A 257066-nucleotide genomic window follows, 5' to 3' on the forward strand; every position below is an offset into this window, starting at 1 on the left:
AGCCTGTTTTAAATCATCACCTTGGCATTCAATTTAATCTCAGTGTCATTCATCCCCAACTGGAGGGGAAGGATCAAAGTATTACGCTCTTTCTTTGCTTTGTTTTCCAGTGAAACTATTTTAGGGAGGCTTTTAAAAACGCTAGAGGCTAATAGGGATTGGAATACTTGTATTCTTTTGATTAGTAATCAACTCAGTCATGTCACAGTATACAAATATGAACAAAATAATTAGCAACAGATCCATTGTAAATGAAATTATTCCCTGGTCACATGTTTAAAAAATTCTGAGTTAACCTGCTGCATAAGAACCGTGGTCTGTTTAAGACAGTAATTCATCTCTGCTATTAGCTGGTGAGAGTACAGAATAACCTGAAAAAGATTGTGGAGCAGCCTTCTCACAAAGCAAGCTGCTTCCTAACTGTCAATCAGAGATTGGGTGCTGCTTCTTTGTGGAAAAGCAAGGAGTTTCATTTGACCCTCTTGACAAAAACATGGGGTTTAGCCAAAATCATTAAAATGTGGAAGTGATTTGCTATGTAACAGCTTCCTTCATTTTGTTAATGGCAATATCAAATCTAATTTTCCACACATGAGAACATTCCTCAGACACATCTTTATGTAAATGTAGTTGCCAAGCTGTTTGTAATGGTTAAATTATACTTTGATGGGAAGTCTTCAGAAAATACTCAATTAGTTCAGGTTTTTTTGGAAATGCTGCCAATTACGTGATGTTAATGAGTTTTTTGTTGGTAATGTAATTAAAATTCAACTGCTATAACGGTTAAAGGAAAAAATTATAGCTCTAACAAACTTTACATTAAGCAAATATAACATGAAGTGGGGCTAATTAGATGTTGATTATATGGTCCTATGTGCATTTGCTGCACACAACACTAGCCTCAGTAATGTGGTTATTTTACAAATAACGAATATAATTCAGTTAAAATTAGTGAGATTTAACTCTCAATTTCTTAAAATGCAACAGAAACCATTGCAAAAAATGCAACAAAAGAGAGAAATATCAAGCTCTTATTGCAGATTCCTAAGGTTTTAGATACCTGAATATGTCTAAAATGGGAGTCTCGAGTAATTTTCAAAAATGTATGATATCAGCCTCCCATAAATTTCATTATATTAAGGTCTGTTTAAATTTCTGCATCTTTATTTCTATTTATACTTTTGAAAATCCTATAAATTCTGGAAATTTGGCTAGATAAACTGGCCCTTTATGGATACTGTAACTAATAAAATTATGCAATGTGTTTTTCACACCCTGCCCACAGGTCTGTATTCAGAAGCTTCTGGAAGTATTTGGAATGAGGCACATTTCAGGAAAATGTGTCAAATAAAATAACAGAAGGTACCTCTTTCCCAAGGGATGCATTAGTTGTTTCATTATGAATCTGCCCTTATGTCTGTTTCCTAAGGCAATCAGAGTACACATCTTCCAAAATGTGCAGCATTTACCTTGGCTTTGAGGAAGCAGTTGTGAGGATAAAGTCATCATGCTGCTGTCAGTTTTGCTTCATTTTTCTTTATGTTTTTAATTTATTTGCCTTACACAGCGCTCTTGCCAAAGAATGGGAATACTTCTTCAGCAGAGTATGGCATTTATACTGACTTGCTGGAGCAGTGTCTAACCTGAAAGCTTTATGATTGAGCAATCATGTATTTTGATGACCTGCATGAAAATGTCCTAAGATACAGTGAGTGTCAAAAAAACCCAACCCCTGTAACAGATAATGTTGCAGTCATTCCTTTGAAATGGTGCAGAGCACTTCAAACCTACCACTGCAGTATTGTAGAATCACAGAATGGTTGGGGCTGGAAGGGAACTTTAGAAGTCATTCCATCTCCCTATTCAAGCAGGGCCACCTACAGCCAGTAGCCTGGGACTATGTCCAGATGGTTTTTGGATATCTTAAAGGATGGAGACTCCACAACCTCTCTGGGTCACCTCTGCCAGTGCTTGGTCACCCTCGTAGTAAAAAAGTGCTTCCTCATGTTAGGACAAAACCTTCTGTGTTTCAGTTTGTGCCTGTTGCCTCTTGTTCTGTCTCTGGCACCACTGAAAAGAGTCTGGCTCCATCTTTACACCGTCCCTTCAGATATTTACATTCAGTGATAAGATCCTCTCGAGCCTTTTCTTATCTAGAAAGAAAACTTCCTGTTCTGCATTGCTGTTTACAATCACCACCCGTGTTATAAGCATCACCATAAACTTTCACTGGACAGTTATTTCCCCCATTCCTTTTTAACCTAGCCTACTACTATGGCTTAAACACAGTTCAAGGTGAGCAGGCTTGTCTTAAGAAAACAAGTTGAAGCTGAAAAAAAAATGTTTAAGGTTTAGCCTTACTTATGAATAAAATGTATATATATCTATACTGCAGACACAGAATACGGTATGTAAGAGCCAACACTGGGACACAACTTACTATGAAAGTAAGAAATTACAGCGTTCATGACAAGATTTTCTAAGCTGATGAATGAATATCCTCAAATTTTGCTTCCTACTGTCAAATATTTTAGAGGATCTGGTTTTCAGAAAATGCTGAGCACTTTCTGCTCCTATTTTCTCTTTCAAATGAGACTCTCACTCTTAAGGTACCCCAAAGACAATGAAACTTAATCTTCAAATATCTGTCATATAAATAAGGTATACAAGATTCTTAAAACAGGACATTGTTGTTCTGAATTTAGTAGACAGTCCCTAGATAAATAGCCACAGATAGAGTTCTTTACAAATCTCTTTTCACTATGAATCCTATTTAGCTTTTATAAAATAAAGCTAGAGCTGCAAGGCAAAAACTGTTTTATTCCAGGAACCAAAATGTACATTAGTACTAGAAAACCAGTGGTTCAACTCCAAACCATTCATTCTCAAACACCTATTTTCATCGTCTACCTCATTCCTGTTGTGTAAGTTGTGCATATCAGTGAATATGCAATCCTCATACCTCAAACATGGAGCTACGTGTTTTGCTTCACTCAGGATTACTGCAGCTGCAAAGAAGAAAAGAGAAGAAAAGGCCTGAAAACAGCATCAGTAGAAAACCAAGTATAAGCCCAGCAAGGCCCAAGAATATGTTTAGTGTTTTATTCATTTTACTCAGATACCAAGTCAAATTCAGACTACATTCAATACTTTGCAGTTTGCCAGTCAGTTCCAATTACAAGGCACAGCTGTTTAGAGCATTTTATAGAGTCATTTGAAGGCGCTATATTTAATCTGAATAATTCATACTATTTGCTAGAGCATTTGGTATTACTTTCAATTATGAACATTGTCTTCTCAGAATGTAAGTAACTAGTAGAGACTTGGCCAGCTCTTCTGCTTGCGCAAATTGATGCAGCTCCATTGACTTCAAATGGAGCAATACCAATTTAGTGAGGAGACAGTGTGGGCTACAGCACAGTTACAATAGCTGTCTTTCCTGAGGTACAAACCCATCTGAATCCACAGTAGTAAGCATGGAGCTGCATGTTGTCGTAAGGCTTAGAGACCAGACCTAATCCTCCATTTCAGAAAGCCATTCTTGCTCTCCAAAGTGTAGCCATGGAGTTGTATATATACATATGCACACCTGTATGTATCTAACATGATGCATGTTTTATATATGTATGTGCTTACACATATGTTCTTCTTATATATGTTGCTCTGATTCTCAGAAGGAGTTGATTATCATGTAACAAGGATAGGAAAATAAAAGGGGCTGCACAGCCCCTGAACTTAGGTTGACAAGGTAAGGGAGAGAATGCTTTCTGTGCAATGTAATAAAGAAAAGTGTGTGGGCCTGTAGTCATGTCCCAAGATACATCCTCCTCCTTCACATGTTCTTTAGATATGCAATTTATAGTGACATAATACTATAATAATAACAAATATGAAATGAAGAAATACACAGAAAAATGTGGAGGGTTACTTTTTTGAAAGCATTTGCTAGGAATTTTTTTACTTCTTTACTTTCAAAAGTCAGCAACTTCCTAATTCATTAACTGTTTAAATCTTGACAATTTAAACTTTTAAATTTTGTTTTTTCTTGTACCAACAATAAAAGAGTTGGGAGAAACATCCCAGAAAAGTATGATATTCAGAGCGGCTAGCCAGTTATTGCTAGCACATTGGTCCTATTTTTCTGAAAAGCCATGCCAACTGGAACTGTTACTGCTAGAGCATCAGGTTCAGTGTGCAACTGGTAAGAATTCTTCCCCTCATTGTACCTCTTCTGTAACTTTCCCCACAGATTTTTTGTCCAGTGAGTGCAGTACACTGTCCTTAATAGCAGCCATTACCTGGTACTGAGACCACAGTGCGGGAAATTTTGATCATCTCCAAATACAGTGAACTCAAGATAAAGATCTTTTAATGACTCCAAGTGAATCATGAAAAAGATTACAATGATACTTTCCTGAAGACAGGTCAACTTTCAGGTTCTATCTCTAATCTGACTCAGTTGTCATATGTGTCTCATATGTGAACTATAATATAGAGGAGAGTGAGGTTGTCTTTACATTTTGTCAGAAGGTGCCATCTACCTACTTTATTTTACAATCTGAGAGAACAAAAATAGTACATATTCATATTTCATACACTAGTTACTATTTACTAGTTACTAGTTACTATTACTAGTTATTGTTTGCTACTTCTGTTTGATAGCTTTTCTTGTGCTCTTGAATGTATTGCTATATATTCAGTTATGACAACTGAAGGTTGCATTGCTCTTGATAGCAGTTCAGTTTTTTCATATACTCTTTATTGTCTGTGTATCACTTGCAAAACAAGTAGTCTCCTAGATTCTAGATGACCTGCTAGACGATACAGCCTGTGTTTAACAGGGGAGGGTCTTACAGCCTATTTTGCCTGTTTCAAAGCCACGTAACTTTAACCCAACAAGCAGAGAGAGACGTTATTGTAGCATCCATTTCAACAAGTGTCTGAGTCATCCTGATCTAAAACAAGGTCTACACGGCCCTTTGATCACCATCTGCTGTCCCGTCGGGGTACTGCAGGCTGGGCAGCCTGCCTTCCCCCGCAGAGCCGCAAAGCTCACCAACCTCACAGAGACAGTGCCTTCCAATACTTGGTGCTGCACTTATATTTAAACTGGGATTTTGCATCCCCTATATAACGCTCATAAAATTTAAATAGAAAGTAGATTAAAAAGTAATTCTGAGGCAAAAAAAACTACAAAGTAGCTCAGTGAAATAGGAATCTCATGAAAATAAGTAGATTTTGGATATAAGGTTGTTTCCAGGCTTACTTTGCCTCCTTTGGCACCATCTTTTACAAGTTACACAGTTGTCTGCCTAGTGAAGGCTGGTATATGGAGATGGTAATTCTGGTCGTTTCAGAGAAAAAATCTGAAAAGCCAAGTTTGATAATCATGGAAGTTTGTTTAGCCTATAACAATCAATGACTGAGAATCCATTACTTTGAACAGATGTGAAAAATACAGTTAAGAGCAGGAAGAAAGAGGACACAGGGATCAGACTATGTGGAAAAGAAGCAGTAATTAAAAAGAAAAGTAATAAAAAGGCAAAAGAAGGCTCTCAGAAGTGACTGAAGGTACAAACAAAAGGCAATGTTGGGAGGAGCAGAAGCTGTGCTCTTTTCAGCAGTAGCATTAGTAGACATTTGCATTATAGATAGAAATGACAAAAATGCACCATGAATCTCAGCAGATGGATACAAGAGCAGGAAAAAAAATTACCCTATTACACTAACACAAGAAAAAAAATATTTTAAAATTATTTTTGGACTATGTAGTGAGACAGTGTTTCCCTAAACAAACACTGTATTACTACAGTGAGGTATTTAGGACAGAGCTATAGGAAGGATCCACTAAAATTTGTTTGCCACTCTACTACTAGGGTTATTACATGTACAAGCTGCCTCAGTTGCATCGTATTGGCTATGCCAATCAGGCTGTGGTAAGCCAGCAGAAAATTCCCTCACTGAAGAAGATTCTTGCTGGCTTCGTGGAGCAGTGTTAGGGGAAATAAAAGGGTCTGTTGTAATACGTATGTTTTTTGCCACAACTTAGACTATAGGCCACACCAGACTGCAGCACAGGCTGTCATTAACGTTCAGGGAGATGTTCACTGTGATTCCAGACCCTTTCCTCTACTGAGCACGACTAAAGATGAAGTCCTTAATATTTCATCTGTCTCCTGGACTGCCTAGCACCTTACATACGTAATATTTCGGGGTTTGTGCCCTTTTGCATTTTAAATGTATGAAAAAGTCTGTAAAGGAAAACCCCTCCAGAAATTTCTCAAAAGGGGATATCTCACTTATTGCTTCATACACAGGATAAAAGACCCGTATTTCTGATTGGCAGATTTTTTCATCTACCACGACCATTGACAAGCTTTGTGTCAATCTCTCCTCCCTGTGGTCACTACATGACTGAACAGTGCTGCCTCACCACAGCTATGAAATTGCCCCTATGACTGAATGGTTTAGGACCCTGACAATAGTTGCATAGAACACAGGCAGCCACAAGGCTCAAATCTGTTTTGGTTTTTAGGTATTTTTGTCCTTGTAGGGAATGGAGACTAGAGCAAAAGGCTTGTCTTGCATAAATCTGTATTATGAAACTCAATTTATAATGAATGTTTGGCATATAATTCTCAAGTAGACATGAATTTTTATACAGTAGAATTTGCAAAGTTGGGATTTTACACCTAAGGGTAATCAGGTATTTTTGTTAGATTTGACCTGTGCCAGGCTTTGCATAATGGGTAGCCATCACTGCGGTACTTCATATCTCTTCATGTTCGTTACATTTGTATGAGATGACTTGAAGAATCATTTAAGGGCTTTGGGGGAGTTATGTTGGTTATTGTTGACTGTGTGTTAAATTTATAAACCTTGATTTAAAAGGTGATGCTATTGATATCAACAAGACTGGGATTCTAAATGTTAAATGTGTCAAATCAGAATTTGGAGAAATGTCTGCCTTAATTCCAGGCACCTTAAGCCTACTGTTTGTCATCCTAATGCCCTTCTGTTTGATATTTATTTCTTTGGACATAGCTACCTCACTCCTTTTGCAAATCCATGTTAGCATTGATGTCATAAAGTAAGCAGAATGAATGTGTGAAATTGCTTGTAAAATTATCAAACAAAATGAATAGCAAATATGATGACTTTTTTTTCAAGTTGAATAAGGAAACTGTCAGCAATGATGCACTCTCATAATGCTTACTAGAGCTGAACAGTATATATATAAGTCTGTGCAAAAGAGGCAGCTAGGCAGATCTCAGGATCCTCAAGGCTTTCCATAGTTCCAGAAGAGAGAGTAGCAGCTCTTTCTGCAACTGCTACGTATCACTTCAAAGTACAAAAAGGTAAGATTGGTAAGAACTACCAGTACAATCTGTTTGAGCAGGCTAAGTGCATTATCTGAATTGTATTGGCCAAAGTTTGCAATAGAGGTGCAGGATCTTTCAGCAAACTGGTGTTTTCTTCTGTGGTTATCCTCATTGATGTTTGGAGTTAATGACATCATCATTTAAATCTTTTAATGTATTGAATTAGTTCAACAGAGCCTGATCCAAAAAAAGAGAAATCTACTGTTTGGGTTGCCAAAGCAATTAAGAAAGGAAGATTAACCATAAGAACATGAAAGACATGCATTGTAGTAAGATTTTAAGTGTGAGATATATAAATTATTGAGTTTTATATTTTTATCTCCTTTAGCATCTTCTCTAGAAATGTTTAATGAACATGAGTTTAAAAATATTCACTCGTTATGTATACTGCCTAATATGAATCAACAGGGATTAAATTGTCAGAATGCAAACAAATTAAGTGGGTTTGTATAATCACTGATTTAAAAGTGTCCAAGATAGATTGTCACTCCATCACCCTACAGAATGCCACTCCACTGTCCTACTTTTAGATTAGTTTGTCTCAAGCAACTATTATTTTCATATCACTGTCAAATCTGAAAGGGAAATTTTATAGCACAAAAGTAAAAATTAAAGTTAAAAATTAAAGTAGTTGCTGTGATTACTTTACAAAGTTTAATTAAGTCTTCCATCTTACTATGAAACTCCTTAGACTAGAACCATTATATTTTATAGAAGCTTCCATGAGGCATTATAGCATGCTAGGTAAATTAGATGTAAAATACATCTACTTGAAAAAGTGATTTCGTTATAATTAGAAATAATTGCTATTTGTAAACAGTTTCATGTTGACAGGAAATTATTTTATTAGCAGTGTCTACTGGTGACCTGAATAATGTAGAGCAAATAAAATCTTTCTTCTGATCAGGAAGTGACTGATTAGCTAAAATAAACTAAACAAATATTATTTTGCTGATCATCTTTTTCTCTACAAAACATGTTTGTGTTCCTCAGAATAAAATAACAGTTTCTTCTTTAAATACTGTAGCTTCTTTAACTTGTCAAAAAAATGTTTGCGCTGGTTTGGGTTACCAATAGCAAGGACTAAACACTGAAGAAAATAAACTGATTCTTAATTTTTAAAAGAACATATTTGACAGAACTTTAATACCTTTTGAAAATGCTTATTTTATTAATAAGGATTCTCTTTCTTGAAATTGTATTACTTTTAAAAAAAAAATGTATTTATACATCTTTCTTTTTAGTAATCTCCCCAGATTTTGATTTGGAAGAATTTACAAAGAAGCTGAACATGCACTTAATTTTAAACATATTTTTAAATCATAAAGTAGCCAGTGCAATTGTTCACATCTGAAAGCTGTATGGGCCTGAGGCATAAGAGTTATATCCATGATATATTGAAACCACTAAAGATCTGTTTACTGATTACAGTGGGCTTTGAATTTGGTTTGTTATAAATTTCTCACAAAATAATAGCTTTGCTATTTGGTATTACTATAAGGAGGCTGGATTAATGACTAGACTTTTCTTTCATTCCGAACCTCAGTGACTTAGGTTTATGTCTAATCTGTATCATGGTTTAACAAACCTACAGGCAGCTGTAAACTGTTTTTATTTAGTTTTTTAAGTAAATTATACCAAACTGCTAACATTCTGTTAATCAGGGCAAATTCACTTATGTATGGTGCAACAACCAAACCTTATTTGGTGCCCGAATTAATTCATTTGCAGCCATATCAGCTAGCATGGGGGTCACTACATTACAATCAAACCATTTTTATAATCACAGCAGTGCCATCACCCAAAGAACAGAGAGAGCTTTTGTTCCATTGTTGGAAGCCTATGAAACGTGAAATTATGCATTCTTTGGGATAGACATTGGATGTCAGTATTGCACCACCAAATTACAGCGCCAAATGAAATAGTGTTTGATACTACAGTTTGGGATATAGTAGGACTAACTAAATGGCCACTACAGTATTTTTGGTACTACAGCAAAATACGTACAAGTGTAGGAATAAAATTTCATATATCAAGACATTACAGAAGGCAGAAAAGAGTCTCCACACACACTGATGAAAAAATGAGCAACACTGGCAGTGGCTGCTGGTGGATAGAGGGAAATTGATTCCATTGCTTGATAGTAAAATAAACAAAAAAATATTCATTGATTTATTTTCCTTGTTTAAAGATTTGATTAATATTTTGATTGCTTTAAGTATGTTGATACTGTCACAGAGTTATTCTAGTAAAACATAGATATTATTCATTAAGATTCATTTAAAAGCTAGGCCTACCAGAGTACCAGAAGCAATGCACTCTTCCTAACCATTGGTAAAATATGTGCCAACAGTCAAGCTTCGCAGCTCCATCTATGTTATTTTAAAAAAGACAGAAGAAACAGATTTCTTGAAAACCTGCTCTGAAGCTGAGCAGACTACTGGGGCAGGAAGGTTTTTGATGTAGAAGTTTATTTTTCCCGTGATGTTCATCTATCCTACCCTACCCCCCATACACACACACAATTTTCACTGCTCAATGCAGAGCCAACTCTAAATCTCAAGACAAGGTAATCTTCACCTTCCCTACACATCATTCCTTCATAACTTTCTTATAGTTTCCTTCAGGCCATGGCCATAATGTATTTAAATTCAGCCTATTGTGACAACACATTAAAATAGAGAACAGGTATGTTTTTACTCAGACTGCCTTATTTTATACATCATTGAATTTCAACCAATAACTCCTCCAATGGAGCCGGAGGGGTTCAGCAGAGATTACATTTAGTGGGGAGGGTGCTTTTTGATTGGGTCTTACTTTGCCATCTACTGCGTTACTTCAATGCACTCATGTTTTCTACCTCCCATTGTTTTTCAGACTGTACTATAAAAATCCATAGGAAAGTGTCATGAATGGCAGAAGGACTCTTTCAAATACACAAGTATCAGGCCAAGTACATGATGAAATTGTATCTAGTGACATTTTGCTGATGTGAACTCATTGCAACTTCTGTTGCTTTACAGCTGATTAATATTGTGATCCATACTGCTTTTACAGTTAGAATGAATATTTACTATTCATCCCTCTATGAATGTGCATTTGCCATTGAATGAATGGCATATTCAACCTCTGTCAAGGTCAAAAGTACCTACCCAAATTTTAAATTCATTTCCTTTTCTATACATTCATTCCATAAATTTAAGTGATCCAAAATAATTAAAAATTAACAACCTCTACCAGTGGATTTTGTAAGTAGATTTCCTCTCATTTCCTCTTTATTTAAAGCATTTTTGAGTCTATCAGTCATTAGCTGCTCATAGTCCCTTTTGCACAGGGCTTCTTGACCCTGAAACGAATAGCATTTCTTTTTTCAACAGTCTTTCCTATAGGGAATCATGTGACAACAGACTAATAATACTACATTAAATAATTAAAATGGTAGCACACATAATTAGGGGATTAGACAATGCCTTATTGGTGACTATTCACTAAAATCTATAACCATACTACTTGCATGAATAAACGAATCACTGTAAGGGGTAACAGTTTGGCTGTGGATCACCAAAGCATTTGTATAGGCTGTAATACTCTAGTTTACTCTGAATAATCTCACATTAAAGTCAGCAAAACTAGTCAAGTTATTATAATGCACACATTGAAAACACATATAATAATGTAGTCATTTTTCTTACATGGTTGAAGCCAATAGAATGACCTGAAACAGTAAGAATTGCATCTGGGATACAATATTTTGTGGTATGATTTTTGACCAATAATACGAAGTATACACCCCATATCTTTTATATCCTATGTAGCCCCATAATGGAAGCACTTAAGCTGAAGTAAAAGTATTACGTCAATAGTGCAAGAAGCAAACCTTGACGTAGCATGTAATGAATTGAACACAAGCCAGTGCATGGCTTGGTAGTTTGTTTTTTAATAAGAAATCAAACATACCAATAAGTCATTGTGAAGTCTAGAGGCCTACTACTGCAATTTTTGTCATTTCAAAACAAACATTAAAAGGAGAGTGGAGGGCCAGAAGAATGCAGAGCAGCTAATGTGACAGTATTCTTGACAAAGATTTGCTTTGTTTTGTCTCTAGGGAATGAGCTGGAAAAAATAAAACTAATGCAAATACCCTAGTTTTGAAAAAAAAAAACAATATTATTGAAAGAGACTTAATGCTTGCAATCAGCAGAACACAGAGCAAAGGAGATACAGACCTTTATCCTCATATTGCAAAAGTGAGGATACAGTTGCTCTAAGCTCACCTTGCAGTCTAGAATACAGACTAGAACAGAGACTGCATCTTTTGAATGCCTACCCAAGGCACTGCAGTCTCCATCTGCCGGACATAGGCCCCATCCTCACCGGATCTCAATATCTGTTAAGTTTAGATCAGCATTACAGATGTCTCTTTTCAGTGTAATTTATTCAGACATATGTAAAGATTATTACATTTTTCATTGTTGCCTTATTTCTGTTTTAACAGGCAATGAAAATGAAAAGCATTTATTTTGTTGCTGGGCTCCTTTTAATGATAGTTCAAGGCAGCTGGCAAAATCCTCTTCAGGATACAGAGGAGAAATCAAGGTAAATTCTTTAGATCAAACTCCTAGAAACACTTGGTCTGAACTTTGTTTTCTTCTAGTTTTAAGCAAAATATACTATGACTTAAAGATTTTTTTATGCTATTACGCAATACTTAAACTACCAGTTTTTAATATTGCAAAGTATAGCACAGAAGTTTTTGGTATTACAAACAATAGCTGCCTTAGTTATTCAAGATGATCTTTTCATTGTACAGTATCAAATCTGCTATCTTAATTCATGTTACTAGCCAGCTAGTGATTAGTATGTCACTTGTTTTCACTTTGTGAGAGTTTAAAATATAATTTTTAAGAGAAGTCAATGCACCTGTGGAATGTACTATAACCACCGCCAACTAACAATGACTAAACTTTTCACAGATCACTCAAAGCTTCCCAGTCTGAACCCTTAGATGAATCTAGACAGCCAAATGAAGTGAAACGTCACTCACAAGGCACATTCACCAGTGATTACAGCAAGTACTTGGACACTAGACGAGCTCAGGACTTTGTGCAATGGTTAATGAGCACTAAAAGAAATGGGTAAGCATTTTGGTCACATTGCCATAGAAGTCTATATACAGACACAGCTAAAAATCTAGCTGAATTCAATTTCTTGATTTTAAGTTTCCATCACAGACCACGTGTAACCCTCAAATAAGTACTTAAGGAAAATTTATATATAATTTTAACATAGTATTAGAAATGGGGAATATGTGCAAAATCGTCAAAAGGATTTGGATAAACTTAGTGAATTTTACCTGATACACCATCTAAAAAGACTACCTCAGCCTATTCAGGACAGATTGTTTCAGTGAATTAAGTTCAATGGGAATAAGATACGTAAATATCATGTAAAGGTCTGGGCCGTTAGGCCTTAATAAAACTTTCCTGTCTATGGATTCTCTAATCCTGAAGTTTCACTGGGTAAAGGAAACTAAGGTTTAAGTTTGACCACTGGATACTTTACCATTACCACAAGTATACTGTTAAGGTATGAGTTAGCATGTTTTTAAAATACTCTTTGATTAAACACAAGCTACCAAACTGAGAGCAAGAATAATGTAAAAACATGTTAGTCTGTGCCCTCTGTTCTAGAGATCTGCCCACAGAATTAACAAATCTATTATATTAATGCTTTTAAATCCCTTAACTTAAATTCATAAGCCTGAAATTATTTATATTTTCCTCTATCAGTCATGGTTGTTTATCATAACATTTAAACAATAACCAAGAAAATCTCATCAGCTTATCTATGCTCTGCAATGTATTGGTAATAATGATCTAATGATTGTGGAATTCCACTACAGGCAACAAGGACAGGAGGCCAAAGAAAATGACAAACTCCCGGACCAACTGTCAAGGTATTCTAGTTGCCACGACTTGTTACTCAAATAGATTCTGAGATAATTTTCTGTTAAACAAGAAAGAAAACAACTAGTATTTTTTACAATGTTACCATAATCTAAGAAATACCTATCAAAAGATAGCATCTGACACCTGCTTTTTAAAAGGAAAGAGGAAATGTCTCATTGTTATTTATTCCTGCACCTGTGTTATATAGTTATGTGCAGTGGCTTCGAGGAATGCAACACAATGAGAACAGATTTCAGAAAAGAACATTTCAAGTAATAAAAGTGATTTGAGAATAACCTAAAGAGAAAAACTTGGTACAGGAAAGGCTGATGGGGAAAAAAAAAAAAAATCTGTTGAGGAAAAGAAAACAGGTGAGAAGATTAATGAAAGGCAAATGGCCAGGCACCAATTTGCTGGAGCTGATAAAACACACTCAGCCCTAAGCATTCAGTCCCATGTTACATAAACTGCTTATTACATGAAAGGAGACTATAAGACCTGCTGGAGGCCAGAATTCTGTTTCTTGACATGTTCTGGGGAAGGTTGTGGGAATTGGAAATCTGAAACAAGTAAGACAGAAACCCCACGTTTTTGCTAACCAGATTGAAACACCTATAGTAATTCTTTCTTTTGTCAGAAATTCCGAAGACCATAGTCTGGATCACAAAGATCATTCCGTTCAAAACACTGTCAATATCAGTAACAAATCTGTAATAATGCTTCAGCTTCAATTGAACAGCATATCTCAACAAAATTAATGCTTCATTTAAAATGTTCCAAACAACTCTAGTTAACATGCTCATAAAAAGTGCAGATGGTACTAAATTAGGAGGAATGGTGAAATCCCAAGAAGAAAAATAACAGAAAGATCTAGAGGCCCTGGAAATTAGAGATTAGCAAATTCTGAAATAGAAATGTTAGGGAACTTACTTGTGGAAAATATTCCATTATATATCTACTTCTAAGTGGAGCTTGTTCTCCTAAGGACCAGTGTGAGATAATTTGTGCTATGCCAGAGAAAGAAGCACAATGAGGTGTAGGAAAGGCAAAACCATTTGTCTTTATTATGCTGAAGGTGATCAGGCTTGACATTGTTCCAAGATTACCACTTGTCCGGATTGATTATTAAAAAGGTGTTCACAAAACATTCAAAATGTAAGTTCAATAGGAATTATGTCTCAACAGACTGGCTAAGAAATAATGAAGATGAAGGTAGGAGTGGCTTAATGCAAATTTTTAGGTTAACACAAGAGATACAAAAAGTATGTCTGTATAATACAATACAGACTGTTGATCATAGCTAATTAATCTAGCAGATGATCATTACAATGCAGCTATAATTGCTTGCAGTACCTGATTTGGTTTGTTCAGAACTAGTTCAGGCATCTCTGCACAAAACTATTGCACAGCACAGGCAATCCCCTCAGAACTGTAATATTACCAAGAAAAAAATAATAAGTAATTTGAGAAGCAAAAAAAAAACCCTCTCACTAATAAGAAATACTAGTCTGGTGGGTGAGAAATATAAATCAATAAAGGTTAAAAGAAAAATTAATTCCTTATGCAGCCTGCTCCTACAGTATTGCTCTTCTTTCAGCAATGCAATCTCCAAGCGTCATGCTGAATATGAGAGACATGCTGAAGGCACCTATACCAGTGATATCACCTCTTATTTGGAAGGTCAAGCTGCCAAAGAGTTCATTGCTTGGTTAGTGAATGGACGAGGAAGAAGAGAGTAAGAATCCATTCCTATTACTAAATTTTGCTTTGCTTTTGGGGTTAGAAATCAAGTCTGATGAAACCTTGATGTATTTTTTATCATTCTTGCTTTACATCATGTTCTTTTGTAAAAGCAGATATTCTGTGGGTGTTAGGCTACCACTTTACATTATTAAGTTTCAATATGTATTAAAACAACCTGTTCATTATTCTGTCACAGTCTAAAAGGTAAAGTTATATCAAAGGTCAACATATCTAAAACTAAACCTCTAACTTCCTCTACCTACCACCTTTGCCCCTTCACATAATGTTGCTTAGAGTCATCATCTATCACTGAGTTGATTCAAGTCAGCATCATCTTAAATTACTTTCTCTTCCCTTTCACAGTCCACCTTTTCCCCTGTAGTATTTCGAAGATGACATTTTTACAATGGCATCAGCTATATTCCATACACTGCTGATCATTCCCAGCAGTGACTGATGACTTTTTTCCTCTCACCATGTCCCACAAAGTCTCCCCAAGTTGCTGCTGCAAAAATAACTACAATTTCCTACAACTATGAATTATTTTCTTTTTTAAGACACCTCTACTTCTTCTGCTATACTTCAGGTGCAGTGCTCCACAGTTTTGACCTACCTGTGTCTCTTGTTTCTCTCATTAATATCTTATTTTTCACATACTCATTGCAGAATGCTCAAGCCTATTCACTTATGGACTCATGGCTTTACACCTTTTTTCATGATAGTCTTACTCTTAAAATGTCATCACCTTCAATCTCCTGCACACATCTTCTATTTCATCTGTCTCCAACTCTGCATTTTGGGAGCTACACCATGCACATGACACTCCCAACTTTTTAGCTGGTCCATACTTATTTGTGCCTTTAGACTGTAAGCTCTTCGGGGCAAGGATTTCAGTTCATCCTTTGATTATATATTCTATGAGCTGTAAAGTACTATGTAAGTCTCTTGCATTATATAAAAATAGTAACAATAATAACAATAAAATACAACCTGTAAGACAAGATTGTGTGTTGTAGTCAAGGAGAACTAAATAGATAGAAGTAACTTTTTCAAATAATGATGATTTCCTGAAAACACAGAGTTAAATAAATGAGGTCAGCTGTCAGCTATATATATAGAGAACGAAAAGGCTGGTGCCACTTCATAGTGATGTTGAGATTTGCAGTTCTTTTTCTGTTATATTTTATTTTCATAAGCAGAAACAGGGTATTTCAGTATCCATAAGACAGAAATACAACCTAGCTGTGATGAACTGCGCTCAGAAACCTAGACAGACAATTAAATGTAGATCATCCTTCTGCTTTCCAATACTTAGTATTATTTGTGGTCAAACTTGTATATAGCCTTCCCTGAAATTATTGCATGAAAAGAACCAGTCTGCCTGTCACTGGTTCCAGAGCACAGTGTGCTTCAGCATCAGCACACCTTAATGGAACCCATTAAAATATTTGTATATTTAATGGGGTGAAACAAGAGAGGAAAGTTTCTAAATCAGGTTCTTGGCATAATGGTTTTCCATCGGTCAGAAAAGGATAGAGCAAGAATAAGGATCTGATTCCAAATATAAAATACTTTTGTACAGCATATAGATTTTATACTGGTGTTGTAACTGGGTTATTTTAACCCCCCAAAAAGTTGCTGTTCTTAATATCTAAACACTTATGCAGTATAATCTTAAGTATATAACTAGGACTGGAGTAAAATTAAAACAGAAAAAAAGACTGAAAAAAAAGTCTGAAAATATGACTATAATGCTTTAGTAGTGATATATCTTAAATAATTATTCTTAGTAAATATACTGTGAATTTTATTGATGCTTAGTCTGCTTGGCATAGGCATTTCAGACGCATACATTTTTGCATGTATGGCTTTTTCAAAAATGCAAGAAAGGAATTTAGACTTACCTGAAGTCCTCATATGGTAAAGGAAGATGTCCATGCTTTATTCTATCATGAAAATAATGCCTCAAAAGATGTTCTAACATGCATCCTTCTACATTGAGCCATAACTCTAGGTTACCCTGCTCTTGCAGGGGGGTTGGACTAGATGATCTTTCAAGGTCCCTTCCAACCCTTGGGATTCTGTGATTCTGTGTGATTCTGTAACATCAGGCTTGACCCTTAACTCTTTAAAATCAGTGGAAATGTGAAGTGTGTTAGAATCCTATCATAAGGCCCTTTTAAACAGTTTCTTTATTTCAATATGCAAATTGTTTGATAATTTCTTCCCTTTGAAGTTTCCCAGAAAAAGCTCTTGTGGCTGAAGAAATGGGTCGAAGACATGCAGACGGCACTTTCACAAGTGATATCAACAAAGTCCTTGACGACATGGCTGCCAAAGAATTCCTAAAATGGCTGATTAATACAAAAGTTACCCAAAGGTGCCTAAATTTTGATTGTTATTCATAATATATTGTGGGTTTAAATGTATTTGTCACACATAGATAAAGTACTGCTAATTTTTCTCTAACTATTGACATATCTCTGTGTTACAAACTTTATTAGAGACAGTGCTTAACAAGGATAAGACACGGAACACATTCCAAATATAATTTGCATTTTCCATCAGTGGTGAACCTATATAATAATTTCCTGTGTAACTTGAGGGGAGGTTTGCCACTGAATGTTACCAGAAGTAAGGTCATATGAAATTACTGAAAAATAAAACTCTCCTTTGCATGGGCATTATGAAATCAAGGAATATTTATGGGTAAAATTACAGCAAATTGATTATTTTTTAAAGACTTTGATATAAAACATTAGCTTAAATTGTGGATTGTCAATGGGGTACTATAATCTGAGTTCCTGATAGATAACTAATTAAGAGCCCTGCTTTAGTGTGCCTGTGTATAGGCAAATGCTCTTAGCAAAGCAACATTTTCTATGTGAGGTCTGTGAACATTTGAATATTTAAGATTTGTTAACGTTAACAAAGCATTTCAAAAATAATATAATGCCAACTTAAGGCACATGTGAGTGCCCAGATCTTTAAAAATGTTGGATATCCACTCTGTAAAAATTAATTTCTTTTTATATTTGGACTACTACTGAAGTACCCAAAACAATTAGTTGATCTTAGAAATCTGAAACAACCAATATTGTCTCAAAAAAACCCATCTAGAAACTATAGTTAAAATACAGGCTTTATTAATAGTTTAATACTTTTTTGTGTGTGTGCTTATAGATCAGCATTGAAATAAACTAGAAAGAAAATATATTAGAAACTATCCAAAAGCTTTTCCTTTAGGAATTTTTTTCAGTCTGTTATTAGAGAGACATTGAGGGGTCTGTGCAACTAACATCTGCTAACTCTTAAACAGAAAAAATATGTTCCACACATATTTCATAAATCTTTGGTGGTTTATAATATGTCCTAATTGCTGCTGCTTTTTTTTTCCAGGGACCTTTTGGGAGAATACCAGTAAAAATGCAGAATAAAAACGGGATAAATGAAGATCTTCATTGCATCAACTGCCAGTTATTAAGAGATTCTGAAATCTGTAGTCTGTCATTTGCATTTGGTGTAACAAAACTATGTCACCTTGCATGCCAGGAAATAATTGTACTATAGTTTAGTGTTGCCAAAGGTTTATATATGGAAAACCTACTGTCTAAGGGATGAGTATCTTAACAACTTTAAATGAAAGCTCCATATCTTTATATATTCCATTTATTAGAACTGAAGTAACTCCATTTATATTTAATGATAAAATTATTTTTCTAAAAAGTGGACTTCTACACACAAAGGATTCAATCATAAACTGTATGTGTTATTTGTAAGGGGCTGGCAGTTACAAATGCCTGAGAAGTGAATATCCCTCTTAAAACCTTTGTTATAAAAAGGCTAAGCTTTAAGGATATTAAATGATAGCCTTAAATAAATTTTTTCAAGCTTCTTTTCTGTTGACTTTTCATGCGTATATCCCTTGTGTCTCTTTGCACTCCATTTCATTTTCCTCTAGTATTTTAGTGTCACTGAGATCATGGAAGTGGTTTGTTTGGTATGATAAAACAAACTCAACATTTTGTTTTGTCACATTTTCTCTATAATGATTCTCAGAAAAGAGCTGTGTGAACCTTGAATTATCTTTAGCTTAAAAAGAAACCATATAAGATGAAGCTAGAGGGGGAAACAAGTCTGACCAAACAAGTATTCTTCACTAGCATAAATTTTGGTTTCTCAGCAAAATGAGGAGGACAGCCTTGACTTTAACAGTACTAGAAACTGCCATATAATTTCTTCACATTTCGTAAGATTGCCAAGTAATGCTAACTCAAATGGCTCTGGGGTCACTTTAATCTGTATTGTAACCTTTTCTTCCTTCTTCCTCTGACAGCTGCTTTGTACACCATGTATTGTGTTCAGCAACATTGTATAGTAACTTACAAGCACAACATCCCTGTAGCCTGAGCCCTTATCATGGTGACAGAAGATCTGACTTGAACATCTCAGTGTTTCTAGCAGTCCAAACTATCGTACTCCCAGCTGGCCAGGGCATGTTTTTGTAGGTATATGATAGTAGCTGCAGCTCCCAAATAGCCATAGGTGCTGTTACATACCTCTTACTTCTGATAACAACCCAAACATCCTTTTCTCCCCTTGTTATAATATCATTATGCCAGGTGTCTATATTAAAAGGTCCTAAAGAACAAGTGGTTTAAGTGAAAGCCAATGGGTTTAGCAAGTACCTAGTAGAAGTTGATGTGAAGCATGAGTGCTGTTGAATAAGAATTAACACCTGTGTCCACTTGTGTTTTAAAGGCATCTGAAACTTTCACTGAGGTCTAGAATTCCTGTACAAATAAGATTAGATTGTTCTCCCAAAGTGCTACAAGAACCAATATTCTGATTTCAGATCAGGGCTGATCATACCCAACTTGGCATCTAGAACAGCTTCTTCACAGCAACAGAAAGTTGCTCTAACATCCCAACTTGAAACAATTAAAACTCAATGGAACCTTGCACTAAAAAGACCCCAAATATAGCATCCAAAATACCACTGGAAATTAAAAAGGGGGAGAGAAAAATGTATACATATCTGTTGTTTATTTAGTCCCACTTTTACTCAGTGGTTTCATTCCAAGTGCTTCTAGAACTGAAAAAACACTTCAGTTACACAAAATTGGGTCCATATGGTCAAGGCTCAAATGGTGCAGTTAACTCTTCTATTGACATAGATTTGAGCAACTGTCTTTAAAATGTTTTATTCCATTATGCCCAGGATATTTAGTGCTATGAAGGACAGGCTTCCTGAGTTACAAATCCATTTTCCTGTGATGTCTGTCATCGGTGTCTTTGAGCACCTCCTAAAAATGGCTTTGTCAGCTATGAAAATACTGGTTTCCCACATTTTTACAAATTACATGCTTTTAGGAAGAGAGGAGTGTAAATTACTTTCCCAGAGTTATGCAGTTTGTCTGGAACATGGCAAAAATATTTAGCTTCTAATTTTCTAAGTCCCAATCTAGAGCACAAATCAAAAGTCACCCTTTCTTCAGAAATAATATGAAGTTGAGCATGTTCCAGAGGTTCCAAACACATGTTTTAGCTCAACAGGACTAGGACTTCCACATCCTGAAATCACAGAAAAAAAGTCCACTTGGGATCAAAAACAAGGTATGTGCTGAATATTTCTTATACATGCCATATGAAATTCAGTTAATGTTACAAACATGGGGGAAAAAAAAGTAGCAGTCACTTCTTTAAAATGTGTCTTTACTCGACAATAGCTACCCATGTCTGCAGGCTAAGAGAAAGCAGAATAGCTGCAGCATTCAAGTCTGTAGAGAATTGCTATTTTTATGTCTTAGTTTTAATTTTGTGCTCTAGTAAGGGAGAGATATAATTCTAGGCCTTACATCCTATGAATGGTACATTGGTAGAGAAATTCAGGAACAGTGGCCTAAAGATTCCTTTTAAAATATAGATGGTTTTCAAAGTCCTCAAGCAATGGAACAACAGCTGTCAGTTATCATGTTAATTGCATTGCCTGTGGTGCTGCTGTTTGCATAAGAGGGCTTGAATTTGTTCTCCCCAAATAAAGGCAGGCAAGTGGCACCACACAAGGGAATCATGTTTCAGGAGCATGTTCCAGTATTACCTACAGGGCTATGGTCTCATCCACCCTCAGAAACATTAAACTTTCTTCCAGTCAAGGACCCAAACTTGGTATAACTTATTAAGTTCAAATGCCCTGGTGTGTATGAGGGGTCTTGATTGGAATGCTATAAAAAGTAGCACTGCTGTGATGCCCCTCTGCACCTGATGTGAGTTTTATGTCTAGAGTTATGAGTTCCATCTTATTTTAAACATATTGTAAATGTATCATACATGCAGTTTATGGTTCATAAAAAGAGACAATCTGTCAGAGCACCACAGGCACAACCATTGTCATTTTGGGGACCATGGGATCAGACAGGAGGAACTTGAGATTTTTTTCAAGATGTAGAGAATCACTGCCAGAAACTATTGCAACTAAATGGAAAACATACTCTGCTAAACTGATTCCTACTGGATCACCCAGGTGGTTCTGAGTACAGAATTAGGTCCCATAAACCTCTCTGGCATGAGAGTCAGAAGAACTGTAGATTATTAGACATTCTGATCTCGGCACAGGAACCTGGATTTCCAAAGGTACCAAAAATTGTCTGCCCACTGAAACCAGCTGAAGTTGATCAAGCAAATGATTTGGCAGCGTAGGTTTGTTTTTTTTTTATTTCTTAGAATTAACCACTGAGAAGGATTAAAACCTTGCATACAACCTCTCAAAACATCAGTTATTCAGTAACTTGGCTATGAAAAGCTTGGGAACATTCAGGTATATTTTATCATTACATTTATCACAAGACTGAGATTATAATTGGACTGGTTTATACTTTGAGATACATGGATGATCACTAATTAGGTATTTAGAAAACAAAGCAGAGATTGGCTGAATTATTTTGCAATTCCCACTCACTGGGAAAAGGAGACTTCACCCCAAGGCACGGGGAGGTGTTTTTTTATCGTTGGTAAAATGAGTGCACAGGCTAACAGATAGATATTTAAGAAGGGCTATAAAACAATCTGAAATTCTGGTTATGTATCTCACAGCATATATGCCATACTGGTTCTAAAATTAATGTTGAAGACTTCTATTTCACTGTGAGTTTACTTTATAAAAGTGGATTTAACAGTACACAGAAATTACCATTAAGCTAGCTGTCAATTTACACCATGTTACGTCCTCCCTTGTAAACATACAGAGCTGTACAGAACCACTATCAGGGCAAATTAATGGCATTTCTAAGGTAAATCGCTATGGCTAGCACCATACAAATTTAACACAATAGTGAGCTGAGAATAAGACTACTTGGTGATGCTCAGCTTTTTAAACAAATGCTTTATAGTTTTGATTTCCAGGTTATACTCAGTCTTTCCCACTAATTAGCCCTAAACCTCAACGCATACTCAAAATTCTCCTTGGAAATGGAATTGGCTGATGCAACAAACCAGGGTCATCTTCAGAACTAGATTTTAAACTTTTATCCTGCACTTCCGTTTTCTGGGCTTAATTCAAAATTCCATTCTGCAGACTTACACATCCACCTCTCTTGTGTGCCAACAACCAGTGCCAAATAAATAAATACCAGCCCTTCCTGCAATTTTATTAGTCTTTCCATGACTTGCTTGCCAGAGAAAGTTCAAAGAGCAGAAACTTCACAAGAAATGCTGGTGTTATCAGAGCATGATGAGCTTTGCCGTTAGCGCTCGAAGGCATTTCACTTCTGGGATCTCTGTGTGGCCGTTATCTGATTTCCTACAGCAATCTTTGCCGTGTCAAAGGTCCCTCCCTTCTATGGTGCAGCCGTGTCAGCACGCTCCGAGTGTCTGAACCGAAAGAGAGAAAGCACCTCGCAGAGCACGCGAAGCTGCAAAGCCAGCAGAAAGCCGAGATCTCGCACAAACCCCCGGCTCCCGGCGGTACTTCCTTCCTGGCAGCGGCTGCCGTCCCCAGCCCCCCGCAGAACAGCCCCGGGGCAGCAGCAGAAGCAGAAAGGCGAAAGGGTGCACGGGCTCTCTTCGCATCATGCAGGTGGGTGAGAGAGGGGACGGGGTCAGCGGACGGGGGGCACTGGGGGGTCCTGCGCAGCCACAGCTGCCTCCTGATGGGACTTCTCCTTGCAGACCTTCCTGAAGTGGTTGCTGGGGATCCTGGGGTTTGCTGTCATCGTCACGGCCATAGCCGTGCCCCTCGCCTTGCTCACCGGCAGTAAGTTAGCGGCGGGGCCGGGCGGGGAGGGCGGTGGGGCTGGGGCGCGCTCCCTGCGGCTGCCGGGCTCGAGGGATCCGCAGCCGTGAGACCCATGCACTGGGGGCTTTGGGGAAAGTTTGTGTCGTAGGCGACGGGGCTGATGGAGCTGGAGCCCCAGAGTCCTGGGAAACGGGGTACTTGGTCAGGAAGGTGTCTCACCTGAGGGGGGTGTGTGTCACTTGATTTCTGTGTAAGTTGGGAAAATACTAGTTCTGAACATTAAGGTTTTCAGTATTTTTCTTGACTGTTGCAGCTGGAGGCTGTAGAACCAGCAGTAAAATCCCAGTTAGTCAATTTTCTAGGGTGTACTGAAGAGATAAGGTTATAGTCCCTCTAATTTGCTTTGTTTGCACAACTTTTGCTAACGTTGTTGAGTGAAATTATATATATAGCACAGTTCCAGAGGTCAGAAAAAGAGGAAAGATTCGGAATGTATTATTGGACTCTGATCAGTTTACACTTTGCAAGTTATCCTTGTGTAGCTCTAGATGTTAATATGAAACATTGCGCATTTAGCAATGCATTGCTTTCAGCTGGCAGGACAGAGTTGCAGGTTAATCTCTTGTGTCCTGGTGAACAGCTGAGCAGCTGCAATATGTAGAATTGAGTACTGCACACTTATGGAAGCAGAGTTTTCTAGACTAGAGCTTTGGTTGTCCTCTGTTTGTGAGGTGCACCCCAAGAAATCTGAAGATGTGTATCTTAACCTTGGCAGGGTGCTCAGATACAGTCACAACAGTTGTTCATGTGCACAGAAAGTTCTACATACCTTCTGGGCTAATACTTGCATCAGTAGATGGCCGACTCCTTTCAGTTATTTTGGGGCAGCATTTTTCACTTACCTCAATAAAGCAAATTTTTGAGGTAATAGAAGATAGTTTCATAAGGTGGGGAGAGAAAGAGAAGGGGTCTTGAGAACTTTCCAAATGTATGTGTGCAGCCAAGTGAAGGTGCATGTGTTTCACCTAGTGAAAGAATTCAGTATTGCAGGCCTGAAGTCTGCTGGAGCTGGTGCTTGTCTGCCGTAACACCAATGCCATGTTGTATTGAAAATAACATGGTTTTCTATTTCATAAGTTGTAGCATAGGAATCTTTTTGCTGTAGAAGTGTCTGCAATTCAGAATCAGCCATTGAGTTATATAGTAAATATGTTATAATTTAACAAAACGGTTTTTTTGTATGGCATGCAGAATATCACCAATGCTGTCAGCCTTGGCTTGCATAGCTTTGCTTGTAAAGGAGTAGGATACTGCATCAGTTTCTTTACTGATATTAATGCATGGGAAATTACCTGTCACACCCAAGTAGTTCACTAGGTCTCTCTGAATAAAATAAGGATTGCGATGGAGAGGTCCCAGTTAGAAAACTTGAATTCCAGTCTTTTCCCAAATCAGGCCACCAGTAGCACCTGGATAACAAATGTGACCATTATAGTTCAGGAACTGCAGGGTGCTTCTGAATTTTTGACTGAAAGATGCTAAACAAATGTTTTTTATTAGCTGATGAGAGTATGCAGGTGCTACACTTACAATTACTCCATTATATGTTAGAGCACTTAGTCATTAACAAGTTGATTATGTGGCTTTTATGAACTCCCTCAGGGTGCCGTGAGTCAACTGAGGATGCCTCCTGTGTCAGTACAGGTGCTGGTCTGAGTACAGAACGAAAGGTGGCAAAATTGGGGGGTTTTGGGGAGGAGGAGCAGCTCATGTGACTGTGAAATCAAAGTCTGCTCTGATAAATGTCATTGTAATTGCAGTCAAGTCTGTTTCATCCGGATGAGTCAAGTATTGTGTAGGGAGTAAAGATAATGCCTATTGATATACACAGATAACTTTGAGCTGAGATTCTTACTTTTGGCCTGCTCTTTTCCCTGCCATGCTTCTCAGCGCACTTAAAATTCATAAGCTTAGAGTTTGATAAATGGACTCCAGTGCTATGAAGGATTGTGAGATTTTGCCACTCCAGAGGAGTTCTGGTTTGTTGGCTGAACTGTAGGCCTGTCACATGGAACTTCTGCTTCTTCTCTTGTAGACTTAAATTTGCTGAGTTTTGGGTGCAGCCCTTCACTATCTACCTTGAGGGTCTTCAGCCAGAACTGTGTAGAAAATTCTGTGGTTTTGTTTATACCTACTGCCTATTGTGCCACCTTATTTTACATTTGATAACCACATGGAACTAGTTGCATCGAATAGTTTAATCTCAAAATAGCCTTGGGGGATGTATTTAAAGTCTGTTGAAAGCATTGTTATGCTTTGAGGAGCTATTCAAGAGGTGACTACAACAGTGTTTACCCTTAAGGCATGAATATTTTCTAAAAACCTGGGGTCTGTCTGATCTTGATTCCATTTATCTCTTTACTTAGGTGTCTCCTGTTGTGCTTTTTTTTTCTCCTGTAAGTTTCCATGCAAAAAGCAGATCAAAACATACAGTGACAATACACCTTTATCACTTGTGTAACAACAGTTCTTGTTCCAGCCAGCTTGGCTGGAAGGCCCAGGGTGAGAGGAAGAGTAGCTAATGCTGAGAGCAGGAAGAAGACAGTACACAATGCAGTATTGATACACGGGTAACCAATGTACAGGGGGGTAATACAGAAAAATTGTACAAGGGAGTTAAAGGAATTCCTTTGCTTAAACAAAAGTGTTGTCTGTCTTAAGTACCTGCCATTGCCATCTTGCCAAGGCATTGATTACTGCTGGAGGGGAAGAAACAGATGCTAATTCTACTGACAAAAGCAGATGAAAGGTCCTGCTGATAGGCGGCAGGAGAGGCAGACTGGGTGACCAAGCCTTAAGACCATGACAAAAGCACAGGTGTTGGGTCCTACTGATAAGCGGCAGGAGAAGCAGACTGGGTGTCGACTAACCCTAAGCCCATGTCTGAAGATTAAAAGGTGTAAAGGTTAAGAAGAGGAAGACTCATTTACTTCATCTTGAAGACCCCTACCCACAGGAGGAAGACTCATTTACTTCATCCTGAGACCCCTGCCCATGACCAGAAGGGGCACTGCGCAAGTGCAAAGGACCTTCTGGCTCATTATAATACGAAGCGGGGATAGATAATACATATGTATAGGCGGATTGAGCAACCTCATGTCTATGTATACCTTAAGAGAATAAATGTAAAGGGACAACAACCCTGAGGTGTGCATGCTTTGCAGGAGCTATCCCCATGCACCTCAGCGCTGAATAAAAGCATACCTACTTTACAACTTTAACTAGTTGTGGAGTCTATCCGCGTATCAGTATCATTCTGCTGCCATGAGCAAGTCATAAACAGCCTTATAGTGGGAAGTCCTTTACAGTGGTCTGATCACAAAACTGGTTCCTGCATCCACAGGTCTAATTCTCCAAGGGTGAAGTACTAACTAAATGAAAAGGATCATCACTGTCATAATTAGATGATACAATTCTTGGGCTTCTGTGCTGTGAAGAGGTTGGAAAAGCACAGCGGGTGCTGGGGAAGTTAATGACTGTAAGGTGTCTGAGGGTACTTTCTAAGTCTGATGCCTAACTGATGTGTTTGGTATTACTAGTGGCTGGTAGAAACCCACCATAGCGACAGGGGTTATGGGCAACAGAAGTCCAGTAAGTTCATGTTGTCATCCTGGACTTGCAGATGAAGAATGTTGGGAGTGCTGAGATGGTTTCAAGCTTCGAGGACTCGGGCATGTGAGGTTACTGATTTCCTCACAGTTGTGTTAATGTATAACTAAAAAGAAGTAAGATCTTTAGCTAGCTCTCATCATTGTTCTGTTGAGGATGGTCATATCTACCGGCTTCCCCGGCTTACCCTATCTGCATTCTGTCTTGAACTAAGCAAATTTGTGACTGAGTGGTGTGGAGGAGTATTTCTTGCCAATGTCAACACGCTGCTTGCAACTGAGCAGTATGTTTAAAATAGAGAGAGGCTTCTGGTTGATGCACAGTCCTTGTGTTTGGAGACTTATGCCACAAGATGAATGAATCTGACAGCTGTGATCTGTCACAGTTTACTTGGGAATAAAGGGGTCCTGTATTATTCCAGTTTCTGTAAGCCATTAGGTTTAAATGTGTTTTAAGCTAGAAAATCTGTAAGGGAATTTAAATCTGTGGGTCATAAATTGGTCGTTGAAGTACAATCTCCTTGGCTCTAGATTCAGTAATTAAGGTTTAGATAAGAATCTTGATTTAGTGTGGGATTTTAGGGTTTGGATTTCTTTCTTTGGGTTTTTTTTTTCTTTGTTTTTTTTTCTTTGTTTTTTTGTAAGGGAACTGTTACATGAAGTGTGAGCAGTAGTTAATTCCATTCACCTAGCTTCAGAGGACTTTAATCAAAATTATGGCTGAAATTCTCCCCAGGGTTGAATGGGAGATATAGTATTGTTGTGAGTATGCCATAGATTTGTCTGACCATTTTGGCTTGAATCTAACTGTTCTAACTCTTCTCTTTTTCCTATGTATTCATGTACCTTGCTCTGCATTACAGGTTTCTTGTAGTCCTTATCTTATGTGTAGATATATTACTCTTCTAGGTAGTGAAGGAAAAGACAGGGAATGGAAGTGTTTTCCTGCAGTATGTCCTTGAGTTCTGTAATTGTCATTTAATTCTTACATGTATCTTATTTCCAATGTTGAGTAATGTAGTATAAAAAAAGAAAAGAATAAACATCAGCAGTGGATTGCTATCTGTAGGGCACTTCTGCTATTTTTATTTCCTTGCTTTGCCTGAGGTGGGGCAAATTTGAGAGGGATTCCAGAGCTATTGATTCCAAAGTTAATGATTACCTCCCCCTGGGGAAGTCTTTGCAGCCCCAGAGTGTGACATCTGTGTGAACTGCCCCAGGAGGGGTCATGGCACTCACCTGTTAGTTACAGTGTCTTCAGGGTGTCCAGTATCAGCTACTGGGTATAGATGGGATTCTGGGTTAAGTGAACCTAGGGAGAGTCATTCTTACTTTCTTTGCTGGAATTCCGTTTCTGTGCCGTCCTTTACCTCAGGCAGTAACTGGGAGCTTGAGTGTAAGGGGGAGGGGGTTTGAGCGCTTTCTTACACACATTGGAAGAGAAACAAGAAAGAAGGAAGGTTTGCAAAAAATAGCCTGAAATGTCACTTACTTTTCTGACTAACTACTGAATCAATCAGGTTTCCCTTCTTGCATCTCTCATGCTGCTCCTTAATTATTACATTCTTACATAGCAGATTATTCTTGTGGTCTTGTTCTGCTGTCACTTTAAAAGAGTGATACTCGTTTACCTTTTCTGGTTTTTATAATTCCTGTGGCCCTTTCTTTCTTATTATTGCTGAGCATCATGCTTGTACTTGTCTTTTCTTTGTCGTTCATCCGGACTTTCTTGGTAGCAGTGACCATGTAATAAGGTTTCTGTTATTACTGGGTTATAGTTTTTCTCCTTTTAAGTTGGTTATGTAATTTCTTGCCATTTTTTTTAATACATATAGAAATTAGTAAAATATGCCTTGATACTGGGGATTAAGCAATATATTTACCAGAAGTAATTTGTCAGGAACTTTAGCTTTTGGTATGGTGATATGTCATATAATTAACATTACACAATAGTTAACTTCTTGTTTGCTTTAGAAACCAACTCAGTTTTTCCCTTGAGAAAGGGTGACATTTTAAAAAAGAAATAATCCAAAATGGAAACGAAATTGTTTATCAAACTTAAATGAGCAGTATTTACATAAAAGGCTAAGAGCCTTCTTCCCAGAAGGACTTAGGTTTTGCTTCTCTAACAGGGGTGTTAGGATTTAAATATTTCCCGTATATCATTATGACATTGGAAATATGTATGTGCTGCTGGGGTAGAGATGAGGAGCTAGTTGCTTGGAATTTAGAAAAATAAGTCTGTATCTGGAATAGTGAAAATAGCAAGAAAATTCAGCCTTCACAGCCTTTCTGAGGAACCTAAGAGTGAAAGAAGCTGTTTTGCTAAAATATGAACATACATTGACCTGTATCCAATATTCAAAGCCAATAAAATGCTCTTGAATGTCAACAACTACTTTATTTTGTCAAAATAAACCTGTTTGACACTTTTTTCAAATGGAATCTGAACAAGAAGTAGCAAAACGCAGAATTCTATGTATGCTGAATATCTTCAGTGGGTAGCATAATGTGGTTAAGTAAGAATATACGGGTAGTGGCCTATCTTGCAAATGAAGAAAAGATTTCAACTAGAACTTTTATGAGTATACCCTTACAGCTTGGCGTATGTTTTCATATTCAGTTACTATGTGGAAGGTGTTGACAGAAAATGAAATTTTAATTTTATACACAGCCAACAAATCTTAATAGTGTCCTGATTTTTAGTAATGAGACCTCAGCAAAATATGTATGTCACCAAGGGGGAAAACATTCATCAGTTTGGAAAAATCCCTAAACCTGTTCATCAGCCACCTGTCTTAAATTGCTCCTCCTTTTCCAAGAGAGAATTTTGTTGCTTTTAGAAGCCCCTCTAATTGTAAATGACACTCAATTAAGAAGTGATATTCCCAACTAGACAACTGTGCATGAATATCAAATGCACACTTGTTCATATCCATCAAATTAAGTATTCCGTTAATATAGAATAATTAACCTGAGAAATTAATATTCTCACAGAAATTTCAGGACCACGAAATCTAAACTAGTAAATTTTTAGAACAATCAAATTTCAGATAGAATTGAGCAAGCAATTCTTTAAACCTTTGCAGAGCACCTTAGACTAAAATAATTGTTTGTTATGGCTCTTCTATTGCAGCAATGGCTGTACAGTCTGTACTGTACAATGTACTTATTGTTTGGAAATAAGAGTAGAACTGCAAAAGCTAATATAAGTATCTTCCTGCTGTGTTCCAGAAGTCACATGTAGTTAACCTGCAGAGAAAGAACCTGTAAACATTACTGTAAGATGTTTTTCTGTGTATGGATCCCCAAGGACTTTGCAGCAGTTTTCTTTCTTATCATAATGAAAGAAGAGGCTATCTGTTTAAAGGTATCTGAAAGACTGGGGCTCTTAGATAGGGGCAGGTTATTATCTTGATTGATCAATCACCACATCTGTACTTGAGTGTTTTTATCAATTGTTTTTACCCTAAGTCTTTTGGTTTATACTGGTAGTAACAAAAAAGGAATGGTTTAGCTGGTTGAAATAAAAATTACTTCCCTTCTGCACTGTGCAGACTTGTGTGAGGGTAGTTTTTAGGTTTCTATTTAAAAAAGGACAGAGAAGAGAATAGGGATAGAACTGCACACCTGAAATTAAAAATTGTACTCTTTGATTTCAGAGGAAAAAACAAATCACAAAGACTCAAACACCTATTATTATTATTATTATTACACTTTGGAAAGCAGAGCTTGTGCACTGCAGCTACTAAGAAAGCAGTATTTTTCATCGAAGTGGATTGCAATGTGCTGGAGCCAATTACCAAACTCATTAACTGGGTTCAAAGTTTCATTTAATCTTTTCATAGTAACCCAGTTAATTTGGCTGTAATTTTGCAGTCAAAATAGTAATGTTTCAGTAAACATTAAGATACCTTGGTGAAGAACATAGAGAGTGATATATATTTAACTAGTTATTTCATCATAAGCTTATCGGTAGGAGTTTGTGCTTTTTTTTTTTTTTAAATTAGATCTTCCCTGAAAATTTTACTGCTCCTCAGATTTTTTTACTTGAGGCATTTCTGAAATTTGAATTTAATGATAAGCAGATGATTCACAACTGAAAGGTTCATGAGCAGGAACAGCAAGCAGTATTACAGCATATGTGATAAAATACATCAGCTGCTTTAACTTTAGGATATCTTTTGAGGTCTGTACATGTACTCATGTGGATGACCCATTTCATCCACCTGGTCAATCTTGTCCATCTGCCATTTCAACATGAGCATGTACATCTCTGGTTTGCGTGACTCACCCTGCAATTGATGTCTAATATTAGCAGTCAGGGCTCTGTAGCAAAGTTCTCAGTGTGAGCCTAGAATGGAAAGACACTAAGATCACTTCAATTTTTGAGGTGTACAAGTATGTGTTTCCTGAGATACGAGGCCCAGAGGTCATCTGTTTATTTTTGTCACTGTCATAAAGGTATTTTCATTTTCACAAGAGTATGTTTAGGGTGTCTCACTGATAGTTCTTTATTTTATACGTACTGAATTTATCTTGCAGTAAAGCCTTAGTGCCTTCTCACTGCTACTACTTTAGAGCTGGTTAGCTAAAACACATCAATAACCAGCAACAAAAACCCACTTATTTTAGTAGTCAGGTTGAGAAGCTGGCGTAGAACAAGTTGCAGCAACACTGAAATTTCTTCTGTCTCTTTCTTTCAGAAAGTACCCCTGAGTCTGATTCACGAAGAACCTACACTCTGCATAATTACTTGAACAATGACTATAACTACAGAACGTATGATTTGCAGTGGATTTCAGGTAACTCGTTTCTACATAGAGCATAAATATCTAGGAAATGTATTACCTTCAGTGAACATATATCTTCATGCTGAGGTGAATACTGTATCCTGAAAAGATAAGGTATGGTATTTGATGGTGCCATTACATAATGGTGCATATTTCAAAGGTTTGTGCTTCGTTGGTTTTGGGTTTTTTTTTCCCCTTAGACATTTGTGTTCATGTCAACCTATATTCTCCTGCTAGTAAAAGAGCATACTTACATCTATGTGTTTTTGTGGAAGCATGTTATCTTCTGAAGTATGTCAGCTTCCTGTGCATCAGGCTACCAGGCAACAGAAGGATACAGGGTGCTTTTCCTTTTGAATATGCTTAGTGCTCCAAGGAAAAGAGGTGCCAGTAAGCAGAGGCTGTGAGTCCCAGGACTACACTCTGTGAACGTTCTTGTACTATAAGCATCCTTTCATTACAAAAGTGGGGAACACAGCATTGACCAGATTTTTTAAAATTTTTATTTCCCACAAAAAAAAAATAAGGGAAAGAGGGAAGTAACTGATCAACATTTTACTTACTGTTTATTAACAACTTTTTTTGTTCTTCTAGGAAATCAGTATCTTCACAAAGCATCTAATGGGGACATCCTACTTATCAATGCTGACACCGGAACATCCTCAGTGATCTTGGCGAATACAACATTAGTATGTTGACTTATATATGACATATGCAGACATTGGGAAAGGTATTGAGATTAATATTTTGTTCTGTGCATTTCTTTGGGATCAATGCTTAATGTGTTCCTTTTGCCTTTTGTTGACAGGATAAATACAAGGCAACCACAGTTATATTGTCACCTGACCAAAAGTTTGCTCTTCTGCAGTACAGCTCTACAAAGGTATGAGGGCATTTCTGACAGTGAAACTGGGAAATAAAGGCTTGGGAGCAACTGAGAGGCTTGAAAGAATACAAGGGAAATACAGGGGATGGATGAATGAGATGTAAGTCTGTAGAGGAACAGTGAAGTTGAGCAGTCAGAAAGAGGGAAGAGAGACTGGTGTTATCTGTGAGCTTGGCAGAAGTTATGACTGCTGAAGAAAATAAGCTGGGTAAAAAGTGGATGGAGAGATATCACAAGGAGAGTGAGGCTGGGTGATTCATCTGGGAAGACAGACTGGAAGAGTAGATGGGCATCACTGTCCAAGGAGTTCTGTGAGTAAGGAGAAGTGATGATTAAATATGATTGTAGACACACAGTTGTACATACATGCTATATATATATATGCTTATTATGCTAGGATGTTAGGACATAAGAACTTAAAACTGAGGTGAATGAAAAGCAGCATGTGCTTACGAGAGAAGACTGTCATCTTATGCTTGGAATGGACTTGGGTATCCTTGATGCCTACTGTCAGCAAGCACGTGAAAATACTTCAGCATAATGCCTCATCCAGGCATAGTGGTTAACCATTCAACAAAGGTCAACCTACATTTATGCCAGGTGGCAGGAAAACCTAGTTCTTCATGCCACATGAGGACAGTTACAGAAAATTAATGGAGACATTACAGTGTGTGCACTGAGAAACCAGTAACTTTGGTTTTTTTTAATAGCTGCCTGTTTTGCTTGCAAAAAACTCAAGCAATGTGCCACTGAGATCTATCTGCATGTTCTAGCTTTGCAGTCCAGGAATGTCTCTCTCATTGTGCCAGGCAGAATTCATGCACTCAGCCATCACTTTTTCAGTTTTAGCTTCCTTGTTAGGTAATACTAAGCCAGTTACCTTTTGTCTTTCCAAATTGTTAATAATTGTCTGGCTTTTCATTGCATCATTAGTGGCCACAAAATGTTTTATGTATTTCCAGCCACCCTAGACGTTCCCTCTACTCATGATTTATTGCTTTATAGTATTTTATCTGTTGCAGTCATACAAGTTAATTTTATTTTAATGCTGAAGCAAGATCTTTTAACCTTTATATAACAGTGTGATTGAAAGTTATTAATCTTTACTGCAAGAAAACAGTAACAAAATGAATCATGAGGATGTAGACACTTCTTATGTAATAGCCATCTGGCTATATAGTACTAAGTTATTGGTTTATATCTTCATACAAATCTTCCAGAACCATCATAGAAGGGTAGCATTATTGTAACATGTCAACACCATGGGCTAAATCAAATCTCTTCAGCCCCACATAGTGAGCATGTTTAAACATCTGCAGTATCATCAGCATCTTTCTCTCTGTAAATGCCTGCAGAGAGTTAGGACTTTGAAAGGCAGATTTTTGAAAGAAAGGGTTTATTTCTGTGGCAATATGAATGGGAATAGGTCACTCTTGAACTGGAGAAATGCTGCAGAAATATTGCTGGGACTTGTAAGGACTACTGAGTAATAAGATGCCAAGTTGAATAAAACAGCATGGAAAATGAGACAGAAAACAGCAAGTGCACCAGTACGGCAGAAGGAGAAGGATTAACTGTGCATAGCTACAGTAGTCTGCTATGTAGCTACAAAGATCTGCAGCATCTCTGGCCTCTCTATCTCTGTCCTTAGTCACTGGCCTCTGTCATAGTATTTAAGTGATGACCCCAGGGGGGTGGCAATTATTTAGTTTCTTCTTAAACCTTGCAGAAATTTGTTACTCTTTTACATTCATTGTGGTCTGTCTGTCTTAAGCAAAAGCAAGAGGAGAGCTTCAGAGGTAATTCAAACTGTAAGGGATGTGAATCTGGTGAAATTTTTTTCTTAATATTAATTTTATTCTTTTCTTTGCAGTTGTGGAGGCATTCCTATACAGCTTCATATCACATCTATGATTTCAGTAGCAGGTCAGTAATTTTTGCACAAGACATAGTTTTACCAATATTTTCCAATGAAATGGCATTTCACTGATTTCTCTTTGCTGCCTTTTGGTTTTGTTTTTCCAGTTCAGTCTTAGATGGTGGACTGCTACCTAATGATACGCAATATATATCCTGGTCACCTGTTGGTCACAAACTGGTTAGTAAAGATAAGTGGAACTTGTATAAACAGCTGTTTTTGTACACTCACATGGAAGCTCACATTGTCTGCACCCTTGAGGTTTTGGGAATTTCCTACTGCTGGATAAAGTAGCTGAACTAGTTCCCAAATTGACTGCAGTTGCTGGAAAGACTCCAGAATCCCTCTGTGGTTTTTGTTTCATTCTTTAATGAAAATGCATTCCTGAAATTAGTATTGGCCCCAGTAGTCATGAAATACAGAAATGACCAGGAACTTTGTGCTTTTACAGTTGCAGACAGTAGCTCATCCATTTCAGAGGAGCAGCATTACATTGTCTTACTCATGCACTGTGATTTTTATCTCTCAATGACAGCACAATCAATGAAGTTTTACTTGATGGATGCATGCAACAGGGATTAGAAGTTCAAAATCTCTTGTACTCTTTCCCACTGTGCTTTTTATTTTCCTCCTCTCCATTCCAGTCCATGGTGATGGTGACAGCCACTGTGTTTGCAGGCTTATGATGAGCATTGGATCTGACTAAAGAGTTGTCACAGGAACATGTGGTGATTATTTATTATTATTGCTTGTAGTATAGGCATTGTAGAGCCCAACCACATAAGCAAAGGATGTTGAAAAGAGCTTTTTCCATTTCAGAGTGAAGCTCTGGAACAAAACTGTGCAGTTGTTGGAGAGGATGAAATCAGGGTGATAAGAGAGGCAGGCAGGTGCCAAAAACTAGAATTATAAATGGTAGTGAAGAAATGCACCATCTTTGCAAAGTTTTACCCAAAGTACTGGTAATTTTCTTTGAAAGGCAAATGAGTGAAAAACAACTAATGAAGGAAATTAAGCTTGTAGCTCAGCAGAAAAGGAGTAGCAAAAAGCCCTTTCAAAACTTGATATGTTAGTCATGTCATTTATCATAGTTGATTGTTTTTTGCTCCTAGGCTTGAAGTTAGGTTGCTAAACATGATTTGTATTAGTAATTCAAGATTGTTACGCGTCAGTGATGTTCAGTGAAACACAGCTTTCAGACAATCTTTGTCATCTCTTGTAGATTTCCCAGTAGATGAAGCAAAGGAAGGAAGTAGGATTTACTCTAATAGTAATTGTAAACACAATGATGTTTTGCAGGCATATGTTTGGAATAATAATGTTTATATAAAACCTTCACCGACAGCAGACTCTGTGCAAATCACTCAAAATGGAGAAGAAAATAAAATTTTCAATGGCATACCAGACTGGGTTTATGAAGGTAACTATGTCAGGCATATTTTACTTTGCATAAAACTTTGTTTATTGTAATTATTTTAACTTATTTCTTATCATTGAAAAGTTCAAAAAAAAGTTCATAAAAGTTCTTATCATTGAAAAGTTCAAAATAATCTAATAATCAAAATAATCTAGTCTGTATTTTAACAGAAGTGGGCATCCTTATCTGAGGTTAATACCTAGCTAGTGTGAGAATCTAATAGAAATGAGTTCACCTAACTTGCAGTACATCACTGTAAGTCAGCTTGTAAATTAACTTCATATGATAGACCTGTAAGCATTGATCTAATGCTGTCAAACAGTCTTCACTTTGGTACCTGAGCTTCAATTAAAAAAAATCCTATGAAAAACTGATGAGAACAGTACCTAGGACAAGAGCCAACTTATCAATTATAACTTAAATGCATTTACATCTCTTTCAGAGGAAATGTTTGGCACCCATTCTGCTCTGTGGTGGTCTCCAAATGGCAGTTTTGTGGCATATGCAGCATTTAATGATTCAGAAGTTCCTGTTATAGAGTATTCCTTTTATTCTGAGGACACCTTGCAGTATCCAAAGACCATTAGAATCCCGTATCCCAAGGTCTGTGTCATTTATTAAACATGGTGGTTCTGCAGTTTCATTAAGACAGTAGTCTCATTTAATCAGTTTCTGCTAATGAAAATATTGTCTGTCTCTCCTCAACAGCTTGCTGTGATTACTCTTTCTGAAGTCAACAGCATCTGGCAATGTTAAAGTATTTTATTATCTCCATGGGAAAGCAAAAAGGAAAAAAAAGTATGATTTAAGGTTTTGTTGTTTCACCAGACAATTTTGAGGTAGCAAGTAGATGTTGAGAGAGAAAAAAAGGCCTAGGAAGTTGAAATTGGTACAAAGCATTTGGCAAATGTACACGGTGTTAGGGTTGTGCATGGTATTGCTAGTGGAAACTTCTCAGCTTCAATGTAGCAGTTTTAGTTGTTGGATGCTTCCTATATTGGGGTGAAGCAGAGGAATCTGCTGATGGAGTTTCTTTGTCTAGACATAAAGCTCTTTCAGTCTTAGCTGTTAGAGGGAAGCCTTTAGTGTGTGCAGCTCCTTCCCTTTCCCTTCCTCTCCACGTGATTTTGTGCCCACTGCTCGTGGCACAGTTGCCACTGGACTAAATGGTGTGAGAGAGCCCAATGTGCTACAGACTGATTCTCTCAGGTACTTCATAGGTAGAGGGTTTCATGTTTAATACAATATTTACCTGTATGAAGTTTTTTGAAGTTATATGGGGTTTTGATTTAGTAGGTGCATCATTGCACTTAAGACACAATACAAGTGCAAAGTACAACAATATTGCACTATACTGCTGAATCGTGACATAAACACAGTTCTCATTGAGGCTCTCCATAACATGCTCACTGCCGCAGTGCTGGGAGTTCCCCTTGCTGGGAGGGAGTTACATAGGTTGAAACCATTTCAAGCCCATCACTTTCTTCAGTTCCTTTTGTTCATCATTTGTTTTTTATAGTCTGTGTTGGGCTGAGGTACCTGTATATGCTCCCACATGCTGGTCTGGCCAGCTCAGGAAGACAGTCTCATTCTTTCGATTAACTGGGGCAGAACAGCTGATACAGTCGACTGATTGCTCAGCTGTTTCAGCTGTTTGTAAAGAGCTGCCCTCTGGTCCTCTTTGTGTCCAGGGTCACCTTTCTGTGCAGCAGCCGTGGTCATTCACTTCCTAACTTTCCCAAAACTTCAGGTACACGTTTTGCCTTCATGGGTCCCCTTGGAGCCTCCTCCAGGGAGGTCACCATTGCTCACAGTAGGTGCTGGGCTTGTGGACTGCTGCAGGCACTCTGCCCTGAGCATGCTGTCTGTGAACAGACATAGGTGTGGAATGAGCTGCCAATTTAAATTGCACCTTTGATTATTATAAAACCTCTTGGGTTTGGAATATTGCTGACTTCTGTAGGGGGGTCAACTACAGCTATTTAACCATTATGATGAGGACTTGACTAGTTAAATTCTAGAGAATCCCTTTTTGACACAGTTATGTTACTGTCAGTAATACTACATTAAAAATAATGGGAATTGCTGCAGTCACAGCTTTGATTGTGATATAGGCAGCTATTTATTATGTGAACACTTAATGTAAGTCTTCTTCCATGAAGAAGAAGTTTTCTATCTGTTAGCAGTGGATTTGATTCACCATTAGGTACTGTGTGTGGCATGTGGGATGAAATATTGCCCAAAACAGCTTTGGGTACAGCAAGCCCTATGTAGTTACTGGTGTTTCTAAATGTAGTAGTCTTTCTTATCTAGAGATGCATAACTAACACTTCCATATATATAAAAAAACCCCACAAAGGATAATTTATGTACTGATCTTAAGAACTGCATTTAGGAACTTGTCTTTTCAAATGTTTGAAGTTGGCTGGTTCTACCTCATTCTAGTAATTTCTTTGGCTATCGTTTCATACACTTACTTCACAAAGAATATTCTCTCCTCAAAAGTACAATGAAAAAATTTATTTTTAGGCAGGAGCTAAAAATCCAACTGTGCAATTCTTTATTGTGGATACCAGATCACTTCCTATTGTCAACCCTGCTGAAATTCCTCCACCTGCAGAAATAATATCAGGGTAAGAAATTTTGGTTCAATGTTTGCTTGTTTCTTCTGGTGGGAGAGGAGGAGCTTTGATGTGTGACCACCTTGTATTCAGTTTATATGGCAGTTTTTCCCAGTCCTGGGGCTCCGATAGCAACAAGATTTACCAGCAAAAATCTGCTCAGAGATTATCCTCCTAGTGATTATATATAGATGGCATATTCCATGTATGTTATATTCAGAATTTGACAAGTTCTTGGCTCATCACATTCAGTGGAGTCTAACTATGGTGAAGTCATTTCACAGTACAACTTTAATATGAGCAAGTTTTGGTATAATCAAATTATAATGTATGTATTCCAGTTCACCGGGGGGGGGGGGGGGGGGGGGGTGGGGTGGGGAACAAAACAAAACCTTAATGGTAAGTGGAGATTTGATTTCATTGGAAGCAGACTCCTTGCTAAGGCAAGGTATCATGACTGATCTTCAAACTTATACTCAAAATGTTTGTTTTCTTTGGAAACATGGTGAAAACCAGCACCTCTCACAGTAAATGGAAAATCGTATTTCTCAAAATGCCACTGGAAATGCACAACATGATATAAATGTATTTTGTAAAGAGCAGCTAAATTGATTTAAAATGCATGCACACAGAATTTGGTATCCTAGATCCTGGATTTTGTTGTTCCTTTTTAACAGCATTGTAGAATTTTTTTAAAGCTTTGCACTTACAAACACTGATATGGAAGCATAGGTTACACCAATAAATTCCAGGGGAAAACAAAAGAGGGCTGTTAGCTAGTGCACAAAACCAGCATTTTGAACATATTGGCCAAAAAATTGTAACTGGAATCTCAGTGCTATTCTGTTTCAGTCCTCACCACGGGGTAACTAAAATCTTGCTTAATGCAGAGATGTTATGAATGTTATTCTTTATCCTTTCTGTGCAGTAACACTGCAATAGCAAGGTGTTAAGTAGCTGTTGTACACTGGTTTTCTTCAGAATTTCAGTGCCCCAGAAGTAAAAGCCCTATATGTTTTGCTTAATTCTGGTTGAGATTCTTGCTGTCTTAGAGCCATGTTTTATCTTTTGTTCACACCTAATGAAAGCTGAACAATGCTGCTGTTACCTGGGGAGAGTGACCATCATCTCCCTTCCAACCTTGTATCCATTTGGCTAACATATAGCCCTGACATTTATATGGAGTTAATCCACATTTAAATTAATGTAACAGTGTAAACCAGTCTTGAATGATGAGTGCAAGGAATGAAATTTCATCTTTCTCACAATGGTTGCTCCAGGTAATGGTTAAGCCTCACATGTGTCCTACAAACGTTGAGGTGGCCAGAACAAGTCTTGAGGAATTTTGCAAGAGCAAAAGTACATGAGTAGGAAAAAGCAAGTGATGTGCAATGTTGCTGTTGGGTAGGTTTGCTCCTGGAGCTGCAAAGTAATGGATATTTGCATGGCATGTATATTTATACCACTATTTGACAGGAAAGGTTACTTTTTTGTGATAGATAATTCTATTTTTACTCTCTTGGAGCCTGATTCTGAGTAAAACTAAGTTTGAATTGGTGGCATACCTGACCTGCCTGGGTGGGGATTTTGAGGGGCAATGCCCCAGCAAATGGTTTCCTGTTGCAGTGCTATCCAGAGCTTGTATGCACAGCAGTTGCATCTCCACATTTGAAGGGGGCACACCACACTTCTGTTTCAGAGGAGAAGTTTTGTCAAGGAAAGCTGCCAAAATCTGAAATGGCAGCACCACACATCATGGTAGATGAAACCTGATATTTTTTGCACAAATTACCAGCATGAAATCCATGCAGTGTATAGACATCACTTTTAGCATCATGGGTACAGGGGGCTCCTGTTGGATAATAGGAGGATGAGGGCAGTGGATGCTTCTTGTCTGAAGTGATCTGTCCTAAAAATAAGTCCTCTGAGTAGAGAGCTCCAGACAGTTATTGCAGGAATATCCTTTCTCAGTAGCAAATGAGTAAGGGCAATGCAGAACTACTGTATGCTATACTTAATTTCAGCTTAGTTAACATTTGGTAGAATCATAGAATAGTTAGGGTTGGAAAAGACCTTAAGATCATCTAGTTCCAACCCCCTGCCATGAGCAGGGACACCTCACACTAAACCGTATCACCCAAGGCTTCATCCAGCCTGAACACTGCCAGGGATGGGCTGTTGAAAACTGAAGGGTGCACTCCAAGTCTCTATAACAACTTTAAAATATTTACTATAATAACAGTGTAATAGTAATTCTGTTGGCAGTTTTTATCTTGACTGTCCATCTTGTCTGACAAATGATGTATAGTCTCCAGAATTAACTTCTCTTACTTTGAGGGAACAAAAACTGTGGGGCTAATTCCCTTTTTTAAGAAAGGGGAACTGGGTGTTACAGGTACATGAGGAACACAAGGTTTGGGTTTGTTTGGTTTGGGTTGGGGGTTTTTTTTCCATTGATCAAGCTCCTGCAGAGTGCTTTTACAGTATTTTTGGTCTAAAATACACTGTTTGAAGCAGTGACAATAACAATTAAATGACCTACTAACTTCCCAGTCAAATATAAATATAAAAATAGATCTTTTTCAAACGTGATTTCTAGGCTGCAGTTTAGAAATAAACCTGAAAGTGGTCAGCAACCAGTTGGCATATATTTTTAATCCATCCACTCTAATTGTAGTATTTTCTTTTTCGTTTTTTCCCCACTTCCCCACCCTCCAGTGATCATGAATATACTCACTCCATCACAAAACTTCCCACACATTTTTGTTAACTAACTTTGGGGGGGGATGGGGGGGAAGATAGCATGAACTTGGAACTAAGTCAAATGTGCAAATTCCAGTTAAAAATGTATACTTGCCTTGGAGGGGAGGTTTGTTTTATTTTTAGTTCATAAGTCTTCTAGGAGATAGGAGAGATCTAAAATAAGAAGAGATGAGTACATCTAACAGATTATAATGGTAAACAAAACCGCTAAATTTTATATGGTGCCTTTTTAAAATTAATATATAGGAATATTCATGAAATTTACTTTTTTTCTTTAAGATACTCCCATATTTCATGTCAACTAGTTGGTATTCTAAAGATGGAAGTAAAATATTCAAATAGTAATAGCTGTTCTTGGTATGATCTCTCCCTCCATTCTAAATCATGGAAATAAGTATTAAATTGAACAAAGATACATATCACTCAGGAAGTGCTTACAAGCAACCAACTTCATGCAACTAAAGATAAAATTCCAAAGTCTAGGGCCTGTACCACTCAGTATTCAGAAGATGCACACAGTACGAGATCTATGAACAGTCTGGAGTAGCTATTTTATGCGTTAGAGGATAGTGATCTGGCTGTTAGAATTGAATTTCAGTCTTTCTTGAAGTGGTTATGTACAAAACATCTAATTCTTTATTGTATGAATGAAAATAAGCAAAAGATCTACTAATGACAAAAACAATTTACAAGAAAATGGCTCAATTATGTTTGCATCATTGTTTATTGTGGAAGAGTAGATAGAAGTGAAAATAGCCAGATGAGTCTCATTCAGTAAATTGCTGAATGCTATTGCATAGTATGCTATGGCAGAGAGGATTTTAAGTATCTAATGTTATTGCTGTTTTCAGGGATCATTATTTGAGTGGTGTAACATGGGTGACGGATGAAAGGATTTGTCTCCAGTGGCTCAGAAGAATTCAGAATTTTTCAGTCCTCGCAGTCTGTGACTTTGAAAGTGCTACTGGAAACTGGTTGTGTCCACAGGTAAGAAAAAGGAGGTGAGAGAGTCACAGTGCTTGATAAATGAAACTAGAAAGGAGCAGAGTATCTCCATATGTTTATAATTGTAGAAACAGCCTGATGTAAAATAAACATAATTGTTGTGGGATTGTTTTTTCTTTCTTAGGAAAAACAGCATACAGAAGAAAGTACAACTGGCTGGATTGGCAGAGTAAGTGTTCAATGTCTAAAAGTGTTACATGCTAAATAACACTGATAATTAAGAAAAGTTCACATGAGCCTCGCCAGTTGCAGTGCCTCTTGTGCTTAGGTCTGATCCATTCACTTGTTGCATTTTACATGTAAAGGAAAAAATGGTCTCGAATGGAGCTGCTACACCACCCTGCTCCCAGTTTTAAGGTTTCGTGGGTATGGCATTTCTGAACTCCCAGGCTGGGCTGACAGTGCAGCATGGGCTGGAGCTGTAACTGTGTCCTCTACAACCCGTGCATCATGTTCAGCTTGCCAAAAAGCAGTGCTTCTTCCAGACTCCTTTTTAATTCTGAGCTACCATTTTGGTAGCAGTAGGTAGGGGAGTGAAGGAGGCAGAATCAGAATTCCCTCTGTTCTGGGGGAGTTGTCAGCTATGCTGGTTTGGCAGCTTTCCAGTCTTCCCGCCACCTCTAGAATGATCTAGGGGATAAAATGTATAAAGAAGTGTATCCTATAACCTTTGAATTCTGTTGGAGGAAAGATATAGAGGACAAAAGTCATGTCTAGCATTTCAGGTTGCAACAAACCATTCTACATTCTCTTTGGGGCTTTTTATTTATTTATTGTCCCCCCACCTGAAACACCCATTGAATAGAATGGGGGACAAGATGCAAATAACTGGACAGATTAAAATGTTCATAAACTTCTACTAAACCAATTGCTACTGTCTGGATGATGCTTTCAAAGCTGCTTCTCAGTCCTTTTGTACATGGTAGAGAGTAGGCACCTAATGAACTACACAGAAGATCTGGGGGAAGTGAAGCAGAGATGCAAAAGTTCAGACTTGGAGGGAGAAATGAGTTTCAGAGTTTTTGATGAGAACACAGAGTACACTTTCCACTCCCGCATTTTCCACACACTGATTATGCTTTAGTCACTAATTCACTTTTGAAGTCAAAAATGAAAGTTTAAAGAAATGCAAAGAGGGAGGCAACAGCAGGGATGAAATCATCCGCAGTATGAAGATGAGAGATCAACCCACCTGCTGTCAAATTTGATATGGAAAGGAAGGCCTTAACGCTGACACATTTTGCTTCTCTGCAGCAAAGGCTTCACAATTAGACAATGTGATGATCAAGCTGCAGACTTTGTAAACAGTTGTGCAAAATGAGAGGGCAAAATGCAAGTCTGTGCCATTAAACTAGGTTGTTGGTTTTTTGTTTCTTTTAAAGAGACAACCCACATCTTAGGAGCTGTTGGAAGAAAAAGATAATATCACTATATGATTCTTGGATTTCAGAAGGGAGTGGAAAGTAGAGAGGATTAAAGAGGGGATAGGAAAGGTATATTTGTTCTTTTATTCTTACCTAGGGATGATAAAATGACATTTGATAAAGCAGTTTATATATATATATATATATATATATATATATATATAAAGGGGATGTGTATATATATGCACACATACATATGTATACAATTCATATAAGTGTATATACAAACTTAAGTAAATAGGTGTGTAAAATATATATATGTAGTTCTCTCTTTGTGTATATATAATGGGTTTTTTTCTTTTGCACTCTCTTTCTTTTATATTTTTCCCCCCTTTCCAAAGTAGAGATGAATTTATGCTTAATCTAAGAATGCTCAGAACAGCCTGTGTTACTGCATAAGGCTTCCAGGTCATGAGTTAAGTTAAAGCTTGCCAGTTGAGTTGAAGGAAAGTCACACTTTGAAAAAGCAAGACTGTGATAAGGGAGAAGATAGCAAAATATTTGCCAGGTTATTTTTTGCAAAAAATATTGCTAGGGATGAAGGGGAGATGATCTGGATCACATGGGTTAGGACGACGCAAGTTGGCATTGCTTATATTGGGTGACCAGAGGCAAGTCACTTCATCTTTCTATTTCAACCTCCATTTAAAAAATGGGTATACTGTTTTGGAGGTAATTGCATTGTGTCAGTTGCCTAATTAACATTTAGCTGGCTTGGACGTTTATCACAGAAGTAACTTGTATTTCTTCGACTCAGTTTCATTCCTCTTGTTTTTCTCTTTACCATATGGAGCACATCCAAATGACAGTCAGTAGAAGGAATCCATTCATTTCTGTCACTCCCAATTGATAAGTGGATAGTTCTTTCATGAAAATATCATTCCAGTTTGGGTTCTCTGGCATTCTGTAATCAGTTGGGGTTTTTTTCTTCTTAGTAGCAAAATTTCCTCTTGGAAAGCAGCTTGTGTTCTTTAAATAAGGGTATTTTTCATTGTCAGGCTAAAAAGAAAAAAAGAAAAAAAATCAAAGAATTTGTTCACAAGCACATTTTAAAATGGGAAAATTAAGGAAAATGTATCTGCAGTGTTGACATTGCTGTAGGTTACAGCCGCATGTTGTCATTGGACAGAATAAAACAGTGACTTTGTACATGCACATATTGTGTCCTAAAATGGAAGGAAACTAGGAACAACTGTAGGATTTCAAATTCAAGGAAGGTAGGAGGGAACTTCGATCATTACCAGGACTAGTACTCAGGAAATTCTGCTATGGAAGGGAGCAAGAAAATATTTTAAGTGTGTTTATTTTTAGGGTAGTGGCTACAGGTTCTACCTGTTTAGTAGGCAAAAAAAAAAATCCCAGTACATTCAGTGATGGGTTGTTTTAAGTATTGAAACTCCTGTTCAGAAATATCAAAACTAAATTTATCATTTTGGAGTTTTATTGTTTGCTTTAATAGGCATCTCTCTTTTGTTCAAGTTTCAGCCATCTGTCCCTCACTTTGCACCCGACAACATTACCTACTACAGAGTCTTCAGCAATACAGTAGGTTACAAGCACATCCATTACATAAATGGCTCACAGGTAGGTAATAAGGTGTAGGACAGTCACTGCTGACCTGTCTTTCTCTTGGTGACTGGGGAGCTTCACATTCTACTTTCTGCCTTGCCTTCCCCACCTCTCCAGGCTCCAGTGCCTATTACTGCAGGAAAATGGGAAGTAATCAGCATAGCAGCTGTAACCAGTAACTTTTTGTAAGTATTGTAATTAAGCTGTTGATTCCTATCAGGAGAGCTTGTAACAAGGGTCTAAGCAAGTAGGGAGGGAGAACAAGGAGAAGGTATCATTTAACTCATTGAAAATCTGATCTAAACTTGTAAGATAAACTTTTAAATATTGTAATATATTGTATATATTTTGTCAAAACCAGTATGTTTTGCTTTTATAGGTACTACATTAGTAATGAAAATGGAATGCCAGGAGGAAGAAATCTTTATAAGTAAGACTTTTTTTTCTGCAGTACAAGTAAAATATTTGTTAATGAAAATGAAACTTTAAGAAAAAGCATTGCAAAATTAAAGATTAGGATGTTCACAATCTATTGTGGGATCCTTTATAGGATATTTAATGAAAAATAGTGTAGGAGTATAAATTGGAAAAATAACTACAATATTTTTCTATAAATTTAGTCAATATAAGGACAATTGTGAAATGAATTAGCAACAAACCCCTAAAGAAAACCTCTTATGCTTTTTTTGCTATGACTATAATTCCAGTATTAATTGAACCTAAAAAATTAAAATCTGTTTTCTCTAATTTTTAAATCAGTAAGAACTTTACTCCTGAATTTTAACATATTTCATTTGGTCATTTTATTTTAAAATCATGCCTTAGTTTAGCATAGCTTAAAGACAAAAAAAAACATCTCTGAAATGAAGCTCATCTACTTTGCAGAGTGCTCTTGGAAAGCGGTTCAAACTCCACTAAATGTGTTAGCTGTGATCTGAATCGAGAAAGGTGCCAGTATTATTCTGTGTCCTTCAGCAAAGATGCACAGTACTATCAACTAGATTGTCGTGGTGAGTATATCTCGAATTAACTGACATAAACTTGACTCACTGATTAGTTGGGTGGGGAAGTTCACTTCATCAAGATCTTGATATGCACTGTGGAACAATGATATGTGTTGGTATCACTGGATAAATACATTGGCAGCAGAAAAACATACTCCTTAGTTTCAAAGCACCTTGTCAAAAATTCCAGGGGTAGATCAAATTTTATCAGTGGTCCTGAAATAGGTGCAAAAGACTCCTGTTCTCTCTAGCTCCTCAAGAGCTGCATGGGAAGCTTGTGTCTGTAGAAGGAATTTGAAGGCTCAGGGAACAAGGCAAGCTCAGGCTGAGATAGATGGTCCTGTTCATAAAAATACGGTGAAGATAGTAAATCCGGTGAAGATAGTCATAAGTTAAAGCAGTGGGACTGTAGTCTGTCTCTGACCTTTAAGTGCTTGTACTAGATACTACAAGGGAAAAATTAAAGGATGGGAAAAAATAAAATCTTTGAAATTTCCCTTAAATTGAATTGTATGTTGTTATGATGCCAAGGTGTTCCTTGACCTGTGGGCTAGAAGGACAGACAGACAGCAGGGAGGGATTTGTTCTGCCAAGCTGTAGCAATGGGTTGGTTGAAGAAGGCTGCTGTGGTCTCCGTGACAAGGCTTACTGATTTCCAAACTGTGGTCCACAACCAGTTTTGCTAAAGAGTAGCAGTTTAATTCTTCACAACCATGTGGTTTGCCTGCGAGACACTTTGCATATTTTACAGGATCCTGTGACTTGAGTTTGGGCCCAACTAAAAATCCAGCTTGTGCAGACTGGAGGGAAACGAATTCTGAGCTTTTATGATTCACCCACTTCCAGTTACTTTGAGGGCTGTATTTTGAGACATCATGCAAACATGAAGGTTTCGTGCTCTGTTAACAGGTCCCGGCCTGCCTATATCTACTCTACACAGAAGCAGTAATGATCAAGGTATGGGATTGTCTTAAAATATATTTTGTGTTGACTCATAAAATTGCACTGTAAATTGCTTAGTATAGTAATTAAAATGTCAGTTATAAAGGGTAAATTTAATTTCAGATGATTAGTATAGTTAACCAGAAGAATAGATTACATAGCTTGGCATACATTTAGTCATAGTTTATTTAATAATATTTTACATTGTGCTAGAAAACAGTGAGTAATGTATGACTTATTTACTGGATAATTGTTCAGTTTTTCTGAAATTGCACTTAGATGAAAAACAGGGAAACCAGCTTTCTGGTTACTAAATTACTGAAGGAAAACTATTGTAAACATTGAATCTGAGAGGAAAAACAAAAACTGCAGTAAGCTAAAACTGCAGTGTAGGCTGCCATCATCTCAGATTGAATTTTAAAGTTGTTCACAATTAAAGAGCTATGCATTTGAAAATAATGTATTTAATCTTTTACTAACTATGTTATCTAGTCCTCAGATACTTGGAAAACAACACCAAACTGGAAAGTTCGTTGGAAGATATTCAGATGCCTTCAAAAAAATTTGGCTCCATTCTTATAGGTGGATACAGTAAGTTCAAAACCATGTGTTTCTTTCTCCCTTTCACCAAGTGCTTCAGGGTCTCCTGATGAAAACAATTACAGAAGAGGTGGGTGTAGTGGGGATTACAGCAGTTATTCAGAACTTAAAGGCAAGATAAATTTGGGACTTTTTTTTGACATCTCCAAACATTCTGGGTTGTTTGTTTTATTTTTCCAGGAATCCCAAAATATTCTTAACTAAAATGTGCTTTTGTCCTCCTGTGATACCTTGATGTTTTCATAAAGAAGTGGCTCAATTCCTTTTCTTTGATACTTACCTGAAAAACAGAAGTCCCTAGCACCACATTAAATAAATTACAGGAGTGGGGGTGGGGCACAAAGCTCATAAGCATCGTTTAATTTAAATCAAGTTATAAATTCAGTTAACTCTTACTTTACAGGTACAAGTCCCTTTAGTTTGTGTTAGCAAGTTGGCAAGTAGAGAAGTTCAGTTAGTAACAAAAAATGTATACAGAAATTAAATGGAAAAGCTTACAAAATCCTTTAGGCTACATTTCCACTAGATGACCTTTGACATTGTGTAGGGGAGTATTTGGATTGAATAGTCATGTTCCTAAAAGCACGTCCATGCTCTAAGACTACATAAATCTTTGAATACAGACTAAAATGAAATGGTAAAAATGGAACTGCTAATGCGTTGCTAATGGTGCCCCTCAGAATTTGCACATCTGGGTACAGCAGCTTTCTTGGTATGCTTCTAGGCTGAGGAACCAGCTGTGATAGGCAGTGGGAGGCCTGGTACCTGCCTAATCTGTTCTTGCTGCCGCCTTTACTACTAGCTTTTATCTTTGTGACAAACTTCCTCTTGATAAAAAGAATGAATATTAAGGGAATTATATTTTACAAACTACTTAGTTCTGTCAGTCATTGTTAACTGTTCTGCTTGATGCCTCCCTCCTTCCATTGTTACCTATTTATATAATAACTCTCTTTAACTTTGTGTTTTCTGTCTTTCTGTCACATTTTTACTAGGGCTAAAGATGAAATCTTCCAGGCAAGATGGAGGTTTAAAGATGTTCTTCGTGCTATCAGTTGTATATTCTTTCTTTTTTTTCTTCCTATTTGTTCTTACTAATTCATCTCTTCAGGGTAAAAGCTTTTGGGTAAGGGGAATCTTTTTTTTTGGTGTCACAAATAGGAGAAGTAAATCCATTTATGTAGTCCTACTTCAAATTCTGCTCACTAATCCATGTATGTAATCAAAGAAGAAATCTGCTCCTGTGACTATAGAGTACACAAAAGTAAAATTAGTATTTTCATGTGTTCAGTTTAGGTTGTTGATTTTGTTGGTGGTTTAATGTCTTACAGAGATTTGTCCAGATATGAATATGCAAAACTTGCACGTTGGCTATTACTGCAGTGCAGTCCATCCCCCTTGCTTCCTTTGCAGAATCAGTTCTTTTAGAATTCATGCATGAACAGCCAAGCCAATCATTTTGCAAAACTTACACGGTTTGCATTTAAAATATTCAACTAACTCTCAGCCAGCTTGGGTGGAAAGAGTAACATGGCTGGAACTGGAATCAATGTTTCTTGAGAAATAATAGCTATTTGGATATGTTTCTGGGGTGCTTTACAAACTGTCATGCAAAGCCTATCTGGCAGGTTCAAAACATTTAACATTTCTTCTTTGTGCTGGGAGAGGAATTCGAGTAGAGAAACATTTCTGAGCTAGTGTCAGATGTACTAGTGTAGAGCTACTTACGAAGTTCTGCGTGTAAGCTTATAATGTAGGATAATGTTACAAGGCAGCACGGTGAGTCCCCTACATTATTGTAGAAACTCCAATCCCAGACTTCCTGATAGCCTAGCTGTAAAACATTTTAGAAGAAAACAATAATAAGCCTTAGATTAGGCAGGAACATTTACCTGTAGATATTAGGACAGTTCAGATGAAATTACTTTTTAGGGAGGGACTCAAATGTGCTCCTGTATGAATTGCACTGCATGCCAAATTATTTTGCTGGAGAACTGACCTATGTCAAACTTATTTCCCTTTCAGACCTGTGGTATCAAATGATATTGCCTCCCCATTTCGATTCATCAAAGAAGTACCCTCTGCTCCTTGATGTGTAAGTCTTCAAGTTACATGGCAATGTTGTGTTAATAATCACTTTCATCTACTTCAAATGCTCTTAATAAGATCAGGAAACACAAAACTGGCATGTTTTCTAATTACTTCTTGAAGTAGTTTTAAGAGGGAATGAAAAAAATGAAGTGTATCCCAATTTGTGGTAGATTCCTGTACCTTAAGATGATGTAATGCTTAAGAAGCACCTATTTTGCTGGTGTCAGAGGTACAGATGCATTCTGTGTCTGAATAAAAAGCCAGGATGTTAGTATTAGCTTACCTCCACCTCTGCTCTTACAGTTCCTTAGGAAAAATACTAAATGAAATTATGTTCCAGAATTAAACCCTGGATAATCTGTGTATCCCAAAGCTGAAGTAATGAGTGTGACATTGCATTTTCTCTGATACTTGACTGCCAACTGTTGGGAAACTGCATGCTGTGGTCAGGATTGCATTTGTTGGGTTTTTTCATAAATTCAAGACCATTAGCACGTACTGTTTGGTCCATTCTTCCTTAGCACTTCTGTTCATGACGGTGTTTTCTTCTATCTGGAAATCACTGAAATTTAGCTATGCATTAAAATAGTAATGTTAATATTTTCCTTTTCTTATGAAAGGCTGAATCCACAAAAACACTCCTGTTGTTAGATACATCTTTATATAATGTGATTTGGTAGCACTGTAATACTTTTGATATGCCTGTTGAGCATTTTAATGAGAAGTCAGTGCTCTTTGCTTCTTAGGAATTACTTTGTTTTTCATTCTTTTTTTTTCTTATTGACTTACCTGGGCCTTTGTCAGGATCACTTTGGCTTCATGGTGATCAGATTTGTATCAGAAATCACTTCAGAAGTGTCAGGATGCATAGGGTGTAAAAACAAAGCTCGATACAGAGAATTCCCAGTTTTACTTTGCTTTTAATAATGAGAAAAATGCTTTTTTTCTTTCTTTTCCTCCACCTGCATAAGAAAGTTTAGACTGTAGGGAACACTGACGAGGCAGTAAAAATGCAGAAAAAGGTCTCTTCCATCTTCCCAAATGAAGGCTATTTGTTGATTTCAGACTTTAACCAAATAAATGATGGGTAACTGGAACAGAAATACTTGAAGAGCATTGCTTTGAAGCTCAGGTGACTAGATATGCCAACACAACAAAAGAATTTGATTTGGATTTCTGACAACCTGCTTAAAATCAAAATAATAAAAGTTGGAGCAGAAAGCAATAACACAAAATCCTGTCTGTTTTCTTGATTAGCAGTTGACGTTTTGAAAAAGCGTATTGCTTTTAGTGTGCAGACAAAGCAGCAGTTTGGAGTCAGTGAGTGATGCTTTTCTTGTTTGCTCAGTTCAGTTTGTCAGATAATAATCTTCATTACCAGCTGAAAATTGTCAGCAATAATTGTATTTCAAATGCTTGATACAAGAATATGTGGAGAATTAATGCCTGAATTCTGTGGCACTTTTTCCCCAGGTATGCAGGACCCTGTAGTCAGAAAGTGGATTATGTCTTCCGGATCAGCTGGGCTACTTACCTTGCAAGCACCGAGCAGATCATTGTGGCCAGCTTTGATGGCAGAGGAAGTGGATACCAAGGGGATGAAATTATGCATGCAATAAATCGAAGGCTGGGAACATATGAAGTGGAAGATCAGATAGCAGCAGCAAGGTGAGCTACAGTGAAATGGTCAACATCTGCTCCTTCTTTTCTGTGCTTGCTGTGGTGGGGGGAAAGGTCATCTTGAAATCACTGTCAAAGGCATAACTAAACTCTGCATTAATTCTTTATGCTGAAGTGTGTCATTTGTGGGCAAATTATTGTTCTACACTCGAAAAGAAAGAAGACTTAATGCTGTACTACAATTTTATTATATATCTGATTTTATAGAGAAAATACCTGTCACATCAGTAAAAGAGCATGCTACCAAGACACTTAGAGCTGGAAGTTTTACTCCAAGCTTTTTAAATGTTTCTGTTGTGAAGGAGTTATTTGTATGAGCTACTCAGCATTTGCACCATAATTCACGTTCATCACGTGGTTTATACTTGTAGAATCTCGCTAACTGAACAATGTCAGCATGAAAATCTCAGAATCACAAGTAATCTTACAGGGTTTGCTCTTGGGGATTTTAAAATGTTAAGGAGTCTATAAACAAATAGCATTTCAGAATCTTTTTTATTTTAAACCCTGGCTGGATCTACAGGTGTTGGCCTGTCCCTTACAGCTGCAATTTGGGCATTGCTCCTCTTTTTAAAAAATAATACTAAAAAAAAGGCAAATATCAATGAGTGTAGTTTGAGGACTTCTGCAGTGTCCTGGGGTTTACTTTCACAAGCACGGGTGTTTTTCTGACTTTTATTAAAGATACACATGCCTGAATTATTTCATGTTTTCTTATGCAGTCACTCTGATGAAGTAGAAAATTATTATTCCTACAATAGGAAGAGGCAGACATGATGGAAAACAGGCATGTCTCTATAATGGCAGATACCTGCAATCTGTTAAGCATTTAATTATTCTGTTTGGTTTTAGAAAATTTTCTGAAATGAGCTTTGTTGATAAGGACAGAATAGCTATTTGGGGTTGGGTAAGTACTCCAATAAGTTTGGTACATTTCTTTTTTTACCTAATTGTAACAGCTATTTGTTGTGGTGGGGTGGGTGTGAGGGTGCTGGAGCACTTAAGTGTGAGGCATCTCTGGGGTCATGGCACAGTACAGTACATGAACTGATGAAGTACAATGCCTCTATACATTGTCCCTTTGCAAGCATTAAGGAGCCTTTGAAACAGAAATTAGGATTACTAGAGGGATTAAAAACAAAATAAGGGGATACTGCCAAGTTCCTGTGTGCAGGATGAACCAATATTTTTTTAAATGACCCAACTATATATTCATCTGTGTCACTCTGGATTAGTTGAATGATTCTATTTTTTTCTTTTTAAGAAGGTGTAAATTTACATGTGAAGCAGCTGTGTGCCGTGGTTGCCGCTTTTACTAGCAGCCTGAAAATATCCAAATCTGCTATGTTGGTGTGCTTGCCTATATTTTATTTCAGCACTATATCCAAGCAGAGGCCAGACTTCTCTGACTTGATGCATCTTTAAAACTTGTCACAGTAGAGGGGAGTGTTTAATAGAGGGTACGTACCCCTCAGCTGCAAGGCTAAGTGCATATGCGGTGTTAGTGACATCTGTTAGATTCAAACCCTGAACATTTCTGTCCCAGGTTGCTGTTTCAGTGGTTTTTCTGGTCATGGGGAGTATTCTTGCATATTCTGTTTAAGCATACTGTGTTTGAGTAAATGTGGATCTTGCATTAAATTGCTAGCTGGAATTTGGTCACTGCTGGTGACAAGCACCAGTGAATAAATTACTTGATGGCAGGATGATGATGATACCCTTACTAGCTTTTCTTGTTGGGGTCAACATGTCTGTGCTGTATGAAGTCAAGTGTAGTAGTATTTACTTTAGTGGGAGGGAAAATCTTTCTGCAGAAATGGAGGACTAAATGCATTATCATCTTATTCCTTATGAGCCTTGGGATGAATAGTGCAAGAGCAATCCTCTTTGGAGCTATGTTGGAGTTATGCATCCTGGATACTGAACCTGTTAGCAAATAGATTTTATCTCTTGAGTTTTCAGATAGTCAGACTGTCATTAGGTACATTAATTTTGTTTGCCATAATATCAATAATATCTTAGCAATAATATCTTTACTGTGGCTAGGTTAGGTAACATATGTATATGTGGGTTTAATTACTGTGAAGGTGAACTACTTTGCTTATCTCATTGGGAGGACTTCAGTATGAAACTGGAGCGAACATTTAAGGGCTTTGAACAGTTCCATTTGCTTGTCATCTGGTTTCAAGACAGGAGTGAGATCCAAAAATTGCTCTTCTTTTAGATGTGGGTGGGCACACTTTCCTAAATAACCCCTTCAGACTATAGTAAGGGCAGTCATTTGGGCGGTCAGTGACATTGTTTAGGTATCTTGCTGTCTGGATGCTCAAGTGTGTCAGATATTTACTCCTCTGTGTATCAGGCTAGCCTATGAGTGATTTTTCTGTTCATAGCAAGGAGTGTGTTGGTGCACAGTTCCTCCCACAGACTCTGCAGAAGATCCTTCACTCCCAGTCACAGTCTTGCTCTCAAAGCTTTGGAGGAAAGTTAGCAAGTGAGCTGCCATAGGCCTGCTCTGAGGGAGTTGTAAATTTTCAGTTGCCCTAGTGCAACTACTCATTGGGCATGTTGTGGGCTTGAGTTCTGCTTCCACCCACTCCCCCAGCACGGAGAGGGACACAGCAGTTCAGCAGTGTCTTGTTTCCTGTTTTTCGCTGCTACCTACGGTGCTACCAAACACTGTCATCCTTAGCTGAGTCACAGTTCAGCAGCGTTTGCACCCTTTTTCCCCAGCAAGTTCTCATTCATCAGCGCCACAGCTGCCATGCACTGTTTGATGCCTTTTTCCCCAACTGAGCAGGTTGGGTGAGATCTGACCCAAATTCAGAATGGAGTTCATTAATATGAAAAACACTGAGCCTATAAATGTCTGATGAACTGTTTAGCAGATGGGCCCCATCCTTTTCTTTCCTACTAAAATAACAGCAATGTTTTCTTCTCAGTCTTATGGGGGATATGTGACCTCCATGGTGCTTGGCTCTGGAAGCGGCGTGTTCAAGTGTGGAATAGCGGTTGCCCCTGTGTCAAGTTGGCAGTATTATGGTATGTGATGGCTTCCTTGTTACAAGGATTCCCATATGTCTTGCAGTGCACATGCTGCAAAGTGTTGATTCATAGCACAGAACTTTGATTAGCTAGTAGATGCCATGTAAATGCCACTTGGTCTGTTTTTATGAACTCATGGGTACTGCATTTTGAAATTAAACCACCAATTCCCTAAATCTTATTTTCCATTTTTAAAAGTCAGATCCACAGTTCCAGGTAATGTCTTTAACCTCCAATAAAGCAAAAATTATTGTAATTTTGTAGGATTACTGCAATGTGTCTGTTTGCTTTCTGAAGCTGCCACATGTTCTGAGACCAGTATTGTCTGTCAGAAATCCATGGCTATTAGACTTGACTTCTTCAAAATGCTACTTCATTTAGAAGAATGAACTGTGAGGCTTTATATCAAATTTGCATTATAATTTGCTCAAAGTAACAGAATAGGATTTGAATTGCCTTTAGGTTTGTTCTTTTTAGAGTGTAAAATTTAATTTTTATAAAATTAATCTTACGAATAGCTTGATTTGAGGAAAACCTGAACAAGTGGGCAGGTCTGTATGTGCTTCAAACTTATAGTCTATAAGGCTGTAAATACAGTTATAGGGACTCTCCTCCCAGATTAAAAGATATACAGTTAAAAATATAATACACACTGGTACAATATGACCACATTTTTACATCTTTTCTGGTTTTGATTTGTCAAAAAATGTTCAAAGAAAAGCTTTTCCTGGCAAACCTCTGCTAAACGAGGCATAATTTATCACGCTGCAGCTAGCATAGAGTCTGTATAATAGCATATGATATGCTCTGGCTAATTCCACAGATCAAATCGTACTGCCAGGTATTAGCAATAGTCCGTTGAGGCTGTAAGGAAGATTTCATAATGCTTTGGTGTTGGACATGAATATTACAGCATGGCAGGAATTTTGTGGTCGGTTGTTGTTTTGGGGTTTTTTATTTAATGAAGATCGGATCTCTAAAATTCCACTTTTAGTTGATCAGATAAAGGAAAGGGTTATGGAGGTATGCATATTCAGCATCAGAAAAAAACAGCCAGTGCAACAACACTGACGAAAAGTCAAATGGACATTAGACTATGACAACAGAGCATTGATTTGTATGGATAAAAATAAAGCAGCAAATCTGCAAAAAGCGAAATAGGAGGCCATGCTGAAGTATCTGGAAAATTAGAGATACATAATATTTACTGTATATAACATAGAGCTAAGCTGCTTCCTAATCTACTGCTACATTTTCATTTTACAGATTTTTAGTAGAAACATTTAGATAAAATGTGTTTTGTCCAATGCTAGTCTTTTACCGCAAGCTTTTCAGTGATTTTGTTAGGATTACTGAAAGAATAACAATAAGGTAACACTGACACAAAGTACTTTATTAATATTCAGCATTCAGGTGTCCATGGCAACAAGAAGATTAAATATTCTGAATAATGATGGTTACCTACAAGCCTCATTGTGGAAAACCTGTTTGTATCTTTTTTCTTCCATGTTTTTTGTATGCATTCTTGCTTCTGTCAGTGGGTAGGCTGGTAGACAGACTGACTGAAAACCAAATAGCAGATTCTGGTTTTGATTTGGGTTTTTTTGTTGTTTGTTTGTTTTTTGTTATTGCAGATTCAATATACACGGAGCGATACATGGGTCTTCCTATAGCAAGTGATAACCTGAACAACTATAATGTAAGAAATACATCACTTTGTTTCTTTGAAGTGTTGTTTATAGCCTAAGCCACTCTGGTTTTCTTTACACAGTCTAGTTCCTTCCCCATGGGAAGAAACAAGTTTTTCTTCTTTCTAGCTCTAACTGTTGCATTGTGCTTTTAGAGGCTGTAGTCTCATGTGTTTGGATTTGCATGAGGTAGTTACTCCTTGCTGTATGGTGTGGGTTTTCTGTTGTTTGTTTGGCGTGTTAGGTTTTTTTGGTTTCTTTTACATTCAGCTCCATTTGGCTACTTTGCAGACTGTAAAACAAGCTGTAAAAACTGTTTTATTTTAATCACCAAGAAACAAATTTGCTTTAAAATTTAATATGCTCGTGGGCAAACTATGCTTTATCTTAAACAACATTTCCACCAAAACAAATGTACTCTGGTTCTTTTTGAAATGTAACTTTTAAAAGATGGGTATGGTGTGAACTTTCTTGTTTTGGGAATCTGTGAGCTTCTTTCAGGGAAAGCAAAATCTCCTAAATACTATGAAAATTTGACAGGTAAGCAAGTCTGTACTGCGATCATACCAAGCAAATTGCAGACCAAGTTGGAGCTGGAATTTCAGCCCCATCTCTATGAACACAGGGTGTTCAAGGTTTGGTCTAATGTTTGCCCAGAAGTGAGTGAATTTCCAGGTCTTCTAATGGTTGAAAAATACCTGTGGGTTGTTTATCCTCGCTATGACATGATGAATTGTTTGACTTACTGTTTCTTGTGCCAGCTGCTTTTTGTTGCGTCAAGGGTTTTCTGAAGTAGCTGGGTAATAGTTGGGCATAGGGCAGAGCAGCCCAAGCTTTCTGTAAGGTTTTGTTACATTTCAGATCTAGGTGGGAATACAGTGGCTGTTGAAGTGTGATGGATCTGGGGGGCTCTTTGTGCCCTGGTCATTGGGATGTTTTACAGAGGTGTTCAGCCATGGTGATGCTGGAACCAAAGATGGTTGATGTAGGCAAAGAGGTGAGGCATTCTCAGTGTTCAGGTTGGTAAACAGGCTTAGAAAACAGTTTACCACTTGTGTCTTGATGCTTTGAAAAAGTAATTGTCATGGGAAAGGGGGGGAAGGAGTGAGGGTTGTTGCATTGATTTAAAAGTATGGTAAAACATACAAATACATACAGATATGGACTGAAACATCTGTTTTGACATATCACTACAGCCATCTAGTTTTGTCAACTGCTATATCAGACACTCCAGTCAAAATTGAGGTTAATGTTTGTGACTGCTGGAAGACTTGGAGCTGAGTCTGTCTAACCAGCGAGCTACTCGGGCTCACCAGGGACTGACCAGCAGCCCACAGCCCCCTGCCTGCCTTTTCCCAAATATGTTCCTTTAAGGCAATGGGAACAGTAGGAGGTCTGCGAGGTAGCAATGTAAATAGAAGTTACTGTCGTCGTGCAGAACGAACGTTAACGCTCTGGGTGCACAAAGTCATTCACCAGCTTCACAGCACAGATGGCAACAGAGGACTGTTTAATCCTTTCAAGCCAGGAGTCGGATTTTCTTGGCATAGTATCCATTGCTGGCAATGGCCACGTTGAAACTGCCAGTACCAAAGAGCTAAAGGTTTCAAATGTGTTACTCAGAGGACTAATTGGGAAGAATGGTGGCTGGATGGAGGAGGGGTATTTGCACGGATCAGATTGTCACACTTCACTGCTGCTTCTAGAGATAGGAAAATGCAACCGAAGTCCTCATTAATTGTTAGAAGCCCCAAATAACATACTACTTGGAATTTACTTTTTCCATTTGAACCTGGAGGGATGGAGTAGCTTGAGCAGTAAGTTTGTTGATTTTCACGTAGCTTCAGTGGAAGTGTTGTGGGATTTTGTGGATGCTGAGGACCTTACTGCCTTCAGCCCAGCATGTTCCTGGCTTACAGCCCCTTTGTTCAATGTCCCAGTCCCAACAGCCAGCCTCCTGGCCCCCTGTGTCTGATCAGAGCTGTTTTCTGAACTGAATGTTTTTTAGCAAGTAAATGCGAAAACATGTGAAAGCTCTCCTAGCTGAAGCTGTTAGAGCATTTTTGAACTGTTAACTTTGTACTGTCAGGTTTGTGCACTGCATCAGATATTCTCTGTCCTACTGCATAAGCTGTCTTGAAAAGTGAAAGGTTGGATAAACTGTAGGGTGTGTGCCCTAATTGAAAAGAAATGAGACTGTCTACAGACCTGCTTAAAGAAGATGCATGCTGCTAGGTGCCTTCCTAATGCACAGAGTATTACTAATGACTGAATATTTCATCTGAAGAAACTAGTTACGGTGAGAGGAGTAGACAGTACCTTTGTGTTACTGGGACACAGAGCTTCACATTTCTTCAAGGAAGAGAATCTGACATGTTAAATGCTCTTTGTCAAGAGACAAGTCTGAGGGTTGACTCCCACTCCTTTAAGTAAGCTAATCAGGTGTGATTGATTGTGCCTTTCAGGGTAGTTGTGAACTATTAAAAATTAGAGATTTGTGAAAGAAAGGAATAAGCATGGGTGGAGCTCTGAATGCAATTGTGCAGGGATCCTAGCCTGAATGGAGCAGAGGCCGTCTGCCTGGGAGGAAACGTCCCTGATGTAAAGACTAAAGACTAAATCAGGGCAGAGCTTGGGAGGTCAGATGCAGTAGCCATGTAAAGCATACCAAAGAGACTGTTCAACTTGTGAGAAGATTATTTTGCAGTTCACTCTGAATTTGATATGCTTCTGGCAAGTGTTTGAAACAGTCATAGATTTGGCAATCTTTTTCTAGCAGATTTGAAATGTTCAGTCCTTAAGAACTGCTGCATCATTAGGTTATGCAAAACAGGGTACAATTTTGTAAATATGCCATCTTGTACTGATTTGACATTTGTTCTATTATCTGAGAATATGCTAAAGGGAGAGAGACCTTCAGTTTCAGCCAAACCTCAACTTGTTTGTGGAGTGCTGCTAAAATGTTGACTGCTGGGTGATCTTTAGAAGAGGCAGTTAACCTCAGCAGGGCCGAATTCTCAGCACTTGTACACATTACCTTTTCAGAACCTTTGTGCCAGCAGTATAATTATGGATGGGTACATTTTTATTTGCTGTCCACTTTGGGTTTGTTTAGCTGATGGAGCTGTTGCTTTGTGCTGTAACTGTGCCTACCTTGAGATTGATCCCAATCTTGCAACCTTTTCTTTTGGCAGTTTTATGGGAAGGGACTGTTAACTGTTGAATATGGGTACAGCAAGTGAGACATCACTTGTAAGTGACAAGAAAACTTAGAAGGTATCTCTTTTGTGTGTTCCTTCTTTCTGAAGTGTTTAGCAAATAAATAGCTTTGTTTTGTTTAAGGCTTGGAGAGGAAAAATAATGACATCGTTTCTCAAACTGCTTTTGGAAAGTCGAGTTCTGGGAAGCATAGCTCAAGTCAGGCTCCCACTCACAGAAGGCTGGCTATCGCTTTAACCAGCAATGATTTGCTGGAAGAAGGCTTGTAAAGGCAACCTATCAAGTTTCCCTCTGCACATGCAGAAAATGATTCACTCAAAGGATACCACTTAGTTTTTCCTGATATCTTTTGTTGTTGGGGGTTTTTGTTTGCTTGCTTGCATTCTTGTTTATATCACTGGGCCATTACTTTCTGAATCATTCTTTTTGTTTGGTTGCTGTACCAATGCTCACTGAATCAAAGTCCTCTCTCCACATTTTGGCACTCTCATAACTGTCTGTTCTTATTCCATGATACCAAGTCATTGCAGTGGATGTCATCCTTCCAATGTGTGTGGATTACCACCATATATTAGCTGGGATTTCTGGTGCTCTGCAGCCTTTTGCTATTAAGAGGACAATTGCAGTGTTAGGGATTGGAAGGTGCTGGGTTTTACCCTCTGTATCAATCTTGTTTTTTAAATTTGGTTGAATTAAGAGAAATCAGTTCTTTGCAGTGAAGAGAGGGTTACGGTAAGTTATTCTGCCATTTAATTAATATTTATGCTTGCTTTAAAAATTCATGTGTATACGAGAGACATGAAGAAATTAGAACACTTCTGTGTCTTGGTAATACAATGTTTTGGGGTACTAAATGAAAATCCCTATGCAAAGATACAGCCTTAGTACATGATATAGAAGAAATGAAAAAAAAAACAAACCACAACCAAACCAAAATTCTTTTATTCTTAATTTTTATCTTTTTTTTTAACTTGCCATAGTAGCTTTTAAGATGTATAGAGAAGTCCACAGGGATTCAGTTATTTTCATCAGAGAATCCCTATAAATGTTGCTAATAGAAAGAAATCTAAATCAATGTATTTTGGCCCCATTATACTGATTGCCTTGTCAACTGAAAATACTGCCTCTTGTCCCTTTTCATCTTCCCATTCTCATGGCACAGCACTATCCTATTCCCTTTTCTTTCCCAAATTAAAGCTCTTACTTGCAATCCTTACTTTCTTCATTCTTTAGTACCTAGTCACATTATGATCAGGTGGTTATTATGTTTTAGGGAGTATGTTGTTACTGTGTGGTAAGTTTCTTGATTAATCTAGTTGTTTTTTTTTATTACCGTATTGTCTTTCAGTTCCCAAAATGCAGCTTGACATCTATTTATAGATGTCATCTAGTGTCTCTTCCTTCAGGCATTTCTCTATTGTATTTGGGGAGAGCATTGTTTCAAACTTCTTGACACCCATTTTTATTTGAGACTGGTGGAATATTAGCTCTGTTGACTTACCTACATGTGAACTAGTGTATGTTTTGGTGGGGAAGATAACACATGTAGGCTCTGCAATATTTCCTCCTTGCTATCATAGGGTGCACTGTTGCCATGGCAACATTCTTTAACTTGTCTGCAGTCGCACAGGAAACCTATGGCAAGTGGTGTGCTGCAGGCTAACAACATGTTAGCAATGCATTAAATGTGTATCTCACTCACAAAACTCTTCCCCTCTGGAATTGCCTGTTACTTTGCAGACATAACCCTTGGTAATAATGGCAGATGAGTGCAGAATGGTTTGAGTGCGAGCACAGTGCTGCTGGATATGTGAACATGCTACTTCGGGGTGTGGAGGGGGGAGCAGTGGTGGTTGTTTTTATGTGAAGGACCCCAGACTATGTCAACAGGAATCAAAGTCAGTTGGTAGCAAATCATCTTCTAATAAATAGCACCTTTTTTCTTCCCCCCTCCTTCCGCCCCCCTTTTCTGTAATTTCAGAGTTCAACAGTAATGGCCAGAGCTGAAAAATTCAAGGAAGTTGAATATCTCCTTATTCATGGAACAGCAGATGGTGAGTTGCAGTTAATTAGACATTTTAGTATTACAGACAGGTTCGCAATTCTACTACTGACAAAACAAAACCATGAAGGGGCAAGGCTGTTAAATTTACGTCAATAAAATAATACTGCTTTCTGCAACTAATTTGTGTTTCAGTCAGCAGTGCTGGGGAGTTTGCTGTGTTCGTTGTTTTGCTTTTCCCCTAGAGTAATACAGAAGCTATTTTTTGTTTACCTTTTTCCTCTTTCTCTTCCGCTTTTCAGATAATGTTCACTTTCAGCAAGCAGCACAGATTTCCAAAACTCTTGTTGATGCTGAAGTGGATTTTCAGGCAATGGTATGGTTGTTTTGTTTATAATCATAAAAATGGGTTTGTACTGTGAGAATAATAGTAAAAGTTCCCTGTTGTAAGGTTTAAATTAACTGCTGTCTTAAAAGTTCACAGACTCGTATTTCATTTTCAGTGACTGAAATTTTAATATAACCCACCCATGTATCTTCTGTACAAAAAAAAATGTAAAGCAACAAATTGTATTTAACCCAGCTTATCTAATCTTTCACCTTGTTATTTTTGTGCTCTCAGACAAACAGCCAAAACCAATCTTTGCATATACCCAAAGTCCAGTGAATAGTATGTTAGAGATAGCTAAAGTTAACCCTTCCTTATATCCTAAAGTCCAAGATAATCTGTCCAGGTTATCTTCCTATCCAGTGGTAATGTTTGGTGTTTCTCTGTTGAACTCGTAAGACAAGTAGTTACTTGCCTCTTCTTATGCCTTACATGAAAACTGCAAGCTCTTCCTTTCCTCCCTTCTCCCAGCTCATGGGGAGCAGTGCTGGAAAGGATGAAATACAGAAGTGCACCAGTGCGTGTTTGTCATTCAGGCTTGAGAGATCAGGTGCTGTTCTAAACTGTAGAGCTGCATCTACCCTCCATTTGGACAAGCCACATACTCATTTTGTACTTTTAGCATGAATAGATGGTGCATCTCACATGCAAAGCAGGGACTGAAGTATCATGCCTCCATGCTGGGCTAATTTTAGATGGCTGCACATGTTTCTATGTCTATCTATCTTGTTTGATTTAGATGTAGCTAGAACTAACATTCTCTGTATTTTTCTTTCCTGCAGTGGTACACCGACAAAGACCATGCCATCAGTGGTCAAGCACATAAGCATATTTATACCCACATGAGCCATTTCATAAAACAGTGTTTCTCATTGCCCTAGCACCAGCAACTGAGGGTACTTCCCTAGAATACTCTCTAGCTAATGTACACTGAGCCAGTATGAATTGAGATAAGGATCAGCTCTTGGGATACCTGTGTACACAACGAAATCCTAATCTTTATAATGATTGATAGCTTTTGTCACACAGCTACTGCATTTTTATTGATTATATTTGATCAGGTCTTATCACCAGAATATAGGTATGTTGCAGACTTCTGGAAAGCATGGTACTTGCTTGAATCAGTACCTTCTGCTATTTCAACGTAAACCAGAAACAGTCCAGTATCTATCATAGGGTAATGAATGATGAAAATGCCACAGAGGAGCCAACATGGAGATCAGTTGAAGAACAAATATAATAATGTTTCTCACAAAAAATAAAATTAATCCTGTGATCATTTCTGTGAAAGTACTGATAAATTTTAACCAGATTTTGCAGAAATCACCTAATGTTTGCTCAGTTGTTATTTTAGAAATAGTATCAGGAACACTGCAATGTTAATATGCATTAATATGTTAATATTTCCTATGCAGAATGAAACACTTTGCAGAAAAATACTGACTTGTTTACTGCAGTTCCTTAAGTAAATAATCTCTTGTATAATTGTAGAAGTCTTGCAAGGAAGGCATGTAAGCAGCTTTCACCAAAGTTTTTGAATTATACCTGTTCAAACCAGTGGCACTGGATTTCTTTGTTTCCTATCATAGTACTGTGAGTTTTGCTTACTTTATAGTCAAAAAGGCTGCTACTGTGGAAATCTGCACTGGTAAACTCTTGTCTGGGAACTCTAAGGCCCCACCATTGCTTCTCTATGGGACAGAAAATCTGGTAGTGTTTTTTGGGGGTTTTTTCAAGTTTCCCATTTACTGATGAAAGGATACATTCCTTGCACTCAAAACATAAAACGTTACAATGAAAAGTAGCACTCACTTCAAGCAAAGGCTGGACTTTCACGTAACTAACTCTCACCTGAACATGCTGCTTAGCAAACTTTCTTTTCTTTGTAGCCTACCAGTAAACATCTGCTTTATCTTTAGCATTCCAGGTAGACTTCTCCAGCTGAAGATTAGTTTTCTTAATTTCACACAGATAGAAAAGATACAACCCACATGTACTAAAACTGTGGCACTTTTAAATAAAAAAAGATAGTAAGTTACGAATAGGGCATGTAGACTGTATCACTGAAAATGCTGCTCAAGAAATGAACTCTTAGAATTAAAAAAAAAATCCCTGTTAATTCTGAGAGAATAACTGAAATTTCTGCTTTTGTTTAATAGTATCATGTAATGGAGGGTGATGTGATTATCTGACATTAAACTTCTTGTTATTAGATGCCAGCATACAATCAGTCATGTATCGTGGGTTATTAGGGACACTAGGTTTGCATGTAAAAGCACACAGGTAAATGTAAATGCACACAGATAAAGCACAAGGGAGGTGGGGAAGAATGTCAAGACAGTTCATGCAGCTTATATTTAAATGAGAAAAAGAAGGGGTTTGTAAACAAACCAAAACCTCCTTGACTCACAAAATAAAGAAGTTTTTTGGGGAAAAAAAGCTGGAGATGGCAATTACAAATCTTGGGCTCACAGTACTAGTCATTCTAATGCAGACTGGCATCACTGTTAAAGCAAGCTCTAGAGGTAAGATGAAGGCTGGCAGTTGTCTCCAAGAGGTTATAGTAACCTCATCTCTGATTCTTTTAACTGAAGGGAAAGAAACATAGATCAGTATGAAGATAGATCACAGCAATGCAGACAGGCTGTAAAAAAGATGAGCATTATGAACTTCTGGATCCCTTATGAAGCAAGGGGCAAATAGTGTCATACAGACCAAAAACAGTATTTCTGTAATCCAACAACTACATTAACTAGGCTGCCATACTTAAAGAACTACATATATTCCCTTACTGTAACCTCTATCAACTATGCACAGCAAGCCAGTACTGTTGGTTTGTTTCGTATTTCAGTGAGATTCCACTGAGCAGGACTGTGCTCTACAGTGAAGCATATTTAAGTGTCAGGTAGACGTTTAAAATACTGTACCATACTACATAGTTTTTCTGGGGTTTGCAGTGTGAAAATAAAATTGAAAATTAGTTAGGATAAATATTTATTTTCACATAACATGTCTTGTGAAAAACACAACAGTCTATTCACATGTACACATAAACTTTTGTAATAAATTACATCCAAGAAATTGAGTAATTTCGACCAGGAATATTAAATTAGAAGTAAATATAGCACTACATTTGCTTTATATTGTGTGTGATTTCAGAATGTTAAGATTAACATTGGAATAGCATTTAAATTCACACAAGAACAGAGTGCTTTAAAATAAAACCACTCTGAAATACTGAACAGAAATACAGAATGCCATTGAATACACTGATTTCTTAATATTCTAAGAGTTGGTCAAGTGAAACTAATACATTTTGATTGTATACGTTATCTGTAACAAAGTCAGCAACATATTGAAACACCACCAGGCTGCTCTCTGGACAAACCAGTATTGAACTTCTATACTAATCTTAAAACAATTGGAATCTTACAATTTATCAAGTACACAAAACAAAGCATTTTAGCTTAATGCATCAGCTTTTTTTTTCCTAAATTTACAAATACAAACATTGAATTAAACGTAAATCTTTCTTTGTGTCCATTATATATTTTTTTTCTCCATAAAAATGGCTTTTAATGGGCTTTGATAATGCAAAGTCAAATTTAGAACAGCAACCCTATTAGTTTGCAGCAAAATGCAATTATCATTTATGGCTACAGTAGTAAAACATCACACACTCTCACACACAGAAACATTAGAAGGAATAATTAAAATGTGATGCATCTGAAATGTTGTTTGCGTGAGATCTGTGGAAAGATTATCATATTTTAGAAGGCTGGGGAATGCTAGATTCCTGTAGAATTGTTACAAAGATTACAAGACTAATTCTTATTGGTAGGATTCAACGTAATAGCATAATAATGAGAGTTATCTTTCATTTAATAATTTAAAAACTTACCTTAAAAAATTTAAAAATCAGCAAATTCCAAATTACTCAATAAAACTGTTTTTCCACATCTCTATGAATTCAATACCTCATTTCACAGTCCTTGTTTTACACAAAAGAATGGCATGAAGGATCAGGCAGTAACAAAATCCGTTATGAAAAATGTCTTTGCAATGGCTTTAAAACCACATTTTACTTTGTAAAGTTGTTTTTATCTTTTAATCAATGTACTTGATGGAATAGTGAAGAACTGTAACAAAATCAACATCAGCATACTCATTTAAGTATTATACACTATCACTCTCTGAAATTAAGAGGTTTACAGTTGTTGGTAGAGAGGCCAATATAAAGATGCCCTTTATGTAACTGTATTTTAGGTAATGGGCAGGTGATATAACTGCATGTGGGATATAGCTTGTATCTACAAATTTTTCCTTATTATAAAATAATAGATTGATTATTGAAAGAATGTAGTTGTTTGGCCAACCATGGCAACATTCATACAATATAAGATACTGTAATCACAGATTGCATATTAAGAAATACTGTACCCATGTTTCACATCAAAGGATGTGGTGGAGTTTTTCAACGAAGGTAAGAGATGTTCTAGTACATATTTTTAAATATATATGACTATGTTCCAGCTACATACAAATTTGAATATTAAATACACTGTATTAAATCAAGGAAAAATTCACAAATACAGAATCTAACCCTGCAATCCTCATCGCAAGAGTAATCCATGACTTCAGAAGGACAGCTTGAGGAGGAAAGGATTATCCTTGTTAGTTTGTTCACAGGGTCAGATCAGTTGTTACTTTAAAAACTTCTTTAGTGTTTGCTGTCAGTTTGGCTTTCCTGAAATCATTTACGTGAGTTAGGTGGTTTTAATCTTGAATGAAGATTAGTACGTATTCTCACACAGAAAAAGTAGTAAAATACAGTACAAACCTATTACCAGGAAAGTTGAATTTGAAAGAAAATTTGCTTGTTAGAGTTATGGTACAAACACTGATAAATGCCAGTATCAGCAAAGAACATAAAGTTTTTTTGCATTGGCTACTGCAGACGTTTACACAGATACTAGATGATACAGACATGTAGACAAAGTGAAATGAGACAAATATTGCACTACATTACCTGTGCTAGTTTGAGATGAAAGACAAAAGTTACACGGTAAATCATATATAGTTAGTGGTTGTGGCACTCCTTTCATTCATTTGTAAAAAAAATAGTTGAAGAACAAGTCATAGACAAGTCTCCCGGTCAACACCTTTCCCTGAGTCAGCTTTCTTCTCTTTTCTGATTTCAGCACTAGGAAAAGAAGGGGAAAAAAAGAGTTATAGTATCACTACTGTGTATATTAATGATGTACCTGAAAACCAACACTGCACTGATATTTTAGTTAATTTTTCTTTCATGCTGCATAGCACAAACGGAAGCAAGTGCAAGTTTGTGCCGAATGGTGCAGAAGACATCAGCCAGCATTTTAGTGATGACATAGATAGAGAACTTAAGATGTACAGACAGACATCAGCCAGCATGCAAGCAAAGGCAGCCACTTTCTTTTTTTTTGGCAAATACAACTATTAATTGATTAGATGATGGCAATGGTACAGTTCTCAGACAATATCGGCATTTTCTTAAATGGCACAAACAAGAGGTCACAAGTACTTCTTGTCTTTAAAATGTATTCTGTTGCTCAATATAAACTTAGAAGGAATGTCTCTGAACTATAGCAGTGCAAGCCAATTTTCAGCTGTAGTATTTGGCAGGAAAAAGCATGGGGGCTGGGGAGTGACAATATTCCCCCTTTTGACCCATAAAGCCTGAAAGATCTTACAAAAGCCATATCAATAAGAACTCTGAAGCAAAGTTCAGACTTGGATTCAGCTTCCTTCCAGTTACGACACTGTTGATTTGCCTAGAGAAAGCAATATATGTGCAAAGCAGATGATATTTTTTGGTGAAGAGGGTCCTAATTTAAAATAGCATAAATAAATAAATAAAATCACGTTCTTGCAATGAGTTTGTCACACTAGGAAAATGCAAAGAGGCTTCCATGACACGGGCAAATCAAGCCTTTAACAAAGAGTGGCAAGGTATCGAAAAAAAAGATGGTTCTGAGAACAAACCTGTATCAAGCACATAACCTACCAGGTTTCATGGGAATAATTCCTTAACTAGAATGAATGAGAAATAAGCTGTTACACAAGGCTTAAAAAAAGCAAGATCAATTCTCAAATTCTTAAGGTGATTCATGCACAATTTTACAATCATCTGACATTTTTCTTCACATAAAAATTGCTTTAAGGATACAATTCAGTTCAGCCAAAGCTTACTTCTATGCCTATGGCAGCTTCCAGAGGTGTTAATGGAAATAGCTAAAGAATACCAACTTCTGCCACTTCAACTGCCAAATCTATCACCTTCTGTAGAACAGTGATAGAATTGGGTATGTTACACTTTCTGTACACAAAGGGTATGCAAACAAATTCCTGGGGGGTGAATTTAAAGTGCAGCAGTACAGCAGGCTGAGAGTTACCTGTGCTTAGTAAAAGCAAACAGTGAAGATGTGTTGTTGCCTTACAGTCTTAAAATATTCCCATGGTTTAGGGGCCTCCATGATACCAAAAAAGTCTTCCATCTATTTATGATTCACATCCCTGAGCATCACCTGCAGATGTGGGCTTCAATGTCATAAGAAATTGGAAACTAAAAAAGCGCAAGTCCAATCTTTTACCAGTAAAACAGATAACTGCTGGATCTGTAAGAGGCTTGGCAGGAAGTCTACTTTCTGAAAAGAAAGAGACTACTACCGAGGGAGTAGTCTATCAAGCTTGAGATGGAAGGTTTGGGATGAAGGATTTGCATCCTGCATCTTCTGTATAATCTTCAGGTAGAGAAGGGGACTCACACAATCTACAAAGTGATAGATTTCTCCAGTACCTTTCCTTCTATACACGATCAAATCTTCTGCATGTATTTTGACAATGCTGTCTGAAGGGCTTAATATTATAAACAAAGACAGAGGAATAATTAATTATATGTACCAAAGAGTGCTATGTTTCAGATAGGTGCCTAGGTGTTCAATTTTACCAAGACGTGCTCAAAAGGAGAGACCTGTAGGGCACTAGAAGTTATAATAGTGAAAAATTAAGGTTGGAAAATTGTAAAGTATGGTTAAACAACCATTCATTAAATTTAGACAAATGCTGCTATGAGTTTAGGATGTAACTGTCACACAACTGTACTGCTACACAGTACAGATAGCAGTATGACAGGTATTATCATTAGGCTGAGAAGTCATCTGTGTAAACCCTTTGTGCTTAAAATCTCTTTTAAGATGATCTTAGTTTATTATTGACCAGTCTTTCATTAGCTATGTCAACTCAATATTTAATTAGTACCAAAAATTTCCAGATTTTACAAATTCCAGAAATCACCCTATGTTGTTAATTGATCAGTGCCTTACATAGGAGCATAGTACAGAATCATAATTTAATTATCCCCATTTAGTAGTATGTTGGGATATTAGTGTAAGAAAGCAGACCTGACAAGAGGAAAAAGAGTACTAAACACTGCTGTAGCTGAACTTCAAAAGGCATCAGTAAAATCAGAAAACAACATGTTTTTTTTCCCCTATAGTAAGATACCCTTTCACTGAAGGGAATTGTGTAATGTAGTATTGGTGAGTTTGATCATCTGCAAAAATTACCCTTACAACTGCCACCATTCCAAGCTTTCTTTTTCTCAGTACTTACCACTAGGACTGAATTTTATCTTCATGTAGTTGATACATTCACTTAGGAATATAACGTTTCTTTACCTCTGTCTCTAGTAAGATTTAAGATTAATGTCTTACTGTTTTGCTTATCAGAAAGCAAGTCAGTTCTAGGTTCAAAGTTCTTTGAATCTGCTTCTGTCTGGGAATTTGAGGCAAGCTAGAGCACGTGAAAAAGCGGGTTTCAGATTCTTTAAGAGGTTGTTCCTTTACAACCGCACACTCATACCTAAAACTATCAAACTGTTCCTTTCCACCTGAGTATTTGTTTTCACAACCAAAGATAAAAGAACAGTTTGCAAATGAGCTCATTAGAAATTTTGTTACTATTTTACTGCAGTGGAAAGGCCAAATCTTTTTTTGCCAGTGCTGTCTCAGCCACAGTCTTACATAAATGCTCTTTGCCCAAACGATCTTTGAAAATTTCAGCTAAAACCAGGACATGTTTACATAATCTATTATACCATCAAAGAAAGCAATATGCACTAGAGAAAAATAGAACTACTGCTGTAGAACAGTGGCTGTGAATGTACCACATCAGTTTCCTCTCTTTTTCTAGGCTTTCACAGCCTGGACAGAGAGGCATATAATGTAAGAAGACCCTACTGTACATTCTTCTCCCATGCACCACATGGATTTCACTGTGACATTGTCCTTTTCAACTGAGGGTGGAAAGTGAATCAGAACTACAGTGCTATTTTGGCTGTCAGTGAAACAGCATTAAAATGATCACATTAATCAGCTGCTCCATGGGTGTCTGAAATGATTTCTCTGGTCATCAGCTGTTCATTTTGTTTATGCTATTTACGGGTAGGAACAACACTGAAAGGCAGCATGCCATTTTAGGATAATAACATTTTAAAGAATTTGTTTTCCTACAGGATTTTTTCTCTTACTGCATGTTTTCACCACAGGACAATGAGTAGCTGTTTCAAACATGGTGCTTGTTTTGAAAACTAGATTTAGAAACGGGCAGAATGTAACTTTATATTTTGAAATATTTAAGAGTTCTAAGAATAAATTCCATTTAATATTTAAATATACTACATCTACAGCTTCTATTTTTAATACAAAATAAATTTTAGATTGTAATATTAAGGACTTGAATGAATACATTTTACATTCCTATTTGAAATTTTTCATTCTGACTCCCCAAAAACTACAGAAAGTCATTTCAAGATGAATTTTGAATTCAAAGATACAATCAAGGAAAAGGTTGGGAGATAGGGTCTTACCTTTGGGGAATCAGCTTCTAGAGTAATTAGGAAGGGGAGCTTATGACAAAATGTGATATGAAACAATTAAGTAGAAACAGTTAAATTTAAAGTCTATGAAGAGGAAAAGTTATCTTATGATCCTACTGTGCTTATGTTTACTATTATTCACATAACAACTGTAACACAGAACATCAGTGCTTCATTTTACATTTATCTCGACTAAAATTTAAACGTATTTAACTGTTTTGAGTACAAGGCAAGAAGGCAAAAGAAATGAAAGGAAGTAATGCAATCTTGAAAGTATTTTCACTTCAAACATTAGTCGATTGCATTCAGAGTACTGGGTCCTTCATATAAATACTTCCAGGGCAGTGATGACCACTTATTTTTCAAGAGGAAAGAACAAAAGCAAGCAGAACACACACCAGCTGTTGTGCAGTATCCAGGTGTAGGCTAGTGGTTCATCACACAAGCATCACTCATGCTCAACTTCATAACTAAGTAGCATGCAAATACTTGTGGTTTGGGGTTTTTTTCAAATAAATAGTGCATTTGTGGTTTTTGAGCTCAGAATAATATGACTGGATGTAAATAAAAAGAAACCTCAAAGAAATAAAACTGCAAGGTGCTAGAAATCTTTCTAATCCCTAGCACAATGTTCACAATATTCTGATATTGGTTTGACACTAATACATAAAGTACAATGAAGTAAAAAAAAAATTAAAACCTTTTAGAAGGAAAGCTTGACTCCTTATCTTTTGCATTCTCTGAGGATATCAACAATGTCTTCCACACAGCAGTTTTTGCCATTTCATCCGAAATGTTTATCACAGATGGGTCATCTCTAGGCAAGAATAAAAATAAACACACAATAAAACAATGAGCATCAGTCTTTGTTACTCATTAACTATAAGAGTCCTTGAAAACTGATAGTGATGACAGTAAGTGCAATTAAGTTGAGAAATTTTGTTAAACTTCAAAAATCCTGAACAATGACTTAAATATTCTCTTAAAACATCTTAGCACTTTTAAGTATTTTCCTCCTCCAACAGCAATTAATCACAGTAATGTCAATAAAATATGTTGTGTAACTTCCAACTAATAGAGAAAAATTAGGAACTGTAAAAATAAATATTGCCCAAGACATCTCAGCATGCCAGTGGCATAGATGGATTTAACAAGAATCCTAAGAGCTCCTATAACAGTTCTCAAACTACTTATGCTCTGAAACTCCATCTGTTTTTTAAACAATCTTAAAAGCAATCAAAAATCTTGACTGTTCCAAATACATATTTATACACTTAAGAATAATAGTCTCTTAAATGTTTAGAGGGCCTGCTTGTCCTGACTTCACAGTTTATCTATGGCCTGACATTCAGTAAGCCCTCAGTAAACTTGTTTGCATAGTGTTTTGGGGAACCACTTTATTAACCAATATCTTGACTTCTTTTAACCTGTAGGACTGTGACCCTGACAGTCTAGAAAGTCAGGTATTACCTGGGCAACTCAAAATAAACTACAGATCAGTATAGATAACACCTCAAAATAAGTTAAGCTAACCATTGCTAATATAAAGTAGAACACAAAGGTATGGACAAAAGAAGAAAAAAACAGACCATTTAGGGTGGTGTGATGAATCAAAAGTAAGAAATAGACGGGGATTTTTCAGAGACACAGACTGTTATTTGCCTTAGGAGACATGAGGGGTAACTTTGTGTTAAAATATAACAGAGAAAGCCAGTCCAAGATAGTGTTTCTATAAGCTCTCATTAATGCAGAGGTTACTATCACTAGATATTTCAAATCTTTATCTCTTTTAAGAACTTTCAGAAAACTGAAAATGAGAGTAAGTCCTTATGGGCTGGCCATGTGTATTATTGCTAGCTACAACAAGGGTGCTCGTGGGTTTTACGTTATGTCAACCCTGCATTACGCTTTATCTACCCTGGACAGCTCTTGATTCATTTATTATCTCAAATGGATAGGATCTTAATTAGAACGTTTTATAATGTAATACTGTAAGAACCTAGCTTTTCTGGCGTGTGTTCAAAACCTTTCCTGGCTACCTGATAGCATCAGAGTGAATGGTTTGACCTGCTCTGCATCTTCCTTCCCCGGCATGCACTTCAGAAAGCTCATTATGAATGGCCTGATCCTGCAGTCCTGCCCAAGGGAAAACTTCACCCAATGTGGCCTTTTCTTAAGGACCGTGAGATCACGTGGAAAGACTAGAAAAGGACTGACATTGTTGAATGCTGCAGTATATGGTTCAGTTCACCTAACTGTACTCTACTACCAGACAAATGCCCTCCTAACATTTAGTAAGCATTAAGAATAAATACTGTGGCATGTTTATTTGATTTGTTTAATTGCAACTCACCTAAAAGAGGAAAGGTATATTTTACCTGTAATGTCCTTCCAGTGGTAACTGAACAGTTCCTTCCTCTTCCATTGCTAGCATACTTTGCTCTTCCTAGAAGGAAGGAATTTAGATACAAGACACAATATGATAATGTGAAATTTATGTACTTTAATCCTCTTTCCATTTTTCTTAAAAATATTTATTTGAACTTCTTAAAATAACATACTTTTCAACTTTCTTAATGTACATATTTGACATTTAAAACCTCTTCTATTTTAAAGTATGTGTCTTCACCTAATGTTATTTTCCAATCCCAAATAAAGCAGACACTTTTGTAACAAGAAAGAGAAAACTCAGCAACACTAAGTGAGCAACTGAATGGCAAATTTTAAATACTGTGCATAACAGGATATATGCATTGCAATGCTAACATGCAAAAAAATAGGTAAGTCAAGTGTTAAGGCTGCACACACAGTTTTAATATTGATGAAGTTTTATTGCAGTGAAAGGCCGTGAAACAAGACACCAAAATCAGTTTTCACATGAAGGGAAGAAACTTCTCTGAGTAACAGGAAGTGAAGATCTCTCTACCAACAATCCTTTTGTGAAATAATTACGAATTTAGAAAATCTGTCCTAGGAGGAGAGCAAAGCAACACCCCTCAAACACCACGTCCTGTCTGCAAGAATACAGGAAAAGAGTTTATCTCTCCGACATCAACACAAAGCTCCACAACAGGATTCTCAAGGTTCACACCTCTGTTAGATCAGGAAAACCACAGCCAGGAGCCTTCACATGAATGTAATGGTCAAATCCTGCCCTAAACTGTTGCACTGTGTATGTGTACGTACGCACTATGAGCGTAACAAGACGCCCAGAGACCTCCGCATCTTTTTTCCCTTTATACAGCTTTGTAACAGTTTACCCTGGTGCCTGTCTGAAAGTGTGAGTAGGCTCTCCCAAAAAGAGAGCTTACCATTTCCTGGCAGATCACCCAAAACCCCACATGCATCACACACACTGATAAGTTGGTATTAGCTGGAAGAGCCAGTTATCCAAAATAGTAGAGTTTAAGTCCTCTATGCACAGATTCTTTTCCCCCTTCTATGTTTTACTATTACAGCTATTTTATAAGTCACAATGTTCTTTTTCTCCAAATGGGAGAAGCCACTTTGTTCATTCCTGGCTTGAAAAAACTTAATTGGGTAACATCAAAGTGGCTTCCAAATGAGGTCTGTGAGGAGAAGGCATGTATAATATCCACTATAAATCTAAAGCTTTGAAAAAACATGGCCTAAAAATATAAAAACAACTTAAGTGATGAAATGAAGATCCAATCAAATAAGTTTCAGATCTTGTCAACTATATTTCTGAATATTCTTGTGGGTAGAATACTTCTATTTTTAAAAGCCGTGTGATAGCAACTCTCCAATTAATTCCTTAGGCTACATGTCAGAAGTTTTATTACTAGTTAATTTTGTCATTTCCAGGCTTCACAGCTTCCTAAGTTTTTGACAGTTGAACAGTTTTAATAATAGCTCCAAATATTTAGAAATGCCAAAATATGTAAAAATAACCTCTCAAAATAGACAGTGAATGAAATAAAGTAACACCAGTATCTTTCCCCAGGTTTGTTTTCTGATGCCACCCTATCAAGCATGGGAAGGAAAGTGACATATAACCAAAACGTAAGGATAACAAGGAATTAGTTCCAGTAACTAGAGCCACAAGAAAAAGCTACTACCTAGGTTACTTCTGGTTACTCTGAATTGTGATGACAACAGCTACTGTGATGAAACAACTCTCTTCAATTCAAAGGGGAACACAGTGACTCACATATTTTAATTGCAGATGGTAGTTTTACAGGCACATACTAAATAGTAAATAGTCATCGTGATGTTTATCGCCTTGGTAAAACGTTTACCCCAAAATATACTCTATGAAACTAGAAAGTTTAATGTGTCAAGGAAAGCAAAGTTATTGTTCTGCAGCTTAAAGATAAGGCAGTGAGTCATCAAAGGTCACAGAAGAATCCTAGAGGCAGAGAAATCTAGTTTTCATAGTTACATGTTCAAATTATTAGCTCATGTCCTATTTCTGCAAATAGACTTACCAATGGGAATCTTTACACACACCAATTCACTAGTCTTAGATCACATCTCAGGGTATCCCTAAGGATAAATTGCTGATCTATCCATTCACATTGTCTAGTTTTTGCAGTACCATTGTACCACCAAAAGATTAAGTCTCACAGGTCTTTAGGGCATCTTAGAGGTCATGTGCACAACTGTCCCCAGATCACTCCCGCTAGATGCGACCACAGCCTGTCAACACCACATGCCATTATCTACACCTTCACTTTCCACTGCCACCTCAGCCTCACACTATGCTACCATTTAAAAGTGCTGATGCAGAATACACAACTCCCATTTAAAATAGCCTGGCACCAACATATTCTACCTACTGCTCCTGCACTTAGTGATTTGACCCTCACTTATTTGGGCCCAATACTGACATCCCCTAACTGTTGACACTGACCAGGTGGCTGATAATCAGAGACAAAGGACGAAGACCTCCATCCTTTGCATATAAAGTTACTTAATATTTCCACAGTTTTATGAGATATTCAAACAAGCAATTCACAAAGCAGCAACTAGATGAAAATACTATCAAACTGATGAAAAACTGGTTAGAAGACTACAGTCAGAAAAATCAGTGTTTCACTGTCAAAACACAGGAACATTCTGAGTAGAAATGTGTAAGAGTCTGTCCTGTATCAAGTTTATAAGAAATGATTTTAAATGCACATTCGTTGAAAGAAGACACAGTGATCTGAAACAGTCAACAGTGCCCCAGGCATCTGAGGACTTTCCTACAGAGTTCACCCCTGCACTTCATCTGAGCAGGTCTCAGAAGCAATCTCCAGGAACACTGTAGATACTATGTTCTATGACAGTATGGTAGCATAAGAATCTACACCTATTAGACATCCCCACCTAAGTGGGATTAGGCCTAACCTAATTAGATTTGCAACCTTAAAAGGACTTCTGTAGAACATTACAATATTACACTTTGGATAATATTAACAAGTCTGTTGCATGGAGTATACCTTATTCACAGAATTTTCCCTAAATTTCTTTTTAATGAAGGAGAAACACTGAAAAAAAAAAAACCCTGAAACCGTGACCCACCTCTTTCTCAGCATCTTCCAGTTTCTTTTTCTTGCTCTCAGGCATCAAATCATCTAACCAGCTGAGCTCCCGCTTAGTAAAAAAGAAATCCATGAGTTTTCGGACAAATACCAAAGCTAGGACCTGTAAAGATATTAATTCAAACAATTAAGAAATTAAGCAAGTAAAACTGACAAATATACTTGTAGAGAAATACTTTCAAAAGTGACTACAGTTTACAGCTACAATTTCATCCTTTAATCTGGACAGGCCAACAGCTGGTCTTCCTTTGTTCAGAGGAAGTCTGGCTTGAAACATTTAACAATCACTGAGGTCAGTAGATACTTCTTGTTTTGAATTAGTGAGATAATCAGAGAGATCTGTTAAGCAGCAGAATAGATTTTTATTGCCAGCAAGACACAGAACTATCAGTAAAGTTCCTCAGTGCAATGAACAATCTCCTTAATAGTTGAGTGTTCTTTTTGTAAAAGGATTAAAGTGCTTTTTAGTGCTTTTTTGTAAAAGCACTACAGCTTGAATAAAAATATCTTTTTTTTTTCCAAGAGAAGAATTCTCCCTAAGAGAATACACACTTGGGCTATCCCCACACATAAACAGAGTGCAACCCAGACTCAAACAAGAGGCTATATGTAAAATGTTTCCTTAATACAGTATGAACTGTTCTTGAACACTGAATCGAAGCAATATTGTAATTACCTGCCCACAATTAATGTTTTTCTTCAATAAAAAATATCCACAAGTAAAATAAAAGTAATTTTTAGAAGAATTAAAAGACATTTCATACCATCATAGGAAAGACAATGGCAGCTCTTGAAACCTTTATAATCCACAGAAGCACAAGACAACTCAGCTGAATGATGGTGAAGAGATGGACCTTTCTAAGAGGAACATGCCTCAGATAAATAAAATCCGGCTGGTGCTTTGCAGGCATCCAGAACAACTTTATCCTGTCAAAAAGCTGAAAGGTAAAGTGTTTAAAGTTTGCATCTAAATGAGTTGTAGGATCACCTATGCTAACATTCACACACCAACTGAATATCCCTCATTTCTGGCTTATTCTAAAGGCAAAAACTGTGCAGAAGTTTAGGAGCACATAAGCCATGAATTTATACTAGTCCAAAGTATGCAGTAATAAAGGACTCATCTTCCTTTCAGTTGAGCCATAAGAGTAAGAATTTAGTCAATTATACTTCTTAAGTTCCCTTCAATTTTAATATACATTTGTCTCCTTACGTATTTGTGTGCTTAGATAATAGATTCCACTGAATTACACTGTATAGTCATACACTAAGAAATATCCTGCTCATAACTGTATAATATGTTATACACAAAGAAAATAGTTACTTTAAAATAATACTGCTAAGATTTCAAGTCAAGAGTTCTTAAAGTTAGGCAAAGCCAGACTTCAGAGTAGACATGAATCAATTATGATTCAAACTGAACAGAAGCTCATTGATCCTGTTGGGCAAACCCACCATTACACCATCTTTCTAATACATTCTAAACTTTGTTTTTTCAACAACTAAGCTCTGTTTTCTTAGCACACAAAAAGGTGATCACGGAGGGATCTCTTCAATCTTCCAGCTCCTGTGTGTACTTCAGCAGACACTTTATCCCAGGCTGTTCCCTGTTATACCTCATTCACAAAACCAGGAACAAAAAAAAATACCCAAAACCAACCAACCAATCAAAGGAATGCCAGACAGCCAACTGTCATCCTGTCAGGAATGTACATGAGAGGTTATTGTTTTTCAGATCTATTTGGTTCCGTACTGACCCAAGACTTTGCGTCACCTGCTAAGGCACAGTGAAGATGGTAATGCACCATTTCTCCTTGCATGGATGAGCTATGCTGTATTCAAACAGCCTTCAGGAATTTCAAGTTTCAGGTACTTTTATTGAGCATGTGCAAAATGCATTTTTTTAAAGGCAGATAATTTGGCCAGATTTGAGCAGATTTCTTTTTCACAGAAACAGCAAAAAGCACATCCTCCCACAAAAAAAATCAAATCTCCATTCCTTGTTCCAGCTTGGAGGACAGAGGAAGGAAGGGGGATGCTATCACTTTTCCAAGTAAAGACAGTCAGATTTTAGCATGCCTTAAAACAACTCCTCAATAGAGTACTTTCTCATACCCTTGTTCTGAGAAACAGCTGAACCATATTAAGTTTAAATTATCTAAATCCTAGTAAAAACCAAACTACACTCCTTAGAATATCAACCCAAATGGTAAGAGCTAGGAAAAGTTATAAAAAAAGTCTCTGAACAGAAAAACACTAATCAAAACCCAAGAGATGTTCCCAGCTTTGCCTATAAATAAGTAAAAAAAGGCAAAACATTTTTACCTCTCAGTAAAGAATTTAAATATAATGAAAGAAATAATCGGGCATTTTCTTTGCTCTTTGTATTTGACAGCCTCTTGTACAGTACAATTTATGTTTCCATCATGTGATTGTTCTTTCTCCATCATCTTGGAAAATGTACACTTCCTCAACTTTCAACAAAAGCACAATCGAAAATTTGAGTGTGTCGGGCTAAAAGATTTGACAACCATGCCATTTAACACTGTCATCATCCAGGATAAATGGTACACAGGATACCATGACCAACCCTGACCTGGAGTGCCTGGTTTTGGCCATGGACTCCTACTTAAGGCACTGCAGGAACGCTGTCCTTCCACTAGACTTGTTCTTCATCCCTGAAGCCAGAAATTAAAGTAGCACAGAACTTGCAACAGTTCCACTTCCCATGGGACTTGCAACAGTTCCATTTTCCTGCCTGACACCTTTATTTTCACAGGAAATACCTTCAAAATGTCACCTATGTTAGTTTGGGGGCAACTCAGCCAAAAGCCTCCTGAAGGCAAAGTTCAAGATCAAGTGTACCACTACAAAGACACCAACTTGGAAACTGAAAAGGCAGCAGGCAAGAGTGAACAGGGAGGCAGGGTAGAGGGAATTGCTCCTGATAGTTACCACTCAGTTTTTAGCTCAGCCAAATACCCTTGATAACAAGGGAGAGCAGAAAAATCAGCACCTAAAAAATAAAAAATTGGAGCACATTGCCTAAAGGGAATACTCTATTTAGTATCCATTTTAGAATCCATTTTCTTTTTTAAGTGAGTCACTTTCAAGAATTTAAGGTTGGCAATATTCCTTTAAGAATATATACAAAAGATAATAAAATAATGTAATAAGTACACATTTTATAGAAAGCATCATCACTAACACACTCTTCATAAATCCATTTTACCTGAATTCCCTTTAGAGATGAAGCACCCATGTAAAGAAATACTCCATAAAGTACCGGCATAGGAATAAACTGCACAAAGAAGCAGAGAAAAGGAAGAACATATTAAATACCATTTACCAATTTGAAATGCTTCTAGAAAGACATTCTAAACAGTTGAAATTCAAAGCACCATATGCCTGCATTAATCAGACAAGTTGTAAATTCAGAGTCACTCAATTACAAATTAATAATGTTTCTCAGCATAAAGCACAAGAAGAATCTGGCTCTATAGTTTTGTTTTTCTTTCACAGCCAGTTATTACAAAATACTTTATTCACTATTAGTAAAATTAACAGAACTCTGTGAAAAAAAGAAAGTGTTTGATACATAAATTCTTAAAAGACTTCACAGGAGAGCATCTGAATAAAAAGTAAAGCTATAATCCTCACAAAAATCTTCAACACATACACAAAATACTTCATACTGCTAAAAGAAATGTTCTGTGCTGTAAGCATTTAAATATGGGTAATGACTTAAGGAATGGTTTTGTAAAAGGCTATTTTTAAATGTTAAGCCTCCTAGTGTAGAGTGTGTAGGTAAAGGAGTATTTCCACAGATGTATGTTTCCTGTGTTTTCAAAGTGAAGGTTTATGACATACTTAATAAAATACTACTGAGAAGTACAAGTTCTAAGGGCTTATTGCCTTCACTGTGACAATATGAAAGACTAAAGTCTGGCCTTACTGAAGCCAGTGGCCAGGTAATTCTTAAAATCAGTATTATGAATATAGCTGGCATTACACACACATATAAGTAGAAACCTGGTTTCAGAACACTGGTGAGCTGTGTTGTGTATGCAAGGCAGCATGAGCAAATTTCCATGTTCATTTCCAAGAAAGGAGCCACAAGACTTCTCTTGGAACTGTGAAAATATTTTTAAATTATCTAGAAATCACAAAATGTTTTTAAATTTTCTAAATAAATTTACTTCTTGGTATAATTTAGGCAAAACCATTTCATGATAATTTGCCATGGGCCCAAAGTATTAAAAAAAAGGGTAAATCTTTATATAGTGCAGGTCAATGGCAGAATCCCTTTTGACTTCAGTCAGGCCAGATTTTCATTACAAGGTTTTTGTTTTAAGAATGTTAGATGACTCTGACCATTTTATTATGCAAAATTAGAATTCCACTTTAGGTTATCACTGTGTAACATGCGCTTGTGAGTAACATGCCTGGAGAGGACACTCATTAAAGAATAAGGTAATGTCAGTGAAATGTTCAGTGCAGTGCGGTATTCTTTAGCTTTTCCTTACTTCCCCAAATTACCTTCAGGACACTTGTCAAAAAGACAGATGAGCCCATAAGGATAAAAATCATGAGCCCTGTGACTCTTTGCTCACGGATTCCAAGAAATTTTGGTTGCTCCCCTGGAGCAGAGCACTCTGATTCCAGTTTTAAGCTATTCACATGGGAAATGGAGAGGACAGTAGCTGCAACAAACCACGGCAATCCCATAATAGAGCACACTCCAAGCATGACTGCCACCATGAGTAGGTCGAGATGGTATCCACATCCTTTCTGTTAAAAAAAGTAATGACAACAAGAAGATATAATATGGTATCTGAATAGAGGAGAACACTCCTCACAGGCATTAAAAGATTTGTGACTTGTAGCAAAAAAATAGCTTTATGTGTTATCCAGGTTGGGTCAGTAGTGATGGCAAACTGGTTATCTAAGGGGAATTATTGTTATCTCACAAGAAATGCTTTATGTTATTAGACTCATTCCAGTTACAAGCTAAGTGCATGTATAACTCCATTTTACAATGGGCACCAAAGAGATACTAGGAAGACAATGGAAAAGATACACATTTTCTGTTTTAACTCAATCTCTTTTGTGGATAACAGTACGTAGAACATGCAGCCACACTGCCAACTTGCCACTGCACTAATCTTAATAAATCCTCCATCCATCATTACACAGGAGATAAAAAAATATGTATTTTGATTCTTTTCTACACAAAAATTCTTTAGTTAATGTTTGCAAAGTCAGTTCATGCTATAAGGAGCAATAAAACCACATAAATTCTTTTAAAGTTTTTATACATGGTAAGCACATGATAGTACTAATGCACTTTCATCTTCTCTAAGAGCAGATACCTATAAATTAAAAGAAATTAAACTATGAGCAAGCTATACATTAAACAACAAATTAATATTCATCATCAGGCACTGTTTTACTAGTTTCCCTGTTCAATACTTACAAGTTGCATCATAAACATTCACATGAGAAGTCACCACAAAACCTCTGGGTTTGGATTATCTCTGTAGTAGTCAAATTCTCTATGAATTTACCAACAGGATGATGTTGCTTTGCTTTTATCGTAGGGGATAAAACCCTTTGGTAAAAATCTTAAGATACATTTATAAACCTGCAAGTACAACCTGTGCTTGAAAATGACCAATAATATGCATCATTTGTTGTACAGATACCTGTTACCACAGCTGAGAGGGATATTTCTTTTCAATTTTAGGAAGTATCCAGGACCCACACAGCTGCAAGCAGGCACTCAAGCTATCTTCCTTTAAAAAGTCAGGTAGTTATCTCCACAAATCTCACAATATGGCAACAAATCCAGTGTCATGGTCTGATGAAACAGTGATGTTCATGCAAACAATGTGAACATGTTGAACCATAATTCTGCCTGTAAACCCATGCAAATGCCTTTTGACATAAAAAAAGTAACTAAACTAAACTTGGAAGGGTTTGCTACAGAGACTGCCAAAAGCTGAAATGTGCACTATTCAGAATTTGCTATGGGAAGTATAAAAAAAGAGGGGAAAACGAGTTGGAAGCAAACAAATCATTTCTTTCTGAAGACAACTTTTACTTCTAAAATGGGAAGCGTCTGGGTTTATGAAAATGTAAGCCACATATCAAAATGAAAATGCCATCTTATTTGCTTACATTACTTAAAAAGGGGAATTCATGTAAAGAAAACGAAAAGAATCAACTCCAGCAACCTTCCCTCACTCCCCAAAAGTGCTTGAGTCTTATCTCCATGACACATCCTGACAAACTCTGCGATGTGTCAAACACAGATATTAGTTACATGCACAATGCACTCAAAGAAAGAGTTTAATTCTAAATCCTAACAGAGACACCTTTTTTTACCTTCTGACACATTTATGAGGAATGTATCTGCTAATGCATACAGAATCCGAGAGCATTTCCTCACATTCATACATGATCTGAGGAACCTGACATATGGGAAGAAAAGGAAGCATAGCAACAGGTGATGCTACACCAGACCCCAGCAAAACTAAAACGCAGCAAGACAAGGGGGCAGCCAGGAGGACCATCTGACTCCCAGATGCCAGTGCTGAAAAAACGCATTCCAAAGCTTGGCAGCAAATTCCTGCATCTGTCAAGTTAACCACATGCAATGCTATGGATTGACATGAAGAGCCAGGCTGACAAAGAGGGCAAAAAAAGAACATATCAAATGTCACAATCATCCAAGAAGAGGCAGTGCAAAGTGAAGGTTGCAAATGCATTTGCTTAAAGCAACTTGGGATTGGATTGCTGCTTATTAAAAGTATGTCAAAAAAAGCCTAAGCTCGCTGCATATACATGTACAGAAACCTGCTGCTAGATTTTGCCCAACAGTTTTTCAGAGGGGTGATGTCCCTTTTTCTCTCTCCATCTGTAGGCAACTAAAGTGTTAGAGAACAGAGCAGGAAGTTGTCCTATGTTTTAAGAACCCATTGTGCCTCTAAAGCTCACTTTCATTCTTCTCCCTGTTTTTAACAGAGGAAGGGCATAGAAAAAATTGAACTGGTAGAAACACAGAGAAGCATGAAGAGAGGAGAGAAGATAATTTTGTATCACGACATAACCCTGAATAGTTTTTTCAAAATACAATCCAGTGGAACAAGTTAATACCTGAAAACGGAAATTATTAACTTCCAGATGCTTTTAATTTAGGTGAACAAGTATCGTACTCTATCGAAGCATAAAGAATAGCACTTTCTTGATTCAAAATCTCTGTTCTAAATTACATTCATAGAAACTTCTGTAAGGCAGCAAATCACTGACACAGGGCACAGGTACTACATGCACCAACAGAGAAAAAGCACAATTTAAAAAGGTACTATATAGCATAAATAAACCAGCATATTCAAGTAGATGAAGGCACAATACATAACCTGGAGCAGAAAGCAACAGCAAAAATACAACTTTTGACTGAATACCTTCAGTTTGTGTTCTTTTCTATTGATAATGACAGCTGTGATCTGCTGGTCCATAAAGATAAGGATAGTGCAAAGTAGGGCTGGAATTACAGCAGCTATCACTGTCCACCAAGGATTAGGCCCCAAAGGAGTAATAAACCAGCCACGATCATCTCTGGTGGGCTATAAAAACAGTCATGCATGACCAGTCAGAACTCTCAGAATTATTTACATTCAAGCTTCACAAGAATACACACAAGAACATTACTAGGATATGATTTCCTTTAAAATCAATCTATGTGAGAGCACAGAAAAATGCTAAACTTTCTATGATACCAAACAAAGAAGTTATACAATAAAGTCAAAACAGATTTGGTTGGTTTTGATACAGTAAGCCCAGAATTTGGCAGGAGATCCAGAACATTACAGCAGTCTACAGTTTGGGTAATATGAGCCATGTTGGTCCTCACATAGAAGACACTGGGAAGCATAAAAGGGCCTGATGGAAGACACTCACTTACGTGAGCTTCTAAACAGAAAGGTTGTGTAGTACTTGGTGAACATGTAAAATTCAGAACAGTATCACTACTCCCTGATGATAAAAAAATCTAATAAACCCACTATAACCCAGTACTTTGTCAACATAACAATTCTTTTATCGCTTATCAATTACCTTAAAAGCATTCGGAACTTGAAGTTTTGGTGATGGAATCCCAATGGCATAGTCAATTAAAACCATGGACAAAATAGTGAGAAAAACGGCAAAATCGCTGACAACAGATCGTACCTATGGTTATTGAGAGAAACAGCAATTTTAACTAAAACATTCATATGCAGTTTAGGATTTCTTTTTCTTCATTGCCTTAAGCCATTTTGTGCTTACAGCTAAAACCATGCTTATTCTGATACAATTTCTACCAGTAAAAGATGTGCTGTCCACTCCACTGGCAGATAACTGAATTTGCAATGTGTATGGAATTAATGCTTACACACGACTAAACAACAACCTTTGAATCCAAAAAATGGCACATACCTTTGTTGGGAAGTATCGGCTAGTTTTGAACTGCTTCAGTGTGGATGACAGCGTTACAGTAGAAAAGAATAAGATGACAGACCAGAAGAGGACATCTGGAACATAAGGGCCATGATGTCCACAGGCTCGTCCAACAAACTCTCCATGAAACTTTTTGCATTCCTATCAGAGAGAGCAAAGTAGTATTGTTCTGAAAAACACCCATGCTTACACAGATAGTTTCTTTCCTATTACGTACCTAAATTGCAGGCAGATTTTATTATTAGGAATATTATTTTAGACATTTATTGTTTTAAAAATTAAAACTCCTAATGTTTGTATCTACTCTGCATGGGAAACTCTCAAACCCTCAAAAGAATCTCTTTTTTAACCAGTATTACATGATGATGTCACTAAGACATACCATAATGTCATTAAAACCCAAATATAATAATGTAAAACCAGATTTATTTCAGACACACAATGCACATTTATTCGCAGTTTGCAAGCACAAACTTGCACTTCTACAATTCTTTCCAAGAGAGGAAAGCAAAGCTCAAAAGCTACCAAGAGGAAGGCTGGTGCATTCTCAAGAACTGATTTTTAGTTTTAACTTCACAGGCCAAGCAATTAAAGATAAAGGTTCTTAGAATGTACAGTATTAGGCTACAAGACGACCAAAACATTTAATACCACACGGGGGCAGCACATTCCACAAATTATCTTTTTCTTTAAAAAAAAAAAAAAAAAAAAAAAAAAGCATTCTGATAAAATGCAGCAAAACCCAAAATCTGTAACATTCATTCTATCCAATATACTATCAAACACACAGGTACAGTAGTAAACATGTCTAGAAAAACTCCAGTACCATCCTTCGTTGTCTAAAATCATACTTGCTCCAAGTTAACAAGTAGAAGGGTAGCTCTAAAAATGTGAGTTACAAACTCTGGATTTGCAATCCTTCCCAAATCCTCCCATAGGTATTACTAAGCAAAAAGAAATGCAGCACCCAGAACTAGAGATTCCAGGCAGCAATCTCCTGACAGATAAAGATCTTCTAGTAACAAATAAACTGGGTCATTGGCTCATCACACTCATGTCACAATATCGTGGCTTGACATGTTATGAGAAACCTGGGCTTTGAACAAAGGCGGGCTTGAAAACAATGGTTAATAGATTTGATGACTGTGAAACAAAGGAGTGTAAAACTTTTATATACTGGTATTGCAATAAACCTGGGATAAACATGATGCACTTCTGAGTGATAAAATAAAGGTTTCAGATGGGCAAACATTTTTCAGAAATCCAGAAGAAATTCTCAAGATTCTGGGATATCAAACAGAAAACTTGTCCCGGCCTGAGCTAGACCTTGATGCTGGCACAGCACAGAAATGAGAGGATTTTGCAACCATCACTATAAAGACTTTGCCCGCACTCATTTTGTCTTACAGAGGGAAAAAAAACCTGTTGATGCTACTGTTCTTTTTAAGAGAAAGTGCCAATCTGTATCTTCTACAGCTTGAAACTTAAATCCGACACAAGAGGAAGAAATTAGTAGTAAAAAAGACAATGGGGGAAAACTGACCAAATATTTACAGACAAGTAGGTCTAATCTTGAACTGCAATTCTCCAGAACAGGAGAACTGAAGTTTCCTGACAATGCTTACAAGAAATAAATACATGAAAGTGAGAAAAATTTCAGTTCTTTCTTTAACAACTATAAGGACTCATGGGAAAAGCCAGTCAGTTATATTGCTACACGTGTAAACTGAAGTTTCAGTAATAAGCTTTTACAGAAGTTTTACAGGGTTTTATATAATGCAGCCGGTCTTTTACATTTATAGTTAAAACAAAATCTGTTATTTTAGATTTCCTCAGATGCAAATGTACTCTGAAAAACACTGTCAGAGATCTGAGAAAGTGAGAGGAGGAGTCTGCCCCTGCACAGATGCTCTTAGAGTGTGCTGCAATTTTGAGAATATTCATTCTGGACTGCTGGAATCTCTCCGGCCAGCAGTTCTCAACTTTCTCTCTGCTGTTGCCACACCAACAGAGTTGAGGAGCAGTCCTTGCTATCAACATAGGGCAGCCATGGAAAGCTCCTCTTGCTTAGCTCCTGATTGGAGGACACCAGTTCCTCTGCATTCCTACTTTTGCAAGAAAAAAAAAGCATGTGATGGAGACAGTCCACTGGACTGCCTTTGAAGTGTTTCATTTGGTTATGCCTACAGTGAGGTTAATACAGATATATTTTTGCAAGAAGACTTCCATTTGGTGTCTTTTGCACTCAGTTCCCTTTGACTGTGTAATGGAATGACAGATCTGTGAGGGAAAAAAATCAACATATTTTAATCAAGTTGTATATATTGCTTTAAGGAAGGCAAACCTGAAGTAATAAATATTTTAAACCTAGAATGCACCATTCTGAAACAGGCTGCATATCCATGCAAGCACCCCAAACTGTCTGTAGCCTGGTTCTTCCCCACCCTCCCTGTTCCCCACAAATAAAATCATTACACAACTGACACAGCTAACACTCAAGGTCTATGTAAGAGACAAATTTGTTCACTTAACAGAAAATGTTACAAAATTTCTTCTCCTACTCTCCTTTGTAGCCCATCCAGCTGTAAGAATGTTTTAGAGGAAATAAATGCATCTACTCAAAGGACCTTTGGTTTTGTCATCTGGCAGAATTTAGGACAAATCCATTGTCATCTGACATGTTTAGACTTAATCCTAGTCAAACTCTTGTGCTAGCGTGTCAAGATGTTTCCAAAGCAGGGCACGCTACTTGCTCTAATGTGTACCATCAAGGGCTGCAAAATGCTTACAATGAGATCACGCTACAAACTCTGTTAATCTTTGTTCAATTAAGTATATTTTATGTTTTATTTGAACAAATATGATCAGAAGAAGTTTGTGGCTTTTTTTCAATACATTTGCTGCTGTAGGAGAGACAAAATTATTTACGCTTATGCCTCTATTTATTAAGTTTCAGTATTTCACTTACTGACACAGTTAGGTTCCCCCATGGCACGTCAGATGCAGATATATTGTAGTCCTGCCAGTATCGTAAGGTTTTATTGCTAGGATGTTCTGGTTCCACGCAATTACATCTGAAAAGACAAAGTAATATTTTTTCCTTAGTAATAAAAAAAATCTATAATAATCCAAATTATCAACTTTATGACATATTGAAATTGTGCTCTGCTTTGCCAGATAATTTTAGTTCAAATGAATTCAGAAAATGCAAGCTTTGAAGCAGTTTGTAGCTCAGTAGCTGTGCTATTACTAGAGTATAATTTGCCGTGAAGGTGCATATGCATATATAGTACGTAACATGACATATTTAAACCACTGTCCACAGCAAGTTTTTCCACCTATTTTCCTCCTGTTCTATTGATACCTCCAGGCACAGTTTGTAATACTGAGAAAGCGCCAGTCCTGTTCAACCCCCTTATACCTAACTCTCCTCTACTACATGGGATAAGTTTCTCAAATGCAAACTGTCCATATCCTCTTTCTTTCTCTTTAGCAGGGCACCTTTGCATGCAAAACTGTCAAACTGCCCAGTCAACCATCATGGCTCTTCAAGATCACCAGCACCAAAGGTACTGTGAACTTCTGTGTCCATTGTTTTTTCTTTCCCCACAGCTGCTTTAAAAGCATGCTTTTCATTCTATATTACGTATTTTAGCATACAAAACGTGATGAGGCAGTGTGGGAGGACAGTACTGCAAATAGGCAATTTGAAATCAAAATTAAGTCTTTGAAGCCTCTGAAAAAACTGTGGGAAGTTTTTTGTTTAACAAAGCCTTTAAAATATGCAGGATATTCAATAGGTTCCAACATGTCAAGTGTGTTTTGCAGTTCTCTTTAATACCACTTTAAAATTTTATAGTACTATATATCCTGCCAGCATTTTAATGTGCTTATGATGGCTGTAAATAAATCCTGTACTCTCTGATAAAGTCTTCAGGAGTAGCTGGGGACACGACAACATCTGACTATGAAGTGGAGATCCATTAAGCATATATTTGCATTCCAGTTCTAGAAGGCTTCATTTACCCATGCCATCTATTTTCTATGTGGCTGTTTGTATTTCCACAAAAGGAAAATTCTCATCTAGATTTGTAGTATTTTTGATGTAAGAAATTCTGCCATCTACATTATGAGTATAGAATAGTGCCACTGTATTTTGATTACAATACTATACATGTGACAACAGCTGCATTTATTTTATAGAGATGCAGGTTGTCTTTGTGCAACTCCTTGCTTTTATTTTAAATGCAGCTATTTACAAAAGAAAGAAAAAACCCTTACAGCCCATCAACAAAAAGCAATTAAAAAAATAAAATGAAATAAAATAAAGCAACAGCATTCAGAGAAAACGTGGGGCTGAGCCAAAAGTCCTTAAAGTGGACTGATCTTTCAAACATATTTAATGTTTTGGATCAGGCCCCTGGTGCAGAACAAATGTGTGCTCAATGCATAGTTTAAAATATTACAGAATAGGTTAAATGAAGCACATCACAACTAGTGAGCTACAGTAACATAATAAAGTCAACAGTATGTCTATGTCATTGCAAGGGAGTATTTGATGTTCATGCAACAATACAGAGGTGGCTGTTTCAGGTTACGACTGTTTCCTGTGAGCACAGGAGCTCCCTGCCCCCTGATGTCCATCGCTGATCGCAGACTGGCCAGATGCTAGGCGATGGCCCACTGGGGTTTGATTACAGTAGGCCAAGGTGACGTGGGCTGCTCAATCACAGTCACTTTCTCACTAGAAAGGAAGACTGTGCATGTCACCAAGACTACATGGTACAGCCACACTTACTGCAAATTGCAAAGCTACGTTTAAAAGTTAAAGGAGTCAAATTTTCTAATTCCTTAGTCAGAAACCTGACAATTGAAGCTACAGTTTAATACAGCTCCAGTAATTTACCTTCAAATGTGATCATCACCCCGTTTATTTCTGTATCAATACCACTTTCCTCCTTCACAGCATTCCAGCCTAGCCTTTAACAAATTTCACAGGCATTTACCAATGGCAGATTGCTCATCAGCAATAAGTGACTTGTGCAAACTCCAATCATGCAAGCCAAAATCACCCACACCCAAGCACAGAATTAGGCCCTAACTGTAAAAATCAGATCCTGCCTTCTACTGAGAAGATAATTCAAACAATGACCTCAATGGTTTTAAACATATATACAAATATATATAAATTACATTGTTTTCAATATTATGCATCCTTTGGCACCACTGACCTTTTGATGTGAGATTGTACCACGGTATAACTGTCTTCCAGCATCACACTAAACGTTTAAATTTACAGAAAAGTGAAACAGTAAGAAATTCCCTATCAAGCCCAAAAACAACACAATTGGAGGTACCATATGGTGCCAGAGCGTAAAAGATTATCTACCAAAATGTGACATTTCATAACAGATGTAACTGCTTTAATGATGGCTATTTCCCAACAGAACTGACCTGTAAGGAGACACTCACATTAGTAAAATAAACTTTCTACTTTAATCTTTTAAAACTTTTATTCTCTTTCATTGTCATTTTTTACTCTCAAGGTCAGCTCTCAGGACAAAAGGTAAGCTAGGCTGAACTGTTAACCACAGCTTTCTACTTTCTTGACAAAATATTACTCAGAAGGCTGGAATAAAAAAAAAAAAAGAGATTGCCTCTTGGAGGTTCAAATGTTCTTAAGTTCTTGCAAAGTTGTTTAAAAGTGCTGAGCATTTCCCACTATGAGATATATGTGGAGTTCATGCTATTATCAGTGAGCACATATATACCTGTAAGTATATTTTCTAAGCAACATATTCAGCTACAAATACAGTACCAACTATTCTATAGTGAATAAAAAAAAACCCAACGGCCTCTTCTGACAACCTCGCAATACGTTTCTATCACACTGATGACAGAACTATTCTTTTTGCATCTTTACATTCTTGGCTACTGCAAGACATCCTGATCTCCCTGGAACAATTCAGATATCTAAACATGGGCACCTCTTACACCCCATGGTATCTGTAAGATCCATGATCAGCTGGCATATATGTGAGAGCGCCTATGGTGACTCACACTTCTGCTTTCAAGAAGATGAAGGCTGAAATCTAAAATGGCACTAGTTACCCAGACACAGGTCACTCCCTACTTCATTTTAAATGTCCATATTCTGCAACTAGGCAGAAATCAGTGGAGCTTGATTTCTTCTAGAGTGTTTAAATATCTAATACAGCCTATTACAAAGCAGACTATAAATCTGAGGTATGAAGCAATTCAGACAAGACATACTTCGGGAACCTGCAGGAGAAATGCCACAAGATCAGAACTGACAAAAGGAGAAAGTAAGAAAAATAATGGCCTGAACCTGCTAGCTAGAAAAGTAACTTCAGCAAGGAGTCTTTATTGCCATTACATCTTCCAAGATGCTCAAGAAGTCTCTGGCAAATCAAGATGGGCTACAAAGGTAGATTAGAAATAATACACTTTAGGACTGCTGACAATCTGGTATCATATAAAGTCTGTACCACTCTCCCTTTTACAGGAGGGTCATGACTGAAGCTGAATCTTCAGCACCAATCCAACTATAACAATATAGGCAGTACAGGTCACTGAGGGCACACCCCTTCCCTTCTTAGTCCTTTCGACCTCCCCAGGTTTTTCCCAGTTCTTTTTCCTTTTGTTTCATAAGTCTTAATTTGATAAATTTCATTAACTTGAGGTGCCATCATAACTTCAGTGTGCAACATTTCCTACAACTTGTCCTGTTTTCAAAGAACAGAGCTAGGATCTGACAAGAACAGCTTTGGGACATCTCAGACAACTAGCAGTGCTCTTTGTTCTGCAAAAGAAATAGATACTGCTGTCTTTAATGGCACTAAAAAGACTGTATAATCCTTCTTTCTATGGACAATCACAGAATCATGGCATCAACTAAGTTGGAAAAGACCTTTAAGATGATCAAGTCCAACCATTAAATGGGAAAGAAAATATGAGTTAGTAAAATAGGAACCTTTAAGATGTAAAGCCAGTGAGTATTTCCTTCATAGATTAGCAATAAAAGATAAACATCACTGTTGCGCAACTAGTCAGGTGAAAGGTTCTGCAATAAAAACACTTTCAACCTGACTGCAACTTTCTGTTTGCTATAAAAGAAGAAACTTATTCCCTATACCTATTTTTTTGACTGAATTTAACTGAGTCTGCTGAGAGAATCCCTCAAATTTCCATGTCTTACCCCTAGTTCTTCAGGCGTGTTCTTCGCCATTTTCTCTCTTCTCCTTTCTCCCCATACAGACCTTAAACATGCAGCATGGTGCTAGTCCATTCTGCTGCCATTACAGCCAGTAAAAGAGCTTTGAACAAGAACCTTGTACATTAGTTTTGTGAGTAAATAAAACATATATAAATGGTGCAGTTTCTCCAAAAGCCTCATGGCCATTCATCCTTAGGCTCTTGCTATTTTTCCGTGTGCTGTTTTCAAGACTATAAGGCACTTACTATTGATGATTTTTATTCAACTCATAAGGCACTGCTTTGGAGCTCCTATTTTTCCAACATGTGCATACTTCAAGCTACACCTATTCATACTAACTAAGGATCGGATCTATAAAAGATGCAAATGCGGCTTCTTCATCATTAGCCAACATACCATTTACCCTTCCTAGAAGGGCAAAATCTCTTTCAGGCTCACTTAAGGTAGAGAATAAAATTTGCTCAATATGAATATTTATCTTATTATTAAAAAAAACAACAGGCAAGTATGACAAATGAGTTACAAAATGTGCTTGTTTAAACAATGTCTTGCCGAATACCAGAGCACATATTTGGCACTATGAATAGGAAGTTTTTTCCCCTAAGACACAGGGTATGCTCTACAAGTGTGATCACATAACAGACAGAATAATAAGATGGTATGAAATGGAAGGTAGCATCACTAATTTTGTTTCTAAAGTAAGGTACAAGAATATATGCATAAGTATTCCTCTAACTGCATTTATAAGGTTGAAGGAAAGTACATCATAGCAGAATGCTATGCATTTGATTGTCTCCAAATACACCATCTTCATGTGAATTATGGACACTCACAGAGTCCTTCTATTTGTCCAACTACTGCTATGGAAAGGAAACGACGATATCGCTGAGGATGACTTTTTATCTGCTATCCCATACGTACAAAAAAAAAAAAAAGAACCAACCCAAACCTGTATATCCCTAGCATTAAATTTACCATATTCCTTCTCATGTCAGAATTCATAGTGACAATCAAAGTCTCAGTGGAGAAGAGACTGGAAGCAAAATAATTAATACTGATGGGAAATGGACTTGTCAGTTAAATTCTATTCTCAGTATCAAAAAAACCCTTTCAAAGTACAGCTGTCATGGCAAGACAAGACTTTTTCTTCATTTATTGATGAGATCTGCCATCCTGAATTAGACCACTGAGTCATTAAGTAGCCCATTTATGACAATCATGAACATCAGAAGGCATACTGTGCATACTGTTCTCTGAAGTTGGAAGTATATATAGTTTCGTTGGTGAAGTTCAGGAGGAAGACAGAAAATTCTGTAGAAGTACCTAGACAATGCACTCAGAAGCACAATTTCACACACAGACAGAGATAAATCTGAGGGGGTGAAACTCATGTTAGAGTGAAGAAATCTCAAATAATCAGATTTCTTTGGATAGCACATCAGGAGGAGACTGTCGTTCTGTCAAGGGGAAAGTTCAGAAAACAGATTTTTAATCACACTGGAGTTCTGTTAACCTTGACTATCACTCATAAATGTCAATCTTTATTAGCTACCTGGTGCAGTATACAGTCTGTGCATTCTTAGCCGTACTACGATATGTAACTAACATACACAGAAGTTGATGTGCAGAACAGTGTAACTGTGTGATATCCACAATCCATCTAAAACCTTTCACTGAGAAACAGTTCCAGGATGTTGCTTCACCATGTTTCCAAAGTTCAAAAAAGGAGAGATTCAGTATAATGCTGGTTCAAAAATATGTTAAGAAATTAATATAAGAAATTAAATATAAATTAATAAATAATAAAAAACTCATATTTGAGTTCAAAGAAATCCTTAGAAGAACTGGAATTCAATTACATGCCTGCAATCCTAATGAGAAATTCTGTGCTTATCATCACTAACTCTTCTCATTCTACCAGAAGCAGCTTAAGGAATACAGGGTATAAAACAACACAATATGCATCCAATAATAATGTATTTAGATTAAGTTATTCAGAAAGGAATGATTTAAAACTTGCCTGTGCAAACAGTAGTATGCACAAAATTAAATCTTTGCAATGCCTTCTAGAAGCAATGGTTTCCATAGCCTGCAAAAGATACCAAGATTGACATGATCTTGGCTCCTTAATTACATCAGAGTGGGATTTTCTACTCCTAATGCTTAAGTGCATGTCAATACCAAGACAGATTGCAATATGCATATTACTATGCCAAGAAATCACTTTAAAATTATTCAATGTAATCTGTTAATAATTGAGTAACTTCTGGTAAAGAATTATTAAAAACAACACAAATTCATCACTGAAAAAAAAAGAATTAATAAAACCCAAAAGGTATATGGAGTCCCAAGATCTAAGCAACCTCACACTGAGAAATAACTGTCTTCTGTATTCTAAGAGAACTATCTTAAAATGTTTGTATTTTTAAAAATACTGGATTGCTTTCTATATCATGTTCCTTTCACCCACAATGCTTACTTTGTTCTCCTTTTGAGAACCTCTGCTTTTAATCCACCCAGTTGTAGGGTTCTCCTTTCCTAGCAAGTGATATCCTAATATTTAAAATACACATTAAAAGTGATGTGCATCAGTGTTCCAGGATTCACTAACTGGAGATATATTTGCTACAGAGGTAGAAAAAAGCAGGAGGAGGAGAGTGCGGAAATAAGAGAGTTGCTATGCCAACCCACAAATGCTAATGGCATGAAAAATACAAAAAGGTCACAGAAAAAAAGAAAAAGAAAGAAAAGCCCAGATTAGAGTGTATGTGTATTTCATTTACTAAACAACACAGCCACTGTATTTAAATTCCTTCAAAAAATGCAATTTGAAAAGAAACTGCAGCACAGTAGCACATTGATAATCAGGTTGTCTTTGTCCCTTCTTCTGATTTAGCTCTTAAATGCTTTATTCTTTAGAGTCCTTATCATTAAAATGGTGTTTTAAGGAAATGTTACATATGAATTAATGGATTGGCCTGCAGGTACATCACCTGATGATTAAAGCAAATATTTCAACATATAAAAACAAACAAGCATAAAAAAGAAAATGAGTTTAAAGTGCATTAGGACTAGTTCTACATTAATTAGATCATGCATAAAGATACTTTTTGGTTTTTTGAGATAGAATTCTGTAACAAACTTAGGCTCGTATCTCCCACCTAAATGGTAAAATGATAAATACATATTTTTGAGAAATCTTTTATGAATACTTTCAGCTGATTTTCAGATATCTGGGTCTGCTTCACTAAATAAAAAAACAAAAACAAAAAAAACACACCAAACAAACAACTGTTCTGACTGTTTTTTCTATAGTCTTCTAAGATTTGGTATGGCAGATCCTAGTAGTAACTCCTATACTCAAATATAATTCAAGGAGATGCATGCAGTACAGTCTTTTACATGAAACTCCTGCAACAGAGACTGTTTATGACAGAATTCAAACCCACCCAAAATACAGAACGGGTTTTCTTTCTCACTTGAAATATGGTTCCAATCTGGTTGAAATACCAACCATTTTAAATTACAATTTTCTTTGTTTTTCTAGTACTTCAAAGGACAGTACTAACAGCATGCCAATGACTTTTACTGGGTCAAACTCATGCCTTCTCCAGGGCAAAGGCAACAGTACTGGGATGTAGAAGGACTACCTGAGGACATTATCAGAGTATTCTCAGAAAGCCCATGGGGGAAGAGAGGAAGGCTGCGCCACAGCATACACTTAATGCTTTTAATATGTACAGTGTCCTGACCTATTTATTATCAACTTTTTGAGTGGGCAGCAGGCAGAACATGGAAAATACAGAAATTTTACAGTATAACCTGAGTTTTCTAGCATAAAATTGCAGATCCAAGATAAAGTTTTACGTAAGCTTTGGCTGAGCATTCAAAGAGAAGTAAGTCACACAACCTTTTGAAGTTCACCCATCGCTAATTAAAGAACTGCCAAGGCTTTACTAACAATTAAAAACTTGTCTTTAAAATCCCCAAAGAGGAAAATGCAAACAGCTGTTTTAATTAGCAAAACAGCAGATACTAATTAGCTTCTGTAACAGAGTATGCTGGTCCTTTAAGGAAAGGACCAGTTTCAGCCCAACTTTGCTACCCATTTAAACTGCAAGTAGAAGGCCTGGAGTCAGATGCTGCAGAGAAAGCTTCTAATTCCTTGTGAAAGCAATATTCCCCAATTTTAAGTACACAAAAATGAGATTTTTATTTCTTACTTGCTTTTATTCCTATTGTTCTTCTCATGTCTGATCTTTCTGGAACCGAGGCGTGTACAGACATTTAAGCAGGGGCTAAGGGTTATTTCAAATGTCTTTTCTTGTGATGATCCTGTGGGGATGATAACTGTAATACCTTCTGGGCAAATGGCCACTGTGTCTGGACACAGTAATATGTGTGTATCTGCACAGGAAACCCATGGAGTTCAGGTTGCACCAAGCCTGCTGTGAAAGCACTATTCATTTGGACAGCTGACGTAGAATTGCTCCAAAAGAGAACATCTTTCTATTCTCCCAACCTGTCTGGGAAGGTTCTGAATAACTAAGAAAAACTCGGATGAAGGAGCAAGGAGGGAAGATAAAAGAGGTTGGAATTATCACCTTGCTGTGTTCAGAGTACAGATCCTTGGAATCAGCACATGTGCTCTTACAAGGTGATCGATGGCATTTCCATCAATTTTAAGGTTAAAAAAAATAAGCCACATTCCATAAGAGATATGATGCCTATACCTATGTTTAGAGATAAACATTCTGGTATTAGTGGGGTCAGTTGCCATGGACATGGTATCAATAATAAGGACGATATTGCCGCAAGTAGAAGATACAACAAAAATGCCAAAAGAGAAATGCAATACAAGAGTTTAAAAGTCAATTTATTTGTACTATCTACATGGAGTGAAAGAATATCTGAAACGATAGGTATGAAATGATAACCTCAAATAGCTACAAAATTATTATATCAAATAATTTTGATAGCCATGTATGTGTTTGAAACAACCAGGCAGCTGTCAAATCTTTCTTACAAACATCTGAAAGACACTTCTCCTACAGGAATGGTGTTTGGAAAAATCTAAAACTGTTGTGCTGGTATTCCAACACTGTAGGACATGACAGGTCAACAGCTGTAACTGGAGGAAGAGAATTGCTGTTCTTTTACCATTCTGCATGCTTTGCAGATTCTACATTCAGTAAGGAGTTACCAAGGTCAGATGGGAAATAAACACCACTCTTCAAAAATTAATATAGGATTCTTATTAATTAATGGAATTTTAAATAAAACCCAAACAATTTCTTTGTAAACATAAGGACGTGATGAAAAAATATTTTTATAAAACATAGAAAAATGTATCAATGTACCCCCATACAAGCAAGACTGTTAATCTTATTTCTCTGGAATCCCAAGCTGTGTCACAGGATTCATCTATCCACAAATAAAGCTATATACCCAGGTATCAGTATTGTTATTTGTGTTTATGCTTTCATGACATATTTTAACATCTCAGCTCTGCCTGCTAAATGGTTTCTGAATAATTTTATGTCTTTGTATAGTATTTCAACATGTCTTTCAAAACCACATGGGAACATCTTATTTTCTTTCCTTTTGAGACAACTACTTTTAAGTAGTTAGGAAAAGAAAACTTAATCCACAAACACTGTGCTATATGAGGCTCTTCAGAGTAAAAGACCGACTTGACTTCATAGAATTTAAGTAAAATAAAATGAGACCAGGATATAACCTCACCTGCATACATGGTCTATCCTTGATGCTTATTGCTTTCTCTTCAAATTAATATTCCTTTGTCTACTGATTAAACTTTCAGAGATAAATATGTTTTTCAGCAGGATGAGAGTATGTCACAGCAGAACTACAGTTTTTGTAATTTAGCTTGTTCTGCGTATTAAGGCATATAATGTACATTCAGATTCAGGATTTTCTAACTATTTTTCTAGTGATAACATATACAAAGCTCAAATGTTTTCTCCATCACTATGTTTTGTTTTTCCCAGCTTAAAATGCAAATGAGACATTTGGTTGAGACACTCCTGTTTTTCCAGTGAACAGAAGATGTGGCACTGTTCAAGCATTGTTCCTTTTGAGCCCCACCCTGCTCATGAAGAGGGTTCAAATGAGTTCAATGAAATAACAAAGACATTTCTAAAAGGGAATCTTCTCTGGAAATGCTTTTTAATGACATTTTAGTTGCTGAGGTGACCAGGCTTAATTGGCCTCAGGACAGATGAGGATCTTGTCCTTTACTAGAAGAACATTTTGGTTCTCGTATTACAGAAACAAGAGGTTTTACATCTAAATGAGACTGTATTGATTAAAACCATTCACTTTTTTATTCCCCAGGTAGAATAATACCTGTCAAAACTCCACAAATAAACTAAAGCTGCTTAAATGGACTTCTATTCAAAAATCTTGTTATTAAGAACAAATTGATTATGACAAAATCAATCACTGCTGAGAAGCACCTAAGAATTCCAAATCCACTTCAGTTATAGAAGCTTGATGCTTAATGTCAGAGAAGTTAAAATACAGGGGGAGGAGTTAAAATACATCAAATTACATCCTTTTTAGGTAGATCAATACTTCAAAGTTTGGGAGGGGAAAACACAAAACAACCCAACAACTAAAAATCCAGATAAATATAATATTAAAATGTTCAACACTCAATAAAATATTTTAAATCATCAGTACATGGTTATAGTAACAGATCATTGAACTATACCTCATTAAACAAAAATGTGAATAAGGACCTATTCTTTCAATCTATGTCTTCTGAGTTGCATGTGTGTAAGCTTTTCCAAACTCCAAGACATTTTTTCACTTATCTTAAGTAAATGCTTACTGCTTGTAAACATACCTCTACAAATTACTGCTTCCACGTGCCAGCATCATGCCTTACTCAACAGCTTCCACATGTTAAGTTTACAACTACTGCAAACTTTTCCTGCTGTGCATTGGTTTGCTTTCCTCATAGAGAAAACGCAACATATGAAAAAACAAACCGGTGTTAAAAGAAAAATCTTACTTACGAGTACTTTGTCAGCAGATCCAAATTATTATGCATGTTGATTGGATATGTCTCACTGAGATGAAATAGCTTCTCTAAGGCCTCATAAATGAAAATGATGCAGATAAGAGAAGCAAAAGCTTCTTCAGTAAACCGGGTAATGTAGCAGACTAGGGAGCTTGCATCAGTTGCAACAAGGATGATGCACAGGATTGCAGTCCACAGTCCAATGCTAGCTCTCAGAGAAAGGTATGACAACCCGTACTCTCTAAAAACAAAAACCAAACAAGCAAAAAAAAAACCCACACAAAAAAAAAGCATTAAACACAGTTTATGTTATGTTTTGTCCAGCCACAGTAACGCAAAAGAGATGCCTCCATGATTTCCTTTGCCTGGGGGTGGATGTGTGATTCTGGGAGCAGTTTGAAACAGAAATTATTTGCCTATTGTGAACTGAAGACACTGTCAAGTCACCTCCTGACCTGAGCAAGTTAAAGGGACCCAAGAGAGCTCTATCTCTACTACAATGAGCGAACAGCTTTGAGAGCAGTCTCACTCATGAGGTATGTAAGGTCCACCCACTTTTATCCCATATTCTGTCTTGTGAATAGTCAACACCTGCCAATTTCTTCTTAAGCTGCAAGAGTAGCTATAATAACAACTTTCATCAAAATCTTGTATGATTATTGAATCTGACAGTAGAGGCTCCATGTTGCGTGACACTGTCACAGAGAACTGAAAGGTCTGCCTGAAGGTGAGAAAAGAGCTTTTTGGGGTGGTAAGCAGGGTCTCCTACTGTATGTTGCTCAGGAGATTTTGATGAAGAAGTCCCTGTCACAGCAATGAGGCAGAAAAGCAAACATGATCACAGAGAAGCATGATGGCCTCTGAGATGCAGACATAATTTCTACCCATTCTGTGGCAGAGGTATATATAGCACATTAACGTAAACATGGGGGTATGCTGCTCTGGTATGATGCTTCACCCTTTGTTTAGGTGGAGGAAGGGCAGGGTCTACATTAGTGATTACTGAAAGATGGCACCACTGCCACTGCACTTAATTGCCGGGTGAGAGGCAAAATCTTTTCCACGAGTTAGGGATGAGAAAAATCACAGATTAAAATGTATTGTCTCAGAGTAGAAAGTGATACAATAAAAAAAAAAAACAAAAAAGCAACTGAAAAACAACAACAAATCAACCTTTTTGCATTACCACCAATTCACTTGTCTCAGTGCCTGTGTAATTTTCAGACTCTGAAAGCCTAAGCAGTGCACTCAAAACAAACTGTTGATCTCATTCTTTAGGATCAGTGTCTCTACCAAATAACACCCAAGGGATGATGCGCATCATGATCTTCACTTACTTGCAAAATTTGAATAAGATCTTCTCAAACACTAAAACTGGTCCTGTGCTTCCAAGTATAGTGAGAGGCTGTCCACCAAAGAGGGAGTAGGCAATTCCAGTCATGGATGCTCCAAACAGCGATTCTATTGCACTCTGAATATGATACAGAAAGAAGTGTCCATAAATTTTTAAACAGATTCTTTTTGCAACATCTTACTCTGTAGGCTTCTAAACATTGAATATAAACCAATATTTAAAGGTGATACATGCAACAGTAAGCAAATACTAACCACAAACCTAGGAATGCTTGTTTTAAAAGTTCAGATTTAACACATACTATACGACCTTCAGTTGCTTCTCCCAGCAGACCACCAAATGTGATGACAGGAGACATGCAAGCACAGTAGAGAAACAAAAATGATGCCAGACACTGCAGACTGAGAGCATCCCTGAAGTCACTCCAGAAGAAGGGAGCTTTTCTTTTTATATCTAAAATCAATCCTCCAAAAAATCTAAAAGAAATTAGAAGAGGTCAAATTAATGAAAAAGGCATCTCAAACTTTCTTCCACAGTACTGCTTTAAATATACTGAAGAGAAGTTATTGTTCCTTGATCAAATGATACATACGCTTACAATTCATCTTCCCAGAAAAAAGCTTCTGGGAAGCCTGTCTTGACAACTTTAATTAGGAAATGGAGTTTTTAAAACAAACTGATTTGCTTGTTTCTTTCATAAAAATCTTCATCTGATTATCCAGATGCAAAACTTCTGAACAGCTGTTAGCTCCCACACATAAAACCTTATTTGTTATGTGGAATAATTCTTTCCATTTGTTTAATCAGCCACCACAGTGCCCGTTTGCCTACATGTCTACATATAGAGTTTCACATTATTTAAGAACCTGTTCCTCAACACACTTGATGATAGAATTGAATGTAGGCCACAATTTTCCAAGGACAAGAACTGACATCTTTTGTCATTTACACTATGCTAAATATAATCACATATTTAGGAACAGATGCTCCCTTACAATATAGTTAAAGTAAACATCCCCACAATGCTCTTTTTCTCACAGGCATCCGAAGTATCAGATGTTGCTGGGTTAAAGAGGAAGATAAAGTGCTACCATCTCCCTAAATATCAGCACAATCCTTCAAGCCATCAATTACCAGGTTTATTGGTGAGAGAACAGCTTACAGGCCATCATCTCCTTTGCCTCACTGTGTACACCAAAAACTGCAGCTGAATCTTTAGCCTATATTTAAGAATTGGCAGCAAGGTAAAAGAAAAGCCTATAGCACAACTAGACTGCACTATGGTCCCCACTAACAGCTGATGCGCTTACACAACAAGATATAAGCTGACAGAACTTAAGTATTCCTTGGGGCAAGTTCTTGCTTCTGATGTGTGTATATTGCAGCCATCGTGGTAATCATAGCCTCATGTACCAGGACATATCATGGCTTACTGAGGTAAAAAACAAATGCTAGAGCAGCACAACCCAGAAACTTCAACTACCAAAAAATTGTAAGCATTCATAAATACATGGCACAACACTATTCCAACTTTCCCTTTGTGCTGTACAACAGTAAGAAATAATACTCAGGTTTAAGAGAGGTCTGACCTTTATAAATAATAGAGAAAGCAGCCTGCAATAAATACAATGTGAAAACTGAAATCCCTTTGTCCTCTCCCTTTCTCTGCAAATTAGCATGTAGTGTCCTTTTCAACCACGTGGTAACACAAATCAGGAAAAAAATGCCTGAATAAAAATCATATGCCAAGCCAGTCATTTGAGCGAGACCAGACCATTATAATTCATTTGAAGTGCATCACTTAAAACACCTAAACTCTTGCATATGTTTTCACTAACTTCCCAGTGCGCTGCAGTTCTGGTCCAGAGTGTCCTCCAGGTTGCTCTGCTTCCCCATGGGCTGCAGTTCCATTTGGCACGCCCGGGATCTTGCGCTTCTCCTACCAGAAGGAAAAGATATTTTGCATGGGTCTTAGCAACCAAAACATAATTTTAGCAAAGGAAACAGGCTTTTAGAGTTGAAAGACTAAACATGCAAATTTCATTCTAAGTTCTTTAACCAGAATAGAAGGAACTGTGGTCTAAGAAATTTAAAGAATTGATCACAGAAAATTTTGTATCAGAAAACATTGTAAAGAGTAGCAAGCCAGGCAGCTTTGAACAATTTTTGCAATAAGCTTAGACAAAAAGCAAACCATGTCTGATCAACATAATCAAAGATCCTTATGACCAATTACCCTTCAATCTTCAGATACAACTATCTGTCTTCATTCAGGAGCGAATTAATATTGATTGATCTATATAGAATGTCATTGCTATACAGTATGCTTGCAAGACAAGGGTTCTTTTAAAGCAGATTAAACAAAAGAGCATATAAAATGTCTATACAGTGACCCTGCTAAATGCTAAACTCATGAGACTTAATTCTACCTACTAAAAATTCATCACAACATTTAAAAGTGTCTGAATTTTACAGTGTACAAACCTGAGAGGGAACATTTTTAGGTGGTTCTATTCGAATTGTTGGGTCCCACTCTCCAGGAGGGAGAACAGTAACCTGATCAAGAAACTCATCAATTCCAGACACCAAGTCATTGCGGTCTTTTGCTTTGTAAGCAACATCATGGAATACCTGTGAGAAATGGAAGACAAGTATATGGGAGGAAAAGAGATGGAGAAAGAATACTCTCATAACCTTTTTCACAATGGCCCCTTTTCTCTGGAACTGAAAGCACTTCATACAGCTCCTACCAACCAATCTCGGCTTCAACTGACCAGAGTTTCTAGTAGTTTTCAAAGAAGCTCCAGCTGCTATGGAAAAACATCCTTATGGATGCTAAATGTTACAGAGGTTCTACAGTTTAAATACAATTAATTCAACTAGAAAGTAACTGTGTAAAATGGAATCTTCTCTTTAAGGATAATTTTGCTTATGAACATTGTTTCTCATTTTATCTCCTTACGGCAGCATAATCTGGGCTGTTACAGAATCATGAAATGAACTAGAATGCTATTTTATGCCTCATTAGAATGATTAGCTACATTTCACTCGGACAGTTCCACACTGGAAATTCCATATTAAACCTCATCAGCCAGTACAAAATTACTAAAACCAATCCATGAATAAAAATACCTCATCTGTCATTAGTGTTGCAATTGATCTTCCAATCTCATGGTATTGTTGCCCTTTACCCAGTGGTCCAAGAAGAATAAACAAAAATCTGGAAATAAAAGGGAAATTTCAATATTTCAAAGGATACGTGGTTGAAAGTAATTACATACACTGCAGAAAAACTTAAAAACTGGACTAGAAGAACCTCTAAGACAAATATTATATATAACCTCCTTCAAGATCCTCACACATGCATTTAAACATGAAGCTCTGTTTAGAAAAAAATATGAAAATAACTTCCAAAAATATACCATAAGCTTCACAGTCAGACTTGAGTGAGACTATCAAAGCCTCCTTACATAACAAACCTCATCTTACATAATAAATATATGCAATTATAGTCTATGTACAGAACACATAAATTTATTTAATTCTATTAACAGAGTCAACTGTTTTCTGATAGGGGTATTTTAGTGCAATATTGGGGAAGTTAAATTACCCTGAATAAAAAGAATTTTTAAATCATTCTTACTCCCATTAGGGCTCTGGAGAGCATCTACTCTAGGCCTAGGGCTAGTGAGATTCCATAAAATGGAGAGGATAGGTCCACATGAAATAACTGAAGTTCTCAGTTGTGCTAAAAAAAATCCGGTCTTTTGTATGACTAACGTCAATTTTTAAAAAAAATAAGCACTTTTGCATAAATTCCTGATTATCCTGAATTTTAATTATTTGTTTACTTTTAGACAAGAATCAAGAAAATACTGTGTTTGTTTTGGTAGGGTTTTTTTTGTGGGAAGTTGGGTGAGATTACAGGAAAGGCTTCTGAAAAGAGCTCAGTCCCCCAATATTCCTTACACACACGTAAAAGTCAGAAAAGACAAAGTCATATACAAAGTAACTAGAATGTAACTAAAACATAAAAGAGAATTTTATACTGTTTATCTGACTAGGAGTAAGGATCTGAGTCTCAGCATTGCATTTCATAGCATAACACTCCTTCCTGTGTGTCTCTAACATCTGGAAGACACCCCCATCTCCTGTCAGAGTTCTAGTTCTATAGACATTAAAAGAGGGAAGGGAAACAAGAGACAGAATATGTGCACAAACATATGCACAAATAAAGAAAAAAGTGAAAGACTGCAATAACAGCTAAGTCAGTGAACTCAGATACAGGTGAATCACTTCAGAGTTTTGATCTGAATCAATCCCAGCAGGAAACAATACACCTGAAGGCCTATTTAAATGCTTTCTAAAGTTTATTTTAGATTTTTTTTTTAATTGCTCCTAACAACTGAAGTACTGCATCAGGAAAAAGCTTCAACCTAGAACACACTAATCTACTAAAAATTTATGGTTAAAAGCCACATTTTCTACATGCAAGTATCTACAAAGTAATTTTTAGAGGAGTATGAGATTTACAGCATGTTCTTCATTCATTCACTCTTCCCTAGTCAACCTAATCCCAGTTTCTTTTTTCCCTTTACTCTATTTTCTCTTCATTTTTCTTTCTTCTGGCTATAATTATGCAGCATCACACAAGCAGTTTCAGTTTCAAATTAAATATTCTAAGAAGCTGAATATTTCACCTTAATATTTCATCTGCAGCATTATCAATTTGTGTAGGATAAACCGTGTGCTGTCAGCTAACAAGCAATCATTTCTACTTCTGTGAAGAACTATTATCTGCAGATACAAATGGCATGTTTCTGAATATATCTATACATCATTTAAAGGATTAGTGGAGAGGTGTTTAATAAATGTCTTTGTTAAAGAAAGAACTGAATTTGCAACTCAGTAACTGACAAAAGCTGAAGGTCACATCACCCTGCCTCCACAAACTGAGAAAAACATGAAGAGAAATAAAACCAACTGTACCTTGTTGGAATTGGAACTTCTGCTACTCCTGTAAGCAGCACTGCAGGGGATAACCTAACAAAAGCAACAACCGCGCGGTCCAGGAACTCTAGTTCACCAACTAAGATGTTTGATGCTTCAGCTCCAGGTGGTATCTTTTTCATAAAGTGTAGGTCAACCTGGGAAAAGTATATTAAATTATAACCCAAAAGCTATTCACAGGTATTTTTTCCACTATTTGTTGATAGAGAATCTCTGGTCACTGCACCATGATCTTAGACATTTCTACTATACAGTTTCTACTATTCTTGTCTGTTGAACATTTTTTTTAAGTAAAAATGTGTCTCAAAAGCAACTGGTCTTTCATTATTTGACTAATTTTTTCTTGGAAACATAGTTTAAATATTGCAGAATTAATTTATAAAGACAAAAAAAAATCACATTTGAAATATTCTTAGGAATACAGCATTCATTTCCTAGTAATACTTTTTTTCAATAACCATAACAGCATCAGTAATTCATGACAGAATCACTAAGTCATAACAGTAGAAGAAATGAAGACACCTTATTTTTCTATAATTGAAAATTCTGGAAATCATGAATTCATACTTCACAGTTGCCATATTATAATCTCAGTGAGAAAACCAGGCTCCACTACATATACTTTTCCTTCTACTACTCTGAGATGTATTTTTGTTTTGGGATTTAATGAAAGATGGTTGCCCTTCTGCTGAAAATAACAGAAAATACGCTATGACCATGACTGTCTCAGGAGTAAATTGAAAGAACAAAGCAGACTAAAAGCTTTGGAGATTTAAGGCAGTGATGTTGACTTTCATGAGAACGGCAAGAAAATCAGGAAAAGACAAACAGCTTCACCATGATGTTGCTATATAAACTCAGAGTATTTGCCTAGGAACGTGTTTATTTGTATCTATTTCCTTAGTATTAGTCCAGAGTTTACTCAGTAACAAAGTTCAACATGCAGTAATAGCATATATAATGTATGTTTGATTTCATTATGCACCAGCATTGTCTATATTTCAAAATGCATGAATTTTCTCGTTTGCTTTCCTTTTATTAATCTAAACACAACAACAGCAACCAAATCCAATATAAACTGTTAAAGTGGACCATTTTAATGTCTATCTTACAGCCATCTGTCAGTACTAGTTTGCATAGTTTTTGGTAATATTTAGAAAATTGTTTTCTTGCAAATGGCTCTGGCACTAAATCAGAATTCAGATATAACACAGTTGCCTGTGTAATGAAATCTTATTTTTCTGAAATCACAGAGAGATGTCTAATGCTATCCAAAACTAACCTAGAACCATGACCAAATGCCTCATAAAGCTAAACAAGCAACAAATCAACCTGGAAGGTTGGAGACCAAGTACTTTTTCCAGGTAAAGTATCAGTGAGGTAAATTCTATTTCCCACTGAAATCACAAGGTAAGTCTTCAGGGTTAAATACAAAACCAACACAGATTCACTCTGCACCGAATTTTGGTGTCATAGATCATTTATAGTTGACAGAAAGGAAGCAGTCTTTCAGGTCTCTAGCCATGTGCATTCGGTACAGATTTTACCTTGTGAACAGATTTAACACTTAATAACTAATGTCTTATGTACAAAATGTTACAGTTGTCACCTTAAGGTTCCACTAACATACAGATCACACAATCAAGAGTCAGATCTGAAGGAAACATTCAGTCTCCTGTCTACCAGAAAGTATTTCCAGTTATGTTTCCTGTACTATTTATCATCTCGAGATCCCACAGTCTTCTAGGTAGTAAAGGGAGCCCCAGTTAAAAGGAAAGTAGCTGGCAGAGTAGCATCAAACTGGGCAAATACACTTGAACCACAGGCGTTACTTCCACTACACAAGAGTGGAGGTGGCCTTCAAGTGAATTTAGGGCAAAGGCAGAATCTGCATCTTTCAAAGGCTTCATCTAACTTATCCATTATACATCTCTCATCACAAGCAGTCTTAAGCTGTAGGGACCTCATGTGGATCTTCATCTGTACCCTAACCCGAGGCACATTTCATGACCTGGCACTAAATAGTCCCAGTAAGCTCCAAATAAACATGGAACTAAACAACTGATGTGGAGACCATTCTACTCCATGGCAACTCAAGGACTGAAAATGGTGGTGGAGGCCCTCCCCAGAACCAAACATAAACTGACATGAAGACAAACAAAAATACCCAACATCACTTCTTAGGAAAGCCATGACACATATTAACCAGATTCATTTATAAGCAAGGCCGACCAGTGCTCCAAGCAAGTCAATTATTTCACATGGTATCTGAAAGAGCAAACTGTCAGTATGGGATCAGGGTTTATTCAGAAATAATGTTTCCATGTGGAGCATAGGAATGTTGCCATGAGAAGGGATGTGACTATGGACTCTTCATACATTTTGTATTTAAGGACAAGTAGGGTTCCCTTCAGCCTCTGGCATAAGAGGCAGAGATCAGACAGATGCAGCTGTTAAACTGCCATCCCCATCTTGCTCAGACACAGGATCAAGTGGTGCTGTGACAGATCACCTCCTTATCACCCCCAAAATACAAAGTCCTAGTGGTGTCCCAAGAGGGAGAGGAGCGACCAAGTTCAACCACCTATGTCTCCCTCTCTGTGCTGCTGAAGTAACATTCAAGACAGCATTTAGTGCCATGGCTTACATTATTCATAAATAGATGCCAATATAATCAACATAGTCTCAGTGCTGTATTTAGATTAAGTCAGCTTTTTGAATCGACTCCAAAATTTGGAATATTTGAAGTAGCCCAAGGGAGACAGATTAGCAAGGAGAGAATATGTGAGGTAGTCAAAGGTGCTTTTTTTTGTAGAAGATAAATGAAATTAATATGTGGAACAAAATTAGAGCAAGAAATCACAATACTCAAGAGAAAATTAGTGTACCGCTCTACTTTCCTCTCAATCTGTGCATACAATTCCAATTATAACCATTGGGAGCTGTTGCAATAGCACATTTCAAGGGGAAATTGTACTTATGCATCTTCAAAAGGATAAATGGATCTATTTAAAGGCAGTAAAAAAGATATTTAGATTACAATCCTTTACTGTTATATCATTCCTGCAAACAAAAGTTCCTTTCATATCCCTCACATCCTTGTGGGTATCCAATAGTGCCAAAGCTAGTAAAAAAAATACATGTTGATCTCTTCTCAGGCCAGTTTAAATAGGAAGAGTTCTTTTGGTCAGAAAAGCTGCAGTACTACTAAAATAGTGAGTGAAGGATCAAAGGATGCAGCTTCCAATCTTGCTTGATACAAATATCATGCAGCTAGATAACAACCTGTGATTTTGATCCCACAACACTGAAAGCAACTGGAGAAACGTGCAAGAAAAGCACTACTGAAAGTCATGTTGTTCCCTTTGGGTTGTTATGAGCCTCACCTGTGCACAGCTTAATTTTGAACAGACAGCTTTATCTATATCCTTTACAAAATTTTGTATCTTGATATTCGAATTCTTGCCAAAACAATTAGCTTTATTTAACACTTTAAATATAAACATTGGGGAAACAAAATAATACTTGACTTTTTAAGCATTATAATCTTAGTTTTAAATAATTTTAAAGTATTAGCATTAAATTTTTAACTTGTTGCTGTTTATAGATCTCCCTGCTACCTCTGTAGAAATGTGGTCCATAATACATCCCCAGCCAGTTTCCTTTCTTATGTCTTTGACAAAAAGATCTGTTTCTCATCTTTATTTTAGCCATATACCATTCCTAGTCTGGCATGTTCAGTCAAGAATTCGAATGGTGCAAATAGCTACTGCTGCTAGGAAATAAGTCTGGCACCAGATGGAGCAATCACATAACTCTACTTTTAGCACAGTTGCACTAACATTAAGATTCAACAAAGTGCTGTTCTTCAGAATTTTGGTTTAAATCACCTTTCTTCACTTCCTCAACCTTTGTTGTATTAATGTGTCAGCTGAAGTCATCTATCCCTGTCAGGTCTGTCATCTATACCTAATGTGATAGTTTGTTTTAGGTACATAGAGACTTCTTAAACAAATTAGGATTCGCCTCTACATTAAAGCTGAGAAGCTGTTTGCTTTTCTTTGCTATCTAACATTGAACTGTCATTGCAATCTCCACTACTGCACAGTGAACATCTTTTGTGAAGCGTACTGAAATATCTTGGCTTGACAGAAGAATTAAGTTATAGGTTTACAGAAACACATTCTGTTTGAGACATCTGGAATCCACAAGTTCAGGTTATAAAAAGCATAGTTTGCCTTCATGCATTATTTCTAAAAAAGTAAAAATTTGAGAGGTAAATCTGAATTAGAAGAATTCTGAATTACTTTCCTACTTAGGTGATTCTGTTAATTTGTAAAAATTTCCCCTACAAATTGCACACTTATGATACTGTCATGCAATAAATTTATCCACACTTCTAAACTCTGATTTCCTGTTACCAGTAATTTATCAAGAAAATAAAAAATTCTTTTTTGTTGTATACAACTGTGTTGCCGTGCACACAAAACTAATGCCGAAGTAAAATTCGCTTCATAGCTTTTGCTGATTCACATGGATTCATGTGATTTAATTTAAAAGATCCATTTGGTAGTCAGAAAGCTCTTTCCACAGTCAGCGAACACTCACCTTGCTAAAGTCAACAGTGCTGTTTTCTCTGCTCACATCATTTTTGTTTTCAATACAGGCTGGAGCAGACTGTGGGGAAACAATCTGACCTGCTAAAAGAAGTACCATTATTACAGACTACTAACAATTACTTCTCTAAATAAAGCAACATCCAATGAAATAGTTGTTAAAGACCTACATACATATCATATGTATATGAAGCATCCAAACATGGCATTTTAGTTAAATACTTATTGAGAACAGCACATTCTCAAAATACAGAACATTCATCATGTGCAGTTAGAAATGGGAGAATGTTATTTTAAAAATGTAAAAGATACTATTTTAATATATTGGAAGACAAGCTTTCTATGCCAATTAAAGGTCATGATTTTTAAGATACATTTGATCAAAGTCCTGCTATTCACATGGGTTTCTTAGCAATTTCAGGAGCTGCCAATTTTGGGTAATATCTGTCTACAAGACTACTCCTCACTGAATAAAACAGGATTATTAATTTTCATAAATTCACTCCTGTATATAAAAATGCCCAGTTTATAACAACAGCTACAAAAATCAGCATAAAAATGGGCTGCTATAAGAACAGATGTATTGGAAATCAAGATGATTTAAAAACTCAGTATTGAGCAATGTGATTATTGTAATTTGTAAACCAAATGTTTCAGCAAATACATTTTCAAAAAATTCCAGTGAGGCCTTAGTATTTTGTAGAAGTTTTAAAAATATCTCCAGATGAGAAGTGGTTAAACACGCCTCAATCTCATAAGCAAACAGTAAAGCCTTTTGACCAATACATTTTCCCAGCAAAAGCTCAAAAAGAAAAACAGGATTAAGCAACAAGTATATGTCACCAAAGCATATTTTTACTTCATGCCAACATTGCCCCTGTCCACAGTCACAGGCCACCATCCACACACTAAGGGCACACAAACCCCGCAGGTGGACCATTCCCTGCTTGCCTGCATTCTTCCTCCCTCCCTGGCATGGCAGGAGCCATGCACAGCTCTAAACACCACAACAAAGTACAGGAAAAAGTACTAAATATGTGAGCCAACTATCTCTTACTGCCCTAACACATACCCAGGAATAACTACAGAGTCCAACTGGCCCAGAGTCAGCATCTCGTGCCCAGCATATATTTGTTTCCATAGCAAATAAAGTCTCTCATATGACTGAGAAATGATAATGTGAAAACATTGGTTCTGGTGAAAATCAACCTAAACTTGCACAGTAACTAAGACCATATGTTCACGATACTTGAAGATAAAGACAGTCAGAAAGTCCTCAGCTAGGCATGTTGTCTGGGCAATTCAAAAAGCCATGGTGTGTCCCCTTACACCACTGTAAACACATGCCTGCAGTCCAAGCATGTCCTCAGCCACAAATAGGAAACAGAGCACTTCAGTGGATCCAGTCTAAACGGGATCAGAAACTTGCAAGAGGATCTCAGCCACTGCCAAATTACTTAAGTATCCAGTTTCTGTCACAGCTGAGCACTATGGTATCCTTATCTAAGCTAGTAATGAATTCCCAGTTGTAACATTTGCTCAAGGAAAAGGTTGATTTTCATGAAAATCAACATCTCGTTTTCCACTATGCAAATCTCCCATAACACAAAACAGTTTTCAGACTCTTGTGCTGAGTCTTGGTAGCATAGCCAGAGATATTTCACTTTGATTAAGAAGTACAGGAACAAAATGTTTTCAAACGTATTGCTAGGAATCTTATTTTTAAATGTATCAATCTTAAAAATGCACATAGTCCAATTTCTGATTCAGGACAAAGACAGATCAAAGCAGGAACAGAAATTACAGCTTTTGTTCAGCACTACAGTGAAATAAACAGAGAATGGTAAAAAAAGCAGACATGACAAGCATGTTAAACTAACCAAGTAGACAAAAATAAGTCAGGATTAGAATTTACATATGGCAAAAACAAAGAAGTAATTTCAGAAAGCACCATATTAATGTAACTTAAAGGAGTTCACATTAAAAGACTTAATTCAATGTCACAAGATACAACTTTTGCAAATCTGAAGCTAGATTAGCATTAAGATGTTTATAAATGGTCATTCAATTTGACTTTTAATTAGAACTTAAAGAAACACACTGAGTTCTATCAGTTACACCATCACCTTTACACTATGTATCTCCATACACTAACTCACACTGTGATTTTTTCTGTATTGTTTATTTAGCAGACATAGGATTACTTATACAGAAATCATCCTGTATAACTATTAAAAATAATTAACACCAAAAAAAATTTATTTCAGTACCACTCTGAAGATTAAAATAATATTAAAAAAAAAAAAAAACCACCAAATTTTCCACTAATTCTAAAAGAGAAGACTTTAAAATGCTCAGGCAAAATTTCTCCCTTATCTTACTCCCAGAAAACTTTAAATGTAGTAATATTAGTCTTTCTTAACCCTTAATTTCTTCCTTTTACATACTCCTCCATATTTTAGGATCTATATAAAGAGAAATACTTGTAATAATTACTCATACTAATGTACATAACTATATTATAAAGATGTTACAAGAAAGCAACAGAAATAGTAGTTCATTATCTTTCTGTTGCTAATTAGGGATTTACATTTATACTTCCTTTTTCTGGAACCAAAAACTCAAGAAAATGAGAGCAGGGATATCTGCCAGGGAGATAAAAATATTGACCAACAAAGGAGTCAGAGCATGGACCACCTGTTATAAATACTGAAACTTTAACATCATAATTGGAGGTGTCAAAAGCCTCTAAGCAATTAGCATAACAGTCCAAAGGCTAGCTTTTAAACATTGTGTCCACTTTTCTTTTAGGAGAAAAACATGTAAAAATATACATGGTAGGAAATAAAAGCCACAACCAGTAAGTATGTGAAGTTTATAAGAATAGCATATGTTCTTATTCTGTGCCAACAGAAGACCTCAAACTTTGATTTACCCATATGCTGGAGTAATCTGAAAGAACATGAGTTTTACCTTGAGGCAGTAAGAGACGTTTAAATAGCTCTGCATCTTAAGACAGCTTTCTGAATCTTGGAACAAGAAGTTTGGGGGTTTTACTGTATTGAATATCAAACAAAATACACGGTAGAGAAGACAGGTAATTTTACTTTTCACATGACAGACATGGAGACAGTTTTTAAAAAGCATCTTAAACTGCAAGAATGTGTTTCTTATGCAACAATAAAGTCAGTAAAATGTGAAACTGGAACTTGGTCTCTGCGTGGCACTTCAACCGAAAAGGAAAAGGAAGATCAAAAGCACTGGGTTTTTTGAGACAGTTTTGCTCCTAGACACATATAGTTTACTAAATGTCTGTATATTTTCCACTACATAGTAGGTAGATGCAGTGCTGTGGTGACCCTCTTGCTAGTAGCAGGACTGCAATGCTGCATGGTTGGTTTTATATTTGATAGCTTCCTCTACTTCTGATTAATGAAGGCACAAAAATTCATAAATTAAATTATTTTTATGTATAATTTCATACCGATTTAAAGGAGGTGTCACTGGGGTGAATACCGTGAAGCACATGAGTAATTCCCAATGGGTTAGGACCAGAATCGCACTGATGGCAACCTAGTGAACACTGGCACCACCATCCTAGACTGGTTTTCCAAAGTCATTAATAACACTCAGTTTGCTAAAGTATGTTGGCAATTATAGATGTGCTTTATCTTCAAGCCCTTTTTAATTTCAGGAATTGATTTTTTTTTTCTCTGAATTAAGGACACAGTTTTTGGCACCATGATGGTTCCATGAAGCAACAATCACTTCAAGAGCTATGAGAATGAAGAGGAGAGCTATCACATATATTGACTGATTGATGGCTTGGCTTCACGAACGAAGATTTGGGAAGGGCTTTACCTACGCTTACTTCAAGTATGATGACCAAGGGCATGTGGGATATGCAAAACCGGCTGGAAAAAAGGCAGCTTAGGCAATCAGGCAGTGTCCAACCAGGGCTGTCATCTCCTGGGCAATCACAAGTAACCCATGACCTGGTCTGCCCACATGCAAGGTTGGATCTGCAGCTTCCCATGCACCTTGTCACCTACCGATTCAACCCTTGCCTGTCCATACTGACAAGTGAGAGCGAGCCCTTCCAGCCTGCACATGCACAGAACTGGTCCCACCCTTTACACTTGAGGTTTAATTTCCACTGTGAGACAGGTTAGTTTTACCCTACTGATGCTGTGTTGTTGCAATAGTAATCCTGCTCAGTACGAGAGGAACCACAGGTTCAGACCCCTGGTGTGTGCACTTGGCTGAGGAGCCACTGGCACAAGGCTACCATCTGTGGGCTTATGACTGAATGCCTCTAAGTCAGAATTACACCCTGATGCTTGATGTTGTGCTGTTGCATCATCAGTCACTCAAGATTGACCCAGGAGATGACAAGCTGGTTCAGAATGCTTGGGTTAAAGCCCCTCCTAAATCTTCATTAGCGAAGACAGGCCTTCCTCACAGGAGAAGGTAAACTCCTGTTTTCAAACCCGGGCAGATGGAGCTCATCTAGCCTTGTAAGGTCTTCCATCTAAGAGAAGCACACATCATATATAGACTACAACAAACCAATCTACTAACCAAACCAAACAACAAAAAACGTTTCTTCTCTGATTTCCAAAATGTCAGCAGTCACCATGGCATCAAACTGTCTCTGGAATACAGGTACACTGAATCCATGTTTACTCCAAATTTAACCTTTATGATAGCTGAGCTTTCAAAGCACTATGTGCAAAAAAAATTATTAAACAAACAAACAAAAAAAAAACCCCACCTCCAAAGCCTAGCTAGGCTTGAAATACCTTATCTGAAAAAAAAAAGCCACTTACAATGGCTTATTGCTTCTTTGAGTCACCAGTATAGGGTTTAAGTTGGTAAGAATGGTGAAGGCATAAGTTATCAAACTCTAAGAGTAAATAAGAGCAACAACAGCCTTGCCACTTACTCAGCTCTTCCATGCCCTGTCCTTGCTAGTTCTATTCCATCTCTATTGAGCAAAATTTATCTAGGTATTGTATGGGGTAAATACAGTATTTGAGAGTACAATATAGTACTTTGAGTCCTTATAAATCTTAAGTTTAAAAGCCTTGATTTATCCTGCAGTCCATCTAGATAAAGCATCTGAAGAGCTGCATTCTTTGAGAATCCATCATAGAGCCACTCGGAGTTTTGAAAGTATCACTCAAACAAATGAACAATGTGGTACCATTGAAGTATTCAGCCACTATAACAAAGGAACTTAACAAACACTTAACAGAAAACCACACTAAAATGGGTGCTAAAGCTTCTGTATGTATTAAAAGGACAGTATCAGAAGTTTTTAAAATTATATTTTCAACTGATACATAAAAAAGAGTAGTTGTTGGGATTTTGTTTCAGATAATGAGGAATCATCAGAGCTTTGACTAGAGCAAGAATGCACATAAAAATATTATATCCTGAAAACCAAGCCACTTAAAAATTGCAATCCATCAAAATAAGGTTAATACTTGTTACACTAATAGAAGTTTGCATTTGGTGATAGATACCACATTTTGAGACTATCAGTCCAGCTGAAAAAAAAATAACAGAAAATTAATCCCAGTAAATCAATGTCACATGCAACATACTCTTAGCTCCCTAAAACTTAAAGCTCAAGACACTCAACTATGTCTACTGTATTTATTAATCAAAACCCAAGAGAGAGGTATCTAGAATGCCAATGACGGAAAATGAGAACAATTCATTCAGATACAAATCAAGATTAACAGGAACAAACCAGATGCAACTGACACACCAAAGGAAACTGAATCAGAAAATAAGTTACTTATTTTTCTAGACCATACTGATTCCTTTTCGTTTAGAAAGGAAAAAAATCCTACTTGCAAGTCAGCTATTACAATCTTCACTTATTCACCACAACTACTCATCAATTTTCCAAATCTAAAAAGACACACTGTTCAGATCAATAATCAAGGACTAAAAAAAGTAAGTTTTCCTAAGTAGATGCTAAAATTCTAATACAACAGAGCAGTGACACAATCCTCACAGGCTGAATTGTATATGTACCTTTAGACCTTAATGCATAACATTTTAAATCAATAAAGAACCACGTCAGTCCCACTGCACCTGTGCAACCACAAATCAAGATTTGGTACTTACTAATGATACATAATTCAAGAGATTTTACAAGAGAAGTTCTACAAATTGATGCAAGAAAATGAATTTACAAAGAAATGGCACTTTTTTTTCCCTAAACCCATCATTCCACACAAGCTTCTCTTAAGTGTGCCACAGCTGCTGACAAAGGCCTGAGGTATTTTTTCACTATCACAAGAGCAGAAAGTTGCATGCTCAAAAAACTACAATGAAGACATGGGTGTAACATTTGAAATAATCTGAAGCCCAGACAAGAACAGGTATTTATACTACCTCTGAACCTTCAGGAAGTTTACAGAACCCAAAGGATAGGAGATGAAGGAGATACAGAGATGAGCCTGTTAGAGACAGACACAACAAAGACAGCAAAATAAATAAATACAAAGATGCATGATACTGGTTTATATGTACACATTTTATCGTGGGTACAAGGAAATGCTGAGAAAGAAATAATACATATCTGATGAAAATATTTGTAAATACAAGTTATATATTTTAGTACAAAAACCTGTGGATAAGACAAGTTGATTAATATATATACATTTGAGAAGAATATAAAAGAAGAAATAGATCATTAGCCAATTTAAGCTAGAATTAACTATCTTTGAGTTTGCCTTGTCTTCAAGGAAATCTCTTCAAGCAATCCACCAGATCCAGATAAAATATTGCCAGAAAACTTTGGTATATATGTGACATTTGTTGTGACTTGTTCCCAAAACAAAGGATATTTGTCACAAACCTAGCAATGCCTCCCTACCCTTTAATATGGCTCCAAGCAATGTCCATCTTTCTCCACATGGTACTACTTACATCAGTTTTACATGCTGTAAACTAGCTCTTGGTTGTGGCATAAATGCTTGAACTGTATTTTACTAGAGATCAGAAAACTGAGGAAAGTAACAAACACCATCACATAACTGGTAATACAGATTTATTGAGATATTAATGCATATTGTCCTAAATTAGCCACCCAAGCTTAGTCGTAAACACCTCCATGTGTGCTCATACTGCCATAAACAATGAAAAAGCCCAGAACAGATCATCATGCTAAATGAAACAACTGGGAAAAGGCTTTAAAAAGAACATCTCTAAATGAACTGTCCTGCAGCTCATGGCGTTAACTCCGAAGATCACAAATTTAATATGCCATTGCTTTCTTCAAGCTCTTTGGCGTATCAATAAACCTTGGAATTCCAGAATTTCTCAAAATCAGACATCATGTGTGGCATAATGTAATTTTTTACACTAATAATGTGTCTGCTCTGACACCAAAGAAGAAAAAACAGTTATAAATGGCATATGTATGGAACAGAAAACAGGCACATGCTCATGTTATAGATAACGAAGACTTCAGCAAGGTTCACGGACATACAATTTACAAGTCGCTTATCCTGCCATGCTCCATTCCCCAAGCTCCTTCCTCTTTGATTTTAATTAGTAAAAGGTCTGTTAGAATTCCTTACATATATATACATACACCCATACTCTGAAGTCTAAACTAAAAGTGAAACAGCCAATCAAAAGAACTAAATTATTCATATGATGAAAACTTCTTTTTCTAACTACATTTTCATCAAATCAGCTACTTTTTGATGCCACACACACTTATAAAAGGGGAAAGGCTTACGAAATCATTTTAACACTCTTCCAACAACAGAAAGTTGTAATTTGCAATTGTCTGGCTTTTTACACCATGTTGTAAGAATTTACAGACACAGCTCTCAGATTTCAGAGTAAAAACCCTACTGATCTCAATTTAAATTGCTTCACAAACCAAACTTTTCAAAGTTTACTAATGACAAATATTCATATTTTACCTGCTTTTTACAGTATTTATGCTAAAATTACTTGTCACCCTCTATTTTGGGTATCTGGTGTCAAATTAAACTTTAAAAAAATAATTTTTGCTGCTTTTATGCCAAATTTGACTGTCGGTTTTTACTGGAACATCAAAAGCAGGCTTTTAATTCTCACAGTTTTGATGCTTAATGAAAAGTGAAAGTTAAACACAGCATGGCAGCATTAAAAATGCATGGTAAATCCATAGCACCCTGACATCTTAGCCCTGCAGAGGATGTGAAGAAAAGCCATTGTAAACAAAAGATAATACTACTAAATACAAAGCAAATTAATTAGATGGTCTGACAGACTCTTAAACAAAGAAAAGATGGAGGGAAAACATATGTACAACTATCTTCCAACAAAGATATCATAGTGGTCTGTCAGCAGCACAGCCATATACTGAATTTAAGTTTACGTGTTTGTTTTCAGGCCTTGCTCCTGAATATCTGAAGACTGATACACTGATTAGCTACTGTAGTCCAGAACTTGGACAAAGAAGGAGTTTTGCATCCTTAGCTGTACCATACAAACAGATGGCAAAGACTTTTGGCTCTGAATCACCTATTGTACACACTGCAGACTGCTAAGGATGGTTATTAGTTACACTCTGTACACTAAACCCAAATTTAACCCAACTCAGCTCCAGAAATAATATCCAACTTCACCTGCCTAATTTCAATGGGGACAAACATGTGGCCCATCTAAAGCTCCCGGCATTTGCCATTTCTGAAAACTCTGATCTCTGATAGCAGTAAACTATACAGTGAACTCAGCAGTACCTGAGATGATCTGGTTTTCTCTCTGCAGTCTTCTAGGTATTAAGCTTCTCATCCAGAAAATAAAAGCAATACAGTATTTTACCATTTTAATGCATTTTTATATTAATATGAGAGAACAATTTTTATATTAAAATGAGAGAACTGTTTGCAATATATGGAATATTTTACATTCATACATTCTACATAATGTTTGTGTGCAAATGGGAGTAAGCAAACTAAAATTATGCCTTGATTGCATTTTACCAGTGTGCCCTTAGGTTACAAAGATGTGAGTCTCAGCACACTCTTGACATTATAATGTGTTTATATCCTTTTGCTTTGCTTTCTTTTATGTGCATTTGGCTGATTTTTCTTTCACTTTCACCCAATCCAAAGTTATATTTTAACAAATTTTATTTGTATTATTACAAGAGGCTTGTACAGACATTCCATAGCAATATAAAGAGAAATATATGGCTGCAGTGAGCGTAACACTGTACCTGAACTCTAGAATTTGGGTCATGAGGCAATGGCAAAAGAAGAAACCTCACAGCTACCTCTGGTCAAGCTTCTAAGGACAGCAGAGTTCCTGAAAACTGAGCATTTCAGCGTAGATTCATGCATAATTTATATAACATGTACTACAGCAAGTTACTCAGGGTAAAGAAAGAACTTAGAGTATGCCAGAAGAGATAGCACTCAGTGTGCCTGAAATTAAGCAGCTCTCCAAATCCATCTCTTTCCCCATTCCTTTAACCCTGGTTTAGTGAGGCAATAGTTGCTACTCCATCCCATGTCTTGCTTATTTGCTGTTGTCCTGAAGAGAAAAAATTGCTTCCTTTTAAGAACAAAAATTTAGACTGAATATTCCTCCTCTAAAGCTAATGCTATTTTTAGTACAATTCAGGCAATAAAATAAGAATCAGAATTTTAATGTAACAGGGTAATGAATGGCAAAAGAGAAGCTTAAAATAAATCAACCCCTCTTTGCTTTATTACAGGGCCATCATCTGTTTTGAAAAGGCCAATGCAGAAGATTGCCAAATATACATTAGCACTTAAAGGATGCAAGCAGAAGAGCAATGCTTTAAGCTGATTAAAAAACATCCGTGTCCAAAAAGACTGGGTTTGGAACTCTTCACTGTATTTTAGATAAAACACTGATTCACCTTTATATAAATTTTCCTAAAATTATTTAGATTTGTATTGTTTATGGTGCATTTAATTTAAGCTAACATAGTGAAAGTGACCAAGTGATTCTTTCATCCCGGGGTTTGAGTGCTCTGAGGTTTCTCTACATATGCATGTGAACTAGAATTCAGCAATTTTTCATGTTGCAGAATAAGCACAGCCAAATGAAAACAAGTAAGAATGTGCCTCCTTACCTAAAGAATCACTTAACCACTGAATATATAAAATTAGTGTGCTTAATATGGACTTAGTAGCTGTCCAGAATTACTCCAGGGGGAACCAGATACAAGATTTAAAGGTTCCCTGAAGAAACTTACGCAAAAGGAAAACATTTCTGGAGAGAATTGCTGCATCAGCTCCACTAACAGTCAGAAAAAACTGAGCTTATGATACTTTCACAGCTTGCACTAAGGGGTCTCTTTAAGGAGATCTGCTGCCTATTTGTTATATAAGACCTAGTGCAAAAAGTTTATGGAATGCCAGTTTCCATCTTGCATCCTGTGCTAATTGAGAAATAGGAACATTATAGCACTAACTTTAAATTTCTCCTGAATATTTGTTTAAAGTCTTTGTTCATTAGCAAGAATTGCACAAATCAACAGGAAAGTTGCCTTTAAAAGGATGGATGTTCATCCTACTCACTTTTACCCTTGTGTATCAATATACATGATCACATAAATCTTAAGAAATCATAAAATTATTTGGGTTGAAAAGGACCTTTTAAAGATGATCCAGTTCTAATCCCCTGCCATTGGCAGGGACACCTTCCACTAGACCAGGTTGCTCAAAACTCCATCCAGTCTGGCTTTGAACACTTCCAGGGATGGGGCATCCACAACTCCTCTGGACAATCTGTTCCAATAAATAGTATTTTTTCTTTACTCTTAAAATGATATTTTGGCATAATCAATATGTTTCTATTTAACATCCTCTTCAGGTGAAATTATATGTTGCCTTTAGGTCTGAAAGTCTTCCTCTGGGAAGCGGCTAGATTCATAAGTACCTATTAAAACTTCACGTGGCAATGACTGGAACAAATGGTCCTTCTTTGAAACCAAGATTAACCTTTATACTAACAGCCCCATCTTTCCACATCAGCTGCACTACTCTTTTCCCCTCCACGTACATCTGACAGCACACAGCTGACTCCTGCACCCAGCACCTTTCCTCTGCTATCGTTCCTTCCTCACTCCCCACTTCCCAGGATAACAGGGGAGCTCAGTAGGGCCCTAAACCAGAAAGACAGCAGAAAGGACGGAGATTTCGGTATACCTAAGGTGATTTCTGGAATAAGAATCACTGTAGTCCAATGGTTTTCAGACAAAAGTGTTGTGGGTATTGTGAAGATACTAGATACAGAGGCTCAGTAACACTGCAATGTGTAATTCCAGTGAATTAATTGTAAATATTTGCAAAATTTGGCTGAAATTTTGTAACACAGGCCCATGTTTATGTAAATAAGGAAGAGGCAATAAGAAATGATTTTTCATTATGATTAACCTATAGCAACAGTACAGCTTATAAAGGCTTCTGTAAAAGCAAGAAATAAAAAGGTTAGGCCAATATTTTACTGCGGAACAACTCCACAAATGTGCTCACTCATGTCCATGAACTTGACTTTTCAAAAAGTGGTTTTCTGGAAGAATAAGGTACAGTTCTTACAGCATCTTGCCAAAACTGCCATCTTGAAAATGTTCTCATTTTCCAACCCCTCAAACTCGACTATGAAATCTGAAGCACCAGTTGAACACTAGGCTAATGCAGACACTGTCATAGACCAACAATCCAATTCCATTTTAACTAAATAGGCCCAGATAGTCAACAGAAGTAAAAAACAGTCATATCCCATTTCTGGCACTAATGGAGCATGTCCACAGTTCAGAGCAACACTGAGCAAAAATACTCAAGCTCAACCTGAAGGATCACAGAGTTACTAGAGCACAAATGCCCCTGAGCTCTACTGCACAAGTAATGCACCATGCCAACTATCTAGGACAGAATGGCACCCCAACACAGCTACCTGCTTCCAACACCTGAGCAAGATCCCTTGAATATGCCTGCACAGCCCTGAATTGTGCAGGATACCTGAATTTCTAATTTAAACGGGTGTGTTACTGAATGCATTAGAGTAACAACTCTCATGTAGCAGGTACCACTTTCACACAGTAGCTTTTCAGAGCAGAATCACGCCAAGTTCAAGCTTTGGGTACAAAGCATATGCAATACTCAACAGGTAGATATTACTAACTAAACAACACAAACTAAAGCAACGCATTACCATTTTTATCCATGGAATGAGGCTCAGATTGCTTCTTTCCAATATCAGCAAAGGATCTCACAATGGGTATCCTGTTACTCAGCTTCTTCTGGTTCTGATGGTGATGCTGTTTCAGTAATGCCTCGTGCACTCTGTGACGAACATCCTCGCTGAGCTGCCCAGAACCCACCTGCTGGTCCAGAATCATATCTGAAAACATACAAAAACATGATAAAAGAGGGGAAAGTGGAAACATTTTAATTTTTCAATTACCATAATAAGAATTAGTCCTTTAACAAGACAAATTAAATGTGAAGTTTTATCTAGAAGTGTTGCACTTTCAGAAGAAAGGGAGGGAGGGAGGGAGGGAGGATACCAATGGAAAAAAGTCTAGCCCTCAAAAGATATGTAGTTCCTAAATTAAGGTCACCTATGTAGTTTTGAAGTCAGTTCCTAAGCACTCTTTTTCCTTCTTTCCCCACCCCAAAAATAAACACTACCCTATTTGCTACAAAAGACTTGTATGCTGTCATGAAACAACAGGAAAAAACTTTTTTGTTCCCTTATACTTACCACAGCACATCACACTCTAGCTCTTTATTTATTGTAACTATAATTACAATACTTTCAGTACAATATAAAGAAATTTCAGACATGGCAATACAGGAAATTTTGCTGCATCATTTGCAAATACTTAATAGAATCTCATTCTACTGCCAGGCATATATGTTCTTGCAAGAGAATCATTACATAGAGGTGTGAGTGAAACAGATCCCCCTGCTAAGAAATTACAACCATTTTTGCAGTCCACTGGCAGAAAATATTCTTACTTATTCATATTCAAAACCACTGGTAAATATTTACATTATATATTTCAAATGAGAAAGAACCGTTGAGAATTCTTCTTTGAATTATTATTTTGGGAAATCCTGCTAGCAACAGTAATAACACTTAAGAGAAAAAGTAAGCAAAAAAATCTGTACCAAAGCAAGTAAAACAGCAGCTAGGTACACACTGTCCTTGTACATCAATCTGAAGAAATGCATTGCACAAAAACAGTGAGATAATAAGCTGAGTCAAAAACTCCTTGTACTGAAAATTCAGACAGATCATGATTGTGTGCTGCAGTCAGATTCATATCTACCAGTAAACTCAGTGAGAAAGCAAGCAGAGCAGGGAGAAAAAAAAAAAAAAAGCAGATGCATCATCAGTAGAGACATAATTTGTCAGGTATTTGATAGCTGCCAAGAGCAAGAGAAAGGAAGAGAGATAATAGAAGGTGCTCAACAATTATGCTGGTTAAAAGCAGAGTTTAATTGCTAACAGTCAACTGTGCCCTGTGCATACATTTAAAAACACAACAGTTTTCCTGAATTCTCAATATCCACGTAACAAGCCAATATATCATACACATAGCTGCTTTAAGAACTGAACAACAAATTACCTGCATGTTTCACTTGCTATGTAGAGGCCACCAAGAAATCTTACCTCTATGATGACAACTACACACAAAAAGAGGATGCTAGGACCACAGATAAATGCAGCTGTCGGCAGACGCAAACATGAGAGATGTATCCACATCTCAAAATGAAGACACTGCCTTTGACTGTCTCCAGCAATTACATTCTGTGCAGTAGACAGAGATGACCAAACAGCTAATACTGAAGAGTAGTACTTCCTGGTGGTATGCCTAAACTAGTAAAACCTGCCTTCAGGGTGCTTCACCTGACTCTGAATGGAACTTTTATCTCCAGGGTCAACTCACCAGCAGGTCAATTACCTCTACACTCCCAGCCTAGACAAACACCGTTTTTGCATTACACTTGACTCTAATGGGAGAGATAGAGAGGCATCATCATCATCATGTCTTGACTTTGCAAAGGAAGATTTGGGAAGGGTTTTACCCACACTTACTACAAGCAAGCTGATGACTAAAAAGGCCACTGTGGGATAGGCAAATCCAGTTGCAAAAAGACAAGGAAAGGTCTCCTTGGGTGGTATAGGCAGGGCGCAATTCTTTCTATGTTGTCTTTTCTCCTCGAGACTAAATTTGTGTGTGTTCTCAAAGGAGACAGCAGCATTATGCTGCTTATGCTTTATGCATTATGCATATGCTTCCTCCGACTGGAGGCCAAGGTGGACCACTGATGATAGTCAATATGGCCAAGGCTAAGGTACTGTAGATGAGCTTTGGTTAGGCCACCTCTTCTAGGCCTCTCTCCATATGGAGCAAGCCGTGCTCTCCTTGAGGAAAAGGCTGCTTGGTCATTCAGGACGCTGCCAAACAGACTGTCATCTCCTGTGTCAGTCTCTTGCAACCAATGTCCTGAACTGCCTACATGCAGGGTTGGGTCTGCAACTTCCAGTGCCCCTTATCACCTGCTGTTTCATCCCTCGCCTGTCGCTACTGGGCTTTGCAAGTGTGGGTAAACCCTTTGGCCTGTGCAGTGGAGTTTTCTAGGTGAGACACAGTGTGCACAAAACTGCCCCCACACCTTACAGCTGAGGTTTATCTGCCAGAGCCTAGCGAGCTTTTACAGTGGCAGCAAAGTTCTAGGTCACAGGTTTGGTTAGAGTGTCCTTCTCTCAGATGGATGGCCTTACAGGGCTAAGCGAGCTCCATCTGCCCGGGTTTAAAGTTAGAGTCATCCTTCTCCCTCGGATGGTTGCCCAAAGGCTGGTGAGCACATCCTGCCCATGTTTGACCCTTCAGCTGAGACCTGTCTGGCATGGGAGATCCTACCGGAGGCATATGCCACCACCAGCATAGCTCCCAACTTCACAAGGGCACGCAAGCTTTTTCCCCACGACAACGGGGTGTCCATGAAAGAGTAGAGAGGCATAGAAGCAAGATGAGTGACAGAAAGACAAAAAAGAAGGTAACACAAGTTCAAGAGAACATCTTCAGTAGATTTTTTGTCAGGAGGAGCCAAGAATTTGCAAAACATGAGAAAAAGAAAAGAAAGCTCCAGCTCCAAGAAAAATGTTCATTTTCCTGATCAACTCTACTGCCTCTTCAGGAACTGCCTTTACCCTGAGCATAAGCCCATCTTCCCTTTAGACAGCCTTAGTACATGAATTTGCATGTCACAGTTCCCAGAACAGGCCACTACTTTCTGTAATATAAAAGGCAATCTCTAGAAGATAAAAATAAATAATACATACATAACTTACGGCATATGTGCTAAAGGACAATTGAAGTGATCCTCTCCCCCCTCCTTTTAAATTCTGCTGACCAAAAGAAAAACTGTAGAAGATGCAAAACCAAAGATTAACTTCTTTGAGTTGCTCCAAGACAGAAATCAAAAGGAAGAGCTGAAAAAAATTACTCCTCTAGAACAGGCAAATTTAAGGTTGTGGTCATCACCTTGCTTACAGATCAATGAAACTCAACTAGTATGGTGTCATTTCTGGAATTACAGCATTTTCCACAGTAAATATTAAAAAATATTAACTGCTGAGGATATGTCAATATTTAAGATGATCCACTTGAGGAGAAAAAAATGCCAGGAAAATCATATTGTTACCCTCTTTCTTGCCTAGATGCTCTGCTAGACTCATTAACAGTCACACAAGCCATGGAGCTAAGTGCCAGTGTGACTAACAATTTTTGTTTCCTGCAGAACTGAGAAGAAAGTGGCTTACCTTAAGTTTTCTCTTGTTTTTCTTTAACAACTTCCCCTTTACTTTAGCACCTCTGCCACATGTAAAAAGAGAAGATGTATTCAAATTTGGAAAGAGTGAAGATGTGTTTTCTTGCCTTGATACTCCCCTTCAGTTGTCATTCCTTTAATACAGACCCACTTGCAGTAGCAGCTGTAGGAGTTTAACTGCAGTCAAATTACTGCCAGATTGCTGTATTTTGACTATTTTCAAGACGTGAACAGATGTGAATAATAACGACTGTCTCCTTCAGCACCTATCATTATGGGATTCCACTTCAGTTTTTTTCCCAATTTTTTCAACATATCTTTTATAAGCCCAAGCACCTGCAATGTCAGTGATAACACTCCTGATTGCAAAAATAAGCTTCAAAACAAGAGCAATACAGTTAAAGCCCAAAAGTAAATGGCAAACAGGAGCATTTTAAACACCTCATTTTCAAAACAGAATTTCCTTAATCCTGTGAGAAGATTCTACATGGTCCCACCAGCTGAAGTTGCATGCTCTTTTCAAAGCCCTGTTTTTTGCATTTTTGTGTCTAGAGCACATGGCCATTTCTCCAAATTCCATGTGACACAAGACAGTAAAGAATACAGATCTGAAATTTCACAGCACTGTATCTCAGCTACATTTCAGTGTTGCAACAGAGACTCTCCAGGGTTTCTGTGCTCAGCAACAAAGGTTTAGGGATTGTTTGTTTTAAAGAGTTTTCCTCTCGAATGACCTTTTAAATTCTGCAGAGCCTCTTCCAGACAGAGCCACAGCTTACCATGAGATTTTTCAAGGATGTTTCACAACCATATGGAGCTTTCAGCTAGATGCAATATGTGGAATATCCATCAGCATAGTGTTACCCATTCTACTAATTGCTCACACCATACCATTTCTGCTGACATCACAAACACTGAAGTAGGATGTTTTCTCCTTAAGGAATCTTGATTCACACCATGAAATCAATTTTTAATTCAGTTAAGGACAGACATTCTTCCTGCTTCTTCCTGGTTGTTTGAAAAGATTCAAAGAAACTTGCAGTTTCATATCATTTCAAGAACGTTTTCTCCATTCAGACTCAGTTACAATACATCATTTACATATAATTGATTTTGTGAGTACATGTGGGCAATGTGAGAACTTAAACTATTGTAGGAACTCAAATGCAAATACTCATCATCTTTGAACAATTTACATAGGCTGTGAATTTGAGCATCAGGTGACAGACACTTCAAATCAGTTCAGTACTGCAGCTCCTATGTTGCCCCGCACAGAAAAATGCATCTGTCACACCTCGAGAGCCAGCAAAGATGCAAAAACAGGTTGACTGCTTCCACTCACTCTGGAGATGCCTATCATACACTGCAGTTTTGTAGACAGACATGCAGCCAGATCCATGTGGAGCCAATCCAGGTCCAAGCAAACAAGCAATATGGAGACACTCAACTGTAGCCACAGGTCACAGGTTCACAGTGTGCCCATCACCTCACATACACAAAACTCCCAGATAAAACAGAATAAATATATAGAAGGTAGACTGTGCTGTCTGAAAAGAAATTACTAACAGGTAAACAGGCAAAACTGGGCCTGACTTTTGCACTGGTGAGTAAAGGACCAAGATCCAGAGATGGGTTTTCTGGGTTCAGTTTGGGGGTTTTTTTGAACTGTGTACCAGAAGGAATATAAGGTCTGAATTGCCGGGCTCATATTCTCCTGATAAAGGCTGGCACTGACAGTTTACAGCAGAAGAAACTGAACCCAATATATACTGGCAAAATTGCCAGTATTTACACCTTTCAATCTTCCAAATTTTATAACTGTGCAACTGCAAGACAAAATGAGAGATTAATGACAAAAAATAGAACACATGGGTTTTTGTGTGCGTCATGACTGCCTTGACAGCTGACTACAAAACCAAATTTAAAAGCCAAGGATTGTTTGGTTTGTGGTTGTTTTCTTTCCCTTAAAGACAGGGGAGAAGTAAACACAAGTAAACCTAAGACAGTGCTTTATAGAAGACATTCAGCTGAAATGTTGTCCTTTATCTTAAATTGTCTCTTAATAGGAACCCAAATATATACTTCCCTAGTGAGTTAGACACTAGAAGCAATATAAAACTAATTATTAGAATTCTTTGGCTGCACTTGTGAACCAAGACCCATTTACAGTGTTTACAATGGTGACTATAAACAAGCTATCTAAGCCAGAAGATTTAGCCCACTCATCCAAGGAGGCAGAACATTCCAAGTGTGCTGAGAGACACATCCTATTTCCAGCTCTACCTGAAATTACTTTGTTCAACCTCTCTGCTGAATTACTTGAAAAAGAAAGACAAGAGAGTGAAAAATCTTTTTTTTTAATTAATAGCAAAGCAATTTTACTGAAGAACAAAAGCAAGTATTTCACAAAATCGTAAAATGTGGAAATGAAGCTAGAATTCCCAGCCTGCATCTCAGAGAGCAAGCACAGTTCTAAGTCAGAGGTATTCTAACATGCCACAGTGGATGCTACCAAATGAAGAATGGAGACCTTACAGAGCAATATGCTCTGCATCTCTAAACAGAGCAAGAGCCGTGAGTAACACTGATTAATGTCTCTACACACAAGACTAAAGCTGAGATTGACCAGTGCAATCTAAGAAATTCCCAGGTTTCTGGTTATCATGGAAAAATACTAAACCAAAACACTAGAATACAATTCACCCATAGGCAAAGGAACAAAACCTGACAGAGGTTTCTCTGTAGAGATAATCACTGAATAGTAAGCTATAAATAAAGCAAATAAATGCAAAAACATGGGTAACTGAGAAGGCGAAAGCTGAACAAAAGACAGGTGTAGGGTCAAACAGAGAAGCAGACTGCTCACAGGCAATTCCATACTTTGTTACCGTGTTGAAATAAAAGTTAAAGTTACCATAACAGCACTGAAAGAAATATACCACAACTTAAAGTGTTGCAACTGAAACAAAAGGCTCCAAGTGAAATAAAATCTAAACGGAAGCCAGTTTAAATATATCATTAATATGCACTTACTATAGCCTAAAGCAAACAGAGGCAAAAGGAGACTTGTTCAGATTGAGAGCTTAACATGATATTACTGAATTCAATAAAACTGCACACTTGGGATGTAATACCCTGAGTTGTTCAGCACAGAGTCGAGTGACCTCAATCACAAGATTAAGCTGTTACACAGACTGAAAATTCGATTGTGAGAAACATACGAAAGACTGGAGGAAAAAAATAAAAGATCTCTGGACTGGAAAGCATGGGAATACTTAGAATTTAAAAAAATGCACCATTTTTGCATTTAATCTATTTAAAATAAGTAGGACTACCTAATATTTGAAACATGCGTAAGTCCTCAAAGCACTGCTGTGAAGCGCTGAGGCCACAGTTTGTATTTGACAAGGTTTGACATTTGTTCACAGTACACTCTGCACGACTACCAAGAAAATGCAAGATCTGTGATTCATACCGTAAAGAAAGCATTGCCATTAAAGGCTGGACCGAACAGTTTTTGAACCAAACAGCAGAAAATGGCATCATATGTTAAGTAGAAGAACCTTTTGGGTTCATTCAGTGGTTACAATCAAAAAACAGATGGTAATCTGAGAATCTACATGGTTTCAAAGGAATTAAATGAAAATATCAAAAGAGAACATTTTAATCTGCCAACTTGAACAACACTGTGAAGCTGCTCTCTAATGGTGCAGCCAGACTCTGGCAAATACCTCCTCAAGAGACAAGTTCCAAAATAAATTGTTTTGATTACATAGATTTTTCAGACTTCCTTTTAGCATATGTTCTATACAGAAGTGATCGATAAAATATTACTACATCAAATGTTCAAAGGAATTCCTTGTGCATGGAGTGCAAGCTTACTGATATAGGAGCCACTGCAAAGACATATGAAAAAAAGAATGTTGCATATTAAAAATAGTAACAAAACCCTCTAAAATATGTTTAATAAAAAGTGCATTTTAAAACAGGAAAAATTCAACACAGGAATTGAGCTCTTTTCAGGGAAAAAGTATAATTCATCTTAAAATATTTAAGAAACTTCAAGAATAAATGTGCTGATTTGCTGCACGATGACAACGTTGGAAATTTATCTCAGAAGTCTCTATTACATTGTGAGTGTGAATTCAGCATCAGAGGTACAAATAAGCTCTTTATCAACAAAGAAAATGGGGTGACTGCCCAAAGAAATTTAGAGTCTTGTAGACCAAGTCATTTTTTAATAACACATTTGGAATGAAAAAGAATCTAATGAAGAGTGGATATGCTGGAAGACAGGATGATTTAAAAATTCTCACCACATCACTGGTGCCAAAATATTTTTATGCAGAGCTATCAGTTTCCAGGGATGAAATACAAAATGTTCTGGGAGCCATGAAAACAGTATAAAAGACATTTTTCATCTGTAGATTTTGCCACAAGCCCATTAAGGTCTTAAATCATAGGCTTTAATAACAGAAATTTTCAAGGGCTAAGTGCTGAGAGTTTAATGCCTTAGTGAGTAAGTGTTTATAGATTAAAAGCCTTGACTAAAACAAATAGGAATTCTTTGTCTCAATTTAGCAAGGAAGATTAAGTACACCTCTTTCAACGATCCAAAGACTGGCACTACATTTGCAGAAATGTGCTTTGATATTGGAATATAGCCCAGATAGCAAGACATTATCAACAAATACAAAACACGCATTTTTCTTCCTAACAAAGTGTTAAGTATAAAGAAAGTGCATGTGCAAAATCAGTTTATTTGTTCTCAAAAGATACGATGCACTATAAAATGCACTAAAACTGTCAACAGATTGCATTAAAAAACAAAACCCATAACAATAAACTATGAACCAGAACTACAAGAACCAAAGTTAATTTAGGAGTAACACTTAAGACCACATGGTATAATCTATTCTGACAAATTCTCCTACATGTGGTATGCATAGGAGCATTGAAAAGAACAACCAACAGTGACCTTCGGTATCACTGGACTAGCAACCATGAGAATGGCTGGCAGGCAAAACAAGAAGAGAGGTAGAAAAAAAACAATTAAGCCATCAGGTGAGATCAATCATTCCTTTACATTCTAAGTGTTGAGAATGTCAGATACAAACTGCAGTACATAGCAACACCAGAAAACAATGTTTGTACTGTGAAGCACACAATAAGCAGTGAATAGCAGCAACTGAGTAGAACAGACAAAAAAGGATTTCCTGAGAAATACAAGTTCAGTCTAATCTTTAGGTCCAGTAGTCCCTTTATATGGAAAAAGAGTCATATTATTTGGAATAACCAAATTTCTAACATATCTTGGTGGCATACGGTCACCACTCATATTAGTTTCCCCCTCCCAGCATTGCCTAATGTGTGCTACACCCCTTGTAACATTTTTAAGCACTGGAGAGAATGAAGCACATATGTAGTATTAGACTAACAAATTACAAAAGAACCTGATTGAGGAAGAGGAAAACAGCATTACTACAAGCAACCTTATGTCAGGGGGTCAGGGGGAGAAATCTGTTCAAAGAAGCCTAACACAGAACGTGGGCAATTTACAGACTGACTCACTTGCCAGAATAATCTGCTGCAAAATAATTACATAATTCCGTATTGCACTGGGGGGCGGGAGAAGAGGGGAGAGTATTGGGAATCCTCTGTCACAGACATAGCAAGACCCATGCAAATTTGTCGTATGTCAGATCACCTTCTCAAAAAGGGATGCCTAGCATTTCAAAAAGACAACAAACAAAATACATCCAAATCTGACAAAACAACGGGTACTTTTCAAGTGAAAATAGCATATGCCCATTCATGAAAGTCATCCTAAAGACTCTTCTCATAACAGATTTTCCTAATCAACAAAACAAGATAGTGTTGTGAATGCTCAAATCTTTGGACATGTTAGCTAAACAAACAAATAAAATTACTATAGCTAATAACTAGGGATTAAGAGATTATAAACATGAATGCACTGTGGTCTCACTATACAGTATCTTCCAAAACAAGGAAAAAAATCCCAGAAGTTTGTTGAAGTTATTTTTACTGCATTAATCCTTGTTTTTTATCTACTTAAAATAATTTTGGAAGGGATCTCTTAGTTGACTACAGAAGAAGTTGAGATTTCTGGATTAAAAATGTAAAAGTTAAACTTGGAAATTCTAATGTGCTATTTTAGAAAAAAACAATAAAAATATCGAGCAGCTGACCTTAGTAATTCTTGACTGTTAAAAATATTAATAAAGCAGCATACTGGGACCAACCATTCTATGATTCTATACTGATAAACTTTTGTTCTTTTGAATCATCTGCTTTTTATTCTTCATGTTTATCTTTTATTATCATAAAGACATATTTTCAAGCTCTGATTCAGACCATGATTCATGGGAGAATCGGCTCTCAACACAGAACAGAAACCCACACAAGTTTCTGTAGATTTGGATTAATAATATCTTGCATCAGTTTGACATGAACAATTTGGGAAAGGTAAATGCAAAAAGCAGCTACCACTACCTGAGCCAATTTTAATTCCACTGTTAAATATAGCCCACTGAACAATATCACCCTTACCTGATAATGTAAATAACTAAAATTTTACCTGGCACTTACATAGACATATATCACCCATAAAACCATTTTCCTGACAACTTTAGAATTTTTTCTTGATATCTTTTTTACCTCTACCTAAACAAAAGTTCACTGTTTTTGTGTATTTTACTCTCTGTTAACATGCTACTTTGCACTTGTCACAAGGCAACAAAAAGGCCCCAACAGCCACTCATGCACCATTTTCTCTGTGCAGGTGCTACTTCCCAAATTTACACCTGTTCAGTCATGTTTGATCTTCCAGCAAAGTTTCCCGCATGGAGCATACCATAAATATAATGAAGTATTTTTATTAAATAACAAGATTCATGTAATTTGTACAAAGTGTCAAATGTATGATTTACATATACAGCATCATTTTCAGAAATGTTGTGAAATAAAGTAGAAGGAAAAACTTTCAAGTAGATGTAAGATAGGTAAGGAAACCAGTCCAGTAACCATCATGAGTGTGAGACTAGCTCATACTAAAGGTAGATAAAAAGAAAATTAGAGACCACAGATTACAAAGTAGTACTGCTCTTTGCTGTCTTCTCTGCACAAAGGGACAGAGATTTTTAAATAACAGAGAAATATACAAATATATCTCAACTGTCCACTCTGTGTCATTTTAATGTTCCCCTTTACATAAAAATTGATTGTGTAAATAGCAAAGTTTATACAAAAAATATAAATATTTACCAGTTGTGTCAGATATTAGAGTCTTTTCTAATATATTTTCTAATATATGAGTAAAATATTTCCTAAGATTGAACTGATCATTATGCAATAGTTATTGTGTAAGCATTTTATTTTTATTATTTTCTTAAATAATAAATGCAGCATCAATACTTACCTGCAATTTCTTCTATGGAATTAGCTCTCATGTCCAAAAGGACTGTGCCATTCAGGATACAGCTCCTCAGCTCAAACAAGCTATGAAGTGACAGTGTGGCAACATAGGGCTTGCTCCACCTCTCTCCACCATCCTCTACATCTTCTTCAAACTTCAACCACCTGTACAAACAACCAATTTTATAACTCCATTGTTCATACGAAATTAAATATTAGTTACTTCCATGGATATTGAAAGATCACTGTTAAACGTGTGTTTGAATTTCACTTTATTCTGTCTTTGTAGGAAATATTAGAAACTTCCCTTGTCTGGTTCTTCCTATATAATGCTGTATTATACCATTTTTGAAGATAAATTCTGATTACACAGATGAAAAGAGAAGCATATTAAGTAATCATTACTGTATTTTACAGAAAATTTGATCAAATCTTTGGCATACAATTATATTTCTATAATAGAACAAGTAGTATGAAAAAAATCAAGAATTTCTGGTAGAGAAAAAGAAAAGCTATACATCGTAAGAACACAGGATAGAACTTTCTCCAGTTAGCCTTCATTTTGGACTAAACATAACAAAGAGACATCTTTCATTTAAATTAAACATACTGACATATTCACACTTCACAGAATTGCATCCAGTATCATTACCACAAAAAAATATGAACTTGGTTTAAGCTGTTAGTTATTTACCTGCACTAAGTTAATCATAAAGGCAGTTTAAATGTGCAAAATTCAGGCTATTTTTCAAGTAAAAGTTAATTAAAATGAAAAATCTCATAGGCACATACAAGTACACACAGGCAATGTGTAAACACTTGTGAAGTCTTTCAAGCCCCAATTAAGGCCTTAAGGTAAAACAGTCACATGAATGACATGAAATATCACTTTAGAGATCAATAATATCGTATCTCACTATTTTGAGTCTTGTTCTCCTATTCTCAGGTTCAGTGTAAATCTGCAGACACAACATGAAACTGGCAGGAGACAATCAAGTCTTTTTTTTACTAGCAAGCTGGCTGAATTTCTTGTATGAATTTTTAACTTTTTACTGATTGAAATTACACTAAAAATGATAAAAGAATACTAAACAAACAGAAAACAGAAAAAAGAAAAGTCTGTTAACATATGCAAAAATGTTTTAAATTAAAGTTATTAAGTCTTTCAAGCATACACAGATGTTGTGTGGAGCCATACAGCCTGCCAGCTTGGCAAGGTCTGAACAGCTGCAGCCACAGCACAAGCCTCTGTCACTTGACACAACAGCACTCAGCTATTTCATATGGACCAGACAGCAGAAGAGTCAAGCTGAACCTCACACCTTGACAGCACCTTCACACTTATTTCCAGACAGCAGGGAAGTGTAAAGCCTTAGGACCTCTAAAGCTAAGCAATTTCCAGTTTTACCAGGCAGCTCAGTAACGTACCAAACACAACTGGTTTCTTCTGTTCCCAGCCCACCTGCCGAGCTCTGCTCCTAATAGTTAAATATGCCCATGTACATGTATTCTAGACAATTCCCTCCTTTCAGTTGGGTTTTTTGCTTTTTGCTTTTTTTCTTTCATTTTGCAGTTGCACTTGAACTGCGTAAGAGGCTGCTCCTAACTTACTCATGGTGCTCATGGTGAGAAACTAAAAATATGCTAGACTTATTTGTGGCCTTAACATCACAAACATGATGCATTATTTGTCCTTCTTGAACTATTGCCTCCTAAGACCCTGCAAAATATATTCTTTTATCTTCTCATACCTCTGGTTTTATGAATGTTTCTCATCTCTTTAGGAGTTTTATAAGATTACAATCTTTGTTCTTGGGTATGCCCAATTATTCCTGATGTACCATTATCTCATTTTTTTTCAGAATCAAAAAAGAAACATCACACACACTCTCTCTCTCTATATATATATATGTATCCTAAAACCCATGATCCAAGCTTAGCTTCTTGCAGAATATCATGAGAAAATTCATACTGTCATTACCTTCTGTTTTGTTGCAGACCGTCTTCAATTTTGCTTATACTGCTGCAATCTACTCTTGATATTACCTATTTTGAATATACTGATCAATTCTAAGCAAATTTTAAATGAAGTGATAAAAGACTAACACATTCTTAAAAGTTTCATTAAGACACATGACTGAAGAAAGGCAGGCCCATAATCAGGACCTACTATTGACACGTGGACAAGAAAAGTCTAAATCATGAAAACAGCTTTAATTAGAGTTTATGACATCAATCAGACATCAAAGCTTATGCACAACATAAATATCCATAGGAAACTACTGCTACTGCTCAAATGGTCGTAACTGCCATCATGATCATCTCTGAGTTTCAATCAATTTGAATAGCACAGTTCTATGTGTTGTATCCAATTTCCTACTGCTACTAAAGCTTATTTGTTTAAACACATTCTAGAATTATAGAATCACAAAATAGTTAGTCTTGGAAAGGACCTTAAGATCATCTAGTTCCAACACCCCTGTCATGGGCAGTGACAACTCACAGCAAAAACCATGTCACCCAGGTCTCTGTCCAACCTTGAACACCACCAGGGATGGAGCATTATCAGACATTAGCAACATTATCATACATTGTTATTTAATTAGTCAATAGGCTAGTACATAAACAAGTCATGCCCGTCTGTGAGAATTCTACATTTGTAATAAACTTCTGTTTTGCAATTTTCTATGACATGAGTTTACTCATCAAAAGAAAATCATGTTTATCATCTTTTATCTTTTCAGAAATACCCTTCTTATGTCAGATAATCCCAATCTAACATATAAGAAACAGCAGCAGAAAACACAGATCAAACAAATCTCTAATCTTACATGTAGTTGTTCAATTCTAAGTGTTCAAGTGGTTTTAAAAATCTTAATAACATTTTAACAACCCTCTGGATTCATGTATAAGATTCAAGGATAGAAATGGGTTTGAAATCCAAAATCAGGCATGATTTGTCAATTTGCTACATTTCCTTAGTTTCTCAGAGAAAAAGACAAACTTTAACACACTTATGTTTGCAGTTTAACCCGTTAAATTGAAGTGGTTGATACATACAAGACTTTCATAATTTCCCAGAAAACACAATCACATTAGTATATTGAGCTCATGTGTCATATGTATCCCCATGTGCTTCGAATTTATTTAGTTGTGTTTGATCAAATAGTTTTCTTTTACTGGTAAAAACTAGCACAGGTGTATCAATCACATAGTTTAGTTCCTCTGATGTCACACTTTCTGGAACAAAATATGCCAAGAAGAGTTTCAGCAAGGTATGCTACTGTAGGAAAAATATTACTCAGATGTGTTTGTGTACACATATGCATACATACATATGTTACATCTTCTAAAGTCATTAATTTTTAGTAATCGATCAGAGTGGGGCCACTTCATTGTAGACTCAGTTACATTCTGGTGCAGAACACGAAGTTGGAGACTTTAACGTGATCTATTTTTTCGTCTTTCCTGTCTGCAGCAAAGAGCTGGAGCACACATTCACTACCGGCTCAAGAGCCACTGTATAAATGCAATTTTACAATCTCCACATGAGTTTTTGCCTGCCTATGTCAATTTGAAAATGAACAAGCATGTCAGAGGCAAAACAAAAGTGACAAACCTAAGTTTTTTGTGACTTCATGTCTTTGAAGAAAGTTCTGATCCAGTGAAGATGCATTTTCACTTCATAATTTTTCCCTAGTACATCCATTTTGTACTCACTTTTAATAATTTACTTTCTAACTATGGACAGAGGTTTATTTTCATACCTGGGCTGTTTCATTTAAATTCAAGCCTAAACACTTTCCTGTTGGTTCCAAAGTGTCTATTTTCCTTCCTACTATACATTCTTTTTTTTTCCAGAAGCCTAGTGATATTCTCTCCAAAATTTTCATTTTATATTAGCAGATGAGTCCTAACAGTTTGGGTAATACTTGCTACAAATCAGGCACTATTTTCCAGCCACGATCACAAGAGGTTATTAGAATAGATTTTAACATGAACTGCTTTCCTAATAGCTGCAATCTGCAACTATACTATTGTGGGTATAAAATAAGTACAACTGGTTTGCGTCAATGTGCTGCTCTACAAACTTACTGGAGATACATTTTTCAGAACAGAAACATCATGCATTCTTCACACAAAAAGTATTAAAACTGATTTGTATTGATTTTAAAAAGAATGTTTCTTCTGGCTTGAAATCAATTAATGGGGGGAAAATAGTAAATTTTATCACTGTATCCACATAACTAAGTTATTCTGTGGATAGGAAAGCCTAAACAGATCCTGGAATAGGCTGCAACAGCAGTGCACTTTTCCTTGTTCTTACTAACTTATCTCCAGGAATGCTTCTACTCATGAGAGATGTTGAGGGTTAGGGGGGGAAACCAATAAGCTTCAGTCAAATCCTATCCATGGTTCCCTTTGATATTTTACTACTTTGATCAAATAAGCACAAAATATCCCAAATATCTTGAGCAAACAGCATAAAACTATTTTTAAAAAATTTTAAACCTGAACTGTTTGTGCACTTTCAATCAAACAGAAAATATGAAGATGCAGATTTACTGCAACAGAGTGAACCCAACCCTTCAGTCCATGCAGAGACTGGTGATATGAATACAGAATCACTTCATGTCATCACTCTCATTAAACACAACTAATGACCTCTATCATTTGAATTTTAATTCATCTACATGGCATTAAGTCCAATGCCAGATAAGATTTACAAATACTGCTAGTGGCATTTTTCACAGAGATGGAAAACATGTAATAAGACTGAAAGAGCAACAAACTCAGGTTGCATCGTTTCCTTGCCATGCTTTTAATCAAATTAGTACCTTTGAAATCCTGAATCAACCACTGAAATTGAAAGTGATCCAGTGTATTAGTTTCTAAGTATATAATCTTGCATATTGAACACCATCCCATTTCTACTACTCAAAGTCTCTTTGCTCTTTGTGTATGATATCCTTATTTATTTCTAGAGTAACAATACCTCCCGATTTCTTATCAACGGCAAGTTCCATTGCTATAGTCCTAGTTTTGTCATTCAAGAATAAAGTTATTTACGAAGACTAATTCTTCAGAAGTTAGTTGTCACTACCTTCCACACCAATAGTATAATCTTTCAGCATGACCTACTGCACCTGTTCAGTTAGTTCCTTACCCACTAATACAATTTTACACTAGAACAGTTTAATTAATAAATTCCCACTGCTGTATCATATCAAATGCTTCACTAAAATAAAGATCCACTGTTTCTTCTTTGTCAGAAAAACAAAAATCAATTATCTGATTAAATAGCATTATTGTTAGTCTGACATGATACACCACTGTATTGCATTTGATCCAATTTTCCACTTAGCTCCACGTCTACAATTATTCTTTCCTTCACATATTGTACTGTCTTGCATAGCTCCAAAATCTGACTTTCAGGCTTATGTTTGTTCCAACCAATTTTATCTTTTTCTGAACAGTGCTGCTGCATTTGCTATAGTACAACACTGCACCTGAGAGATTCATAGGAAGACAGGATTTACCATATTAATGAAAAACATGTTCTTTCCTCCCTCTCTGATGGAAATTATTGCATCCTCTTTTTTGCACAGATAAAGCACTTTGACTTTTGTCTTAGTTTTGAATTTGCGCATTTCACTGCCATCTCTTTGTTTTCTAACAGCCAGGCACCCCGCGTCAAATGCTGTCTGCAATTTTTGGATGCAAAGTGAAGATCATTTATCTTGACCCGTTCTTTCTGCATGGCAACCAAACTCTTTATTTTCATCTTATTTCTAAAGTTGAAGAAATTTTTAGTATTAGCTATTATACTTCACTTCTGTATTTTCTGAATATAGTTTTCTTGGCTGTGGTTTGATGTCCTTTTTCAAGAATCTCATCTTGCTTCTGTTAAACATTTTTGATTCTTTAGTTCCCAAACAACAACTGGAAAGGCTGTACATACAGACAGGTCAATCCCTTTCTATAGACAGAAAACCCTTTATTTCACCTATACCTTTCAAATTCTATCTTATTTATGTTAATAAAAATTGTTCTCATTTTTCAGAAACACAATTCTGCAAAGGATTTTTTTTTTCAGTTGAACTAAAGACGCTTTTTTCCTACCTAAAAGTAACTTAAGCCATGGTGATTTTTATTTTTAATCACAGTAGAAGCTGATACCCTTCTTGGAAGGTTCTATATAATCTTAATCAGTATGAGAACACTGCAGATGATTAACTTGATTAGATTTACTCTCTCTGAATATTAATAAGATTACTTAGGAACATTACTACATTCATTTTGCAGCACAACCCCCATATGAGAATTTTGTACATGTTAAGATCTATATTTAGCATCTATCTATGCCTCTTATAGATAGATAAGGAAAGTGAAGGTCATAGAAAATTCTGTGTCCCTCTTGGAAACCTAAAACTAAAGGGAAGGTAACAGCCATATTCATTCTAAGCAGCCCACATATGTAGTTCCTCACAAAATCCAAAAAAGGGGGAGGGGAGAGAAAATAAAAATCTCGTACAACCAGAAACAAAACCAAAATAATCCAACATTGAATACTCAAAGTCCCAAAATCAGCTGTTCGTTGATAGCTAGAATATGTAAAAATTTTATTGCTCCAAAGTAATCTCATTCCTCTCTTCAATCTTTTTATAATGGTAATTTTGTCTGTTTCTTGAGGATTCAAACAGAATATGAAGTTTTAAAGTTTCTCAAAATGATGAGCTAAAATATTAATAAAATCACTGATTTTTAATGTATACATATAGATGATATGTTTACTTTGATATTTTTTTCCTTGATATTTACTCTGACCTACATTTCATAAATCCACATCAAAACATTTGGCTCTGGAAAACAACAAATACTGTTGTAATACTAGCAGTCCAAGGATTAAAATTATGGTTTTATTTAAGCTTTATATCCAAAATCTGTTCCTGATCTTGCCACAGCTTTCAAATCATTCCTCAATATGCCAACAACCAATAGCTACAGATAATTTTTAAAAACTCATGAAAACACTCACCTTGCTGTCTCCCTCCACTCCGCATCCTCTCCTTCGCGCCAACAAATTTCATCAAGCTCAGTAAAAAGATCATGAGGAATGTGTTCCTCATCATCATCTTCTGTACCCAGAATAAACTGCACCCTTTGTGAGGGGGTATCTGGGGAAAAATAAAAACATAAACTCCAGAACACCATTTTTATTTTTCCAAGCAAGCAAATATTTAGAATTTCATGAGATTATCAAGACTCTTTCACCCCTATCACTTGGTGCCACATAGAAAACATGATTGTAGTTATGCTGCAAAAACATTCATATACAAACACCTTCAGACTGAGACCTCTTTATTTATCATAGTTGTCTAGTCTGCTAATTAAACAATCTCATCTAAAGATAGAATGTAATGTACAGAAATAGTGACTATTGGAACCTGGAATGGTATCTCACAGAAAATAGCACAGACAGCAGCATAGATATTGCTGATAAAACTCTTTTACTCCAGTGCTACAACTACTCTGCCACATCTTAAGTCTAAATCTACAGATCCAGTTCAGCTCACAGAGCTAGTATACTAAATGTACATTATTTGTTTTACCTTTTCTGCAGAAAGAAACCAGAAAAAAAAAACCCTCTGTAATGTCATCATACACTGGGAAGTTCAAAAAGAATACATCACCATCTACACAGCTACTGCTCCCTGCACCTTTGCAAACTGTTTCTACGTGGTTAGGCTGTTACAAATGAAGAAGTCATTTATCCGTCTCAATTTCTCTATTTTATTCTTCCTATCTCTGTCTTCCCTTTACCAGTGATTTTTCTTCATAATCTTTCACTGCAGAACACTAAATGCATTTTAGAGAAATACTAATCGTTGTTCACATCACTCAGAAAATTTCCAGAACTCAAAAGGCACCTTAAGGTACATATATATTCAGTGTTCATAGCTCAAATGTTGTAAGGCTTTAAAAAAAAATAAAATCCTATTTGTTTATTTAGATGTAAATCTCAAATGAACAAGCTCTGGAGGAGATTCAGTCTCTCTAAAAATACATAGTTCTTTTTTTTTGCTAATGTATTTTATATTTTTAAGAGGAACCAAAAGCCCCTTGTGAGAGCTGATATGGTCCAGGGTGCCAGTCAACCAAAAAATTGATTATCCAGCAGAACAGCTCAGAGATTCCTTGAACACTCTCTAAATTATGTTCTGTTCTAAAACTGTATTTGTAAGACACCCTACAGTATTTTCCATCTACCAGTGAAGAGCATCAACGCATAGGATCCTCAAGCTCTCTGAATTTTGGAAAAACTGAGGTAATAGACCCACCAAATGCTAGTTGAAGGGCAAATACAGCTCTGATCAAAAATAATTGAATGAGCAACCAATAGAGAAGATTAAATTCAGCAGTAAAGGTACCATTTTTGGTAGTAGTAAATTTGCTATAGCAAAAAAAATACAAACAGTACCTGACAGTTTTCGTCAGGTTAAGCAGAGTGTAAGCAGAGTGTAAAGATATGGTACGGTCAAGGCTACTTACCCCTTCACAACGCAAGGAAGAAATACTGGACAGAAGGGAGAGAAAGATAAGCTCAGATACTACTAAGCTTTAGAGGATGGAACTACAAGAAGATAGCCAAGGGGACAGAAATTACTTGTGGTGAATCACCGAAGAACAGCATCAACCTCCTTCACTTCACCCTTTTTGTTACTCTCTCTTACTCTTCAGTCCTCTTTTTTCTTTAAGACCATTTCAACCTCTATTCTAGACTCCCTCCAGACTCTCTTTACCTATTTCTGTTTACTTGAGGATTTTTCTAATTCTTTATGTTCTTCATATCCACATGTCGGTATGTTCTGGAGAAGGATAAGGTAAACATAAACATCAAGATTTAATCTGAGGCTAGGTATCATATTCTGGTCAAGAAGGGTGCACCCTGTTAAGACTATTTCCCAAAAGGAAAAAATTCAGTGACATATGAACTTGCAAAGGGCAAGTGCACATGACAAGTAACAGAACATGGAGAACAAGCTGCTTTGGTAGAGAGCTGGACTGCAGTGAGAATCTGAGGATAAGCATTGCCAGGAACATCCTGCACTCTTGATAAAATCAGCACTAGAACTGATTTACAGCAACAGCTACTATTAAGTAATAAATGAGTATTGTTGTACAGCAGAGCTGCAGTTTCATGAAAGTTATGATACTCGTACAAATGCACACTTTCAGCATGGCAAGGAAAGCAGAGGGTCAGAAATCCCTTGAAGTCAAGTGAGCAGTAACAAGGAAACACGTTACTACTGTGATCTGTTCTTAATGAGTCTTCTGTGTAACACAGCTACTTCACTGACAACAGTGAAGAATCTACATATATGTTAAAATATGCACTAAATTATCTTCATCCTCTCTAAGACAAGAGTAAAACTAGCTTCTAGATTCTGGCTTTCTTTGCTGCTGTAATTTGTACTGGTGTCTGAAACCTGTAAACCATAGGTGGAGTTTCAGATGCCAAGCTGGGGGGGGAAAAAAGAAGTTATTGTTTGCTTCATAGTACAATAATTTTATTTCAAGGGCAAACTCCTAAGAAAATTAAACAATGGGAAAACAGTAAAATTAAAAAAGAAAATCTGTTGGTTCTACTTGTAAAACTGAGTTAAGAGGATTACTCATGTGAGCAATGCCAGATGGATTCGGCTGTTATTCATCAGAGTAATAAATACCAAATATGTCATTAATGTATTATATGGAAAATGAGTAATCTATGATTCAAAAACAGTATGAAAGAATACTTCAATTGCTGACTGTCAAACTGTGATAACTTAATCCTCAATCTAGAAGCATAATATTTGCAATTTAGGACACTCAATGTTTTTGAAGTCTGGGAAAACAGAAATCAACTTGAATACTACCTGTGTCTATCCCTATTTCAAGTAGTACAGCCAAGATTTAAAAAATCCTTTATATTATTATTGCTATTTCTAAAAAATAATGAAAGTAATCTAGATTAAGCTAAAAAATAAATAAATGAATGGTACTCATTTGTTACATTAGTATTTCTGTAACTGCAATTATTTTATATCAGAGCACAGAGGTATTAGAAGCTATTAGAACTCAAGTTCCACAGTAAGCAGCTGCTGATTCTCCCAAGTAAATGGCTCATCACCAGCTCAGGAAATCCTCCAGGATCAGCTGGGACTGGGCACAAAGTCTGGTACATGACAGGAGCAGGAGCACCATCAACAACAACCTATGTTTGGCTAATGAGCCATCTCAATAAGGAAAAGCCAAAGCAGCTTCTGTTTGCTGTGGCTCCACCATGGGAGCCTCCTGCCAGACTTCGTGTTCCTCTGGGCTTGCATTCACATCATATGTGCAGCACTCACACAGATACCCAAACTACCTCTGATACATCAAAGTCATTGCATGCATAGAAAACCTGAATATTTTAGTTTTAAAAATCTGTATAACTCCACTGCATTGTCAAAAGGGTAAAAATTAAGGCCTGGTGCATAAGCTCTTGTCAAAACCACAAATTCACACTGGAATTCAGAGCCACAGAAAAGTGACTGCAGCAACCTGACATACTGCTCACTATAAGGGCTCTTCGTAAAGTCATTAGCATCCCTAAAACAAAAGCAAGATATGGGCAAAGACATACCAAAACAGCTGAACTGAAGGCCAGAAATGCCAATAACCTGACTCCCAGAGGGCAACACAACAAGCTGCTCCCTGGAACGGTGCTGCATGGAGGTAGGGGGAACAGTGGCCTATATCACCATCACACCTTGCAAAAGACAGGTAGGAAAGAACCATAACTGGCATTTTCCCCTTTAACATATCCTCAGGTGCAACCACAGTTCGGGGTCAGGACTGCTCCCCCTCACCTAACAGGTTTCTGAGATAAGAAAGCAGGATCATTCTCTGCCCCTCCACATAAATGCTGCTCCATTGCACCAGAGTGATCCACACCTCCTCCTCAGCGCACACCAGGATTTCCCCTGAGACAAACCACCCTGCCATCAGTCAGAACTGCACACTATCTGTCCAAACCATACCACAATCAGAAACACATGTAAAATGCATCCAAATTTTGTCCTCTGCCCTTCATAAGCTCCAGAAAGCATACAAAAGTATATTTCAGGTAACAATCTATTAGCTCAATTGTCAGAACAGGTTTCTGTATTTCTGAGCCTGCTGAGAGCCTTCATTTAAGGTAAGTCTTAGTGGGCTAATATTTCTTATTGGGGTCAGTAAATGTAGGAGTGAAGATTCACTTTTTCTACATTCAAAAACATGTTAAACATTAAAATAAAATTTATATTACAGAAGTTCATATAAGGTAGCAAACATCATAGACAAAATGGAAGAAAGCATAACCTTGCTTCCTCCTATGGGACTTAAGCCCTATATGTATAATCTTGTTTCAGGAAGCCCTCTCTGCATTTTCTTCCCATTAATTGTTTCCATCACATCAAGGCTATGACAAATAATCTTATATTTTGGATCTGACAATATGGGCAATTCCCAAGCTTCAATTATCACCTTTTTACTAGACTCTTAAAACTGAAGTTATGATACTTTATATTAATGCAGATTTCCTGCAATCTGTTCCACAGCTGCCCAGAGATTCAAATTTCTAATTCCATTGTTCAGCAGACAAAGCCTTTAGTTAAGGTTAGGAGTTTCTCTTAACAGCCCTATTCTTTACAAATAATTAAATTTGCCCCATTAATACCCCTTCAACATTTGAGGCTAGCTAAGCTGAGTCCTTTTATTACGCTTTCTTCAAGCCCCTCTAGTAACCAAGAAGTTCCCCTTTGCAATTCATTATTTGCATTACCTTCAAAGAGCATTTTCTGAACCCTGCTTACTGTCTTCTGTTAGCACCACCCCCAGAGCTGCTCAGCTTCCCTTGCCACATCCAATAGCATGAATTACAAATTTAAGCCCCTTTAAAACTAGAGATTATTAAAGCCAGATTTCTTGAAAGAACAAACCAAACCTTGCACAAGCTCCAATAGTGTCTAGACCTAGAAAACACCACAGGAGAATGAAATCAAACCCCAGTATCCACAGCTGTGTTCACTTCAACCTGTCCTTAAAGACACCCTGCTGAGAGCTAAAGTCTTCCTTTTCCAGCCCATTTTAAAACAGAAACATATCTTTAACTCATGAGCGGAAGTACAAGAGAGCAGTTTCACTGATTACAGGCAAAATAACCAAACATCAACAAAATACTGAATACTGACACTAAAATCCACGTCCATACCAAGCAAGTGCAACCTAACCAGCCAAAGGGAAATCTGTTGCAGACTTTCAGCACCACCATGACCCATAGCACTGATGGAGGAGATCTAGCCAGCCTGTGACCATGAAGCCCACCAGGGCGGGCATGCATTGCCCTTCCAACAAACTGCACAAGGAGCTACTCTAGACTAGAAACAGCTTTTTTTTTCTTGCCAAACTAGTTTTAATTTATATCAATTCCCTAATTTAATTCACAGAGCAGTTGAAACACTTGACCTACACAAAAAGCTGTGGAGGAGGGGAGCTTAAAGGGGGCATGAAAGTGGGTCTTTAATTACAACAGCAGCATTTCAGCTGGGAACAGTAAACCTCTTCAATAAAGCAAACAGTGCTACTGCATTTTTAACTAGAGTAAATAATTTCACTAGATTTCTCTTTTTCTTCCAAAAAATTGTGAGGCAAATTGGTGGAAATCCAGAATAATGAAATCACTTTGCTTTCAATGTTTACTACCCAAAAAAGCCTCTCCATGAGCAAGCCATGTAATCTACAAATTACGTGATTCAAAGACACATCCTTATGGCAAAATGGAAAACATCTTGCACAATCTCATCTTGTCAGGAGGCAACAGACTGACAATGAGAATCAGATGTGGTGAAAACAGAACTAAAACCTGAGTAACTGATCCATGACCCCAAAGGACACATTACCTATATAATCTATGTATTATTTGTCTACAAGCTCTGAATCTACAAGTACACTGAGAATACTAAGGGTACCTTTGAAAAGTGACAGCAGGAGATCAGGAAAAAAGCTTATGAGCTGCCATCAGAATGTTCCAAAAAATCCTGTTCTCTGCAAACACCTTATCTCAGCTGGTAGAGCTTTCACAAACAGGGCTCAAAGAAAGTAACACAAAGCTTCCAGCCATGGGCATTACACTGAATACAGGTGTTTTCTAGCCATGCTGATACAAAGAAAACTATTTAAGAAATTGTTTTTTACTGCATAGAAACCTGGTGGCACTTGTCCACTGAGTGGTGTCTGCACAGTCCCACAGCACTACATACTGCACAGGTCCCTGAAGCAACAATAGCAGAGCAAGATCTGCACCTAATGGTACTTCACAGATGAAGTTATAACTTACAACATTATAGACTATGACAAAAAATAATGCTTCATCCCATGCTTGGTTAACTGAGCAGTCTAAAGCACTCCATGTCTGAATATTTCAGGCCTTTACTTGTTCCAGCATCTTTATTATTCAGTTGGTGCATCTTTTATTATAGCTCCTTTCATACTTCACTGCTTCAAAACACTGCTAATTCATTCTCTTGTATGTAGAAATCCAATTTATTTTTCTGACTTATCTCAAAGCACTGTTTTCTATCAGCTGCGCTCACAATGCTTATTTTCTCTGTGTTTATTCTTGTACCTGCTCATTGAAACATTTTCTTTCCCTTCCTCCCTCTCAGTTCTGAAGAATACAGCCTCCTACCACTCAATAGAAATGTTAAAAGGTGTCTAGAGAAAGAGGCAGCTAAGCATTTCTGCATGTTCAATTAAATCAGAATGATTCACAAATTAAGGGACTATTTTGGATCAGATCTCTTAGGAAGCAGTACCTCGCAGTAAGTTATGCATCAAGAGTAAGAAGTGCATTTTTCTTCCTTGCAATTTCCTTCAGCCTCTGGATACTGTTATAACCTTGTGAGCACTGGGAGATGGGAGCTAAGAAGCATTACTGAGGTTTAGTGGATTCAGATTTAGCATGAGAAGTATCTGTTGCTCCCTCTGAGTAAATAAAGCATAGAAAAACTGTATTCTCTCTAAAGGAAGTGCTTTTCCCCAGGCAGCACAACCACCTGTTTGAAACTCCTATAAGGAAAATCCACTGTAAAAGCAAGGATGTGGATATAGACTACAATTAATCCCTGTATAATTCTGTCTGTTTGCTCTGTGTTCAACCCCTCCATCACTGTATAACTGTCAGATTTACCCTCATAAGACAAATCCCCTCCACTGTTGTCTATGCGATGACACATTTCTGCCTGGCTGGACAGAAGTCAACACTCAAAGTCTGGTTCTCTGGCCAGTCAGCCAAAGTGAAAAATCCTCAAATTTTTCTAAATAGATATGATTTCAGGGCAGAAAATTTGGATTCTCCCAGACTTTTCTGAATGTTTAGTAGTTCTGTATTTGGCTTGTTTCATTCATTATCACCCAAGTATTTTGCATAGTATCTACAGCATTCTGGATCCAGAGATTACTTCTGTGTCTTATGTGTCCTGGCATTTTTATAAAAATAATAGTTTATGTTACCTCCACACCCCTTAATTCATAGTCGTAATACCTTTACAAGTGAAAATGTGACTTGCAAAAGTGCAGTCCTGTTACTTTAAACAAGTACGGCTGTAGAAAATTTATGTGAACAACAATTTACAAATGCACTTCAAAATGCACTTTCATTTTGCTCATGAATGCTCATTGGAGCATTCTTGAACACAGGCTGATTTTAACACAGAATTGTGTTGAATGGTGCATTTTACTGCACAACTGTCAAAAGACTATTCAGGACACATTCAACCAGGTTTGGGGTTTGGGGGATTTTTTGGTTTGGGGCTTTTTTTTTTTATTATTTTGACATTAGGAAGGACACAAGCCTAGGTCTCCAGAAGTTAAAAGAACAGAGCTAAGTTCTCAGCCAAAATGTGTCACATACTGGCACTTAAATAAAACCAGATGACTTAACATAAGACATTGCTTCATAGTTTAAGATATCTCACTTCTTGGCTAATGTAACTTTCAATTGTTTCTTTTCAATCTGACATTATATGTATATATGCATATTCTTTTTGAAAACTATTTTAATAATTTATGAACTTTGCTGTTTTCCAAGAAACTGGATTCAGTACAGTATTGTGTCTTTGTAAATTTGAAATACATTCCAGACAGAAATACCACAGCCAATATCCACTGAGTCTGAAAAAGGCTTGACTTTGTTTCATTCTCTGTAACCATCAGCACTTATAATCTACTTGCTCCAGATCTTTCTACATACATAATACAAATTTCAGATTAAAATGAAGTCTTATCATTACTATTCTGTAACTTGAAATTATATTGGCACATTTCCCTAATGATTTAAAAACATTCTTCTACTGTACACTGACAAATTGTTTTCTATACAGGTTCCCACTACCTTTTCAACACTTACTGAATATTTCAGCACATGGGCTTTTTATTTTTGAACAGTAAATAATATCCACATATGTTTTGAAACAAAGCTTGACTAATTTATTCATTACTACCTTTTTCTGTTCTCTGCAATGTTTTTCAATTTAAAATTTTGAGAATTTTAGGAGTTTTGTATCAGGTTCATTAATAGAAAAGTATTTTTTCCTGTTTGCTCTCAAGTCCTCAGCAGACTTACCTCACAATGGCACATTATGCTGTGCCATGTAAGGAAAAGGCAAACACAATCTGGACCACATTTCACATCTGATAAAACACTGCAGCTTCAGTAATATGGACATTATTACAAAACTAAGTCTAAAGAACCACCACTCCAGCATCCAAGCACATTATGGTTTTAGAGTCAAATACTCCAGAGCCTTCACTGAGGGCAGCTGGTGCCATAAAGTCCTCAGCCCTTCTCAATGGTGGTAGAAGTCTACTTTTATGAGGACACTTATGGACCGTCTCTTACAGTGGTAGAAATTACTGAGATTTCTCATGTACTGACTGTCACTGTCCGCTGTTCTTCATAAGAGGAATAAATCTTCGCTCTCCAGCAGAGACTGTAGAGGCTCTGGTGGGTTCTCCAAAACCCCAATGCTAATGGTACCCACGCCACAACAGGGTAAAGTATGCATAATCAGTACTGATGTTTATTATTAAAAGATCTATACAAAGATAAAATTTATCTTACCAAACGGAGGAGACTCTCTCCCATCTTCTAATCCTGAATCTCGCTCTCTGTCTCTCTTTCTGTGTTTATGCCCACGGTGCCTATGGCGTCGGTGACTTTTTCTTCCACCCAGTGGCACATGAACTCCAATGAACAATGTTCGATGGCCTACGGGGAAAAAAAATTACCTTTTAAAAAGCAGCTGTGCCAACATAATAACAATATTAACAACCATAATAGCATTAGTGGTATAATAATCATGAGAACTGTGTAATCATATAATATTGATTATTCTAATGTCATAGTCATAACACTATTGATTACAATAATGATGGTGTAGTTGCACAGGTATACAATCCCTTGATAGAGGTCATACTTGATACAGCCCTTATGATGCAGTGCCAGATTTTTAAAGTTTTTTCTTCAAATTTGCATTTCTGTGTGTGAACTTTCATTAAAGCTAGACAGGTGTTCTGTAAAATGTCTTCCAAAACAGTAACATGAAGAGACACATGGATCTCTTTGCATTGAACATTTGGTGAAGTTGCTGTTTGCTTTGTGTGTACAGGAACTTTACAAAACTCATTGCTATTTATGAGCCAAACCTTGACAGAATTCTTGTGAGAAATTAAATGAAGGGAAAAGAGAAAAGGAAAAAAAAAAAAAAACAACCAAAAAAACCTTAAAAAAACAATAAAACTACTGCTAGACTGCAAAATCCCAATACAATTTTATGTGCCCACTTAACAAATACATTGCTGGTAGCTTAGGGTGCTTTCATTTCTTTCATTTCTTAAGATACATAAGAAGGTATATTGCCATGCCTACCACCATCTTCAAGCCTGAGGAATTTTATGTTGCTGATCAAGCCCAGAAGATTTAGCCCTTAGCTATGCGGGATAACAGGATCAGAGCACAGTAAATCATTTAGGAGGGAGAGAGCAGAAGGGAAGCAATCACAAAGTACCACAAAACAGAACAAATGGGAAAGGAATCATAACAGGCAAGTCTCCTACTGTTACTCAGCAGAAAGACACAGTCCAGATTACTCATCTCAAATAACATTTATTTTCTTCTTGAAATAAGCATAACACAGCTAGTGGATAATTGCTTCTTTGCTGTAATCATTCAGCAGTGTCAATCATCTGAAAAAGGTCAAGAACATTAAGCTACGGTAGCATGTGATCTCTAACCCATGGAGACTCCAGCAGGGACAGAAAACAGAGCAAGGCAGCATTTGTCACAACACATCAGACAAATTCAAAGCCCATAGGAATTCTCTGCAAAGATGGAGCCAAAAAAAAAGCTGGAGAAAAGGCCTGGACACCACACCAGTTACCTCCTCAACTTTGATGCATGCAGAGGAGACTAGAAAGCAGAGGCATCAATTTTTAGGAAACTATTCTTGTAGCGTCAGGAGATTTTTCAGAAGCAAAGACCATGAACTGAAATTCTTGGATTTTTTTAATATTTATTGGACACCTCTTTCTTTGTGTTTATTACATTTAACCCGAAAAAGGGTTTAACAAGAACTGATGGCTTTGGTGTCTCTCAAATACATTGCAACCAGTAGTTCATGAAATAAGGAAAAATCTATTCCATCAAAAGAATTCATTAAAAAGATACCAAAGGACAGTAATGTAGTATTCAACACTTCCTTGTCCCGTTCCTTGGGGAGAAAAGAAACCCAAAACATTTTGAAAGGAATCGGGTTATCTTCCCTAAGATTAATAATTTCCAGAGGTGTAGTTATATTGCTTTTTAAATTCAGTAATTTAATACATTCCTGCTGCTTTGTGATAGAAGTGGACATGATGATCCTTCAATGCATAATTGAAGTTCTGTGCCACTTCAATGCTCAGGTTGTACCTGCATCAGGAAATGCAGGTTCAGGTTCACACACATTAATTTCCAGGGCTGAATCCAGGACCTGAGTCCAGACTGTTCTTTATTCAGTGAATTAGAAAACAGGTCCTAAAATGCCAGAACATTCACCTATGTCTGAATACCACAACAATTTTCCCTATGCAGAAAGAACTGGTTCACACTGAAAATGAAAACAGGAACCTGGAAACTGAAATGGATAACCAAGAAATTGCAAAATGGATCTTCTTCCTTCTGTGTGAATCTACTGAGGCCAATCTATCAAGGTATAATTTCAATAAACATAGAGAAGAATCTAGATCCTCACAAGGTTCAGTGAAGCACTAGAACGGGTTGACTTTTTACAAGGGCATGTAGGACAGGACAACAGCGAGTGGTTTTAAACTGAAAGACGGTAGATTTAGATTAGACACAAGGAAGAAATTCTCTACTATGGGGTTGGTGAGAGAATGGAACAGGTTGCCCAGAGAAGCTGTGGCTGGCCCATCCCCAGAAGTGTTAAAGGCAAGGTTGGACGGGGCTTTGACCACTCTGGTCTAGCAGAAGGTATCCCTGCCTGTGTCAGGTGGGTTAGATATCAGTGAGCCATAGGATTTATCCTATGGTCTTCCTGGGCTTTTTCAACTAACCTTACCACAATACATCAATTACAACAATAGAGTTTTATCATGGAAAGACTATGACTTTCCTGAAAAAACACACTCTGAACTAAAATACTGATTTATTCCAGATGTGCCTCTAGGAAAACCAAACATAAACACATGCTTAAGTATTTTAAGTATTAGGATTTAGGAGCTAATAATTTTTGAAAACTGAACCTCTGAGAAAATAAATTATTATAAAATATTATCTATAGTCTGAAAGCTTATTAATGAAAGGCAATACCGTGAATTGACCTGCTCTGCAATGTCACCTTTATACAATGTTATCTGTCCACTGTTAAATTGTATAAATACTGCTTCTAAAAAAAGACTGGTTTTAATCAAATTGCACATAGCTAGGGAACAAGACCCAGAATATAAAGTTAGTTCAAATCCATGCATTTGTAGTATAAGAGGCTTTGACCCCTTGTGTTTTACCTTCAAAGCATCAAAACACTTATTTTAAGGATTTAAGGCATAATGACTATTTTTACAAAGTGTTCTTTCTAATTTTCATAGGATTATATTAACAAACCCAAATTATATTACAAAATATTTTAAAGGAATCATGTTAATTACATTTAATTTTCATACAGATGAAGTATATAATAGCATATGTAAAAATCAGGATTTCCCCTAAACTTTTGAAGAAGAAATGTACAGTGCTATAAATACCTCCACTTTGCAGAGGTAAGAATTCTACGCCCTAGAGAAGACAGGTATGAAATATACATCATTAATACGAATATATCTTTTAGAGATATTTCTCAGAATAAAATCTAAGTAGAAGGGTTGTTTAGGGTTACTGTATTCCACAGAAGAAATATTTCCTTACACCTAAATTTTATTTTAAGATCCCAATATTAAATTACCAATCTAAAAAGGCAGTCTCAGAAAATAAAATACTTTCTGCACAACCCTTGAAAATTACAGATAAAACATCTAAAACTGGATTTCAGAACCTGGCATTCTGGGTCATTAAAACAGAAGCTTGCCCTAGCCACTTATCTTATTCATTAAATAAATTTAAAGGAAAGGAAACGTAGTGGGATTTCTAAAGCCTTGAAAAGATGCATCCATTATAAATTATGGTGCTTGATGGCTTCACTTAGAAACTTCCGGAAATCTCATTAGAATTGTTTCAATGAATGTGGCATTGCAACAGAAAATGGAGATTGAGAGAAAAGGATTCTAAATGTTTCCCTTAATTTAGAGGAATTAAGATCTTTTTAATGGAACACTAAGAGTACAGGTATTTTTGCCCCAGTGCCTCCCATTCTTCTTCCAAGCACAAATTTAACACAGAAAACACACAGCCATCTGGTAGGAAAAAAAAACATATAATCTACATTCACCTCCCTGTTTCCCCACCAGTAAAGGTTCCATAGGCCTCTGTGCTACACCATTCATGTGGGACTCAAGCAGGTACTTTAATTGCTCCTTAGTGAACCAGCCAAGGTAATAACTACTGCATAAAAAGTGACTGCCCTGGATGTGAATGTTTGTGAGAGCCAGGCGCACATGGTACATCTGCCTGTGCTGCCTTAAACCTGGAAGGTTCTGAATCTGTGTTAGGCACCTACTGAGACCAAGCCCTTCAGATCCCTGCTCACAGGCATGACGTGAAGGGGCAGATAACAGAACAGATGGGTCTTGAAACACCTCCAGAAGGAGGAAAGGCAGACTTCTGTGACCTACTAAGGAAACACACTTCAAAGTCAAGATGCCTTGAGAGAGAATATTTTGCCAGTGGTTTGAGCCAAGTCTCAAATCACTGCTGACCTCAGCAGGACTGGAGGGGTTTCTTCCTCCTCTGGAAGGAGTGCTTTGAAACCTCTTTTATGTATTGCCAGCTACAGCTGAACCTAATACAATTTTCCATCCTCTCAAAAATGAACAGTGAGTAGAGACAGAAATCCAGCAGTCCTTCCTTATAGAAGAAAACATGATTATAGTGAATTGTGTAGGAGTAGACAATACATGACTCATGATTCGTTACTGTAGTGCAGAAGGGAGGCAGAGCTATAGAGAAAGCAGAAAGCACAAAAGCAGTACTTTCTAAACCAGCAGTCACATTGCTATTTGTGGTTATGGTTTGCTCAAGGGACATTTTTCACCTGTTTGCCATGCTGTAATTTGGAGGAACTGCCAAGAAAGCCTTCACAAAAACTTTACATCATGCATGCAACTTATATTTTTGGTTCAATTACAGCAGAAATTATATAGAAAAAAGAATAAACAACATCCCTAGCTCAAGCATTAAGGACATACTGAATATGAAGGATAAGAGCATCTCACTGAAGTCATTAAAGTTAAGGACCTTTCAAAGAGCCCCCATCAATCATTGCCCTCGCCACACATCTCTCCTTTTAACGGAACATTTTTCCAGGTTGTGGCTGGGTTAAAAAGTCTTTTTAACTGTACTTATGTTCATTCCCAATTTCCTCCCGTTGCTCCAGAGCAGTCCAGGTATGGTGTGCATATTCCTGTCACAAGATCAGGTCTCAGACACACAGAATGTGAACATGTCCTGCAGAGTTATTCATGAATCCTCAAGGTGAACCATCTTCCCACAAACAAGGGACAAGAGATCCATGTGAAGGGACAACATGAAAACAGGCTAAGAAAATAGGGGCTGTTCAGCCTAGAGAAGGGAAGCTGTGTGCAGACCTTCAGCAGCCCTCCAGTATCTGAAGGGGGCCTACAAGGATGCCAGAAAGGGACTCTTCATCAGGACTGTAGTAACAGGACAAGGAGTAAGAGATTCAAACTGAAACACGGGAGATTTAGGTTGGATATAAGGAATAAATTCTTTACTGTGAGGGTGGTGAGGCACTAGAAAAGGCTGCCAAAGGCCTGGAGCAACCTGGCCTAGTGGGTAGTGTTCTGATCCATGACAAGGAGGTTGGAACTAGACGATCTTAAGGTCCTTTCAACCTTACCCATTCTATGATTCCAGGTGATGGCCAAGGCAAGAGTGCAAGCATAGCTCAGGAGAACATGTGATCTTGACAAATATTGAGAGACACAGGAAAACAGAGCCAAAAATAAAGATGTGCCTTAGAAATGACAAATGGAACAAACTAGAGCACATAATACCTCACAGGCAATAAAATGAGAGAATTTCATGCTTATAAAGCTGACATTACAGGCATAGACTAACTTGAATCTTTCTCCAACTCTTTATTTCCACAGCTTATATGCTACCCCTCTAAGTCTAACACACATTGAAACAAGGAGCATAGGCAGGTGAGAGTGCACATTAGGATGAAGAGGGCACCCAAGGGAAGCAGATGCAAGGAAGCTTGGAGAGGGGATCTGTACTGATGGGGTAAAAAAATTATTCACAATAAGCTATACCAACCTGTCAGTCAAGGGGAGGGTTGATCTTGGTCAGTGTTCCTGTCTAGCCAAGCAGGACTAGTAACTGACTTGCTTCTACATGGGGGCAATGCTGAATCAAAGCCAGCAGGTTAATAAGATCTATCTCCTCTCAGTCCTGTGAGCTGCTATTAACTCTCAGGTAAATAATGTTAGTGGCAGACAGGTTCACTGTCATGTTATTTCTATAAAAAATGTCCAGTCTCTGAGAATAAAAAGGTACTTCAGGATCTGAAGCCATTCATATTTCCACTAAGTAATACAGGGAGATTAGAGTTCTATCACAATGACTTTACATATATTAACCTTAACTGTGTATATTGAAATTGTCATTAAAATGCTTTTTTAAATTACTGTCACAAACTGGAAGAAATCTAGAAAGTAATAATAACTAAAATAACCATTTTTGAAAGAGAATAATACTCCAGGATTTCTCTTTTTTTGGTCAGCAGAACAAAATCTACTACCAAAACTAATCTTTATGAAGGCTGTTAAATACAAAATATCGCTACAAGCATGCGTAACATTTTGAATTAATTTCTCGTTTATTAAGTTTAAATCCTCAGCTTTTGCATCCTATTCAGGGTTGCTTATTTCCTAATTTAGCTTGAAGTCTTTTGTGACTTTCAGTAATCAGTCCACATAATCTAAATTTTGTCAAAAGTGTCAGAATGAATAATCTGATGTACAGCAATTTATATACTTGGATACAGTGTGTTATGTATCCTGAGAGACATGAAAGATGACAAACTTGATTTCCCATGAGACAAATTCTTCCCACACCACTTAGGCAGATAAAATGTATGAAACATAAAAAGCTTAAGCAAAATCTTGACTTCTCTGAATCAAGGATCATTTTGTGATTTCCCTCAACAGAGCCAGAATTCATCCCTGAACCTCCACATAATAATCCTGTCTTCAGTTATCTCTCTATTGAAGCTTCTTCTCAAACCACAGCAGTTCTGAAATCCTGCCACAAAAATCCAGGATCTGCAGCTGAACACCACTAATGACAACAGCTACAGAACAGTCACTTTCATTCTCAGGTAATATGGTGGCTGTAAGCAAAATCCTTTAGTGAGAGTACACTTAGTGCCAATCCTTTTGCATACCTATATAGTCCAAAAGTTGCAACACATGGAGATCAATCCAAACATTTTCAATCTATGAGAGAAAAAGTAGGTATACACATTTTGTCAGAAAACTGTTACTACTGAACATCCACTGAAGCAATGGCAGACAGCCAGAGATGACAACAGGGAGTAAGCTGAGTGAAACTGTGCACATCTGTTTATGAAAACTTGCCTACCTGCTCCCAGTTCAGGTACATGTACAACCTGTCCTTTTGCAATTAAGTACTTTACTATCCAGAATCAGTGCCCAATTCTCGTTTAGGAATTTCACCACTGATCTGCGCACACATTGAAAGATAACATGCAAAGTATGTGATCAAAACCAGGGGAGACAGGCTTGTTGGTTTGTTTTTAGAAATGCCTTCTCTGTCATTTCACTAACGCAACAGTCAGACATATGACCTCTTTGGCATTAGCGACCGATCTTGACCTTACAACTCAGCATAGAATCATAGAATCATAGAATAGTTACGGTTGGAAAGGACCTTAAGATCATCTAGTTCAACCTCCATGCCATGGGCAGGGACACGTCCCACTAAACCACAAGCAAAAATGAATTACATGCTAAAAATCATCCATGCTGAAAATCTGAATGCCAAAGTTCTGCAAACAGTCTACTTCTGAAGCACTTAAATAAAATGATACAATTCGAAGTACACACTGCAAGCATCATTACTGGCACTAAGATGAGCACCACACCTCTTCTGTTCCTCTAAGTACTGCAGTTCCTGTCCTGTCTCCCCAGATTTTCATTATACTGCTCAGGAAAGATAAAAACACTGATCAAAAGAGACCAAGGCAAAATTCTGGTCTTGTGGATGTTCTTCCAGGCAGCATTAATCACCAGGATATTTTCATGCTTTCAGCAAGATATGTACTTGCAATATATTTGCAGAATAGTTCTCCCAAAATACAAGTATTTGCTAGGCCAAGAAATTTCAGATAGACATTTCAGTACACATTTAATCAGTATTTCTGACATTTGAATGCTGATAGTCTAAAATTAAAATATAGAAAAATACTTACAATGTTAAAATTTAATAGGAAGAAATAGAATATTGATTTTCAGATTTAAAGAACCTTTAGTTCTTCATATGAATTGCAGGTTTGCGATGTTGCTGTTATGGTGCTATTTAAACTTAAAACCTGTCAAAACTAGTCTTTGCTAGAATATTCAGTAACTAGCTATTTATATTTTTAAAACATAAATCCAATTAAGTGTCTGTCAAAGAACTAATTAGATAATACATATTAATTATCTAATTATAAGATTTTTACTAAGCTATGCAATTAGCACCTGATTATATAATTTCATATTTTATATCTGTTATGTCATTATGAAAAAGGTAAGCTTTCAGCAGAACCCAACACAATGTACATTGGATAAAAATAAGAAAGTGACATTTGTGAGTCACATCCACTGCTTCCAGAGGGAAAAGTGCCTCGATGTCCTGCAAAACAAATGGACATGCTATTAACAGCAACTGGATATTAAAATTTACAATCTTTTATGATCTTTTTATGTCACTTGGTATTTCTGGATGCAGTTATGTATTTATACACACACTGATCTGATCTTAGATTGGACATGAAATTTATCTGAGAAAGCTAACCGCATTATGAAGGATTCTATATTGAAAGATTGTTAGAACATTAGGGAGCAGTGTGATTTTATTTTAAAGGAAAGCAGACTCTTTGGCTAGCTACAGAATGTTTCAGTATTCTAAACAATTTAAACTCATGGAAAGACTGGGGGAGTGTCACAGTCATGTTCTGATTTCTATTGATAATACCCTAGAGGCAGATTTTTGAAAGAATATTTCACTGATATTTTACAGGAGCAATTCTATATATACAAGATGGTGGCGAAAAATAGCAATTAAATAGTTTTTTGTCCTGGGTTCAGCTGTAACAGTTCTATTTATCTTTATATTCCTGTGTGTATAGTGCTGTGTTTTGCCTTTAGCCTGAGAACAATGCTGATAACACACCAATGTTTTAGTTGCTACTAAGTAATACTTACCCCAGTCATGGACTTTTCAGTCTCTCATGCTCTGCCAGTGAAGAGAGGCACAAGAAGCTGGGAGGACGCAGAGACAGAACACCTGACCCAAACTAGCCAAATGAGTATTCCATACCACAGCACGTCATGCCTAATATATAAACTGGGGGGGGTCACCTGGAAGACCCAGATTGCTGCTCAAGTTGGGCGGGTGGGTGGTGAACAACTATATTGTGCATCACTTGTGTTTACTGTGCATCACTTGTGTTTACTGGGTTTTTTAGCCCTTCCCTTTTTAGTCTTATACTCTCTCCCCTAGTTATTTCCCTTATGATTATTACTGGTGGTAGCAGCAGTAGTTTTGTGTTATACCTTAGTTACTGGACTGTTCTTATCTCAACCCATGTGGTTTACATTCTTTTGATTCTCCTCCCCATCCCACTAGGAGCCAGAGAGGAAGAAAGACTATTCATTAAGAACTGTAGTGATAGGACAAGGGGTAATGGGTTCAAACTTAAACAGCAGAGGTTTAGACTGGGTATAAGGAAGAAATTCTTTACTGTTAGGTTGGTGAGGTACTGGAATGGGTTGCCCAGGGAGGTAGTGAATGCTCCATCCCTGGCAGCGTTCAAGATCAGGTTGGATGAAGCCTTGGGTGATATGGTTTAGTGTGAGGTGTCCCTGTCCATGGCAGGGGGGTTGGAACTGGATGATCTTAAGGTCCTTTCCAACCCTAACTATTCTATAATTCTATTCTATGATTCTATGATTCCATAGAGAAAGTGAGATAGCGGCTGCGTGGTTCTGAGTTATCAGCTGGGCTTAAACCACAACATTTTTAAACTACATACTTATTCAAATTTTGAGATGAAGCTTTAGGTTCCATAAAATCACATGTGGAACATCACAGTCATCCTGATTTCCTTAACAGCTGAGTCTACCCATGTGACTGACTTAAAGATGTCATTCTCTAGAAGGCTGTACATCTCTATAATGCCACCTTACCATCAACAGTAAAATGATGGCAAAAGGAATTTTTTGGGGTTGGATAACCCAACAAAAAAAATCTGTGAATCAGCATTATAGAGAAGAAAGGCAGGGAGCCTGCTTTCTTCCATCAGATGTTTCTCTAAGGACACCAGATACAATAGTTTCACTCTGTCCGAAGACATGATCACAGAATCACAGAATCCCAAGGGTTGGAAGGGACCTTGAAAGATCATCTAGTCCAACCCCCCTGCAAGAGCATCAAGGGACTGAATACTACAGAAGACTAAGCGTGAGATTCAAAAAAGGGGTTGTGCTCTTAAGTTCAAAACTGCCATTGCCAGCCTGATCCACTGGTAGCCATTTACCCCTGAAGACACCAAAAAACCCTAAATGCCACTTTGGAAACATGTTACCTGAGATCTAGCCTTGCATGTACACAGACTTGCCACAGACTGAGCAGAGAGCTGCCTGTCTTATACATACTACACTGAGTGACACATCCTTCTGTAAGAGATTACCTCATACAGACTAACACATCCAGGCCCCTTTCAAAATGCTTTTTAAGGCACTGCTGAGGGAAGCAAACCAGGGAGTTGCTGTGTATCATGTTGATATTCACTTGAAATCATCAATATGGCCATCATGTAGCAGAGAATGCGAAATTCATACAGCCAGAGTGAAAGAATTAAAAAAATATGATGAAGTAATCAAGGGCAGGCATTTAGAAAGCTTGAGCTCATGCACAGATAGAGATAACTCTCTTTAGACATGAGGCAGGTAACTTTTCAGATGTAGGAAGTTCAAAAACACTCCAGATCTCAGTATTTCACTTTGGCTAGTTTCTTGTGGCTGTGTATGACAAAGACAAGAACCTTCTACATCCCACCACAAGAAGCTAATAATTAAAATCAGTAAGTTCCAGTCTCTGGGATGGGATATTATACATGCAACAGAAATTCGGTTTCATCCAGTAGTTTTGATCTGGGGGAAGAAGGGGTGTTATACAACTTCATGCAACAGTGTAAGTACAGAATAAGTTTGAGATCCACTAAACAAAGTGAAATGCGACTCTGAGACTACCTGAATTATTAGGCCAATATGATAAGACAGTTCTCACAACTTCTCACTTTCTTCTACATGACATTAGGTGGTTTCTGGAGTGTGTATTACCAAGTATCTATACGATTTGTGTCACTTCAGAATGTTTCTGTTCAGCTGGAGAGGTGGCTAGGCAACTACATGGGGACAGTAAAGCAAGTGTAGAAGCCATTATACATCCTAAATCATCAATCCTGTTTGCATTTACATATTTTGAAACTTAAAGGTAGAAAGACTTAACTAAAGTCATACACACATGCTGACAGGACTTGCTTATAGATTACTGAGAACCGACCAACTCTTTTCACCATCATCTCTATCTGAGCACCAGTGTGAGAAGACAGTAATATTTCTCTTTTTAAAATTAATCATAAGATTCTACTCTCTTGTTCACTCTTTTTGTATCCCTGCTCAAAGTAAGTTTACACACAGCAACTGCATTTCAGTACCTTCAGAAAAAAACAGACAATGCAATGCACAGAAAAATTTTCTCTCACCTTCTAGATCTTCCTTTTCAAAATGTGTCTTGAGAATGGAGCGAGTTCCACCTCTATCCACAACAGCCTCTTCATCATTCCTCTGTGTAACACAAAAAAGAACTGGTAAGCTGCTTCTCATTTGGAAAATTTGGAAGCTTGTATAGTATTATGAAACAAAAGTGCTTTTAATATTTAATTTTTCCTACTCAGGAACAAAAAAGCTTTTAAGAATATAATTTTTCTTATTAAAATCTATTCTTTATGCCTCAGTTTTTACTGAAGTAAGATTATAGCTAACTGACATGTGAAGAAATGTTAAAACCTGCAAGAAGATGAATAAACACTGGTTTCTGGGAACTAAGACAAAGATGAGTCAATAGGAAAATGAAAGAGATGAGGAAAGAAATGTCTGGTAGAGACAGCTTTATTCTTGTACTCTTGAAGAAAGGGACTACACGTATATTTTTGTCTTTTGACCAGGATCCTGAGCTACATATAGAATTTCCAAATTATTAACACAAACACTCCCTATACTTTGGCAAAGCTAGAGAATGATACTTATTGGCAACATGGTAAGAAAGAATACTTTAATACCATGAAAACAATTGACTTTTCTTACTGGTGAATTGCAAAGGATTTACTTTTCTTTACAAATACCAACTGTAATTACAATTAAGGAAGAAAGAAAAAGTAATAGTAGAACAGAGAGAAGCTGTTCTTCCTTAAGAACATATATTTCTTGTTTAATTTTATACTGTGATCATACATGCATTTTAACTATTCTCTACTGCACTGTAAATGTACCACGTGATGAATTAGTGTACCATGTTTAGTCTAAAAAAGCTGCAGAAATTAGTTATTATGGTCACTTCTGACATGAAGGAGGGAAAGGGAGGAAATCACATTTCCCTAAGTGGAGAAATTTTTCAGGATTTCAGCAACAGGGCTAAAACAAATACTGGCTTTACTATGAGTTTGACATCACCAATTGTAAAAATACAGTTACTAAGCACAGCCTATATCTCACAATATGTTTTAGCATGGTTTCCAGTAAGTGATGATGAAGAAAAAAGGATGAATTATACAAAAACATGAACTAATGTATCATGAATACATATTTACTTGTCATTAGCAAAATAGTTTTAGTAAGCAATATTAGAACTAGAACTGCTTGATTCCAGTATACAAAATTCGTACTTTAATGGAAATCTGAAGCAAGGGAATTTGAATATCAATGTTACATGCTAAATATCTATATCTATATATAGAATGAGACCAAATATAACAAGAAATTAACTACATAAGCATCTCTCCTTAAAGAGCAGATGCTCCAGGCAAAAAGATTCACATCTAGAGCTGGATGTCATGCATTTCGGATGTAAGTTTTTTGTTTCAGGCTCCTCTCTTTTTTTAAAAATAGCTATCATGCTGTATCTATGTTATATAGAAAAATCCTGGGAATGTGTCAGCTCCAAGCATCTGGGCTGTTAAAGAAAGAAAGAGAGACTTAGAGTGTTACAGTATCTTTACTAGAGCTTTCCCACAGATAATAGTATGTAACTACAATCTGGCAATGAGAAGAGGCCTTCTATTGAAACTGGTTTGTCTTTTAATAATTTAGAACTTAATAATCTATTAAGGTGTACCAGGGCAGTATAATATCACACAAACCATTTTATCATCTTAGGTAAAACTGAATCCATTATTTTAAGCAGTTTAGACACAACTGGGCGTTCATTACGTTGGCATGATGCCATGCCCCTGGGTGAATGGTTAGGCAGGATGCCAAAGTCCGTATTTGTACTGCAGCCATATCAGAAATAGTGCTATTCTAGTATAAGACAGCCATCAGTATTTTACTGATACTGAAAAGGCCTCATGGAAACAATGTTAGGATAAATTTACAACAGGGAACACATTAAATTACTGGACAGTTTAAAGCCTTTACAGATTATCTAAGTAAATTAAATACAAATTAATTCATTAATATTTATCAAAATATGCTCATACACTTTGACTTCTCCTTTCCCATGTGTTCAATTTTCAGCTTCTGGCAATCTTTTGCTTCCCTGCCTCCTCTTCCTGTAATGTCACAGCAAATCTCAGTCTCGCCTCATTCTCAGAAGTGGGTTTATTCCATTAATATTATAGGGAAAAACAGCTTAATTGGGAGTATTGTGTTGTTGCCAATTCACTTGTCAAACTCTGAGCAAAGACCAATTAAACAGGCCTTGCACTGTACACTCTCACTTCCCAGGGAGCAGTATGAAAGCCACCTTGCATTTACCAGTACAAGAGTCACACTGCATCTAATCTAGAAGTAATTTCTGTTATTCCTGTACTACCTCCTTGGAGGAGGAGAGACAGGAAGGAAGAGCTCACTATTAGCTTAGTGCAATTAGGTCTTAATCTTAGTTGGAGGTAAACACTATTGCCATGCAAGTAAAAATAGTGGCAGATCCACTACACTTTCCTATGATGACTAGAGACTAGAAACTTAATTTCAGTTGATAATCTGCTTTTTATTACCTTTTCAGAAAAACTGTAACATTATTCTTTTTAAGTGTTGCAATAAATGACAGTTTCAAACTGAAAATGTAGGCAAGACTAACTATAGTCATGGAAGATAGAATTCATGCTCTGGATGACTTTTAATGTACCAAGCAATCAACCAACCTCTATACTAACAAAGCCGTGAATCCACTGCAGTTTTGCCCATTAGTTTCAGCAGGATCACAATTAAGCATGAAAACTCAGTGCTTCACAGCCATGTGAAGTTTATTTCAGAATTCTAACACTTCTTCCTTTTGCCCTCTTTGAAGATGATGAAGGTCAGAAATTTTACACAGTGCACAAATCTGCTAGCACTAGGGTATTCAAATCATACTGACTTATTGCAGGAGTCTGCAAAAAAATGTGTGGACACACTGACCAGGTATGAGTCCTTGGAACTGTCCATTATTGCAATGAGTTGCTTGCTGAGTCCAGTGAACACTGTGGTCTACTGCTTAAAGCATGGGAGAGGGATCCAGGAAGTCCCCGAGCGCTAATCCTGGATCTGCCACTGACTTGCTGTGTGGCCTTGGGAAAGTCACTTAATCTCTGTGCCTCAGCTTCCCCATCTGTAAAATAGGGATAATAATACTTACTTACCTACCTTCCTGACCAGGCTGCTCTGTGCTATAATATATTCACACAGCATTTCAGAACTGTAAAGCACCACAGAAGTGGAAAATCATTCAATTTAGGAAACTCTACCCACGTGAAGATACGATAGGAAACAACAGACTGATAAAAATCAGCATTTAGGCATAAAGTGTTTTGGGTTTTTTCATCAAACCAGTGTATATTAATACCTTCTAATACTTCTAAGGTGCACAGCTTTGACAACTTAACTGGACAAAGTTTACATAAGAATAAACATACTGGGCTTGCATTCTATTAGACTAATTCAAAAGCAATCTGCAGAAGAATTATATTTATGTGAAGCTGTAATCAGAGCACAATAAACATGACATATACTTATAAACAACCTAACACTTCTCTTTTTAACCGTACTTGTAAATATTTTATTGATTTATATAGTTATCACACAATGGTTTATTTAAATGTAGGTACAAACATTTTATTTCCCTAAAGCAATAAAACATCAGCAAACACACAGTAAAAGAAATAATGTATCTGGGATAAAAGAGTAAGTAAAAGCTGAGGCTTTCATGTGGAAACCACAAACTCCTTGGAGACCAGGGCTCAGCAACTCAGTCCATGATTTCACCTCTTACATTTTTTACATGAATGCTGAAATGACCTTCACCACATAGCAGCATCTGCTGCACATATTTCACAGAGAAACCTAACTTAGTGAGTCTTACAGACATAGTTGTTACTATTTTTGTCTCCTTATACTAGAAATTTAAATACACTGGTGAGTATAGAAAAGCAGACAATAGTCATCCTCTGAATCCTTCACAGTGCCATCACACACTGTAACACTGAAACATGTATTTGAACAAAATTAAAAGGCAATCAACAACCTTCAAAGACATCTGGCTTCCACTTCTTGGTATGCCATCATGAATGAAGAAGTTCACCATGGGTGGTAGGAGTACTGCTTTTCAACCTTAGATCAACAACCTGCTTATCAGAGTATAAAGTGAGGCTGCAGCTGTTGCCAGGAATTTTAAGTCAGGAGGAATAGAAAGGCCCATGGTTTAGAAACTTAAATGTCTAAAGTGCCCTTTCTACTAATGTGTTGATAAAGATCACTACCCAGGATATTTCAAAGCTATATAAATGACCTCCTGGAAAGCTTCCCAAAGCTTCCTCTTCAGCTATGATACAGCCCTAACTGTAATTCATCTTGTGTTGCAAAGAGGTTGACCCTTAAACCTGTCACCTCCCAGAACCATGCACTACCCTTCTACACCTCAGACCACTTTAATTAATAGAGAAACCACACATTTAGAAAAGTAGAGAAGCATCATTGTATGACAGATGCTTTGGGGCATGTTTAGTTATAGCTCTTACAAATGTTGGTGCTTTCATCATGTGGTAGATGAATGGAAGGAGCGAAGTATCACCTTTCAAAGATGGATCCATGCTAAAGCATTTTTAAATACCTATGTGCTAATGTAGACAGATCTGTAGAAGTTCAGGATATTTCTGGATGATGGAATTAGGACATATTCCTCATATTCTAGATGACAAGAAGGTAGATTAAAGTGTCAGTGACAGTACACACAATTTTTATTATAAGCATTTTTATATGTATTTATTATATGTATTTACTAAAAAAGGAAAACCAGTGCATGATCTTAAAAGACACTATTGCTTGTATCATAAAAGCTACCTGAACATTACACAAACATTTACTGAAGATCATCTGTGCTCATCAACACCATAAATGGAAAATAAAAATGAGTAAATGAACAACAATAAATACACATTAGGAAGCAGGAAACTGTTTGGACAATAGAAAATTATTAAATAGTTGCAATAAATATGTCTTGCTGACCTCCCCTTAGTAGGTACTCTACTCCACTGGTACGGTATTTGGTGCCAATATTTTGAACAATGGACAGCACTAAAATTTTCATTTTACATGGAAAAACAGAAATTACTCCTTTTCTTAATGCTTCTTTCTACCTAATTTTCTTCATACCTGGCTACTTTCATTTTCTTGTCTCTGATATTTGGTCAGTGTTTTCAATAAACTGCATGATTGATTTCCTTTGAAACACAACACAAAGATCAGCTCCAGAGAGTATTAATATTACGGAAAAATTTTCAGCATTTTTAAACCTTCAGGTAAAATCCTTTTCCTTTTTAATTACATTCTTAATACACCCACAGCACAAATAAAAACATAACCAAAAAGAATCCTTTTTGGTATACTTTTATACAGCAGAACAGAAGCCATTTTGATCTTTTCCTCAATAGAAATTATGTATGACACACCTGATGACTCATAAGAAAAATAATCATGGTATTAATTACTTCTCCATATAAGCCACTTACTGATGATTAGACAACCTACATAATTCTCCAATGCCATCTGGAACTCAAAAACGCCTGTCAGCATAAAATATTAAATACTGCACTCCTATGAACAATAGAAAGCTAGAATATAAAATTATTCTCGTTATTTTGTATTATCATTAAACACAAAAGATGGAACTCTGTAATATATGATATATATATGATAAATATAATCTGAAATAAATAAAGTCAGTGGTGTAAGCCTTGTGTATTCAGCTTTCAAATGGTCAGTAATGAAATTCTAAACACTTATCCAGAGATCACATACACACCATGATTACCTTCCCAGTCTGAAGATATTCCAGCATTATTGTTTTGTATTGTATTTATTTTGCAGAACCATAACACAATATTTCTATTTTTAAGATCCTTTTGTCAAGTTCAGCTTGACATTTCAGAAAAATGGCATTATTAAAAATATAGAAAAGTGAGTTATTTGAACTCAGGATCTGCCAAGAGCATATTGGAATTATCTTGTAAAGACAATTAACCTAAATGGCTAAAAAGCTGTTTATATGTAGATGGATGACTCCCTGTTGTAGGATGCAAATCACTGGTGACTGCAATGTTCAGCCTTGTCCTTTAAACTGCCCTTGAACAGACACAGCCACACAAAACTAGTTCAGTGTACAATATGTATGCCCACAATTTAGATGCTACAATTCTTTTCACTTTCTGAAGACAAGCACAGGGAAGAAAAGAAAAAACACCCTAACATCCAAACTTTTTGATATAATTGCATTTAATTACTTATATTACCTATAATCATATTTAGAAATCTTTTGAGGCATGAAGTACAGTGAATTTTATCTTTCTGATTAAATATAATTGCTTTTCCATTCCACTAGCTTCTCTATTATCATCCTTTTCCCCCCTCTATCCACCTATCAAGGAAGACCCATCAAAGCACATTCATAATTCAATAAGGTCTGGGTTTGTGGCAGCTTTCTGCAGTAATCACTACTAGTTAACATAAAGCACATACTCCTTTTGGTCAGCCATACTCCACATAGCCCAGGCTATGCAACAAAATAGAAAGCAATTAGTTTTCATTCCAGATTTGCATCTTCCCCAAGGCTGCATTTCATATGCATAGAAGCATCCTTCTCTGCCTCCTTTTCCCTTTTCCCTTTTACAGCAAAAGCCAAGATATTGTTTAGCATGGCTCAGTAAAGAAATACCATCTTCTGCAATGCTGCTAAAAATTGCACTAATCAGCACTGGCTCCAAAGAACTCATTTGCTACTGACCTGAGACTAAGCACACATTTCATGTAATAATGCAATTCCTGTAACATGTAAACATACATACATACAAACATACATAATCACTGCAGACATTAAATCTAAGCACATACTATTGTTATAAAATTAATGATATGAAACGCAAGCAGAAAATGCACACACAAATAACACAAAGCGGTTCTACAGACTAGTAAATGCTCACAAATATATGCAATCCCTGTGTTTATCTACTTTGTGCTAGTCATTTACCATTATACGTAATACAGCCAATAAGAACTGATGCATAAATGGATGTATAATCACTAAAATATTTCCCTACCATTTTATAATTAATCTTACTTAGAAAGCCATGTTAGGTAGAAACAATATATTTCCTACATTTGCAAGGCAAATATATTACGTTATCTATTCTTCATACACCTATTGTACCAATAACTGCAGCAACAAAAGGAGGGGAGGAGATCACACACACACAATGTTCCCACTAAGGTTCAATAAACCTGTTGGAGCATTGGCTATTATAAGGAAACAATGAACTCTTAAATTCTTTCTAGATTCCAGTACCTGTTTGAAGCATGCACATTTAACTGCAGCTGTGCTCGTCATGTTTTGTGTGTCTCAGAGTACAATTATCAGCTATGCCTAAACGATTTGAGCGCCTTACAAAACCTGAAGAAGGCACCTAGGTTATGGTGGTTTTTTGAATGCTTGCAGTCATGTTAAGATTCCCCTAACTTCTCCTCTTCCTTCCTACCGTATCACATCTGCTGGTTTTGTAAACTAATCTTTCTTCAGTTGCTAGGCTCAGCCAGAGCTCGGAATAAATAAAATAGTGTTCCTTGCTGCTAATTAAGCTGGGTCACATCTGCATGACTGAGATTTTATTCCCTTTGCTTCATATTTTTCTTTACTACACTGTCAAATACTCACAAATTATGAAGGCAAGAACAGCACAGATTTCAACCTGAGGCATGGTTATTTCTTATCTCTGTGATTATTATTCAAATGTCTTATGTCATTCCAGTGAGTCCCATTAGCTGAAATCCTCTTTTCTCATTCACAGCAATGGCTCTCTCAGCTACTACAGAGAAGTCCAACAGCATGAAGATGGATGCAAGGACTTTATCCAAAGCTCAAATGAGATTTACTTTTAGCATGTCTAGGCTCTCTCTTGGCCCAGTGCCAGGTTAGGACAGATCCAAGATAACAGCATTATTTCCATGTAGTTAAACATGCTGAGTTTAGCCCACTATGCAACAGGATATTAGATGCTGGGCAGCAAATGGAAAAATGTAAATGACATTAATTGTTAGTTTCTTAATCAGCATTAAGATACATTGGGTTTTAAGTTAGATACAATTCCCATCTCGTAAGATCTGCCTTCAGGCTCAGAAAAGTTAACGTGTTTGAGACTTCTTTACCTAGAACTAGGGTCAGAGAAAAGAATTATAGAAGGCAGTTTTCTTGCAGCAGCTACTCATGTGGAAGTAGCATGTGCAATGAAGAAAAGAGGTCATGACCAACTTATCAGAATCTGTCTTAGCAGCTAGAACACAGGAGAGAGGAACTTTTGTCTTTCTTTACAGCCACAAAAATCATGTAGTCTGGAGTCTGCATTTTTTACATACAAATGTATGCCAACTACAGTTCAACATATCATTTTTTTTGAGATTGCAAGCCCAAATGGTCAATAATATATTAACTCCTTCTCTCAGAAACACCAGTATAATGTTCAATGATTCTTCTGTTTCTCAGACCTATCCACAACTTTCAGCTGAGAAACACTCTTGACAAGCGCAACACAAGGATTAATTCCATAAAACGTTTGGTAGCTAACTGAAGTTGTCTTAACTACAGATGACATCACCATCCACTTCTTCAATAATCAATGCAAAGAGATGTGTGCTTCCACCAGATACGCAAGACCTTAGGTAGACTGCCACTGAAGATGGGCTGGAAACTGACTTAGAACAGTCAAATTACAACTATCTGGAGAGACAGCGTAGTAAACTAGATGGACTGTCAGTTTGATCAAGTGTGACAATTCATATATAGCCAAACTCACCACTAACCTTCCAAATAAGTTTGCCAATACTCGTGATACTACTGCTCAACCAGCAGCAAAACCAAACCTAACTGAGGTGCTGAAAAATAATATGGCCCTTTTATCATCCATACCCCACTTTTATCATCAAACCCAACTCAAAACACCATACAATTTTCTGTTGCACTTCTGAAGATTAAATTAGACTCCTGTAGTCTTTCAGACTTGTCTTCTATATGATCTATTATCCTCCAGAAGAGAAAAGATGATTGTGTTTGGTTAACTTGGGTTTTTTAAATTGAAACATGCAAATAACTTCCTTGAAAACAACTGACAAGTTTTTCTTGGCCAAAATTTACAAATTCAAATGCAGGGGTTAGGCTGAAGAATTCCCAAATCATCTGTATCATCATGGAGTAACTTCAGCAGAAAATCCAGAACAAATGACCCGGTACTTCTCCAAAGATTCAGGTTGATCTATGTGATCCTGTTGTCACGAATGATTTTGTTACCAAGGCAACAGTTATTGATGTGATTGGAAAAAAAAAAAACAAACAGATTTGTATCAGCCAGAAATACTCTGCTGCATACAAACAGTTACCTTAACAGAAATGGAAAGGCCTTCTGCACTGCCTATATAGTCATAGCATAAGACCAGAAAAAACTCTCCATCTCATAATAAGACAATGACATTCTGATTATCTTTGCTCTCACTATTCATCTCTCTCAGGGCATCAAGAAGCTATGGTGACTGGGGAGGGCAATGCCAGAGAAAACAGTCAGAAGCCACTCTGTTCAGAAAGATAAAAAATAATTATGTCCTCCAAGCCAATGATGATATGATCTGTTACCTGAAAGTTCAGATACTCTAATTAATTCACATAGGAATTATGAAAAGCAGTACAGAGTGCAGAAGCAGTGGGGAGAAAAGCAAAAGGCAGAAAAGAAGTGAGATAATGAAATTGATGATGTGTTCTGAGAAGTAACAGGACAAATAAACAGGTTTGAGATACCAATTTTGAAGTTACTTGTGCATCACTTCTGCCCAGGAGATGAAATACTGCACTGTAAAGAGAATTTTTATATCAAAGACTCAGTGAAAATATACTGGGAAAGTGATCATGACAATGGACTAAATAATGAGGCATCTGTACAGTTTAAAAGTCTAGACAGCACAAGCGCACAAGACACACATTCAGGAATTTGAACTTCACTGCCAAAGAATCAAAGGTAAATATGAATTATAAATAACACTTCAACTGGTCTTCCTAACTTTCAGAGATCTAAGAATTGGACTTGTACGTATTGCACATCTGCTGTAATCTGGAAGCTTTAAACATCATCACTTCCATGACTTTGTTGTTCTAGGCTAGTTAAGATATTTGACAATAAAAACAAGCAATAAAAAGTTAGAAACAACTGATACAGCTTTAACAGTGTGCTTTATATAGAAATTACAGAACATAACTTTTAGAAAGAAAAAAGGACAAGTACTACTATACAGTAGAAAGTAAATGTGAACATGGCATTGACAGTTTATACATGTTTTGTGCTTCTGTATTGAAGGATTTTATTGTTAGAAAAGAGCATCATTTTCATTGTCTATTTTCTCATAATGCTACTCAACTGACAGACTCATATGCATCTGTAGACAGAGAACAAGAGAAGATAAAATCATCTCCATCAGAGCTTTGAAGGGTATTAGCTAACCTATAACTACTCTCTTCCTTCAGAATTTGGGATTCTTTCTGGTGGTGATAGATACAGTATTTTGAATAGAAAGGCTGTTAGGACTGCATTCCCATTTTGGTAAGGGTAAGGTAGCTTTTCCAAAGCAATTTTTTTTTCAGCCCTTCTCACAGGCATAGTACTTACTTGTTTATTTATGTATTTACTGGGTAACTAGTATCCCATTAAATTTCATCTTTCAGACTCCATCTCCCTGATCTAAGTGCCCCAGTACTTAGTATTTTGAGAAAACGGCAGAAATTACTAGATAACAAGTATTATTGGTACAAGCAATGAGATTTCTGAATTACATATCACTACTCGTATTTCACTATACTACTCTAAAGTGAAAACAGTTAAAAGCACAATGATGAAAAATAATATTCAGCAGATGCTTTTCATAGCTTCCTTGCCAAAACAACACCATCTCCTTGTATTAAGGAATTTTTATTCAGTATTTATTTATTTATTGTTTCTTTTTATTTAAAGGATTCCTTTGTGATGAATACAAAAAAGAAAATTCTTGTCACATAAACATTATGCCACAAGCTACTTGGATCAGTCTTCCATTTATTACAAGCTTATATCAGGCTTAGTAGAATAAGCTCCTCCTCTTCTGGCAGGATCTCAATATAGGTACTAAAATAATAATACCTTCTGATCTGTATTTGGCCTTATAAGCATCCCCCCCTTATACCTGCAAATTCTGCCTACCTTTTCTTTAACTAGCAGTGTTATTGAACACACCATGTGTGGAGAATGAAAAATAGTGTCTGTGGGCTCTGTTGATATATATACTGAAATATATGCATGATGTGATAGTCAATACTACAAATAAATTACCTTATTTATAACTATTTCAATGGTCCTATAATTTAAAAGACACATTATAGCTTGTAAGAATACAAACAAGATATAGCCTTAAGTTAAGAATTCTTGGCAACCTAAGTATAACAAGATGCACACAACTAACACCTGCCCAGTCATTAACAGGCTATACTTAACTTTACAGACTACAGAAGGAGTTTTGGGGAGGACCTTGAACAAAGATTGGGCACATTAAGAGCAAGTATACTAATGACTGTAAAAAGAATGGCATTTGGAAATCAAAACTAACACTACCAGCAGAGAAAACACAAAACTCAACTTTCTTGTAAAATCTCTCCCTTGGAAGGGGAAGGGGAAGGCAAATTTAATGCTTTTCAAAGAAAGAAGTTTGTATTTCAGAAGATGAGCAAATAGACAAAAAAGCAAGTGTTGTAAGCAGAATGGTAAGTGAACATGATATTAACACCACTAATTAAATAAAGCAAAGCTGTAAGTATTAGCACCAGACAGGCAAATGAGATCATAACAATCACAGTGTTGAGGCAAGCAAGCCTTCAATCTGATTTATGGCTACATGGACAAACAGGAACTGACAGACCTTAGAACTGCATAGTGCAAGAACAGCACAAGAGGAAAGTACAGAAAACTCAGTAATTCTTCCTGACACAATCATATTCAGATAAACACCAAAGACCAAGAAAATTTTCTGAGATGAAGTACAGCTTAACTGGATTGAAGGAAGACCACTAAAAAGTAAAGCAGAGATGCATAAAGAAGCCAGGCTTATGGCTACATTAGCTGAAGTAAGATGTGAAGGAAGATGCAAAGACTGAGGACGGATTCTTGAGAGATCTAAACACACACCTACAGACAAAAAGAGGAAGAAGGGCAGAGAAGACCTACCCAATAACAAACTGAGTCTGAAAAGAAAGAGAATCAACAAGGACAAAATGACAAATGTCTAAGAACAACAAAACCTAGTGAAGACTACAACATAGCATTGCAGAGAGATGACAGATGGAGTGGAGGAGAATAAAGGACTAGCCTGGAAATCCTCCAGGAAGAAGTGGAACATTAGTGAGATAAATTTCTGTGCAAAAGACAGAAAACGGAAGTGAGCAGTTCTAGAAAGGCATTAGAAGACAAGTAATTAAGACAATTATACAAAGCATAGGCAGGGTATGGTGAGATGAGGGAGGTCTAGGGGTAAAATGCTAATCTGGTGAATAGAAACTTCTGAAATTGAGAGTTGTTTTGTGTTGGGTTTCCTAACATGAAGAGACTCAGATTTCTTGTGTATGGGAAGCAATTCAAGAAGAGAAACTGAAAAAAAAAGAACAGCAGAAGGTCAGAAGGTGAATAGGGATACGGATGGATTCACTGCAACAGGTTCAAAGACTACAAAACAAAAATTCAATGTCTGTTTCACTAAATGAAGAGGAAGCTTGAATTTCAACATTAGTTGGTTGGTTTTAAGAAGTTCACATGGAGAGAGACGGAACAGATAAGCTGAATGGAATGTATATGATTAATACAAAAATATAGAACTGGCAAAACTGCAAAGATACTCATAACAGATGATAAAAATCCCAGAGATTAGGAAATGCAGAAAGTCAACAGAATCAAAAGATTTTCACCAGAGATAGTCAGCAGTATCTCTGAAGCATGGCAGATGGCATTAGGAACTGCGAAAGTGGATACTGGGAGTCAGCCAGGACCATGAATTGTCAAAAGGGTTTGGAACTGTATGAGAAGAACAAAAAAAACAGAGCTTGAAGGGAACCGATAAGCTGATAGAGGAAAGTACAGATGAATAAAGGAAATATGAGCAGAAATGATGTTATTAAGATAGACAAAATAAAAGTTTTACAAAGTCCCATTCTTGGAGAGAGGCAGAATAAAAATGGTGAAAGCATTTAAACAGTTATCACAGAAAAGGAACTCAGAGAACAAGTGCAGAGAAAAGACCAGCTTGAGTGTGTAGCTGATTTGGCACAGTTATACAACTCAAAAGAGAAGCAACAGCACCAAGGCAGCTACAGAGTTGGATGGTCATCCATAGGGAAACTGAAGAGTGAGAAATTATGAATGAAAGTCAGAGAGATGAGAATAGGTAGAGTTGTGTGCACACAGCCCATAAAAACATCAGCAAAACAGACAGAAGGTAATTCTATTGTTAAATAAATTAATAAATAAAGCTTGGAGCAGGCAGAGCTTAAGAATAACAGCAAAGTACCAATTTCTCTGACCTAAATTCACAGAAGATATTGTTGAAGTAACAGTCTCCACAGAAAAGATAATAGATGATGCCATGTTAATAAACAAGGGAACATACTTCTATGGGCTGGAGGGAACAGTAGGAGGCAAAAAGACAATCTCCAGGTTCTTTGAGACCAGAAACATTCCAAACACATCAAGAAAATAGATAATGGAGGAGATGAGGAGCTTTGCATCTGTGGGAAAAAAGGAAGTGACAGGAACAGCACAGAGAGGAAGCTGAACCAAAGTCAGATGTAACTTAAGGGAGGAAGGACAGAGAATACCAAAAGTGTAGTCTGGGCACAGGCAGATATAAGAGCAGAAAAAGTATCGGAAAGCATAATCAAGTACCAGTAAAGCAATCAAAAACAACAGAAAGGAAACAGTACTGTCCTGATTCCTGTTTTCATATACCCTGAAACTTCTATATCTGAAGCTGTTCCATATACCCTATCTGACACACGTTAGTTGTTTTAACAAATCACATGGTGATTTAAAATTCTAATTGATAAGAATGATTTGCTATGACATAGTTACACTAGAAGAGTATTTAATCCACTGAAGTTTATATTGCATGCCAAGTCCATATAAGCAGTACCAGTTGAGGCATTTGATACTTGTACACTCTATAACTATTAGAAATTCATGCCAACATACACTAATAAATCTTTAGTAATGCAGAACTGGACTAATCTGAGCCCTGTTTTCCCAGGAATTTTAATCGTATTTATGGATCATCTGCCAGAATAGCATACTGATTGCTTAATTCTTCTCAAGACATAGTACACAAGAGAGTAAACAACATCCCTGGTCAAGTGTTATTCTGCAACCTTGGATGATCAGATGTCTGGGTTCTTTGGAAAGGAGTGTTTGTCATTTTTTAAGAAGCTTGTATTGTTACTTTGAGCATACTTTTTCTTTTCCAAGCCCAGCATCACAGCTAGTATGTCTGATACTTATCTTTTCAAGTAGAAGATTTCTGAAGTCAAAGGACTGTAAACAGAAGAATGCCAGCTAATGTATTTTAAACTACCTATCCCAGGAAGTTAGGGCTTTGTCCCCCAGATAAGGGTGCAATCAGGTGTGCTATATATGGGAACCACAGATTTCAGCTAACACGTAAAGCTCTAGGAGCTGATCTGCCTGAGAAGAGGAAAAAAAAGGAAAAAAATAAGAGTTACTTGACATTCACTCCTTCCCTGTCACTCTGCTGCGCTATTAAAGTCTCAGATATGCACATTTAAAAAAAAAAAGGGACATCAGCACTTAGAGTTATGTGTAACTTTTCTTTTTTTTTTAAAACCTTTATGCTCTGGTATCATTTCACCCCCTGGTGTAAACCTGGCAGAACCCAAAACTCAAGGAAGCAAGTTTGTAATTCATCAAGATTATAAATCCATTTCCAACTGGTAGAATTCTCAGTAGACCAGATCATTACAAGAATGTTAATCTCCATTAGGTATGTGAAATCCTACATTAACTTGTGCCTTGCACAACACCTGTGTGACCAGCAGGAACCCAGTAGTATGGAAGCTAGTTAAGATTCCAGATATTTTTTATTTTAAACTATAATATTGCCATGGACTGCAACAGAACACTAAAAAGCACACACCATAAGAGCTTTCCTGTACTAAGAAAAAGAATAAGGGTACTTAAAACTGCAAGAGTGTAGAAAAATTCAGTAAAAGACTATAAACCATAACAGAAAGAACAGAACTGAAATGTCTCTTGAACCTTCGAACAGAGACAGGCCCAAATGTTTTTGTAAGACCACTGAAGACTGAAACTGCATCTCCCTGTACAGCTTATGTTTAAACTGAAGAATTTTTCATTGAGGGGAAAAAAAAAAAGAGAGAGAAACAGAAAAAGCAAATGTCCCCACTTCTTTTAGCAGTGGATCTGACTTGCACAGGGCAGTCTGGAAACCTGCCCATCCACCTCACAACTACTGGAAGGGGCAGTTTAGCCTAAATATCACACTGTCTATGTCCTTTTATTATTCAACTGCTACAAAATAATAAAGGGTGGGAGTAGCAAGTGACATATTTAATTACTAAGTAAAAGAAATTTCTTCCTTTCAATATCATAAAGATCAAGTCAACACATCCTGTGCATAGTTTCATTAATAGATACTACTATTATTCTCTTGGGAAAATTATTCAGGATTATACTCATTCTTGTTCATTTTTCATCACCCTGAATCACAAAAATAATGCCTGTGCCAGAGAACAATAAAAGATAGCAAAGGCACGATGGCTTTTTTAATCTGTCCATGAAAAAATTGAAACTATGGGACATTATTATCTTGTATTTACTTGTGTTTTAAACACTTTCCAAATGTTTCTGCTTCCTCCATTTTCTTGTTTCTGAAATGCTGCATTACACTTCTGTGGAGATCCAGGCAGCCTAGAAGTAGGCTGGTAATAAATCTGCATGCCCTTCCAACAGAACTACTCTCAAGATATTTTAGTCAACAAAACCAGTTTATAATCCCAAATTCTACAGGTGAGAGACTGAATGTGGTGTGTAACATCCTTCCTTGAAATCACTTTGCATACCTTTGAACTGGATTACCTGAACTCATCTTTGAACTGGAAGACTGCACATATGATGTCAACTACACCAACTACAACAAATCTTCTAAAAAGATTTCCCATGTTTGTAAACAATCAACCAATAGCCTGTTGCTAGCAATGGGCAGATTTAGAGAAACTGTTATAAAGAATATAATTGGAGGACATGCAAGTAAGCATGATATACTGGAAAACAATTAATCCTGTGGAATGTTCCAGGGAAACACACATCAACTGAGGGATCTGAGATACATTTGCAGTTCTGCACTGAAATTGATCAAGAGGTCCTCTGACAACAGACCAGGAAGCTATAAATACACATAAATTCAAACTGCACAGAACTGCACTGGGAATCCAAATAAGCAAAGAAAACCCTGCCTTCACTAACTCATCCTATCTCCCAAAGTGAGGGCTACTGAGAATGGCGTGCTTCTTGCCTTGGAAATGATGTAACCCCTTGCTGTATTCCAAGAAGAACAGTTTTGTCCCACAACAGTACTACGTCACTGTACATCACTATGAATATCCCAATAAGTAAACTGAAAACCAAGAGAGGAAGATACATGGTGATGAACATGCTGGAAAGCAGAAGCATCCATTATGGGAACAGCGTCAGCTTCAGGGCTTAACCAATTTACTTTACAGGATCCCTGCTGCCCAGTTCTCTACAGAAGCAGATGCCAAAAGTGTCCAAAGCCAAAAATCCTCTTGTTTGCTATGACTGCATAAACAGTGCAAGAGATTCTTCAGGTCACCTGAAAAAGTTTTATGCAGTGCACACTGGAAGATAAAAGTGTTATTCTTTATGTTCCTATATTAAATTACAGATTTACAGGTGCGTCCAGTATAGCAAAGCAAAGACAGGAAAATTAAAAAGAAATTAAACTAGAAATTGATAATGACATTTACATGGACATAAAAGGAGGCCCATGTGGGAAATAAAGTCTAAGCGACTGGCAGGGAAATTTGTTTATGGCTGATGATACAGACATTGCTAAAAACATAAATTTAATCTCTGTCTCAGCAATTGCAAAGGATACTAAAAAGGAAACAATTTAACACTTCTTATCTGTTGAAGCAGACAAGAAAAGGACCCAGAGCATACCTCAGATCTGTGGCGAGGCTGTTGCTACTGTAGATGTTCGGGACACAACACAGTGCTAGTAACTACTTCTGACAGCACAGATTACATCTCTCACTGACGTCCACAGCAAATATGCATCTTTGCATTAGAAGTTAGATGGCTGAGAAATTTCAGCACATCTGCACCCTACAAAATAGCAAACCATTCCGGAAAGAGGAGGAGGAAAGCAGGAGGCAGACTGGGCAATAACCAAGCCCAGTGAGTCATTGCAAGATGCTCATTAGCAGAAATGAGAAATTCACCCACGACTGCATCCAGAAAGACTGGTGATGGTACACCGAGATCTAGCAGAGGGAAGAAGTCTGGCAAAGCAAACAAAGACACCAAGTTCCTGAAGAAAGAGGTCATCACTTCCTTCCAGAACAAAAGAAGAATGCCAGGACAGTTTTTCATTTCCCCATGTCTCATATTTCATGTAAAAAAGATAGGTAAAGTTTACCAGCAACATACAGCAACCTCGGCTAAATCCTGTGCCCTGGTGATCTACGGAGTCATCTTTTTGACATGTATTAGCACAATTACCACAAATGATTCACTAAAGTTCCAGCCACAGTTACCAGACATAGCTTCATCCTTAGTAGCATTCACACAAATAGGCCTATGCTCGCCACATGAAATCTAAGCACCTAGGAATAATCTTCAGCAGAATATACAATGCCGTAAGAAATCACTGCATTACACTGTTACAAAACTCATTTTGTATTTTCCATACCTATTAGATTTTCCTAATGTTCATTCAGTGTACATTCCATTAAAAATGTTACATGGCAGTCAATATGAAGGTAACACCACCCAACCTCCACTTTCTTATATGCTAAGAGTTGCCTACATTTAAATACAAAGTTGTGATATGCATAACTGCTGCTTAAGACACATGTACATGCACAAAGTCCAAAAATTTATATTCATCAAAATTTATTCATGGAACAGAACTTGAAAAGTTAGATGAACAACAGGGAGAAGAAAAGGGGAAAGAGCAGCCTGATTCCAACACCCCCCACCCCCTCCAAGTTTTAAGTATTTCAGATAACCTTAGGGAAAATAGAAAATGAACACTTAAACACCTTGAAAAATTGAACTAAAGAATGACAGTGGATGGTGTAACTGACCTACATGATTAACTCTCAGACAGAAACCCCCTAAAGCACAGTTAACCCCTCACATAATAAGCTTGACATGAGGTCTCTACCATGCAAAAAATCCCATCTCCAGAGCAACTCCACTCCTTGAATGCAATTACTCAATTGCAGCTCCCCTTACAAATGCAAGTACAATGTATCTCTGCTTCACAATTCAACAATTCAGGTATAAAAAGTGACACAGTTTTTCCTGGAAACTTTTTGTCACAGGATTTGGACATAAAACCAATACTGCTTTTGTTAGAATAGCTTTAATTACATAAAATGTGGATGCAAACCTTATAGGTATACTTTCATACATGTATTTTAATATCTCTGTGTGCCTGCATAAAAATCTTTAAAAAAGAGAATTTAAACAGGTGAACCCATTATGTTATCAGTAGAGAAAAGGATGACTCTTGAATCACTGAAGTCTCCTATACATATTTTTAGTTTGTTTAAGCAGCCTGGGGGAAAAGGAGGAAGCTATTACAAAAATGAGCAAATTTTTACAATACCACAACACTCCCTCATGTCACTTAATGCCTGTTTTACATTTTCATTCAATGCACCAAGCTGAATATTTTCTGTCACTTGATGGCTGCTGCATCAGCTGAGCACATCTGAGAGTTCTGTGCATGCTCTGAGTTTTTACTAGAAATTAACAAATCATTTTTGGCAAGCTGACTAAAACAAAACTTATGAATCCCTGGAGTTCAGGTTCCCCATAGTTTACCTTTATTTTTTAGCACAGCAGTCTTCCAATATCTGAAGGGGGCCTACAAGTAGACAGAGAGGGACGCTTCATCAGGAACTATAGCAACAGGATAAGGGGTTAGATATAAGGAAGAAGTTCTGTACTGTGAGGGTGATAAGGCACTGGAACAGGTTGCCCAAATAAGTGGTAAATGCTCCATCCCTGGCAGTGTTCCAAGGCCAGGTTGGACAGTCTTGGGCAACATGGTCTAGTGTGAGGAGTCCCTGCCCATGTTAGGGGGATTGGAACTAGGTGATCTTAAGGCCCTTTCCAAACCAAACCATTCTATGATTTTGTGATTATTAGTGATACCATACTAGACAATATCTTCTTACTCAGTTACTTTAAAATTTCCTTAGGTCAAAATATTAAAGCTTACCCTTTCCCCTTAGGCATTAGTCTTTGCTTGTATCAATTGGCACTGGGGGACATAGATTCTATATATGACATTTCAGAACAACAGGAGGTTTCATCGCTCAAAAAAACTTCTATGAATTAAGCAAAGCTATTTCAAAGCTTTTCTTCTCCATAAGATTACCGACAGACAGTATTTATAATTTTCAGTGCATTAAAAGCTCATTTTTCAAGGAGTCAAGTTTCTTATATTTCATTGATCAGTTAACACACAATCCAAATTTCTTCACCAGATAATGTGATTCTACCTCTCAGCCCTGCTCAGACGTAACTGGGGCATACTGTACAGTTCTGGGCTCTCTTCTTATAAGAAAGACATGGATGTACTGGAGGAAGCCCAGTAAAGGGCCATAAAGGTCATGGAAGAGGAGGCCAACAGCACCGGTACTGTTCCAGCCTAGAGAAGGCTCAGAGGAGTCTTATCAGAGGGTACAAATACATGACTGGGGGGCAAGTAGCAAAGACTTAACTAGACTCTTCTCAGTGGTGCCCAGTGACACGGCAAGAGGAAATGAGCACAAATTACATATATAAGTATTACTTAAGAAGAAAAAAATGCCCTTAATTAAATGGAAATAGCATATCAGTCACATCTTGTAACCTCTTACTGGTTTATACACTTTTTAAATTACTCCAGAACATGATGCTCTTCCTTTTAAGGGTCACACTGAAATCAGTATAGCACAATGAAGGCATTAGGTAGCTTACTCTGTAGTTTATGTCGATCTTAATTAGTAAGTGGCCTATTGGAATTTACCAGAATTACAGTCACCTTCCCTACTGCTCCCTCTGAGGTGGTCCCAGAATTTGTTGGGACTAATTATGACTACTTAGAATTTTTTTAACTGATGACTGTGATATTAGAATTTGACCAGAAAATGGGATCATCTCTTGGGACAGAGACTAATGTAGGACAAAAGGACTTGAATTGTTTCAACTCATTCTGAAAGTACTTTTTATTTCTTGGGTTGTTTTGCTAGTTATGAATGTTTGGCCACAATCTCCTATTATAGAATCACAGAACAGTTAGGGTTGGAAAGGATCTTAAGATCAACAAGTTCCAACCCCCCTGCCATGGGCAGGGACACCTCACACTAAACCATGTCACCCAAGGTTTCATCCAACCTGGCCTTGAACACTGTCAGGGATGGTGCATTCACTACCTCCCTGGGCAACCCATTCCAGTACCTCACCACCCTAACAGTAAAGCATTTCTTCCTTATATCCAATCTAAATTTCCTGTTTAAGTTTCAACTCATTATCCCTTGTCCTATTACTACAGTCCCTAATGAATAGTCCCTCACCAGCATCCCTGTAGGCCCCCTTCAGATATTAGTCCTAGTACTGACATTTCCTTAAAAACTGGCATTGTAACATCGGAAAAAAGTCAGGAGTGTGGGTTCAGAACATCAATCAATAATAAGTAAAACCACTACACAACTGAGTGTGACATGAGTGTGAACATTCACATTTTTAGTAAATTACACAGATACTGGGCTTCTTGCCCAACTCACTAGTTAACTTTGTTGCTAGAACATCCACACAGAGCTCTGTTTCTTTTAAGGCCTTCATAATAAAGGCCTGTAAATTGGAATGTTTAAAGACAGGCAAACACATACTCATGGATGTGTATTCATTATGCGTAGTGTGTATTCTTCAAACATTGACAATTGCAATCAACTTGGTTAGAAGAGATGTTATAGTTTAGAGAAATAAAAGGAACCCTTCTTGTTGATAGCAAGACACTGCACTGGATTCAATTACTTCAAATTCATACAATATGACCAAATATCAGCAAACATTTTAAAACTGTCATTTTAATTTTTTGGGGGGGGAGGGGGAGGTGCATTTTTAAGCAAGCAAAATAGTTTGTAGTTTTAAGTCTTCAGATCTCTTCAAGTCTGATTCCCTGCTCTCATGTGTAAATCTCTACCTTGCTGCAACTCCTTCTTTTAGAAAAGAACCTAACTTCCTTAATACATTCCTTTCAGGTAATATTCTTTAGTCCACCAAAATTAAGGAGGACCTATAATGGAACTGCATCCTTTAAGTGAAAAAACATATTCAAATTCACTTGCAATAGTCAGTAAAATTATTGTTCCAAAGTGGAATGACCTGAGCACACACTTCCTCAGGTAAGCATTCTTCACCAATTTTCCTCTGTAAACACAGTTTCTATCCTAACCACGCTGCAGTGGATGTCTATTGCACACTTTGGCAATTATTACCAATGATACATTTCAGAAACACTCACAGAACAGTTTGCAGAATTAATATAAATGATGAAATGGAGTCCAGGATAAGCACACGACATACTGCTATAGCTTCCAGTTATGCAAAATTCCACAGAGATCTAATTATTTTAAATGAGCAAAGAAGAGTTCAGAAACAACTTCAAAACACATGTGAGTCAAGATTTTAAATTACACTTGAATAAAGAAAGCAAAAAAGCTAGGGGGAAGGTTCGTCCTAATAAGAAGTCCATAAATACCCTGCAAAGCACCAAAATACCATGAAACCAATACTTTCAGGAATTTCATTCCAATGCCAAGGAACAGAATGTACTCATTGTGACTAATACATTAAAATACTGAAAATAAACTCTAACAGATTAAAAAGATCTTGTAGCAAGTGAAAGGTATAGTTAAATCATTCCAAACCTAATCAAGCTTAAGAGCAGGGCAGTCTTTCTCCACTATTAATAAAAACGTAAGCTGGATAAGTACACTGGGAAACTATATATTATGGGTAATAAAAGTAAGACAACACTTTTTTACAAATATGTTTTTAATTAAAAATGAAAAGACACCCTTTAATACTGGAGCAATTTGCTGCACATTCTTAAATTTGGTCTTCTGTGGTCTCCCGCACACATATATTTCCAGCAGAATGTTATTAAATGGGGGTGAAACCAGAATACAGTTTTAAATGCAAAATCGAACCCACATTTTACATGTTTACATTTCTGTGTGGAAATATGAAAATATTTTTAAATCTTGATCACTTAATCCTGTGCTTTGAGGTCAGGAATTATCACTCACCCCTGCCAATCTGCCATCCAGTTTTATGTGAAAATTGTTGTTCTACAAGGGTAAAGCAAGTGAAAGGAAAATAGCACACTACTTTCAGGCTTCCGTGGAGCTTTTAAAACACATGGCCAAACACGTTGCCATGGTAATGTTCTGCAAATACATCTAGAATTTCTTAAGATGGAGCTGAATATCACTGTTTTAAAATAAACTTCTAGAAATTGAAACATAATTGCTCTATGATGTATTCAAGGGAAACAGTGGCTATTATCTAGCATTTATAACACCTAAAGATGTAACAGGATCTCCAATTACATTTTGTGCTCCACACATGAAATTAGGCCACTATCTCCCTATGTAAAATACCCACATACCTGGGGTTTTATGTACTCCGACTGTCCTATCCATCACTACAATACATTCGCAGATACTTTCATATCAGCCATGCAATAAAGTTGGCAACAGTTAAAAACAAAAAGGATGAGACATGCTTAAGTAAAATGGATTCCGTTTTAAACAACATTCTAAATATTTAAGTTATTCACCTTCTCATTTACAACCCATTACTATTAGTTTGTGTCACTAAGTGTAATAATTAAAAAGAGGAGCGTTATCTTGCCAAACTTCCACTGTTCTGCTCAGGGAGCTATTTTTAAACTGATCTGAAATGGAAGCAAAAAAGAAAAAAAATCCTACTACTGCAAAATAAAAAAAAATGAAGCAAGATCTGTGCCTGCAGAATAGCTCAGTCCTGTTACACAATGTGATACGTTGTTTTAAATAACCTGCCACTGTAGGTAAATAGTTGCCTTATACTGCATTACATATCACAAACACACACATTCACTACAGCTTTGTGTGCCATGTACAGATAAAGCAAAGTAAAAATGCAATGCAACCTTGTAATTTTACCTTATAGCAAAGGTATAACCTTTACCCTGAATTAGTTCAAAGAAATCATATTCACAATAAAAACAGGTTGAAAATATATATGGAATAACCTTACATTGTTCAAATAGCAACAACACATTAGATCTCCAAGATATACATTGCTCTGCTTATGTAAACAGTCTACCCGACAAATCCTGTAGCAGATCCAACATGAAACAATTACACAGACAAAGAGATTGTAAACGACCTAAAACCGTAAAACAAACCCTTGCGTTAAAAATATTAGAATAAACGATAAGGTCATACCTGATGACTTAGAGACTGTAACGTCTCACCGGTTCCAAGCTGCATGACCTTCCTATTTCCAGAGACCCCCAAAAATTGCATTTCCTGTCTTACAGAAGTACATCACAGACCCATCTACCTTTCAAAATCTTCAGGGCTGGTGAAGAAAGCATTAACAGCCATTCTGTCCATCAGTAAGTGCTGAAGTCATTACCCTCAATATATCAGATCTTAAATATAGTTCCCTCCGTGCGATTACAGACATCCAGTAGTCAAGGAGGCTGACACAGCTATATCACTGATGCTGCTAATGCCATCTGAAAACAGTAAGCTTACTGCTTAAAGCAATCCTGCATCATCCAAACAGAACAAGCCACATCCTTCAACTCCTCACTTGCGTTTTTTATAAAATCTAGCGCTGCCATCATAGATTTTGTTTTCATCTGTGGTCAGCTAAAGGAGAAATTAGATATTATGCAACCAGCTTTGCATTAACAAAAGAAAAACGGCAGATGAAGTGACATATCGAGGTTATCACATTTTGCTTGCATGACCACTCCTCAACAAGCACTATCACTATTCAGAAGCAGCATCACAATCTGATCCAAAGGAAAATTACCAGATAGAAATTATAAACAATTCAGAGGCAGCAAGGCATTTAAATACCTTTGTGGTACTAAAACAGCTATTTTATGCAGCCTTATGAATCCTAAATTAAAAACATTGCTTGCCTAAGAATTTTTAGTGTTTCTTTTCAAATAAATTGCATGATCACTGCATTGTTTCCACTACTCCCTGCTAGCAGCCGGAAAAAAGCATGCCTTGAGAACGTGCCAGTATTATGACAGCAAAAATGTGTTTTGATATCAAACAAAACAATCATGCATGGTTCTTTTCTGATACAAGAGACCTTTCAAGCTAACAAATGTATAGTATTCTCCTTAGTAATTTTTAAATTATTAAGACTACAAAGTAATAACCAGATTTTTTATTAAAACACATATTTGATGCAAATTAATTATTATAAATCACTATTTATGTTTATTGTTGCTATTATTATGGCAACAGATTTATGCAAACAAAAACTTCACAGAACTAAGACAAAACAGTCCCACCAACAAAATGGAAAAAGTTATCATTTAACAATTCCTCTGCATTCCAGACCCACAGAAAATTTACTGATGTTCACTCACTGAGAAAGTCCTATTGAGGCACTCAGTCCGTATCCTTAAACACAGAGGAACATCCCCTGAACACATACTGAGATATATTGCTACTGGTCAAATTTTACAGACAAATAAAACTTGGAGGAAAAAAAACTTCCTGATATAACTACAGCTTACATGTTATTCAAATGATTCTGGAGGTCCTTCTTTACTTCAAAATACAAGCAGAAGTTGAATCTAGAAGTAAATGGTTCTAAATTAATTCACCCACATCCTATTCTGTTAGTTTAACATTATTATTATATAGTTGTAGTAGCTGGTCTTTTGAGTAACTTAATCAAATTTGGCTTATAGTCATTCACATTATGGCACTGATAAAAGCAAACTGGTCTCATCCATGAATATCACAGATTTTCCCTTTGAGAAAGAAACTGCCTACCATCAATTTTTAACTGATTCACTTTATATAGCATGCAACTGCCTCATCTACAGGGAAAAGGAACTCAGCCACACATTCATAGAGGGTCTCCAGTGACATGTCCAGCAGCCTAGCAGGGGCTAGCCACCAAAGCTCACGGAAGTTCTGAAGTAGAGAATCAGATTAAGACAGACTTGATGCTGCTTTTTATATTTTCCAGAAAGTTAATCTTGGGACCCAACTACCTGACACTGTCCTCTTACATCAGCTGAAAATGGCAGTCAGGGTGCCACTTTGTATATAGTGAACGTTCATTGTGAAAGCTGTCACTTTTAAAGTTTTTTCCATAAAAACTCATGAATTCACTTTCAACCTAGAAAACAGTACCAAATCTGTGTTCACAGGATAGAAATGCATACACACAAGGAGACAAAAGGCCCTTTAAAAAATGGAAAAGAGTGATTCAGCAGTAAAAGAAGAATATATCTTTCCCCACATCAGTATTAAACAAGATTATCTCTCAGGGCAACATTTTTATTTACAAAGATAATTTTATAAAAGATAATAATACACCAGCATTAAATATTAATTATTCCTATGCAAATATGCAGTTCTGCAATACTATATTCTGATCAGTAGCTACTTAACTACATAAGGGAGTACAACCTTGTATCTATAAGTTGCTGGTATCCGCTTCCAAGTGCCCACAAACAACCTAGGTAGACTACAAAGGCTAGGAAGATGGTAAGAAGTGACCACATAAAAAATGTATTTTGCCAAGATACGCAATAATACGCATGCTATCTCTGTGCAAATCTTGAACTACATGATGACCTCCACCCAAAGAGTGAAAAACACAGAACTAGGAGCTTTAACCACAGCTGCCAGAAACATCACTTATGTAGTTTCTGCTCACAAAGAATGCACAATCTCTGCCCAGCTGGACATTTGAGGAATTCACAGAATCATAGAATACTTAAAGTTGGAAAGGGCCTTAAGATCATCTAAAATCAATTCAAGAGCTAGCAGAAGACAAAAGACTATTTTCCTGAGTTAGGTGCAGATCTCAGTACAGATTATAAATGCACTCAGAAATATACAGCAGTATGATTATGATATTTCATTTATATTATCCCAACTAGAGGTATCTTCTCCCAGAAGTTATACCATGTCTTTCCTCATGTCAATACAATTACTCTTTTGCAAAAGTGAAAATTTTAACATTTCATTAGAAATGTTAAAAGAGAATGGTATAAATACAATACTATTTTATAGTGTAGTTGTTTATTCTGAGAGATGTTCAAAGCAAGAATATGGTAATCCATTCTCTTCAGAATATCAACAGGTACCACTTTATAGCATACAAAAGTATTACTCTCAAATACAGTTCATTTTTATTTCCATTAATTCCCCCACCCCCTCAGGAAAAAAGAAAGGAAAGCAAAATCTAGAAAGAGAGAAAAAAACAAATTCAGACTTCTTGTGGATTACGTAAGGTGAAATAATGGTCACTTCAAGTCTATTATGAATCAGCTTCACATAAAAAAGTGACCTATGCAATAAGTGAGCTAACAACAGAAGCTTTGTCACTCAACTTTTTAAATTAAGTCATATTTGCTGGTGATGGAGAACACTTGAGATCAGTGAAAGGTATTGCAGATTGTAAAAGTAAGGTGAGATGACACAGTGCTGTACCAAAAGAGCTGGAAGAACAACTAACAATTCCTTCACATCATTTGGGGGGGATCAATTTTGCTATATATTTATTAATGAAAAGAGCATAAGTAGTATTAATGATACAAAAAAAATCATTTTGGGTTCACTCAAATATATCTGATACCTGAAATCACTGCTCGTATGAGGAACAGAACATCACCAGGACAACATGGATTACCTTTAGGAAAACTGGGGTAAAATTTAGTAATGTGAAATGCAAAGATGTGAACTGATCATTAAGTTTCTGCTAAGAATTGAGAGCTCAGCAGCTGAAAATTACAGTGGATGAAACTGTGGGGACAAAGCTGATCACAGAGTAATTATGAGCTACCAACATGATGTCCCTATGGAAATGGAATGAAATTTTAAAATTATCAGGGAAGATATTTCTAGCAAACAGACATCAGCATTAATGCAATAACAAGAAGCTCTATTAAAATCCTACTATTCTTGATTCTGATCATCTATGCCTAGAAAAGGAATTTAAACTGCAAGAGATAAAGGCTTCTACAATGGTCAGGGAAATTTCGAGAGGAAACTGAAAATATTTGCTTTGCTTAGTTTAACAAAAAAAAAGACCAAGGGGAGATGGCTGTAGGTGTCAAGACTGAGATGCCAAGGAAAAAGAAATAATATTAATGTAAAAAAAAAATCCTGGAACAAGTACAAATCCGTACAAAGCTGCCATTAATGTTTGGTGGTTTTTACACTATAAGAAGTTGAAGGTCTGCAAGAGCAAAAAATAGAACTGAAAGCGCAAAAGTGTGTTTTTCATTCCTATATTTCTACTAGAGACGATCATGAAAACACAGACAATTGAAGAAAAAAAGCAGAAACTTAAGGTACAGCAGAAGTGGTACCAAGAGCAGGACCTAAGGAAAACGGGGAGATTGCCCTGGTGCTCAATAATGACTGGAAATAAGTTTGTAACTGAATAAAAAAGAAAAAAGAAACACAACTTGGTAACAGTTGGCTTCTCCTGCACTAAAAACATTGAGCTTTTGTCTCAATATGAAGAATGGTATTAACAATAGAAATAGCTCACCGATGACCTCATAGCAGCCTTCCAGTATCTGAAGGGGGCCTACAGGGATGCTGGTGAGGGACTCTTCATTAGGGACTGTAGTGATAGGACAAGGGGTAATGGGTTGAAACTTAAACAGTAGAGGTTTAGACTGGATACAAGGAAGAAATTCTTTACTGTTAGGGTGGTGAGGTACTGGAATGGGTTGCCCAGCGAGGTTGTGAATGCTCCATCCCTGGCAGTGTTCAAGGCCAGGTTGGATGAAGCCTTGGGTGACATGATTTAGTGTGAGGTGTCCCTGCCCATGGCAGGGGGGTTGGAACTACATGATCTTGAGGTCTTTTCCAATCCTAACTATTCTGTGATTCTTTTAAGCAAAACAGTTCATCAGTTCTTAAATTTCATCTGACTGCTGAGATCAACACAGATTAAAAAGTATCTTTGTACATGAGTGGAATAAACTCAAAAGTAACTAATGATAGCCCATTCCCCTTTAATCCTAATGACAGGACTGTTTCTATTACCTCTCTGTAGTCTACCTATGTATCTCTTATTTAATCATCCCACTAAATTATTGAAGCTTTTTTTTGTTATAAAGTATAAATAACCTTCTCTAGGCAAACAGGAAAAACATTTAGAAAATATAAGTTTAGATTTATTAACTCCCTGAAAACTTGCTGTGTTTTATGTTGGATGAAGCCTTGGGTTATATGGTTTAGTGTGAGGTGTCCCTGCCCATGGCAGGGGGGTTGGAACTAGATGATCTTGAGGTCCTTTCCAACCCTAACTATTCTATGATTCTATGATTCTGTGTACATATTTACTACATTCTCACAAATGAGGTACTGTTCCAACATTGTCTTTTTGTGATTAGTTCAACAGGCATTACATAAGTCTAATCAGGTCATCTGTGGATAACCACAACTGTGGTTAAAGGAAACTCAAAACCTTTATAAAACAAAATAGGAAACAAGCAAAGGCAGACCTGAACCACAGCTGCATAGTCAAAACCTGAAATGAACCGCTTGCTTCCAATTCTTCAGTATCAAAACCTGCTTCTCCAAATATCCTACTGCCAATAGTGTTGTATCCTAGCATTAGAACTCAAGTTGTATCACAGGCCAAACCCTGATGATCCACATCACTGCATTACATGTTGCCAACAAATTAGAATAAATGTATAATGAACAGTTTTAAAATAATAAAAAGAAAGAACTATTTCTATCCAGTATTTTACCTTCAAAATCAACTTCAAAATGCCTGGCATACCATTTCCCAGAAGATAATGTAGGAGAAGCCAGACATCTTTTTCTCAGACTGCCGAGAGGCAATTCTATACTTAAGAGTATATATAAAAGATGGTTGCTTATAGGATCACAGAATTGTCTGGGTGGAAGGGACCTTCAAAGGTCATCTAGTACACCCCCCCTGCAATGAGCAGGGACATCTTCAACTAGATCAGGTTGCCCAGAACCACATCCAGCCTGGCCTTGAATGTCTACAGGGACAGTGCATCCACCTCCTCTCTGGGAAACCTGTGCCAGTATTTTACCACCCTCACTGCAAAAACTTCTTCCTCACATCCAGCCTGAATCTCCCCTCTTTTAGTTTAAAACCATTACCTCTTGTCCTGTCGCAACAGGACGTGCTAAAAAGTCTCTCCCCTTTTAAGAATGGAAATGGCACAACAAGGTGTCCCTGGAATCTCCTCTTCTCAAGGCTAAAGAGCTCCAACTCTCTCAGAATTTCCTTTTAAGAAAGGTGTTCCAGCTCTCTGATCATTTTTGTGGCCCTCTGCTGGACCCTCTCCAACAGGTCCACATCTTTCCTGTTCTGAAGACCCCAGAGCTGGATGCAGTATTCCAGGTAGGAGTCTCAACAGAGCAGAGTAGAGGGGCAGAATCACCTCCACTGACGTTACATTTGCTCTTGGAAAAATACAGAATATAAAGAGTACAACATATTCTAAAAGTTCACAGTGGTGGATTTAACTTCCTAGCAAACTATATTTATGTAAATCATGTATTCTAATAAATTATATGTAAAATCAAATTAAATTATAAATTTTATACGTGTCTAGAAGGTAAACGGGTCCTATTTTAAATGACCATGCCTTAATTTTCTGACTTTAAAGAAGGCAAAGCTTTCCACCTTTTTAAGCATCTAAGCATTACTGTAACACATGCCACGGTCTGGGAAACCCCTTTTCCATTCATTCACTATGGACATGGCTGACTAGGGGCCTAACTTACAACCACTGGGGATGCTAGAATTGATTACAGGAGAGCATTTTCCTCTTCCATCCTGAAGATGGAATTTGGATGTGTTTGTACAGCACAACAGAAATTTATTTTCCTGATAAACAAAGAAATAAAAATTTAACGAAAAAATGCTGGAACCCTTTAGCAAAGCAAGTGCTTCCAGTATTTTTACAAATGGAACAGCAGGGTAGGCAATGCTGCTGTATCTCTCAAATATGACACAATAATGAAATTGCAGCCTAGTTAGACTGCGCATCTCATAGCTTGCTTTCTTTTGATCCTTTTCATCTTTTTCTTGTCCCTGAAGAGGAAAAAAAAAATTCATAAGAAAATGTTGTCAGCTCACTAATCCTAGCTTCTCATCCGCTTCAGAATAGACCTGACTTTTCTAAATATTTTGCATTAAAAAGTTCTCTTTCAAAGGAGAGAAACGTTAAAATCTGACATATAATTACCATTATCCTCTCTGCTAGCAGAAAATTATGGCAAAATGCCAACTTGCTTGTCTGCTACAGATAAGACATTTCCAAGCTTCCATCCTTCCCTTTAGAGAAAACAGAAGGGGAAGACCAGCCAGGAGAAAGCCTCCCCTGTCAGCTGATCCTGTAAGAAATAAAATTAATATTCTCCTAGCAGAAATCATTTTCCTCTGAGCCTGAGGTAAATGATATGCCTTACCATATGTTATGATGGTCCTTTCAAGAATGACAAATTTGATGAATTTTTCCTGGATGGTCTTTCTCTCATCCAATCTCTTCTCATCACCTCCAGCTTCTGCTGCAGGCAAACTCTCAAGAGGCATAAATCAGCATAGCATCGCCAAATTATATAACTTCTACCCAGTGAGGATTTAGCCATTTCTATTTCAGACTTAGCACCAAAAAAATGCCTGTGCATTCTTCAATAATCTTTTCAATCTGTGTAGAGCTTTAGAGAATTACCCTGACGCATTGCTGAGCTTTGACATCGATACGCCCATTGTGAGCAGAGAACTCAGTCATTTTTCTTAAAGGAAGAACTCTGAGATTATGTCAAATTATATCATACTCAGAACTAGCTCTAAATCAGACAAAACTCTGCTGCAGTTCAAATGATGGGGAAACAGACAAAAGAGAGTTTCAGACAAGTTCCTCTACTGTATGTAAAAATATAAGCATACTATATTTTTAATACAAACTCAGCTGTGCTCTCCCCCTCATTAATTTATCTATACTTCTAAGCAATCAGAATGTCTGAATACCTTTATGAATCCCCAGATACCAACTTATTTGTACATTATTTGTGGTCCTTTCAAAGTTTTATCAATAGAATATAGACAGACAACATAGATATAAACACAGGTATTTTAAAAATCCATCCACACATACACTCCTTTGCTATAAAATATATTGATTCTAAATGAGAATGATAATAAAGATTAATTCTAGCCAATATCATTCAGTCAAAGTGCCTACAAAAATAAATTTGCTGAATACATCACTTACTCCAAAATTTTCCAGGCTGTTTTAAATGCTTCTTTCAATCATGCAAAACAATGGGTTCATATGCTTAAGTATCAGAGCATAAACCTAACACTGGTCCTATGCAAAATACCCTTTGGAGTCTTAGAAGATTGTAATATGGGATGAGAGTTTCAAAGGTTGTGAAGGAAAAATATGGGAAAAGAGCTGTTACACCAGTATATTTTAGGATTAGGTTAGTTAGTAGCCTTGACAAAAAACACATGACAAGAAGAAAGCAAGACAGTAAAGAGTGCTTTATAAATGCAATTTATCACATAAATATGTAATATATCAGACAGATTATTACCTAATTTTATCACCCCTATATCTAAAAAAAATCTTAATAAATAAAATGATCAAGCACTCTATTCTAAAATCAATTCTGAAATGTGAGCTCTGAAGAAAACATTTGTTTTCTTGCAAGCTTAAAATGGTGCACACAGAGAGCGAGCAGACTAAGATTAACTGCACCAGCTTTGCCCTGCTATCCCCTCTCTAGGAGGGGGCACAGAAAAGCTACTGAAGCAGCATACCTCACTAAATTCTAAACATCTTTTTTATGACTTTGCAACCGGAGGCATCCACAGCCTAAACAGGCACTGGGTTAGAGGCAGCCTCCCTCTGGTTGATGTAGGAAGAACACAGAAAGAGGTGAAGAAAGAAAAGTCACCCCAAACAAGGAGCAGGTCCCAAAGCTCATGTTGGGATGCTATAGATTAAATTATAAAATTAGAGATACAAACTATATGAACTAGACAAAATCATACATATTTATGTGTAAAAATGGGAAAGAAGTTATTTTTTCCTAGAACAATTCATAATGCTCTAAAAATCTAATTGCCCATGTACTTTTTTTTTTTTTTTCAATATTTAAAACACAATTTTACACCCAATAACACAAGGACACAGATCAAAATGTTTAGATCTCAAAAAAAAAAAAAAGCCAATGATTGCTTCAAAGATAAAAACTGGGATGAAATACCCAGGGGAACACGCAGAGTCTCCCACAGGAGCTTCAAAAGTCAGACACTGCCAGCTTTTATATTTAAACTGCCTTTCAGCCAAGTACTCCAGTGCAAAGCACTTGTGAAAGAGTAAAAGTGTAAAGGACAAAGAAAGATAAAACACCAAAATGAAGAAAATGTAATACTTAGATGCATTCCAGTAAAGGGGACTTCACGACTTTTGAAGGGGGCTTGGTGATTGCATATATGCTTGCCTTACTGTGATAAGAAATGGCTAGAAGAAGTAATAATAAATAATAATAATAATAATAATTAATAATAATGAGAAGAAGTAGCCAATTCTTGTGAATACTAGTTCTATTGAACACTGTTTCCCACTGTAAGTAAAGAGAGTATTGCAAACACCAGAGTGAAATTATACTACCTGAAGTGCAACAGCACATCTGGAATAGCTCCATTGTAAAGACTCTTAAATAAAAATATTAACTACAGTGCTATGTAGCCATTAAATCCAGATTGGGGTTTTTTTGTTTGTTTGGAGGGTTTTTTGCCAAAGGTGCAAAGACCTTTATTTCTGTGATTCTTCATAGTCATTCTCTCTTAGGTGTATATATACTGCCTGACAGTAGATACTGTTTGACAGTCTAAAAATTAAGTGGTCAGATCTACCATGGTTAAATAGACCCAGGATAATAAACCTCCCCTTTGTCCTGAAAGATATATTCAGCAGCAGCCATCTCCACCTTTTCTTTCTCCTCTCCTGCAGAGAGGGATAAAACCAGTGATGGGACGACCTCACCAGAGAGCAACAGCAGACAGACACAAGATTCCTGAATTATCCCATTTCTTTCCAACTCTCATCTCCCTCCAGTGATCATCAGTGGAACCACCATACACATCCACCACCAGCACAGCCCTGTTTCAGGCCTTGTAGCAGCTCCCTAAAAGACTTCATGTTTTCGAAGTTGGTGGTAAAAAAACCAGGTGAGTTCGGAAGGCTAAGTGAGAAAGAAAAGATGTCAGTCAGTTCTGCAAGCAAGCAGTCATTACATAATCTCCACTCCTCAAAACCTTTTTAAAACTTCCTCTTAGGTTACAGCCGTGAGCCAATTTCCATGCAAATTTCAGGGAAAAGGGTAGCTAGCTATAAAGCAAAGACATTCTCACCACAAGACAGTTGTCTAGCAGCCTCATTGAACTCCTCAGAGGGTACATCACTTCAGCCTGTGCTACCTCCAATGTTTTGAAAGACTATCAGATGTACTTAGACCAGAACCTGATCACCGAATTCTCAGACCAGACTCAGGAACTATATGAAGGCCCATAGCAACATGATATTTGCATTGATAAGAAGATTTGACAGCAACCCATCAGAGAAGTGTTCAGTGACAGGATTTCCTCCCTCACTCTCATTTTCCACATCCTCCTTAAAATCCACATCACTGAGGCATAAACACTCTCATTATTCAGAAAAATGTTTCAAAGTTTGATACAAAAATGTTAATGCCATTTTCTCTTTGTTAGAAGAAATATAAATACCCAATACTGTGAAATTCACAGAAGTACATGGTTAAAAACTGACTTTGAACTATGTCACCTGGAGAACAGTCTCAAATGGGAAGCAGCACTAGCTTTACTATCTGGGACTTGCAAAACTCGGCTGGATAAAATGCTGTGAATCTCCTGCACAAAGCAGCTTTTTATTATCAATACACTAAAAATTGTACCTACTGTCACATTTCATGACTTGTTTAGCCATATCATGCCACATACTGAAATCTCAAGTACCAGGAAACTTAAAATACCTTACATGACTAACACCACCAACTGAGATAACTCTTAAAATTGCTTTAGTTCTTGAACTGGCTTATGGGATGAAGTCTTTTAGGTAAAAATAATAAATATATTTTAGTATGAAAAAACATTTAGGAAGCTAATGCAAATTCTAACTGTCTGCTGTTTGCAATTTTATAACAAGATAATATCACGAATACATTAGTCACAGTAGCATAGAATATTGTAATTATCACGCCTGTTTTATGTAAGCTATTTGAATTCTAATCTTTGACCTCCAAGTTTTGATTTATTTCTACTTTTATTATGCAAAACCAAAAGTTAAGGAAACGGTAAAGGATGCATTCATTAATTTGAACAGTTTTCAGATAAATTCCTAAACATTAGCGTTTTCAGAAGTGAAGCAGAAGATGTGAAAAATCACATGAAGATTTGAGTTAGTTCTAAATATTTCATTAAATACATGTAAGGAATAATATTTTTGTTAGTTCCTCCTAAATCTATTTTTCAAGAACTTCTTGACTGCCTTTCAAGATAATATATGACACCACAAATTCCACCTCAGATATATTTCAAGAATTACTGTGTTATTTTAATAGCATGATTATTCTCAAATCCCTATATGCTACTTCTACATAATGATTCTTCATCAAGCCATCAACCCAATTTTTTCAATGACATCAAGCTATGTCATTCAGTTGATATGCTGGAGGGAAGGAATGCCATCCAGAGGGACCTTGACACGCTTGTGAGGTGGGCTGATGCCAACCTGATGAAGTTTAACCATGCCAAATGCAAGTTCCTACACCTGGGTTGGAGCAATCCCAGGCACAGCTACAGGTTGGGCAAAAAAGAAATTCAGAGCAGCCCTGCAGAGAAGGACTTGGGGGTGTTGGTTGATGAGAAAATGAACATGAGCCAGCTTCAGTGTGTGCTTACAGCCCAGAAAGCCAACTGTATCCTGGGCTGCATCAAAAGGAGCGTGACCAGCAGGTCAAAGGAGGTGATCCTGCCTCTCTACTCTGCTCTCATGAGACCTCACTTGGAGTATTGTGTGCAGTTCTGGCATCCTCAACATAAAAAGGACATGGAACTGTTGGAACAAGTCCAGAGGAGGCCACGAGGATGATCAGGGGACTGGAGCACCTCCCATATGAAGACAGGCTGAGAAAGTTGGGGCTGTTCAGCCTGGAGAAGAGAAGGCTGCGTGGAGACCTCATAGCAGCATTCCAGTATCTGAAGGGGGGCTATAGGGATGCTGGGGAGGGACTATTCATTAGGGACTGTAGTAATAGGACAAGGGGTAACGGGTTCAAACATAAGCAGCAGAGGTTTAGACTGGATATAAGCAAGAAATTCTTTACTGTTAGGGTGGTGAGGTACTGGAATGGGTTGCCCAGGGAGGTTGTGAATGCTCCATCCCTGGCAGTGTTCAAGGCCAGGTTGGATGAAACCTTGGATGACATGGTTTAGTGTGAGGTGTCCCTGCCCATGGCAGGGGGGTTGGAACTACATGATCTTAAGGTCCTTTCCAACCCTAACTATTCTATGATTCTACGATAAATTCTGCAGCTTAACGTGCTCAGTGTTAAGTGCAAACTCAAAAGAAGAACAATATGAAAAAGGAGAATCATGAAAAGAATCATTCAAATTTGCTATTTTGCACATGTTTCTAGTAAAAAACTTGAACATTTCACCTATCTACACCATTTTCCAATTGCTGGCCAGAAACAACGTAAATCTCAATTACAGCCTTTGCCTTAACCTACAAAGAAAACAAGTGTATTTTGAAAACAAATATACAGCAGCCAGCACCCACTCAGTAGTAAGGTGATGAGGCCCATGTAATGGATGGGAACTTAGCTGAGAGTTGATTCCCACTTCTGACTAAGAGACATACCAAAGTACATTTTTTGTCAAAGTGTGTTTGGTAGAGTATATGGCAGGAAAACACAGGCATGCAGTTGTTCTGACCTTCGTACTTGGCCACACCAGGATGCCTGGCCAACACTCACGGTGTGGGCAACAGTGAGATTCTGAGAAACTGCATGGCCCAATCACAGAGCTGGCATAAAGCCCATTGTTATTCTAAGAGTATAAAAGCAGGACCCTCTTGCAGCCAAATCCAAAGCCTTACCTATGGGTGGAAGCACCATGTAGGAATTTTCCCAGCTACCTGAGACTCCTGGTATTGGCTGCAATGGGGTTTCTCAGCCTGAAGTGTGGGCCTGGATGATTAGGTGGTAACTAGTGATGTATTTCTTCTTAATCTCTGTTCTCTCTATCCAGTAACAATTTGATGCACTGCTGATTTTCCTCTGTGCTGTACACATAAAGGAAAATGTGAAATTTCGAAACGATTCACTTTACTGTACTTCTTTACTATCTATACATAAAGATATATACCTGATTCGCATTAGTGTGCATGTTACACGTTAGTGTGTGGTCATTTTATTAAGTACCCTGCCTGTTTGCAAGAACAACACCTGCATTGTTTCATAAATTCTTTCTCATTACTAAAGTTCTTATACAACTCATGCAAAAGCCAGTTAAGCATACATCATTTTAAATACCACAGCTATAAAATGACTATCCCTATAACTAACTCATCCAGGAAAGTAATTAGCAGCAAGAGATTACAAAATTCACTCAATTATAGCAGGAGAAATATTTAGAATAAATGCAATAGAAATAAGTCATGCCAATGTAAAAAAATGTACTTTGCACTATGAGCTAAGCAGTTCAGACTGTATCATATAAAGGAAATTCTCACAAATGTTTCATTTCTTTTAAAGAACTTTCTTACTTCACTCAGCCTCCAGCAGTCAATAGACCATAGGCTTATATTCTAACTCATCCTTGACAAGGAAGAGACAAAAGTAGCTTGGGAAACCAAATCAGCATGTGAATTTAATGTAGTATTGTAAGTGGGTCATTGCCTCTTTCTCACCTTGAAAACCAAAAAATGCCTTTCATCATTAAGAGAAACAGAATTTGTCTAACTTGAAGAAATTAGTTCTTTATTCAAACAGATGCTCCATACATTTACCTTATTACCTCTCCCAAAAATATAATGCCTAAAAATGCATTTTAAGTAAAAATCTGAAACTCTCACTCCTAGCACCACCATAATCTATTTCAAGAAAAATGCATTGCTCTCCCTTGCTCATGTTCTCAAGTCCCTCTATCAATTTGACATTCCTAAGTCTAAGCCTATTTTCCAGGTCATTACTATGACCTTTGTGCAAAGCCTTACAGCCACTGGTGTTCATAGCTAGATGGCATTATGCCCACATGGAAACCTATACTATCACTTCTGCTACTAGTAAGGGTCTTCCAAAAAGAAGTTCTAGACAATTTCAAGCTTTCTAGAGACATTTTCATGTGTCTTAATCACAGAGGATATTTTGCAGCACTTCACCCAGAGGGTGCACAAAGCAATGCCAAAGGATAACCACCAGCCTCTCACATGTTTCTGGAGCCAAAAATTCTCATATGCTACCAAGCACAACAGGACATTTCTGGTCAGAGAAAGCACAAAACACATTGGTATAAGAAGAGAAAGACATATTTCCACTCTGCTAAACCTTTTTTGCAGTTTCATAATTTTCCTTGTACATAACTTAACCCAACATACTGAAGTTCCAGCATCTGTCAGAAGTATTAAAATAGCACATTCTTTTTAAAATTCATTTTCAAGCAGCTTAAAGAATTAGTATTCAGCAGTTATCTTTCTGATTTTAATAGCTCAAGTGCAAGGGTTTGGTTTTTATAAGAAATACATGTATTGCATTTTATATGAATTATTATTAAGCACTTCTGACTTGAACCAATGCTACCAGTGAAGCATGAAAGGAGGTATAAGGCACAAAAAGCAGAAGACAGAGCCAAGGATTGTCTTTGCCAGCAGGAGACCCTGGACACATTCAGGAGCACCTGGTGTCAGCAGGGTCCTGATTTCTGTCAAGGTTCATCCTTTCTTTCCTCCCCAGGCAGAGCCATTACAGGGTGCTGCCCTTGCTCCTTGCCCAGCAGATTGCTGCCTGACCCCCCACGTTGAGCACCACCCCACAACACAGTCTGTCAAGCTAGTCCGTATACTAAATTAACAAATATACTATATTAATTATTCATACTGTCCAGTCTGACACATTAGATTGAATGTCATGGTTATCCTGAAGGTAGAATATGTTGAGTTTTACATAACAATCATTAAATGTAGTGAACTAATTAAAGTATGTTAATTAGGTAAGAGACAAAAAGAACTTAGTATTTGGTAGAGACTGGTCACTGTTAATACCTCATGTTGTGTTAATACCTTGGCTGCATTTTTAAGCTTAATGAGCAAAAGGAAAAGCTGATTATTCAGAAAGCAGAAAAAAGATCACATGTGTTACGTGTTGGAAAAATAGCCTCAGGTGACAGAGGAAATACATACCAAAGGAACTGACACTCTAACAAAGAAAGTATCATTTCAAAGCCCATAAACAATGTGCTGTCACTGGGAATTTTACATATTCATATTCTAGGAAGCAATACTTAATTGCTGATGTTGTTAACAAAATGGCAAAAATCTGATTTGCACGAGTTATTTGTTCTCCCTATACTATGTAAACATTTTTCCCAGGTTTTTACATTTACTTTATGAAAATTGAGACAAAGGCTTTCATATCAAATGCTCTGGTTAGAAAAACAACTGAGAAGCAAGAAATTATTAATTAAACTCCTACTCACATAAAGTAAATGTTGGTGGGAAATACACATGCATATGCCTGGCACTGGGCCCATGTAATGCTCTATATGCAATTAATACATACTATGGGCTTATGTTGAAACTTTTATTTTTTCATTCCATGTCTTATCCCCCTGCTTTTCACTTGATTTGAAAGGGTATGACAACACCTAGAAAGTATTTTGATGTACATGTTAGCAGAAATAAAAAGAATCCAATTAGCACTCAATAAAACAAAGACTTGTACTTCCTTCAGAATACTACCAGAATACTTACAGTAACAAAGATGACAGGTACTGGCAATAGTCAACTACTCGGGACAAGATACTCTCTTTTTTGTATATACATACAAATCTTATTACATTATTAGTGCATACACACACATACACCCCCACACACACTAAATTTTCATTTGTGGCTAAGATTCTGCTTGGTCTCAACAGGGCAAAGAAACTTAATGTCTCACCAGAGCCTAAGGCCAGCCAGGGTGCTGCTCTCACATCATATGTGCTCACTCACCTTTCCCTGTTCTCTGAAAAACACATGTCCAATGACACCTAAAATACAGAGATGACTACCGCTTTCTTTTCTAGCAATACTGTAACACCATCCACCCTTGTTTGTTCCACTTTAATATGAGAGATATAGGTCTGCTTCTTCTCTGCCTGAAAGAATTCAGGCACCTCTAGAAAACAGCCCCAGTGTAAACTCACCTGAGTAAACAGCAGAAGCACAATGTCATGCTGCTGCTGCAGCAAACGTACCTCTAGTTCTGGGTTTATTTTTTCCACACACAGTCAAAACCACATGAATCATGTTTGCAAATTTTGTCCTAGCGTGTTTTTCCATACCAGGATGGTGGCGACCCTTCAGGCAAGGCTTTAAGGGTACTGCTGGAACCAGCTCAAACTCACAACGGGCTGCGGGGTTCACAAACATTATTATGCCCAATGCTCACTGCTTAAGTGTAAGCTTATTAACAACAACTTCTGAGCACTCAGTTGCAAGGTCTTTCACTTCTCCCTAGTTATAACCTTTCTGAGAAAATTTAGTCCCAAGTAAACTTCCTTCAAGAACATACCACGCCACTGCCCAGCACTAATAAATACCTACTTAGAAAGGATAACACACTAAGTATGCAGGGCAGACCATATTAACATAGGACACACTCAAATTCACAAGAACCACAACTGCTGTGTAAAATTTCTTACCCTAAAAATTAACTGAGGTGTCTCAAGAAACAATTTTTTGCTTATGGTTTGTCCTCCAGAAGAATCTGCAGCGTTGGAAGCGCAGAGCTTTGGTCAGGAGAAAGTTGCAATATTTCCTGCAATGCATTCCTGCAACACATGAATAGCATAAACTGCAACTAACTACTCTACCAGTTCATGTATCTCTACTGGCTGAATATTTCCCTCAGTGCATGCACACACCCCACTCTTCTCTGCACTTCACAAAGTTGCCTGCAAGGAACAAGGGCACTCATTCAATGAAGCCTTGTAGACACACAAAAATCAGAACCCTGAGCTAGTCCAAGGACAGATCTTCCCCACTTCCATTTCTGTTCATGTTTTGCCAATACCTGTACTTTGACAGCTGTTTTTAGGTGTCCTAAAAGTATTTTATGAATCTCAATAATTTAGGCTCCAGACCAGGATTTAATTTGTTAAAATTCATCCTTTGTATTTGACTTAAAGAGCCTAGGCAGGCAGAGAGAGGTGCATTCAAATGCTCTCCAAAAACTTCATTAAATCCAGACAGTTAAGTGGTCAACAAATGAGATAATTTAAAAAAGAAGCAATGACAAACATAAAGCTTTAGAGTTTAAGAAGAGATGATAACAAAGTACTATTGAAACTGAGAGCTGAAGAGAATGGTTTAGGATGGTTTAAGCAGGTATAAGTCAAAGTAACATGAATAAGTTTTGCATTGTAAAACTCAAGTTAAACTTCAGCAAGAACTTTTAAACAACAAGATTGTTAAACACTGTGGAACTCAACAGATTAAATGAAATTGAAAACCCAACTTTCCATACACGTGGAAGTGCTAGACTGAACATGGTAACAATAAAAATACATGGTAACAGCTGACTCTTCCCTAGTACAATTAATAGAAACAATAAAGAAAACCTCTGCATTATCAGAAAGTAAATATCATCATTCATCCACTTCCCAAATAATAGTTTACTGCTAATCAACTTTTAATTGTAAAGAGTAAGAATATTTCTCGCCTAAGTGAATCAGGTAGAGACTCAAATAACAATTTAGCATTTCAAGCTCTTTATTAGGGACTATAGCGATAGGACAAGGGTAACAGGTTAAAACTTAAACAGGGGAAGTTTAGATTGGATATAAGGAGGAAGTTTTTTAATCTAAGGGTGGTGAAGCACTGGAATGGGTTGCCCGGGGAAGTTGTGAATGCTCCATCCTCGGCAGTGTTCAAGGCCAGGTTGGACAGAGCCTTGGGTGACATGGTTTAGTGTGAGGTGTCCCTGCCCATGGCAGGAGGGTTGGAAGTTGATGATCTTAAGGTCCTTTCCAACCGTAACTATTCTATGATTCTAAGTAGACACTTCTTTGTTCATTTCTTAGCAGGAGTTAACCACATAAGGAAAGAAAAATCTTCCTTGATAGGTGATGCAACTTAGAAAACAAATCTAGTCTTGTCAGCAAGACAAGATGGAAACCGAGAAACACTGCTGCAGGGATTTATATGAGGCTCTACAACTTCAGGAAGAAAATTAAATTTGGAAGTATTTCTGAATGGTCATGAATAACATGTAAAATCAAGGGGATAAAGTTACATATTCAGATTTTCAGACGTCAAAAATCAATAAGCATCAAAGTCACTTAGGCAACATTAAAAATATCTCCATCTTCATATTTCATCATCTAAATTTTATAACGGGCTGCTGGGAATATGCCAAAATCTCTGTTATTAGTGTATCAGAACAATTACTGCTGTGATTCTTCCACTGAAAAATTACAACTGTGATATTTATAACATAGAGACTAAATATAAGTAAGCCCCCAAGCAAATATACATTATTCAGATGATGTCTTTCACTGCATTTTTTGTCATTTATTGTAATAACAGTTGCCCTATTTTCAGAAACTTTATATCACTCAGCCTTAACAAGTCTTTTCTAGGGAAAGAAAGACTATTAAATCAATTTTCCAATCATAACAAATTGGGAGAAAATTCTGGCTCCTTAAGTGAACATATTCCTTTGATATGTGAAGATTTTTTTCTTTCAAAGCCTTGGTATTTATGCTAGGAAAATGACCACATTTTCCCTATGTAAACAGTAATTAAGCCAATGTTTCATTCCTATTTTGAAACTATAGTCAATGAGCCGCTGTCAAATTATGAGCAGCAAAAAAACCTGTGTCAGTTCAAAAAATAAACCTATAAACACAATAACCATGTAAAGACTATATACTAGCAACTTGGAAATGCTTCCTCTTCCTTCTACTTCAAAATTTGACTACTATCAAAGGGTTACATTTTCCCTGTCTAGCTAGGTTTCTGCTGTTTAATGCAACTGATGATGCATGGGTGCAATCCCCCTTTATTGCTAGCTGTCTCAGATTATCCTCATTTAGGCCATCCCTCACCCATGATCAATTTCTTCAAAACATTTACAATCAACTGACTGAAGACTGATCCTAACTGAATCAAGTATAATGTAAATCAAAGACTGAACGGCTCTGTGAACAGTGTGAAAGCTTCAGCATTCTTTCCTAATGTAGATCACTAAGTGCTTGAGGAAGGAGTGTAAAAATAATTGTAGCTGGAGAGAATCTGATGATAGAATGAACTCCCACAGTAGATCAGCCAAATCACGCACCATTACAAAATTCTGCAGCGGTCTTGTTTAACTGAAGCATCTCTACCCTAAAAACCATAGTTACAACACTACACCTCCCTTATGCAACACAGCCTTGCCAACAAGAAATGTGCCAAAAAAATAAAATACTATTATTAAAAAAAAAAACAAAACCAAACCATGCCACAAAACCCTTACAGGTTGAAATGTAAGAAAGCACTCAATTACGTTGTACGATTTCAGTGAAGGAAGATTCTATCAGTTACAATAGGAACTGGATGAAGTTCTGCAAATGAAAAATACAGAAACTAATTAAGCAAATTAACATTAAAAAGACTCTCAACTCACATTTAATCTATTATGCAACTTTTTTGATGCATTATGCAACAACATGAAACCTCTGCAGTGCATTAGTAATCTTCATCTTCTGCATGATACCGTAAAGACCCACTTGCAGATCCAGCTATGATTCACTGGGGTGGATCACTCACTTTGGAAGTGGGAGATACGTGTTCAAGTGCTCTCACAGATGCTGGAGAGAAACTGCAACCAGATTACCCATGCTTTAAGGGATTACTGGGAGGTAAAAAAATAGAGTCCCTCTACTTTCTTTCCTGTTTGTTTTACAAATCCACAAAACATTGTGGAAACACCAGTAGAAATTACAACAGCAATTCAGTTACTGTATTTCAGAAGTATGACCTGAAATTTCCCTACACTCTGTAAAGAATACGAATTATGAAATATGGATGGTAACTACATATAATTTTAAGTCTGTCATACTGATATATTCTGGTTATGGCCATCCAGAAGATGTTCTCAAGCCACAAATGGACCATCAAGTGTGTGCTCCTATTTTAGTCTATGTTCATCTTTGCTACCTCTGACTTATACCTCTCAATATACAAAGAAGTAAATGAGAGAACTGGGTGGGGTTTTTTTCCCCAAATGAAAACCAGTAGCAGAGAGTATACCATTAGAGGAATCACAAAGAAAGTACGGTTTGAGAACAGACTCATTGCTGAAGGGGATGAAAGCTAAAGGCACCTAGAGAAACAAGCATCTTTAAGCATTTGACTAACCAAATGTACAGCAGACTTTGCCACAGGCATCTTGCCTGCATAGCTCTCTCTCCAGGTTCTGCCCTTCTGTACTCTGCCCTAGGCAAAGCAGATCAACTTAAAACTGATATAAACCTTAAATGAGCTTGTAGGTCACTTTACTTACATAGTCTGTCTTAATCTTGTTTTGCAGTTAGACTTTTAGATATTTTCCAAAAACAGAGATCTATTTTCATTGGTTAGTATAACACTGGAAGTATAGTGAAGCAGAAACCAAGATAAATTAAGTCTAGTCCATTTTTAAAAGCCAGAAGGATTCAATGTATGCTTACATGTTCCTTACATGACTGTATATTTATTACCATTTGTTCAGTGTTAATTTTGCACTATTTTGTCAGAAAATTACAGTATTTAATTGCTACTTGTTTTTTTGTTGGGTTTGTTTGGGTTTTTTTAATCGGATTAGTTGCCCAAGAGTCTCTGGTTCAGTGAAAATACTATGCCAAAAGAAGTTACCCTTTTTTTTAAATCTCAGTAGGAAATTTCATGTATTTTTGATGTCTGAAAGTCTTTGAAATTTTACGTACATAGCTTTTAAAATTTCAGGAGTCATCTTCTCCAACATATTCCATGTACATATGTGGAAAAAAGGCTTTCTTGCTTTCTCAGCTCCCAGCTGGGTTCTCAACTTTGAATGAATCCTGAACTGACCTATCAATCAGCTCTATCACACATCTGCAAGTAATACAGTCTTGGTTTAGCTGGCTGAAAGTGCAGACAGCTGAAGCAGTACAAAACACAGTGATTAGGATCCCGAGTTTCTAAGTTAATTTCAGGCTGCTGCCATTGTAGCTCTCAGCTGTCAGGATTAGAAAATCAATATTGTACAGAACCATATGCACAATCACGATGAGTGATAATCTACTCCTGATGGTGGGGCACAATGGACAACGAGAGAATCAAAGAAGAGTAAAAAACAGAAAACAAAATGAAAAGGATAAAGATGTTAGCATATGAAAATGAGATGCTATTACATGTTTGCGTGAACTGTAAAACTACTACAGAAATACACAGAGAGAAATCACATTTTCAGCTTTTTTGTATAAATTTGGGGCAATTCTATTGGCTTCACTCAAGTTACACTGCACTGCATCTTCCTGAATAGTATTTGGACACGTCTCACCATGCAATCAACAAAAATACACATGGAAAAATTTCTGTATCAGGACTTTACTATAGATAAGATCCACACCCAGACACAGAGATATTGGTAAAAATTCAGATGTTTTTTAGGTGCAAACTTTTAAACGTGAGCAGTAACCTTTAAATAGAATTAGAATCCAAGCTTCGTTTGTCAGCAAAACACAATCCAAAATGGAGAATTTAATTCCTTAATCCTGACACAGGGAATATTTTCTTAGTTTTCCTTCTTATGAATGTTCCAACAGAGCATCTAGCCTTACCCAGTCCTGCCAGGAAAATGTTTCATAACATCTCTTTTCTACAGATCTTTGCATCTGATTTCTATTTTAGCATCCCAGAACACTGTTTTAAATGTTATTTTTAAATACTTGCAGTGGTGTTCATTAGAAACCTAGTTTTGTGTCTCTCCTGATAAATCCAAAGATATATGTGAAATAACAACCATGAATTTTGCATGCAGTGGTAATGTCATAGCAATCAGGAAAAAAAAATTGCTGATTTTCCAACATATTGCATGTTTATGCACCTGAAAAATAGACCTGTAAGAGTGTGCATGACAGTAGTGCTTGATACTAGAAACCAGAATTCTCTTATATGAAATTGCAGACTAAATGGAGACCAAAAATTTATCTCAATCTCAGGATTCAAAGACTGCAGCACTAAAATTAGTGGGGAGCTATGAAACTACCAAATTTTGTAACTCCCAGAAATGCTACAATGTTTTCCCATTACAATAGCTATGTTTTTCCATCATCCAGGCAAGCACATAATAAAGACGTAAAGAAAGCATGCAGAGCAGCAGCAAAGAGACAAACTAGATGCCATCTAGGGCTCACCAGTTGAATTATTCACAGCTGGTAATCAAATGAATCAACCAAGCAAAATCCAATACAATAGTCTGTCATTAATACAATCAAAGTGAAAGCACTTGGCATCACATCACCAGCTCCTCTAATGACTCCTTGGCTCAGTGGCAGCCTTGTGCCCTCCTTTGCAGTTCATACTTGAATCTGTAAAAGAATACACAACTATTTGCCCATTGTAAAAAGCAAGTATTTGGCATGTCCTGCCAAGCTGTATCCTATAAATCGCCAGGCAGCACATTCCAAAAATTTAGCAAACAGGAGGTGCTTTGGGCAAGAAGGACAGCAGTTTGCAAGGTTGTGAAGATGTCCACATACAGATGCCTCATTTGCTTGCAAGAAAATAAGAATGCATGGACAGAGATGAAAGAGGTTCCTCTTCCTTTGCTACTGAATTCAGCAAGAATACAGTGTGACAGACCTCTCAAAGATCATTGTTGCCCACTGCTGAAACAGCAAATATTCCACAACTGCTACATTTTCCTCTGGCTGGGAACCCTCAATCAGGAACATCTTTGTCCTGAAACACCAAAAATAATCCAACAAAAAATGTCCCTGATCAGAAAGAACTTAAACTCTTGAGCACAAGAAAATAAAGACAGTGCCTGGGAAACCCCAATTCATCTTGGACAAGTTACTATTTTTAAATTATCTCATCTACAGGTGAACAAATTATTGTTAAGACCAAAGAGAATTATTTCTCTTTCTACAAAAATACCCAAGGCATAGCCCGTGAAGCTAACAACAACAAACCCTATTTCACGGACCCCAGGAACAAAAGCAAAAGCAGAACTGCAGAACTCACTTGAAATCCATATCCTATCTCAGGCTGCCCCACTACTTGCCCCTTTTAGTACAAGGAAAAATGGACCTAGCAAATGGTCTTTCCTCTGGTATTCAGTCCCAGTTTCTGGTAATCAGCAGTTCAAAGTTTCCCTAAGATGGTGATTGCATTTGTTGAATTAGGATCATCGTGCTTAATTACCTAATTCCTTTTTAACCTATTTACACTAATGGCCTCCACAATATTCTACATCACTTTAAGGCTTGTACTTGAACTCTATACTTTGTGGAAAGTGTTTCTCTCTTGTTTTAATTTAGTAAATGATAATTTTATTGACATTCACTATTTCTGCTATAATGAAATAGTTAGGATTTATTCTGTATTTACCTTTTCTTTATTTTTCATGGTATCTCATCCTCCATCTCCTGAATTGCCTCATTTCCAGAACAACTCCTAATCTACACAGCTCTGATCTGAACAGAAACTATTTTCCCAATAGGAATGAAAGGCTGAATGACATTACCTCAAAATATGATCCAGACTTTAGAGTCCTAAAATTGAAAGCTTGGGGAAAGCCCTGTCTCAGGCTAGCAACACGCAGTGCTATCATCAATGGCATCACTAAGCTCAATAGGATCATGGCCAGCAGGTCAAAGGAGGTGGTTCTCCCCGTCTATTCTGCTCTCATGAGATCTCACCTGCATCCAGATCTAGGTCCTCCAACATAAGAGTGATGTGGACCTGTTAGAGCAAATCCAGAGGAGGGCCAGGAAGATGACCTCTCCTATGAGTCAGAGATGGTTGGGGTTGTCCAGCTTGAAGAAGTAAAAGCTCTCGGGAGACCATAGAGCAGCCTGATCTTATATGCAGAATGTGCTCCGAAAGGTTTTTTTTGCATTGTGTCCACATCAGCAGTGACTTGACTGTCACCTCCCCTTAAACACAGGCATACACTTGTGTGAAGCACAAGCCACAGAAGTGCAGGAGTAAATGCCCAAGTAGAGCACAGCATTAAAAAGGAGCACAACCTGGAAAACAAACATCCTAGACAGAAGAGAGAAAAGCGTCCTAGGGAGAGATGCAATTTGTTACAGAGAAAAAAAGAGATACTGAAAGCCAGCAAGAGCACCTAAAAAGATGAGATTTAAAAAGAAGCACACATACGATGATTTCCGCCTTCTGGATTATCAAGACTGATGTTTTCACATTTTCCATCTCCACCATGAGGGCTAAAATAGTGCCTATTTTATTTTCACCTTTAAATTAAAAATCTAGACTATAGATGTTTCTTGGTGTAAAAGCTACAAGATTGCAAGATTATAGCAGAAACATAAAAGTTGACAATAATGATGTGATACTGAATTTTTCTTTTAAATTTCTTGCTCTTTTCATTACACTCACAATTCACATGCATGTCTTAGATCACTCATGTTGACATCTGTTATCTTAGCACTTCCAAATGATAAGACACTTTCCTATCATTTCTATTACTAACCCTACCAATCAAGATACCTTAAATGAAACACTTAAAAATTGAAACTGTGACGGAAAGCCACTGCTAACTGTGGATTGAGTCATCTTCCCATTCCATATAAAAAAAGGAAAGAGACTTCTTTTTCTCCTTTTTTTTTTACTATACATATTTTTGACACAGTAGAAGATATTTTAAGGCTTGAAATACTGTAATAAATCTTAATGTGATTTTAGTGCCCTGAAGAAGTTTGGTCATCACAAAACAAAACCTGAGTTTATGTAATTCAAATTAAGTATGACTAGTACTAAAACACAGTATTAATAACAAAACTAAAGGAAAAATTACCTAATCTTGCATTTCTTGAAAGCTGAAAACATTCAATTGAATTGACTGTTTGCCACCAGGCAGAAATTTTAAAAAACATTCCCATTATAATGAAATATATTTTCATATTTCCATATATATGGCCACAAAAATCCATAATACCCAAGAAAAGCCTGCTGGGAAAATGCTGAATGTCAGTATTAGGAACATAATCATTCATGGACTAAAGAAAAAAATAAGTAAATTACTCTGTAATTATAAATCAGTATTGCATTCCTATATAAAAATATACCAGTAGCAGAAATAAACCTGCTCTTTATAATGAGTTATTAAAACCAGTACTCTAACTGTAAAGTATTAACAATACTGTATTACAGCTTGCACAGACCATTTAGCAATTCTTTTGGTTTCACTCAAGACAATCTTGCCAGACATACTTATGGTTTTTGCTTTTTAAAGAATATTCAAAATGGAAATATTATATAAACAGGTATTCCTGCAATCACTGTGAAATGAAAAATTTGAGAGTCAAATATCAAAGTATAGCAGAATAACAGTCTCTGGGTTACAGTATTCGAACAAGATTAATCATAATCCTCCAGAATTTTGTAATCTCACATCCATAAACAGCACTTCCCAGAATCCATAAAAGTTACTATTTGTTGTGTAAGAAATTAAAAGTTTTATTGGTTAAAAAAAAATGCAAATAAAAGCCTAAATTAAGAGGTCTTTTTAATTGTCCATTCACCATTTGTAACTATTATCTGCACTCTTACAGCAAGCACTTCATGTTATTACAGCCATAATGGTTATGCTGCAATACCTCTGTTATTTTCATGAGCAATCAGGAGAGCAACAAACTAAAGAAAAGAAACAGATTCTATTATTTTTGCATTACCAGAAACTTACTTGCTTAAAATCAAGCCAATAAACAAGTCTGTTATTCACATGTGTACTGTCCTAGCTCCTGAATTAGCCAGTAATGGACCAGGACCCTTTCATGACAGGCCCTGCACCCATCCAGAACAAAAATACAGTTCTCATCTCAAAAAGGTTCACACCCTTTTGCCTAAACAAACAAAAAATACAACCACCTAAACTTGATGCCTCATTTACAGCATCTTATCCATACTGCTGTGTTTATTCTTACATGATGCCAAGCACAAACCAGATTACCCCAATTTTATCAAGGGTAAACCTACCTTGCATTTATGTAAGGTCAGCACATGCAACTAAGGAATTAAAAGAGAAGGCTACCTACCTCACAGCAGGTTTTTTTACAGCCACTCTTTGTATGCAAGCCAAGGGAGACCAGACAGACACAAACAAATACGAAATCATAACTTCTGAAGAGTGCCACAGTTTGCAATTTCAGAAGTCCAAGAGTCACCAAGAACTGGTTTTACAGATATTACCTTTTTATAATATTATCATTGAAACACTGCTTAGAATTTTTATATGCCAAGTTGCTCTAAATAACATGGTACTTCTGGAATCACAATTTCTAGACTTCAAGATAAAAAGGAAATGATTTCAGAATGAGAACACTTCTTTCCTACTGGTCTTTCTCAGCCCCTACACTGGATGCTCCACTAAAACCTACATTCTTTGTATTCAACTGCCCAAGGCATGTAGGTAGTATGAATGTGCACACAACTGGATTGTACGGGTCTGAGTCATTCACAGAAGAAAAAAAAGGTAAAAAAATATATAGCCAAGATTTACACATCTACATGCTTTGATAACGACTTTCACAAAATGCCTTCACTTTAATATTTGTATAGTCTTCTTTGAAGCTTCTTTTACAAAATTCTGTCTGGTCCCTTTAACTTAAGTTTTTTCACAGACATACATACACTAACAAGTTTCATATTTATAGAAAAACTGGGGAGAAGGAAGCAGGGCAGGGTAGCTTTGGGATTCTGAGCTTTTTGGCTGTAACATATTTGGACTTGCAAGCTATAATCCTGTTACTATGTACGTATCATTGCAACTGTTAATGGGAACACAGTTCCTGTGGCAGAAGCCCGTCCAAGGCAAATCCCTCTTTGTGGGTACAAATACCCAGTCTCAAAACCAACTCTTTTCCTTCGAAACCTGCTTCTGGCAGCTGTACATCTCTTAAGTTTCTCTTCAAAGTGTTTTCTCCACTCCAGAAGTAGCTACAGCTTTCTGTTGCTCTGGGCAATACTGGTTTGCATTTAGAAACCTCTCACCTACTTTTAATTATGGTCAGGCAAATAGAAAAAGAAAAATTCACGTTTTGCTGGCCAAAGTACATCAATGTTGATACAGCAACACAGAGCCATAAACTTTTAGGCAAGATGAAGTGACACGAACACAAACTCCACAAACTACAGATCACTGGGAAAAAATTCAATCTCTCCAAAACTGAATGTATATTTTTTTCTTAGAATTTTCTTTAAAAATCTTTAACCTTTTTTATTCCAGTGTCATTTTAGAACAAAGTCCTGTGAAACATGAGGTTTCAGCGGGTACTTCAGGAAAGGGTTTCTCTCAGTCCAGTCCAGTCCATTACGGGGTAAGAACTGGCAGGGGCAGATTCCAAAAGCAAGAAGCACATTTGATATTAGTGAGGAAAGACAGCTGTATGACTACAGAGAAAATCCTTTTTATGAAACTGGTGAGAAGAAGCATGAAGGCTTACGCACTGTACTCAAAATACTAATTTTGAGAGCATATTCACCTATTTTGGATTCATTCAGATACTCCTCTTAAAAAAAAAAAAAAGGATATAGAATTTACCTATTATTAGAATTTTCACAAGATTCTTGGATGAGTATTAAATACAGCTTTATGAGTGCTTTTACAGTTCATTGCCATTTTTAATTTCAAAGCTATTCTAATGTTGCAATAAAAACAAGTGGACATAGTTAAGTATTTCACTACAACACAATCATTAAGAGGAAAAACAGAATAAATTGGAAGCTTTCTAAAGGATAATTATATCATCAGTCAAGTTTTATGTTTGAGCATTTCTATCTTCTCTTCAAATAAAGGGAAAGGATGACAGTAATTGAAGGAGATGAATAATATGGGTTACAATCGAAGTTATGAAATTTTCTGGAAAAAAAGTAATGTTAAAGTCTCAGAAGACAGCAGACTTGGAGAGACTGCATAAACATTTGTATTAGTGATGATACTCATATGAATCTCAAACAAGGCAGCAGTAGCCTCAAAAGAATGGGAAACTAAGTTGTTCCTGAGGACTGCATAGATGTGGGGGTGAGAGGATGGAAAGGAACACTACTTTTCGTCTATAAATTCATTTTAAACACCAATACATACAATATCCCTTCTGTCAGTGCAGTAATGTACTGTTCTGGGACACTCTGGTTCTATTTTGGTACTTACCTAAATAGGTCAAAAAATGATTAAAAGAAATTCTCAAAGCATGCTGATTTTTCTGAAAAAGGATACAGGTTATCCACATTTTTATGAAATCAAAGCTAGAAGAATGCCTGCCTTCTTCCACAGGCAATATGAAATTATCATTTTTGTTACATTCTTCATGTTACAGAGCATACAAGGAGAATATATCCTCTCCCTTATGAATTATCACATCATAAACTTCCAATCTTTTCAATTTTCTATCAAGACACCACAGATGCTTGTAATGCAATCTCACAAAAACACTGTTCTGCATTCTTAGCATATGATATCCAACTTTATCCATTTCCCACTTGGGCAGAAGAGGTGAGAGGTTTTTTGGTAACAGGGACAATGGCGGTTCAACCAGTTCTGCATGGCTATTTAGCAGTCCTTGGGAACAGTGTATCTATAAGCTCAACCTTGAATCCCAAGGTAAAGAATAAATCTCCAGAGCAAATGGGCAGCTAATTCTCATCCTCTTGTTATCATCACTTACCTGCAGTTCAAATGAAAAATATCAACTTAGATTTAGCAAAACATATTTATGGATTTAGCAAAAAGCTCAAGATTTGCATTTTGATTTACAGCTGTTGCAATAGGCTTTGACTTGTGAGATAAGCAAATTAAAGAATTAAACAAGAATAAGAATGACATCTTCAATTCTACTGAGGCAGACCTTGAAAAAAGATGTGTATTTCTAGATCTGCAGTTAAGACTTTATTGATAGTTGCATTGGAATTTTGGCAAATTCCTCAAGATGATTTTAGATGTTACTATGCTGCTTAATTCCAAATAGAAAACTTTAATCCTTTTCTGTATATTTCAGTATACATTTCCAAAAAAATAAAAAAGGTCAATATCTTAATTTAGGAGGAAACAGATCGACACTTTTCTTAGCTGAATTTTAATAATCTGACTGATAGGGTTCCTGCTTGGCTCTTGGGAAACTGTCAAGGATACAGACAGATGATGGATTTATGTTGAAAGCAAAATTCTTTTTCTAGAAATACACTCAAGCACAAATTTATCAACAGCATCTTTGCTCCAACCAGATCTAGGAGAGACTTCAGGATCTTATCCTGGAATTATTTTTTTCTGTTTCATATTTCAACAAAAACAGCTTTACAGAATGAAACAGATCCATCTTAGTATTCTGAAGACTGATGTTTCAGTCCACTAACAAAACTGAAAATTTTACTGTATTTGGCAAATACTGAACACACCAATATAATGCAGCCCTTTCTTATTTCTAATTTGTATTTTACAATTATAAATCCAACTATTCAAATTTACTACTAAAATTTTCCTGAACACCAAATTTAAAATACTCGAGAAGAAGTTTTTTTTATTCCCTTATGGATTCTATTCTTCCGATTCTATACAAAAATACAAAAACTACTAGTCAGTACCAACTTGTAGTCTGATACACAACCTCCCTGATTGTACCTTTACTTCCTATCAATATTTACAACACTATAAACATCCTTAATTCCACACAACCACCACAGTGTTTTCAGAATTTTACTTGGAAAGATTCAACATGAAACCGCATTCTTTTTGATGGCTGCTTTCTTCTAACGTAAAACCCACGTACACATTCATACGTTGGAAAGGAAGTTTACATGTACATATTATCTTCCTCTCCATGGCATTTTGTTACTGAATTTAAAGAAATAGTTCGACAGACTAATTACAGTTTAAGTATCTATTTTCTACTTTCACCCAAATCTAACAGCAGGGTTTGTTGGGGTTTTTTTCCATCCTTACATAGTTTCAGTGCTTATGAATGTCTAGTGCAATTGTTGGTGACTGATACCTGGAACAATCCCTCAGAACAGTGGCTTCAGATCAGTTTTTCTTAATTTATATCATTTTGCCTACTTTATCACAAGTTTCTATAAAAAGGTGCAAAACCATCCCCATCTCTCTCAAAATGCAACATGAACATGTAATACTTTCTGGCGTTTTTTAGTGCAACAGCTACCAAGTGATTGCTCCCAGTGAAACTTGTCTTGGAACTTCCTGCAGCCCCACTGATGCAGACAGATTTCTATACTCTTTAAAAGCCAACAATGCTTCATGAAGGCTTAAAACTCTACATCTAAGATTAGCATTTTGCAGATTAGCATTCATAAATAATGTTACATTTTATATTGTTATATGGTTTTAAAACCCGCTTGCAACCACAAAATCAAGATTAATAGTAGGCATCTATCTTTCCAATATACTCTTTGAATGTGTTCACAGTAAATATAAATGTTTATAGTAAATTCAAGATTCAGGAGGACGTAACTGAAGTTATCAACATTTATAATCCAGATTTATTCTAAATATGCTATTATGCCCATTTCTTCGCAGCAAATTCCTACCCCATTTCATTTAAATCAAGAATTTGTAAATCTTGATGTATCTTCCACATCCCCACAGAATTCCAAATCCTATTTTTAATCAACTTTGCAATGCCTCATAAATAGCTAATTAAACAAAGTGAAAAGGGTCCAGCAGGTGGACAGGGAAATCAGAAAAGGTATGGAAAAATCAGGACTCAAGATCCTGTCTTGCCCCAGCTGTACAAGTGCATGAGCTGGCCTTCCTGCTTCTGTTCCTCTGTGACTTTCCCCATGCTGTAACCAAATCAGTTTTTCCCATATGAAACTTAATCAGCTCCCTCTTCTGTTTCATACCACAGTCAGATACAACATCCTCGATTCTCCAAGTTTGCACAAATCTCTCCACGCTCAAAACTTCACCCTTATGTCACCCTGCAGCTTCTTTTCCCCAGCCCAAGACTCTTTCCCTTCTATTTTTAGTGATTGCCTTTATCACGTATTCCAATTTTCACCTTGCCTATCCTAATCAAGAGCCTGGTACAAGCATGGTTTACATTAATGACGTTTAAATATGCCAAGCGTATTTTTCATTTCATGAGAGTAACTTTTAAACTCCACTAACACTGAAAATTGTGTTGAACACACTAAGTCCTCCATTAAATAACTCCACCGTTAACATAAAAATGGCATTATTATTGCAAAGGGAGTCTTAATGGCATTATTGTTCAAAAGTTTGGGATTTTTACAATGCAGAGCCAAATATGTATGTTACAGAAATGAAATGAATGTGCCATGCCTATGGCTTTCTCTTCTGATATCAGATACACAACTAATTGTTCAAGTCGATTTAGAGTGGATTAAGTTTTCCCTCACCTGCTTAAATCCTCTCATCCACTGAGGCTGTAAACATTACTTATTTAAGAAGCATTAAAGGTGTCAGTGGAAGTATTTTGTTTTAGAAAAAGAAAGGAAAGAAACAATTATTAGCAGAGGAAACTGAAAGTGTGTATTTAACAAGTAGAAGTTGTGGAAAGAACTCAAGCCAGACACAGACACATTAAAGGAACATGATTTCCACACAGGATACATACTTTATTCCTGTTTTTTCACAAATATGTATCAGGCTGCCAATTATCCTTAAACAGCAACACCACAGTATAACATACGTTCCAGAGAAATCTTTAATAATCATGACATTGGCAAATATAAGGGGGAGGGGAGGTACTTAAATAAATATGTGCCCCTGATTGTTACTTCATTTCACTCTAGTGATTTCCTGGAAAAAGATTTTTTCTTTTCACTCAGAACTTGAAATCAAGCAGTAAAAAAAAAAGCAAATACCCAAAGCACCAATTCAATCCTAGATTTATACTTACAATTAGGTTTTGGGGTTTTATTATCAACAGTGTTATTATCTCAGTACTCCTGTCTTGAAAACATAATACTGTTTCTGCATTTTTCCAAAAGAAACACAACATTCCTATAGTCTCTATAAACTTGCCTTATAAGTGCTGCTATAATCCTAAATTTTGATGAACTGAGAGCTAGTACTACTATGCAAACTGTGGGCTCAGGCTCTGCCATCCATTCTCACAATGAGCAATACATTTCATCTGCAAGTTTCATCGGAGGTCTCCCTCAGCATCAACAAAAGCAAGAGAATTTGGCCTGTTAGTGTGAGCAGCTTCCCACACTCACCTGCCATATTAAAAATAGTTACTACCCAAGATCTCGCTATACCATTCTCCCACATACGGAGGCCTAAGTAGTAGTAACTGTGTGCCACTTGCAGCAGCAACAAGAGTACTTGATTACAAATGATATCTTACCTACAGCATACATATCATAGTGTATGCACATACATTACATACATGTACCTATGCGCATGCATCGGCAATGTCATGCTTAAAGGTCTTGTACCTACCAGATTTTTAAATAAATAAATAAATAAAACAAAACAGCTTGAAGATGAGAGAATATAAACTTAGAAAGGAAAAGTCAATTTGGTTTTGTATACATGGGCTTTACTGTTACCTTCAGAAAACACAGGAAAACGACATGCCCAGCACAAACACAGTTAATAAAATACCTGCAATTGGTCCACACATGCTCCTTCTACCTGAAATATCAAGCCTCTGTCTTACAGCAACTCTGGTTTAAAAGCAAATTTTGACTTACATACAAGAGAGATCCAGAACAGACATAAACAAATACACTACAGAGTAACTTCTGCTGTGAACATACTGCCTTAAGTGACCATTTGCAAAATAATTTACATGCAATAAGGTATACACATATACAGACAAACTAACAATATCTGGTCCTTTGATTAGCAATCAATAAAGTATCTTTGTGGAGAAGATCTGGAGCTTGTTTCTCCCGTTCTGTAAACACATGATGACTCCTCAGCAATCTTTTAATTACTCACAACTATTTTAAAGCACTCTGAATAATCATACTGAAAAAATATACTTGATGACTGATAAATAAAACATTAGATGATAGAGTAAGCATACAAGCCTGCAAATTTGTTACCATATTAGTGTATGCATTGAACAATAAAAATAAGACTATATTTGCATTGTCAAAAGCAGTTTAAACAAATTGTTTCCAGGTGAACAATTCCTTTTACATTTATTTCTACAATATTGCACTCACAGACAATTTACAATAGAGTTTTAATAGTTTTCAGAGGAATTTGGCCACACTGTAAAAAAAACCTGAGAAGCAGTATCCCAACCGCTAAACAGAGGTGCTGTGGCTGTATAAATCTCCTTTTGGAAACAGTTCTGTGAAAGGGGACTGGTAAGGAAATCGTTTAACCCCCCCAAAAAAACCCATAGTATTTTATAATTTTGCTAGTTGCTAGGGATTGGGGGTTTTAATTAAATGGTTCTATAATAAATCAATAACAACATATGACTAACACTACAGTAAAAATAGATTCCACTTCATACAAGCTGCGGGATTTTGGTGGGAAATTATATTGAGGCTTCACAATCTCTGAGCACCATCAGAAGATAAACTTAATCAAGGACTACATTTGCTATCTTTTTACTATAAATAACAATTAAACTGCATCATGTATCACAGTTTCACAAAAAAAATAATAAAAAGAAACACACCTGCCATTAGACTAAGCTCTTGAAGTAAAAGACCTCAGCTAGGAGCGTTTCTCTTCAGACCCAGAGTCCACCAAACTGGGACATTTGGGAACAGAACTGCATTTGTCTTACAGCTCGAACTCCCATTTGTTTATTTCAAGTAAAGATGAGGATTGATCCCTAAAACAGAAACACTTTAAAGGTACCACTATGTCACAGCATTATCTCCCAGGCTAAAAACACTAACATTAGCTCTAATTCCTGCTCCTTAAACTCTGCCAAGACTCCAGGTACAAGACTCCCAACCATGCAAAAGTCACTTCTGCCTTCACCACATGCAGGGCTCTAGACATCAGCCAGGCAGACTGCCAGAGCACATCCACACACTTAATCACTTGACACAAGAAGAAAACACCACTAGGACTTCAAAATCTCTAAGACTGAGGGAGCTATGCCTTCTACCATCACTGTGGCAAGAAAGCAACATAGCCCTGTGGACCTGCAGAGGCCCTGCCAGAAACAGTGTGAGAGTAAAGGAGGACAGAGGAAGAGGGCACATCATGATAGTACATGGAGTACAGAAGTCTCCCTTTCCTACTTGAAGCAAGCACAACAGCTGCTTAAGTAAATGGAGGTGGGGAACCACGACACAAACTTAACAAGCAACAGCACTGATGGGGACCTGTGGCTCTGTAGACAGATACGGCATCAGGCAGGGTGCCGCCAGTCAGAGCTGCAAAGGGAACTGACAACAATTCTCCCCTCATCAGCACACAAGACATCCTATCTTCTTTGGTCCTCTCAACCACAGCAACAGCCTTTTTTCCTGTGCACAGCCCTAGAGAAACAAAACTCCAAACCAGACAGCACAAGGCAATCCTGTTCACTGCACCTGCTAAAACCTAATGCCTCTGACTCCCTGTGCAGCGGCCATTGCACAACCAGACACAACGCATATTGGCAAAGCAAGACCAGCACGTAGGTTGCTATCAAGGTATATGAGCAAGAGCGAAGCTGCTACCAACTGCAGGCTACCTTATTGTGTGAAACACTGAGGACTAAACCTTCCCCAAGAATCAGTGATCACAATGGAAACTGGATTTACACTGAATTGCCTCTCTAAGGAAAGGAAATGTGCAGCCAGTCTGCCAGTGAAAAAAACAGGACCTTCTACTCCAGCACCAGAAAGTGCGAGAGCAGCAAGTAACAGGAATTAGGATTCACAAAAGCTATTGAGAGAGCAACAGGAAAAACTGTCTCTGCCACAAGGCGAAAGGAGATGCCAGGGATAACCTCACACTGCGTAGCAGCCTGCCACCTGACTGCAAAATGGACCATGTCAACAGATGACAGGAACAGACCCTACAGAAAACAGGCTTGCCGTGAGTGCAGCTCACCAACCTGCAGAGGCTGAGACTTGTCTCTTTCAAGCTTTGTCAGTGTCGCGCTAACACAGATCCATTTCAGGAGCCAGGGAAGCCTCTGCAGACCTATGCGGTGTGCTCACAGGGATGTGTACGCCTGTCAGACACTAGTGTATGCACATGTAAGACTTCTCCCTGCTCCAGACAGTGATTTCCAATGCAAGGCAGGAACCACCATTCACAAACAGAATCTCAGTAGGAGATGCAGATCGACACCCACCTCACACCTTCTCTACGCCTGCAAACCCTGCGTCTGGGGGAAGCCAGTCAGGAAAGAGGGTCCCCACTGATCTAATAGTCCCCACCAACTGACCCCTTTCCTGTTTTCTGGAGAAACGCTGCCCAGCCGTAGCAGTGCAATCACACTGTGCTGAGGTAGGGGTGCACCCCGTACCCCCCCCCCAAACAACAATAACCCCACAGATTACCAGCTTCACCACTGAGCACAAGAAACTGCGACACCACGGCACGAAGCGTAGCCGGGGTTCCGGAGGGGGGCTAGACCCCGCGATGCAAGTGCCAGACCTCGGCAGATTCCTCTGCGGTCTTGAGGCAAGAGAGGGCCGGGAGCTGCAGGGACAGTCCCAGCCCAGAGAGGGACCCCAAGGCGCAGCCCTCAGGTGCCCGCTCCCCAGCGCTGCCCCACCGAGAACAGAGATGTCAGAGACGGGGGGAAGCGGAGAGAGGGGAAGCGGATGTCTGAGGAGGGGGGAGCCGGAGGGCAGGATGCTCACCTCGGCGGGACGCACACACAAACATACACACACACACATACACACACACACACGCACAAACACACCCGCTTCATCCCCGAGCGCGCTGGCGCCCAGGCAACCCCGCCGCCCGGCACCGGAGCGAGCCAACCTGTTTCCCCACACACCCGAGAACACAGCTCCGACCCCCAGCAGAAGCAGGCAGCAAGGCGGCCACCGCGACCCCTCCCCGGCTGCCTCCCCGCGGGGCTCCTCGCACCCCCTCCCGCAGCCGTACCGTGGGCAGCAGCGGCTCCATCTGCGCCCCTTGGTCCTGGGTCTCCATGCGGCGGCGGGGCCGCAGCGGCGGCGCCCTCCCCGCCGCCCGCCCGCCGGGGCGCGCTCCCGGGCGCTGCGGGAGCCGCTGCGCTGCGCTGGGCTCCGCGCGCCGACGCGCTCCCTCCGCGGATCAGGTGGCGCGGAGGCAGGAAGCGCGCCAGTCACATGGCTCCGAGCCCCGGCGCGGGGGGAGGCAGGAGCCGGATCCACCTGCGGGATACGGCCGGGTCCAGCTGTTGCTGCCGCCCGGGAGGAGCTCCGGGCCTCGGCCCTGCGCAGCGGAGCCTGAGCACCGGGCACCCCGCAGCCGCCAGTGCCTCCACACGGCACCTTTGCTTGGGCCGGGGATGCCGGTTCCTATGGCAGAAGGAGGAGTGGACTCCATGTCCGAGCCCGAGGGAGTGGAGGGACCGGACCTCCGAATCCCCGAGTGTCGGGGATTTGCAATAGCAAACGTGCTCAGGACACGGCTTCCAAGTTTACCACTTCACATCAGGCTTCAGTCACAGTCTTCCCAGGATTGTTGCTTCAGTGCACTCATGGACCGAGTTTTGTTTTGGTCTAGTAGGCATAAGAAGTGCACTGAAAACCAGTGATCTCTGCCTGGACCTGCCAGGCTTTGGCACTTAGACACAGGCGGCATCTTCAAAATAGAGTGTGTCTGTGGTCTGGGCCATTCTCCACTAAAATAACTTCACCATCCCTTTTTACCTGCAAGTTACAAATGCATACCCAATTACCATATCCTGCTGGATACAGTTAATTCAATGGGAGTATTACCCCTTTCAACTAAATTAATCATCCAAGCCACGTACACCTTTAACTTGTCCTTGTCTGTCTGGCTCTAGAACTCAACAGCTACATTTAGCCATACCAAAATCCCAACAAGCTACGTGAACAACTGCCAAAGCCCAAATCTGACTATCCAAATGAGCATAAAGATAGTTGAGCCCCCACACTACTTGTATTATTAAAAGACAGGTGTGATGGTGCCTACCAAGACAGCTGAGCTACAGATGTTCTCATATTCATCACTTGCCAGCACATCTCCCAAAACAAGGTTCCCACCAACACCTGGCGGCATAAGAATAAAAATGAGCAGAGACCTGACTAGGAAAACTGAGCTAAAAGTAAATCTCTGTCTCCCTGTTAGCACTGATTGCCTTGCCAAAGCAGCAGGCCATCCCAGACATTTCTGATAGCCTTTTCAGTCTAAAAGTAGACCAACAGATAGTTTTTTCTAAATCTGATTGAATTTCATCTGCCACGAGGCATATTCTTCAAGTCTCCTACAGATTTTCCATGTTGATTTATTTGTACATCAGGCAGAAAGCTGAGGAGGTAGTATAAAGGAAACGGAATTCAAGCTGGTTCTCACAAAGGAGCAGACTATTTTTCTGAGTCACAACTGAGAATTTGGTCTCAGTACCAAGTGATACGTACACGTAACACTGTATAGAAAGACAAACAACACTGTGGTCCAGATTCTGGGGCAGAAGCCAGATGCATATTTTCATAATATGATTACTGACCTACGGTAATTAACATAGGAGGCCATTCAGGTCACTAGAGGTAAGGCTGCGTCAGCATTTGTGCAGTAAAACCCTATTTGTAGAAGCTTATAATTAAGCCATAAAAGTCATTATAAAGCTGGGAAAGGAATGTGTTTAAAAGTTATTTTCCTTTTTTAAAGAAAAAGATTTAAAGTGAATACACCACTTGTGAAACCAAAAACCTTCAGTGTACAGGCAGCAATTTCAATGAACATTAGTATAAGCATCCTAAGTCTTCTCTGCCTAAATACCTCGAACTTGCCCAAGAGCATTTTTTAATATCATACTGCAATACATCAAGCTCAATGGCATTTACACATCTTTCTCTCCCCAAAAGATTCCCCAAAGCACACTCATTCACACATACACCTCTAAAAGCAAAGCCCAAGGACAAATCAGATTTTACGAAGGCAGTGAGGAAGTGTATCAGCTTACTGTGTGCATGACATTTTTTCGCAACGTTTCACAGTGAGAAACAGGATCAAGACCACAAGCACCATTCACACAAACTACGAGTGAGTTACTGAATGGGCCAGCAAAAGAGAGTTAGGATCAGCGATATGATTGCAAAGGTTCTTTGCCAGAGTGCTGTACAATCAGGAGTTCACCATTACTGAATAATAGACAAAATATGAAAAAACTCTGTTAAATATCAAAACACCCCAAATCATTCTGTATTGTCCTGCTCCGCTCACGCAAAAACATCAGAGACCTCCATAGCTACAAAGCCACAAATTAATAGCCAAAGTGCAAGTCATTCTTTTCAACAGCTGTGGCAGTATGAAGATCTGAAATGCTGAATTCAAAAGTTCTAAAGCTAAAGGCTTTCCAAATACAAAAGTGGAAGAACATAAAAGACTGAGCTGAAAGTTCTATTTTCAATCAAACGTGACTAAGCTACCACTAAGCTTCCTAGCTGTACATCACACCAAAGAGAGAACAAAGAGAAAGTAATATTTATTCTCCAATTGCTTATAATTGAATTTAAATTTAAAGTTGGTTTCTTTCACTGTTGCATCTGATGTGACCCATACTCCGAGACATGCCCAGTAATTTTCTCTTTTTCAGTATTACTCTATTACAGTAGTAATGCCCCTTCCCATCCCAAAAGAATTAGTTTTAAAATCATAGAGTAATGGAATGGTTTGGGTTTGACGGGATCTTAAAGATCACCTAGTTCTAATCCCCCTGGCATGGGCAGGTGTGCCTTCCACTGGACCAGGTCATGAGGCAGAGCAGGCTCTAGCATCAAGCTGGAACTTTTAGTACACAAGTAGATGATATTTTCAAGCTTTTGTACATGAAGGCTGAGGAAAAAAGTAAGAGGAGGTTCTCAAGTCATCAACAGTTCAAGAAACTTGAAAACAAGAAGAGCAGTTCTTCTGAAATCATGACATGCAGATACACTTCAGTTTTAAGATTTTAAGAATACTTAGGATATGCTATTGGAATAGATACTTTTGTGACATGTTTATGTCAGACTCTAATTTTGTCTTTACTCATATCTCTAGTGCATTATATAGCAAGGGCTTCTACATCTAGTTTTACAATAATAAAGTTCCTATAGCAAACTTCAGTGGGAAAAAGGGGAAATATTTTTATCATTCAATAATGTTCTGAACTAAAGTTAGAAACTGACCAGATCCCTGCCTGGTGTCATCTTTCAGAAGAAAACAAAGACAGCAAAAGTTGACATTTATTCTCCTCCTTCCTAAAACTGCCTCTTACCCCTTCGGCCTGCAGCAAGCCAGTAATGCATGTGTTTTGCTGAATGATGATTAATGCTTTAAACCCATTTAACAGAAGTTTCATTCCTTAAAATGTATTCTAAAAGGGTATGTTTTATATATAAGGAGAAATACATTCAGAAGGCTCAGCCCATTCTCAAAGTAGTTTGGAGGGATATATAGCACAGACTTTAGAGGCATGTGGCATATACCTGCCTATCTGGGTTTGACATTAAAATGGTCAGGGATGTCAATAATTCCCACTGGTTTACACAGCACAGACATAGCTCTGTAAATACAAAAATAGACATATGATAAGATACAGCTCCAAAATGAAGACCTAAAAATTACAGTGTTCAAGCTCATGAGAGATCTTGCAATACTTGCCTTATTATGCCTTTGTAATATAAGTTCTAGTTTCTTACCTAAAGACTTCTCCCTAATTATTAAGAGTGACAGGTACTTCCTCCACCTAAGTCCCATGAAGGTATTCTGATATAATAAACAATGTTAATTGTATATGTATATTTAAATATAAATATAAATAAGCTGTCACAGAAGCCTAGGATCACTTACTGACCCAATCCCACTCCCATTTTTACTGTCATACCTCTCTGTCAGTTTTCATTTTGTCATCAAAATAAACCTATAATTTAAAATAAATTTCTCCAAATACGATTTCTGTATTCATGTTCTAGGAAGACATCCTGGGTGTGTTGGCTGTTCTCCCAGTTTAGCCATAAAATATGTCACTCTACTAGGATGGGAGAGGTGGGGGAGAATTGCTGCTGAACAAGAATGAACTCTTGATTTCCACATAGTAGTCAGTTTACAAAACTGATCACGAGAACCACTTACTTTAAAATATCCCTATAATAGAAGTATGCTTGAAACCTACTTCACTCATTTACATCTATGTCCAATTCTCTTACCATGTTCTTAATTCCAAAAAGAACCTGCACTCTGTCAGACCTAACAAGGTTGCCAGCAGATTTTAGCAGCACAGTGAACAATTTCACACAGTTTTCAAAATCAGAAAGGACTAGGGTGAGATCAGTTTGCCCTCTCTTGATTCTTGCCTAAGGTCGAGCCTCAAATACACTGATAAATAAAATACATGCACAATACGCATTAATTCGAATGCTCATATTGTGCATGTTTATCATAGAAAATATTTCTTTAATGAAGGGAAATCTTTTTTGAAAACTGCAGTTATTTTTAGCTTGTTACAGGTATTTCTATTTCAAGTAAAATTGCAAATTAATTTCTAAGCTTCAAAGGGAAATCACCAAGCAGCCACAATGCTTTTCATTCTATTTTTCTCTTATTGATGGTACAAGAATGAAATAGTAATGGGTGGCCCTCTCAAACTGCATTTTATGTTAATAAAAGTGAACTACCTCAATATCAAAGAAACATCCCATCAGTACAACCTATTCCAAAGAATTTTTTTTTCCTGGCATTAGAAAAACTGTTCTGACAAGAAGGTAACAAAGCAGGGGGAGAAACAGCAGAAATTCTGGCAGCAGTTTTTCCTCTCTCCATTTTTCCCCCTGTCTGAAAATAAATAACCATCTGGATCATTGTACTGCCTTTGTGACAGGTGGTACTCAGTTATGTTTCTCATTTCACTGGAAAGCAGTAATGGCTCTTTCTTATGCTAATATAATCTGTCTGAAATTATTTGACTCTAAGTTAATTCATTTGAAATATGATTCAAAAAGGTTCAGGGCTGATTGGGATATATATGCTTTGATTGTGACATCATTTCTTTTTTAATACTGGCATCAGAACTGGAAAAAAGTATTCTAATAATTATCTCACTAATATAACCTCTCACATTCTTCAGCCAAAGAAAGTAATGCCAATGAAATATGTCTGAATCCACAAGCTTAATCCTACAACTCCTGTAACAGACAATCTGTGTTGCTAAAGAGCACCAAATATTTGGTTATTTCCTTAATTTTCCCCACAAGGTATCACCTACCAAAGGCTATGAATTTTATGGTATTCTGATTCTAAGATGGGCCTTTGAGCTTTGCTACTTGCTAAGTTAATATTAGAGAATAGTATTTTAAAATCTAAATAATTAAGAGTTGTTAAAGACTCTACCTAAAAAAATAATACAATATATAAAATGAATCAATACACTAGCTTGCTAATTACTAAGATAGCTACCCTTTCTAGGCTTATTTTTCAGGTGAAATTCCTCAAAGGTGTCCATTTAATCCGACTTTCTAAATAAAATACATTTGATCAGGCTCTGATTAGTCACTGACCTAAATAATCCCTGAGAAAGATTAAGATACCTTAATTTAAAACCTGCAAGGGAAGAATAATACGCTGTTTGCTCAGTTATTCCAACAGCAAACTATAACTAAATATGTATCTTGCAGACATAAAACATTTGCCTAGATTGAACTTCAGGTCCTTTGATCTTGTTACATCTGATTTCCAGGCCAAGAAGACCTCTATTTTCTCAATACAGGTAGGTTCTGTATTAATACTTCTCTTCCTTTATAGTGTTTTTAATTCCTTACTGCAAAAGAAGACTTTGCACCACTCTCATGGCTCTTCTGACCTATTCCAATCTGCACAGGAGCACCACAATATTCTAAAACTTGGCTTAACAATGTAGCACTCAGGAGCTAGGCTATATGCCTTTGACCTCTGGATCATCTATCCCCTGTTTTCCATGTCATGAAACATGATCATTCCCTTAAGCACTGCAGCACAAAGAATGCTCCTAGCAGGGCATCTACAGGGTCAGATGATAGAGGGAAAGAAAGATGGATAAGACTGGCTGTGATTTTATTTGTTTGTGATACTTCAAATTTGCAAATACATACTAAAGTCAGTATTATGAAGTGCATGTACCTACTTTTACCTTCTAAATCTTAATCACATCCTCTGTCACTTGCCTTAGACTGTAAGCACTTCAGCAGGGGGCCTGTCAGCCTCTATAGCAGACGAAACTAATCATGAGGCCTTACTGTGACCAAGCAAAAGGCACAAAACTTCAGCTTTTCCATAGGTATTCATGTAACTACAAAAGAACTATTCATCAAGATATGTACAGTTTACAAACAGTAATACTTTGTACATACATCTAAGACACCAGGGCTATGTATTTTAATCCCAGAAACAGAAGCACTAAGCTGTGAGAACTAGACTGATCTGCATCCAAGCCATGTGGGTCCTTGAAGCAGTGCAGAGTTTGCGTGGTGTCATGCCTGAGCTGTTAGATTTGGACAGGGAAATTACATAGATCTTTAGCTTTGTCTCACCCAACTAAAAAGTTAAAACTGCATTATCTGGAATACCAGAACAGTATTTAGTTAATGTGGTGTCATAGTCATCACCTCTTCAGGGAATCTCAAATACGGACTTTTCTTACCCTTCCTGACACATACACTGAGGATTAATTGCTCCCTCCCTTTGACTTAGCATGGTCCCAGGCCAGGGTCTCCACTATTAGCTCCAAAATCATATTAATATGGAATTATCAATGATATTCACACCAAAGACACAGTTAATAACTTCTGTCCAGAAGAGTAAACTCCAGATTTCCACACAGCTTCAGCAAAAATAGTACCCTAATTAATGCCTGCAGTTGAGATCCAATTCTCAAAAATTCATCACATATTCAGAGCTAAGCTTTCTCAGTATAAAACTGAAGCAATGCCTACACATTTTAAAGTGTCGCAATAGTAGAAATGTTTGAAGTCTACCTAATTAAATCTTTTACATCTCTCTTATGCACCCTTCACCTTCATAATTCAAACCCCAAAATGCACTCAGAAGGTTGCCAGCCAATTTTAGTAGCAGAGTGAACAATTTCACAAAATATTTGAAATCAGAAAATGAGAAGACTAGGGTTAGTGCATATTCATCAGAAAAATGTGCCTTTAATAGATGGCTTATTTGCAACCTTTGCAGGTATTTGTTTTTCAAGTAAAACAGCAAGTTAATTTCCAGACTTCAGGAATAACAAAACAATGAAAGAAGGTATTTCTGTAAAATGGACTTACATTGATGCAAACCCAGCCAAGCGTAACAATACCAAAGAAGAGATGAAGTCTTTGCTCTATGGAGCCCTTGAAAAATGTACTGTCAGCTTCTGTGCAGGAAGATCTCACCTCAAAACTTTTACCTTTTAAAGTTTTCACTGATTACTTTTTTTCCTGGTACATTTTTAAGAATGCAGTAGGAGGTGTGCTTTGGTGCAGAAAACAAGCAATGTCTGAATTACTTTTTGTTTCTTTGCGATGTTTATGAACAAACTAAACTCATGTTTAATGGAAGGGCTGCTGGCATGAAGCTTTTGTAGGGAAAAAAACCCAAACAAACCAACACACAAACAAAAAAAGTCCACACACAAAGTAATTTCTTAATTAATTTTTTTTAACAAAGCTACTAAGGTTATAAATATTCCCATAACAATCCCACTCTATGTTGTATATAACACTGAAGTTCCTCAGTAGTCAAACCACTGCTACAGGTTATTTGTGGATGCTGCCAGTCTAGCTCCCTCTCTACCCACTTTTGGAAGGAACCTGACTCTAGTAACATCTTCTAGCAGATGCAATTTTTTTCTCCTTCTCTGAGAGCACACTCCGAAATACCAAATAAAATGAACGAACACTAACTCTTACCATATATTCTAATCATGCATTCCTACCAGGAATGCTTCAAAATACCACCTTTGTTGGTTTTTCTGCTCTCACCACTACATACAGGACAAATGTTTGCTGTGTGCTGTGCTAGTATTAACCTACTAGTGAAACAGAAGTACACGTTCATCTTATTTTTCCATATGACACGCTTCCAGAAAAAAAAATCTCCTACCTGAAATCCAGGATCCTGAGTGGCTTGCAATTTCATGAGACCAGCTGGTATAAACTGGCACAGCTCCAATACAGTCAAATAGGCTTTTGAGATGAAGTGCATTCCTTACTGAAGTAGCCTACACAAAACAAAAAGGGATTTGAAAAGATTTTCCACTGAATTGCAATTGCTTCTTTCAAACACAGTGCAATAGTCACTACAAGGTAGTAACTTTGAAGATAAACACTTAACTTGAGCTTTTAATTCTGCAAAGAGAACAACTTCATCCATGTTCCCCAATAGGTAGGTAATTAGGACACAGAAAATTAAATCTTTACGGAGTTACTGGCCTCACTGAAGTCAATGATAACAATTCCATGGTTTTATAAGGATTTCACAGCATGAAATTTCCCTTAGGAAGGCTACATAGTATGTGGTAGAGCCCTATTTCATTATGTTTGATAATAGTGACAATAATATAAAAGTATCCTGGAGGTCCGAATACACACCTGTTAATGACATATATTCTGTAAGCTGCAACCGTACTTCAAAGCATTTGTCCAGAAGTATTCTATAATGAAATGGCTGTATTTGTGGGCAAGGGGCGGGGTACGGGGGGGGGGGGGGGTGGTCAAACAGTGTCATACACCCTGACATTAACAAGGTTTTCAATGCAGTCCCCCCATCACATCCTTGCAGGGAAACTGAGACGGTACTAACTGGATGGGTGAACCACAAAGTAAGTGAGAAGCTGGGCATTTTGTCCCAAAGGCTACTGATTGGTGGTTCAAACTCTAACTGCAGCCAGCTACAAGTGGTACCCATCTCCAGTCAGTCAGTTTTGGAGCTGATCCTTTCTAACACCTCAGGTGTTTAACATCAGTGACCCACACAATAGGACAGAAAGAGCCTTCCTGAAGCCCATGGCAAGGCACCCACCTGGGGCAAATGATTGATACACTGTGGAGGACCAGGCAGCCATTTATGAAGATCTCAGCAAATCAAAGGCATGGGCTGATAGAAACCTCATGAAGTTTAACAATAAATGCAGAGTCGTGCATCTGGAATGGGTCAGATCTATGGGCCAAATTAGCGATACTACAGCAAGCAGGTACAGGTATGTGATTATTCCCCCTGTCTTGGTACTCACTAAGTCACATCTGAATAACATGACTCTGGTGTTTTTCCCCCAATACACAGAGGAATATCAACAAACTGGGGTCTGTTCAAATTGTATATAGATATATTACAGCACCGGCAGCCTAAAATTCTAGGAGTGAGCTAGACTCATTTTATAGTTTATGGAGAGAAAAAGGCATTTCTCAGCTATAGTTCATCTCCCCCTAGGGTAAACATTTAAGGTGAATCATGATCTAGGAGCACCTGTTCCTCTCCAGTCACTTCAAAAGGATTTCACACAAGTTGCTTAGATACCAATAGACATTCAACACATCTAGCTCTGCCATAGTAAACCCCCAAAGAGTCTTGCATTACACCTGAAAAAAAGAGAGATCATTTACAAAGTAAATATCAGCATAAAGTCTGAGCTCCACTTTTTATCCAGTTTCGGCTAAAGTTAAATACACCAACCACAGAACTGAGCTCAACACTTTTGCTTGGGAAAAGAAGCAATAATTGAGTTCAAATACAGTTGTACTTTCCTCCTCGAAATGAGTAAAACAAAGGTTAAACTTCCAGGTATAAAAAAAATTAGAAGTATTAATATGGCAATATTACAGAGATTATTTTTGTAATTTATTAAACACATAGATAAAATTATTTGTGCAAACTCTTACCAGAGCAGTAGTAAACTCTGATAAGAGTTCTCAAAAAATCTTATCTACATGTTTGTGGATCTCTCAGACAGTAAGTGTCGGGCTTCTGTGCCTCATCTATTTATAGGGTCTTTAAGCCCATTAAGAGATTTAAAAAAGACAGACAAGCCATTTAGTACATGTAATCTCTTTGCCATTTCTGCAAATACTGCAGTATTTGTAGATCTGTAAGTGTAAGGGCACAGGTGTAAATCCACTCCCTAGCCACTGCATTATTCCCAGAAATGCCTGTACTAATGCTCTGGTCTGAGGAATCATTGCCTGTTCCTAAATCTAAGCCAATGTGTTGACACAGGTAAATATGTTACCACCTGCTGACAGAACCGAAAGCTGCCTAAGCTTCCAGAATCCCACTAATACTCTAACTGCACACAAGAAAATGCATTAGAGTGAAAGTGTGAGGTTCTCAGGATCACCTGAAGCTTCGAATATAAATATCACACTGACTGAACTGCGCTGCTGGAAACGTACCTTGGGGCACTGCTGCATAATTTGATGTTGGCGTCAGGCTGCGAGTCTTGAAAACAGCGATGGACCGGTTAAACCTTTATGAAAAGCGCATCATAAACTGTGCTCAACATCTCAGTAACTTGGACTGTGGGACACAAATGTCTAAGCTAAAGGACAGAAAACTGCTGCTCATCTCCCATGGTTCCCACTCTGACATGCCCATATCAAAGCAAGATTATTGTACCATTCTCCCCCAGGGTGCTGGCTCCCACAAAGAGGAAACTGTAACATGGGGGAGCTGTAGTGTGCTGCAGCCAAGACATACGGGACACCAAGAGCACAGGACTTACCTCAGGTACTCCATGAAATGCTCAAAACAGACAGACTGGAGGGTGTGTAGAGGCCAGAGCTTTCTCATGAGAACAAATCACTGCCCTACCCCAAGAAAGTCATCAGGAGGACACTACAGGTTCTCAGTTACAAGAAATTCACACCTCAATTATCTGGCATCATATCTGTACCACTTTTGTAAAACCTACATTTGCTTCCTCTTGCTAGATCTAGTGAAAAGATTGCAAGTTCAGAAGTATACCCATTCACCACACTAAAGGAGATGTTTCCTCTCCTTACACACTTTGGTTTCTCTCACATCCTCAGGCCAAGCTACAGCTACACAACTGGAGTATGTTAAGTCACTTGAATTGTATTCAGGCAGGAAGTTAACTTGTTTAGGAAGAAGAACACCTTTCTGCATGTCAATGCTGCTAGCATTGGAGATAATTTATTTTTACTATATTTATTGATGTTATTTCAGGTAATGTATTTCTATTGTTGCAGCACAGACACTCATATCTGAGCCATGCCTAAATTACTAAGCTAGGATAACACTGGCAATGGAACTGTGCTAGCACCAAGTGTACTGCAAATTTGTTCAATAGCCGTCCTCCCCTGCAGGAACCGGTACTATTGCAAGTCTAATTTCCATAGTCTAACTTCCATTTGCCTAATAATGACTATGAAAGCCTAACAGATGTAAGGCATACTGAGCATAACAGAAGAGCATCTCCGTGTAGTATCTTTCAGGATGCTTTGCGTTTTGAGACCGAACAGAATGAAGATTACACCAATGCATTTCCATATGATTCTGTAGGTCATCTTCAAAGATTTCAAAAATTACTGAAAGGGGGTTTAACAAATTCAGCACAGAAACTTTGCCATTTCCCTGTGACAAGAAAAATCGTAAGGATGTGTTGATATGTGATTATTAATATTGTATTTCATTCCAAATTTTAGTAACAAAATTTAAAGATTTTTCCAATAACAAAAATAAAAAAAACCCTGTATATCAAAAGGAAATCTAGCCCAAGATACCCTTGAGCCATTTCTTTTTAGCTCATGAACAAGCCCTCAGGTGAGAAAAGTACATTTTCACCTTAGCTGATTGCTGCTGTTTGTCTAAATCACAAGACTATCATCAATCAGAAAATAATATAAGTTAATGCCTAGAGGTAGTAAAAAACAATTTAATGGAAGACATTTGTCTCTTCTTTGTGAAATGTCTGCAATAAATTACCCATTTTCCAGGCAGAACTGTTCAGGAACGACAGAATGTCATCAGGTTGGCTTAAATATGAGAAAACCATTCACACTGTGGAACAGTAAATACATGTTTAGGGATATTAAACAGAAGGAAGGTAAAGAAGATTCTCCAACTACGAATGAATTTTCAGAATTTGCTGTCAGGAAAGAAAGAATTCTGTATCCAAATTTTGTCTGTAGAAAGAGCATGAAGAACCTCTGACACTCAAGGAGCACTGCCACCATCTATGGTCATTTAAAGCAATTGTGATTATATTACAAGTACAGCTTGTCCAAATTTGCAAAACATATTTTGCAAAGCTTTTGGTACCTATGCAAAGCCACAAGCCATAGAGTACAGAGCCTTAGAGTCATGAAAAGGCAATTCCACATTTGTCTGACAATCCACACACTGGTGCACTATCTGAAGCGTGACACACAGAGCTACAAAAATATGCTAGTCGTTGTAACCACAGATGGAGGCCTGATGAGTTCATCAGAACACTTGACATAAGGGCCTTTGCAGTAACTCTCATCTGCCACTGCAGAAGAAGCAAATATCAAAAATACTCCTGTTTTGAATAAGAACTCAGTAACATATGAACATATGAACAAGTTTTCCCATCATATATAACCGATCCTGAAATTTGATCTATAGAGTAATGTTACAACAGGAACCTTGTCTGGCATCCCCCTAAGACTCAGACCCCCTGTTTAACAGGGACCATTATTATTTTTATACTCTAAAAGATCATTTTTATATTTACTTTTTTAGATGGATATTTCTCTTTCTCATCTGAGAAAAATGCAACAAAAACATACAGCCTTTGTGGCATATGAGTGTAAGTGGTCGCTGGTTGTGTTTGTGGTACTTGCTAGCTACTGGCCAGGGTGATCAGGGGTGATCAGCTTGCAAAAGACCCTTTCTATACAGCTGAACAAGGTTCAGATATGGGAAATAAGCATAAGTCAGTAGAATTCTGAAGTCTTACCTTCCCATATCTCAGATACAGAGCCAGTGAGAAGGTTAACGCAAACCACAGAGCTGAAAGACCCTGGTGGTAGATGAAAGTTGATTTACCCTTCTCTGATAAGCTCTGTCCTAAGCTCAGGACACAGTAGTCTTCTATAATTACAATTTTGCCTTAAGCTGTGCTTGAACATGAAGTTAAGGGTTTTCCCCCTCTAAGTTTAGGTAAATCATTACTGAAACTGTCAACTTTTCCAGGTGAATCCAGATCTTGTTCAGCTGGCTCAGTTTCATTTAACTGGAAGGTCTTACCTGCCTGAAAGTGGTGTGAAGAAACAAGGCAGTGCCACAGACTGCAGATGAAAGGTGGCAAAAAGTAATGCTTGCCACTAAACTCTCACACCCATCCTCTTAAAATTCTTCTGTACCTACCAATCATCTGCCAGCTGTGAAGAGAAAAAAAGGTACTACTCTGATAAGTAATACAAGTCTGATTAGTGACTAAGTAAGTAGGGCATGCCACTTGTATACACAATTCAATGTTCTGTCATTGGAATGTTTCGCTTTTAAGCACGTATTACAACTATACCTCCTGCATTTCAGGTCAGAGCCAAGAGTGCAGTCATGTCCTCAGCACACTGAATGACAGCAATGTGCTAGTCTTGAGCTCCAGTGAAATCTGTCAAACATGAAGTGCAGCTGTCTAAGGTCAAGTCCCATGTGTTTTGTTCAAGTAAAGTACAGATGATCTTGACCTCTTGAGAATACTGAAGGTAACATCATGTCATGCACTACTCACAAAAACAGCGTTCCTTCAATAAAAGCAGGAACTACTTTTTTGAAGGAAAATTAAAAGCCTTTGATCAAACTGTACTTTTTGAATAAGTAGGAGCAAGGTCTCAGCTAACTTCAAATTGTACAAAATTTCACCAGAACAATGGGGTATTGCAAAATATAAATTGCTGCCCACAAACAGTTCTTAGAAACAACATCAAGATTGTTCAATAGCACTTATAGCACGGGGGGTTTTCTGCACCTTCTCTGACCTGAACAAACTGAGAAATTTCTTTTTTACTTCACATTTATGTAGGATTTCCAGACGAATGGCTTTGTTTTAATACACTGAATGTGCCTGAAGCTAAACAGTAAAGTCAATTAGTTAAAAAAAAGAAAAAAGGAAAAAGTCAGTATCATGGTCAGAAAAAATCTTCTATGATTTCAGAATGATCCCTAGCAAAACTTAAGATAAATTTCTCTCAATAATAACTGGAGAGGCAACATGTCCAAGATATGTAATGCCTGTTACAGGTTTGCATCTACAAAACCTCCCTTCCCAGCCAAACAAAAGCCCTCTTATATATTAGCTAGTTATTTACTTCCTCCTGAGTCGAGAATCGTTTTGGAACCCTCGTGTTGCCAGTGACATGGGCTTTAGTGCCACTCAGCGTTCAAATGGCACAACTGCAGGGAGCTGCAGTGGTAGCGTGATATGCGATGAAATGATATTGTATTGATTCGTAGAAAATAGCTGCATTTTAGAATAGAAGATGGTGTTGATGCTTCACTTAATCTCATCCTCGGCCTCAACAGTTCTATTCTGGAACAGCGTGAGAGTCACAGTGGGGTTTTCAGAGGAACTGGACGTTCAGTTGAAATGATAGATGACCTGGCAAACTGTCACAGCCATAAGAAGAAATCAACAGCAGAGAGGCACAGTGGAAGAAGTCTGCAGGACACGAAAGACAAAAAAAAGTCAGAGGGAGCAAGAAGAAACATTCAGTAATTACGCACAAGTGAGAGAAGGACAAAGTGAGCACAAAGACAAGGGGACAATGAAACAAACCCTTAGGAAGTCAGGTGGGCTATCGTAGTCTTTTGGCTCACCTGGGGAAAAACTTCTTTTCACCAGAATGCTAATCTTGAATTCAGAGGCATTTCAGCCTAAAAGGTGAGAAGCAGTTCCATATACTATATTCATTATTATCCTTCTTTTTCCTTTACAATTCCATTAATTATTTTTTATATTTTTAGGTAGTGGGTTTTTTGTTTCAGCCTGAACTCCCTCTCAGAAAACAGTTTTGAAACACCTTGCCAAGGTAAGGGTTCTGCTGTCAATATCCTTTGTAAGTGAAAGGCAAACAAACAACTCTCAGAGAGAGGAGAAAAAAAAAGTTACCATTTCTATCAACAATAATTCACACAAAGAGATATAATCTTATGAGAACTTCCCATAATATGAATAGGAACTACAGTCAGACCAAGGAAGATATCCTCCCAGGCCAAGAAATGTCAGAAAATTAAAAAAATACAAACAGAAACAAAACCCAAGTAGGAGATACTGCTTATTGTGAAAGAAAATGTTTGCCCAACCAGAATAAGACAAAGCTGAGAAATATACTGAGAATCAAGCGAGCCAAGAAGATCATCCAATACAAGAAACAGAGACCACATTTGTATGAGGATGCTAAGGCTGTCCAGAGTTGGATGCTGTCAGTCCCTGTCCTGCCAGCCTCACCTGACCTACTCAAATGCTAGTTCTGATGAGAGGTGAAACATCAAGGGGCTGTATTGTGAAAACTGTTATTTCTAATGCATCAAGATACCATTTTCCACACAAAAATTAACATACCACATTGCAATAAAGACAATTCCTTCAGCAGATCAAGCCATCAAAAAATTACCAAATCTCAGAAATACAGACGAGCCCCCCTCGGCTGGCCTGAGGACAATGCATGTCTACCAGAGGAGGCAGGTTGCTGCAGTATGGCATCGCAAAAGGGTGCTGAAGGAACACAAACTGTTTGAGGCTTGTATTCTCTTTTCTGCTTGAATTTATGTAAAATCCCTAATGAACAGAAGTTAATTAGCTTCACTTAAGACTGATACACAACTACAGCCATAGGGAATAAACAGGTTCAGCAGCTGCTGTATTACTCCAACTATACTGTAAATTGCTGCATGCTATTAACATGCTCTCCTGGCTTCAATAAAGAAAATCTTATTGAAATCCGTAGCACACATTTCCTATTTCAGTGAGACATTGCAAAATTAAAATGATATGTAGTAAAAACAATATGTGTGAGCCACCTGCTTACTGTATGATAGAATAGATTGGCATAGAATGACAGCTGCTGCACAGCCAACATTTCAGATACTGTACTACCTTGCCAACTGGACTTAAATTCACACATGATTTCCTTGACTAGCACTGAATGAATTTTTGCTGCTATAAATATGCATTGGCAATTGTGATGAATCATCCTGGATACTAAGGGTCACCATTAATTCAGCTACATCAAGAACTGTATCCAGTGCAAAAAGCCACCAGAGCAAATACTGGTGAGTCAAGACTGTTTTGGTGACCTACATGTAAAGAACATGCCTTGACCCACGAAAAAGGGTTGCCAATAACAAAGATAGCCCATGCAGAGCTCACTGGATACTCACAGTACAAAATGCTAGATGTTAAAACCAAAGAGCTAATTAATCATTGCATGCCTCCTCACACTAGCCTGGAGTCCATGAGAGTTACCATGATGAAGACCTTATGGTCTTATTTAGGCACCTAGAGACAGATACATACAGCCTAAATTCCACTAAGTTCTTACACCTATCCTAGGCCTATTCTACATCTGCATTTTGGTTTTAGCATGGTCTAAGCACATGTCACAGCTCTACCCTTCAGCTGGACTTTCTGGGTCCCTCTTCAGGCTCATGTGGTTCTTGGTACTGTGCAGGCACAAGGGTTTAATGAAAAGCAGTCAATATCAAATAGATATTGCCTCTAATTCCCACTCATTTCAATTAGAGGCATGTATCTAACTACATTTGCAGATCTGCTTTTACTGGTTTTATATTAAGGGGATGCCTAGAAACAGGAAAGGTTTCTTTTAATCTAACTTTCTATGCTAGCAGCTTATGTCTACAGTCACTGTTGACAGGAGCTCTCACAAGGAACCACCGCTTTAGATTTCCCTAGTAATAACATATTCTTTGCATATGTAATAATAGTCTGGGTCTGCAATGAGGAATTATTTTATAAGGATGAATATGATTTACAGTTCTTCCACAAGCAACAATACCACAGTGTTCATAAAAGGGCAGGTTTGGGGTAAAATCAGTAATCTATTTTAACCAATTCAAATGCCAATATCCCATCTGCTAAGTCTCTTTATTTTATATCAGTCTGCCATTTTCTCTTAGTGGTAGCATCAATAAACATTGTTGGTAATCATCTGCTTGTGCTCTAATGTGGCATATTCAGTTTCACTGAACAAAGCCAGGCTGAAGATCCCTGAAAGAAAAAAAATAGTAGTGACTTGTTTAGCTGTGATTCAGACCCATGTCTCTCATTTAAGAATGACTCAAAGTTGCATCATCACCAAACCTGAACACAAATAGTTTTTATCGTATACAAATCTAAATGCTAAGAGCAGCCACCTTTTATTTATTCCAAAGACATTTTCTATTCCATTTTTTCCCTTGTTTTGCCAAGTGCAGTGGAATATTTAAAAAAAAAAACATCAATTTGAGGAGTTCACCAAAACCAATATTTGTATCTGATGCTGCGTAACAGGGTTCCAGCTGGAGAATACCACTTAGATTTAAGAAAGGGTTTGTTTTGCTGTATCTCCTTTCAGATGGTTTTGGAATTCACAGATAGGAAAGGCTGGCTAACACAGCCTAGATTCAGTCTTCCTTTAGCCAGTATTTGCTAAATTCTCAAATACAACTAGGACCTTCACAGTCTGCAGCCAGAAGCAACCTAAATCACTATTACAAAGGCAGGTTTTGCTTCTCTGGCATTGTAAAACTACAGTGATAATAATTTAATTATTCACCAGTTACAATAATTTAATTAATTACAGCCATTCATAGATAAACAGGCGTGATAATCAGTGGTGGAAGGAATTATAATAGACCACTTACTCTGAAAAAACTGGAGATGATAAGCCCTGGCTTGCACAGCAACTTCAAAGCCTCACAGTTTTTGAGTTCCCATCAGGCTATTTGAGCTTCTAACAGAGGCAAGGCAACAAGAAACTTGCATCCTTCAGCTTTAAGAGGCTTATCAATAAAACAGGCAGGATCTGAAGCTGTCCACTTGTGAGAGCAACCCAATACACAGATTGCCAAAAAGGTGGGAACTGGAAACCCAGGCTCACAAGGAACATCCTGGAAATTTGCTGTTTCTTGATTTTTCTTGCTTCTTCAAGCAAATTATCTCCATTAGAAATTACATGTTCAAAAAATCTTCATTCTCTGAAGTGAAAATGTTCCATTACAGATTATTATCATGAGGCAGCTTGCCTCATGGGTCACCAGTCCCTGAACAGCCCCATGCTACTGGAGGGTCTCCACATGCAGAAGTGGGAACACAGAACTCAGCAGCACTGAGGAACAGGAGCTGCAGGGCAGCTGGAGCAGGCTGTAACCTGCCTGCTTGTGGGGCACAACTTAGGCTAGTTCTGCATCAGGACATACCCAGTAAAATAGAAGATTCCCATGCCTGTCAGCTAATATTGTACCCTGCCCTGGCATCATCATGGAAACAGCTATGCTTTCTGGAGGCATCATCTTTGACATGAGATGTAAAACCACACATGTTTGTTGTTTCTATATTTGACATATAGATCTTGAGTCTGGGGAGGAAACAGTAGGTTCTGCTAACTGAGATCAGAAAAGTCTTTTGGGAGGTGGCATGTGTAAAACCACATCCTCAGAAAATAAGTTTAGCTTTTAGTGAAAACTCTGATGTTAACAGCACTGCTCCCCCAAGTGATAAGAACCCACTTTTCAAAGGAAGAACTGAAAAAGTACAAATATACTAAGTTTACAAATTGTTCTTGTACATTTGAATCATCTATATTGACACTGATGACAAAAAATACATGACCTCAGCACAGAATTGCTTTTAAGGTATCAAAATCACCTTAATAATTTATTACATTTACTTTTCAGATATAGTATTTTCTTGAACACATAAAAAGAAAAAAAAACCCCAAACCAACCATTGGTAAAAAAGCACATTTATTTGAAATTTCTAAGCCAAAATGCTCAAATATTGCTGATATTATATAATTAATTTTGTAGGAGCGACTTGGTGGCATGCAACATAACAGATTATTTGGATCACAGGCACTGGCAGGCTTGCTGTGGTCCCAACTGGCCTGCTGCCTGCAGCCTGGGCTATACATTTTTTGTGCAAGAAATAAGTCCTGCTTTAAAATATTACAGGGATCTGAGATTTACTCTTTGGCAGTGTCAGCTGCATCAGTGTCCTTACACAATGAGGCATCCCTACCAAACACAGCAGGAGCTGGAGCAAGGTTCGGTGGCCAGCCCCACGAGAGGGCCCACTAGCACCTGAGGAGGCTCCAGGAGCCATGGAGGGGAAGAGCAGTTCATGTCAGAAAAACAGCAGTAGCACATTTTCCCTATCCCCTCCCCAGTGAAACGAATGTATCATTAGAAGCTAAAAAAGAAATCTATATTAAGATACTGCTAATGTTATAACAAAGTGACACAAACAAGCTTTACACCGCTAACAACTCACCTTCTTCCTACTCTAGGTATTTATAGCAATCTCTCAGATTTTACTGATATGCCAGAGTCCATTAATCCTGTTGGTCCCTCCCTTCCACCCTCAAAAAAAAGGTAAACAAAGAACAAAGTGAAATCTTCAAATAGAATTTCTTCCCCACAGTTTATTTAAGTTAGATATTTAGGACTGAGCTTATCAAGCCAACTGGTAGGCATCCTGCGCATAGCATAGCACCTAGCACCAGCTCTCTGCGTGTGCTGAATCATGGCGACTGATTTTACAGGAGCCAGTGGTATGTTCACATACCACAGAGCAGGAACAAACCTTTCATTATGACAGTCTCTTAAATAGAGAGCTGTTAATAATCAAAGCTAAAACCCAATTGACCAATTATTTAATGATCTTACAATAAAACATGCTGTTACTGTAGTTGAGCTAGCACAGCACAAGTAAATATCTCTAAAAGAAAAAGCAAAGTCTTCTATGACAGAAACCAATTTGATATGGAAATGGGTCAACAGTTGCTTAAGATGTAGCACAGTTTTGATTTGATCTGCTATATTTGGACTCTGTATGAGGCGCTTCCAGTAACATCGGTATTGCTTATACATGAGACTTTTGCATAATCACTGTATGAAGCATTAGAATTCTTTAAACCGAGAATGATTTTTCAAAAAGACTATACATATCTATGTTAATAATGTGGATACAACAGTATTTGCAGAAGAAAAAGAACAACTGTTTTCTAAAACAATTAGGATTCGTGATATATTGCTTGGCAGACTGTTGCTCAAAAGCCCACACAGTCTTTATCCAGAAGCCCAAATGCATCCATGGGCAACAAGTTATGCTTAACACTGAGCTCAGAATACACATGGGTCAAACAAGGAATAATAAAAAAATTATTGGATGTACATTTATTTTACAAATTAAATCCTGTATTTGAAGTAAACTGTTTTTTATATTGCTTTTCAGACATGATCACAGTTTGAGTTGTTCTTGTCTGAAGAAAACAACCAGATTCCATTTTAAGATTTTTCTTTTAAGGATATTGTATAACCCTGTACTTCCACATACCTCAGCTGTTAGCTTTCCAGCCCACCTTATTATTCCTATGCAGTCCCCTAGTAATCCTTGTACCACCACAGGAATTAAGTTAATTTCACTCCAGAAAACTATAAAAGATCATTTCACTATGCTTACCACATTAGGGAACCTTTCCCAGGCAGCAGTGATTTCTCCATTTTACTTGCTTGACCTCCACTCACATATACTACAGATAAAGTCACATTGGTACTTCACTCTTGCATTCTGCTTTCTGACCTTGGGAAGAAGAAGACACATACATAATAACAATGCATATAAGCATTCACATCCTAAAAGCCAAGTGCAGGCATTGAAAAATAGTTATTGACTACTTCAGGGTGATCATACAAAGGAATGTGACTTTGGTCACGGATGAGAGTTGTGTTAGCCCTCACAACATAGAGCCATGATTAGCTGCTGGGCAAAAGCAACCTTAAAAGCTACAAATTGTAGTGACCATTTTCAGTTGCCCTCTGTATGCTGCTGGACATTGAAAGAGGACACATTCAGATTATGTTAGCGTAAGTCCTAACATTAACATGTTATCTCTGCAGAGACATAAATGACTTACTGTAGGCATAGTAAGCCAGAGGTTTGCTGAAGTCTAGGTCTTCACCAGAAAACAAAACAAGACAAAATATACTAGACTATTTCTGATTAAAAGTAATGACTCTAAAGACAGTCTATTTGTGAGTCATAATAATGACTATAAAACCAACATGACTTATACTTACAGAGGTTACTAACCTTTACAGAGACCACATCAATATCCATTGGATTCCACTTTCCATTCTGTGTCTGATATACCAACAAACGTCATATTCTGAGAACAAGTCTCCACAGTACATAACTCTACAAGAGTACATCCCATTCAGTTGAAGCATATTTTAGCCTAATAATTCCCACAGCATATTGCAATTATTAGACTAAAAGCTATTAGTGAAACCAAACTACTCAATCCTATGTCTGGCTCTGTAACAGATGTCACATGTAATGTTTAACAAGTAGTTCATGTCTCTTGACACCATTTTACCACTTGTAAAATAAGAATGCTTTGAGATCATTGAATAGTAGACATTACAGAAGTAGAAAGCATTGACTATTATTTGTTGTATTATTATTATTATTATTTAATGTAACATACGGATGCAAAATTCTGGCTTGTTTGACCAGGAAGACAGCCCTATATGTTTAAAATTAAATTAGCATAGAAAAAAATTAAGCAAACAGACTATCTCAAATAGGAAATGAAATAAACAGTATGGAGCTCTTTAAATACATAACAAGTAATCAGCGAAAGGGCTGTGAACGGAACCTGAGTGGGAAGCTTGTGACCAGCAAGGCTGATACTGCTGGAAGCCTCAATGAAAGTTAAAAGGCTCCATGACTAGGCCAGACTATACAGGCAATTAGAAGTGCTGAATGTTGCCAAGGCATCAGGCCAACAAGAATTACAACTCAACAAACTGAATGAAGGAGAGTGGGGGGAGGAAAAAAAAAAAAAAAAAGGAAAAAAAAAATAAAAAAGAAAAAAAAAGGCTTTAATTAAATATTTTAGATCTCACAAGGGATGGGGAAAGTGCCAGGTAACTGGAAGATGGTTAACTAAACAGAGGGAGTCTGTTCACTCATTAATGCGTGGGGGAATTTACAAGTGTAACTTCTACTACCATTAATTGGAGCTACAGTAAATGAGTGATGCCAGTGTATACTGATGGGCGAAGGCTCCTATTACCTAGACTGGTCTTCCCTGGTAAGGCTTTACTGAAGAGTTATGGGTTAATTTTTGGATCTGAATGAAAAAGGTCACCAAAATGAAACTTCTTAAAATATAAGCCTGTAGTACTTTAAATACAGGATGATCCCAAAATAAAGCAATATTTTCATAAGAACTTTTCTTAGCAGCACTTTTTTCAGAATTGTGCAGATTTACTTCTCTTTGCCCTGCACCTCAGAAATCCCAAAATAACCCTGTGGGACATGCACCAGATTCAAAGTGGATGAAGAAACTTCATTTCTGCAGTTCCTTTTCAGAAGGGTCACCAGTTGAAATGGTTTGATTGTGCCTGTGCTGAAATAAGACAGGGAAATGAAGCCAGCAGGTCACTCACCCGCAAAGAAGCAGTAGGGAAGAGGAGAACAGAAGTACTTGTGAAAGGACCTAACACTGGCGAGGGTAGGGGAAGAACTGCAAGTGTACTATGTCACTGGACCCAATTAGAAACTTTACAGATGTAATTAGTTTGGATAAGCATATATACATTTTTATGCAGCCTCAGATTCCATGGTTTTCACAATATTATCACATAGCAAATTTTACATGTGTGCGAGCTGTAATATACAATTTTACCGTTCATTGTTCCTCCATTAAATCTTAAGTTTCATTCAAAACAGAATTTTAGGCTTCATTGTTCCTATAATACTACAATAAAGTCAGAAATTATTTATTAAATTAAAAAAGTGTTTTCAGCTGCAATCAGGAATTTTAGAATATAATAAAAAATAGTTTATTTTTGAAGCCCATGAATACAAATGAGAAATAATAGCTTTAGTAACTCTTTCAGGTACATAAAATAGAAAAAGAAGGTCTGGAAAGCTTATGTCAGGGGCCCATGTTTTCTCAGTAGTTCTAACTGAAAAAGAAAAACCATTGGATTTTCAGCACATGGCATTAAAAAAGGTGCAGAATTCAGCATCTGCTCTCCACGTGACTCTAGATCATAGGATGATTTAGAATAAGGAATCTATTAAAAACAAAAAGCAAACAAACAAACAAAAAAAGCTCATGAAGGCGGCAGCTAAGAAGGGTACAGGCCTTCACAGCCTTGAGGCCATGTAAAATCTATACAACTCAAACTGCCCTCAGTATTCAAGAACTTGGTCTCTCAAGTGAAATGTGTCTACACAACCACATTTTAGAAGATTTTGTATTCTCAACTTTCACTAATGCTTTACCAGAAAAGTGGTCAGGTAGCCTCCTCAATAAGCCCAAAGCTTCTGAAACCTACAGACCAATTTGAACTTGTGTTGTTCCTGTAATGTAATAAAAGTCCAATATACCTTAAGGAGTAAAGGAAAGCATTAGCACACTGAACTAAAATTATGACTATCGCTAACAGTAAATGAGATATCCATTAAAGACACAAATCATTTCATAGCATCATCATCATAGGATTATCTTATAAAGAGGAGCAGCCAAGAACAATTTGCTTTCTCCTCTTGCCTACCCTCATGAAAATATGAACATCTGTAAAGGACAGAACAGATCCACATCTACAATTGCTGTGAAAGAGAGTTTATTCCAAAGGTACATCCTGTATGGCCATAACAGAATCAAATATTAAACAACAATAAAGTCAGCCATTATTTTTATATAAAACTTCAATGCTGTTACAAAAGCCAAAGTCAGTATTAGTAGCCAAATCTGTTGAATTTCTCAAGATTAATATGGGGAAAATGGAGAATTTCACATTAAGGTGGTGGGCTATACCGTAGCTTAATTTATAATTTCCAGGCGTATAAGGCAAGCATAGACAGACCATATGTCTTTTCTTGGCCTTTAAATGCTCCTATTTTCCACTAGACTTGCCTTTTTCTCCATCTATTGGCAGCCATACCATTTGCTATTCAGGTGATTGGCTGTAATGAGCCAACTCCTGTTTCCATATGAATAACCACTTTTTTCCCCAATTACTTAAGCTGCCAGCAAGTCACTGGTGTCATGTTCTTTGATGCAAATCTGACTGTCAATAGAGAACAGGACTACATAAAGAGAGAATTTATGATGATACCCTTAGCTTAATATTTTTCATAAATGCTACTCAGTTTAGCTTCCAGGGAACATGGGGAAGGCAGCAACGGTCCACAGTAAGAAGTAAGAATATCTTTAATTGGCTTTGTGCTCCACATGCCCTTGTAATCAGCCTTCCCATATGGTAGTTTGAAATAAATTTATCAATCTCCATTTATGTATTTATGTCACTTTAAAAGGGCCATTTTAGTCAATATCAAAATCTATAAAAATTTCACATTTAATTTTAAAATTGTATTTTAAAAGTTAAAGCACTAAATACATAGTTTGATATTTACAATTACTGGAAGTAAGCAGACACACAGAAAAACACGGGGAGTGGAGAAGCTTCTGAGGCCAATGAGCACCAGTTATTAACAATATGAGAACTAAATATATAATTTTAACTCACTTTTCTGAAAGGTCACTTTTTATTAATCTTTTTTAAATGGGCTTGGATATTTTTCACTTAAAGGGAAACAGCTTACATTTTGCAAGCCAAGGGACCTTCCATTTGGAATCCACCAGGATAAGTGTGATCATAGGGTAAGGGGCGGATTCCTTCCTGGAGTTGGCAGGCATGATTGCAAACACCACATCTAACAGTAAATAGCTACAGAGGAAAATTCTTTTCCACCAAAAAATTTCCGTATTGAAATTCCAATGCAAAACAATAAAAGCAACATTACCCAGCATTCAAGGCCTAGTCTATTTACTACCTACCTTTAAACATGTATCATTTCAGGAAACCTCTCCAGAGCTCTATGAAGTAGATTTTCCACATGTTGCCCACTTTTTCCAGGTGATTCCAATTAAGCACCATTTTAAATCCCTGAGTAATTTGTTGACCACCTGCTTCTGCAATATAGATAACAGCAGACAACCTAAAGAGAAAGACATTATAAGTACCTAGTAGAAACAGCTGTTGGCACTACAAAACTCAGGTTTAGTTCCGCATGTTCCCAGGTGCTCACTAACTGGGACTTCACCCATGAGGTAACTGGTTCCTGCAGGAAGATCTTTTATAACAGCAAGGGTCCTAAGCAGCTAGTGCTCTTTTGCTGAAAGGGTTTCTAGGCTTGGATTTGTTATCATTCAAAACACAATAATAGATTATTGTTTACATAAGATTGACTGCACTTTTCACAAAGCTGAGACAAAACAAGAAGCCAGCAAAAGGAAGAGAAAAATTATTTCTTTAAGTCTGATAAGAATTACATCATCTTTGATTTACAAGCAGGAAAGGTCCTGTCTAATCTCTGTAATGGAAGAAGAAAAGAAAATGGCTGCTGAACCTGAAATTCATTCGTGAAATGCATGTAATATCTAAACAAAACACAACAGTAATGCTAAATGCAGTGTGCCTAATTAACCTGCAAAAATGCAATTATATTTTTAAGCTTAACGTTGCTGTTTGATGACAACCTGGTTTTATTATTATTAATAATAATAAAATCTGGTTTTAAATGCACACGTAAAATGAGAGCAGCTCGCAGGTTTCTCTAATTAGTCCGGATGAGTAATGGATTTGACTGTGTACTAAGCAGGGTTTTCTCCCCCCATGCTGAAATAGCACATAAATAAAAACAGATTAATATTGTAATTCATTAACTTTGATACAGGAGTAACTGCAATTTGTACAATAATTTCATACATCTTTTTTCACCAATGCATTTTAAAAGATGTTTTAAGATCATTGGCCATTATAAAGTATATACTCAACAAAATGCTGCCACAAACCCTAAAGGAGCATTGCTGATCAGGTAAAAGGTCAAAGGCATTTAGACCCTGCAAGGAACAAATAAATGCCTGGTTGGTTTTCCAGAAGTTAAGGTACCTGCCTGCTCTCTAGTTGCCTAGATGCTTTCAGATCTCTTAATAAATACTAATGGACTAATACAAGGCACAGACTAGCTGGAGCCTACATTTGAAATCTGCTCTCAAACCTCATTTGCAGATTGGCCAGATGGTAATTACTGTGGAGGTGTTCTCCAGGCAGACTTGCTTTCAGGGCAGAGTTTTTTACGTTTTATTGGGATTGGGGGAGGAGAAAAGGAAGTCTTCCCCCCCCACCCCCACCCACAGTTAAGATTAGTAACAGCCAGGAAAGGGTGAATAAAAGCTGGGCTACAACAGAATATTCTCTAGTTTGTTATATTTAAGAAAGTGGTTGCAATTTAATCCAGTGAGACCAATAAACAGAAGACTAAAATAAAAAGGCAGAAGGCTGCAGTGTCAAAGTGCTGTTAAAGTACATGAGAAAAGCAATCCACTTGGGGTTCATTGTAACACTTCTAATAATGAGCTTCCCATATTTAGACACAAGAGATAGCAAATTCAAACCCCCTGGAAAGGATGCAGTGCAGTTATACAACAACATAGCAAACTGTATTTGTTTTGTTATTACTACCTATGCACCCTATGGTTTCTTTAGGGAAGATGAGATGATATCTTTATACTGTGGTCTGTAAAATAGTCTGAAATCTCTCTTTGACACCACTAGCGTACCAAAATCCTTCCCAAATTGTGAAAGACCTCCAAGTTGGTGCTAAGCTTGATCTGAAGCATCACTAAAAAAATAATATGTTTTGTTACTGCATTTCTCTCTGAGAGGTTTTCAAAATCCTTCCAGTCAGTACATGAGATAGGATACATATTGTCGGGGATAAGTTGTTAAAGTGAATTTGAAATGTGCTTCTCAAAATATCGTTTACACATTTACCAGATGGTAAAATAAACATGTAAATTGTTATCGAGTATACACCAACTTTATACTACAATTTTACCCACTGTAGAAATGGTGTAAAAATGTTGAATATAGTGTTACTTGTTCATTTAATAGTTTATTAACATTTTAAATACATTTGGAGAATAGGTTAACTTTCAAAGAAAAAAAGATTACTCACAACATCATCATTTTAAGCCATTCATCAGGCCAAATTAACCTACTTGCTTCCACATTTATCCTTTATCTCATCAATAATATGATTAGCATAATTATAGTTGGTTTCTAAGCATTTGCCTTTGCATAGACGTTACACATGTTTAGTGGGATGGGTTTTAAAAGATAAATTTAAGTTAGACAAATGGCTAAAAAAAAGTAATTTTAAAGAAGTATAGTTAAAGTATGTATCTTAGTTAAAGTAGCTGCTATTAGACAAACAGGTCACTTTGCGTCTAGAATTTGCTCTTTCATGAGCCACCATACACGTTCAGAAATATGAGGGCATTAACACTTCATGCATGATGGAACAGAAGGTGTGTGCTAATGAACCCCCATATCCAAAGAGCCTAATGTATGCACTATTTAGCAATATGCAGGAATTAAAGTGCTCCGGATCAAAGAGTAATCCTGGTCCTTCTCTAATATAAAAGGTCCCATGCGTGTAATTGCTTGTTAATGACCCTAGCTGGAAGACAATAGATGAAGGATATTGATGGAAGACTGTTGCTTGTACTACCTATGTCTGGTCTCTCCTTTTGCAGATCTGTTTCTACCAACCCAATACACCAGTTACACTGTGTGACAGGACATTCTTTCGCACCTCTTTGAATATGCTAGCTCCTTTTTTAAAAAAAGCACTTCCCTATTTTGCTGTCTCAGATTTAGGAATTTTCCTCATCTATGAGGATATATATCCATTTGGCATATTTTTTCTCATGCACCCAACAGAATCTGAGCTAATTACTCCTTAAAAGTGAGCATATCAACTAGTCTTCAAAATACCCAAGGCCTTTTTTGGTCAATCCACAACAGGGGCTTGGATTCTCACCTGAGTTTTGTCTGAATTTTTTTTTCCAGAGGCTTTTCATAGCATGTAAATTCAACCTCATGCCAGCCATTAAGCTTCTCTTTACTATTACATTGTGGCTTTACTGTTATATGCCCACAGCAGTAAGGTGTTTCCCCATAAATACAAATAATACATGATTCTTGAATGTAATAGCACAGAGTTGGCGTAAGAGATTTACTTTAAGAGATTTAACTTTATTAGTGAATTCTGGAGGAGCTTGCACATCCAACAAATATCCTATATTAGTAGGTGCCACAACATAAAAAATTCCTAACCAAAATTATTTTTTAAGAATGCCCACCCACCCAACCCCCCCATACAGGGAGCTAGCACAGAAGTAATAGACAATAAGCTTTAACAAACCTGTCTGTTTCCTGTGACTGAAGCTATGTGAGCTTGTTATTTAAGATGCAGAAGTCCTGCTGAAAAACAGAGTGCCAAAAGCTGCTCCACATTGGGTGCTGGATCTGGGCTCCAGCAGGTCTTCTAGGAGAAGATGAAAAACAAACTAATTTGCATGTGAGCATTTTTAAAACACCACTTGGAATTTGCTGCTTTACCAACCTACCTTGTGGACTACCCTCTGCAGCTGAAGTATTTTTAAAACAGACACTGAAATATTTGATGGTATTGGAGAGATTGCAATAGGTTTCATATGGGATTAAATAATAATATAACTTCACTATATACCCCTGAAATCTCTGGAAAGGGATGGTTTAGAAACCATTAGGCAGAGACATGAATTCAAACTTGTTTCAATAAATAAATCATTTCTTTTTTCTTTGTTATTTAAAAAAATAACCTAAGTGGGATAGGGGGTAGATTGACTATGCAGACAGGAGGTGTTCCACAGCACACATACAATTACCCGTATCCCTCTATATATGAACCAAGAAAAATGTGGAGAAGTTTGAACATCTGACTAACAAAATCCCTAGTGCATTCGAGTCATGTCTTGGCTTTGGCATAGAAACGTGTACTATAGATGTACTATAGACTAACACACTAAACACAAGGGAAAACTGATGAAGAAAGCATTGTCTTCAGAGCCTGAGCCACAGAGAACCAAACACCTCTGCCAACTAACTTCGAAGCAGAGCCTGAGCCAACACTTCTATAAAGGCAGGGTGAGCACACTGGAAACTTGTAGCATATGCTGCTATTTACATAACTAATTGTAGAATGCACAGTCAAAAAACAGCCTCTAGCTTTAGCATACATGTGCAAAATAATTGATTTTATTATGTACAGAAAATTAGAAACTGTCAGAAACAAAGCCACTAGTAACAGCCGCGAGGAAGGATTTAGAAGATGCATCTCCTAGATTGCGGAGGCCAGTCTTCACACAGTTGTGTGGTGTACAGCCAAAATATAAACCTCAACAAGACTCAATGACAGCTGATACCCTAATCCAACCTCTCAGTAAAACTGACATACTCACACCATAGTCCGATGGTGGAGACGCTCAAGGAAAATATTCCCAGACTCAGACAAGCTGTGGTTTGTCATTGCAGATACTGTAATACAAGATGAAACTTCACAAAGGATATTGTAAATATAATAATAATAATCTAATCTCACATGAAAAAAAGGAAGAAAATTATGATGCTACAGAATAAAAGCACCAGTCAAGCTGCTCCTAAATTTCTGATGAAATACAGGAGGACACCAAGATGTGTGGAAAAATACAGAGGATGGACTAAAGCTGTCTACTTTTCTGTGGAAAAAAAACCAAACCAAACAAGCTAATAAAATGCATAAACCTCAGGATTTCTCAGGCAAAAACAGTGTGCTTGTGTAACCCAGAAAAAGTGCTTATAGGTTCTAGAATGTTCTCCTATTATTCAGAAATAACATTATTTGAGACAACATTTAATCCTATAGATTAAGTCTTTATTGGCTAGACATGATATATTTATTCTTGCAATTACAGAATAAACTAGAAACTGCTACAAGCTTAAATGTATTTTATAAAAGGATAAATTTCAAGCAGGTTATTTAAAGCTATCCTCTGGCCAGTAGTCTTTTGGAAAATGGTGTTTAAATTAAATAAATTAATATATATATGTAAAGCTATGAAGAATCTAACTTAGATCAGCAAAGGCTCTGTAGGTTGCAGTGAAACACCCATAAAACCAGTTCACCTGTTACATTCTTCTTAAGAAAAAAAACAGAAACAGACACCCTGGTTATGCAACTACAAATGCTAAAAATATTTACATTGTTGATTCTTACTGCATGTGTCATGTCAACTGCTTTATATGAGTTAAACCCTTTACAATCACAAGAAACTGTATGCAAGTGTAAATTACAAAGTTTGGGTACAAAAGAGAGCAGCCTTCCATCGATCTCCTCTTCTTCACTAATCCTGAGCAGGGCTTTCCTTGTTTAAGCATCCTCCACAGAAGGAGTTAAAGGAGAAAACACTCATCTACATGCTCAAGCTCTAAACAGAACTAGCCGTGAGGAGCCAGTGAAGAGCCTCCCCCCCCCCATCCCCCCCAGGTAAGGAAAAGGATGGAGAAGAGCAAGGCAGAGGCTGGAGCTCATGCAAAGCTTTGGAGATCTACCAGGGGAAGAGACCAGAAGCTACTTCGGGACTACTGGTGTATTTGCATCAGGTTGGAGTTCTGCTGCTTCATCGCACAGGAATAAAGCAACGCATGCATTATCCAAAACAACTCTGAGGGCAAGTTTTGGGTTATAGATAAGCCAATCTCATACCTACCTGCCCGTGAAAGAGATCACAAGCTTCCTGCTGTCCTGCCCTTGCACCCACCAGCCTGGCAGCCTTTCCCATGCAATAGCACCGTCTCCATCTAAAGTGACTTATGCGAGCTGAACTGACGGCAAAACAACCCTTGTGAAAAGGGTTGGGTACACAGAACTACACTTAAAATCTCCTAGATCCATACCCTGAGGCAGCTGTAGATATCAAGATAAAGCAAAAATTAAATATAATCACTGTTTAGCACAGGCTGTATTCAGCACAGGCATCACCCCTGTCCTTCTAAAGCTGGGAAATGTGACCACAGTGACAGATCTGCATTTTAATTACCAAGGGGAAAGAAAACATCCCAAACCCCAGAGCAGATAACACTGCTGAAGCAAAATAGACATAGGCCCTGATCCTGCAAAGACTTATGTGCACGTGTACACTAAGCTTTACACTGTCACAGGACAATTAGTTGTGTTGTTTGTACAGTTATAACGTGTCTGGAAAATAAGCATATACTGCTAACAGACTACCATGGGGTTTGGCCTTTTAGGTTACATCTGTCTGAATGGTGTACAGGGAAATATATTCCTGAAGCAATCTCATATCCACATGTTTTTAATGTAAATTTTAATGTTAATTTTTTAAAGCTTATTTTTAATTTCTGTTGTTACACTTCATGTTGCTTTAGCTTACGTTTACTTCTATAAATGAATCAGTTTGTGATTAAAAAAATCTTCATAATTTTCATCTATCTCTATGATTAGAAAGAAGTTATAAATGAACAGTACACGGAAACAAACTGAAGGAGAAATCTTTAAAAATATGATACTGGATGTTAACATCACAGGGGTTTTGTGGCATTCTACATAAAGGGAGAAAAATAGAGCTAGATTAGATAAGTCTGCAGAGAACATGAAAAAGATTTGGGCATTACAAAATCCCAGACACATACAAGAAGGACTAAAAATATCTGAATAATTATTTTCCATTCAACTTCTGAACATTTCTTTTATAATAAAAGTATAAAGTTGGCCTGAATATTACCCCTAAAAAAGGACAAATTATTGTAAAACACGTACCAAGCAAACTGGTTTTGATTTAAATGTGAAGAAAAGTAAAGCATCAAAATCAACCTTGACAATAAGCAAAAATTAAGCTTCAATTATTTTTCAATATAAACAGAGAGAAATGAAAATGCAAGTACAGTAAGATATCAGTTGATGTTTTTATCATTATTTTAACACAGGAGAAACAAATGTGCATATCAAATTGATACTTGGCCCTCTTCATTCCATCAAACAGCACCTGCTTTGGCTAGAGGAAGCTATCAGATGATACAAATCTGTATTGAACCACTGAAGCCAATGAAATGACATAATTGTACACCAGTAGAGGATTTAATCCACACTATTCTGATACCAACTCCGCAAAAAATACTACTGCTCAGTGAATGTCTGAAATAAATGCTTGATAATGTGCCCAAGAATCAAACTGTAAAAAGTGTGGAAATCCCTTAGAACCACCAGACTGGAGATTTCTCGGTGAGATTTTAATCATTTCTAAACACAGGCAACTAAACCGCTCATAGACTTTGAAAAATGCTACTACCCCTCATCACTTATACACAATGTTTTCTATAGGAAATTCAGGAGCAGTCCATAAAAAGGAAAACCTTTTACCTCTTATTCAATACCTTGCATCTAATCCAAGTGAAATGTTCTCTTCTCCTAATGCAAGCGCACACTGAGCTACCAGAAGAGAGCTTACACCAAGCTTAAAGTAATGCCTATGTAAAAAACATTATGCTTTAGAAATATAGGGGTAAGGCAGTGGCAACACAGGAAGAGGGAAGGTGCTTTAAGGGCTTGCTGAAAGGGGATATAGCATGGGGAGCGGTTATTTCTCTGTGTCATTGAACCACGGATCCGATTTAGTAAAACGTAGGCACCAACCACAGAACAGAAGGTAAGATGTAGGCACCAACCACAGAACAAAAGGTAAGATGGGAGGTGCTGCTGCCAGGCCCTCTGGAGGGAACCTCAGATGACAGAGGGTGAGCCCCAACTTTCCCCCACCAAATTTCATCAGTGTCTCCAGCAGGAAGTCAATGGAAGACGGATATGTGACAGTTCAGCTGTAGTCGACTCCAGATAAATAACGCCTCCCCTTCAGCAAACATTTCCACTAAGGTAAATAAGCTGCAACCAGGGTGCTGATCCATCACCAGAAGCATTTGTTAGCTTACATTTCTGATTTCAGTTTAATTCCTGGTGGGTGGGTGTCTCCATCTAAACTAGGAGACAACTTTCAGCAACCTGAAATTTCTCTCAACTGAAAATACTGGTGCTGCTCTCTCACCCTTCAGTCCCAGACCAGTATTATCCACTGCTGCTTCTTCTGGAGCAGTCAATGTGTAACTAAATATAATTCGAGGAAGAAGCCTGTGTAGAAGAACTAATGCCATAGCACAGCCCATACAAATTAATATGCGACTTTTAGAAAGTTTAAATTATGTGTTAGTGCCGTCAGTAACAACAACAACAAAAAAAAAATTACAAAAACAAGCAAACAAAAAAATATATTACAAATGATTGAAGTGTGAGCTCGGATGACGCGCTTTGGTAACCCATCAATGCAGTGTTTCTACTATATTAAAAAATCAAATTATTAAGTGTATTCTAAATCAGTCAGTCACTTCAAGGTACATGACTATCACAATTATTGAAAAAGGCCTTGATCCTGAAAACATTTATGTCTGTGAATTTTTAGACAAGTGAATAGTCTTTGTAGGACTGACCTCTTGCTTTACGTTGTTCACACATATGAACTTGCATGCACGATCAGAGACTAAGGCAGGAATACACATTTACAAGCTATCAGCATTTTACCTAAAATGTCTCTTAAAACAGATTCAAAGTCATTACCAGCTGTTTCTTATTTAAAGCTTAAGAAATAAATGCTTGATAATATCAGTGTAACAGTAGAGGTAGTTTATCCACGGAAGTAATGTGCCTGAAGTTTTCATCTGTTCAGCCTTCAGTTTGGAAAAATAAAAAATAAAAAATAAAATTGACCTAAAAAGTCAGCTAAAGACCAACAAGATCATTTGTACTCAAATCAGCCCTTTAGCATTAGAAACACTGCAGCTATGAGAAATTGCAGTGATAGCATGAATAAAACATCACAGATTTTATTGTGTAATATATTTTATAAGGCCAAAAGTTACATCTAATCAGCAACAGCAACTTTGGATCTTTATGAATTAATGATTATTCTACATCTGTAAGAAGGAAAATATTACATATGCTCAAAAAAAATCAAGAGTTATATACATGTCTATATGTATTTCAACCCATATATGTTTTTTCCAGCTGTACATATTTGAACAAATGGGCAGCTTTCAAGTGATCACGCTCTGGAATAAGCAGTGCTTTTGTTTGTGCATTCCCAGATTAATGTGCACTCTAATAAACGCGTTAAATGTTATCACTAAAGCATGCAGCTCTCTGGACCCACCACAAATATATTACATCTATTTAGCTGGAAATAACAGGGCACTGAATACAAACAGTCTGCTGCCTTCTATCTACTTATCACTCCTCTATTTCAATTCTTTTTTCTTTGCCTTTGCCCCTGTGTCTTAGCAAGTGACACATTCCCCACTGGAGACCACATTCGTGACAAGTTCTGATACCCAAAAGAAAAACTTGTGTCCATTCTGCACAGAAACAGTACCTGGAAATCATACTTCCATGCAAAATCCTTTTTTCTGCTTTTCCCAATACACACACATTCTTTTTTTGTACCACAGCGATTTTAAAATTGTCCTGTGCAATTTAAACAAGATTTCCAAAACCAGTAACCTTTTGCAGGGGTAAATTAGAGCATTTCCAGTTGAGAAAGTAATTTGCGAGGGACACACAAAGCACCTGAAAAGACAGACTGCGAAGAAAACCATTTTAACTATAGCAACAGCACTCGCTGCATAATGTTATAAGGAAAATTATGCAGTTAGGTCTCTTATCAGACTTATGAAAATTCAGATTTATGCCAGTTTGGGGGGGGGGGGGGGAGGCAGAGAGGAAATCATTGTTCACCACATCTCCCTTGAGCACTACCTAGGGGAGGGGAGTGATGACCAGACAGCGAAAATTAAGAAGAACATGTCCCACCTTACGCCTATTCTGCCAATCTGTCACGGTTGTTCTTCTAGCTCCATAGGTTTACATGATTTTTTTCCCTATTTTTTTTTCTTTTTGCTGACAAGTAATACAAGACAGATTCTTGCCTTCTTAGGATCTTGCAATCTAGTTTAGACATAGCACGTCAAGTGGTGATGAAAGAAGGTTAGGGTGGGTTTGAAAAGATGAGGATTCCAACAGTAAACGATGCAGAGACATCAGTTTGGTAATGTACACATGTTTTGCATGATTCATTGGACCAAAATGGCCAAAGGAACTTAAAAAGCTGTCAAAGGCATCTTTACCTCTGACCTACCTAGTCATCCATCTGCTTCCTCATACTGTCAATCAAAACCCTCCCATCCTTATCACTATTCTATTACACACATTTTCCACAACCATTTCTCCTCCAGCTCTTAAAAAATATCTTAGCAAACATTTCAATCAGTCATTAAAA

At 37.2% G+C, this 257066-nt stretch overlaps 3 protein-coding genes across 4 annotated transcripts; 2 read left to right on the top strand and 1 right to left on the bottom strand.

The window, feature by feature from the left end:
* Nucleotides 1–11877: 11877 nt before the first annotated feature.
* Nucleotides 11878–18968, top strand: GCG (glucagon). Its single transcript, XM_005152654.2, has 6 exons — nucleotides 11878–11978; nucleotides 12356–12517; nucleotides 13285–13338; nucleotides 14928–15065; nucleotides 17310–17453; nucleotides 18473–18968. Exons 1-6 carry the CDS (start codon nucleotides 11881–11883, stop codon nucleotides 18495–18497), a joined length of 621 nt encoding a protein of 206 aa, XP_005152711.1. The 5' UTR covers nucleotides 11878–11880; the 3' UTR covers nucleotides 18498–18968.
* Nucleotides 18969–23072: 4104 nt separating this feature from the next.
* Nucleotides 23073–63692, top strand: LOC101874712 (dipeptidyl peptidase 4). The gene is made up of 26 exons (XM_013129906.3): nucleotides 23073–23147; nucleotides 23240–23324; nucleotides 31681–31779; nucleotides 32362–32456; nucleotides 32576–32650; nucleotides 34527–34579; nucleotides 34679–34751; nucleotides 35871–35991; nucleotides 36431–36591; nucleotides 38518–38621; nucleotides 42224–42359; nucleotides 42502–42546; nucleotides 45281–45385; nucleotides 45488–45555; nucleotides 45750–45800; nucleotides 46256–46380; nucleotides 47284–47331; nucleotides 47809–47907; nucleotides 49942–50011; nucleotides 51481–51675; nucleotides 52540–52594; nucleotides 54630–54729; nucleotides 56367–56431; nucleotides 61621–61693; nucleotides 61944–62017; nucleotides 62812–63692. The coding sequence occupies exons 1-26, from the start codon at nucleotides 23142–23144 to the stop codon at nucleotides 62908–62910; spliced, it is 2280 nt and encodes a 759-aa protein (XP_012985360.2). The 5' UTR covers nucleotides 23073–23141; the 3' UTR covers nucleotides 62911–63692.
* Nucleotides 63693–66417: 2725 nt separating this feature from the next.
* Nucleotides 66418–185475, bottom strand: SLC4A10 (solute carrier family 4 member 10). 2 transcript variants are annotated; one of them, XM_005152655.3, is made up of 25 exons: nucleotides 185179–185475; nucleotides 161324–161405; nucleotides 149719–149865; nucleotides 140569–140707; nucleotides 133534–133694; nucleotides 122464–122652; nucleotides 110249–110337; nucleotides 105620–105777; nucleotides 103763–103850; nucleotides 103115–103261; nucleotides 102469–102569; nucleotides 100932–101106; nucleotides 100614–100747; nucleotides 99272–99517; nucleotides 87960–88065; nucleotides 84971–85132; nucleotides 84611–84724; nucleotides 83959–84120; nucleotides 81032–81283; nucleotides 79725–79793; nucleotides 77257–77430; nucleotides 76473–76595; nucleotides 73325–73392; nucleotides 71647–71763; nucleotides 66418–67232 (listed from the first exon to the last, which is right to left on the bottom strand). In XM_005152655.3, exons 1-25 carry the CDS (start codon nucleotides 185257–185259, stop codon nucleotides 67166–67168), a joined length of 3351 nt encoding a protein of 1116 aa, XP_005152712.1. In that variant the 5' UTR covers nucleotides 185260–185475; the 3' UTR covers nucleotides 66418–67165. The 2 variants fall into 2 exon arrangements, with proteins under 2 accessions (XP_005152712.1, XP_012985371.1); XM_013129917.3 differs by having other exon boundaries at nucleotides 110249–110340.
* Between the last annotated feature and the right edge of the window lie 71591 nt (nucleotides 185476–257066).

The sequence above is a fragment of the Melopsittacus undulatus genome, chromosome 8, assembly GCF_012275295.1.
Source record: "Melopsittacus undulatus isolate bMelUnd1 chromosome 8, bMelUnd1.mat.Z, whole genome shotgun sequence".
Taxonomy (NCBI): domain Eukaryota; kingdom Metazoa; phylum Chordata; class Aves; order Psittaciformes; family Psittaculidae; genus Melopsittacus; species Melopsittacus undulatus.

Coding starts and splice junctions, on each gene's coding strand:
- LOC101874712 (XM_013129906.3), top strand. Junction 46,381..47,283: donor CTATCAACTAGATTGTCGTG/GTGAGTATATCT, acceptor CTCTGTTAACAG/GTCCCGGCCTGCCTATATCT. Junction 50,012..51,480: donor TACCCTCTGCTCCTTGATGT/GTAAGTCTTCAA, acceptor CTTTTTCCCCAG/GTATGCAGGACCCTGTAGTC.
- SLC4A10 (XM_013129917.3), bottom strand. CDS start 185,259: ATGCAATTTTTGGGGGTCTCTGGAAATAGGAAGGTCATGCAGCTTGGA. Junction 79,794..81,031: donor TTTTGACAAGTGTCCTGAAG/GTAATTTGGGGA, acceptor TTCTTTGTGCAG/TTTATTCCTATGCCGGTACT. Junction 71,764..73,324: donor CCACTGGAAGGACATTACAG/GTAAAATATACC, acceptor ATTCTTGCCTAG/AGATGACCCATCTGTGATAA.
- GCG (XM_005152654.2), top strand. CDS start 11,881: ATGAAAATGAAAAGCATTTATTTTGTTGCTGGGCTCCTTTTAATGATA. Junction 11,979..12,355: donor GATACAGAGGAGAAATCAAG/GTAAATTCTTTA, acceptor AACTTTTCACAG/ATCACTCAAAGCTTCCCAGT. Junction 12,518..13,284: donor ATGAGCACTAAAAGAAATGG/GTAAGCATTTTG, acceptor ATTCCACTACAG/GCAACAAGGACAGGAGGCCA.